The 284843-nt window shown below is 40.6% G+C and overlaps 4 protein-coding genes across 7 annotated transcripts; 2 read left to right on the top strand and 2 right to left on the bottom strand.

Annotated features, from left to right (window-relative positions):
• Positions 1 to 25021: 25021 nt before the first annotated feature.
• On the top strand, positions 25022 to 35354 carry CZH5orf63 (chromosome Z C5orf63 homolog). The gene is made up of 4 exons (XM_074931856.1): positions 25022 to 25304; positions 30561 to 30681; positions 33287 to 33343; positions 34109 to 35354. Exons 2-4 carry the CDS (start codon positions 30565 to 30567, stop codon positions 34286 to 34288), a joined length of 354 nt encoding a protein of 117 aa, XP_074787957.1. The 5' UTR covers positions 25022 to 25304; positions 30561 to 30564; the 3' UTR covers positions 34289 to 35354.
• A 6062-nt stretch (positions 35355 to 41416) lies between these two features.
• Positions 41417 to 111980, top strand: MARCHF3 (membrane associated ring-CH-type finger 3). 2 transcript variants are annotated; one of them, XM_074933112.1, is made up of 5 exons: positions 41417 to 41746; positions 90790 to 91000; positions 93106 to 93310; positions 106120 to 106329; positions 111297 to 111980. In XM_074933112.1, the coding sequence occupies exons 2-5, from the start codon at positions 90813 to 90815 to the stop codon at positions 111453 to 111455; spliced, it is 762 nt and encodes a 253-aa protein (XP_074789213.1). In that variant the 5' UTR covers positions 41417 to 41746; positions 90790 to 90812; the 3' UTR covers positions 111456 to 111980. The 2 variants fall into 2 exon arrangements, with proteins under 2 accessions (XP_074789213.1, XP_074789212.1); XM_074933111.1 differs by having other exon boundaries at positions 93103 to 93310.
• LMNB1 (lamin B1) lies at positions 74546 to 157752 on the bottom strand. The gene is given in 18 exon segments (XM_074931725.1): positions 74546 to 77600; positions 88346 to 88488; positions 121544 to 121639; positions 122351 to 122470; positions 122904 to 123008; positions 125296 to 125341; positions 125343 to 125513; positions 126438 to 126526; positions 126529 to 126663; positions 128521 to 128542; positions 128544 to 128641; positions 130094 to 130244; positions 131201 to 131214; positions 131251 to 131382; positions 132204 to 132265; positions 143357 to 143604; positions 149429 to 149479; positions 157670 to 157752. Coding segments are annotated over 17 exon segments (1725 nt in total). The 3' UTR covers positions 74546 to 77600; positions 88346 to 88386.
• A 1084-nt stretch (positions 157753 to 158836) lies between these two features.
• On the bottom strand, positions 158837 to 169626 carry PHAX (phosphorylated adaptor for RNA export). 3 transcript variants are annotated; one of them, XM_074931297.1, is made up of 5 exons: positions 169467 to 169626; positions 167035 to 167634; positions 164211 to 164331; positions 161746 to 161829; positions 158837 to 160132 (listed from the first exon to the last, which is right to left on the bottom strand). In XM_074931297.1, exons 1-5 carry the CDS (start codon positions 169574 to 169576, stop codon positions 159863 to 159865), a joined length of 1185 nt encoding a protein of 394 aa, XP_074787398.1. In that variant the 5' UTR covers positions 169577 to 169626; the 3' UTR covers positions 158837 to 159862. The 3 variants fall into 3 exon arrangements, with proteins under 3 accessions (XP_074787398.1, XP_074787397.1, XP_074787399.1); XM_074931296.1 differs by having other exon boundaries at positions 167035 to 167651; positions 169481 to 169626; XM_074931298.1 differs by lacking the exon at positions 161746 to 161829 and having other exon boundaries at positions 167035 to 167651; positions 169481 to 169626.
• Positions 169627 to 284843: the final 115217 nt, after the last annotated feature.

Raw genomic sequence — 284843 nt, 5'->3', positions numbered from 1 at the left:
CAGAATTACAGAAGGGACTACAATGCAGAGCTAGAGCCAGACAAACTCCAAATGACTCTTTGTTTCATTCCACTCGATCATCACACGAAGTTCTTATCAGGTGCTTTAGTCTATGGTGTAATTAGTTTGTACTGTATTTGGACAGACTCTTAACGTTTTGGAGTTGATCTCCCAAGATCATGGTGCTCCACCTGTTACAGTGTTATGCACAGACTTCTCCTTAATTCAAAATGTGTTTCATTCTTCATCTGCAAAAGCATTCTGGTAGTCTTGTCCTTCTGTACCTATGAAGTGTATGAGGTCACATAGTAAATGGCTCTTTCCAGTGTGTACTTCAAGAAAAAATTGGTCTGCACTGATTGGTTTAAAATCCATAATGAATTGGCCTTGGCAGAGATTAATTTTCCTTAATCTATAGACATTATTGATTCATTTCCTTTGTAAGTAAAGCTGTAAGTACCTTGTTGAGGAAATTATAATGCTTTGCAGTTGCTTCTTGTAGTAACCAAGAAATGTTGAAGAGTTTGTTGAAATCTATGCTGACTTTGTAATAGTGTGTGTTGATAATTCTCAAGAATAACAGATTCTCCTGGCTTTTAGTAGCTACCTTGCTGAGGAGTATTATTTTCTTCTCCATCAACTGCTGTAGAAACATGACAAACAGAAGACTGTCCTACTTCAGCTTAGGACTATATTTTTTTGATTTATTAATTTCTGTTGCTTACACTTCTTAGTTCTCAGCTAAGAACTGGAACCTATCTCCTATCCTTTTTCTGAGGTTCTAACATATGAATGGAAAGCAGTCATCAGCACCTCCTCCTGGAAATGCAAAACTAACAGCAAAGCTGTTCAACTACCTTGTTTGTACATATGAACTACCTTTACTATTGGTAGAACACTACAATATTTATTTCCAGAATAGCTGCTAGGAAGAAGTCATGGAGTGCAGTAGAGAGATATTAGCTAGATTAAAATACAACAAACCATCTATGTAGGATTTGGTATGAAAAAATTGAAGCGTGGTAAACACTAGATAAAGTATTGAAGCATAAACAGATAAAAATATTTTAATCTTGTATTCATTCCTATATAAATATATAATCATCTTCTTTACAAACTTCCCACCTGTCAGTGCAACTACATAAATATCATTAAGAGAGCCTGTTCTTTGATTGCATTCAGTATAATACAGTATTCCCAGTATCATTCTCTAAAGTTGTCCAGACCTTCAAACCTATTAGATAAATGTCAAGAGTATTACTACTAATAATAACAAAAGCAATAACACATTAGGGATTCTATGTGCACACCATTTCACTGTTGATAGTAATCGGGGATGGAAAATCAGTTGGTATGAAAAATGTTGTGCACTGAACTAGAGTGCTTACTCTATTATCAGATAAGATCAAAATATCACTAAAAATGGGAGGATAAGTACAGTGAAGACAGGGTTGAGTGTCTTTGCCGTAGAATCAGGGGGAAGGCCAACAGGGCAGATGTCGTAGTGGGAGTCTACCATAGGCCACCCAACCAGGACAGAGAGGTGGATGAAATATTCTATAGGCACTTAGGAGCAATCTCACAAACACTTGGCCTTGTTCTTGTGGGAGACTTTAACTTCCCAGAATTCTGCTGGAAATACAACACAGCAGAGCGGGACCAGTCCCAGAGATTCCTGGAATATGTGGGAGACAACTTCCTGATGCAGCTGGTGAGTGAATCGACCAGAGAAGGTGCCCTGATGGATCTTCTCTTTGTGAACAGAGAAGGGCTGGTGGATGACATGGAGGTTGGAGGCCAACTAGGGCACAGCGATCATGAAATAATAGAGTTTTCTATTCTTAGAGAGGTCAGGAGAGAGCTAAGCAGGACTGACATCTTGGACTTCAGAAGGGCTGACTTTGTCTTGTTTAGACACCTGCTTGAAAGGATCCCCTGGGAGACTCTCCTGAAGGGTACAGGGGCCCAGGAAGGCTGGGCGCTCTTTAAGAAGGAAGTGTTAATGGATCAGGAGCAGGCGGTGCCCAAGTGCTGTAAGAGAAGCCAGAGCCAGAGAAGACCACCCTGGCTGAACAGGGAGCTTTGGCTGCAACTCAGGGAGAAAAGGAGAGTTTACAGCCTTTGGAAGAAGGGGCTAGCCACTCACAGTGATTACAGAGAGGCTGTGAGGCTATGCAGGGTGGAAATCAAAAGGGCTAAAGCCCAACTGGAATAAAGGATAACAAGAAAAGTTTCTATGAGTATGTCAGTAGCAAAAGAAAGTCCAGAGAGAGTCTCCATCCCCTGCTAGATGCAGGAGGAAATATGGTAACAAGTGATGAGGAGAAGGCTGAGGCGCTTAATGCCTTCTTTGCCTCAGTCTTTAATAACAAGACTAGTTGTATTGATGAAATCCAGCCTCCACAGCCAGAAGACAGAGACTGGGAGAACGACCCCCCCTGCAATCCAGGAGACAGTCAGTGACCTGCTGCATCACACAGACACACACAAGTCTGTGGGACCAGATGGGATACACCCGAGGGTGCTGAAGGAGCTGGCTGGGGTGCTCACCAGGCCACTTTCCATCATTTACCAGCAGTCCTGGATGACCGGGGAGGTCCTGACAGATTGGAAATTGGCCAGTGTTATGCCTATATATAAGAAATGTTGGAAGGATGATCCGGGAAATTACAGGCCTGTCAGCTTGACTTCGGTGCCCGGGAAGCTGATGGAGCAGCTCACCCAGAGTACCATCACACAAAACATGAGGGACAACCAGATGCTCAGGCCCAGTCAGCATGGGTTTATGAAAGCCAGGTCCTGCCTGACAAACCTGATCTCCTATGACAGGATGACCTGCTTATTGGATGAGGGAAAGGCTGTGGATGTTGTTTACCTTGAATTTAGCAAGGGCTTTGACACCATTTATCACAGCATTCTCCTGGTGAAACTGGCTGCTCGTGGCTTGGATGGGCACAAGCTTTGCTGGGTAAAAAACTGTCTGGATGACCGGGCCCAAAGAGTTGTGGTGAATGGAGTTAAATCCAGTTGGCGGCCGGTCACGAGTGGTGTTCCCCAGGGCTCGGTGTTGGGGCCACTCCTTTTTAACATGTTTATTGATGATCTGGACGAGGGGATCAAGTGCACCCTCAGTCAGTTTGCAGATGACACCCAGTTGGGGGGGAGTGTTGATGTGCTCGAGGGTAGGGAGGCTCTGCAGAGAGACCTGGACAGGCTGGAGCCATGGGCTGAGGCCAACTGGAGGAGTTTCAATAAGGCCAAATGCCGGGGGCTGCTCTTGGGCCACAACAACCCCCAGCAGCGCTACAGGCTTGGGGAGGAGTGGCTGGAGAGCTGCCAGTCAGAGAGGGACCTGGGGGTGCTGATTGACAGTCGGCTGAACAGGAGCCAGCAGTGTGCCCAGGTGGCCAAGAAGGCCAATGGCATCCTGGCTTGTGTCAGCAATAGCGTGGCCAGCAGGGACAGGAAAGGGATCTTACCCCTGTACTGGGCACTGGGGAGGCCGCCCCTCGATGCCTGTGTTCAGTTTTGGGCCCCTCACTACAAAAAGGACATTGAATGACTCGAGCGTGTCCAGAGAAGGGCAACGAAGCTGGTGCAGGGTCTGGAGCACAGGTCGTACGAGGAGCAGCTGAGGGAACTGGGGGTGTTTAGTCTGGAGAAGAGGAGGCTGAGGGGAGACCTCATCGCCCTCTACAGCTACCTGAAAGGAAGCTGCAGAGAGCTGGGTTTGAGCCTCTTTAATCAAGTAACAAGCAGGATAAAAGGGAATGGGCTCAAGTTGTGCCAGGGAAGGTTTAGACTGGATATTAGGAAGCATTTCTTTACAGAATAGGTTGTTCGGCGTTGGAGTGGGCTGCCCAGGGAGGTGGTGGAGTCCCCATCCCTGGAGGTGTTTAAGGGTCAGGTTGAAGTAGCACTTAGGGTTATGGTGTAGTTGGGAACTGTCAGTGTTGGGTTAATGGCTGGACTGGATGATCTTCAAGGTCTTTTCCAACCTAGATGATTCTGTGATTCTGTGACATCCATCTTTAAAAGGGCAAGCTTTCATCGATCTTAGCCTAACTTCTTAGATTTTTAAAGATTGTGTGGTAAATCTTACCATACATTTATCACTATATTAAAGAAAAAATCAAACAAAATGAAACAAGAAAAAAAAAACCCTACTATTCCCAGAAAGGCTTAGTTTTGAAGGGATCTGATTTTTAGACAAACTATGTTTTGTGGAAATCACTCTTGGAAATCTACAGTAGGTCCATGGAATTCAGGAATTCTTTGTTGTGACATGGGAAGTTTTCTTCAAATTCATGGTAGCGGGATTTTTTAAATTCAGTAATGAATAATGATTGATTAATTGCAAGATGCAGTATTCACAGGCTCTTCATGAATATCAGGTATGTCAATGCAGTCAGTACAATTACTGAAGAATGTGTTGAATGAAAGTATTGCAGAAATGTTGGGCATAAAGTACAACTTACTAACATGTCCTGAATTTATGTTAAAGCTTTATGGTGTCAAAACTTTTTTAGGCATATCTTTCTATATAAGAATTTCAGAAGGAACTAGCATTGGATAGTTAATCAAGTTTGCAAAGGCATTTTCACTTCTGCTTAGGCTATTTTATACTGTTTTGGCAAGGACACAAATGAAAATTTGCTGATCAAATGTCAGGGTGAGATAGCTCAACATGAAAGGAGAACTTTAACAACTGTGAGACAGCTACAAACCTGCTATATTGCCTATATATAGGTATACATATATATGTATATAAGGTATATAACATATATATTACCTATATATAGGCATACATTAATGGTTGGACTGGATGATCTTCAAGGTCTTTTCCAACCTAGATGATTCTGTGATTCTATGATATGGATTCTAATATAGAATTTCTGTCTCAGTAACATATTATTTTGTGAAACTTCTTTTCACCAGATCAGACCTGCAAGTAGATTTGACATATAAAAAGACATTGTAAAGGTACTGTATAAATCCTGAAGTTGTAGTAAGTAGGTCCTGCAAGTTGCAATAGGAGAAATATGTAATCTCTTTGTAGCTGCCATTTGAAGACTTTCTTTACAGAAACTTTCATGCAAATAGTGTAATGTTAGCCCAAGAATAAAGCAACACAGTACCATCTCTTCTCTAATATGCAGTGTTATAGCAGGGACCATAAGTAAGCCAAAGCTCAGATTTTCCTCAGCTTCTCTAAAGAGAAGACAGCAAATGGCTAAAGACACTTTAGGCCCAAGTACTAGTGCATAAAACCCATTGTTCAAAGAGTTGGAGTTTTGCAGCCAGAGTATCTTCTTTCACAACGTAGTTTTCGGAACATTTCCCATTTCTGATGATATACCTATTGATTTGATATTTTTTACATAAAGCTGAGACTTCCCATTTTCTTTTAATTTGTCAACTGGTCTACTTTGTTGTTTAGATTGAACTCTTCAGGCAGAGACCCTGCATCTGAGTTTGTTTGAAACACTGTAATTTGTTTAAGATATTTTCCACAAATTTAAATAACAGTTGCCAGTGATGCTACTGAACTTGTGATTTTAAGTATTAAAAATAAGGATTCAAAGACTTTCAAGATTATTTCATTCCCAACTACTTATTTGTCCAGTTTTTCACACAATGCTAATTTATAACCAAAGAAAATGTCTGTAAGTCTGATGTCATTCTTTATCCATATGAGCATACTGTAATTATGATTAAACCTGAGATTAAAAGTACTTAAAACTTTATATGGCTTTATGAAAACTCAACAAATATGAGAAACATTTGGAAACTCATTACATGAAGAATTGTTAATTAAAATTAAATATTACACCTGCAAAATTTGATTGCTTGTTTCAAAGTCTTGGATGGATTTATATTGCCTGGCTGAAGAATCATAGGCACATTTTGAAAGAATTAGATCTGTACTGGTTACAGCCTTTGAATCACAGTGTATTGTTCTGTTCTGACAAACCTGCCCTTGAGGCAAAGTCTTGAGGCTCCATTTTGCCTCCTGACAAGCACTCCACTTAGCTGAAACCATATCTTCCAAATCAAAACTGAACTTCCTTGAAACATAAGGAAAACTTTTTAAAAGAGACCCTGAATGCTGCATCTCACTCACACCAGTTGTTTTATTTTTCAGAAAGTGACTACAACAAATTACTAACACTGCGCTTCAAGTTTAGCATCATCATCATAAATCCAGATTTGTTATTTCATCTGTTATTTCATTTCATTGATCAGTAATATTATGTTAAGCATGTAAGTACTCATGCTCTATCCTTAACACACAACTAGGAATTAAACATATGTAAAGCAGCATAAACTCATCTTGTCCATATTTAACACTGTTTTTCCAAGATACTAGTTTTCCACTGGTTAACAGGAAGATAGTAAAATCAGGCTGGAGATCTTCACCTTTTACCCAAAATAGCACCTGAAGAAATAAGTTTTGGAGCATGTTTGAGATTAATAAATTAGATAAATCAAGGAAGTAAAGAATTTCTCATGAAGAAGCTTTTCCATGTAGGCTGACTCACCAAATCCCTATCTATACAGTCCCACTGAAGCCAAAGTAAGAGTTATTCATTTTCTTTTAAAAATTTCTGCCTGTACTTCTCAGATAAAGCTAGCTTGTCCTTTGCATTGCAGGACTAAAATCAAGTTACTTAATTATCTTTCCCTATTTAGGAATATTTTTACCTTGTTCAGAACAACTCTTTCAATATCTTTCCCTCTCTTTCTCTCACAAAAAATAAATACAATGCAACACACAATACCAAAACAAATAGTCATAATATACCTTCAAGAAGCCTCTGCAGGTGTTCTCAGAAATCAGTTTTGTTTAATACCCACTGTATTATTTAGATGCCTGTGTGGTATGCAGTCACATTCCAGCAGTGCTTAGCATCATACAGATGTACCAAGAAGACAGCCACAATTTTTCTTGAAGCTATAGGCTGCCAGAGAGCAGGGTCCTTTCTTTCTTGAATATGGAACAAGAGTTGAAGGGAGTGGAAAAAAAACACAGAAAATGAGGGCATGTATATGAATGGTGAAGGCACCAACTGACTATATGTTATGTGTCCAGTTAGTTTCTGAACTAATGAAAATAGCCATCTGTGGGAGAGAGGCAAGTCGACATCAGCCTGTCAGCTCTGCGCAGCCCCTGAGAAGCAGCAAGGCTTTGATGAGAAACAGGCCTTGGGAGAAACATAAGAAACTGCCCAGTTGTGCCAATGTGACAGAGAAAAACAATGGACAGCTGCAACAGTGAACTGTGAAAAGTTGCCTCTGTGTGAACAGCATGTGAACAAGGTGATTGGTCTGCACAGTGCGTTAGAGTGGTCTCATGCTGATAGGAGAAAAGGTAGATAGATAGCTGTCTGATTGCTGATTTGCTAACTATGAAGTAAGAGCTTTAACCATAGCATAAGTATGGACTGTTGTAATAATAAAGGGTCTTTCCTTTTGCACTTCATCGAGAGTCCGTGCTTCAATTGCCACAGCTATCTTCAGTAAAAATAGTCTGATCTGTGGAAAGTCCTTCTAATGAACTGTGCCATTAAGCAAAGCTGAGAAACTGATTGCTGTGAGAACATTACACTGTCAACACATGGATCTCTCTGTTGACTGTTAGTGTACAACAGGTAATATTATTCTTATTAACATTACTGTAGCAGTTTTGGAGACCTAATCAAGAGTCAGGGCTGACTCATTTAAAAGATGCAACATATGAAGGATATTTGCTACAAAGATCTAACCTAAGCATAAGGTCAGAGATGAATATGGGTAGTCAGGTAAGCTTGGATGATTAGTATGACCAAACTGGCCATCATCACAGCAAAGTGAATACTGGACCATATATAAAAATATTAAATTATATTAAAAATCAGAAATGACAAGTAAACTTTGAGGGTTGTGCAAGTAAGGAGGATATTTGGATTTGATATGGCAGAGAACAAGAGTCATGGACTGAATGAAACTAGACAGGTGACATGATTAATAGGCTAAGGAAATTATATTTACATTGAGAATAGTTGCATAGAAAAGAAGACTGCATCTTTCCTTTTGTCAGGAATGAAGAAAGGCCTTTTTAGCAACCATGTCATAAACTGGGATCCCAGACAAGAATCTTAGCTACATAAATAAATAGGAAAGGCCACAGATTAGAGATGTTTTATGACAAGATCTAGATAGATCAGAGAAGTAACAACGAAAAAGATAGGTCTGAGTTGAAGAGTTTGCCCAGTTACCAGCCTGAGTAACACACACTGTGGTGATATTTCATGGGGACAGAGAAAAAAGGTGGCAATGGAGAAGCTAAAGGGAGATTGATGTTGGTTTACCTACAGAGGTAACAACTAAATAAACAGAAAGGGGAAAAAAAACCCCAACCTTAAGCAGCTACATTTTCATTTGGACAGTAGAGAGAGGTCCAGAATAAAGAATTTTCAGTTGGAAACAGTAGCTGAATCTGTGTTTGAGGATTTGATCACTCACAGAGAAACAGGGTGTTGAGAAAGAAAAAGGTGAATATTGTGGGACACTCCTTCCTTTACCTATTTTCAACCCGCTAATGCTAATGCATGCACACATGCACAAACACACAAGCTGATCAGGAGTTGAGGAGCCCAGTGCTGAAGGACTGACTGAAAAACAATAAACTCTTTATCCCATTCTCCCTTATGCCTACTAAAAAACAGCCCTGCTGAATTTTACTTTTGGATAAAATCTTGGCTTCTGAATAGAAAGTACAAAATGCCCACTTTGAGAATATGCATGCTCTCTTCTAAAGTTGTAGGATCTCCAGTTAACCTAACAATTCAAAGAAAGTACTGAATGGAGTCACAGAAATACTGTGAAATTAAGGAAAAAAAGAAATAATAGGAGGGGGAGTATATAACTGCATTGTTTAGGAATACAACAAAAACCTCATATTTGACAACATCTGTGCACAAATTACTATTAAATTGCTTTAATTCGGCAATGCTGCTGAAATAAAGCTGCCATCCGTTCTGGATATTTATTTTACTAAGATCCCAGGGCAACTGATAAAGCACAATAGAAGCTTTACATCAGTAGCAATAATCAAGTGTCACCATCATTGCACAGCTTTCATGGGATCATAATTACAGCAACACCCAAAGTACGAGTTAACCTATCAGATGTCTCTCTGTAGTATCAGGGGCAGTACTGGTCTGCATCCTAGGGATATACCCACTATTAGAAGTTTAGCTTTGAATAGCTCCAATTTAGTTTGAGATCAAATCCACTCAGTGATCCACATAGCATACCATAACTGATTTTTTTTTTCTGCTCTCTGGATCCATGTCTGGATGATACAGATCATATAGCTCAACATGTTTTTGGTAACATGACCTGGCTCAGCTGGGATAGGGTTGTTTCCCCAGCAGTGGGGAGGGGGCTCTAGGCGGGTTATTCCTACCCTGTTGACGTCAGGTCCAGGAGCCAAGCGCGGGAAGAGCGGGGGGGGGGGCAGGGGACAGGGGGACGGACGTGTGGTGTTCATGATGTGTTCGTGTGGTGTTCGTATAGTGTTAGTGAGGTGTTCATGAGGTGTTCGTGAGGTGTTCATGGTCGGTGCCCTCACTGCTGTACTCTGTGCGGTGTATCTCTTATTCTGTTCATTGTTATTACTGTTATTGTTGTTGTTGGGTTGATTATTTGTTACATCGTTGTATTTTTTTTTTTTTTTCCCTTATTTTAACCCTGGCGTTTATATTTTACTCCTTGCCCTGACTGGTCCAAGGGTGGGGGAGGGACAACGGCATTGGGTCCTGGCAGGGCCTAAAGCACCACAGTAACACAAGCTTTACACAGAAAGTCAGCCCTTATCTATGAAAAAAACATAGTAACATTCAGCTAGATCACATTATATTGAAAGGCATAAAACAAGCAGCCTTTTCATCTAGGCAATCCAATTCCTTTAAACACACCAAAAATAAGTTTATCTATATGGCTGTTGCCAAAATCAAGAAGCAGAGTAAACTTGAATGGGCTGAACTCATGCTAGATGTGCTACAAGAGACTGCTACAAGAGCCAGACAGCATGATTCAAGCTTGTCTGGGCATCTTCAGGCTAAGGAAGCTATTGCTGTGCAGACATCCCCAAATATCCTTTTTTCTTCACAAACCCTGAATCAAGCTTCTTCTTTTCTAGTCTCCCCTGCCTGACAACACATTAATGGTCTCCCAGATTTCTCCAGAAAGGAGTTCTCTCCAGAGTTGTCACCCTGGGATTCTGGCACACTAAAATAGCTGCTGGGAAAACCAAACCAAACCAAACCAAAACAGATTTTACAGAGAAAATCCCAGGTAAAGGGCCCAGAAGAGACTGATGAAGATACTTTTCCATGCCTTTAGGTACCTACTTAAGAAAAGTAAATCCACAATGTAACCATTCTCATGCCTTGGAATAGTTCTATTCAGGAGACAAGCTCTATACAGATTTTGAATTTGCACACTTGTCTCTTTGTTCATCTTCTATCTTACTTTTGAACAGAAAAACTTTTATCATAAAAATTATTCTTGTCACATCCCTAGACCTGGAAGACTCTTCTGCAGTTGAACTACTGTGAATAAATGTGGTTTATTCCCATGACTTCATTTGAAAACAAAGAACATGTTCTCTTTCAGAGAACATGGCTCCCTGCACAGTCCCTAGCTTATGTGCTCACCTGCACATACCTAGCATTATTCAGAAGAGTCCTAGAAGACACATTCCTCAAAAAAATTTAAGGGTGAGAGCAAATGAGAAAATGTTATAGCCACTTGTGTGCCAATACTTAACACTGCTGCTGTGGCTGAGTTTAGCTTAATGGCATTGCCACAACCCAGCAGCCTCACATCAAGGCAGCATGTGTGGAGCTGGCACAGAGCCATGACTCTGTGGTGCAGACAAGACTGAATAACACATCCACAAATTGAATGTTGAAGGGCTTGGGGAGCGGATGTTTGCTTATTTGTTTAGTCTCGACAAGCATAAATGGAAAAGAGCACACACATCTCATCCTAAGGATCATGATCCTGAGGCTCCTATGATAGCTGCATGGCATCTTAGTACTGCAGTTTGTATGACTCAGTATTTTTATTACAAAATAGGAATGTAAATGAATGGGATTACCCAAAGATTAAAGTGAAGTCTAAATTGGGTGAGCATTTTGCTCTATCAGAGTTGAACTCCACATTGGTCCTTTATGTCTTGCAATTTTAAGTTTGAGATCAGTTTTTAACTGATTTTAACACAAAACACAATGTTGCTACTGTTAGGAACGGCACAAAACATCCAAAAAAGTCCAAGGCATCAGAGGGGATGAGTTACAACAAACACTAGTAGTGAGTCAGTTATTTACTGTGTAGCAAAGGAAGAAACAGTACTAAGAAACAAACCATCATTGAAAAAAATACGTGAATAGAAGCATTTATATGCTACATACAGACTTTAATCAGGTAGTTAGATTTAAAATGATGATAATTTCAATTGTAAAGTCACTGCTTTACTTTTTTACTCAGATGGAATTCAAAATAGGTTGGGAATAACAGCAAAAATGAGCTTTTGCATGATAGTAACTATATTTTGTGTGAATCTGAAAGAAATGTGTTAACAGTGTAAAGAAACTGGGAGAAGACCCATTTCATTTAGAAACCTGTGTTATCAGAGAGGAAATAAAAGCAGCACATTTTATATTAGGTAGTACATAATCACTTAATAATTAATTACTTAATTACACAGTATATCATTACCCTGAGTAAGAAACTCTTTTTTCTTGTTATGAAAGCTGAGAGGATACCAGATCCTCATTCAATCTTTTTTTCTTTTTCTTTCAAACTGCACATGTTTTTTCAAGAGATGAGTGTTGCAGTGTGATACAAAGAGAAGGTCTTTTTCTCTTAAGAGGTAAATCCACGTAAAACACAGGAAGACATTTCTAGAAAAAAGATACAGATGTAGAGGATGTACAGGCAACAACTGCTACTTGTTCATATGCCATTTATGTGCAATTAAAGGCATAGTATATGATGGGAAAATTCTGGTTATAAAAATGACTGCTAAGACTTTCACATAATTTACTGAGGACACATAGACCAAAATTATATACATTTTTTCCCTGTCCTGTTATTCTTCAACTAGGGGAGTAGGACATATACAATCACCATTTATCAGAGCAGCCTTAACATTTGTTTGAAGATAAGGCTAGTGATTATCCTTGCTCCTGTAAAAACTTCCATCTTCCTACAAATACTCTCCACTGAGCTAGAATTCATGTAAAGGAAATGTTACTATGTAAAAAGCTGTTAAACACAACCATACTCAACTCCTTTATAGCATTCAGAACAAACACATCACAATTATTTTCTGTGCCGCACACAGAGGAACGGTCTGACCCAAAGCTTTTCAAAAAGAAGGGAAAAGATGACATTGATTTCCAATGGGCTCTGGCTTAGCCTGTAACCAAGTGCTCTATTGGTGCTCAAACTAATGTGCAGATATCGTAACAGTCATTACAGTAACATTCCAGTAGGCATGGTTAGATATAAAAATAAAGCCAAAGTACTGCCCAAACCACTATTATGCATTGTGTCATTTATGTGTCAATACATCTAATGTTCAGATGATCACTGGGCTAACAGACAGTGAAAGTCCATAGGCAGGTGGTCCTCTAACTTTCACTTACATAAATCATTTAGGTAAATGAAAAGGCTCTTTAACTGGCAGTCATCATTTAAAGAGGCACACTGTGTTATTTTAATATATTTCTCAAGGTGCTCTGCCTCAGGCTAAGATCTCTAAGAGCCATTCCTTGCGGTTACACCTTAGAGCCAAATTTACTTCTGTAAAATATTTTCCTGATATTCCTCCACTCCTTAGGTAAGTTATTGAATCTGTCACATTGTGATTTTTCTTCAGTTTGTTACCTTTTTCATCTTTAAAATACTTGACCATTCAGAAATTCACATTTCACCTTCCCCTGGGTAGCCTGTTCCAATGCTTGAGAATCTTTTTGTTGAGGACATTTTTCCTAATATCCAGTCTAAACCTCCCCTGGTGAAACTTGAGGCCATTTGCTCTTGTCCTATCACTCATTACTTGGGAAAAGAGACCAACATCCACCTCACTACAACCTCCTTTCAGGTAGCTGTAGAGGGTGATGAGGTCTCCCCTCAGCTTCTTTTTCTCCAGACTAAACAATCCCAGTTATTTGGCCATTCTTCATAAGACTTGTTCTCTAGACCCTTCACCAACTCCATTGCCCTTCTCTGGACATGCTCCAGTGCCTTAATGTCTTTCTTGTAGTGAGGGGCCTAAAACTGAGTGCGATATTCAAGGTGCGGCCTCACCAGTGCCAAGTACAGGGGGACAATCACTTCCCTGTCCCTGCTGGCCACACTATTTCTGATACAAGCCAGGATGCCATTGGCCTTCTTGGCCACCTGGGCACACTGCTGGCTCATACTCAGCTGCCTGTCAACCAATACCCCCAGGTCCTTTTCCACCAGAGAGCTTTCCAGCCACTTTTCCCCAGGCCTTTAGCATTGCACGGGGTTGTTGTGACTCAAGTGCAGGGCCCAGCACAGAGCCCTGTTGAACCTCAAACAACTGGCCTCAGCCCATGGCTCCAGCCTGTCCAGGTCTCTCTGCAGAGCCTCCCTACCCTCGAGCACATCAACACTCCCACCCAACTTGGTGTCACCTGCAAACTGACTGAGGCTGCACCCAATCCCCTCATTCAGATCACTGATAAAGATACTAAACAGAACTGGTCCCATTACTCAGCCCTGTGGAACACCACTTGTGACCAGCCACCAGCTGGATTTAACTCCACCACAACTCTTTGGGTTCAGCCATCCTGCCAGTTTTTCACCCAGCAAACTGTCCAAGCCATGCACAGCCAGTTTCTTCAGAAAAATACTGTGGGGAACAGTATCAAAGGCTTTACTGAAGTCCAGGTAAACATCATCCACAGCTTTTCCTTCATCTACTAAGGGGGTGACCTTGTTGTAGAAGGAGATCAGGTTTGTCAGGCAGGACCTGCCTTTCATAAACCCATGCTGACTGGGCCTGATCACCTGGTTGTCCTGTACATGCATGTGATGGCACTCAGGATGGTCTCCCTCATAACCTTCCCCAACATCGAGGTCAGGCTGACATTCTTGTGGTTCCCCAGATCCTTCTGCCATTCTTGTAGAGGGGCATCACACTTGCTAACCTCCAGTCAGCTGGGAACTCCCCAATTAGCCAGGACTGCTGATAAGGAATGGGACGTTACTTGGTGATCACTTTCACCAGCTCCTTCAGTACCCTTGGGTGGATCCCATCTTTCCCTATACATTTGTGTGTAGCAGGTCACTAATCATTTCCCCTTGGATCATGGGGGTTTCATTCAGCTCCAAGGCTCTGTCTTCTAGCTCAGCATGCTGGGTACTCCAGTTTTACTATTAGAGACTGAGGCAAAGAGACAATAAGTACCTCAGCCTTTGCCTCATCCTTTGTCACTATGTTTCTACCCATATCCAATGAAGTATGGAAATTCTCCTTAGCCTTCCATTATTGTCAAAGTATTTGTAGAAATATTTTTTATTGTCTTTTACCACAGTAGCCAGATTAAGTTCTAGCTGGGCTTTGAACCCTCTAAATTTATCCCTGCATAACCTCAAAACATGTGTGCACTGTGTGCTGGGTTTGTGTGTCTGGCTAGGGTTTTTGGTAGCAGGGGATCACCAATGGCCCCTGGTGAGAAGCTTCTTGAAGCTCCCCTGGCTGCAAGTCAGACCAGCCTCTGCACCAAGCTGGAGCCAGTTAGTGATGGTGACCATGCCTCTGTGGTAGCCTATTTAAGAAGGGGAACCTGGGAGGAGGAGTGGGCGTGAGGAAGAGTTACAAGTAGTACACCTATGCAAACACTGAGATCAGTGGAACAAAGGAGGAGGAGCAGGGGAGGTGTGCTGGGGCACAGACCCTACTGCAACCCATGGTGAAAAACCAGGCGGTGGCCCTGCCACCCATGAAGGTCATGGGTGGAGCAGGTGCCCACCTGCAGCCCATGGAGGACCTCACACCTGATCAGGTGACAGAGCCTGAAGAAGGCTGGGACAATATGGGAAGCTCCTGCTGTTGTAGTTCAGTGCTGGGAGGATTGCAACATGAGGGAGGGATCTACACAAGAGCAGCTCAGGAATTACTCTGGCCCACGGGAAGGACTCATGTCGAAGTACGTTCATGAAGGACTTTCTTCTGTGAGAGGGACGCAGCACTGTACCAGAGGAAGAAAGCAAGGAGTCTGCTTCACAAGGAGGAATGAGTGGCAGGACTGACCAGGAGTGCTGGGCTATGGGGAGCACCTGAGGGACTTTGTCCTTTTGTGGCCTCCCAGGGAAGTATGGGTGTTACCGAGTGAACCCTCTCGCCATATGTGTCTGGGGACGTCTGCCAGGGCAAGAGCGAGCTGGCGAGGTCCTGGGAAGACACGGCTGAGGCCTCGGTGACTGGCGTGAAACACCGATGCCGAGCACAAGGACGAGAGATGGGGGACGGAGCGGGCAGGGGTGCTGCGGTAACCCCAGACGCAGGCGCCAGGGCGTCAGCATGGCTGGGGTGAGTGCCGTGGGTGAGGATGGCCCGTTGTGATGTCGCCAAGCAGATGGGTTCTGATATCACCCTGAGAGACGGGCTCTGATATCACAGAGTCCCCGGGCGATGGGTCCTGTTCTACCGGGCTCTGATGTCACCGAGCGACGGATTGTGACGCGGCGTTCCTCGCTGCTAGTACCCGGGCGCCGAGGCCCACCTGGCTGGTTCGTGCCCGCGCTCCAGCTGAGCAGGTCGCAAGGCTGGAGTGTTGAGCGAGGCGTTGGTGCTGGTGGTCTGGCTGCGGAGTATTCCTGCTTGCCTGACCCCAGAGCCGTCAGAGGATTTTCCCCGGCCCTGCCAGGTGCAGGCAGCCGGGGCACACAGGAGGCTTGCTCGCAGCAGCAGCAGAGGTGAGCTGTGCGGGGACACCTCACCCTGGGGAGCCGGGAGGGTTTCCTTCTTGAGGGACCTGGGCATTTCTTCCACCCGTCCTTGGGCCAGCCACTGACCGCGGCCTCCCTTCCTTTTGTAGCGTGACACCGGCTGCTGCATCACCACAGAGAGGGAGCAGTTCACCATCCGCAGCTCCCTCCCGGCTCACCGCAGCAGGTGGAGAGCATGGCCACGGAGCCAGGCAGTCGCTGTCCCATCTGCCTGGACAGCTGGGACGACGCTGCCTATGTCCTGCCATGCCTCCACCAGTTCTGCTACCGCTGCATCCTGCGGTGGGCTGAAAGCAAGCCCGAGTGCCCCCTCTGCAAGAGGCGAGTGCAGTCCATCGTGCACTCGGTGCGGGCAGATGACGACTTCGAAGAGGTCGTCATCGCACCATCCGGGCTGGCAGCAGCGTCAGCTGGCACTCGCCGGGCAGGAGGAGTGCCCAGGCAGGCAGGCACCCGCAGCCTCCCTCGCCCTCTAACACCCCAGCCGCTGGCGGAGGAGCCGGTGCCCAGGGCTCCTCTGGGTGGTCTCCAGCCTGACACCTGGGCGTCCCTTTTTGACGACCACCCAGCGCTCCTCCAGCGCTTTCTGCCCTGGCTGCGAGAGCAGCTGGGGCTGATCTTTGCGGAGGAGCCTTCCACAGCGGCTGTGCTGGAGGAGCTCACCCTGGCGCTCCTGGGCTTTTTTGGGCTGGACGAAGACGTCCTCGTCCGGATGATGGAGGCCTGCCTCCAGGATCGCGCGGCGGCATTCGTACGTCAGCTCATCGATGTCGTCGTGCAGCGCTGCAGCGGGGAGGCCCACCGCCTGCTGGGCCTCGAGGATGGCCACGCTGCCCAGGAGCGGGAGGGCAGCCCCGCTCGTCCTGCTGCCTCCCGAAGGGACTCTCCTGCCCCTGGCCCAGCCCCCTCTGGCAGCCCGGCTGAGGCCCGTGAAGAGGAGCGCCCCAGAACATCAAGCGCTGCTCTTCGCGGGGGTCCCGGCAGCCCCCCGGACGCCCCCGTCCCAACACACAGGGAGCGGGAAGAGGCGCAGGAGGATTCGGGGGAGGCTGTGGCAGGCCCCTCCGCTCCCAGACGCGGCAGGGACCGCTCACGGGGGGGGAGACGGAGAGCCCCGAAGAGGAGGGCCGGCAGCTCCCGCGGCTCTTCGCAGCCGCCCAAGAGACCACCCCGGGGGCCAAACTAAGACCAGGCCCCAGGAGCTGCCGAAGCCAGGGCTGGGCCAGCAGCGGGGGCACGTGCCAGCCCACAAGTCAGCCAGAAGGCTCTCAGTAGCCTCAGCCTGCACCTCAGCAGCCGGTCCCGGGGCAGATGTTTCCAGCCAGGGGCTCTGCAGGGCCAGCCCGTACGCCATCGCTCATCCCCCCCGGCCTGTCCTGCTGTCACCGCACCCTCTGCCCCCACGTCCCGGGGCTCTGCTCTCCTACCAGCCTGCGCTGCCCGGTGCAGCCTCTCTACGGCGGCGCCCAAATCTCTCCTCCTGCATGGACTCACGACTCGGTGCTCTTCTCTGCCCCGGAAAGAAAAGCACGTTGGAGGGCGACCAGATGTAAAGGCACAGTCTGCAAGTCTCTGAGCCGCAGACTGCTGGGTGAGTGTGCTGCAAAACTCTCACTGTTAGCTTGCCTTTGTCTGATGCCCTTGCCTAGGTATTTGCTCCTGGCCGCTATCACTGACCCCCTTCTAGTCTCTTCAGTACTCATTGTAGTGAAGTGTTCCTCCTCCCACTGCAAAAAATGACTTGCCTGCTAGCCACTAGGTCAGGCATTTTGCAGACCTGCTAGCAGAAAAGGGTTCAGAAATAAGATGCGGTCATACAGGAATGGATACACGCTGAGCCACGTGTCTGCGTAGTTTGACTGTCTTTATGCTAACTTCCTTACAGAGAAGGTCACACCAGACGCGGAAATTTCCTGCATGATTTTCCTTTGTCTGTGAGAATCAGAACAACAGCGTACCCTGCCCTTCTACAGACCGGCACCGTGACGAACTGATTTCTGCAGTCACCTTGCTTTTCTGCATCAGTGTTCACGTAAGTCATGAATACAGACCCATTGTGAGCATGCACGTTTCCAGTTTACAGCTGAAACAAAACTAACCATACTTAGAAGGTTAGCAGACATCTCCTTCCAAGGACATAAGTTTCTTGTAGTGACAAGTAAATTCCAGGTATGGAGTCTGATAGAAATATAACCAACGGCAATGGCAAAAAAACAGGAACAGAATCCCGCTACTTCACCCCAACAGCCAAAGTGACGCTTTCAGAAACCGTGTCTTTTGCCCTGCCAGCAGCCATACACAGGTGACTGGTCGGCCCTTTGAACCCGTCTAGCTCCAAACGGGCACAGGACTGTACACATATTTTCAGAGATGCGTACACACAAACTACACGCCCTATTTTGGGGTCTACACGATCACTGGCTCACTTCTAGTCTCTCCAGTGCTCTCACCGTAGCAAAGTACTCCTCCTTTAACTGTCTTTATGCTAACATCCTCACAGAGAAGTTCACACCAGAATTAAATGCAGTGTAGTTCCAGCTGTAAATTGCCATGGACTCTGAAAACCTGATTGCTTTTCAGACCTGTCACAAATAAGATAAAACCAAAACTATACAAATTGTGTCACACATTAGTACCTGTCATTCTTTAATACCTAGGGTCGTGCCCTGCCAAAGCAGGATCCCCAGGAAGTCCACCCAGGGGAAGCGCAGCGTCCTGCACCTGTGGAGGGACAAGCCCAGGCACCAGCACATGCGGCGGGCGGCCCGGCCTGGAAAGCAGCTTTGCAGAAGCAGCCCTGGGGGTCCTGGTGGGCACCGACTTGATCATGGGCCAACCGTGTGCCCTGGCCACAGGGAACACTAACGGTGTCCTGGGCTGCATTAGGAGCTTTGCCAGCAGGTCAAGGAAGGGTGATCCTTCCTCTCTCCTTGGCACTGGTGATGCCACCCCTGGAGCACTGTGTCCGGTTCTGGGCTCCCAGAACAAGAGAGAGGCGCACATACTGGAGAGAGTCCAGCAAAGGGCCATGAAGGTGATTAAGGCACGGGAGCATCTCTCCTCTGAGGAAAGGCTGAGTCCCCCAGGTGGGACTGTTTAGCCTGGTGAAGAGAAGGCTCGGAGGGGATCTGACCAATCTATGAAAAGGCTCGAAGGAGGCTGCAGAGAAGCGGGAGCCAGACTCCTCCTGGGGGTGCCCGGTGACAGGAGAAGGGACACTGAAGAGCAGTCTGGACGTGATCCTGGCTAAGCAGCTCTAGCTTAGCCTCTGCTGCCTCTGCTGGAGCAGGCGGCCTTGACGAGACGACATCCATCGCTCCCTTCCAGCCTTCCAAACTTTCTGTGGTCCTGTGAAAGTGTCTGAGTTGTGTAAGGAATCTGTTCTAATAACTTCATGTTGGTTATACCAAGCAAACAGAGAAAAGGAAGTAAGTAGTGCCCTGGCGTTGTCCACCCGAGGGTGTTAGGAGAGCTGGCTGACGTCATTGTGAGGCCTCTCTCCATAATCTTTGAGAAGTCGTGGAGATCGGGAGATGTCCCTCACTGCTTAAATTTGGGCGCGAGTCTCACCCAGCTGGCTCATGCCTGGACTCCACCTGAGCGAGGTCGTGAAGCTGGAGTATTGAGCAAGGATTTTGCTGCTAGCGTCGTGCTCAGGGAGTTCATTGCAGCTCTCCATGCCCGACCTCAGAGCCGTCAAAGGATTTTCCCCGGCCCTGCTGGGGCACCCAGAGTCATCCTCGCAGGAGCAGAGGTGAGCTGGGCGGGGACACCTCACCCTGAGGAGCCGGGAGGGTTTCCCTCTTGAGAGACCTGGGCGTTTCTTCCATACCTCCCTGGACCAGCCACTGACTGTGGCCCCTCTTCCTTTTCTAGCGTGACACCAGTTGCTGCAGCACCAGTGAGAGGGAGCAGTTCATCATCCCCAGCTCCCCCCAGCCCACCACAGCACATGCAGAGCATGGGCATGGAGCTGGACAGCCGCTGCCCCATCTGCCTGGAACGCTGGGAGGAGGCCAGCTACGTGATGCCATGTCTGCACCAGTCCTGTTACAACTGCATCCTGCAGTGGGCTGACACCAAGCCTGTATGCCCCCTCTGCAAGAGGAGCATCACCTCCATCTTGCACTCGGTGTGGGCGGACGATGACTTTGAGGAGTATGTGATCACACCGTCTGCAGCATCATCCGTCGTCGACCGCCAGGCAGTAGGAGCTCCTGCTGGCCGTCCAGCTGCCCGCAGCCCTGAAGCAAGAGAAGAGCCGCCCGTGGGGATGGTGCCCGGGGCTCCTCCCGGCGGCGTGCAGCCCAGCACCTGGGCATCCCTTTTCCGGGACCACCCAGCTCTCCTCCAGTCTCTCCTGCCCTGGGTGCGTCAGGAGCTGGGACGGATTTTTGGGAACCAGCGTTCACTGGCAGACATAGTGGAGGACCTCGTTGTGCCCCTCCTGGTCCTCTTTGGGCTGGATGAAGACCTACTGGTCCAGCTGCTGGGGGCCTCCCTCCAAAACTACGCGGCGACCTTTGTGCACCAGCTTATTGGTGTCGGTCGCCGTGCAGCGGTGCAGCGGGGACGCCCGCCGTCTGCTGGGCCTGGAGGACGGCCACGCTGCCGGGGGGTGGGAGGGCAGCCCTGTGGCTGCTCCCGGTCCTGCTGCCTCCCGAGAAGGGTCTCCCACACCTGGCCCGGCCCCCTCTGGCAGCCCTGAAGGAACCAGCGCAGACCTCCCCAGCACCTCAGCAGCTGCCCCTTGGGGGCATCCCGGCAGCCCTCCCTCGGCCCCGGTTCCTATCCCCGAGGAACAAGAAGAGCCCCAGGAGGAGCCCGAGGAGACCACAGCACGTCCGTCTACTTCCAGCCAGGGCAGGAGTTGCTCCCCTGAGGGACCACGGCAACCCCGAAAAAGGAAGGCTGGCAGCCCCAAGGCCTCTTCTCCAGACAGAAAGAGGCCACACCACCGGCAGCACTAGAGGAATGCCCCAGGTGCTGCCAAAACCAGGGCTGGGCCAGCAGCTGGGGCAGGCACTGGCCCTCAAGGGCTTCTGGCCCTCTAAGTCTAAGGATTACGAGTAAAAGAAAATAAAGTCCAGAAAACTGCAGAAAAAGTCTGTGTTACTAACAGCACGGGTGGCACTGCTACCCCCCACCCCTCCCCGTGCTGCTTTCTCCCTCTTCTCCCGGGGCTGTGCCCACCCTTTCCTCTCCTTGTCCTTAGGGGAGCAACATGGGGCTTCTCCCTGTGGTCTTGCACTGCCTCGTTGCCCTGTTTTGACTGTCGTGGGGCTTCACCTGTGCTCTCTGAGCGCACCCCTCCCCAGAGCACAGCGCCGTGGGTCTTTGCCCCCTGCTCTTGCAGGGCCCCTTTCCCTTCAGCAAGGTGCCACGGTGCCTGGCCCTATGGACCTGAAAGGTCTCTTTGCACCGAGCGAGTGCCACTGAGCCGCACTCTCTGGTCTTGCTGGACCCTCTTTCCCCTCCCTCACTCAAGCGGACACGAGCCGAGAAGGACGGAGATGTTGCTGCCCTTGAGCACAGGCTTTCTTCCTGCTCTTCCAGATCCAACCCTGGCACTCGCATTTCTCCTCCTCTGCTTGGGAAGGACCCCTCTTCAGCAGATGGGCACCATCAATTCCCATGGGAGCCCTCACCACCACCCTCACTTCCCGTCCCTATTGCTCACTCTCTGCAGGACTTCCCCCAGCACAGCTCCTCTCTGCTTCGAGTGAACCCGGCTGAAATGGCAACGCATATTCCTCCTGCTCCCCAGGGCCCTTTGCCCTCCTCTCACACACTGCCCCGTGACCCCTTCTGCAGCCAAGCCAACCATGCAAGACGGGGAAGGCCCAGAAGGCAGCTGCTGGGTTCGGCACAGGAGCTGCTGCCGGGCTCCACAGGAAGACTCAGGTCCCCATGGCAGAAGAGGCCAAAGCTCAGCGAGAGTTGGAACTGGCCAGGGTCGTGTCAGACAACAAGAAAGGTCTTTTTAAGTACGTCAACAGCGAGCAGAGGAAAACATTGGGCTGATACTTGATGATGATGAACTTGAACCATTCTGTTTGGTTTTACTACCTACGGATTGATGAGTGAAACGGACAATTAAGCTTTTAACACTGTTATGCTGCATTTTAAATCCAGTATTTATTAAATGCCCAAATAAAAGAAACCATGCAAGGTCATGAGAAGCATATATACCAGACAGAAGACCACGAAGCTACACATTGTCAAAATACAAGGGAAAAAAACCATAAATCTGGAAGAGAACCTAACGAAAGGCCACTGGGAACAGCAATCCTTCACAATGTGAGTCATTTTTCAGTCCAAAATTGTGGAAGCATGTCCACACATTATTTAAGCTATATCCAGAAAAAGATAGGAAGATTTGTGCACCACAGCTTGATGCCTATGCAGCAAGTTTGACCATGGAGTCATAACTGCCCTGTGTGCCATAACGATGAAAAATAGTTTTCATCAATATTCATCAACCCCACTTTAGTGGGGTTGCACTGCTTTCAGATCTCAGAACACGTTTTCTACGTAAACTTTGCAGCAATCCATCTTATTCTTAAGCACAGAGATAGTGCTAAGAGATGTTCTAAGGGATGTGTTTAAGGGTGCTTTAGATGAGATGTTGGGGGATATGGTGTAGGGGAGAACTTTGTCGAGTAGGGCCGATGGTTGGACTCAATGAGCCCAAGGGTCTTTTCCAACCTGAATGATTCTATGATTCTGTGATAATTCTTTCCACGTCTGTAATGGTTTTGTTCTCAAATCGCGATGAATGTTAAAGAAGATTCATCACATAACTAAACCCGAAGGTAATTAAACCCGAAGGTAATTTTGTGCTGACCTATCAACAGGGGTGTACCAGAAACCTGTCTAAACAAACCCGGTCAATTACAAAGCGCTCTAAAGAGTAAATTCTCCCTTCAGAAGATTGCAGTATAAAGAAACCTCTTTTTTCTTACATATTTATCCCAGATTCTAACCAGCCTGGTTTGAGGGTAAAACCAGCTCACATCAGTTACACCTAAACACAGAACAAATACAAGTGGCAACCTAAGACCAAACGCTCTTGAAAAAACACTTTTTCTCCTGCAAGCAGCTCACAAACAAATGAATGTCCTTCTGACTGGTTACCTCAGCGGGGCCAGTGCTGGTTTGGTTAATGACTGAACTGAGTTAGGCACCGTGACACTCACACTGAAATCGGGAAAGAAGCAGGGCCAGAGCACTACTTGGTTTCAGCAGCAATTCTGTTTGAATAAACTGACTATTTTGGGAGCTCTGTGCCTATCTCCTCTAGGTTCCTTTGGGAATCCTGAACACAGATCCCAAAGTAGGCTAGACTCATTTTTGGAGTGAGAGGAATAAAACTAATCTGGGACCTGAGAGGTCAAGAACATACTTGGTGCTTTACCTGCTTTTCAACCAGCCTCTGGTGAAATCGCCCTCTCCCTAAATGTCTTCCTTCCACCGCTTCTCAGAAATTAAAAGCCAGGTGGGAGCCAGTTCAGTGATTCCCTCACGTGAGGCTTGACATGTCTAGTGTACACCAGTGCCAGGCATCGAAGTCTGATACTGGATTTTCTTATTCTGACACGAAAATGAGCAGCCAGTGTCAGCTGCGAGCGTTACATCTCTGTTCAACAGAAGGGATTAAGGCAGCGGTTGAACATGAATCACTAGGATGCAGAGCTGTCTGATCCTCCTGTTAGTTTAGGCTGCTGGTTAATTAGATACGTCACGTCAGCCGGGCAAGATTGCTGTCCTGGAGGGCCTTCCCACTGCACGCTGATGTACCTCTCAAAGCACAGATGAAGAGGGGAAGGTGACCTGACTCTATACCCCAGAAGATTTGTCTCCCACTCTCAGCCTAGGAACAACTACAAAAGCACAACCAAAATCCTGATGGAGATACAGCCACGAAAAGGACACGAGCCTACAGCTTTCATTCCCCAGAAGTGAACACCTCGTATTTTTTATTTAAAATACTTTTCTGGAGAGAGGGAAACAAACACATCTGACAGCTAAAACACTGCACAGTACTCAGAGCATCAAGAACAAAGAGGTTACTCTTTACTCAGGGCCATCTCCCCGTGGTCAAGTACGTGTCTCAATGGAAGGGACAAACAGATCAGAGTTTCAGACAAGAATGTGGCAAACCATTCCAGCAGGGACAGTGTTCTCCCTGGGACTGTCAGCTTGGTAACTTTTTTATATTAATCTCTTTCCTGCTTTTATTGAATCCTATTGGGTTAATCTGAGCCTATTTCAGATTTAATATGGATTTATTCATATACTCCAAAATGTTCTTGTTTGATCCCAGTCTCATATTACTCACCAATTTGCTTAGAATATGTACCATGTAATGCTTCAAGCTGTTAATGAGAATAGAATGTCATGTTTAGCATGGATGTTTGTAGTGTCCCACTCTTTTTCCCAATGTTATGCTCAATCATGACTGTATTTGCAGCCAGCATTAAATTTTTAAATGTAAAAATTTTTAAAAAGCAACATATCACACCTCCAATAAAAATCTATTTTACCTACAGCTGTTGCTTAACTCATATGGAAGTGGAAAATCTCACTAAAACTGAAATACCTAGTGTTAAAAAGACAATCTAGGTCCATTGCTTTATCACATTAATTTTTTTGCGATTTCAAATGAAAGATATTAAAGACCATTAAATTAATTTGAAGTATAGAAGCAGCATGAGCAAAAGAACTGCTTTGGGGAAATTTCTGCCTTTCTACCTGTGCTACGTATAGTTTTTCGCAGATTTTCCACTCACCTTTCACTTACTATCCCTATGTGCTTTGGTTATTGTGAACCTTTGTGCTTTAATGACAGACCCTAATAACAACGGGGGTGGGGTGGGGGGTGTGGTAGGTGGTAGTGTATGTTCCAGTACATCTAAAGGTATTCCTTTGTCAGCCAGAGCGGGCGGCCAAAACCCAGGTCCTGCACATCCATCCAGAATGGAGGAAAGGACGACGAGGCAGGCAGCAGCCTTCTTTCTGATACACGACTGCAGGGCAACCGCCTCCACCGGCGAGACCTGCGAAGCGCTGCTTTCAGGGAAAGGCGGCACAGCTGAAGGGACAGAGGCTCCGGGGCGAGCTGGGGGCTATCTCCCGCCAGGCCGCGGCCGCCGCCACGGCGCGTCCTTCCGGGTGGGGCCCCGCCCGCCGCCCGTCGGAGGCCGACGGGAGCTCGGGCCGCGGCTCTGCGGGGCCGGCGGGAGGCGGCAGGCAGCCGCGGCCAGGTGGGTGCCGCAGCCCCGGGCCTTGCCGCACGCCGCGCCCGGTGCGCGGGGCTCCCTGAGCGCCGCCGGCCCGCCCGGGTTGACGGCGGCTGGTGCCGAGCGCCGCCCCGGGCCGGGCCGCGGGGCCAGGGCAGCGGCCGAGGGACCTCTCCCGCGCTGGCGGTGCGAGCGCGGCGGGCGGGGGCCTTCCGGCTGCCCGGGGACACGGTCCCGCTCCAGGCCCAGGCCTGTGGAGGCCGTCCCGGGGCACGGAAGGCGGGCGGAGGGGGGCGGCGGCGAGCGGGCCGGCGCTGGCGAGTCTCTGCGCCCGCTTGTTTTTTAATGGGCTTTGACTCCGTATGGACGGCGTTACTGATTCAGAAAATAGTATCAAAAGAAAACATCCTCGTTGCAGGAGCTAATAGGACGACCTCTGGATACACTCTTTACCGGATTTGGCTCGCCTCCGGCCCTGAGTGGGCAGTGGATCATGTAGCTGAAATGTTTTAAAATGGAGATGTTTAAAACAGGCTTTTAAACTCTATCACAGGTTTACTTTATGATAATGACCCACTGCACATGCCAGTTCTTTAGTCTTTGGAAATGGCCTTGTGGCCGTTACAGCAATCTATTGAGAATGTTTTTTAGATAGTCTGAAATTTGGAGTACGGGACCCAGACCAGAGTGTAGAATGGATACCTCTGGAGGGATCACTAAACAAAATTTATTGCGCTTTAGGATGAAATTATAATTTTAATTTTTTCTGAGATGGAATGCAATGGGTTTGTGGTATTTACCCCAGATTACTGCAATTTGGAGGAGGAGATGTATAGAAATAGGCATTGATTGATATTAAACATCACCTCACAAGTGTTATTGATGACATTTCTGAATTTTGAGTTGATGTAAAAACCTGATTCTTCCCTAAGGACCTTTACAGTGACGTGTGTTTGCAAAAGAAGTTTTGAGATTTTGCATGCCTCCTCTGAAAGGCTGTTGGGGTAAAAACCTTGTGGGGATCTCAACAACTACAGGATTTGGTGTCCCTACTTACACGTGCTCCTTGGTCTCTTTCTGTGGCACTGTATTTCCTTGTTCAGCATTTCCCTGGTAAGTAATCAAACTGACAACAGCAGACTGCCAGCTAGTGGCATTCCTTGATGATCGTAGCTGGTTTTGAATGAGGGACAACAGGAGGCGGCTGTTTCAAACTACCACTGACTTGGGCCATCAGCACATATTCTTACACCTGCATCTGCTTGCTTTCCCCATTCTCTTTTAGTTGGTATTCCTTTGTCATAATAGAATGAGGATTAAGTGGAGGCTATGAGTCAGTTTACTTGACACTTTAAAAGTTTCTTTAAGACAAATAGCTATGAAAATGTCCTAGATGTTTTCTAGCTCTTTATCTCAAAAGAAACTTTTTAAGTGTCTAGTAAACCGCATGTCTAGGACATGTTCATGTAATGTTTTCCATGTTCCTGATGTGTTAGTTTCTACCTTGGAGAAAGAGGTGTGATTTGACCAGGCAGTCCACATCTTCTGTCAAACCCAGGTTGGGGTTCCAAAATCAAATACTACATGAATATAAATTGTACTCAGACAAATGCCTGCAGGTTCATAATAATTTAATCTTTGTGTATATGCATACAAATCCATAGAAAACAGGACATAATCCTGTCCAAATATGTTGGTGATTATGCATATAAAACATTCAGAACCACAGAACAAGAGTGTGTTGGTGACTTGAAATTATTTAAGAGGATCATTAAAAAGTACACAGTTGGAGAAAAAATCAGCCATGCTTGTCTTTCCTTGATTGATGCTTAGATACGGTTTATAAAGATAATTATCTCATCTAAGTAATGGCTAGTTTTAGCATCACATTTTGTTTTTCCAGCAGATGAGAATTTATTAGGTAATGGAAATTCTGTTAACAGGAAATGAGTCCAGTTTGGCTTTGCAAAATACAGCATGAGCTAAGTCCAGACTCAAGCGTCATTTGTTAAATTATTCTGTAGCACTGTAGTATAGGGAAGGGTAAGTTCTGAAGTTTGCAAGCGTCCTTCTATACATTTACATATTAAGTTTGTTCCTCAAACAAATCTTTGTAATTATTTGGATGTAGGCTAAAGAGAACTCCAGGGTAATCATGTTGAAAGATTTTGTGTGTGCTCTTAGTGTTTCTTCCTAACAGAAGACATAGGATACAGATGTGAGCAGATGTGAATGCCATGGGGCATCTGTGTGACACTTTATTTCTGTCAGTGATGAAATTGGCATGGAAATGGCCTCTGAGGTTGGAGGTCTGCATTCCAGAAACGTTGCTCATCTTAGCACAGGCCAGTGTTTGGAACCCGCTTGTTCACACAGCAGTAGTGCGCCTATGCTGAACACCCATGTGCCTCTGGGATGATGTTCAGACAAATTGAGCTGCTGCAGTAGAGTTGCCTGATGAGTGATTGCATATTCACTTTCATCAGCTCCTGATCAATAGCAACTAGACTTAACCCTTCACAATATTAGAACTGTTCAGTGTTTGTGCAAAACCACTGCTATTTGGTTTTATCCATGACCTTTTTAATCCAATAAAATTAGTAAATTCTACTGATTTAGAAGCAAATCTCTACGGGGCTAGAGCCTTAGTTGCAGTCTGGTGAAGCTGAAGTTGCACAGTAGTTTAGCCCAGGTTAAACGCAGCAGGTCTGACTGATCATGCTGTCTGGCAACTGTGGGCTTCAGGAGTGTAGCGACGTCAAGCTGCATCATCTGTACTGTTGATGCCGTCTGACAGTATCTCACCCTCCCTCAGGGCTAGATGTCTCAATACTGCTTTATGGTGGTAGGGTCTGAACAGAGACTGGCATAATTTTATAGATCAGGACTAGTCCTTCGAGTCTTTTTGTAACTGGCATTACAGTATGGCCTTAGAATCATTCTACACGGGTGAATAAATTGACTACCAGGACTGTTTTCCTTAGGTTTTTTAATAAAAACTTTAAACTGGTCTCGCACTAACTCTGGAAACAGCTGACTCTCACTTCCGTAGGAGTACTGGTCAATTAAGATTTCCTCCTGAATTCCAGAGACAGTGTTGCTTATAATTATTTTAAACTGGTAAGGAAGTAAGACACTGTGCTACCTGGTTTGGGTTTGTGAGATCTTGAAGCCTAGGTACTGATACCATCTTATTCATTACCCTTCAGTTAATGTTTTTGTAGGAGTTGTCCACAGAAGTTAAATTCACCAGAGGGTGGAGGGACCAAAAAAAGGAGTATAAAGGAGTGAACCTGACCCATTTTATACATGTATGTGTGTATATGGGAGAATAAGATATGTGGAAATCTAGGCTTTATTCATTTCACTGTTCACAGAACAATTTGGGGACATTTTCCTTGTTTTGAAGGCAAAAAATTTGGCTTGCTAGGACAAAAAAAACTTGCCAGAGTGCAAACTATTTGTTTTGTGACTTTTATCTTGCATGTGAGCAGGCCAACATGCTGCAATTTTTTAATGCCAAAAACGCATCCATTCTGGGCACCTATTTACTGTGGACATAAAAATTGCTAAGTATGACTGAGGCTGTTTACTGTCATCCATATTTGCATTTTTCAGAAAGGTTCCAAGCTTACTTTTGTACTTACTATGTAAGATCCCAGACAGTTAGGCTTCCACTTTGCTAAGTAAAATAAATGTGGTAGTTTCCGAGGTCTGTGACCAATGTCAGTGTGTGCCGTGCCAGTCACCTGCAACTTTGCTGTGACAGCAAGCATGCCACTCCGCCCCTGCAGCTGACTCTTACTGGTATCAAGCCTGACACGTGCAAATGAGAATCTTTTCTGTCCCAAACTAAACAGTAAATCCAAAGCCTGTTTGTTGCAAAATACTGTATTTTAGACAACTTTTTATGTGGTCAGAGAAAAAAAACCTCATTCTTTCCTAGCATCTAAAATTTTATGATTAAGGCTATAATTTTCAACGTGTAATAGCTTTTCTTTGTATTTGCTCTGTTGAACTTCTTCTGGAAACATGGCAAGTTACCCTTACCAGAGTCCTCTGTAAGAAAAAAAGGTGTCTGATGGTGCAGTAAGGCATGTGGGGCAGTGTCATGTCACCCATTTGGGTTTTTTCTTGTGGTTGTTGCTTAGAAACATACAGTAAGTAGTTTTAAGTTCAGAGTCCACTGCAATGTTTTGTTTTTCCTTAGAGGTTATGCTGGCTAAGCTGTCTCTTAAAAAACCCTTATGTAATATTGGTACTGAGGAATGCACTAGGGTCTTTTTTTACCGAATATCCTAAAACATGCTTATCAGTTGCAATGTAGTTCTGCTCACACTTAGGTTGTTTAAACTTGTGCTATTACATTGTGTGTTTGTGGTTAACTGTAGTTAGTAGAACTACAGGTAAGTCGTGCCCGAACAGAAACTGAAGCATTTTGGCTTTATGTAAAAGGGACTTGATTTCCTGGTGTAAATTCTGATGTTGAGTGTCACATCTGCTGATAATCTCTGTGCAGACACCGTTTTGCTTCTGGTTTTTGCATTTCAGTCCTAAAATGCCTTGTAAAGGTCCCACTAACACACAAGTTTGGAGGAAGCAGTGTTATTAGTGTTATTATGAATAGGTAACTTCAGAACTCCAATATGGCACCCTTCAACAACCCTAAATTTACTTAAACACTATCAAAGAAATCACATACCCATAAACATCTTTTGTAAATTAATTTGCTGTTGTAGAAGGGACTCAGGGCAGTGTGAATGCTTTTAATATTACCAAGGTAAATCATCTTAGCTGCAGCTTTTTATTTACTGCAGAAAGAACTGTATTAATATTCTGTTTAGATTCAGATTAGTTTTTTGATGGAATAATTTTGTGTAAGTAGAATATGTCAAGCACTGCAGCAAGATTACTGAGGTTCAAAGTACAGCTCTTTTTTTTCATATCACGTAATTCTTACTAACATCTATGCAGTTGAAACAGCATAATGCATTTATGTCAGAATTTGTGTTAGGGAATTTGAAAGAGGCATTTCAGCGAGAAAGCAGGTTTTTTTCAAAAATGGAACTACACTTTTTGATCTGTGCAGTGTTTCTGGCCTGCTGCATAGTAAACCATTTTTCTGATTAATGTGTTGATAATGTGGACATAAAAATCCTGGAGAAATGGCTTGATAGTGTGTATTTTAGAACTGCGATTGAAGTATTACATCTTAACATTAAATTTCATGAGCTATAACTTGCCACAAATTAATTAAACATTTTATTATTGCTTTAACAGGACAATGGTGCTTTGTTTTCTGAGCAGAGCACTGCAACTAGCAAGGCATTCATCCAGTCCACTGGGGAGACAACTCTGTTCAGCCAGCACAAATAAACCAGTGTTGACTTTATTCACTAAGGTAAAAGTTGTTTACAGAATAAAGCTAGGCAAAACTGTGTATTTATCAGCTTTGATATATGTGACTCACAGATGAAATGGCTTGGCCATGCTTTTTGTCCCCTTTAAATTTGTGCAATATTGGGCATTTTACTTTGGCGGTGTCTTTCACACCAGGCTTTGCAGCACAGTCTCATTGTAGCAAGGAAGTAGTTACAACCAACAAATGAAGGTTAGTAGTGGCTCTCTCTCTCCTTCTGCCTGATTCGGCATCAACTCATTCATAATCCAGATGTGATAAGGTAGGGAATAATGAGTTTACCTTTGGGTTAATAATGGGAAAAAAGCTCCTTGTATGATTTTTGTGTCTTAAAATCTCTAACTAGTAAGACACATTTTCTAATAGCAAAGTTTAAGTAGTTCTATAAAGTGGCTTCTTGTTACATGTGTTTTTAACTTAAAATGTTTTTCATGACTGATAACACTGGCAATTGCAAAGCAAAATTCAGACTACTTAAAAATAAATCTGATCTGCACTCTTAGTTTAGGCTAACTCCTTTTTCCTTCCTCAAGAATAAGGAGAAAAGAGGAGGAGAAGGCAGGATGAGGCTATGACTTCTGCAGCCACTTCAAACTGATAGAAGCTAACACTGCCAAATGGTTTTCCCCTCACAGGCTCCTTTTATGCCAACACAAGCATTCATGCAACCACTGCTCCAGGTTAAAAGAAAAACAACTCTTTTTTTTCTTTCTGCATGGTTACTATTAACTGAGGTCAATTATTATTCTGTCTAGCTCTACTGTGCAGCTGTTTGAGTGCTTATGCCAGCACAGAAGAAGTGACACACAGCACAGTGACAGAAAGATGGGTCTGCTTCCTTCAGCATCAGTGCCAGCTTAAATGACCACAAAACTGCAATTTAAGTATGCAGCATAGATGGCAATTATCTGTAGAAACAAAACTGTTCCTTCCACCACGTGTATTGTCTAACATATCTAGCTATCAGCACAGCATATATCACTTTGAGAAGGAACTTCTACTATTTCAGCAGCAGGAGTCCTTTTTGCCACTGCAATGTACATCTGAGAGAGGTTGTCCAAGACATCTTTATCCAGGCAGCCCTATTACAAATTAACATAAAGTAAGTGATGACAGAGACCTACTGTTGCACTGTACTGTGGAAAAATATGTACTAATATAAGGTATTAGTACTATAATGATGTTGTAATGCTATTCTCTGTTTAAACAGGTTTCCCTGTTAGTTGAAATAGCTCCCCATCTGATTTTTAAACCAGTTCCAATCTTACTAGTACCATGTAGTGCTTAAACCTGCCATCAGAGCAGGAATAAAAACACATTCTTTGCTAAGAGTCAGCTTAGTGTATCAAATGCTTTTATGTGACTGTTACGTTAGAAAGCTCTCCCCGGGCTAGGGGAACTGAGTATGTCCTACAATAACTGTAAGAATCCTGGCATGTTACAAAACTGGTGTGCAGGATTCTGGGATGTTCCTTTCAGTCACTAATACCAGGTATATCAATCCGTCCAAAAGTGACAAGAACTAGCAAGAATGCAGCACTGTTGATCTTTAGCATATCGCATAGGTTTTCAGAGCATAAAGATTTGTCTGTGTAGGAAAAACATATTAGATGTGAATTAAATGTATTTAATCCAAATTAATTCACACTCAGGAAATAAGAAGTTCCTGTTTCAGATTAACTCCATGTTTGAACAAGCCCTAGGAAGACTTTAAGTGTGAGGGAGAGGGTCTTTTCCAGCTATGAGAGGTATTTTGTGGCAGACGGACAGAGCCATCACCTTCACCACTGTATACTTTGCTATGTGAATTGTAGGCCAGATTCTGCCATCACTAACACTGAAGCAACATGCCTTCCTGTGAATCACTTCCTCAGGTATGCACTGCTCTAGTGATCATGACGCATGATCAGCAGAAGTCGGCTGTATAAGTTTAGTGGAAGACCAGTGAGTTTTCAAAGATTAGAGGTTTTCTTTGACCCTATCACAGGTCAAAACACTGCAGCTGTTTGCCAGTTCTCCCTCAGGAGGTTACTGTCCTCCCGGCTCTGCCAGTTGGAGGATCATGCTTAATTCCTTTCAGGCAAAGTCAGCTAGGTTATCTTAAATCACCTTCTTTTGCTATTTGAACTGAACCAAGTGACTCGATCTGAAACAGATTAGAAATTACTCGTGTGACTTCCTCATTCCCCTTCTATCAAGAGAAATTCTTCTATCAAGAGTGGTACCCACAGTTGTTCTCAGCTGGTGATGACTATGAGTTGAATATTCATTGCTGCTGACCGAAAGAAGGGGTCTGTGGATGACCTGTGCCTGAATCAGCCTTCAGAAGAGATGTTGAAAACTGTTAATTTGCACCATGAGAAAAATAATAGCAAATGAGAAATTAATTTCTGTGGCTGAACAATTTATTTTCATCCATGCTGCACTGATACAGCAAAGATTTAGAAAACAGTAAGACAGGATGGTAGAGGGGAGAGAACCCACATTTACAGTAATGATCACTCCTGTCTGTGTATGTTACTTTACAGTAGAAATGATCTGTGTGTTTTACTGTGTGATTTAAGATGGTCTGAATATTTTCCTTTAGAAACCGTGCCCCCTATGTGATGACGCAAAAGAAGTGCTTGAGCCATATAAGAGAAGGGTAATGTATTGCAATACTGTATAATTTTTTTTATATAGAAAGAACAGTTAATCAGGATGCTTTCTTTGTAAATGAAAATTGCTTGGATTTATTTGCATCCATTATTCTTTCATGGATGACCTCTTCAAGGTAATTTCAGCACTGATTTCCATAAAACTCATTATCCAAAAGCATTTTGCGACAACGCTACGCAAATAAGTATTGGCAAACTAAACCAATATAAACCTCGTTCCAATAGTTTTTACACCCACTGCTTTTGTAAATACTATTGCCTTGTCCGATAGAGGAGTTTGCAACTTTCATGAGGCAGGTAATGATATCATTTGGGAAGGATGTTAGTAAGTGGGGCTTCAAATATACATATATGTGATTGCAATTTTTTGCTGTTCTTCGGCTACGTTTTGATCTCTTTCTTGAAGGGACTGTTAACAGAAGCATTAAGAGGTGTTGCATTCAGCTGCCTAAGAGGCAGCTGTTGTGTTGCCAGGTGCATATTTGTTGTGGTTGGTGCTCACAGGAGGGTGGTTTTGCACAGAGTATCAAGAGTGTTGTCCTGGACTAGGGAGAGAGTTCTTTGTGGACACTTAAGCAAGGATTGTGGCTACATACATTTTGTATCCACAAAATGGGTAATTGTCTACAACATGGAAGAATAAATCAAAAAGCACCAAGCAGCCTTGCATTTCTGAAAAAAATACCGATCAAAAGACAAGCAGATACTGTTTTCAGTGTCCAATAGGTACTAACATTACTTTTCTGTCACAGTTTATTTTGCAGGAAGTGGATATTACCCTTCCAGAGAACTCGGCATGGTATGATAAATACAAATATGATATACCCGTTTTTCATTTAAATGGGAAGTTCCTAATGAAACATCGAGTAGACATTCAGAAGTTTGAGGACCAGCTTGTGAAGCTGGAGTTGCAAAATGATGGAAACCAGTAAAGAAAACGCAGCTGCTCTTGTGTGGATCTGAAAGGACTGCAACATAAATTGTGTGAAAAAGTAGGATTCAATATCTGGCCTTACATTTCTTAGAACGTATGGTACCAGTGTCCTAAAAACTTGAGTGACTTGTGGTCTGTTTTGTATTAATCATCCAACAATAGCAACATTTTCTGTACCATTCATTTATTGCTATCCTAGGCTGAATTTTCATTGATAGAATAAATGCTGCTCTATAAGAGCAGGTAAACTCAAATGTGTTTGGACTGGGTTTGCATGGCAAGGCTTTGGTAGCAGGGAGGCTACAGGGGTGGCTTCTGTGAAAAGCTGCTAGAAGCTTCCCCCATGTCTGACAGAGCCAATGCCAGCTGGATCCAAGACAGTGCTGCTGCTGGCCAAGGCTGAGCTCATCAGCTACAATGGTAGTGCCTCTGGGATAACTTGTTTAAGAAGGGGAAAAAAAAAGACCTGGGCAACTGCAGCTGGAGAGAGGAGTGAGACTATGTGAGGGAAGGAACTCTGCAGACACCAAGGTCAGTGAAGGAGGCACTGGAACAGATTCCCCAGCACACCGTGGTGAAGACTGGTGAGAGGGCCGGCTGTCCCCCTGCAGTCCATGGAGGATCCCATGCCAGAGCAGATGGATGTCTGAAGAAGGCTGTGACCCCATGGTAAGTCCACACTGGAGCAGGCTCCTGGCAGGACCCATGGACTTGTGGAGAGAGGAGCCCACGCTGGAGCGGGTTTGCTGGTAGGGCTTGTGACCTGTGAGGGACCCACACTGGAGCAGTCTGTTCCTGAAGGACTGCAGCCTGTGGAAGAGACCCATGCTGGAGCAGTTCATGAAGAACTGCAGCCTGTGGGAAGCATCCACATTGGAGAAGTTTGTGGAGGACTGTCCCATGGGAGGGACCCCATGCTGGAGCACGAAGTGTAAGGAGCCCTCCCCCTGAGTAGGAGGGAGTGTCAGAAACAATGTGTGATGAACCCCTATTTCTCTGTCCCCCTCTGCTGCTGGGGAGAAGGAGAAAGAGAAAATCAAGAGTAAAGTTAAGCCCAGGAAGAAGGGAGGAGTGAGGGGAAGGTGTTTTTAAGATTGGTTTTATTTCTCATTTTCGTATTCTAATTTGATTGGTAATAAATTCAACTAATTTCCCCAAGTCAAGTCAGTTTTGCCCATGATGGTAATTCATGAGTGATCTCTTCCTGCCCTTATGTCAACCTATGAGCCTTTCATTATATTTTCTTTCCCCTGTCCTGTTGAGGAGGGGGAGTGATAGATCAGCTTTTGTGGGCACCTGGTGTCCAGTCAGCATCAACCCACCACAGTGTTTCAAGACTGTTAGTACATATAATCTGTGAATCTATAAGAGACTTCCTTGAAGAAGTCTTGGGGTCTGTCCTAAGTGCTCATTTGAAATGGAGAATAGGGCATTTACTGTTAATGAAAAGGACACTTGATTAAAGAAAACACACTCTCACTGGAGCAGAGTGTATCTATGGAACAACATCACAACTCAATACAGCTGTTACACACAGCAGGCTTTGAGTTGCATAGTACTTAAGTTACTCCCAGTCACAAGAAAAAGTAAAAATAGAGTGAATTATAATTGAGCCAAAAGAACCAAATCTGCAGTGAAAACAGCATTTATTAGCTCCAAACATTTGTCTCTGAACGTTAGTAATTTCAGAGGATAAATTGAAAGTAAGAAACACTAAAAATCTCAAAATTTCCTGGCCTAAAACACAGGACTTCTCCCTTAGTCTCCAGTTACGTTCTTAAAAAAAATCCATGCTAATATATGGTCTTAGGGATGCTTGTGGGGTAATTCTCCCATCATTACAAACCCAGTGACAGAGAAAACATGTTTCCCTGATATTCCAGGAACAGTGCTTGGTCCTATGGAGTAGAGTTCTGTGGTGTTTCAGTTCAATCGTTATGCTTTCTGACAGGGAGGAATCACAGTTCTATCTGCAACACAACTGCAAATCCATTTATCATGTGACAAGAAAACCATTTTATCAAGGGTTACTGCATTTCTGTTAGTGCATTATTGGCAATGTAGGGATGTGAGGTAGGCAGACAGAATGCCTAAGAAGTATATTTTCAGGAAGAGGAGAAAGATTAAGGAAAAGTCAACGGGTTTAAGTTGAATAGTCTATAATAAGCACTGGAGAAAGTTGTTGGTATTTTTGATCTACATAATAGACCTTTTAACACAGAAACTAATTGCTACTTGCTGCATTTCTGTTCTTTCTACCATGGTGGTATTTGGCCTTCTCTCATCACTAGAAATTTAAGCAGGGACATTTGAAAGATGTGTCTTCACAGAGGGGAGAATCCAGACACAACACCCAGTTAGGACTGAAAACTGAAATCCACTAGGATTCATCACAGACTTTAGGTTTTGGAGTGCAGTTCAATCAGAAGCCTGCTGATGTGGTGGAAGTCAGCAGTTCCTATATGGCCCCGTCCTATGGTGTTTTCAGTGTGCAGTGGGGGTGAGAAATTAAAACTTCTTTACAGTTCAGCAGCTTGAGTCCACTCAGGAAGGAGTTTGACAAGTATCCAAGAGCTCCCAGGAGGGAGAGCTGTGCCCTTTTTATAGCAGAGAGCTTTAGGTAAGTTCAACCACATCATCTAACTATACCCTGTGATTTATAGGATTTCAGAAACTTCCATTTCATAGCACTTCATCCTCCTCAGGAAGTCTGCAGAAAGAGAGTGGCATCAAACAGGATGGATTTACAAGATTTGCAAGAACTGAAAAAAACCTTAGAAGTTTAATCATCTTAAACCTGTTTAAAGCTTTTCATCAGCAAAACTGTTAATTGTTTGATCCAAAACCAAAATTAGAGCCAACTGTTCCTTCTAAAGGAAAACATTCATCCTGACTTTTAAGTAACCAGTTTATTCTTTTTGTAGCCTTAATTTTCCTTTAGAGCCCTCTGCGTTACCCTGGTGTGATCATTTACATTATAGAGGAAGAATAAATTGAGAAGATTGTTAAAAAAACCAAGCTGAAACTTCTTGGGAGTAAGTGACTGAACTTGAGTAACCCAGCAAAGCATTAAGTGTGATGCTTTCCCCATCATGAGGAAAAAAAAAACGCAAAACTTGAAATAGCAAGATGCTTCTTGAATAGTATGTTGCAGCATAGCTTTGCCCTATTAACAGTGCTTTTCATCACCATTGACAGAAGAAGAGGACCCTAGAGTCAAGAACTACATGTTCAGCAGTTCATAATGCTACAGTCAAACTTTTAAGTGTACCACAAGTTACTGTTAAATAATAGGTTTGAACTACCTCTGTATCAGCAAGCAAGTGCCTTTTGCTTTCCTTCTATAATCTGAGATGGTTTCAGAAGGCCCAGGTTTTTCCTTACTGAGGTTTTGTAATAAGAGAACTGGCATACAACACTTCTCAACCATTTCAAGTGCTTTTCTAAAATATACCATTATTATCTCAAAGATATGGAGGACAGAGGTCATGTGGGCTTGCCCCCTTTCCCAGTACACATCACTGACAGAGGCTGGAATAGCCACTAGAGAATGATTTGCCTTTGTTTTATTTTTAATAATGCCTGTTTTGGAAAGAAAAAAAATGGAACCTAAAATCCCTTGTTCCCTATTCATTCAGACTGTGGAGATTTTCTTCCATAGCCAGTGTCAGATTTTTTTTATCCCCTTTATTTTGTAAAGTGAATGATAACAGGGTTTTTACAATAGTTTTTGTCTATGGTGTGGTCTTTATCAGTGACATGGAGGTTTTACATTATTTCTGGCTGTGCTAGTTGTATATAATGTACAGAGAAGAGGTGGCTGCTTCTACCATCTCTTCTAGTGTACAGTCAAACATAACTCTGCATTGTGCATGCCTCAATCCTATTTACCTTGTCAACACAAGCAGCAGATTCATCTATGTAAGAAATGTCATCATAGGCACAAGTACAAGCAACAAGCCTGGACTGAAGGGTGAATGTTCTATGGTTTGGAAACATCACTGACAGCCACTCGCCTCCAAACACCTCCCTGTCCTTCCAAAGCTAAAACATGGGATATGCTGCCAAAACCTTCCAGTGGTATCTGAGAAAATACTACCATTCTACTGTTTTAAGGGAGTGGAATCCCTTTTCTCATCCATTTGGAACAAAGATAGGAGATGGAAACATGTCAGTATGGACTGTTGGTGGCACACCTCAGAGAATGAGCTGTGCAATAATCATTTCCAGATAAAAGCACTGCAGGACAAGGTGATCAACAAGAGACTGACAGTTCATTTTGGACCATAGGTGCTACTGCAGGTTTCTTATTGCAAAATTAGGTTGTGTCAAGGTTGCTGAGGATGTTATTCCCTTCTCTGTTACCTTCTCTGAGGAATACAAAATACTAAAGTAAAAACTCCAGGAGGCCACCTTCTCTTCTGAAGCCAGCAGCTCTACTCAGTGGAATAATAAGGCATTCAATGACTGTCTTCACATGTGAACACTTAAAGTTCACATCTTCTAAGCAGCAGATCAGACAAGTGTTTCAGCATCATCTTCCATTTTGGTGCCATTATCAGTCCTAAAAATAGTCATGTGAATTTTTGATCCCATAGGCAAAATAATTTATTAACCTCAATAGGATGAGAATTTTACCTCAAATAGTTAACTACGTTCCATTTCCTTTGACGTGTGGGGAGACTGAACAAGTGCTTGTGTGACTTAGCATAACTAGCAGGTCTGCCACCTTCATTTTCCAAAGACAAGAAAGTATGAAACATAAGTAAATTTGAGGGTTTTTTCTTCTTTTTGAGCATAATAAATGCAGCAGGCTCCCAGCACATGCATCTCTCTAATCAAATGTGTTAAAGTATAACCTTAAAACGAGAAGGCATAAGCCCTGCTGAATATATATTTATGGAGGCATATGCAATTTTGTGAAAACTGGCAGTTCACTCTTTTGACAGTGAATGTTGGCAGGAGTGCAAAGCTCCTTAATGTACTATCCCTGCAATGTAAAAAGAGCTTGAATACAAGATGAACTTATCTCCTACTTCTGGCCAATTAAATAGCACATACACAATGTCCTGTCTTCTTCCAGTAACTATAAATAACAAATACACACCAGGCTTGCTTGCTTATATGTTCTACTTCTCCAACTATTTGTGCCTTTAAATTACACACAGTACAGAGAGGGATTGTCTAATTTCTTTAAGCATAGCACTCATAGCACAGTGTCTTCCCATCCAAACTGGCCAGTGACACATAATCTCAGATTGCCTCCTAGCTCCTTAAAGAAAGCTCTTTCTGTAAAGTATAGTTCTCATTTATATTGTATTTTTTATTTCTCTTACTTGCATCTAAATCCTCCCAATCACACACACACACAAAAATCTTCCTGTAATGAGACACAACTACACCCACCTCTTCTGCAGACAAGGTGAAAGAACAACCATGGGACATGTATTACTGGAATGTACCTAGATACTGTGGTGATCAGGGCATACCAAACTGTCAGCTTTAATTCAGGGCATTACTATAGGCCATATATTTTCAGCCTGTCTCCTGAAGAAATGAGACATGGACTGTGTAATTATGTTATCAGCCCAATTCTATTCCTTCCCTTCTCCCCTTTCTCTCTGACTCCTTCCTAGGAACGTTTTATCTGGGGACCACTTCAACAAAGTGATCCAGCTGGTTGTTTGGGGTGGTTTTTTTCCACTATTTCATTACTACATGTTTCCCAGTAAGGTAACAGAAATTTCTCCATCCATGTCCCCCAGTGGGGAAAAAATCGCGCTGAATGAAACCACCATGCCTTTTGGCCAGCTGACTGCTCCCAAGCAAAGAGCAGAAGTGTAGCTCGATACTGACTGTGACATTTATCATCTCTCATCCAGATGGCATATCAAAGAAAATATGCCAAGGAGCCACATTGCTGCAGGGGAAGGAAGTTCATGGCATAAAGGACACCGATCTACTGGTAACAAGGCTCATTAATTTTGTTTCTCCCGAAACAGTCTGTTTAGTTGTAGACAAGTGCTTGATGAGCATCACTGCAAAATTCAGACACTTAAAGACAAAAAAGTGGTCAGAAACCACCTTTATACACATAGAGTTGATGTCTGTATAGGTCTTGATGCATATTTAAGCTTTTACTTGAAGAGGTGAGGCATCCATTGCAACAAAGTCTCCATGGTGGTAAGGGTTGTCACTGCAGGATGTTTGCAAGGTTAGGATCCAAGTGACTTTACTGATGTTACCACTCTAGTGAACATCTACATTTCTGCTTAATTTAATTTACCAGCTTTTTGTCAAGGTTTACTGAGTGACCTCAACAACCATGGCCCTATCCTTTTATTTTAATACACAGGTAGCACCTGTATACAGCTTCCATTTCTATACAGAAGAGCAGCTTGTCACTATGGGTAAACACACATCCAGGTGCAAAGATAGGTGGGAAAGCAGACCAAAGGTAAAACTGCCACGTGATCAGGCTTCTAGAAAAATTTAAGTGTATCTTGGTGTTGTAATGTGCAGTTGTATGGCGAGAACACAGCAGTTTTACCAAAATACAGCAAAATAGATGCTATCTCAGCCCTGCAATATTCATTTATTTTTGAACAAAAAAAGCAGTGTTGCTTGAGAAAGGCCATTAAACCAAGAACTATAATTAAGCAAACAAAAGTATTAGTGTTCAGGTTATTCCTTTAGGTTATTATGTTAGGAACTTTAAGCTGTCATTTTATATACAGCTTTAACTGATTTTCAGTGACTTGGATGTTTTCATTGACATCAACGTGAGCTTCACAGGTGCAAAGGTGCAGCAGGTTTCAGAAAAGCTTCTTCTCTCAGACTACCATGAAATAGGTATTTTGAGGTTCTAAGTTGTGATGAGAAACTGTTTTTCCACGTTTGTTTTTCGTTTGTCTGTTTGATTTTGGTTGGGGTTTTTGCTTGACAGTTTGTTTGCTGTGGTTTTTGTAGATCCAGCCTCGGGTCTCGCACCGTTCCCGTTAACACCGAGACTTACAGGCGGTTTCCGCTACCTGACGGCTCCCTCGCAGCCTGGCGCTGGGCAGGGGACGAGCCCCCGTTTAAAGCCCTCGCAGGGCAGGTGGCGGTGCCGCCGCTGTCCGCCTGCCTGCCCGCGGACCTGCCGCCTGCCGTGCGGCCATCCGCGCCGCGGCCGCCGCCCGCCTCCCCACGCTCCTCTCTGCTGGCCCGAGGGGGCGCCGCCGCCTCCCCAGAGCCCGGCTGCGTCCCTGAACTTGGCCAGTGCCCGCCTCAGCGCCCGGCCCCGCCGCTGCTTTACAGCCCGGACGTGCAAATTCGCCGCGTTCCCGGCGGGGAGAGCAGGAGCAGAAGGAGAAGAGGCGGCCCGGCCCGGCGGGGCGGGGGCTGTGCGTCCGCGTCTGCCCGCGGTGGACCGATGGCAGCCAGGTCCCGTGCCGCCGGCGGAACCGAGGGCACGGTACGTGGGGCGCTGGGGTCCTGGCGGCATCTGGTCGTGGCTTTTTTGCAGTTTATTTGGCTGCTTAGTTTGTGTTTTGGAGGGACAGCTTGAGCGTCCTGGTAACTGAAGTAGGTACAATTGGACACATGCAAACAGAAATGTCTGGCTCGGGGAGGAGGGCGTATAATTTTAACTCTTATAATCAAAAAAAATCAAAACCCAGTACCAACAGTAAAAATGTCCAGCTAGAGTGATCTAGCTGGACTCTTTCAGACAGAATTACCTTCAGGACCTTCCTGGGTCAGGAGCGGGGAGGAAGACAAGAAAGACAGGTTTTTTCTGTTACAGAGGTTGTGACAAACCCTAGCTATTTCTGAGATTCAGCCGTGGAGTTTCGTATCTTTTTGCTTGTTGGGGTGTGGTTTTTTTGGTGTTTTTTTGTGTTGTTGTTGTTTTTTGGGTTTTTTTTTGGGGGGGGTGTTTGTTTGGGTTTTTTGTTTCTTTTTTTTTCTCTTAATAGTCACGGGTTGTACGGTTCTTTGCAGATATAAGGAATTATGAAACTACTCACTAGTAATGCCTGCATATGTCAGAGGAGTTAGACTTCCAATGTCAACAAATTTTTAAAGTTAATTTTAACCCTGTGTTGCACTCATTTTAGGACATGGGCTGTTAATAGTACATGCAGGAGGTATGCCGAGTAATGTCTCAACTGTGGTTGTACAGAGCAATTTAGCCATTTCAAAGTCATGAAACCAGTGAAAGCAGAGAATATTTATCCATTAGAAATTACTGGTTTTGTCAAGGATATTTACAACGCATGCCATGCCCGTTGAAATAAACAGAAAAGCTCTCACTGCTGATAACTCATGTCACAGAATCACAGAATCATCTAGGTTGGAAAAGACCTTGAAGATCACATAGTCCAACCATCAGCCTGAAGCCATGTCCATGGGCTTCAGAGCAGGCTGCCAATGCACGATGTTGGAGACCATCTGGTGCTGATCCTGGGCACAGCACTCCTGTACGTAACTCTCCTGTGGTCCCCATGGTTTGTAAAGGGAGTGGAATAAGGTGAAGAGTGGCAGCTTGAAACAACTAGTGGGATTATGACTTGCTTTATCTAAGTATATTTGCCAATTATAAATAGTCTGGGATGTGCATTCTTCAGTGTTTTAAGTGTCATTGACCTTTAATTAATTGCTGATGGCTTAGTCTCTTGCTGTCTGTTAGGCCAGTGAAGCAGCCGACTTGCAACTTCTCTTTCTGTGTTAATGACTGTTGTGACAGTGCCTCGGGGGTGTATGATGTCTGTTTTGAAACTTCCAGATGATGGAGTACTTGTGTGCGGTAGCTGCAGGTTTACTTCGGCAGTAGGCTCCTCTGGGAATATACAGATTAGCTGGTTTCCAGATTTCCTAGCTGGAAGGGACCTTGTCTGTTCTCATCTCTTGGGGCCTATTACAGGCCACAGGATTTCACAGGCAAATTCTGTATCAAGTCCGTAACTTCAGTGTGGTCTTCACTTGCCATTAAAGATGGGCTTCATCTGCTGCAGGAGTTCAAGCATGTTTCAAACTGCCTAGGGGCTCACAGTCTTGAGCTCTGAGTGGGTGAGTAATATCTACTGCCTCAAATGTCTGTAATTAGGATGAGAGCTGTTTTGGTCTATCAAAATACAATTTTGCTTATTAAAACCCATCAGGGTAATTGTACTTCTTGTGGCATACATACAGAAGGCAGACCCGCCTTCTCTTTGCATGAAAATGAAACACTCTTGGGGGCTCCTCCAAGTGACTTTGGACTTGCCATTAGAATACTTTGGTTTCTGCTGGTTTCTTCTGCTTTCCTGAATTTGCCTGTCATGCAACAGTCAGATTCTGGTGGTGCTTTCTGCAGAGAGGAGAAAATGCTTTGAGTCCCACTCAAACTCAGCCCTACATAGGATTGGGAAGGTGGACTGCTTCTGCTATCCCATGGCATGCTGCTGATGGCCGTTGTGGCTTCCCATTAGATGGAGTTTGTAAGGTCGTTCCCACAGTTTTTCCCCCTGGGATGAACCTTGCTGTAGAGCATTCATCAAAGCAGACAGGGTGACATAATACCACCTCTGTGTGAGCAGATAGTTAAGACTTATGGGGCATGTGGAAATGGCATAGGGCAATGGGTATTACTGTACCCAAGAGAGCTCCTTCAAAGATAGCACAGCTAATTAATGGAGACAGGATAGCACATTCTGTGTTGTAGCTGCAAATTTTCTTCTAAAATTCCTCCTTCCACCACTGGTTAGCTGCAGATAGTGAGGATACTGGCCTTCAGGACCCTGCCTGGGACTAGTCTGTCTGCAGTGACTGGACAGTAGAGCGAACACTGTTTATTTTGCATCCTCTTTTGACTCTGCTGGAGCTGGATTAGCTTCAAATGTTTCATATGCGGTTGAAGATTAAAGAGGTAACAACACTATATAACATGGCCCACTGTCACAGTCCTGCCAAGCAAGTATCACAGCCTAGTATCACGCTGTTGCAGGGGACAGCCCTGACTGTGTGAACCAGGAGGAGGAAACATGGAAAATAAGGGAGACATCAGGGAGATGATTCTCTAGCTTGTTCAGTTGCTCTTCTGCACAGCTGGGGGCCAGTGTGGCATGTGGATGAAATAGCACCTTCTGGAGAGAAAAAAAGCCAGTTCTGCTTTGCCAAACCTCTGGCTGCAGCACTGGGTAGAGATGGACAAGCTCAGGTACTGGCTGTGCTTTTACCGTGGTTTTCACACATGCTAATTTATCCTCTGTGTTAATATGCCTACACTGTTTCTGGTGCCTCAGCTGACTCCTGTAACACTAGTTGGAATGTGTATGTTCACAACCTGCAGGGTTGCACTGGAGAACATCAGAAGGAGAAGCAGAAGAGAAAGAAAAACAACACAGAAAGTGGGGAAGAGGAAATCTGGCATGTTGCCGCTGAAATATGTGGTTTATCTAAAAGGAAAATCGACATATGTCTGCTCTCTGTCTTACAACACCTTCCTGAATTTGTAGAGAGTATTACTTGTTTCTTCTCTGCAGTAGACAGAAACTCTTTTCAGAGATGTGTGTTAGAAACTTCATCTACATTTGAAAACACAGCTAGCATCTGCATAGCTTGTTCTATGCAATTAGGTTTTTTCTCCAGGTCCCTTGATACAAATTTTAGAAGGCTCGTTTTTGCCAACCTTCTGAATGGATTCATCATCAGACTGTCATTGATTGAATGACATATTACCCTAAAGATGACTCCAGCTAGCTAGGGCAAGCCCAGAAGAGCCAGTGTGGACATCCTTTGTTTAAAATAGAATGTAGATTATAGACCGAGGAAAAGTATGTGAGAGCATTACAGAGGCAGGCATAGCAGATTTTCACTGTTGAGGGGGATGTCTTCCTTCTGGAAGCTGTCGAGAAGGAATACTGCTGCTGCTTAGAGCCACAGTCTTAAAGGAAGGAAAAATATTAATGACAATGTGCAGGAAGGCTTGTCACAAAATGGAAGTACTGAAATTCAACAAAGTGATAATACAAAGTAGAATGCTTATCAAGGAATTCTTGCCTTACCCATATGTCATCCTTGCTCTCTCAGTCCACTCAGTGCTGTGCTACAGTTATTCCTCAGTCCCCCTACTATGGTACACCAATTCCCACAGCACAGTGTCTTCTATCTCTCTTCTGAACCTGTTTTCAAATTAATCTAAAATAACAGGAAGAGGGAAAGGAGCTAGTATCTCTCACTTTGCTCTCAGTTAAACTTCATGCAAGGCACTATAGACCAGAATGAATTATCAATTCCAATTATATTTAGTGTCTTGGATATATGCATGATACTTTCAATTCCAGATTGATGCCTCTCCAACTTCCTTTTTTTTTTTACTGCAGCAACAAAGACAGCAAAGCTCTTAAACACATGCCTGGTTTTAAGCCTGCCAGCAGTCCCTTTGACTTAATTCAGCTGAATGGCCCAGTGTGGCCGAGGGGAATCGTTTAATACAAAATTCTCGCTGGCCTGATAGCAGTCTAAGTTGTTGTGGTTACGTTGGGGTTTTGACAGAGGACAAGGGAGGGAGAGTGGGATGAGCTTTTTCTTCTTAAAGACTCCCACAACTCTGGTACAGCTCTCCTGGGTAAACTCTCAAAATGGGGATTCTTGTTATGACAAAAATTCTGGTATCTTGATACTTACTTCCATCCTGAAATTAAAGTCTTTGGTACAAAAGTAAAAAAATATCCCCATGGAAGTACCAGAACATTTTGGTTTAGCATTTCTAAGGTGAAATGTTTAGCTTCCAAACTAATCCCAGCACGACTCCATCTCGGCACAACAGGGTGCTCCTTGAGTCTCTTGAGTACCCTTTGTGTCCCCTCCCAGTAGAGCTCCCAGGGAGGACTGCCTTTCCTCCGGAACGCTGAGATCTTACAGATTGATGGCTACCAGAAAATAAATGCTTAGATTCAGATTAACACCTGAGATGAAATAACTCAGTAAATTCTTCCCAATATAAGGATGTGGTATCCTGTGGGGGGACTTCATGTTGATAAAACCTCAGCTTTTGACATGAGACTCATTCATTCAAACTAGTTTTACCAGGCCTTGTTCATTCCCCTTGAAAAATCAGAGGAACAGCGTTTTAAGATGGAATTTAAGACGGTAACATCCCCACAACACTTAATTGTAACAAAACCACATGTTAAATCAGTCTCAGGAATGTCTGTTTCTGATATGGAGTATGTCTGCATCCCCAGTCTTAGCACTTCAGCATCCTTCCACACTTCCTTCACCTTTTTTCTGCTTGATCTCTTGTGCTTTCCTGTTTTTCCATTTTGCTGGTATTTACCTTGCACTTTTTATTTCCTTGCTAGCCTTCCCCTTCTAAAATGAAGATGGTAGAACCAGTATTTTTGCCAACATCACCATTCTGCTTTTATGTTTTCCTTTTTTTTGCTCAGTGCCAGCCTGTGCACTCTAAACAATTCAAGACAAGGATTTTAATTGCTCTTCTGTGTTTGTACGGTGACTGGTGGCATAGGTCCCCATACTTGGACATCAGCATGCACTACTGTAGTAATCATAGTGGTATCTCTTTGGTTATGTCAGGGAGATCAGTAAAGGAGATAAATTCCCATGTTCCATATGTGTTTGCTATATTTCCCCTCATTTACGTTCAGTTTGTGTTGTGTCCCCTTCTCAGACCAAACAAACAAAAACTTCTATTGTGTGGAGAGATGTCAAACACAGAGCATGTTGTGCTTGGAGCTACTGAAGAGGGAGCTTTTCAATGCCCAAGAAATTTGTACTTGTAAGATGTGAAACAGGAATTAAACAATTTGGCATCATGAATTGACTGATGTCCTTTCTACCTTGCAACAGAGCTGGGCTTCTGGGGGTGGGAAACAGGCTTCCTGATTTGCCTACATGAGAAACGTCTTTTCCTGTTGTAGGGAAACACACAGAGGATATTATAAACTGGTGGAGAAACTGATGGAAGATGCGTGGAGCATGAGAGCAGACTGAGGCTGTTCCTTAATCTGTTCCCCATAGACTCCCTTGTCTTGCTGTCATGGAGCCAGTCCTGCAGCTTTGTGCGAATTTGTATGGAGGGTGTATGCCAGACTTCAGCTCCTCGCTCTGAGGTTGTCTCCTCTCCCTGTGAGCCAAGGGAGCCTTCAAACATCATCCTGCTCCAGGACACTTCCACCACAGCTGCCTAGAAGGAGACCCTTTCTTCTTTCCACTAGGTGCTCAGTGAGGCTGAAGCAAGCTTGCTGTGCCTGAGGCTTTGCAGAGGCCAGAGGGCTCGCAGCATTGCTTGCAGGAGGCAAGCTGGCCCCTTATGAGATGGAAAGAGCCTTGTGAAAGGAGCTGATGTGGAGAAATGGGGCAGGGCTGGTGCTCAGCTGGCTTAGTGGTGAGCTGGTTCAGAGAGGTACGCCAGCAGCAGACTGCTTGTTTATTTTCTAGTAGGACTAATTTAGGGATAATTCAGCACCCAGCGTTGGATCATTGTAAATTACCAATGAAAGGGAGGGAACGAGAATCAGTACCACAGTTAAAGGGGGGGAGGGAAAGGAATGTAGACCTAACACAGCCATGATTTGGCTTAAATAAGGGAACTGTAGTCCATGTGGTTTGCTGAATGTCACCTAGAAAATTTGTCTCCTGGGATCGTGGTGCTTTAATTGCTAGCTACACCTTCCTATTCTTCTTTTTTTCCTCTCAGTAGTGATGTTATTTACAGTTGAGTTGGTGCATGCTGACAAATGGAAAGCCTGTTTGCAAATTCATATTGCCCAATGCAAAGTAATGACTAATAACATCATGCATGTGATATTAATGGATAAGGTGGCTAACAACCTGGCTGCTGAAACTTAACGAGCCTTGCCATTTCCAGTTAGCTACAGAAAGCAAGACTGAGAGGTGACAGCCTCATAGGTCCTATGTAGAGGTCACTCAGCTCTGTGAACAGCAGCTGTCTAACAAAGTTGAACAAGCTTAGGCCCTGAGTTGGGGTTAGGCTGAAAGCAGCTGCGGTGTGTACATGAGCTCCTGAATTACTCCTTGGGCCAGTTAGATTTTATCTAAATAGGAGTGGAAATAGTGTTTATTTGCAGGTGAAAACGACAACTTCACTTAAGGTCTTCTGCAAGTACAGTGTGTTTATAAGACCGGTGGGTATGGGTACATCCTCAGGTACTGGCAGGCATCTGCTCACTCTCACTCCCCATGCTTAGAGCTGCAGAAAGAAGACAACTCTGTTTCAGAATCTGTGTAGCTGTGCTAGCATGCAACCCAGCCCCATGTAATGGGTCCTCAGGGTACATTTAAGGATTTTTTTGCAGGTAGGTGCAAAATTGTTCTGCCTCTACTGCAGGCTGCATTGGAGTTATTGCCTCATATTTGCCCACATGCCAAAACCCTATCATACAGTTCTGGCTTGGTTGGGAGCATTCAGTAGAGGTTCCTCTTTGCCCTCAAAGGTTGTGTAAGCATACCCTCCTTTGTCATCATCCCTGCTGTGGTGTCCCATGATGACCCCAGACTGGAGATTTTCCAGGCTCCAGCAGCACCAGTGCAACAAGCAGGCATGCATATGTCTGTGAGCACCATCCTACAGTTGGAGGTGTAGGGCATTTACCCTTTGGAGATCATGAAACCCTGCTAACCCTGTTGTCACATGTGGCTGGTCTAATGAAATGTACAGTAAAGAGATGGGGCAAAAGACAGCCCTGGCCATAAACAGGAGAAGTGACCATTTTAACCGTCACCATAAATGTAATTTTCACATCCTGGATATATATCCAGCATCTGCAGTGTGCCCAGCAATGTGTGCATATGGACTCAACACTGGAATATGTAGACAGAGTTTTATAGTTGTCACAGCAGCATCAAAGTATTTGGAGAGGGTTCTCCTGCAGAGACACACAAGTTGGTGTCTCTGCATGTGGGACACCCAAGACTGGACAAAGCCATAAGATGGTCTGAAGCATTTTTTGGGCCCTGCCACAGCATACATAAATTGTTTTTATTGTCCTTTTCCTAGAGTTATTTCACTCTGTTATTGTTTGTTCTTATGAGACTATTATAAGCTGATTTTTTTTAAAAACAGGCCACAATTGTGTAAATGTTATTTGATATGTCAGTATTGTAACAAATTCCCATCTAACAGCAATACATTCATGATGTTTTGTTTTGAGAAGTGCTGGTTATTAGCATGCTTGTTTCCTGAACAACCAGCTTTTTCTTCTAGTTGTCACTTAGTTTGATTTCCTTATACCACAGTTAATCGTTGACAATATCAGACTTATTCCTGCTGATAAAATACAGTGCTTGACTTCATGATATCTCAATATAAACAGAAAGCATGAGGGATCTGTTTATAAAATAGATTATAGCCAAAAAATTTGTAACCAGTATGGACTGACAAAGGAAACAAAGCATACTTAAAAGAAGCGATGACAAAGGTGTCTACAGTTTATCAGTCTTTAAATTCAGTGTTTCCACAAATGAGATTATGAACAAATCTGCCCCTGATAGCTGCCACGTTTGGTAATATGCATGAATACCTTTAAGTCTTCTTGCTCGTTGGTATTCGGGCCTGAACATTGAAGGTATCAGCATAAGGTATCTGTGTTAATTTTATTTCCATTCATTTTAACAAATTAAAACTTTTTTGACATGGAAATTATTCTGGGAACATTGTTCTTCTAGGCATGCAGATTTAGTGTTTTGCCCTTTTGTTCTACAGTATCTAGCAGACTGAAAACATTTTTTGTGACAGAGAACAGCAAATGCATTTTTCCAAATCTTGACAAGTGGATTATTTTCACTTCTCCCGAGGTTCTTGAGCTTGCTGCCAAAAGTGATTGTACACTTTTCTCTGTGTCAGTTTAAGGAATGTACTCTTTTTCATGAAAGCCGTAATTCTGGGAAGACTGAACACAGGAAGAGGAGTTAGAGCAGATTGTCTCAGCCACACATATTTTGTGTTCTGTGTTGTTATGGTTTTAACTCAGCTGGCAGCCAATCACCACATGGCCAGCTGTTCACCTCCCCCCTCCCCGGTGAAATAAAGGAGGGACAAAATGAAGAATATTTGTAGGTTGAATATATATATATATATAAAAATGTACTAATAGTAATAAGAAACAACTGACAAATGTAAATCCGAAACGGGTAAAATGCAGCAGTGGCTTACTAAGCGAGGCAACAGGTACACAGCCCCCCCCGCCCCCAGTAGTGATCCAACCACACCAGAAAAATCCCGCCACGCCAACCTGGAAACTGAAAACAGTGTGTGAGAGAGCACATGTCTGCCTATATACACTGAGTGTGACATCACATGGTATGGAACACTCCGGTGGTCGATAGAGATCCAGCCCTCCAGCTGGGCTCCTTCTCAGCCCAAGGAAAGTTAACTCCATCCTGGCCAAAACCAGGACATGTGTAATGAATATTTCTTGCTTGCCATGTTTTATTTGATATCCAGCTGTCACATCAGAGTAAGTTTAACCAAAGAGCATTAGAACTTGGTGTAATTTGTATAGGTTTACTGATCAGAATTTCAAGCCATTAAAAATATTAGATGAACAGTTTTAAACTCCATTTCCTAATGAGTTTTGTTAGAAAAGACAGATATTAGCACTCTGGTAAGAAAATGTTTGTCTGAAGAGGACTCCACCCTCTATGTACATGTCTACGATTCCATATCTGGTAAAATGGCCCTGTAAAGTTTGACTTGAAGATGTTTTCACTTTGCAGCCTGCATGGGTGAGAAGCAGCAGGAGCTGATGGAAAATGTGTAGCTGAAGCAATTGCAATTAGAAGGAATCCGTGATGGTTAACACAGGTAGCTAAAATAACACAAGTGAGTACTCTGCTGGAGCCAGAGCTCATCATGTGCTTTCTTGTGCATGCACAGCGTGCTTTGAAAGCCCTTTTGTGACCCACAAAGGCAGCTGCTTTCTGGCAGAATTGTCCCTAGAGTTTCTGAAATACCTTTGAACAGGTGTATTGCAAGCTGTTTCCATCTTGTTTTGAAGGTTTGTGAGAGTGGAGTTTTGGGAATGCATTTGTGCACTGGCAGCAGTGGCATGGGAAGTACAGTATCGCTACTCATTCACAGTGAAGTAGACATTTCTCAGCTTGCTTAGGGTCTGCGGATGAAAGCTAGCAATAAACCACAAATTTTGAGTAGGCTTTGCTAGATAAGTAATCAATATAACTTCAGCAAGTCTTCAGAAAGGTAATTTGCATTCAACTAGGTATTTAAAAGAAGGGGAGGAAGATTTCTAAACAACAGTTCTGCAGGTGTCTCTGATAAAAAATATTATCATTTAATGCAGTCTTTTAATCCCAGTGATTAATTAAAATTAGTTTTTAATCTTGTCATTTTGCTTTCCAGGATTGTAACTGTTTCTTTTCTTTGTACTTCTGTCCCTTTGGATTGAATTTTGCTGTCTGCACTTCCAGTGACTGCGCAAGGAAGTTTTCTGTTGTGCAGCCATAGTTTATGTAATCCCAAGGACCGATTTTAAGAGTTTAGAATGTTGTGTCTGTAATACTTTTTATCAAAAACACGTGAAAATAGCAATTCTGATACCTCTGTGAGGATATTAGCGGAGTTCTCGTCTTTACACTATGTCTGCTTGTGTCTTAGCATTGTGTTAAAAGCTCTTGTGGAGGCATTCCATACAATTGAATGGAGGTTAAAACTAATTGGTTCCTACATGAGCCACTGTAAAAATTTGAATAATAAATTGAAGAAATTGTCTGTCTTTTTTTTTTTTCTTTTTCCTTGCTGCTGAAAAACTGTCACAGAAGAGTTATTTTCCTCTCCCCTTTCTATGAGACTTTTTGTAATGGCAAAGATCATTCATTATATGTTTTTAAAAAAATAAACAATGGGAATAAGAAGTGATGTGATTATTAAGCATCATTTACATCCTCAAATTTTCAATGATGCAAAAGCTAATTACAAGAGCACTTCCAGTATCTCAGACAAAAATTTTACTGATACATACTGATACATAGTGGGTTTCTGGTCAAAAAATAGAGATGATTTAAAACACAGTTTTCAAATTTCAGATCTGATCTTTAGGCTTTGAAAATCCCATGTGAATATTGAGCACGGAGGTTACTCAGTAGTGTAAGATAAGACAGGAAATGTCACAGCTTTCAGAAGCCAAACCAATGCATCTTGCCACCCTTGCTGTGGTTTGAATTTCTTAGGTTAGGAAGAACTTTAGGAACAGCTTTAGAAATAAATTGTTGTTGTTGTTGTTGTTCCCTGTTGTCTCCAGACAGCTCAATTCCATAGTGAGAAAAAATTAAGAGTTGTGTAGGTTTGTCTGCTTCTGACCAACACTCTATAGCAAATTCTTCATTAGGCCCTCACATTTTAAGTCTTCTCATGTCTGTCTCTATTTCCTTGTATGATAGCTGAGCCTTAGTATTCCTATCTGAAAATACATTTAGAAGGAATTATTTAATGCATGAAAGTTAAGACACTTTTTAAATGTATAGCCTTATCATCAGAAATAATTCTGTGCCTGTTAGGAATAGTTTTTAATTTAGTCTACTCATAATGAAAAATATAGAATACCAAAGAAAAAATACTTATATCTAATTGGGTAAAACTTAGATAGCTACTTTAATTCCCAGGTTGACTGACATACTGTTTTACTTAACTGATCTTAACTGTTAGCCTTCTATTGCCCATGCCAAATAGATGGCTCCTGTGTGAAGTTGAACGTGATGGCTATAAATAATTTTCAGTGTTTTGTTTGCTCACTGTTTAATCAGAGCATCCTGTAAGTTTTTTCTGTTTTTTTTCTATAAGATGTATGAATCTGTTAAATGGAAATCCTTGCTAAAAATATGTTTATATTTAATTTCCATAATGGACTACAAATTGACCTGTGAGCCAGAAAAGGGAGAGGTAAAAAACACATGCTTTCACAGATCAACCTTCTATAGGGGAATCCTCAAGCTTTTATAGGAACGGAAAAAACCCCAACTCAGTTTATCTTTGAAAATTGTAATTCTTAAAAAAAAAACCCAAAACCAACAAGCAAGCTTGATATTAAATTTTCTGCATCCTATCTCCTTACAGGAGTACATTTGCAAATGCCAGACTGAGACCTGGCTTTGGTTACTGACAGGAACCATCTCCTCATGCTAGATTAAGCAGTTGAATACATGTCCAAAAAGCCTGGGGTTATTTGGCTAAGTAGACAGGCTTATGCAGCTATGATTGAATTTGAATCTGTTATGAGAGCAAGTATTCACTCACTGAAAGTCCTGAGCAGAAATAACCTAAGTTTATAAATACAGGGTATACCATGAAGATGGCTGCTGCAGTAATGTGCAGAAACTTCTAGGCTCACATTTTCACCTAGAGTTCTCTGGGTTAAACACTTTTAACTTCAGGCAACAAGGACTCAAATCAGTCTCTCTCAGCCTTTTGAAAGGAACATTCAGGAGATGTTTTTCTTGTTGGGGAGCTTCCAACGGCATGAAGTTCTTTAGTTAAGTTTCAGATCCATAATGTTTGTCAGGTCTATAGGTGTGACCTGGAATTCCCTCCCATCTCCAAGCAACAGATTTGTTTTAGGACTGTTAGACAGAGCTTGAGGTTTGACAGAAACAAGTGTTGTGCAAGGTGCTGGTACAGTTCATTAAGCAACAGTGGGATTTTGCTGCGTGTCTGTAGTAATTAGGCTTCTCTCAGAGAAAATAGGAAGCAGGTCAGTAGTGCTCTGCCTGTGAAACTCGTGTATGGACAGCCACTGCATTGCACCACTCCCTGTGTGGTGCAGAACTGTGGTGTGTGATACAGCAGTGCTCCCTGGACACAATAATAGTAACTGGGATGGGGATACTGTAATCATGTCTGTGGCTGGCCAGTCATCTGCAGTGGGGTTGTATGCTACTTCGTACTGCTTTTCATGTTTGTACGGGGTCTGGCTCAGATGGAGATAACTTTCTTCATAGCCAGGTACCTGTAAGGTGCTGTGTTTTGGGTTTGTGGCTAGAACAGTGTTACCAAGGCCTTCGCTCTCTTCCCCTGCTGCCTGCCCTCTGCCCTGGCCTTGTAGTGAGTAGGTTGTAGGTTTTTGGGGGATGGCTGACCAAAGGGATTTTCCATAGCGTATAATGTCATGTCCAGCAATAAAACCTGGGGTAGGGGAGGATGGAGTGGAGGTGTTGTGGTCCAAGGTGCCATTGTTGGGCATCTGTCTGCCTGTGGGAGGTGGAAACTGACTGTCTTTGCATCACTTCTTTCTCCCCCCTGCCCCCGCCTTTCCTTCACCTATTAAACTGTCTTTATGTCTACCTGTGAGTTTTCTTGCTTTTGCTGTTGTGTCCTCTCTCATGCCTCTGGGGGCAGGTGTGGTTGCGAGTGAGCAAACCTATATGGGCATGTGGCTGCTGAGCAGGCTCAGTCTACCACAACACTGCACAAACAGGAGTATTGGGCAGGCAATAGAATTGGTCTCCCAGGAGGATGCCACTGTCTTTGCTGATTTTTTTTTTCTTAATGGGACAGAAAGCAGTATGGATGATAATTTCATTCGGGTAAGGTAGAAGGCTCATAGTATCTCCTTGAATGCAGATGTGGAAGTCATTGGCTGGGGGTAGGAAGCACATGGGGATTTTTTGAGTCCTGTCCCATGATCCAGTTCGGTCTAGGATCTTGCTGGCCTCGGCAGAACCTGGTAATCACCCTGGGAATATGGAGGTGAAACAAAGCTTTGACTTTCTTTGCTCTAAGTGCTACCGTTTGTTTAGCAAACACAAGCTAAAACCTGTTTCTGTTCTGTGAAGTGAGGTACTGGATGACAAGTAGTTACATAAATTAGTTAATTTGGATGCTGTACTACATAGGGTAAATATACATTTCCTAATGAGGAATAACTAAGTTCTCCCTTTTGTGTATACTGCAGTTACACTTATTATTTATAAATGATACAACAGTTTTGAGTAACTGTGGCTATTTAATCAACTAATTTTTTTGATTTCCCTATTACAAGTTTGCTTGGAATGCAAAAAACAGAGCCTTAACTCACGTACTTTATATGAGGTTGCAGTGAGTGTCTGATTGGATCATGGCTTGTGCTGCATAAGTGATCTCTTTAAGGTACATCAGTGCCTTCATTTTTCCCCAGTTTTTCAATGGGAAATGTCACCTTAGCTCATTTCATTGTTTTGACCTCCTAAAGCATTTGACATTGTCTCCAGTCCTAAAAACAGAGTTGCTATCATTAGCCAGAGGCATTTGTTGAATGAAAAATTTGTTCCACGGTAGATGAAGATGGCAGCGTAGGAGAATGGGTTAAAAACAACTGCTTCCTCAGATAAGGGAAGACTCAGAAGTTGCATACTTGTGTGCTTTTTCCTTTAAGAATATACTAAACCAAGAGATAACAGTTTGGTTAGATCACATGAAAGGAGTCTCCAAAGCTGAATTTCTGATATTGATATCACCACAGCCTAATGGAAGTCGCTCGATTTTAAACTAAGGTCTTAAATGCATTTTCTAGACAACCCTTACACTTTGGTCCTTCCTTGCTTCATTGAATGGTATTTAGCTTCCTCATCATATTGATAGGAGTTTCTAGGGTCCTCTCTAGACATCCCAGTGTCTTCTCCTTTAAAAGACTATCATCTTTCTTTTTCCCTTCGGTCTGTAAATTTGTCAGCACTCAAGGACAGACCTGTTTCCCTTTGAAAGAAAACTTTGCAGGCAGGAGGGGTAAAGCAGTGAGCTCCTCGAGGTGCCCCAAGGTGACTGGCCGGCGTGACTGGACCATGGATAGTACCTGTTTCATCTCCAGGGTGCACTGGTGCGTGTAGAGACTAAAACTGCAAAGCACTGGAAAGAGCAGTTCTGCCCTGCTCTGTGGACACACTCTGAGCCCTTTGTGGTCCCATCCCTTGCCCTCCACTGTCTTATTTTAGATGACCCCTGCAGTTGTCACTAATGAGTAACAATTAAACCTGTCTCTCCTTTCTTAGCATTTATCCGTCTGTTATTTCATTAGCCCATCCCTCGGAGGCTTTCTGAATGGGGGTGTCCAAAAACTGGAGCACAAAAAATTATGAAGCACGGAAACAAACTCTACAACTCAGAAATAGTTCTAAAGCAGGCATGTTTATTCTGGCCGGGGTGCAAGGGGATTTCTCCACAAAGCTTGCACACCGTCTCTGGCAAGTAGCCAGATATTTATTACAACAGAACATACATATTCATCTGGAAGGGCTGGGTTATTACAATTAGTTCGGGGAATAGGTGTGATTATTATAATTATTCAAGGGGAGAAGTATGTGGTCCTCTTCACGGTGTCCTGCTGTTAAGGTTAAGTAAAGTCTCCTTCGTCTTCATGAACTTTTCAACTTGGCTTCCTGAGCATGCTCTCTGGCCCTTTGGTTCCTCCCCAGGTTGTAGAGTCAGCCTTTTACCTGTTTGTTTTGTTAATTGTAACTTTTGTGTCTGTTAAGATGTCCCAGAAAGTAAGTCCTTTAGCTGGTATATCTCCCCCTTTATCTCAAAGACAGGGATTAGTTTACTATCTATCCTGTTTTCTTTAAGAATATTATCTACTTAACATGGCCTGAGGGCTAGCATTCCTTGGGTTTTTTGCTTTCCACAGGTCAATTAGACCACTTATTTTTTTCCTTGTATGTGAATTTGACTATTGATTTGTTTCTCCTTATTCTCAGTCTAGCCTGTCAGACTCATAACCAAGACCTGTAATCTCCTGATCAGTTGTATTGCATACTGAGAACAGTGTTTTTAATTCTTCTATGTTATCTGTTACTGTTCATTTTCTTTCTGACCCTGTCCTGCAGGCAATTAACTGTGGATTGCTCTAAACTTATGTAAACTTCCTGATGTCCACAGCAGTCCTTGACACGGATTTGCCACCTTCTCTTTGGGTGTCTCCATGGAACCAAATGAAAATCCTCTTCAAAGTCCCACATAACTTTACCTCCTTGATACCTGTCTTCTGTAGTATGCTATAGCCACTTCTATCATCTGTTGACCATTCAGGCCTGCCTCATTACACTGTTTGGCTGAGTCTTTTGTAGTCATGTCTGTGTTTTCATTTGTGCTCCCTTCATTACTTTGTCCTCAGAAGGTTCTTGTCTCTCTTCCTCCTGACCCTTCTGGAACATAAATGCCTGCCACAATGCCTACAAGGAAACTTGCTGACTAGTAATGACATTTGAAGGGTAATTGCAAATAGTTAATATATTCCTGCTGGAGCTGGGGGGATGGACAAGATGACTTCCAGAGGTCCCTTCCTACTGCAGTCCTTCCGTGATTCCACTTGGAAGAGCTATCCTTGACTACTTATCCAGTAGTTTTCAATTTTACCTCTACATAACTAGAGCTGACAGTCCATTTTAGTTAAGCAACAGCCCTATCTCATAAATAATCACTGTAGCACTATAAAAGGCGAATTATCTAGATGTGAGCACATTTTACCTAAGTAACTTTTCTTATTCTCCTCTAATTTACACTCTGTTGCTTTTTTATGTTTGGATTATAAGTGCTTTAGGCCAAGGAGTTTACCTATTTTTCCTGTTTAGGAAGTACTTTGTATATTAGCACAACTGTTAACAAACAAGCAGTAAATCATCTTTGACTGTAATGACACTATCAAGACAGACAAAGTAGCTGTGGCATTCCAGAGGAGTTTTGCTGTAATTTTGCTTGCGGTGTCCTTGTTATCACATGCTGACAGATTCTGGAAAGCCAACACAAAACTGCAGCTTCAAACCTAATGGGGGCTGAAGGTCTGCATGTGCACTGTTACCCACCATGCTGTCAGATAACAAACTGCTTCAAACCAACTGGGTATTTTGAGGCTCTGACTTCGTATGTTACCAAGAGGAATGCCAAAGCTAACAAAGACTGATAGACATTTCTGCAAGTGGTAGTTTCCTCTTACTCTCTAGAAATTTGAAAAGTCACTGAGGAAGAGGAGGATGTAGTTTAGGAAGAGTGACTTCATGTTAATGTATGTGTCCTACCCTGGGTGCCTGATGTTTTAGATAGTAAAAATAATGTGATCTCATTTAACCTGAAAAAAGGGTGATTGAGTTCTCTCTGAACTGTTGATTGGTTGCTTTATTATTTGAGATGGTTAAGCAGCAGCATACAACAGAAGCATAACATTACTTATAAATACAACTTTCAAGGCTGAAAGTTGACTTCCCAACAGCCTGTTTTCAGTAACTGTACTGCAAAAGGCTGAGATTAGTTAATTTTTTTTCACTGAGGGAGTTTGTAGCCTGATGGTGTCTATAGGTGATCAACTGTAATATGAATATTCTCTATTTTGTGCATATTCTGTAGAATATATAGTGATCTGCAAACATGCGAACACCACTTTTTTTTTTTTTTTGTTCACTTTCTTGCTATAATAAAAAGGTAAAATCATTATCTATTTTCCTTCCTCTCTGTACTTGCCAGTAACACTAAAATCAATTTTCACTTGGTACTGTTTGTGACTAGATTAATTTTTGGAGGGGAATCCTTATGAACATAATGTTGGTACTCATTTTAGGATTTAATATATCTCTCAGTTTTAGGCATAATACTGAAGAATAGTCACAGTATCCCTTGACTTTAGGCTTGAACTGTGGATCCCAGAGAACTTCCAGAGCTGCACATTTATGAGTGTAATCAGCATTGTCAAGCAGAGATCAAGGGTTTTCTGGGCATTTGGAAATAAGGCGGAGGAGACTACTCTTTTATCTTACCTAGAGAGTTTGCAGTGGAGCCATGTGTGAAAAATCTGTAAGAATTTCAGCAGCAAACCTTTTCTGCAGCATCCTTGCACATGTGTAAAGACCAGTTTGTGGCCTGAGTTACAGATACTTTGAATTTACTGTCACAGCAGCTGCAAGTTATAATACAAATAGACTGATACACCTCACCTCATTAAATGAGAAATTTTGTGTGTTGTGTGATCCAGATGGTCTGTTAATCACACCCTGAAACTCCTCCTCTTTCGTGTCAGTTTATTTTTGTGTGGTGTTGGAGCAGCCACTAGAGAGGCTAGCACCAGAGACAACATGGGCTTTTAAAGTAGGATACAAAATCTTGTTCCAAGAAAAGTCTTTCAGAAAACTGTTAATTAGTATAGGAAAGGCCCTGTGAACAAAACAGCCCTATTCTCTAAGGAGAAGTTAAATTCTGACTCTCTCTGATATTTCCCACTATTTGTCATGGCTCTGTAGACATGTGGGAAACAGCAAAATGTAAGCGTTTCTCCCCTAACCTGGGGTATATAAATATTCTCAGCCCTCTCTCTTTTCTTCTCTTCGTAACAAAGGAAATAGCCAGTACTGAATCTAAGCCTCTGCAAATTCCTTTTTAATACATGAATTATAGTGATGTATATTTGTTTTCTCTGGCCTCTTTCAGTTCTGAAACTGAAGCTTCCTTCTGGGAAAGGGCTTCAGATCAGGTATGTGAGATTTCATCCTGAAAGGAATCTGAGGAAGCGTGTACAGACAGGCTGGCATGGAAACCGGAGTTTAAGCTTACCAGCAGTGAACATGAACAGTGATTGGTAAAATTTCAGGTGAAAAGCAAGGTTCTGCCTATAGATACTTTGGTTTCAACAAATTTGAAACATTTGTTTCACAACTGATCTTACTGGGATCCTGTGCCAGCATTTGGTATGCTGTTTGGAGCACAGTGGAGGATGTGTGTGGTATGTGGTGCTCTGAGGTGCAGCCAGTCAAAGGGATGCCAAATCGCCCTTGTCAGTTGAAAGAGTCCTGCTACTGTAAAAACTAACTTACTTTTACACTTCAGTTGTACTGACTATTGCTGCTGTGGTGGCCTGGCCTCTAGAGAGAGCAAGTTCAGCCTAGTAGTTAAAAAGGGGAAACTCGTCAGCCAAGACTTCCTATTTCTGCCATTCCCATTCATTCTGTGTGCAAGTAGGAGAAATCCAGGCAGTACTTCCTTTCACCTTGGTTTTATTATTTGTAAAATGAAAATGACTGCCTTAAAATGATGATTTGAGTAATACTTTAGTACTGCTATAATTTGCTAGAATGGCATGTTAGATTTGCATGCTGCATATAAACAACTTCAGTAAACTGACAATAGCAGCGTTGTTTGTCTGTGATGGTTGAAGGATCAGATTCTGTCAGGATGTCTTCTAAAGTTGTACCAGCTATGCTGATTTACTTCAGGTAGCCCGCATGACACATCTGATGGTAGATTATTCCTTTTGGAAGTGATCACCAATCACTAGGTTTTCCTTAATGATAGCCAAAGAGATTAGTGATTTCTCTTTTTTTAGAGTTTTGCATTTTGGTTTCTTGTGATGAAGCAGTTTCATACTTCATTCCGCTTCAAGGTGGCTTCAGTCTTCTACATAAAAAGATTGTGATTAAAGCTTCACTTCAGAAAGGAGTTTGAAAAGGTCGTTAACAAGGACAGAATAGTGTTTCTTGAATTTTAAGCTTTGCCAGCCCTCACTTTATTTTCATAGTCTTACAGATTTATTTTCCTAACCAGAAAAAGCTTTGCTTTTTTTTTCCTTCCCCTGAATTCTGGTTCGGCTTTTGTTATTGATGAGTTGATTGTAATTTCTTTGTCATCCTTTTCTCTCTATCTTCCTTGTTTTGTTACCTGCTTTCTTTACTGCTTCCCCTTATCTTCTTCTCTGCCATCCTTGATGGTCTTCTCATCCACACTCCTCAGAGCTTCTTAGCATCAGCTGCTACCAGCATCTTTCATTCTAACTCCAGTAATTCACGTTAGCTAGGCGAGCAGTATAACAAAAGGCTGTCTGCAGAGCCTTTGCACTGCATTTTTCATGCTGACAGAGGTTCTTCAGGTGAACATGGCACTCACCCGTAAAGATAACTGCATATTCAATAAATAACAGGGGAGAGCACTGTGATCTTAATGTCTTGGACTCTTGGAAGAGAGCTCTGAAGCAGTATGCAAAGGCTGTTAAATCACACCTGGAAAAAATAAATAAATGCAATTTGAAATAGCTTATAATTTATCTCTGTTGTTAGCTGAAATGAGACAAAAAGTCTTTGAAGGTTGAGGAGAAACTGGCAGTGAATATCCAAGGCAGCTGACACTAATGATCTGCCTCTTTAAGAACTCAAGATGCTCACAGAAAGGTATTGATATGTTTTCTGGCTTCAATGTGCACACTCTGTGAGAACTGGCAAGACGGAAACCTACTCTGGAACACTGAGCAAACCTTTTTTGTAGTATATGCTAGTGCCTTACCCTGTCAGAAACAGTGTGGTAAGCAGAATTTATATCATTATCCATTGGGGAAAAAAATTGTCCTCTATAGCTGTCTGCTTCTGATAAAATCCAGTTATGGATGTGTGGACCCTTCCAGACTGAGGAGTAGAAGTATGAACACAATGTCTGCTTCATTTAATGTGATCATAGGTCCGGGCAACCCTCCATAGAGAATTCACTTTATGTATGTAAAACGCCAGCCATCTGCAGTAGGTCTGTTCACAGTGGGAATAGGTAAGAAGACTCTGTTGTCACAGAGTAGGGATTTGGTCAGGTAGAGAGGGAGCCTGTAGAGAAGGAAAGCTCTCCCAGCAGACCTCCTTTTTGTCAAGAGGGGCATGTTCCTGGACGGTTGCTTGTTATACCACCTCCGCCCTGAACCTGAATCTCATGGATTCATGAGTTTGGGTCTGTTCTGCTTTAGCAAGGGAAGAAAGATTTTGGAACTTTTTTTTTGACCAGACTCCTTCCAAAAGCTCATTTCTCTTGTGTTTGATAAGATGGTATCACTTCTAACCTTGGGGAATATCTTGTGTTCTGCCCCATGTCTCCATCACCCTGCTGCTGTCAAAAAAAAAATAGGGTAGGAATATGGATCAAAAGCAGCATATAGTAAATTATTTTTGTTATTTTTAATAATAAAAATATATCTTGAAAAACACTGTCAGATTTTGTCACAGTTTGAGAAACTAGTCAAAATATTTGTACGTTCACATCTGAGCTTTTAGTATCTATGGATTATTATATTTTATTTATACAAAGCTGTCTGAGCTAATTTAAGGTAAAGAGGAAATATACTAAAAATGGATACATGGAACTAAAAAAAGTACCTCTGAATAAAAGTATGACACCTAATTCACAGACTGCCTGCATCTTTGTAATCATTGTGACAAGCACTGTGTTATACCTACTTTCCACATAAGGGGTTATGCAGAGATGTGTCAATAGTGGCTCTAGTCCAGTATTTGTTCATAAAGTAGCAATACTTATATGAATAATTAAAAACTATCTTCAAGCAGTGTGAAATAATTTTATTTTTAAGCACTACTCAAAATTGTAAATTGATGCTAATTTTCTTGTTATTTGTTCCCCTCTATTTTTAAGTGTGTAACCTTCGATAAAGATCAGTCATTGCTGTTTCTAAAATGGTTTTACTTAACACACACACACAAGCACACACACACCATCCCCCACCCCCCACTTATCTTTAAACTATACATCAAAATACTTGGATGTCTCAGTGTGAGATATGGGGAATATTCTTGATTTCTCATAAAGTCCTGATCCTCATGGAGCTTATTTTTTTTAGGGGCATGGAGAGGGTGTCACGGATGAAAGTATTAACACGGTAATGATTTGACAGGAATTTTAGATTTATTAATAAATAACAGCAATTGAGCATTTACAAAATAATTTAGAAAATGTTGTAAAAATAGCGACTTATTTACAGACTCTAAAATGACAAGATTCATGCTAAGTTACTTTATGGTATCTTAATTTATACATATGTACATGTGCATACACAAGCACAAAACGTACAAACACACAGAGAGACAAAAGTATTTGCATCCAGTAGAATGAAGTACGTACCCACACACCAGTAGGCAGAGAAAGAGCAGGTGAAAGAGAAGCTAGCTCAAAGAAAAGTTTCCCTCCTCTTGAATTTAGAGCAAATACTCCTAATGCCTTGGCATTCCTCAACGGGCGATAACTGAGACTTGAGCGGGTGGACTTCGCCCTGGCCTTTCATCAGCTCTGGCAGCAGACGACACCTTAAGGGTTTTGGTACGTGAGAGGCATCCCAGCTCAGGGCAGATGCTGGTCACAGGCCCCCTGCAATCCAGGAAGCTCAAAGGGTCTCTCTGGTGGCCGCAGTTTATAGGGTCCAAGATAGCTGACTTTTGTCAGATGCCTTTTGCTCACGGCCAGCTCGAACAACAAAGTATTCTGGTGCCTTCCAGCAGTTGCACAAGAACTCGATGAATGTGCAACTCTGTTATTGTTCCCATTTGACCGCATCCCAGGCACAGGTGTGCCAGGCCATCAGGAGATGATGGGCCGTTTTAACCCTTTCTGAGCAATCGGGAGGAGCAGGAGCCAGGCTCGTTAACGTTATCAGTCCTTATCTCCACAGATTGGTGCATAGCTGGGGGATGTGAGTGGAATCACATCTAGCACCAGGCAGCCCAACAAGCAGGGGTGAGGAGGGCTAAGAATTTCACCACCACAGAGGGGAGAATAGCTTGGATAGTAGCAGATTTTTAGTACACGCTACCAAAAAAAAGTAGAATTCACTCTACATGCAGACACAGTGCTTAAAGGAGAAAAAAAAATGCATTTTGTGTCTCCTTACCTTCTATTCCTGAAAATATTTCTATTAAACATCTGGGGGGTAGATGTGGTATTTCTTTTTAGTCTCGTATTTTTTTATTGTCACTGAGGGTTCACTGAAATATTCGTAAATTTGAGTAAGAGTTTGGTTCAGCCTCAGCTTGCAAGAACAGGGGAGAGTGTCTTTCATATGATAGAGGGATATTGAAAAAACTAACTAACAGACTAACAATATAGGGATGTGGAGAAAATAAAATGACTAATAATATTAGGCCTAAGAATTGTATGTTTAACCAAAGAATTGTTGAGCCTTAAAAAACAGAGATAGAGGCACCTAGGACAGAGGAGAAGAAACCATGGCAACAGAAGATAACGGACAATTTATTACAGAGGACTAAGACTAGGCCCAAGGATGCACTGCATTCTACAGAGAAGGAGGCTAATGACCAATTTGTCCAGAAAGAACTGATTCTGTGTCCTCGTGATGTTGCAACTGACGGAAAGGTGACGAGGAAGACTGCTGGCCTTCCTCCTGAAGACCCCTAAAGGCTACCACCAGGAGGCAATGTGCAGGCACAAGGATGACATAAACATTTACTTTCATAGGGATAAAGCTGTGTCTCTCTGTGTGAAAAAAAGAGACTGAGTGCGTGAACACATTTTCCTGTCATTTGTGCATCTTTTTAATGGGCTGAAATCCATACTGGCAGCCTCATGTGTCAGCCCTAAGTCTGGGTAATTTCAGTCTTGCCTCACCTCTGTTTTCCCTGGCAGCATTAACATTTGTCATTACTGTAACAAGGAGCAGAATCTTTCAGTTGTGTTAAAAGTCTTCTGACTTTCACATGTAGCTTTTGAAAAAGAAAAAGCAGGGGGTAACTTTTTAACATAGAAAGATTTGTCAGAATGCTTTCTGTGTTTTCAGAGACTACTTTCCTTGTGTGATGAGGTTAGGCAGTTACATATTTCTGAGCCCAGCTCATTCCTTCCTAACATCTCTGTAAGGTATAAACTAAGCAACAGTAAAGATTTACAGGAGTTGCATGTTAGAAACATCATAGCAGCAGCAAGCCTCTCAAGAGGCCAGTCATTCCTCTGCCTGTCCCTCCAGCTGATTGTGTCCTTCTCCAAGATGACCAGTGTGGAGCTACCCTTAAGCTGAAATAAGGTCAACAAAAGCTGCAAGTTTCTGGTTGTTTTTAATCATTCACAGGGAGAATAATTAAAACCAGGCTTGGAAAAGGCAGCATGGTGGAGAGCTGGAGACCTGTCATTCCCCTCCTGTGGTGACCGGGAGATTTTGTGATGAGAAGTTGCGGGGGGTGGGGCGGGGGGAAGTGGAGAAATAAGTGGAGAAATAAGTGCAGTAGTCACAGTGTCAGAGGTTTAATTTTTCCTTAGAAGTTCTCCATCCTACAGAGGCTTATCGAAAAGAGATTTCTAAAAAAAAAAAAAAAAATCCTTGGATACAGTGTAAGCAGAGAACCTATTTTCTTTTTCTAGATCTAGATGGTGAGAGACAGTTCTACAAATGTTTGCAAACCTCTTTTTTCCCATTAGTTGAGTTGATTGAGCTACCCTGTTCTTAGACACCACCATTTGTAGCTCTTCTGTGTACAGCATATATGGGAAATTGGTGGAAAGAATAGCTGGTTGGAGATCAGAGGGGAAGAGAAGATAGCCTGCAAAAGATACTTACAGCAAACAGGGATGAAGGAATGATCGGGGAAAAGAGAGGGTATGAAAGTTGTGTGTATCTAAAATAAAAAGATGAAACACACTGAGTTCAACTGGGGAAAAGCCACACACACCCCACGCACACACTCCCCAAGTAAACCCAGAAGGAGGAGTGAGAAATGCCAAGCTGATAAATTGATAAACTACTTATCTCTTTCTGATTTAAAGAAGTTATTTACACTGTGTTGTTCAACAAGTTACAAAGAAGCCTTTAAACTTGGAATTCTTTTAAGGATTTTGACCATTAAATGAAGAGCAAGGAAGATGTCGATAGGAATGGCAATGGGAACGATTCTAGGTGCTTTCTGATCTTACCTTCCAGGCACATAGGAACTGGTGTCATGAGTCCTGAAGTTACTCAATAGTCCTAGTCTTCCTGTTCACTAGTCCTAGTGCCCACTAGTCCTGAGTGTTGTATTGTTGATAGTACTTGGGCTTGGTTTTAAGTGTGTTTCCCTTTCTGTGTGTTGTAGGTGTGACAGTGCTCAGTGCTCCTCTCCACAAGAGATGAAAAATCACTGCTTCATTTTTGCTCATCTGCTGGGTAGAGATGTTGTACAGAGCAGCTGTTTCACTGTGCCTTTGAATTAGGTGCTGACATTTACCAAGTGCTGGCCTATCAACATCGGGGGAGATAATGCTGTGTATGCTTAGTATACTTTAAAATAACAAATTTTTTTACCTTGTATCTGGGATTTTTCTCTCCTTCTTTCAAAGTGAGAGACAAAGAATGACACTGAGGATTACGGCTTGTTTTACAGTATAGACTTCTCATAGATATGCATAGCAATGTTTCATCTGAACTTTTTTTTTTTTAAAACTAAATAGCCACTTCAGAGTAAACCATTACTACTTGATGTTCAGTAGCTTTTGCACTGCTTAACATTGTAGGATAGGAAATGATTAAGAGTGCTATACCTGCTCTAGTGCTCAAGGTTGCTTATGACAAGTGAAAATAGCTGTCTAAATTACAAATTAAAAATAATGTAAAGGTTAACAACATATTCTTATGAAAAAGTCTTCGGCCATAAGTCGTAACAACTCACTGCATTGTCTGTTTATTGTTAAATGACCTGTCAAAGTGAGTTCTTCTGGTTAAATTCCCATCGTTCCCACCACTGTACAGCACCTCCTGTGTTTAAATATATGAAAACATTTAAAATCAGGCTTTTGACAGCTGAAGCTATGTGTATTTCCAGTGCTTTTTGGATGTGTTCACAGTGCATGAGACAGCACAGGTCCATTCAGTTGCTAGAAAATACACTTTGGAGCTTGCCCTCTAAGTCATGCTCTGTGTAAGTTACTGTCATGTGTGCTAGCTCAGTGGCTAGGTTATAAGGAAGGTAGAAGACGAATGCATTAAGTCCTAATGAATTCAGTAATTTTCTACCACTGGAAGTTATGCTGACAAACACGTACAGTAGGGTAGCTCCGTACAGCCGGTGACTCTCTCCATTTGATGGAATGCATCTTTTATAGTCCCAGTTAAAAGAATAAAGGTTTTGCAGTCCTTTTCAAGAAAATATATTTAAGTTTCTTTTAATTTTGTAACTTGGAGCTGTCATGCAGTCATCTGTGTGGTATGTACAGTCCTTATCATGATAGATCACCTTGATTGCTACTGCTACTGGATGAACAGTAGGCTATAACAGTAGGTTCCAAAATGTGCTCTGAGGCTTTGGGGATGAGTTATGGACAGGGAAGAGATGTTATGAAGAGGCTGAGAGAAAGCAGAGAGGACTGGTTTTAATTTGCTGTTCAGACTGGCTAACATGACTTGCTCTGTCAGAGTGGTATGACAGCTCTGGTGCAATACTTCGGGTATGGTATGACTGCAAAATATCTAGTGATGAAGGGGGGATATTTTTTTGTTTTTTTCTTTCTTGGTAGGAAGGAAAATGACCAACCTCTATAGACAATGATGCTAAGAGATGCACTTTCTGCAACAGAGAATGTTACGTTTGTCTTTTGCCTTATTATGGCACTCTTTCTGGTCATGCAGTTTTCTTAGTGGAGTCACACATCTGATCCTTTCAGCTGAAAGACAAATTGCAGCATTAATGACTAACAAGGAGATAAGGCTTTGCATGTGCAAGTGAGGGTTTTAAGAATATAGTGGAAGGCAGCTGTAAATGCTCAGATGATGGTGGCTCTACTAAAAGGATGAAAATTCTTTAAAGATGGAAAAGGATAACAAAATTTTGAAGTGTTTAATGAAATAGAACAAGATTGCAGCTGCCTCCTGTTCCCTTTACCATATATGTGGGTGCAGCACAGAGATCTTTGGTTTATTGAAAAAAATTTTTTTTTAATACTAACACAAGCTAGGGATCCAAAAGAGCATAAAAGTGCTCCCAGCTGGAAGAGTGTGCTCCATTGTTTCCTTTCCTGTGCTCCGATTCTGTCCTTTCTGGATCACCTTATAACTAACCCACTGAGCTGTTAGTTAAGATACCTGTGAACTAGAAGTAGTCAAAAAAGTTATATAGTAGTAAGCTGTTTCAAAATCCCAACTTATCTGGAAGAGTGATGCAGTTCACAATGAATTACTTTTTCTCCATTTGAGTACCTCTGTGGGAATAAGTTTGCACGCTGTACAGTCTGTATGCACAATTAGTCATTGCAGACAATTTAAAGGTACAGTTTGACAATTTTTTAAGGTACTTAATTTATGAAGCAGTGTGGAGAAAGTTTAAAAAAAAAAAAAAAAGTTAACCAGGGAAGCATATGTTTGTTTTATGAACTGCTAGCATCCAAAGGTCCACAGGGAACTATAGCACAGGTATTGTCATTTTGGATTTACAGGAAAGGAAGAAAAATAAATCCAGGGTGATGCCCACTTCTTGATTTTGCTTTGCATGTATTGCTGTTCAGATATTGAAGTATGTGACTGTGATTTGGAGAGCAAAGGATTTGTACACAGGATTTATACTTGTTCTTTTAAAGCTTCACTATATGAAAGAAAATGGGTTATATGCAGTCTACCAAGATATCTGAGAGAGCACAGGGTGCTGTTTCTGGAAGTGGAAGGTGCTCTTTTTTAAGGCACGCTAAGCTTTGAAATCTTTTGAAGTTTTCGTGCTAATTGTGTCAAGATTCTGTGAAAGTAAATGTAATGATAGCTTTGAAAGGAAATCACAATTAGTGATAGTTGCAGCATTTGAAAGTTCAAAGCTGAAGACCAGACAGAGAAATAACAGTGATGTGGCTACATGGCTTCACTAAGGGGAAATCATGCCTGACAAATTTGGTGGCCTTCTACAACAGGGTTACAGCATTGGTGAATACAGGAAGAGCAACTGATGTCATCTACCTGACTTGTGGAAAGCATGTGACACTGTCCCACATGACATCCTTATCTCTGAATTGAAGAGACATGACAGATGGACCACTCAGTGGATAAGGAATTGGCTGGATGTTCACACTCAAAATGTTGCACTCAATAGCTTGATGTCCAAGCAGAGAGCAGTGATGAGTGGCATTCCTCAGGGGTTGATATCGGGACTGGTGCTGTTTAACATCTTTGTTGGTGACTTGGACAGTGGGGTTGAGTGCACTCTCAGCATGTTTGCTGATGACACCAAGCTGTGCGGTGTGGTCGACACGCTGGAGGGAAGGGATGTGCCATCCAGAGGGACCTGGACAGGCTGGAGAGGTGGGACTGTGCAAACCTCATGAAGTTCAACAGGGCCAAGTGCAAGGACCTGCACATGGGTCAGGGCAATCCCAAGCACAAACACAAGTCTGGGTGATCAGTGAATTGAGAGCAGCCCTGCAGAGAAGGACTTTGGGTTGTTAGTGGATGGAAAACTGACTGTGAGCCAGCAATGTGCACTCACAGCCCAGAAGGCCAGCTGTGTCCTGGGCTGCATCCAGAGAACCATGGCCGGCAGGTCGAGGGAGGTGATTCTGCCCCTCTACTCTGCTCTCATGAGACCCCACCTGGAGTAATGTGTCCAGCTCTGGGGCCTGTGGTATAAGAAGAATAGGGACTTCTTGGAGCGAATCCAGAGGAAGGTCACGAAGATGACCAGAGGGATGGAGCACCTTTCTTATGAGGACAGGCTGAGAGATTGGGGTTGTTGAGCCTGGAGAAGGGAAGGCTCTGGGGAGACCTTATAGCGGCCTTCCAGTACCTAAAGGGAGCCTATGGGAAAGGTGGGGAGGGACTCTTTATCAGGGAGTGTAGTGATAGGACAAGGAAGGGGTAACAGTTTTAAATTGAAAGAGAATAGATTTTGATTGGCTGTAAGGAATAAATTCTTTACTGTGAGGGTGGTAAGACACTGGCACAGGCTGCCCAGAGAAGCTGTGGCTGCCCCCTCCCTGGCAGTGTTCAAGGCCAGGTTGGACGGGGCTTTGAGCAACCTGATGACCCCTATGACAGGGGGCTTGGAGCTAGATGATCTTTAGGGTCCCTTCCAACCTAAACCATTCTATGATTGTATTGTATGATTCATAAATCTATATAAATTAGACTATCTATGTATCATCTAATTGTTGTCTGTCTTTTGTAAAAGCTCCATTACACTGTGTTTGCTCATGCAATATGCAGTAACTGCAAAATTACATTTCTTAAATGCTCAAAATTTGGGAGGGTGGATAGGGAAACAAATTTGACATGCTGATTTTTTTAGTTCAGAGTCTCCACGCAGTTGTACAGGCTCTCCTCTTGTTTCTGTTAATATGGGCAGGAAACACTTTTCCTGTAGACATTAGTGAAAAACTTAAACTAAAATTCTCAATATGTTTTCAGGTTTGAGGCATCCTTTGTCATCCTCATAATTGGTAACCACCTCATCTGCTCAGAATTATAAAAAACTCCCACTTGGGTACGTTTCTGAAGCTCATGTGAAAGGACTGGGTAGGACACATGCCCAAAGTATCAGACAAGTGAGAGTATTAGGTCCTCTCCCGGTAGAAAATGGTACCTCTAGGTAGGAGAGGATGGGTTTAAATTTTGTACATTGAGTAGTTACCTATGTGTTCACAACATAAATAGGAACTCTTTATTTGAGCTTATAATCATCTTGAGAAAACAATATTTTGAGGGTGCAAAGTTATACAAATCTAGGTGAAGAAGTTTGTGTAATGTTAGTGTAGGCATATGTCTGTGTACTCCTACTCAGACACAAACTCAATGCTTCAGCGTTTGTTTGGGTTGTCAGAAAAATCTTCTGGATACATTGTACTGGGTTTTGTTAGATAAATATTTGCTGAACCACTTAATGCTTTCCTTGAGTGCTTGGAATTCAGTTAGTGGAAGAAGAAGCCCTCAAAAGGCAGCCCTTGTCCACAATGATTTTTCAAGTAACTTGACTATGTTTAGCCAACAAGATCTCTCCGCAGTTTTGTGGGAAGTGCTAAATAATCTTTTGATTTTACTACCCTAAGTTCAGAGAAGTCATTTATCAAGGATGGGAATAAACCAATAGGTTACAAGTACTTGGTGCTTTCTTTTGCATCACACAGCTGAGTGCACTTAAGCTTTGGCAGAATTGATTTGGGATGTTCTAGTAAAGCAATGTATTCAGAAAGAGGGATACTGGTAAGTTTAAGTCATCTCTGTTCTTTTCAACAAGCTATAGTCAAGCAACAGTACAGTTCATAGTTTCCAGTGCTATTCTGAAGCTCCATTATGATTTCTAACCAAAACCAAATATCATAAAACTGTATGTCAGCTTTTCTTGTATTAAAACTTTAATAGTAAAAGGGTAGCCAGCTGTTCAGAAAATCTGTCTCTCTGGCTTCATGTTTAAATAGTTGCTTTGAGTATGCTAGGGTAACACATCACACAGAAGTCTGTTCTTATATGCTGGTCTAATGATAAGTTATAACAAAAAATTCTTCCCAAAACCTTGAAATCTTGTGCCCTGTATCACATCATGATCCATTTCCTTCTTGCATTCACTCAGAGCTCTCTTATCAATCTGTAACTTTGTAAAATGGCTGCAAGACTGTGATGTTTCAGGGTTTTTTCCTCTTATGTCTTCTTTTTTCAGGCTTTTCTTCCTTTCATTTTCCTTCCTTTCCTTTTCCTTCCTTCTGGTATTACAGAACAAAGGGTATGAATTGGTCCTCTGAGAATGGAAATTTGTTGTCATTTAAGTACCCACAGAAGTTCATGCCATGAAGCCTTACCCGGTGGAAGAAATTATTTCTCCCCAACTGTATATGTGAATGTCAAGACATTACACTAAAACAGATTTCTCTTTTGGATCCAAGCAACCAAATCCTCAACAAGATGGAGACAAATAAAACTGGTACTTCTTCCTCTTTAAAATGCCTCTCATTTTGACTTCGAGTGTTTTCTTTCTTTAGCTAGGAGTCAATATGTCTTACTGTGTCCTTGTCTGAACTGCTGAAGAGCTCCTAACTGCAGATATCTCTCTTTAAACACTGTTTTTCCCTCACATCTTGACATTTTCCTCAGTAAGCTTTCTTTCCTCTCTGCAAAGACTTAACCCACCACAAGCAAGACCAGGATCAGAAACAAGTCTCACTTCAGGGAAGTTCTTCACCCAGTGCTGCAATAATGCAACCCATCTTTTCCTCAGAGGTTTTTTTTTTTCTTGACAACATCTAACCAAACCCACTTTAAGGTTTCTCAGAGAGTAACTAGACCTTTGCCATCTCTCCTCATGGGACATTGTGCCTCTGTGCAGACTGCTTCAACTCCAGCAAGAGCTATTTCTACCTGTTCTGTCCCAAGCAGAGATGATGTCTGCTGAGAGGATGAAGATGACTGGGCACACACAAAGCAGATGCTCTCATTTTAAACTCACAGAGATGCAAGGTGCTTTTGGTTTTTAAGACCTTTTAGAAGGCAGTTGCACTGTCCTCTCTGAGGGTGGAGTACTGCCAGAAATGCTTAGTAACAGCGCTTGGTTCACTTGCATTAATCTCTGTCTGTGATTTTAAGTGCCTAACCTTGAAATGGGTGGCCTGGTTACTTATTAAATCCACAGCTAGCAATAGTTCACAGACATACTTTCTACATAATAAGTTTCAGCTTTATCAGTCTTAGAAGCATTTATGATTAATTACTGCCAGCATTTTGAGAATTTGTGAAGTTCTGTATTTGTGTAGATGTACAGTTGAAGCAATGGTAAGTAAGTTCCTTTTCATTATCAATGTAGAAATACCAATGTAGTACATGCTGACTTCCTGCCTGGCAAGTTGCTTGCAAACAGCATTTACATTTTATGCTTTCCAGGTGTTTCTTGATTTACTGCACTGATCAGATGCATTTGGAGTCTGCTCTTCCACTGTCTCTAAAGCACCTGTCCTTGTATGCAGATGCCACTGAAACAATCACAGAGCAAAAATAGAGGAGAAAGATTAATTTAACTGGTGTTTTGTATGGTTGACTGAATGGATAGATACATTTTCATTGCTGCAAATCTCTGTCCTGCTGTAGAGCTGTGGCAACTACTCTGTAGTGTAGGTACATACAGCATAACTTTGATTTTGGCATTCTGTAACCAAATTGTTAAAAATACTGCTCAGTCTGCCTCCAGATGGGTATGAGCTGTGTCTGACTGACTTGGAATTTCTAAGGTTTGAGATAGTGAAAGTGAAATTATCCATAAAATATTTGACACAAAATAGCTAAATACCAAGTGAAGAATCAGAGAGAAATAGCTTGATACTAATTTTGTCAGCTGGCACGAAGGAACTAAGTTCAGCTGGTATAGATTTTATTTGTTAGGATTATTAGAATTTCTAATTATCAGTTTTGAAAACCGGGTTTCCAAACCAATTCTGCAAGCAATCAGAATATTTGATCTTGCTGAGAACCTACAGAGATGGCCCTGTTAAGAAACAGTTAGATAATGATGGCTAATGCAATGGAGTCTTGCTTAACAGCAAAGAAAAACTTGGCCTTATCGAAGTCCACGGCAAATGTCTCCTTAAAGTCAGTAGATTCAGACATCTGCTGTAGGTGCTGGATCAGAGCTTGTATTTTCTACCTATTCCAAGAGAAGGAAAGTTAATGATAGAAGATGATGAGGCCTAGTGAGAGTTTTAGGAAAAAGAGATATTGCACAAGAAAAGCCAGTGAAAGTTAAATACTGCCTCAGTGGCTGGATCTAGAGGATACGTGGAGAGCTTACCACCTGCAGTCTAGATACTGCTTCATATCCTATGGGGCAGAGCCGTGTGAGTATGTGGAAACATAATTAGCACAGTAAAAGTGAAAACTTTTTTTTTTATTATCACTTGTGGAGAAGGTGTGTTAATGTGCTGTGCACCAAAGATAACCTGAATGTGTAACTGGGTCTCTCATACCTGGCTCAGAGTAGGGGCAGTGCTGAATCCATTCTGTTAATTATAGGCCTTAGTGACAGCAAATGTGTTTGCTAGGAGACTTACCATTTCAAATACTGACGATGGCAGATGTGCTGAAGAGTAATACCAGGACTTGATATCAGTGCTTCTTAAATTAGGAATGCTTCTTAAATTAGGAAGGCAAATGGCTGACAGCGTCCTGTAGTGGCACTTACACCACATCCCTACAGGAACAAACAGCCCTGAATGCTGCTGGAAGTAGATGGAAAGCCTCCTGGTGAAGTATCTAGGCTTTGTATGCTGAGACGGTCACCATGAAAGGATGGTTTATTTCTTCAGCTTTTGTTACTGTTTTGGATTTGCGCCTGACTGAACTCTCTACTGCTGAGCATGCCTCGCTGTCTGCTACTGTGCTTCCTGTCACACACTTTACAAAGATCTGGTGTTTTCCCAGTCTGGACCTTTAAAAAATGCTGTCATTGTTTTCAGGGGTTATGTGGCTAATGCTGTTCTTGGGCCAGTCCAACAGCATGTCACAGGACAAAGCTGCTGGGTTGCATTTGGTTGCAATAAACTTTGGAAGCAAACATGTCTGTTGTTCTATATCACATTTTATTGTATGGTGCCTAGGGATACAATTATTTAAAAATACAAACTCAATTTAAAACAGCATTCTTTTTATTAACTTTAGCCTGATGGAAAATAAGTAAATACTTACATATGCAATAAGGTCAAATACTGTTTCTGAGAATACATGGACCTCTTTTTTTAAAGATAATAAAATAAAGTAAAAGACATTAAAAATTTGTGCTCGGCAGAAGGTTGGAAACATTGGGTTACACGAAACACAGGTTTAAGAATAAAATACTGGGAGATAGTATTAAAACTTAGCCCTGCACAAAACCATCAAGCATTAGGGTGAAAGAGATCAAAAATCATGCACAACACCCAGCTTCTGCCCACAACCAAAGCTCAGGTTACTTCCAGCACTCTCTAACAAACACAAAACTTCTCATACAGAATATTGAAAGCCTCCCAATATGGGAGTAGTTAAATTTCTCTCTGAAAATACATCGTTCTTCTTAATAAGCACTAAGCTACAGTCCTTAGCAGTGATGGAAAAAAGCTTATACCTCCTTATCAGATATTAAAGGAAAAGCTGTATGTGATAAATTGTAGTTCAAGTTAAATTAGTTGTTCTGTCTGATTTTTAAGCATGCCCAGAGGTATGCAAACATGAAATGCTTTGTACTTTCATAAAACTTAGCATGCAGACATTCCAGGAAGGTCTTCTAAAATTGAATTAGTAATTTGACACAACAGTCGCCTCTACAGCTCTCTAGATTATCCCAAGGTTTCCAGGAAAGTATGTCTTCTTAAAAAATTGAATTAATATAGTCATTACTTTAATGTGACCAAAAGTCCTAGTTTTGTGTCACATTCTTCCTTACTATTTAACTGCAAGTGCTTTTTAAAAAGTACTGTAAATGAAGCATAAAACTCAGTTTGCCTTGAGAAAACTGCCTTTCTTCCTCTATTACTTCTTTAATTGTCAATTTCCACCAATTAGTATGTAAGGAAGCAAGTGTTACTGTGTTGTAAAACCAGGTTCAGGGAGTCTGTGTGAAAATCCCACTGGCTATAGTCCTGTGTGCAGGTCATTGCACACAGCAGCCCCATAAGCAGTGGGATAGTGCGCACGTGCAGCTTGGACAGAGTGTACTGATCCACAGAATCAGCCATGAAATGAACAAAAGACTGTGTCAGTTTGTGCGAAAATGTTAAGTTTTATGGGAGAGATCCAACCTTTTCCTCTGTAAACACTTCTCCATGGTTATGTGGCAAATAAGCTCCTTCACGAATGCTCAAGATGCCCTTGCAGACTTACTCAGAATCAAGTTGTTTCCACAGCAACATCATTAGGAGAAACACAATATAGAGAATAAGAGGTTTCAGGAATCTGGATTTATTCTTTGGAGTAATTAACAGCTCACTGAACTGAGGGTTTGGCTATCAGTAGTGTCTGTTCTTTGTGGAAGAAGAATAAAATTGGTGATAGTTGCTATTCATTTTTATTTAATAGAGTGGTGAGAGGGTTTTGTTAGCAGAACTCAGGAAATGAACAATCTCGTTAACACTTTGCTGTCAGTGATGTTTTATGATATGCAAAGTGCATACGTTTTGATGAGATGTAAGTGAATCTATAATGAGATGCTGCTTTATCTTATAGTGCAAGCTGAGATGTCATCATTAAGCTGATTCACCATCATAGTCTTGTACCAAGCTTATTATGGGAGTGCAAGAAAACCTGCATCTCAGGGTTGATTTCAGAAGTCAGAATAACACAGATTAAAATCCCAACTGAGATCAGCACCTACTCCAAATGCCCACTGCCTTTATTTCTCATAATATTAAGGCTAACACCTAACTCAGTTCTAGTTCTTGTTATTTTTCTTGGTATTTCTCTTGGATTTGGATAAGGAGAATAATGTTGTCCAGTTTACCTATGCCATTTTGATTTAGTTCTGGTTTATGTTCTTGATTCACTAGTGCAGCATTTCAGTAATTTGTTTGAAAAATACTGAATAGAAATTGGATTATATATGCTTTATTTAAACCAGTTATTTTCCATTCCGAGGTCTGCATGTCAGGTCTGATTTGTTTGACCAGTGCCAAGTTTATTTGACAATGACTAAAAGTATTCTTGGTGTACTTGTTGCTGGAAAAGAAATGGGACTGTCTGGTCACTGTAACATGTAGTTTCACACAGCACAACACATATGCATGTAAAACTACTTAGTGTAGGCAACTATAACTGGTTTTAATTAACTTGTAGTATTCCCATGTGCTTGTCACATCTGGAGTGATCTTTAGAGTGCAAGTCTTGGAGTTTGATGAAAAACTTTTTCCCCCAGAATTCAAATTGAGAGGGCAGTATTTAAACATTGTAGAAAACCACAGACACTACATTTTGCTCCTGCTGAGAAAAATAAACTCTTTTTGGTTTCATATTAGCATATCTTCCTGTGTGGAGGAAAATGCAATGGAAGTATTTGTAGCTGCTTTTTTCTGAAGGGTAAAAAGATAAAAAGGAAAAGGAAAATAGTTGAATTATGAGTAATTTTTCTTTATTTTAGACAATATTTTTTGAAGACTAACTCCCTTTTCAGTAAACATCCCAAGCTCAACTACTGCCAACTAAAACACTACAAGAGAAAATAATGGGAAGTAAATTCTCTTTAGTGAAGGAGAAGGGCTTGTTAGATGCCACCTTCAGAAACACATGGGGTGATCACGTAGTCTTACAATAAGAGAAAGCACACATTTTACATATAAATATGTTTGTTTGGGGCATGCTTTGCCCAGCATCACATAAAAGCTAAGTTTTGTGTATTTACAAAGTGTCATCAGCTGATTCATTGCTGAATAAAACATTAGAAGACTTGAATCAACCCCGGGGAGTTTACAGTCTCATTGTAGTAGTGATGAAGACAGTATCAGGTGTAGAAGAGGTAGAAGCCTTCCCCTCCTTCAGCTCAAGTTTCTATTGTACTTAATGCACAGTCTTCAGTATGCAGTACCAGATGATGCTCTTAGTAATGCAGGTATCTTGCATAGAGCACTACTGAAAGGCTGCGAAGGGTAAGGTGTTTGGGATGCATCACACAGGAAGCAGAGAGGTGCTCTGTAGAGGAAGTAAATGTTAATATTAAATATTTGCATATGGCGACCAAGAAAAAAGGAAATAATATAAAGGTATTAATGATTTCAGGTTGAATTAAAATACATCAAACCAGACACATTCAGGGGAAGGTAATAATCTTTGTTTCTCTATTTCAAAACTGAAATCTTAAAGAGAAGTCATATTCATTGAGCTTCTAATAAAGTTTTCATTAACAAGTGTAAGAACGACATAGCTAATACTACTACACTCTAGAATTAACATATAAGCTATTAAAAAGAGAAACGTTTCTAATTTTCTAGTTAATTTGAAAGTCATTTTAGTGTATTTTTTAAACTTTCATACATTCAGCTGTTTTTCTGTCAATGGTGAGGACTATAAATGTGATGTATTTTATGACATCATGTCTGAGTGCAGTCTCAACTGCAAGAACTAGAAGAATCAAATATACTAAAAGTGAGCAAATAATTGATGTAGCAACATTGAAGAAAAGAATTAGCATTTTAGTTAAGCTATTGTTAGAAATACTGTGATAATATTTCTTCATGTATTCCCCTTTAATAATTAAAAATGTTTTGCTTTTTGCTTTCCATCCCTGGCTCTGTTTGCCCTGTAGTTTTCAGACTCTTGCCTCCATTGCCAACCAGCACTGCCTGTGTTCTCTGCCATGCAAGCTGTTTACAGAGAAGTTGCTTGGTCATAGTCCTGCACAAGATTCATGAGGACTAGACCACTGTGAGCCATGTAGAACCACAGATTTACAAACTGCTCCTGTTTGTCAAAGAATTAATTTACACAGGCTTTAGACAAACAGGAATTAATTAGTAAACCCCTGACATGAAGTTAAGCAATATTTACACCATTTGCTGTTTAAGCAAGTAATTTTTAGCCTGACCTTACCTGGTCAGGAATAATCAGTTGGATTCAGCTATGTTTGCCTGTGTGAGTAGAAAATGAAGCACAGTTAGGAGTGTATTATGTGGGGCAGAGCTGTAATTCACGTGATGTTAGCAGTGCTCCTTTTAGCCTTGCAGTGGAAATGGCCTTGGGAACACATAAAGATTTAACTTTGGGCATTTTCCCCTGAGCTTCATCCTACAGATACTGAAAAGTAACTTTGAGACCAGTGTAAAGCTGAGGAAGGTCATTACTAACATTTCCATCAAATGCAGCATATCTGAATTGGGTCTGACTTGATTTGTTCTCTTAAGAATGTTTAACACAGACTTCAAGACTTTGTATTTGACAGAGGCATTAGTCCTCACACTGTCTTGGTCCTTGCCTTCTGCTGAAAAAGTAGTTAGCTGTAAAACATCAGAGTGTAGTAGGTGTAATTTCTGTTATGTTTCTTTTGTGCACTTAACTGCCCAAAGTGTGCAGATGTAGTGCAAGTCCAAGAGGGTGTGATGAGATGCACTGTGTGGAAGGAGCATCCCGCACTCTTGGATTACACTTTTTCTCATAAAACGAGTACCCAAAATGAGGGATCTAAATAGAAGAGAAGCCAAACAGAGTCCAGAGGCTCTGACTGATCCGGTTAAAACTGCTGCTGTTGGAAATTGCAAAACGCAGGTTTTCTGGTGAAATCCTAAGTACTTGCAGAGGAAGGGATTTCTGAAAGTTTTACAGTTTCGGTACTAAAGGAAGTGCAGTATCAGTAATATGTATTGTGCAAAAAAAAGATTGCTGCTCTTCAGAACAAAGTATTTAGTGATTTTTTAGAGGTGAACCCTGGCTTTAAGCAACTGACATGGGATTGCTAGTGCTTTGGCCCTTGTTGAAGAGAAATTAAATTCACATGGTGCAAGCTTCATCTTACTGGGTTTAGGCCAAGAAGTAAACATTCATGCCTGGCATTTGGTTACCAAATCTGCTTGTTTTATCTGTATAAAGTGACCTAATTTAGGAAACTGAAGGAGAATCTAGAACTTACTTTCTACTGCAACAGTGAGCTTCCAGGCCTCTTGTAAATTTTCAGCATATTATATATATCATATATATATTATAGATGCTAATTCTGTCACTGCATTTTGGTGCTTAAGTATGAAAACACCTGTATTTTAAGCCACATCCTGGGATGACACATGGTGTAAATGAATCACATGCAAACAGTGATTCAGGGCGATGCCATCCCCAGACCCTGCTGGGGGAAGTCACCCTTCAGATTCGTTCAGGGTCAAACCTCAGAAGTTTTATTTGTTCATTAAGCTACATTGTTCCTGTGGGAAGCCAGACTTCCCAGATGGTACCACTAATGAAAAGGAAAAAAGCAGTGTCCCAGCACTTCTGGCAGAATCATAATTATGCAGCCTTAGACTGGGTCTTTTAATAAAGGTAGCTTTTTGTTTCTGCCAGAGGTGTTATTCATGCACTGTGGCTGCGGGCTGCAGGGGGTTGGTGCAGGGTCAGCCCTGTCTCCCAGGTACAGCTCTCATTAGGCTGTCAGAAGGGAAGGGAAACTGTCTCATCATCCTCCAAAATCTGTCATTAAGGGGGGCCATTTGTGGCCAGGAGTGGGGAAGGAAGGGAGGGGGAATGCAAAGAGGACGTGGTGATGAAAAAAAAAAAAGTAATTTAGGAGTGTGTTAGTGTGAGCACATTCCTCCATTTGCAGGGATCAGTCTGAGTGTAGACACCTAGCAATAGTTGCAGACAAGCCTTAGCCTCTAGTTCCAAGTATTCTTAGCTTTCTCATTTAAGGAGGGCTAGTAAAAAAGATTGTTATAGTGGCAAGCAGCATAGAGGGGACTGGGGAAAAAAGTTGGAAAAGACTTAACCATTTTGACTCCTCCACTCAAGATTGTCAGCCGTACTACTACATTCTTCCTCACTGAGGATGCTTATCCCAGAGCAGCATGTCTTTAGTACCCCTTTCCAGAGCAACCTTTGCCACTCACACTCTTGTCCTCACAACGCAACAGGCATGGGATGTTGCCCAGCATTCAGAAGACAAGTGTTATGTCCAGAGAGCTCCAGGGCGCTGAGCACTCGAGGGACCCTTCTACCAGAAGAAACTCGTTAGCAAATGGCATCTGGACTTGAAGCTGCAACAGCCAGTTGCATGGACTGGGGTAACTGGAATGGAGTTATAAGGAGTGCCAGGAAGGCAGAGAAAAAGACAGACTTCAGCAAAGTTTGTGTATATGTCCAGTGCCTGCAACAGGCAAATGTAGATTAAGCAGCTGTTCTGGGAGTCTGGCTCACAGTACCGACCAGTTGCCAGAAATTTACAAATGCAAGATAGACAGCATACACAGAAACACTTGTTTATTTCCTGGATTATGCTTAGTAAGGGTACATTTAAGTACATTAGGCTGTTTTATTGATGCCTATGTTTTACCAGCTTTTGCAGGCACAGGGAGCCTATTCACACAAAGGGCATTTGAGGAAATACTGGTTTTCTGCAACCCATGTTGCTCCAGAGAACCTGGAACCAGCTTGTTCAGCTCAGAGGGAAAATCTTTTGGTAGCACCTTTCAGTATACTGAATCATTCCTCCTGTTTGTCTAGTAATCCAAAATGTCTTCTAGGAAACATGAGACAGACAGGTCTTGCATTCTATAAAGAAAGACATTTTCACTAGAAAAGACATATTACAAATGAAAATTTGTGTCTTTCTTTATACTGTGAAATAAATTTCCATTACTGTTTCCAGATCAGTTGTAAACTGTATTTGTACCTTCTGGTTTTTATCATTAATGCAAGACTAAAATGCTACCAACATAAGTACTTATGATATGTGTTATTATGTGATATGTTCCATTTTGACAACCTAACAAAAGAAGAATAATCTAAGCAGAAGACTTTAGTTAGTGGCTGTGCAGACATACCAAGTGATTTATTAAAAGTCCACAGTGTCAAAAAAGTGGTTCATTGCTCTTGAGGAAAGTGGTTCAAGGTTCAGTACATAGTGAAAAACCAGTGATTTATGCGTGGGAGGTGATTTTTTAAATGCATGGGAAGACTCTTTAAGGACTGCTTTGTGCTACTAACTCTGACTAGCACTCAGTTCTTTGATGTGCCTGTTTATAAAATTACACTTTACATGCAGCCTACTGCACGGTAGTTTTTAAGAGGCCCTGGAGATTTCTGCAGTTGGACCAGCTGAGCAGAAAATTCTATCTACAGCATGAAAAATTAGTTAACTGTGGGCTGAAACAGCCAAACCAAAATTGTCTAATAGAGGTGGGGTTCCATATTGCACTACTTTCTGTATGTTGACATGCTTTGAAGTGAAATATTGTAAAGTGTGTAAAGTTTACCACCCTCCTCAACTGGTAAACAAGTATTACATCTTCCTCTTGCAGCATTCAATTGTCTCTCATAGCACCTTGGGAGGGTTTGGTGGTTGTGATGTAGTTGTTACAAAGTAAATGCTGTTAACCAGGTTTTATGGATTCTTAACAAAACAGTTCTTCAACATCCTTCTCCTGTCATCGTGTCCCAGAACTGCTGGGCCCCAATGCTGGTTCCCCTCTGCCTTTCTCACTGATGGCTTGATGACAGTGAGGGCTTTGCACCTCCATAGTGAGCAGGTTAGGCAGCATCCTATATGCCCTCCTGTATACTAAGCCACATGTAACTATCAGATGGAGTTATTTCATCTTCTTGAGTTGAAGAAATTAATTTTCTCCTCTGGAGAACTTAAGGGTTTTATGTGCACCTCCTGTGGAGGAAAGTTGCTATCACTTTTTTTTTTTTCTTTATTTTTTAACAAACAGAGCAAGTGTACCAATTATACTGATCATCACATCTACCAGGGTTGTAGGTGAGATGGCATTTCCCATTATGAGTTCTGGGCTTGGCTGCTGTGAAGTCTTACTTCAAAGAACAACTCTGGTACACACAAAGGATCACACAACAAGACTGGAACTGAGTCCAGAGAAAAAGGTAAGAGTAGCTGATGAGTTGAGGTCTTGGGGAGTCAGATGCAGAAGGGACAGGGCGTGGCCAGATGCATGCCACAGGGAACAGGAGCGGCAGGTTGAAAGCCCAGAGGGTGCCCACCCTTCAGGCATCTCCCATGGTGCAAGGTTCGGAAGCTGTAATTATCAGCTGATAGTTGCCAGTTGATTTCTAAAAAACACACTGAAAGAAGTATAGATCTATCGCCGGTGTTGGTAAACAGTGTCTTGGGCTACAACTGGAACAGCCACTTACTTCATTAGTTTCTTTATTCAGTAGCCTCAGTGGGATTGAAAACAGGAGGGGATCCATGCAGCTCTGTGTGGTGGAGTGCGAGGGGAAGAGTCGAGAAACACTTAAAACAATTCCAGCTATGAATCCCTTGGAACTGACATTCAGAAAAAATCTTCATGAGTGTCAGAATTACTAAAATAAGAGTTTGAGGTGTCCCAGAGTGTCTTTGAAAGGTTTTGGTCATGCCATCTTCACAGCACCCTGTATCATTTCTTAATAGGTAAAAAGTTTAGGAAGTTTCACGGTACTCTGAAGTTGAGAATTTTGGTTCTTCTTTTGCATTTTCCAGTGGGAGGGTGAATATAAAAAATGTTTCTATAAATCCATTAACAACAAAAGGAGGATTAGGGAAAATCTCCGTCCTTTATTGGATGCAGAGGGAAACACGATAACTAAAGATGAGGAAAAGGCTGAGGTGCTCAACGCCTACTTTGCCTCAGCCTGTAGCAGTGGAACTGGCTGTTCCCTGGACACCCAGCCTCATGAGCTGGGAGATGGGGAGGGGAAGCAGACTGAGGTCAGCACAGTTGAAGAGGAGGTGGTCAGAGACCTGCTACACCACCTGGATGCACACAGGTCTGTGGGACCAGATGGGTTACACCCAAGGGTGCTGAAAGAGTTGGCAGATGTGCTCGCCAGGCCACTGTGCATGATTTACCTGAAGTCATGGCTAACTGGGGAGGTCCCAGGGAACTGGAGGGTGGCAAACGTGACACCCATCTACAAGAGAGGCAGAAAGGAGGATCCAGGAAAGTATAGACCTGTCAGTCCGACCTTGGTGCCAGGGAAGGTCATGGAGCAGGTCATCTCGAGTGCCATTACAAGTCATATAATAGACAACCAGGGGATCAGGCCCAGTCAGCATGGGGTTATGAAAAGCAGGTCCTGCCTGACAAACCTGATCTCCTTCTTTGACAAGATGAGCTGACTGTTGGACAAAAGAAAGGCTGTGGATATTGTCTACCTGGATTTTCAAAAAGCATTTGACATGGTTTCCCATAGAATTCTCATAGAAAAACTGGCTGCCCATGGCCTGGATGAGCGAATGGTCTGCTGGGTCAAGCACTGGCTGGATGGACGGTCCCAGAGAGCGGTGGTCAGTGGAGCTAAATCCAGCCTGGTGGCCGGTCACAAGTGGTGACCTCAGGGCTCGGTGTTGGGACCATTTCTGTTCAACATCTGTATTGATGATCTTGATAAGGACATAATGTGTATCATCAGTAAGTTCACAGATGACACCAAGTGAAGCAGGAGTGTTGGTCTGCATGAGGATAGGGAGGCTCTGCAGAGAGACTTGGATACATTGGATCAGTGGGCCAACATTAATGGGATGAGCTTCAACAAGGCCAAGTGCCAGGTCCTGCACTTGGGCCACAGCAGCCCCCTGCATGGCTACAGGCTTGGGGAGGTGTGGCTGGAGCTGTCTGGGAGAGAAGGATCTGGGGGTTCTCATTGACAAGCAGCTGAAGATGAGCCAGCAGTGTGCCCGAGTGGCCAAGAAAGCCAACGGCATCCTGGCTTGTGTCAGAAACAGTGTGACCAGCAGAAGTAGGGAGGTGACAGTCCCCCTGTGCTCTGCACTGGTGAGGCCACACCTGGAGTGTTGTGTCCAGTTTTGGACACCTCGATACGAGAGAGATATCGAAGTGCTGGAGCGAGTGCAGAGGAGGGCAACGAAGCTGGTGAAGGGCCTGGAGAATAAATCCTGTGAGGAGTGATTGAAGGAGCTGGGACTGTTCAGTCTGAGGAGGAGAAGGCTGAGGGGAGACCTCATCACTCCCTACAGCTACCTGAAAGGACACTGTAGAGAGGTTGGTGCTGGTCTCTTCTCACAGGTAATTAGTGACAGAACAAGAGGGAATGGCTTTAAACTGCAACAGGAGAGGCTCAGACTGGATATTAGGAAAAAATTTTTCACAGAAGGAGTGGTCAGACAGTGGAATAGGCTGCCCAGGGAGGTGGTGGAGTCCCCATCCCTGGATGTGTTTAAGGGTCATTTAGATGAGATGTTGGGGAATATGGTGTAGGGAGGAACTTTGTAGAGTAGGGCTGATGGTTGGACTTGATGATCCCAAGGGTCTTTTCAACCTGAATCATTCTGTGAGTCTGTGAATCTGAGAGGCAATGCAGCAAGCCATCCAGCTACTGCAATACCTGTTATGGACTTTGGAGCAACTTAAGATAGCTGCAGTGGGATGGGACTTAGTCAAAGGTATCTTAACTGTCTAAGTATTTAGCTTCTCACAGAGGTTTACCAACCAGTCCTGACTTCCGTCTTCCTGTAACTAAACTTCCAATAGTAGTTTAATTAAAACAGAGGTCTTTTGTGCGTGGTGGTTTATCTCTATTAGGATCATGCCAAGTAAGGATAACTGGAAGTTGGACATGTTCTATATTGAGAAACTTTATACAAATTACTGTCTTAAGAGGCAGGATAGCAGTATAATGTCTAAACCTCAGTGATGGAAAGAGAAGTTCCTGTTCTCCATTTCAAAAAAACAAAGCATATTATGCACTGAAATACTTGTTTGATAGGTTTGAAGCCAGTGAAGAACACCTTTTTCATAGTCTGGTAAGTATATTAAAGATATCTTTCAGGTGATTTGTTCATTAGAGTGCAACAGTTTGCATTCTGAGTAATGAACTAGGATTAATAGAAGAAATAAAGGTGGAAAATGTTTCTGCATTAGGTGCACCATTCTTCCAGATTGCAGTACAATGCAGAATTGTATCTTATGCTCCAAATCTGCTAACCTGTCCTGAAGGAAAAATCTGTCCATGAACACAAGGCACTGGGGGCCAAACTGCTAGAGTAATCTGCAGAAGTGATTGGTTTGTACCTGTGATCTGAGGAAAGCAAAAAAAAAAACCAACCAACCCCAAAGGAGTGCTAGCCCTCAGGCCATGTTAAGTAGATAATATTCTTACAGCAAACAGGATGGATAGTAAACTAATCCCTGTCTTTGAGATAAAGGGGGAGGCATACCAGCTAAAGGACTTACTTTCTGGGACATCTTAACAGACACAAAAGTTCCAGTTAACAAAACAAACAGGTAAAAGGCTGACTCTACAACCTGGGGAGGAACCAAAGGGCCAGAGAGCATGTGCAGGAAGCCAAGCTGAAAAGTTCATGAAGAGGAAGGAGACATCTGGACTTCGCTTAACCTTAACAGCGGGACACCGTGAAGAGGACCACATACTTCTCCCCTTGAATAATTATAATAATCACACCTATTCCCCGAACTAATTGTAATAACCCAGCCCTTCCAGATGAATATGTATGTTCTGTTGTAATAAATATCTGGCTACTTGCCAGGGACGGTGTGTAAGCTTTGTGGAGAAATCCCCTTGCACCCCGGCCGGAATAAACATGCCTGCTTTAGAACTATTTCTGAGTTGTAGAGTTTGTTTCCACGCCTCACCTGCAAAATCTGTTTGGCAGACTGAGGCAATTGTGGGCCCATGCAGGAGACACAGTCCTATCAAGTCACGCAATATCATTACATGGCTTGGTTTCACGTCTGGCTCTCAGAACTAGTTTGCCGTTTCTACCTGATACTGGATTGCGATTTTAATCTTAAACACTGGGCTGTGGATAAAGTGGAAAAGTTTCTTCTGGCATGTGAAAGTATATAAATAGGAAACAAAAATACATTTCCAAAAGCTGGGATTTTTTTTAATAGTGGCTGTGATTTTTTAATAATGCAGTATTTCTTGGGAAAATGTCTCCAGATGGTAGTGGTTTTTCATGCATGTTTTTTTTTTTTTAAGTCTTGAAGCTGATTGATGCATGCTTGAGTTGCATTTCTCGAATGTAATAGAGTGATTCGTGGGAATATAGAATAAGAAAAGTGAATGGATTTCCAAGTCTGAAACTACATGACTATGAGACATGCAATATGTGCTATTCTTAGCAAAGATGCTGAAAAAAAGGAAAAGCGAGCAATTCACACACAATCTCTGCATTAATATTTGTTTAGCTTTTGCAACGCACTGCTTGAAGTGTAAGATCTTTTTGTGTCATGCAAATCTAAGCCACTCACAGCTTCAGCAGAAAAGCACCAATGCTTAAAAAGTCTGCTGTGATAATTGAACTCATCAGCATGATAATGCGTTATGAGTTTAAGAAATTAGGTCAGTTCACCACACTAGAAAAGAGTGCAACAAGGATTCCAGTTGCAGGTGCTTGTTGTAAATGCAGATGGCTTCCTTAAGGTCCTTTGCAGGGCAGTAATGCTAGTTTTTAACATCTCATATTTAAGTGTAATTCAGTAAGGCTAGCAGTGCCTTACTCACTGGCATTTGTTGAGTCTCATGGTTTCTCTTTGATACAGAAGTTTTAAATCTCTTGAAAAGAAATATAAGCATGGGAAAGAAGATATGTTATAAATACCTTGCAGCATATAAAGAAATATTTGTTGAGCTCAGTGGGGACAATAATGAGCGATTGATTAAGCCCAGAAGTAGCTTGTCTCTGAAACAAAGATTACAAGTGTTTGGTGGCATTTGTTTGTGTGGCTAAGCCACTTTTCCAAAATATTTTAATTCATTCATATAATGCTTCTAGATACCTCTTAATAACTACTGAAGCACTGGAAAGCAGTCTGGACTTTGGAATTATTTTAAAAATGGGGGGAAAGGGCAGAGAGAGGCAAGATAATCAGATTATGTTGATTTATGTTTTAACACTGTGGGTAGCAGCCAATAGATCAGGAGAGGAAAAAGAGTGTAAGTTATTCCGAACATTTGCTACGGTAGCATCCTATAAATTATTATGGGGCAAAGGATGTAGGTTGCACTTGAATCTTCTACCCATCTCCAACATGACCCGCAGATAATTTGCTTGAGTACACTGCATCTGATTTCCTTCTGTAGTTTCGTGCTTCACAGTGACATCTAGGTTTAATTTAGTAACTGAATATTTACTTCCTGCACTTTTTTTGAGGAAATAGCATAAATAATTGCAAACTGCTGTGTTCAAACTGCTGTATCTGTAACTGTAAACTGAACAAGGGAGTAGACTTGTTATTATGAGACTCGTGCTTTTCATGTCTGTAAACCAGAGCTCTGAATGCAAAAGTAAGAGGAACGTTGCAGTGCTCGCTGGGGGTTATTTACTCCATAAATCAGTGAGTGAAGTGGAAGGCATAACTCACAACTAGGACACTCTGATCAGCGACTAATAGAACGCAGTTCCACTATGTCCTCCCACCAGAAAATCTGCACTGACACCCCAGCAAGGAATTTTAAATTTCTGAGGACATGGAACAGCTCTGAGAATTTAATAGTGCTTTTTTTTCATTATTCTCCCACACTTCTGGTACAAAGAAAATACATTCAGTAACTTTATTTTTACTCTGATACCCATAAACCCATATATATATATATGTATAAACTGGCATATAGATAACACTAAAAGATAATTTCTTCTTATCTGAGGATTTTTCAATTTGTGATCATTAAACAACCCTGAAAATGGGACTTTTATATAGCTGATTGAAGTACTTGCACAAGAAAGTGAAGAAACATACCAAGAACTATACACTTACCAGTGATGGTTGGAAGATAGTGCTGAAATTGGAAAGTAACTCTAAAGGACAGTTAGACTTTGCCACTTCCCATCAGAAGATCTCATGTCACGAAGGTGAGAAGAGGAAGTCCAGAGACGGCTACCACAGGCAAAGCAGAAAAACTAGAAAAGGGAAAAGATCTGGTTTAAATATTAAAGTAGTAACATAGTCTTAAAATAGATTTTGGTATAGACAAGAGACATGCAAGAGGCGTGGGTGTAGTAGTACAAAAAAGAAAAAAAGAGCTAATTACTAGATTTCTGCAAACATAGACACATCATGCCAAATTCAGCCACTTTTCTGTGAATTTTCTGGCATCTGAAATAAATGCTGATATTTTGGCTTCCCCCATTTAATAGTCCATCCTAAATACCATCTAAACACCTTTTCCTGCTTTTGTTCCTCATTTTTCCTCTTCTGTCAAGGTATTTGTGGCAGATTTTTCACCTCTTTCAGATGAAAAACCTTCTGACAGAACATAATATGGGTAAATTGTGACTGATTTTGTGGATATTAAGATTTACAGTTCCTTAATGTCATCAAGTGACATCAAATTTGCTTAGTGTCTCTGTGCTTCTCAGGACAATTAATCTTCATTATTTACCACTGGGTTCAGTATTAAAGCATATATTATTTAATTCTTTAATTGTATTACTTTCATGCATATACACTGATTTTGTGTGAAAATGATTCTTCTGAAATCAGGAAAATATGCTGAAACTTCCAACATATTTTGGAAAAAAAGTTTGGTAGAAATACATGTATTTGCTGTGCCAAAGTGGGATATCAATGCAGTACTGTACACATAAATTTGAATTAACATCATTGCTGGGATACAGCTGCATTATTATGGTGTGCTTTAAAGCTTTTCACTTGGGTGCATCATCTGATGCATCAGCAAATGCTCTGAACTCATCAAGTGGCTGATAGATGTGTTTGTAAAGGCTTGGATGGTCACTTTATATGCAACGGTAAACCACTGTTGTACTTAATGAGGTCAGTGAAGCAACCAGAAGGAAATACATAATTCTGTAGCATGAGTCTGTAAACATGATTCTATCTAGGCTTTTTACATTTAATGAAGCAGCTACTCAGCTGCTGAATATTCTTGTTAACAGTCTCAGCATGGATTTTAATACTAAAATGCTGCTGATAGCATGGTCTCCCTATTCTCTTTAAAAATCTGCATTTTTTATGTGTTAATGGTTTTGCAATCAGTCATTTGCTTCATTTTTATTGTAAATGAGGGCCAGAGTCTGATTTCCTTCCCCATTTTCTGAACACTATATCCCCTGTAAGCTGTCTCATCAGCTTCCAGTTTGCTTTCTGGGATATGCATGGTCTGAAAATACCTGAAATAATCCTGTAAAACAAACACTTTACCAAGCATTTTCCCATTTTAGATGTCTTTATAAGAATACAAGTCCCTATGTGAAAACTTGCATGATACAAGTAGTCCAGCACTCCCATCAGATCCTCACATGCTACAAAGTCTTACTGCCAAAGACGTCCATTCAGGAGACTTCAGAAAGTTAGCACTGCCACTTGCTCAAATCCAGTGAGATCATATTACAAGATTTCTTGTAAAACCCAGAGTGGATTAATGTTTAATTTTTAAAGATTCTGTTTCCTGCTGCAGTACGGGTAATACACAATTAACAGAGCGTATCTCACCAACAAGCACAACTAGTAAGGAGCATTGTACAAAGGTATCAGGAATTTATAGTCCCCAGCTCCTTGTTACCAGCATAACCCTTGCTTCCCAATCACTGTGTTTCAAAGAATCAAACAAAATACACTGTAAGTGATGGGAGAAAGAGCAAAGCAGACACAGGCAACTTGTGATGTCTACCTCACCTCCTGTCATAAATTATTACTGCATGGAGGCTATTATTAAGCAGGTCAATGTGACAAAAGCCTTGCACAGGATTATTTGCCGGGTCCTTGCTCTGCTGTGTGTTGGTGATGGAAGGCTTGTAGTAGCAGTGAGTGTGTTCACAGGGGATTTGGAGCTGAAAGGCCACTTTCTCCTCTGATACGTAACTTTTCCTGTTGGTGAACAGGGGCAGCCTTTAAGTTTAAAAGTGCACAAGATGAAGATTGTATATTCCTTTGCAGTATTTGGCAGGGGAGAGACAAAAAGGTTGTCTTTCCATTTATCACACCTGACTTCAGGAGTCAGCGGAGAAAAAAAGCAGCGCAGAGAGCGCAGAGCCCTGGCTTTCTGTTTCTGAGACATAGAGACTGTTTCCCTGTGACACATAACATTATAAGCTTGCAGTCCCTGCTGAGCGGGCTTCAGAGGGCTGAGGCGAGGCAGGGATGAGGGGATTTTTCTCACACCTGGTGTCATTCAGTGCAGCAGAGTTGCAGACAGGGAGGGACGTGATATTTCCCACCGCCCTGTCCTCCCTCCTCCCTAGATGGGAACCTGCTGCCCACCACCATGAGGACGAGCCGGTGCAGTCATTTGCCAGAAGTCCTGCCGGAGCGCCCTCACCCACCAGCACCTGACAGCAAGACCCTGCCCGGTGGTGGCGGCCCGGCCGGCAGCTGCCCACAGTATGTCATGCAGGTGTCAGCCAGAGATGGGCAGCTGCTCTCCTCCGTCGTGCGGACGCTCGCCATGCAGAGGTACCTGGGGATGGTGGGATGGGATGGGATTGGCTCCTTCCCCGCGTGGGCTCCAGTGCACCCTCCCCAGCTGCCATCCACAAGTCCCATGGGCTCTTAAGGGAAGATGTAGCAGTGTGCTTTATGAAGGCTTACCACCGTGCACTTGTAATTAAACCCTTATCCAAACTTTATACTGATAATGCTACCTATGTAACTAAGCCCTCACCATTACTTCTTCACTTGGTGAAGAAGGGGGAAGGAAGCTGTCTAGGGATGCTGCTGCTCAAGTGCACCAGCTGCAATAATTTGCCCTGATAATTTATCAGGAGGCTTTGGCAGGCACTGGCTGGTACTCAATGCTGTGTTTAGCCTGTGTGCTGCTGCCAGCACTTCTGCAGCACATTTCCTTCACACGTTTCCTTCACACTTCCCAAGACAGCACACTGAGCGGCCAGACAAGCTGTTCGTAGCAGAGGTGCACACACAAGTGTTGCTGTTTCAGCCATCATCCAAATGATTGAGAGTGGCTCTTTCTGCTGTCAGTTTAGAATGGCAGATTAGTGGTGAAATACACATTTAAACTATACCCTTCAAAACACTAGCCTGTTTCAGGTTCGCTTTGTTTTCATTAGAAGCAAGAAGGAGGTTGCTTAGGGCTTTGGCCATATCCAGACTTGATACTTGGGTCAAAATTAAGTTCCAGTTCACTAGTATGATGCTGGAAAGACTGCACATGTCTGAAGTAGCCCTGGATTTTCACAAAACAGCAAACATAAACCAATCCACTGCACCGATGTGAAGAGTGCAATAGTCAACTGCTGCTGCATGTGTTATGTGACAGCTGAAAGGGCCTTTTCCCTTGTAGCATCTTTTTTAAACCCTGTGCATTTTGTACAGTTCAGATGTGTGTGCAGAGCATCAAGCACAGCTTCATACTGTTTCACCAGGCAGACTGAAAGGAGCAGGGTAGCTTCTTTACACTTTGCTATAGCTAAACTGAAGTGAGGTCTACATGGGGCAGCCTGCAAAGAGCCAGAAGAGGAACAGAGGGAACATCTGTGTGCCACCATACACTATCTGCTAATGAGGTTTTGTCAGTGACAGTAGCAAAACCAGTTTTTCTGATATCACCTGAGGTGGCATATGAGGTAGAAAGAGTTTTTGTTTCCAGGACCTCAGCCAAGAGGCCGACCTTGTCAGCCTTGGCAGCTGGGGGGGCTGAGTTGAAGCTACAGTGAAGTGAATCTCATGCTGCCCTAAGCCCAAGCACCCTAGAAAGCCACATGACTGCTTTGCTCTTTACCAGAAGATTCCTCTTTAAGATGGAGAATCTCATTAATTAGAACCAGAGTCTTCAGGTTTTCATTGGCAGGAGGAGCGTCTGTCCCCCTTTGCATTTTAGCACCCTGCCACCAGGAAGGCGGATACTTTGGGAGAGTCAATGCAGGAGAAATAGCCACAGGCAGCAGTGCAGGAGGGATGTGTTTGGCACACTCCTCCTTTTCATTGCCGTTAATATCACTCCTTGAGCTGCTTCTGAGGTGTTGCCCCAAAGGGAATGAAACCCTCCACAGGGACAGGAGCTTGCTGCCTGCACACACCTGCCTGAAGTTGCAGCCCTGCCTTCACACTGCTACAGGGCAGGGTGCTGATGTTTCATATTCAGTAATTCTGTACTGCTGATCACCAAAACCAGCTTACCCTATAGGTCAGGGGTTCATCACTAGCATATGAGATGCTACCCCATAGGTCAGGAGTGATGGCCTAGATCATCACTAGAATAAGAGGTACCCAGCTGAGGCAGGTTTAGAAATTCCCTGATGCATTTAGAGATTTCTTGAAGTGGCTGCTCTGCTGCACTGTGAAAAGATGGGAAATACAAAGGTACAGGAGCACTTGGTTGTCTGTCTCTGATGTGCCACTCTGATATTTTTCACTCTCCACATGTTTCCCCCCACAGAAGAGGTATTTTAAACAAGAATACCATTAGCCTGGCAGCTTTGTATACTAACTACAAAGCACACAAGCTGCCAACGTTTCCCACATTGTTAATTCATGACATACAAAGAGAGACTTCCATCACAGCCCTGTATACTGACCAGCAATTTTCTCTTCTCCAGCAGTGCCTTCACTGACCGGGCGATGTGCAGGATCTGCCATGAGGGCAGCAGTCAGGAAGACCTGCTTTCTCCCTGTGAATGTACAGGGACCCTGGGAACTATTCACCGCAGCTGCCTGGAGCACTGGCTGTCATCTTCAAACACCAGCTACTGTGAACTCTGCCACTTTAGGTTTGCAGTGGAGCGCAAACCCAGGCCTTTGGTGGAGGTCAGTATGTGGGGCACATCCTCAAAAGCATCATTTAATGAGCAAATCATGTTTGTTTTTATATCGGCATCGCAAAGCCTTTGCAGCTCCGCCAAAGCAAGCTGTGAGTTTTGGGCTTGGCAAGATGAGGGCAGGAGCTCAAGGAATGGGCAGGAATAATAAAAACCTTATTTTGAACCAAATCAAAGCAAGCGAGAAGAATGGGCTCAGTGAGTTTGCTTCACTGTAAACATGAGTGAAGGTTTGAGGAACAGTGTGCAGATAATTCCTCGTATACTAGCCAGCTTAGTAGAGGATGGAAGAGAGGGAATAGTTTTTGTGGAGTGTGAGACAAGAGCCAGTATTCAGCATGTCAAATATAGGTCAGGAATACTTTTTTTTTCTTATTTTTGAGAGAGAGGTAACAAGCTGAGGAGCCTTTGAAACCTAGTTTCCATGTCAAGCCCACAAGAATGGATTGTTCTTGCTCAGTGTCTGGCATGTTCAGCCATTTGTGAGTGACCTTTTGGCCTCCTCTTGCCTGTGTACCAGACTCAACAGTGAAGAGTGTTTCTCCCTTATCAATTAAAATTCAGTTTTTGCCAATTATAGATGCTATAGTGGCTGCATGAAGTTTGCCAGTAGGTTTTTTTTGTCCTCAGGAAAAGAGGAAAAAAAAATTTAAAAAGACAAGATCATTATCTTTATACTGTTGATGATCTTTCTCTTCTGTTATTTTAATTTGGAAAAATGAAAATTAGGATTTGTGTTGGGATTAAAATTGAATGACAAATCGTAACATTTTAGAAAAGTAATGAGAAGCATCTTATTGTACCAGTTCGTGACACAGGTGCTTACATGCTGAGCTTGGGTTCAGGACAACGTGTCTTTCAGCGCATCTTCATTGTTTCTGTAAATTGTAGCAGAACTGGTTGAAGGAGATACAGTATTAAAAATAAGGGAGCTGGGTTTGCATCTTCTTTTGCTCATACTCATAGATGAGAAGATACAGGGTAAAACTGACTGCTGAGAAATGGGTCAGGGATCCACAGGCTTGGGGAGGAGTGGCTGGAGAGCTGCCAGTCAGAGAGGGACCTGGGGGTGTTGATTGACAGCCGGCTGAACAGGAGCCAGCAGTGTGCCCAGGGGGCCAAGAAGGCCAATGGCATCCTGGCTTGTGTCAGCAATAGCGTGGCCAGCAGGGACAGGGAAGGGATCTCACCCCTGTACTCGGCACTGGGGAGGCCGCCCCTCGATTCCTGTGTTCAGTTTTGGGCCCCTCACTACAAAAAGGACATTGAATGACTCGAGCGTGTCCAGAGAAGGGCAACGGAGCTGGTGCAGGGTCTGGAGCACAGGTCTGGAGCACAGGTCGTACAGGGAGCGGCTGAGGGAACTGGGGGTGTTTAGTCTGGAGAAGAGGAGGCTGAGGGGAGACCTCATCGCCCTCTACAGCTACCTGAAAGGAGGGTGCAGAGAGCTGGGGATGAGTCTTTTTAACCAGGTAACAAGCGATAGGACAAGAGGGAATGGCCTCAAGTTGTGCCAGGGAAGGTTTAGACTGGATATTAGGAAGCATTTCTTTACAGAACAGGTTTTTAATGGCCTCAAGCTGCCCAGGGCAGTGGTGGAGTCCCCATCCCTGGAGGTGTTTAAAAGTTGGGTTGACGTAGCACCTAGGGATATGGTGTAGTTGAGAACTGTCAGTGTTGGGTTAATGGTTGGACTGGATGATCTTCAAGGTCTTTTCCAACCTTGATGATTCGGTGATTCTATGACTTGTGCAGAAAGAGAATGAGCAGTTATTGAAGGCTACCAAATTTGCTTTATGTTGGATTGTTAGGCATATGCATTTTGTGTCTAGGCCTATCTTCATTCTTCCTTAGGATCAGCAAAAAAAGATACATGACATGGTATTTAGCACAAGACTGGTAGTCTTGTCAGGCCTTAACCAGCACAAACCTAGGTCAGCTATGTTCATTTGCCTCTGGCTTGTTGTTTGGTGCTTCTAGGCAGGACTCCAGCCTCTCTTAAGAAGCTGCAGTTTGAGAAAGACTGCTTTTGAGTGTTTTCAGGCTGTCTGCAACTGAGCATCAAAATCTTTATGACTGAGCATTTTCCAATGAAGATGATAACGCCTTCATTCAGCCAGCTGTTCCAAGCCTGTGCCAAGCAGTTTTTGGTTGTGGTTTTGGCCTGAGGATGATGCCACTCTGAATTTGCCTTCTGAAAAGAAAGATGCTGAGACAGTGCAAAGTAAATAGTTTGATTTTAGAGTCCAGCTTCTTCAAGCTGTTCCCTTGCAACAGCTGCTCATGAGGCTTGCTGTGCACAAATGGGACATGACGTTGTTCAGAGCTAATAATGACTGAAGAATTTGAAAGCAAAGCTAACCCTGCCCATCATTTTCTGATCAAGTGCAACTTCTTTCTGGAAAAAAGCAGTATTAAATAATACCAACAACAACAATAATAACAATTATAATGATAAAGCTCTCTTTTGTTTCTCGTCTGAGGACGTGAGAACCAGGTGCAAGAACATTTCTGAAACATAGTACACATTGTTAATTTATGTTTTTCTTTCTTCTCAACTACTATACTCACAGTATTTTAGTGAGTAAATTAACAACTTAAACAAAAATTGCTGGTTGTTCAGCCATATCCCTTCCTCCCCTGTGTACATTATTATGGAAGTAGCAGAGGATTTCTTGCTGTGCTTCATAATTTGATCAGAGGAAGCTAGTGAATTCATAGGATATCTCCCTCCGCCCCCTATGTTGCTAGTTTGCCATTAGTTCATTATGAAATGAAAGCAAATGCTTCATAAAAATTTTTTGCAAGATGGCTTTTAGCTTTCTTTTAAGCAGTTGCCTATGTTCACACTAAGGATGTGGCTCCATACATTCAAGCAGGAGATCTTTAGCTCAGATACATCTGTACATATCTACAACTATATCTTGCCTCCTGCATACATCATGCATAGGATGCAAAAGTGCAGGGAGATCACATTTGCTTTCTCTCCATAACTTATGTTATGCACAGCAGCCTGTTTTTCCCTTGATTACTTTTGCAAGGAAAAGCAAAGGAAAAATAGTATTCATCTTGACCTCCATTAATCTTTTATCCCTCTTATCTTTTATCCATCATAAGCTCCTCTCTGGTCAACTGAATTTCAAACTGTACTTTGCAAGGGAGACATTCCTTTATCTATGCCACAGGACAGGTTTTTGTTTTCTGGGGAGATACGTCTCCCAAGAAATGTACAATCTGTTATTAACTGTTTGACACCCAAAACCCAACCAGAGAGGCAGAAGACAGTACAGTCTGTCAGACAGATCCATCCTCTCAACATTGCATTTGTGAAGCTTCAGACTTTGTGGATCCGTTTTGGTTTTTTTAAATCAGATTATCTTCCCCAGATGAACTGTGTTTCTGAATCACAAATCAGGCATTATGGTGGGGACTAAACCCTCCTTCAGTGTTTGAAGAAAGTGATTTGTCTCTTGCCATCCACCATTTATGTCTTTTGTCTCCTTATGCATTGGGTGGAGGAGCTCTGTGACTTGTCCTTTGTCAAGTCAAAGAAGGACACACCAGGGAATGCACACATTTCACCTCTTCCACAGGTGTTTTTCAAAGATTGGTCAGCCAAAAGGAGTGGTCGTCTTTACCATTTCTTGTCTCCATACTGTTGGCCTACATGTGTCAAATGTGCCCTGTGTGATTTTACAGTTGTGGGTAAGAATTGCTTTCTGTTGAGTCTTCACAGATTTTGTTAAATGAGTGGCTAATGTGTTCAGGTAAGTGCAGAGTCTGCTCATGCCCTACCTCATTTTTGGCTCTTACACTGCCTTACTTATGGACTGAGCTAATTGGGAACTGTCACTCTCCCTCCAGATGACCGTGCTTCTGGTGGGACTTATGCTCAGAGTCTGGGCAGATGCTCCTCAGCTCTGCCGTGGAACCTGGGACTTCCTTACTTCTCAGTCACTTGTGAACTTGTTCCCAACAGCTGCACTGGAGAGAATGAGATATATTGTTGTAAAAGAGCAAGAGATGGATTGTGATGAAAAAGGGTTTTTCATACCAAACGTCACGGGGTCCGTTTGTCTCCCTTCTGGAGGGCACCCAGCAAGCTCTGGCACAAAAAATTGAAACCACCAACATAAATGAGATAGAATCTCTTCATCATAAGCTTTCTGTAGCATCGCTGGAACTACCATTTGAAGTCACAAATAAGAGGATTGTTTGGAGACATCCACAGCCCTACAATGAGTTAAAAGGAGTTATTTGCCAGTAATCCAAAAAATGCTGTCCATTTACACGTTACCAGTACACGCACATTCCCCTCAGTCCCAGGGCTCATGATACTGCAAAATTCAATTCAAGAAGTACAGGCAAGGTCTGGAAGCACCTCTTTTACTGTGCGCTAGATGCACAGCAGCCGTGTACTGTCTGCTGGAAATTAGAGGTATGCAGGGCATGCTTGGGTGCATGGATGTCGCTTTATGAGTGTGGATTAAGGATGATGCATCTCAAATTAAAAAGCAACTGCTACCGAGTAGCCGTTCTTCTCTCTCCCCTGTCTTGGTGACGCCACTGCCAGTGAGATCCTGGCTACATTTGACACAGAGGACCCAGGCTGAAGCAGCAGAAACTCTAGACAGCAGTGGAAAAAGTGCGTAATATGGTGGTTAATATGCGTAGACATGATGTTCTTTGTGACAAAACTGGAAGGATCTCAAAGCAAACACAAAAGTGAACTCAAACTGCAGTAGTTTCAGTTAGTGATTTTTATAGACTTTCCACTTTTATATAAGCTGCTTTTTTAATGCAGATAATCCATAGAAAGAAATCCGTTCTAGAAGTGTGTGACATGATTCATGTAGATGCTTTTGCTGTTTCAGCATAAAGATAAGACAAGCTTTATATGAGTATTATATGTCATCTTCATTTCTAATTTCCATATTGCATCTATGTTGCTTCCACTTGTCTTAGTACAGAAACAGACACAGAACATGGCAGTACAAATGTATTTATGTGCAATAAAATGTCATTAGAAACCAACTAGCTACAATATAAATATGGTATAAGAACATTATGTGACCACATAAGTCAGGCTTATATAGCTTGTAAATTATTTACATGTTTTAAACCAACAAGGATTTGGTATCTGTTGGTTCATTTTTTGCAAACAACAAACAAACAGAAAGCTCTTAATTAACAATATAAAACTCATGAGAAAACAGCAGAACTAGGAGAAGAAATAAAGTCAGAGTAGTCATCACAATATTGGGCAGAAATTAACTTCAGTTTTTCCTAATCTATTGCTGGCTGTAGAGCTGATGCTAGAAAAGAAAAGCAAATCTTAAAAAAACCTAAAACCTACATCTATGCATGAAGTAGTTAAGATGAGTTTACATTATAATTTAAAACTTCCAGAAGCCTTACACTGAAATACAAATTTACTTTTTGTGCAAGACTTTGAGTCATACTGGTTTTATCTGTTGGGATTATTTTTACTTCTTTTTCCTCTTCACTGATCAGTGAAGCAAGTCATTAGCATTAATTTCTATAATGAAGAGAACCAGATTTGCTGGACATAGTGTATAGAAGGATCACTTTTAAAGCCAGAAGGAAAATGGGGACTCAGCATAGTCACCACAAAGAAAAGTTTCTGAATCTACATTTGGAGTTAACTGCAGCTGTCAATACAGCAGATTAGAGCTGGGAGCAGATAAGTATGTCCATCCCCCCTGCCTTATGGACCCAAAAAGGGCAAAATAAGAGGGGCAAGATGATGGAGATGCTTTTGTACCTTCAGCTGCAGAAATGCTCCTCCTGAGACCCAAGTCACACAGGAAGAATTTGAAGCACCCGTGTAGATTTCCAGTAGAAGTATGTCTCAGTTAAAGAAGGTATTACAAAAATAAACTCCCCCAAACATACAGTTTTTAAAACATAACCTCTTCAAGATGCACTTTTTACACCTAGAATACCATCTTTTATTCACAGGATCACAGAATCATCTAGGTTGGAAAAGACCTTGAAGATCATCCAGTCCAACCATTAACCTCACACTGACCATTCCCAACTATACCAGATCCCTCAGTGCTATGTCGACCCGACTCTTAAACACCTCCAGGGGTGGGGACTCCACCACCTCCCTGGGCAGCCCATTCCAACACCTAACAACCTGTTCTGTAAAGAAATACTTCCTCATATCCAGTTTAAACCTTCCCTGGTGCAACTTGAGGCCATTCCCTCTTGTCCTATCACTTACTTGGTTAAAGAGGCTCATCCCCAGCTCTCTGCACCCTCCTTTCAGGTAGCTGTAGAGGGCGATGAGGTCTCCCCTCAGCCTCCTCTTCTCCAGACTAAACACCCCCAGTTCCCTCAGCCGCTCCTCGTACAACCTGTGCTCCAGACCCTGCACCAGCTCCGTTGCCCTTCTCTGGACACGCTCGAGTCATTCAATGTCCTTTTTGTAGTGAGGGGCCCAAAACTGAACACAGGAATCGAGGGGCGGCCTCCCCAGTGCCAAGTACAGGGGTCAGATCCCTTCCCTGTCCCTGCTGGCCACGCTATTGCTGATACATTCCTAATTCATTCCTAATTCTGATTCATTCCTAATAGGGAAAAATCCAGAGATTAAAACCAGCTGTTCTCACTCCTTTAAAAATAAGTGAAATAGTTTTATTTTCTTTACAGAAAAGTTTTCCCCAGCACAAATCTCAGTATTGACAGCAAGAGTGCAAACAAGACCAACCTACCCACTGAAAAAAAAAAAAAGTAAAAAAAAAAAAAGTAAAAAAAAAAAAAAGTAAAAAAAAAAAAAGTAAAAATTCCTTGACAGTGAACAGACTGTACCTTCAAACCATCACATCTGTAACTGCTATTTCCTCAATTTAAAGGACTAGTGATCAAGGGCAAAAAATGTTGAGGAAGGTTCCCAGGAGAAAGTAACTGAAAAATCGGAGAGGAAATAGATGCTTTGGAAAAAGCCAAATGCTTTTTTTAAAGGACTAGCAAGATGAGGGAGGTTCCTGTGGGTTTTCAAGGGTACAGCTATTTTTATTTTAGATAATAGTATTGGTGACTTTTCTTTGGACATTGTGATTCTGTAATACAGTTCTAAACTGCCTGGTTATCCTCTCTGCCCTGCTTGGTAGCTTTTCCTACCACCAGTAGGAGCCAGTCAGAGTTTGTTTTTTCTGTGAAAAACAAAAAGTGCTAAGATGAAGAGTTTTATTGCATCTTTTTCAAGAGCTACTAAGCATTTATTATCTATCATGTCTTTAGTTTCCATTTATTTGAGCTTGTAGATTAGGACATTTGCAATGTGTTAAAATATGTGTTGCCAATAGCAAATCTGCTTTGCTTTTGATTTAAAATGCAAAACATGAGTTTTCTTGATTGATTTTCTTGAATACATACATTTGTCTGTCTAATTGGGCATACATTAATCCAAAATAGAATGGGAGCTTTGATAAACATAATGATAAAAAGAAATACTGCTTCTCCCAGAGTTCCACAAAATCTTTTTTCTTGACACATCTTGAAATCTTTTGCCCAATATAAGCATCGCCTGAAATATAAACTAAAAGTGGATAGTAGGGAAATTAATAGGATTACAACAGACTAATGTTAAAAAATACCATATTGTTTAATTGGACCCGCAAGAAATTTCATGGGTTTTTATAGCACAATTTAGCAAGCGCTGTTGTTTGTTTTCCTTATCAGAGAATTACTGATCCTGGTTTTAGACATCAAAGATGTATAATTCAGAAGCTGAACACCACATCTACTGGCCACTGTATTATTGCTACTTGGTGGAGCATTTTATACCAAACTCCTGTTTTTCAGCTGGCAAACTACCCAGGGTCTAGACTGCAAATTCAGTTATGGTGTGATAGCAACAGCCTGCCGTACTCTCCTTACACTTAACTACCACCTAAGGTTGGTTCCTATCTGCACTGTGGTTTATTCTTTTTATAAAACAAAAAAAATTAAAGGTGTATCATACACAACACGATGAATAACATATTCTTTCCACTTACAAAAATATACAAATAAAATTCATTTGCTATTTCAAAATTTGGCTCATTCAGACATCTACAATTAAAATATTCCCTGAAACCTGAGTTAAAATAAGGGTTAAACTTCAATAAGAGCAGACTCAGTTAGAAAGAGGCCATAACATTAGCACTGTAAAGTTACAGAGATAAATCGTTTAGTTTCTAGCTGTCAAATAGACAGACCTCTGTCTCAGGGACCAAAGGAACATATCTGTGAGCTATCACTGTAGCCTTTCTAAAAGCTCCCACTGAAGACAGTAACACTGTGCTAGTAACTGAACATTTGATCTAAGCAAGAAACCTAAAAACGGAAAGATGAAGATTTTTTTCAGCTGAAAAGTAACTATCAAATATTTGTTTTCCATGACAAAACAGTAACCCAGTGAAGCTTTGAGTCACCTGAAATTTTTCATTGCACTGAAAACAAACCTACATACCATTATGGTCTGGGAGACTTTATTTTGAGTTACAAGTAGTTAATCTTAGTTTCAAACTGTTCTACTGAAAAAAGTTAAAACAAATTTTTCAAGTAAAAGAATATTTGAACAAAACCGGTCAGATGTAATTCCCCCCCCCCCCCCCCCCCCCCAATAAATGGGCCTCCTGGTCTTTAAAAAAGTCCTTCATTCAAGAGAAACACTAAAAAAACAGGCAACATCAGTCTTTCTTTGCTTAAAGCCCAAGGCAAAATGCTCCCATTGGTCACTGCTGGCATGAAACCAGAAATGACAATAATTGCTAGCAGTTTTGCTTGTGTACAGATTGCTTTCTTAAAGATTCACTGCAGAGCTATCAGCGTGAAAAGAGTTTCATGTGTAATAAGCTATTTTTAGTTCAAAGGGAAACACATTTAGGGAAGACAATCCCTGACTGTCTTCTCTCCTCCCCCAGCTTCATATGTAATAACTATTTAAATATCTTTAACTAAAAAGCAGAGTGATGGATTTTCTTCATAATCTTTGGAATCTTATTTGCTGCTGGTATAACTCGAGCAACAATTATGTAAAATCAATTTTCCAAGGAAAATATAGTGAACTGAAAAGGGCTTCTCTGTAGAAACAGGTTGTAGCCTTAGGGTCTGATCTGGAAAAAACTACACACATACTTTACTTAGCATTTGTGAGTCATCTAATTGATGGTAGAGGTGAAGTGCTTCCAGGATTTGGCCTTTGGCAATGGTGAAGTAGCTTAAACTTGTGGAAGTGTTTTACAGCAGTTTTCTGCTGACACCTCATTTTGGTTAGGTTAAATAAATTCTCAGTCTGAGCCTCTCCAGGGTGTTCTGACCCTTGGTTGCTGCTTGTTCTGATTATTTCCTTCTCCAAATGTAAGTCTTCGCTTTGCTGGTATGTCATGTGGATGCCTCAGCCTGTCTCCCCTTTCAGATGAGCAGTTTTTCAGTCTCCAGTTACGTTTGTTTACACCAGATGAAGTAAGCCAGTTAAAAGGAAACTGAGCCCATTTGCTCATCTCAGGAGTTTCAAATTTCAGATTATTTGACAACATCAAATAAAAATCTCTATACCTTTGCACTGAAAGGGGATTTTGGACAGTTTCATAGATCTGGTTTTGCATGCAGTTTTAAATATCAGGCAAAATTTTGGAAGCCAGTAGTGGGCTCATAGACCAAAAGTCTCTCAAGGACTGTTGCAAATCCACATTAAGTTCTTAAGCACTCGAGTTTGCATTCAGTTGATGAAAGCATGGACACCCTCTGATGAAGGTCAAGAGATCAGTTTAATCTTTCTAGGACAGATAATTTAAATTCGACTCTGCTTTGTGAAACAAATCTTGTACATGTATTACATGTGTCAGTGTGAGGAGTGAAGCAGCCTTGGGTGTGTTAAATGTTTTCTCAGGTCAAACGTAGTACATAAAAAATCCCTTTCAAAATGTAAGCAAGTTCCTTCATAAAACTGTCAGCTTTGGGGGTTTTAGTTTACACAGCTCTTCTTGGGAGGCTGTTCCAGAGCTGGATCCCTCGAAGACTGGCAATTTTTTTTGATTCTTACCCTAAATTTATTTATGGCCAACTATTACCCATTTGTTCTTAAGCTTAAATAGCACTTTTCCTTCACCAGTATCCCCTTCAGTTCTCCCTTCTTTTGGCCATCTCCAAGATGCATTTAGAGCATGACTTTGCTGGGATAAATGAGTCAAGCTTTTAAAATCCCCTCTTGTGGTGTGGGCTTTCCGTTTTCCTGATGCCTTTTCCGTTTTCCAGATGAAGTGATCCTGTCTGAGCACAGGAGGAAATCACCAGTGTGTCTCAGAGGGGCTTTTGCCATTGCCTGCAGGCTCAGGCACACATTTGCGGCCAAAGATGTTGCCCTGCCCAGACCAGCTGCCACAGCTGCCCTTTGGGGAGTGCCCATTCCCTGGTGGACGGACAGTCTGGGTCGTGTCAGCAACACCTGGGCCATTTAGCTGAGCCTGGCTGAGCGGAAAGCCCCTGTGCTGGAGCAGCGTGTATGGTCCGTACAACTGCAGCAGCATCCACTACCAAAGAGATGGCGTGGACAGCTGAGGGAGCAGAGAGACATCATGCAAACAGAGCCATTAGCTCAGGCTTTGGGGGGTGTTTTGCTTCTGAGCAGTCCCTATTTGGTATGTGTCACCGTGAGGGGCAAGGTGGGACCCCACGTTCCTGCAAGGGCCTGGATTCTTATCAAGTGTGTGTTAGTTTCCAGACACAGGGTTCCTTTGCTTGTGTCAGTCATGAGCCATATTGGGTTGTGTATCAGCTGCTGCACTTACCTGTTCTTGAATTCCTATTTGCTGCCATTGCTAAAGTCAATTCATGACTTGTTACTCTGGCTCTCCCCCTGGGCCATCAGGAACAGGAATCACTGTTCACTGTAAGATAGCATTTGATAAAATTGTGCTTTGCCAGGCAGGCCAGCATTATGCTTCAAACATAATCCTTTTTATGACCTATTCCCCCTCCCAAATGTAAATTATCGCTGTGAGAGTCTCAATTTATTGCAGAAATGATTGAGCACATTGTCACATTTTAAAAGGACAGATTTCAGAGTGTCATAGTGCAGGTCCGACAGTTCCATCTGGACTTACATCTCATTCTTTGCCAGCAGGGTAGTCCCTGCTGTACTGCCACAGTTAATCAGCTCAGCCCTTTGTTGGGATCGTTGTGTGGGTTTCAGTTTCACACAAGGATTTGCTGACTTGTATATTCAGCTTTAAAGTAACTTAACAGTGCACATTTTCAAAACAGAAGACTGAAACCTAGAATCTAAACAGAAGAAGATTTAGAAACAGTGTGCACTACTTCAGGAGAAAAATAGGTTCTGGGACTGAAATCCTTACAAACACTGAAATTACTTATTAATTGTTTTTGTATTCCACTTCAGAACCGAGTAATGAAATTTCTCCAGCTTTTAAGGTTAGACTGTAGAATGGTGAGGATTTTATTTATTATTTAACACTACTCTTGTCTGTGCTAGACTCATCTAATATTTGAATGCTTGGGTTTGATTCTTTGTTCATATGGGTCAGACAGGACATAAGGAGTGCAGGGAGCCATCAGTCTGTGAAGCAGGATTTAAGACCATAAAATGCTGTTTTAATGCACATACATTGCACTGTGTATCATCAGAGTCATAGGAGAAAGATAGGAGCACATGCCTTAATGAGTGTGCTTGCTCACATGTCTTGCTTCTCTTTTAGGAACAGTAAAGTGTTTCTTGCACTAGCTGAGCTGCATGGATGCCAGAAGGACTCTGAAATGTTGCAGTGCACTCTTCACTGCCCAGTTACAGGGGGGACAGCCACCACATAGCACTGAGATAGAGATACTGGCATTTTAAGGGCTGCCCTGGAAAAGTGGTGAACACCTGCAATTCCCACTGAGATCGAGAAGTGCAGGTGCTTAGTTATTCTCTCGCAGGTCACCTTTTAAACAAATACTTTTCACAAAACCTTTTCACAGTCATCTTTAAAAGCAAAATCTCCACTACCAGGCACTTTTAGTTCTTCTCATGTTCCTGTCAGTTTCGCATTACAGGAATCACTGGAAATTGAACAAGGTGAAGGTTGCCTGTCTAGAAGCAACCAAATCTAACCTGAAACTGTTACGAATGCACCCTTGGGGATGTTTCTAAGTAAATGGAATGAAAGCCCAAGGAAAGTTGTGTGACTTTATAGTGTTCTCTCTCTCTAAAGTTACAATAAAATAATAAGCTATTCAAGTGTAAACATATGTCTCCTTGTTTTGTACAAGCTCTACCGAAGCAAGCTCTGCTTGCAGCCTGTTCTCTCCCCCGTACCAATGAGGTGGGGGAATGAGCAAGCGACTGTGTGGGTGCTTAGCTGCTGCTTGGGGTGAACCCACCACACCTGGTATTCAGGTATTTTAAATAATCTTGAGTTTGAGAGAATGCTTGAAAATGGAGAAAAAACCCCCACAATACTGAGCCTCACTCTTTAACCAGTGTTTTTCATTACAGCTTCTTGCTTACAGTAGCACATAACAGTTATAAAGCACTTCCCACTTTCTTAGGATTTTAGAAGTATTCATGCAAATTATAAGACTACATCCTGCAAAAAATGTTTATGAATATATCTTTGTGTCCCCTCCTAAATTTCTGAGTCATACATGAGAATTAGTCTTAGGCTGCTGAGTTACTGTGTTGCAGTTAAACCTCACAAAAATCCAGTGAAGCAGGTAATTTAGTATTTCCTTGGGTAAAACATCCTCCCTGTGCTAACACTTGTTTTGTCTACGTTTTGCCTGCAGTGGCTGAAGAACCCAGGACCCCAGCATGAGAAACGGACTCTCTTTGGAGACATGGTGTGCTTCTTTTTTATCACTCCGCTGGCAACCATCTCTGGCTGGTTGTGTCTACGAGGAGCAGTGGACCATCTGCACTTTAGTAGTAGGCTAGAAGCTGTTGGCCTCATTGCACTCACTGTCGCACTCTTCACTATTTACCTCTTTTGGACCCTAGTAAGTACTAGTTTTGTATTCAACCCACAGGTATAAGGAGAAAGAACTGTGATCATAAATTTGGTCTCCAAAGAACCCCCTAAGACTTAGTTTGAAGTTTTAGAAGGCAGCATTCTTTACTGCAGCACAGGAGGCATGGGGGATCATTCCACCTAATGTGAATGCCTCATCTTGGCTTATTGCTGTCTGTAAAGTTTCTCGGCTTTGTTATCTTTGCCTGCTACAGGTATCTGTTGGTTTCTCTGCCCTCCCCAGGATGTACCCACCACAGCTGCAAAAATTATGTCCTTGGGTGCATCTTACAGCAATTAGCATCAACTGCTTGCAGGCATCAGAAGAAATCAGAAAATTAATTAGAGTGCTGTTGAGCAGGTGAACTACTGTACAAAGTATTGCTTACATTCACCTTCTGTACTGATAAATTTAAGTTACATCTGCAAGAAACCTCTTGGTTCCACACCATTCAAATTCTCTGGAAAACCAGAAAGACCGTTTGCCTTTGGGGTCAATAACTTCCAAATCCTAAACACCAGAGGGAAGAGCAAGAGGGAGTCAAGGAAATAACATGGAAGAGTTCAAGACATGCTACAGGAGAGAGTCTCCTCAAAGATAATATGCAAAAGTTGAAAGCATAGCCCATAAAAAAGCTTTAGGTTAACATCCTGGCTGCCACAGAGGATTTAGATTTTATTCTGATCCAACAACTGGCCAGTTTTACAATTCAGAAGCCTTAGATGTGGGTGCATCCCTTGCTTTCCTCATTCCTTGTGCTCATGGCACTATGGGAAGTTCATGGCAGAACATGCCTTATACCGAAGTCTGTAGAAATGTAGTTGCCTTTGCAGGGCAGATTAAATCCCTGCCTTATTCCTGTCCTGCACCCATGTGTGCTGTCACCTGTGTGCCAATCCATCCTAAAAACCACTTATTTTGTGCCAAGTTAAACTGAAATCAGCTTCTGGCCCCAGCGCACCCACAAACAGTTGGCCCAGCAGAAATGAAGGGAACTCAGACAACAGCTGCCAAAATAAGTGTTTATCAAGCCCTGGTCTGGCAGTTCACTGAACAACCCAGGTTACTGTTGAGTTTGACGTTTCACACCTCTAGTTCTGCTGAGGGAAGGAGAACAGAATGGCGGATGCAGAGAGGGACCATTCACACTAATGGTTGTGCCATGGTGCAAGCCTTTGCTGCTGTGAGAGGAAGAGCTCATCTGAGCCTGTGATGCCCTGAGTGGTGGCAAGACCACCCTGCCAGAGGTGCTGGTATAGCCACTAATCCCACAGGGCCAGCACCCAGCTCTCCCCATCCATGGTTAAGGCCACACTGTATGGCTGACCCCTTCCAGCAGTTTTTGATCAGTGTAAGCTGCTGATGAGGTGGCACTTTTGAATTAGTAGACTATCCCACAGCAAGAAACCCCTGTGCTCAGCCTAGAGTAAACTTGGAAAGAGGGAGGTGGTGAGGAAACGCAAAAACCCCACACAGATATCTAAAAACTAGCTCCAAGAAAGCTATGCAAGGTAACATCTCATTTACTTCACTCATAACAGTGAAACCCTGTCTCATCCATAGAGGACTGCAGGCTAATTTTAGCAGTGCACAACAGTAGGGTAACTAGAAATTTCTCCTCTTGTTGTTCCCGCTTCTGTTTTTTGTGAAGCAGCAGCCCTCCCTTTTGACAGGATGGCCATTTACCCCAGCAGTGAGGTGGCACTTTATTTCCTGCAGTACTGTGTGTGTTAACATGTCTGTCAGGTATTCAAGTAAAGGTTCAAATTTCCTTTATGTGTGACTGTCTTAGAAACCCACATGCTGTTCAATTTACCTAATATACATAATTTACAAGCACCAAAATTGTTGGAAGTTGGAAAGGGTAGTCTGGCTAAGTAGTTGAATTTAATTACCCGTGACACAAAGACATATCTGACCTTGCTCATTAAGAGTTATGCAGCATCTCAGTTAGTCCCTAACACCACCTATTTTATTTGCATGGTTAAGTGGCAAACCCCTCTTTTATCTACTTTGTAACTTTTACCCCTTCAAAAGCATACAAGGAAATGTGATATTGGCACATGGAGAATACAGTGGAAGTGAGCTTGATGTAAATGCATGCCTTTATTGATTTAGTTGAAATACAGTTTAATGTCCACTGAGTTGGGGAAGGTATTCTACTTTAATCTATTATTCAGACCAGCAGGAGGTGGATGGGCTAATGAAGCTGATGTGCATTAGGGAAAGGCAAGGCAGGAAGCCTTTCAAGCACAGTAACCCTCCTGTTCAGTGTGGGGTTAATTCAGTGGGCAAAGCAGAGACACAGTGGGAAGGACTCTCAGCCTCTCTTCATAGTACAGAAGCTGTCCTCGTTGTCCTGACAGCATTAGTACTGCATGGAAGAGTTTTGGGGTTTAAGTATATCTGCAAATTAATTAACAGGTTTGAGTGACAGTGTTTTCACACACTTTCTCAAAGGGAAGATTTGCAGTGTCAAGGCAGAGATTTAAAGCAACTGCTTCAGAAATAGCACTGAGCACCCTACCCTCAGCAGTCCAAGACCCATCAGCCATGCAAGAAATCCCCAGCCTGTATTTGCCTTGGGGAGGCTCCACTCCTCTTGCATGCAGCAAGAAAGGGACCCACATGCAGAAGTGCTAACACATCAAGTATTCCAGCAGCACCCACCCTTTAATTTTCAGAAACAGGAGAATCCTATACTGCTTGCATAGTTACGGCTGTGCAGGGAATATATTGAGCGCTGTGGGGTAAATCACACAGCACATGTGATATAACGCTCCTTTAGGCCCTAATGGTGTCTCTAGGAAATTTTCTACTCTGCTCATTCTAAACTTGTAAATAGAATATTGACTGGGTAAGTCACTGATTTAAAAGCATTGTGATCAAAAGAAGAAACCTGGAAATAAGATAGTTACTTCAACTTTGTATAAACAATACATGTCTGGTTAATGTTAAAAAGACTGATAGAAGATCATCCTGCCCCAGGAGGTGTCACAGAATGGATGATTTGGCCCTATAGCTTCCAGTATAACGTAACTGCTGGTTTAAAACAAAGGCTAGCCCAGATTAATTCAGGGTAAATTATAAAGATATACACACCCCTTACTATCCTGTTGAAGGGGCAAACAAATGAGTTCAGTGTGCCAAGGGCCAGTGTAAGTCTGGCCTTTGTTAAGCATCTCAAAGAGTTTTGCATCTAGTGTAACAGCTTAGGGTGAGTAACCACAGCTCTGCTGAAATTCAGTGGCTGACAGCACCAGGCAAGAACCCATTGTAAACAAGCTGTCAAACTTCACTAGGATATCCTGTCAAAATACGTTAATACAGTTAAAGCCTGGTTTAACACACCCAGTTCCTCAGAGAATCTCATGTGACGCTACTTGGAAAACTCAACTTAAACTCTAGCTCACTCCAAAGAAGTCACTGCATTTTGCATGGCATTCGTCTTTGCAGGTGTTTTGGGTTTTTCCTCTCTCCTCTTTCTTCTACCACTGCTGATGCTGCAGGGCTTTTTTTTTTTTTTTTTTTTTTTTTAAGAGATTTTTCTTGTTCTTTCATAGACAATCTTTCACAGAAATGAAGACTGCTTTACCTTTGGGGGAGCAGAGATTGATAGGTGGTGAATCAGTTCATCTGTTGGAAGAGCTGTCTTTGGGCAACTGCTTAGTGAACAGAAGCTCTATAAGTTTCCCTCATTAACAGCAGGCAGCTGTATAAAAAAACCCCAGAAAATATGTATTTTTTTTGTGACTAGCAGGATTTTATAGAAAGGCAAATAATTTATTTAGTCAAAAGTACCCTTTTTACAATAAGGAAAGAGTTTTGAAGGAATATATATTCATAGGCATGTACATAACTTAAGATTTCTCCATACTTCACTGGCAGCCATCCTGTTATTGCTGTAGGGGTAGGACAGCCACAAGCCCCTTTTGACAGCAGCATGCACAGCCACTTCTCTGCAGCCAACAGCATCTTCCACTCACCTGTGCAAACCAAGCATTTTACCTCCAGCCTTTATGGCACCCTCCACCCTCTGAACAGCAACCTCCAGAAGTGGCACAGGTGCATAAAAATCAGTGACAAACGGCCAGTTGCACATGAAGATAGAACAGCTAACAAAACAAGGTTCCTCCTGTGCTCACTGCATGGGTCCCTCCCACCCACAAGTCAAGAACACAGTAACTGTCATGTGGCACATTTCACCCCAAAGGTCCCAAGCCAGTTTACAGGTTTTTTGATTTTCTTTGTGTTGTTTTTTAAAAATCCGCACATGTACATCATCTTACACAGACAGAACTCTCACTGTACTTGGCTGTTACCAGAAAAAGTGGTAAACTGTTTTTAAAAAATAGAAGGCCAAGGCTATCTTTTATCTTTGTAGGAGTCAATCATTTCTCTTCCACTATTTGCAGAACCACACTAAGGCTGAAATTGGTTAACTGACAACAATAAAAAAAAATCAAAGATAATCTGAGATACACATGTTGGCAGATGGCCCACACTTGTTGCATCCAGCAATAAAGAATTAGAGTGCAGAACACACGACCCTGTTAGTGTTTGCACACAGCTTAGCTACATGCAAGCATTCACCGTCCAGCCAATTACATTATTTGTCAGTTTAACTACTTGCAGCATGATAGTACCCCAAACTCTTCACATTGTAAGCAGCTGCCAGTAATTCTAGTTCTTGGGAAAGACAGAATGTCCAATTTTTCTTGTTACAAAAAGGGAATGAAAGGTAGGCAACAGCAGAAGGTACAGCACAGGCTGCTTTGCTGTGGCAACTTGTGAAACAAGCCATCTGCATGGTAGGTCTCATCTTTGCTTGCCCCTTTTTGCTTATTTTTATCCTACCCACATTTAGGCTGCTTTTGAAGGCATTTCTCCCCAATCCTGATTCCTTGGAGGACCACAGTGACTCTAAACACAGCACATCTCTCTTCTCTCCCCAGGTATCCTTTAGGTATCACTGTAGATTATACAATGAATGGCGTCGGACCAATCAGCGGGTGATACTCCTAATCCCAAAGTCTACCAATGTCCCCTCCAACCAGCAGTACCTTCTGGGACTGCAGTCCCTCAAAAGGAACTCAAAGGAGACAGTCGTCTGACTTGGGCAGTTTCTGCACAGGTGCCATGCACTAAAAATACTTTCCTCAAACTCACTGGGGCCAGACACTGTCCAGAACTCAGGAGCTATTCTGATTTACAAACTCTTTGCTGAGGAATAAATCACTATTTCAATTCAGATCACGGATGCTGCAATCATGAGATCTGCTAAACTGCCAAACTTGTTTCTTTAGCAGATAAGTATGTGTAATTTCATACATTGTGCTACTACTTGCATCAGCAAGTGATGCAAATTTTTTAACTGTTTAAAATATTGAACTGTGATAATTAACAATGCAAAACAGGTTTAAAAAAGTGCTTTGTTTTCATCATTTCTTGTTCCTACAATATTATTTTTTTAGGTAGCTGGAGAGCAACAGGTGCTGCTTTTTCCTTCCTAAAGCACAGCAATGGAACTCCCCCAGCTGATTTTATTTGAAGGTCCTTTATACCAATATTCTTGATTATTAAAATATGTGTAATAAGTTCCACAAATTGGCATATTAACTAAACACTGTAAAGTGATTAGAAAAGTCTCTCAGTTGCCTATTTGGCAGGGAAATTCTAACAGGAAAATTCTGCAGTAATAACTTTAACATGTGCAAAAGAAAGAAATTACATAAATTGCAATAATCTTACTACTCAAAAAGATTTTATTACACAGCACTCAAAAAACCAATTTTACTTTTTCTACTCAAAAGCAACAAATTAGGCACCGCATTTTGTGCTAAAGTGCACATTCTGCTGGTGTGAACTGTACCAATTTAGCCAATTCACTTTGCATTTACACCAGTCTGATTTTAACCCTAATTCTTATTTTTGTAAGGAAAACTGCATACATAATGAATGAGATCATTAGACACATGTAAGGAAGCAGGAACTTGTCTCAAAAAATGGCATTATTTTAAAGCTGCAGAATTTTCAGCTTGATGGGTAGATTTAGCAGATTGTATGTAAATCCTGACCTCTCATTGTAGCACCAAGACTAAGGCTCTTTTTAAAAAATGTAATCCACAGCCTGTTATGGTAACCAAACTGAATTTGAAGTGCAAAGACTAGACTTTATTACTGTGTGATACCTAGTTAGATACCCTGGTTTTATGCCCATTTCATTCAGCAACTCTTGACTCTCAGAAGACACACACACTTAACGTAGAGAGACTTATTTTACAGAACTACACAAAATTTCATTAATAAAAGCTGCTAGAATTAGAAATTGATACATAGCTCCTTTGAACAGATGAATTTTTTATAAATGTGCACAGATGGCAATGCCACCATATGCTTTGTTTTCCAAACTCTACAGGAACTGAAAAGGGGACCACATAATAAGATGGCTAATAATTTATAATTCAGATAATTCAAGGTATTATGGGTGTTTACTATCAGACAAGAGTTAATTTGATGTTGTGAGTGCTCTATGGAATAAAAAGCTTAGTACCTAAGACCAAATCTGTTAGCTTCTTTATTCTGTCTTTGGACAAGTCTAGCTGTAGCCATGTTATTTAATGATATTCTTTGTAACTGTCAGTTTCATGGGGATATAAGAATCAGCTACCTGTATAAATCAGTAACAGCCCTATTTAGACATAAAGCTAGTTTCACAGCAAGCCAATATATGTAAGAAAATCAAACCTGCAGATCTACACTCATAAGTCTGTCAGTAAGGTCAGGGGATTGGTCATGTTTGCCAGTGAATACTGGCTTCTCTTCCAGAGAAAACTGTACAAGATTCTGAAGATATGTGTATGACCAACTCTGTAATGGCCTAAAACCCATAGTGCTTTTTTTTTTTTTTTTTTAAACACCTCATCTGGACAGAAGACTGAACATGGACATAAGCAGAGAGTTCTAGGTTAAAAGAAAACCTACTAGCCAGTGAGTGGTGCAGAAATAAAGCAAGTCTAACTGGGTCAAGACACTGTCAGACACTATTTTGATGGCCACACATTTGCTTTAGGTAAGCTTTCTCCAGAATTCTGTTACTACTTTTGCTTCTTTAGGAGATGCTGTAGAAAATTGGCCCACAAAAGAAGTGTCATTGTTTTGTTTCATGAAACAAAAGAACAGGATGATGATTAAATAGCAACTAGGAAAACAATTATACAAATCAAGCTGCAAGGTATATGCAGACAGATCAGCAGAGTGACTTGGCTCAGCTCATCTGTGTTATGTAAAATTTCACTTTCTGTTTAAAGATGACTTACTTAATCTGAAGAAGGCATAGTGAAGTAGCCAGAAGAAAGCATGGTCCAGTTTAGCAAGTACATTTCTACTATATTTTCTCTGCTTGATGCAGAAGTACAGCAGAACTGACTGGTCACTAACAATAGTCTCCCATGCATTTTCTTGAGGAAAAAGTGCCAGAAAAGATTCAGCCGCACACTGATCCGTTTGCATTAAACCCATGGAAAAAAAGCAGACTTTGTATTCTTCCTTGATTTCCCTAAAATTTAAGAACAGGAAGGTGGGTGATATTCCCACTTCTGTTGTGACCTAAAGACTTGCAGACAGAAGGCTCCTCCTGATGAGCATTACTTTTTCTTCCACTAGTTGAGGCTGTTGATACCACAGCAAGTCCAAATTTCAATTAACAATTTTAAAACTGGATCATTGCAGCAAATATTCTACAACAGCTGCAATACTCACTTTCATTTGCTAGCTACAGCTAGCAAAACTCCTGGCAGTACAATGACATCTTTAGAGTTCCCAGTTAAGCAAAAGTTAACTAATGGAAGGATAGGGAAGGGGTTTTTTTTCTTTTTTTAAAATAGCGTCACTCAGTTTTCTTTTCAGCAACATTATGACTTCTTATACAGCTGGTCTTGCCATTTACATTCCTTTTCCATGTAAGAAGTTATACAGAAGGAACAGTATTCAAGTCAGTATTTTAAGCTGCGATAAAAGCAGCAGCAACTGCAGCGGCAACTTAAGTCACCCCAAAAAGGCTTCTCAGCTGCAGACATAAAATTTTGTTCCTTCATGTCCTGCTTACTGATTGCCGCCTAAGCATATAGATTTAAACCCACACAGAGTCCACTACAACTCAGTATTAATGAGTGCAAAGTGAGGAAGTTATACTACTTCTCTAGTCCTTTCACTGCAAGACTAGTCATCACATTACATGAAACAAAGATGACAAAGTAAGGCTAAGTAGTGGTATTTAACAAAATGATGATGATGAAAAGGTACAAGATTCAACAGCACGAAGCTATGTTGCAGGAGATATGGACATGCATACGACCAATACGATCAAGCAATGCAAATTTATTGAAGGTAAACAAGCCCTTTTATAATGCTTTCTCCTATGCACATGAACGGTACGTGGTACAATTCCTTATGAATGGATAGATAGCTTTGTTCACGTGCTTCAAGCCTTCTTGCGATTGGATAATAAGAATGTCTTTCTCCGCCCAACCCATTTCCTGGAGTTGTTTGATTGCTGAGTTCTTTGTTCTCCCTTCAGGGCTATGTTGTTGTCATGTCCTTGCCAAGGCTGAGGCTCTCATCTGTCGTGCACAACGTGCAGGATTGCTCACATGTCCATTATCTCGTGGAAAGTATCTCTACACTGTGTGACTGCTCAATTCTTATTGTGGTGAGGAGAATAAAAGAGGAAGCAGCAGTATAAACCACTTAAGAAATAAAGAAACTGATACAGAAGGATGTAATTGAAAATTTAGAAATACCACAACATTCTCTTCAACTGGAAGGAAGTCACAGCAGAAGTAGGATTAAAGATCCTTCAGGTTTATCAGTTTTGGTTGGGTTTTTCTTTACTTGACTATATAGTTCTGCAAGACTGAGATTTCAAACTCATTTACATTTCATTTATTAAGAACAGCTTTGCATCAGTTTCACAGTAGGAAGGCATACAGTGTAATACAACTCAGTACATAAACTGTATCAGGGCCAATATATGCCACTGACCTTTGATGCAATGGATGCCATCAGAGATAGGGAAAGCTACTGTGAGAAACACTTGAGCGCTAAGAAAGCTAAAACACCTCTCCCTTTCAAGTGAATGTTAAGTTTTTTTAAAAAATTAAGCTCTTAATGTTACTGTTTATGAAACCAAGTTACATTTAACACAAATCTGGTTAAACAAGCATCTTTCTTGGAAGCAGAATTGAGTATTGCCTATTTACTGGTTTGGGGTATTCAAAAGTATAAACTATTAGACAATGCAAGATGTACAACAGAGGCCTCTAGTCTTTATAAATATCTAGCAGGCTCATAAAACAAGCAAGCCTACAGTATAGGTATATAGTAAGTAACATAACTGATGATGATACCACACTGCGTATTAATTCATTGCTGTCATTCCCCATTTTGAATTTAATTTCCACATAAGAAAGCTTTTTCAAAAAAATAAAAAGTTACATCTCAACAATTGCCAAGTTTGTTAGTACTTGTGACTGCTTTCAGTTCTTAAAATTTTTTACTGACAGCCTCTTACACCTCATTTTGGCAACACTACAAACATCTTTTCCTCCCTTTTGTGTTGAAAGGTTATAAAACTGATTGTGATTCTAGTTCAGTTCTGTTGTAAGTGTACAAAATACCTTCTCAATACAACTTGTTAATAAAAAAATTCATGTTGACGTTCTATCTACAACATCCCATTGAAAAACAGCACAAAACACACTGCCTTCAGAAATGAAATGCTACAGTTGCAGAGAAAAAACAGTTCCATGATTTACATTATGGAGGTCACACTTGTTTGCCAATAGTATTTTCTGTTCATAAAATGCAACAGTCAAACCACCTATGAAAATTCACATCCAAGAGTTAATTGATAACCGTAGGAAAATCCTATCCGTCAGCTCAAGCTGAAGTATGTCTTTACTGATGCCACCAAATGTAACTTCTCTTTCTTCAGGGTTAATCATACAGAGAAAAAAATCCCGCATTTACACAAACCCATAAAGGGAAACCAGAGGAGGCAACAAAAGACACAGAGCAATAAATGCACACTAAACAAAGCATGAGACAAAACAGCTAGCTTTTGCCATAACCTATGATGGTTCTAGTTGAATATTATAAATAAGTGCCCCAGTGTTTCCTTAAGGTTAACCATCATATACCAGGTAAGGCTAAATAAGCATTCACATCCATCATGCATAGCCTCCATTCACTTTATAAAAATCATGTTAGTACTAGTTGTCCTATTTGGGACAAGAGCTTTAAAGGCTTTTATTCCCTGTCAACTATTTACTTTCTTTGCCTGGAGGAAATATTTCATGGTCAGTTACCATGTGGCTATTTCTGCAAAAGCAGCATTTTTTTTTTTTCCTGCTACACTGCTATCACCTAGAGTACTTATATTGCTTACAGTATAGTATGAATATAAAAGACACTGTTTCATAGATTTGGATTTTCCCCATAAAACATCCTTTTCACTCCAGAAACCCTCAAATTAGTATCAAAATGATACACTGATAAGACAGTTAAATTTATCCATGGAAATTTAAGACAAAAATTTAAAATTGCTTTACAGAAGCAGACAATAATTAGCATCTATTGAACAGAAAAGATATTTACATTATTTATGTATTCATTTCCCCTTCTATGTATTTGCCCAAGCAGACAGCAAAATAATGTAGGTATACACAGCAGGGATTAAGAAGTCAAGAGTCATGAGACAATTTGTAGCATAGAGCTACAATTGACTAAGCTGTGTAAAATAATTTGTGCCACAGGAGTACAGTTGATTATACTGGTGTTCATTAATAAACTTGCCCACTATAAGCAAAGAATGCTGTTTACAGGTTTACTGCTTGTGCTGTGAATCAACCCCAAAAATCAAACTTCTAGAGGAGTAGGACCAGCTGACTGGAATGTGTGCCTTGCCTCAAGAGTGTTCATCACAGTACTGTATAAGCCAAACCACTTGTTTCCTAAACAGATTCTTATACTGGTTTTCACAGGAATGAATGCATTTGAGCAGATACACTTCCGGTGAAGTGTTTTTCTAGTTGCAAACAGTAAGTTACTGAACAGTTTTCACCTGCCAGGATAATACAATTTGTATGTCTTGTCAGCTCTGTGACAGATCATTATCAGATAATGATAATCCCTATCTGTTTCTATAGAAAGGACTGAATGTACCTAAAACCAATCTTCATGTATTACTGTAACAGTAGTAATGAAGACATGCCAAAATTCTAATCACAGGTTGAACATGTCTACAGAGCTAACCAGGATATTGTTTGCTTCTCTGGCTCATTACCTAACAATCTCCAGAAAACATGAACAAATTTCATGTAACATTCCACATAGCCATTTTTCAGTGGTCAGATACCTTTACCAAACTCAGTGTGCCTTCTGTAACAGAGACTGGTGTATATTATGGCAGTAATGGCAACAACTCAGATGGTGTATTTTGAATGCAGTTTCAAACTAATAGGAACAAGAGCTCTCCCAGACATTGTGTGACAGAAGAAAAAAATTAGTATTGTCATAAAAATTTGCATTTGCTGCATACAGTGGCACCATGCGTACCTCCACAAACTGGTGGTTTTCAGTACACCAATGAAAAAACCACCATACTTTGTGGTAATCAAAATGCACTTCTGGACTTCCATGCAGGAAGATGGGGAAAGTGTAGAACAGAAGCCATTCTGTTCAGTAAAGAAGAAACTTTCAGAAACTATGGAATTCACAGGGAAGGGTAAGAAGTTTAAGGTTGCTTGGTCTTGGTTGGGTCTTTTGTGGTGGTTTTTTTTGAGTAGCAAGATCTCCACTTGGTGGTAGGATGTTTCAGCGCTAAAGGTTAGAGTGAACACATGCACACACACTCCCCAGAAGGGTCATTTGTGTTTCCCACCACTATGCTAGTTTACAGAAGTACGTGTAACAGCAAAATAATTTTTCTAAAATCAGCATTTCTCCTATTGTCATCCATCACAAGAGTGCTGATTTACCAAAATATTCACAAGACTCGTGTAAAAGCTCTGTTTAGAGAGAAAACTAGTTTCAAGTAGCAGCTCCTAGCTATATATTCAGGTACTGACAGAGCACTGATCATCATCCTGGTAACAAAACCCAGGGTCTACAAAAGATACAACCAAGAATGCTTCATTATACTGGCAGGTTCCTAGTATGAATTAAGAATCAGGTACCCAATATCTACATACAAAATATTTTTCTTTATTACTGTTTGAAGATACTAACAGTCCTATGTAACTGGCCCAGTCAGGTCTTTATGGGAATAAATTGCCAGCCTGTGCTATTAGTTTTGAAAACAATAAACAAGGAATGGAATTAACCCTTTCCTACAACATACATATTTATATGGTATATGCCTACAGATACGTGAGGCTACAATGAATAGAATGCCATTATTCGCACAAATCGAGAAGTGTTCAGAATGTTATACACAGTAATGCTAAAGTCATGAAGTATTTATACTATGTAAACATTCAAATATAAACAAGAAATTAAATCAGGTGTTACACTGTGGTTTAATGCAGTTTAAGCCAGCATTACTGTTAAAAGCAGCAGTCCCCCAAATCCTCATACTTCTGCATAACCACTGGCTACCGTGCCTCCCCTTCTGCTGGCACAAGGTTGAAATGCCACCCTGTAGTTCACCTGAAAAGGGAACTTACCCAAGGTGAAAGACCTATTAAAAAGTATTAAATTTGTCATGAGGCTAATGCTTAAAAAGCTCAAATCAACTTTAAAAATTCTGGCCATACATTTAAAAGTCCTTCTAGACTAAGACAAATATTTATAGTATTTCTGAATTTCTATTTATGCCATGCTTAAACTATTCAGTCTGGTACTGGTATGATGTTGTAAAACGTATGTATGATGTAGTTAGTTCTTACAGTCCAGTAAGAACCAACATACGAGCAAAGATGCAGAAACAGTTACGCAACAGTTTGAATAAACCTCTAAAGAATTAGTTTTCCAACTGAATCTTTACAAGTCAAATGCCCTCATTCCATATACATGGATGTTTCGCCAGCTTCATTAAACTTTTAGCTCTGTTCTAGGAAGAAACAAATTCCAAAAGCTTTACTTGATAGAATATTTTATTTAAAGCTTTTTCAAACATTAAATTAATGCAGAAAGGACAGAGAAACTTTCCACATTGACAAAATTACAGTTGTTTATCATGAAAGTGCTGACTAAACCCCTAAGAGACTTGGTTTGTTCCTACAAATTGTAAGCAAGTGAGAGAATCCATATTAAAACAGCCTTCTATTTGGTAAAAAAGAGTAAGAAAAATTAAGCTGGTTACACTATCTTAAAACCATCACTAACATGCTTAACCCTCCTCCAACATAAGCAATCTGAAAGGAAAGGAGTAATACCAGTAAGTCTTACTTCATCCTTCATCCTCTGAGTGCTTACATGATCAGTGGGACTATGGTTTTTTGTGTGTTTTCCTTTGGTTTTCTTGGTGTACTCTAGGAAAAAGTATAAGAGAGTGAGAAGCATCAAAAATCCTTTCCCCTTCCCCAACAGCACCTAAATATAAAGAGGTCAGCAGCAACTGACTAGTCTCAAGTGGTGTAGTCTAAGAAAATTGATCCTCAAAACACAGTGGAGTGTTTCTATTCCAGCTAGATGTTAGCAAAGAGCATATAAATCTGAGGGACAGGGACATCCTTTTTTTAAACGGTACAGTCAACAACATCCTGCAAGAAAGTTAAGAGATTTTTACAGCCTTCCAGTGGCAAAGGATATTAAGGCCATCAAAATCACAGGTTAAAAATTCACAAACAAAAAAATATATTGTGCTTTTGAGAAGGCTCTGTTCCATAGGCAAGTATTACCATGATCTGAGGAACCTGGCTGATGAAATTTACATGATTTCACAGTTTGTCAGATGTCCTTGGGCTTGCCTGTTGTGAATAGGAAGAGCTGTATTTGAAAAAATACCAGCAGTAAAATATTTAGCAATTCAAAGTGGCATACTATACATTTTTAATATATTAAATTATTAGCCTGGCATGGTCTAAGCAAGAGTGAGCATGCAAAGCTGTACAACCTGTAAAAGAATGCTAGATATCCTTTCCTATGAGAGGTAACAGAGGACAGGTACCAGAAAAACACAACTTAATTACTGTATTTGAATCTCAAGTCAAAAAGCATCATTGATTTTAGACAGGTGAATACTGCACGTAGCACATACAAGTACTTGGACAGTTCTTATCTGAAGAAATCTAATCTAACATTTTTGTAAGTAAAGCTACTAAGACACACATTTTAGCTGAACTACATGATTCCAGAAACCACAAGAGCAGCTGGATGCACTTCAGTACCTCTGCATAACTGCAATAAAACCCTGACTCTGTATTAGATGCCACAAAGTTATGATTTAGTTATAGGCTAAAAACCCATGGTTGTCAAAAAATACTATTTCTAACACAGCCAACTCTTCCCTTTTTTTGTCTGTTTACATATGCACGCTCAATTACTGTTCTGTATTATCTCTTCTAACTGGCATTAAGATACATACTAACACACAGCAAAGATTTAGACAAAGCAGCAATGAATATTGCCTTATAGGAACTTACGTATGTTACATTTCCTTTTTTTTTTTTTTAAGAACTGGTCAAAACAGTAAAATAATGGATAAAAGTCAGAATGGGAACAATCAAGTATGTTATTATCTCAGTATTTTCCCTTATATTTAAAAACATTTTACATTGTCACTGCAAGTTCAGACCTTTCAACTGAGTTGCATTTCTTCAGCATTTTCTCTGACAGTATCTTCACTGAGAGTGAAGGTTTCAAAACTTCAGGTAAATTTAAGTGTTTGTGTTCCTGCTTAAGCCAAACTTTATCATAAACAATTGGCTTAGGAGAAATCTTGTCAGGAACAGAGTTTAAGAAAAAAAAAAGCTTCTTTTTAAGAAAACCTTGTTTTAAGAAAAATCCATTTCTCTCCATCAAGGGACTACATGATGCGGTATTTTTTTATACTGGCTTTAGTAATGTGGCTTCATGCTTTCAATAAATTACTGATTAAATAAAACAACCCACACCCAAACAGGTATGGTATTTTTTGATAAAGTAATTACTTGTATGTCTGTTTCTTCAACCTAAATAACCTTAACCTAAACCAAGATACCTGCTTGTGGTGGTCATTTTCCTCCTCAGATTCAGCTGGTTCTTCCTCAGCTTCCTGCTCTTCCCCTTCATGTCTAGTTTTTCTCTGAACAACCTCCTGCAACAGAGTTTTATTTTTAAGACTTGACACATCTAAAGATATGGTGCTAATCTACTCAAATTTTGAGAAATGGGAGTTCTAGTGTTGGGAAAGCTACTTGTACTGATTTTGTCTCTACACTTTACATGTACTGCTGCGCATAAACAGCATTCAAAACACCTCAGTATTAAATTCCTTAATGATTAAAAAGAGTCTAAGGAGACTCTCATTAAGTTCTTCCAATTCTTTCAATTGTAAGATATCTTAATGACTGTCCTACCCAAAGTTTTAACTCTCATCTTACCAGAATGAATGCCTCATTGCTTAAAGTGAGTTTCGTGGTAACATTCCCCACTCCACCAGACACAATTTTAAGCAAAACTAATTTAAGAGACAAATCACTGAAAAGCTTACTAAAACTTTTTCTTTGCAATGCATTCTAAGGCATTGCCCAATTCCTGGCATGAGGGCAGTGTCTGAACAAGACATTCTTCTACTACTTAGGCTCAACGTAGGGAAAAAATTTCACACGCTTCAATACATTGCATTCCTAAATTGCAGTTAAGACAGACAGGAGTACAGTATGCTTAGTTGAAAAGCAAAAGGAGAAAACTTTACTAAACACTCATGTGCATTCACATGTAAAGTCCTAACAATGGTTCTACCTGCATCTTTATAGGGGATGGCACCACAGAAAGGTAAGTTTAACCACATCTGAGGTACTTTTACCTCTCCCTGAGAATTTTTCAATACAGCTTTCACATCTTCACCAGTGCCCCAAGGATTCTGGTTCTTCCAGATGAGGTCAGTGGGAGGGCTAGCAGTTACTCCAGCATTTGCAGCCCAGATCTGTTAAAAGAAGTCACACATGAGCATTATTTGCTAGTCTTATACATTTCCATGTTATTTATTCAGTTAATGAATTCCATTTAAGTGATAGTGGTGAATCTCCTCCAGTTAAGAAAATACAAGTCTCCGCCTACCTACTTCCAAAGTTTCTTACAATAAAACATACCTACATTTTTTAATGCAGAGACTTTTGAATATGTAACCACACTGTTTATGGTCAAAATTATTCCTCTATATAGAAAGTAAGTTTCTGAAAAATGTGGCTCTAACTTCCTCCCAGCAAATGATACAGCTCATGCCCAATATAAATATAGGTGATTATTTTCTGAACTTGTACACAGAAAGAACAAAACTAAAACCCTTGCGTTTAACTGACACACACAAGTTATCCTAAATTCTACTTCAACTGAACAGCTGAAGCTTGACGACTTACTGTAGCAGTTTGGCCTGCCTTTAGTACATATCTTGAGGTGTATCTGTAACTAGCAGAAGTATCTCCCATTTTTTGGATCATCTCCCAGCCTCCCATAGGTTGATCCTAATAAAAAGGAGAAAAAATTCCATCAGTAGTGACTTTGTTGCACATGTAGGGTATTTTACATATACGGCTGTGAGGCACATAAGATGTTCATTAAAAACACGATCTTCAGCATACAATTAGAATAATCTTAATTAAATTTGTCTTACCTCTTATTTCAAGTGAAAGCTTAATATAACACCAGAACTGAATGGCTGGATATATTAGCTAATGTTTACTATTTGCATCATTTGATATAGCTTTATCCAAAAAACCCCCATAAATATTAAAATCCCCTTACAAATATAATACCTTTTTTGAAGCACAGAATGACAAGCAGGCTTCTTAGAAAACAAAATATTCCTGTCAGTCATCTTAAAATGTGTTTCTACATATGCACACCTCCCACTACATATTTCTTTGCAAGACCTACATTATTTTCCCTTTCAATTTTTTTTTTCCCCATCAACTACTTGAAAAGCACTAGGAAAATCTAATAGAAAAACACATACAAGTCATCATTACAGAATGGCTACTTCAAAACGGGAGTAGATCTTTAAATTCTCCCACCTACAGTTTCCAAACATTAAACAGTTGCCACTGGAGGCTGAAAACAGACAGTTAAGATCATTTAGCATAAACAACCTTATTTATCTTAATGGATGCTGACATTCAGTTGGTCATTGAAACAAAACTTATCATTAAAGAGAATTTTACATATTTTCTATCTATTTTTACATATAAACTGTCAAACACTTGTGAAAATTCCCCAAGTATACCTTATTACACTGCACGACAAACAGTTGCTCTGGCAAAGTGCTATGTATGTCTATCCTATAACCATAAGCTATCCATGGCTATTAGTAACAGAACTTATGGTCCTTCCATGGAAGAATGAATGTGTAGTTAAATAAGAGACAGGGAAATCCATGTGGTACACAAAGTAGGGAGGGAAATCCCATAAGCTTGAAAAGCTCAAAAAGATAAAAAATGGCAGGTTCTGACTCACTAGAAGTAGTCTTTGATTTGCCTGAATTTAGTCATCTAAGCACTTAGCTCTCTAGACCAAGACAGTTGTCGTGGTTTCTTCCATTCAGTAAATGAAGTCAGCACTCTCAGTCAAAAGCCCAGGCAGATAATTAAATGCATATGTATTACCATCTGGAGCAGTCTGTCCCTTCATTGATTGGAAAAGACTGAGACACTTGGAATCAGACCAATCTTTGTCATCTAAAACATCAAGATGAGCTGGCTTTTAGTAAAGGTAAAGAATCTGAAGACATTAGACAAAGCCTATGTGTCACTGGAAACAAAGAATGCAGCTAACACTTCTACACACAGATGAGGCGCAGACAGCACAGGAGAAGGCAAAAATTACTTAGATGTTCTCTGAAATCAGGGCTGTGAGAAATTAGGTAACTCTGGTGTCCTAATGAGATAGTGCTCAATTCTCGCTTCTCTCAGACAAGGCTTTAAGATATTATAGTCCCCACTCTCCAGCCCCTCCTGTGATGACCTGCAGAACTTCATATAGTGTAAGGCTTTTTTACCTTAAGCAGAAGTTATAAGTAATGTTGGGGGGGTGTGAGGGGCAGGGGGAAAATGTACTGAATACAACAGCATCATTCTGAGGGCAACATAAGGATAAAACCTTTATTATTACTCAAATTAAGTACAACTTGATAAATAGGTATGTGTTTCCCACAGTACCAACTCCAACCTATTCACAGAATGAAGTAATTTGAGTAGCCATCATAAAGGTGGCTTTAATATGGGAACTGAGGGCTCCTAAAAAACTGTGGATGCAGCCAAGGAAGAAGGAAAACTGATTTAGAGAGGCTGTATAAAAGTACAAGGGACACTGTCAATTACATTCAGACATTTATTTTGCATCAGCATGTATTTCCTTCAGGGCTTTTTAAGGCAAAAAAAGTTCTTAAAAGGCTTCTAAAGTAGCCTAATGTTTGCTTGCACCATTTCCTATCAGTGACAACGTTAATCCGTAAAGCTTTACAAGGCTTTCACTTGCAAGGCAGAACACTCTGAGTGATTTAACAGTTTTGTGGATGGGCAACCTAGCAATAAAACAATTGAAATGAAAAGCATTAAAAATCATTAGGAAGAAGTCATCAATGCAGATTACTGTATGAAAGCTTATTTTCTGACACACTAGTTTTAGTGCCATCTCTTATACAGTGGGTTTTAGCTCCAGGGTCAACATGAAGCCTGAAGGCTGAAAGGGTGTGAAGGATGTCTTCTACCTCTAAGCAGACCATTGTAAATTTGTGATATGTGTACATTTTCAAACCTATTTAGAGGTGTTCTTCAAGCGGATAGATTTTCCGTCAATCTCCTTTAACAGAGACATTCCCAGTGACAGGAGCTGAGTGGGAAATGCAAACACTTCTGCTGGCCTCAGATCCCTCCATGTCAGTCCTTCTCTTCCCTCTGGTTGTATGCATACTATGGCTCGATGAAGCCTGTGACACAGTCACTCAGGAAGATGGGCCTGAAGAAAGCTGCAACCTATATTGAAGAAAGGAAGAAATACACATACATCATGCTTCAGTTTTATTTTTTCCACTTTTATTTTTATAAACTTTCTTCCTTTCTTCTCTTCTTCCCATAGAATTATAAAGCAAAAGGGTACAGGAATATAGTAAATAAGGCATGTTACATGAAAAAGTGAAGCCTTCCATACTTTTTGAAGAGTTGAATAAAATGTTAACCAAACAGCTAATTAATGCTTTTGGACCATAGAATACTGATGGACTGCTACATTTAAGACTGTAAAGACATCTCTATGCATTTGTCAAAGACTGCATTCCTGGGTAGATGGCACAAGTAGGGAACCTTAAGCCATTGTAGGAAATTTATGCAAAACCCAAAGGCACAAAAGCTTTTGCTGTTTCTCCCCACACTTGAGAAGAATGAGCCTGGACCTGTAGGATGTTATTCAGAAGATAGTGAAGTATCAAACTACTTTAAGTGACAGCTGCAATTTATCAGGCAAAAATTCTCAACATTGCTAAACTCTGGGGTCAGATGTAAAAAATGTAGCTAGCTGATAACCTGGAAATCATAACAGATATTATTGTATTAAAATTAGTCCATACATGAAGAAATTTGGCTAACAAATAACTCTGAAAAGAGTATTAACCATGGCACCAAATAGACCTGCAAATGACAATTCATTATGTCCTCAGTGCTGAATCTTAATAGAAGAATGGTACTGGTTCCCTTGAGAGCTATTGATCTGATACTCAAGCAGCTTGGTCTCCTGGAGACTTAGAAATGTGTCAGACAGGAGGGGGCAAAACCAAACAGTGCCCTGGAAACTGTAGTAAAGCACCTAATTAGTGCATTCTCAGTAAGAACTGCCTTTTAAGAGAATGAGACAAGTAAGGGAAGCACAAAAGTACCAGAATTTGTTGCTACATTATTTCATACCTCCTCTCTTCATCCTCCAGCAATTTCTGATATACGTTGATTTCAATATCAAGTCCCAGTTTAACATCCAGAAGTTGATGGCAGTCACTCACAGCTGCTCCTGCATCTGATTTCTCAACTCTGACATTTCTTTCTCATTCTTAGACAGTGTTGTTTTCTGATGATTTTCCTTTTCCTTGGCCAAGCTGTCCTCAAGCTCACATACTCTATTTTGCCATGCTCTAATCTAGAAAGCATTGAAAACATCAGTGACACACAGAAACACTCACCCAGACCTCCATGAACAATGCTATTCAGGTGACATGGATTTCAAACACTAGGTAAAGCATCCTCCCCCTTTTCTGAATTCAAACTTGCCCATATTCAACTTCCTGTTCTCCACCTCATCTACTAACAAACATAACACCTTAAATTCCAACAAAACTTGCAACACACTTGGAAAGAGAACTACCTGTTCCATTTTTCTGAGATCTAATTATATGTTACTACACCTGAATTTACTCACATCAAGAAAAATTGAGCTTAATAGTCAAAGCGTTTAAGATGTGCTGGACAGGACACACAGAATCAAAAGTGCAGCTGAGTGTACTTCAGATCCTGTAGCAAGTCTCAGAGCTCAGTGCTGGTAACTCAAACCAGACCAGCAGTGATAAGAGTTGTCTTCTTCCAAGAGAACAAAGCTAAAGTTAGTACTAGCAAATGGAACACAAAACTCTGCTAGTTGACATCACTAGCACTAAAAAAGCCCCCACAGCACCACAATGGGGGTTTTGGTGGACAATTACAGTCCAACCAGCATAAATTGATTTTGACAGCCCTGAAGTTAACAAACAGCACACCTCTGGAAATTCAGAACCAAGTTCTCTTAACGTAGCTGTCACTCCTAAATAAGCAACAGAACACAGTTAATTAACTAAAGAATGAAAAAACTTCTCAGAAATGCCTGTTGACTGAACCACCAAAAGAAAGATGATGGCAATGTAAAGGCAGAAATAAGATCCACATAGACAAAACTCTCGGTCCAATTCTTGTGTAACCTCAGGCACATTCATTACATCACCTATTTGTTCCAGAGACTAATTTGCCTATGTAACAGGAAAACTGGGAAAACTCAATACTAGTCTCTACCAAGTTATTTGGAAAATTATGAAATAATGCCCCCTGCATTATGTTCTTCACTTGAAATACACAGGAATTTCAAGTCCTACAAGAGTTTGCTGAACAGGGGGAATACAACTCGAAGTCTATCATAGAAAAGATCAAAGCCAAATGTTACTCATATTTAAAAAAAAAAAGTTTTGTTGCATTTTCAAGTCATTAAGTTACAAAAGCTCACTTCTGAACCAACTCCTAACATTTCTCATTTTCACTCTAGATTTTCCACTGCAATCCACACAACATTACTCCCATCAAATAAACTAGTACTGAACATTCAGCATGTCATAGGTCATGTCATACTTCTTTAGATGTGAGCTACGTGCTCTGTGATCTAAGTATAATTAGTTTCTGCTCAAGACCCTGCTCCACAAATGCTCAAGTTATCTGATGTATTTTCTCATGTCTCACATTTCATCCTAATGCTGGTAAGATCACTCGGTTTTGGGTGTTTGTTGGGTTTTTTGGGGGGTTTTGTTTAGTTTTTTAAGAGCTCTAGATGCTAACTGGATCTAGGATGAAAAAAGACACCAGACAGAGACTGAATATTCCAGTCCTGGCTTTGAACATTGCTTTGTGGAATCCCATGCTAGGCTGTCCAATTACTACAGAACAGAACTAAATTGCTTAGAATGTCAAGAACTTTTAATATAGAGCTCTTGTCTAGAATTGTCCCATCTATGAGCAAAAGCTTCCACAAAAGCCGGTTAACAGTACTACCTTTCAAGTACCCACTCTAGCAGGATACTGCACAAAAAATCCAACTTTCTAGAAAGGAGACATTAAGAAATTTGGAAAAGTACCAAACCACAGAACAGAAGACAAATTCAAGTCATGAATACTGAATATGCTCATAAATTAAAGTCCTTTAATATAAGAATCAACAACCATAATTAGAAAGACTGAAGAACCACAAACAGCTCGTTACCTCCTTCTGAAGGCTGGAGAATAGGAAGACAATCAATTCGCATGCAGCTTTCATTCAGTTGTTCTCTTACTGAGTTGACTGCAAAACTGCTCATCTCAGAGGACAGTCTAGCATTCTCAAACTGCAGTAGATCAAGTTAAGACATCAGTTTCAAAGTAACTTTTAATAAAAGACTTTTAATAAAAGAAAAAAAGAGTCACTAAAAACCACACACAACACTAAGTCACAAAGTTTCTCTCCACAGCTCTAATACAATGAAACATCTCTTTCTTTAAGGATTAAATATGGTGGCCCAATTACCATGCTGGATTGCCCTACCTGAAATCACAATCCTCTCAATACTTATTCTAGGATTAAAAACGTAAAAGTTTCCCTTGTAGACTTTACTGAAGTTGGACTGCTAAGTTCAGTTCTCATGCTGGCCAATGTTTAGCCTTACATTACTGTAGCACTGTTCTTGAGTGTGCTTAAATAGAAGTTACCAACCCTCAAAGAACAAGAAAGTTTATGTTAATTTTCAGCCAATTTAAGCAAATTGGTAGTACAGTACCAGTGCCATGAATCACTGCTTCATTCTACCACAACTTCAATATCAAATAGTTTTTATTTTTTCAGTCTGGCTACATCATTTCCGCTGAACACTACCACATCCACTTGAGCAGCACCACAGACTTACTGAACTTGTAGTTGCAGATGAAATGGAATCTAAAAAAACTTTTTAAAATGAGTCAAAAAATTACAGAAACAGTATACCTGAAGAGAGGGAACAAGAAAGCCTTAATTCTGAAAGGATTTTTAGACTAATATAAAAAATATTTTTGACAGATCTTATTTAAGATAAGATTTTTCAAGTCAGATTGAAGCCCTGAAGATAAGCAACTGCACACTGTTAAGACTATGAAGACTGAAAAGACTGGAAACTATACTAATAAACTTGTAAGTTTGTATCAACTTTTCTGCTGTAACATCCCAACTTGTTTATAAGTACTAACTGCAACAAGTATAGTCACAGAAACAAGGTTCAGCTGAGACATTAGAATACCTCCTGACAGAAATGCTGAATCATAGTAAAGGAAGGAAGTTATGAAGTATAACTGATTTCAGCTTGATTATACTTTCTCTCTAGAAGTGTAAAAAGCAGAAGTCATTTGGTGTGGTAAAACTTCCACATGTTTTGTACAGGGTCTGAGAAATGAGGATGCTGTCTTCTCAAAAAACTTATTAAATAAGTTTTATGCAAAATATGGGACACCTTATTGATCATCAAGACTCTGATACAGTTGAAACATAATAACACATTAACTTCCCTTGAACTCATAGCAATCCTAGTACTAACCACTTTTTCCCGGCAGTACACCTTCACATGGGGCTTCCTACTCTTGTAATTACTGTACTTTCTGAGGATTAAACCTGCTCACAAAATGAGACCTGAAAATGCAAATTTACATTTAAAAGCATGGTAATTTTAAACAAAGCTCCACAATAAAATCCTCTCAAATACAAGTAATTAGAGTATCTTGCCCTTAAATAAAAATAATGTACATCAGACAACTGTATGAAAATATGTTCTCACTTCAGTGTGGTAAGTCCGTGCAAGCTCTTCTCTGAAAGGATTCACTTGTGCATCATTCTGTTCTCTCATTTCACAATGGGCTTGGGTCAGTTTATGTTTACATTTAGTCTGACACCCAGAACCAATCTCAGCTGAGCAAGCTTTATGTTGCCTTATTTTTCATTGATTTTCAAAGAAAAACAGAAAAATAAAGTAAATGAGACAATACAAGTTTTAGAACACTATCCACTGAGCAGATAGTGACACAGATTTTAGGTAGCTAGACTTGTGATCAGCATTAGATTAGCCTGACATTGAAACATTCAGTAGAAACACAGGGCCATTTCCCCAGTCTGATCTGCACAGTACCTTATTTTGCAATAGCCAGTTATCAAAGTAAGAGCTAGGATACCATCAGCATGTAAAATCACATTTCCTTCTGAGAGCTGTCTGCATTTTCAACAAATAAACCTCAGTATGCTTCGATTTTAGAAATATATTGCCCTTTTCTTTAGGTATCTTCTATGCTCACACAAAATGAAAATACCGTAGAATTAAGCAGTCATTTTCACTAACCAACATCGTCCATATTTGTATGCTTGCCTGTGGTCTCTGGAAAAAAGGATTCAAACATGAACAAAGCTGAAAATACAAATAGCAAGGAAATGTGCACCCAGAACAAAAGACAGTATGGTTAGGTACTTTCATTACTGCTCTAAGGTTCTTCCTGGAAAGTGTCAACTACTACAAGTGAAAGGGAGGGTGGCAAGAAAAAGCTCTGAAGGACAAATATTCACCAACTTCTGTCTCCATTATTCTAAAGCATCTTATTAGAAAGTTCTGAAATGAAAACCAGTACAAGTCAGTCTGTTTTGAGTGTCTCTCTCATAAAGGGATTATGCGAGAAATTATTAACCTACTTTCTCATTACACTGCAATACTGTGGGCAGAATTTAACATGAAACATGAAGCTATTTTATCACAAGATCTGAGTTACCATAGTATTTCCCAGAAAAGAATCTGGACGTCCTCTAGATAGACTAGAGGTAAACCCTCCTCTGAATGGGAGTTCAGACAGGGCTACTAGAATACTAAAAGAATTTAGGTTGGGAGGGCTCTCAGAATGACCTCCAAGTTGTCTTCTTCCCTTTAATAATGTGAATTCTTGAGACTAAAGCATTTACCTCCTCATACATAGTTTTACGGAATTCCAAGTCCTCAGTGAGAGTCTGACAATGGTTTTCAAGATCCACCTACAGTAAGATTTCATTTGCAAGCTGTTCCTTTGTAGGAGCTAAAGAAACTTCAAGCTTTAATAGAAGAACCAACACAACGATTATGCAGCAGAACTCACATAACAATGACCTCAGCTTCCTAGAAGTACAGTTCACTACATGTTATGGTTGAATTTGACAATCAAATCCAACATTTACACCTTTAATGTCTCTCCCCCTACCCTTTTGCAATTGCCTGCACAAGTGAGTTCTAGGTATTTCACATTGATAACTGCCATTAAAATGCTACTCATCGAATTTCCTTACAAAACTTCCAAGTTTTCTACATGGCAAATACCAGCTTCCTGGTCTCCTCAGCTTGTCATCTTGAGCTAGTGTTACTTAAAAGCACAAATCATATGTTTCAAAAGGTTAACAAAACTAGCACAAGACCTCCCCCCCCCCCGGGCCTTTGTTCTATCAGATGCCCAGAAGATGGAGAGCAGAACCAAAACTGATAGTTGTCCATTATTCATTATCTGTATGTGTGAAGTGAGTCTCTCTCCAAAACAGTTCTACAATTTGTCAAGTTTATATTGACTCTTGACTTGCTTCCTTCAACATAAGTACCATCCCTTGAAATTTCAAAGTCTGCAATTTTAGAAGCACTCTATTCCACCACTGATGTTTATTAATAAACTGCACAGTACTGGACACAGACACCTACTCAATACAGCTTCCAATGTTGACAGTAAACAACAGTTTGTTCTAGTTGTGACCACATGACGGGTTTGCATTCATATTTTGGCTACAAAGTTGCATTGTATCAGAATGACAGCTCTTCTATGGATGTATTATACATAAAAATACCTTATTTGTTAACAGAAGCTTGATGGTTAAATACTACTTCTTCTCACCTTCACAACGTTATCTTTTAGATCCTCAACTTCTGCCTCCAGATTTCTCTTATCAGCAAGGGCTGTGACCAGCACAACTTACTCCCAAAATTTGACTTGAACAACATTAGGTGAGATTCCTTTTTTTCATAGCTGGAATAAATCAGAAAGAGTGGTAAGAAAGTCTAGAAATGCCCTCAAAGTAGACTGCTAACTCATAAACAAGGTGCATTCATTAAACTTGAGAGACAACCAACAAGAACATTTTGTCTTGAGTAAATTTAGCCAACAACTTGGTTCCACTTTCTCATCTGATATAACAATAGCTTAGTAATTTGCTGGGCTGTAGAAACCTAAATATATAGGAATCTCAGTGTCAAACAAGTCTGAGAGGCATAAATGGAAAGGGGAAAATGTGTGTTTATTAAAGGCACTTCTTGTTTCCTTTTTAGCTAGCCACTGTAAAGATGTCCTACCTTCACCATAATCTTAATAGAAGAAATAAGTTCTCCCATCTGAAAGCTCTTTCCATTGGGCTGAATCAAGTAATTTATCTTCATTGCCTTATATCCATGCAGGAACTTTTGCACATCCACTGACTGGGCTGCAAAGAGCCCATTCCATGTTAAGAGACCAACTTCTTAATGAAAATTGGTATCAACTATTTATAAGCCAGTCCTCCATTAGCAAAAGCTTTACAGCACCCTTCTAATCACACATAATGGCAAAGTTCCACAGATCTGAGGAAAGACATGCAAATCCTGTATATACAATAGTCTGTGCCATCACTGAAACTGCACTGGTGCAGAGGTACAGCTGTCTGTCTTTATGCAAGTAAACACACACAAGCTTTTCAAATTACCACTCGAATTACGTTTTGTGTTGAAACAAAGAGGTTCACCGAACAGTCAGAATCCAATACAACTGTTAAGCAGGTATTCTTTATTAAAAGCACTGGGCAACACTGGGGATCACTCCATCATAAGTGCTGCACTTACTAACAAAACACTCTGACTAATATATACAAAAAGCACATTCATCAGATTTCCTGGAAGAGGCAGTCTTATGCTAATGGCTTCTCAGAATTCATTTACATAGTCTGAGCATGCGTAGCAAAAATAGAGTGAGGGTCTTCTCCCCTCCTTGGTGGTCCACAGCCTTCCTCACACTGTCCCTTAGTTAAACTTCATGTTTCCCGTGTGCATTTATGGACACAGAGTGACCTCATGGGTCCTTTGGCTCCGCTTTGTTCCAAGGAGTTAGTTTAAACAGCCTTCCAGTCGCTTATCTTGAAACTGTAATTTATCAGGCACTTATCTTGCATTTTTAGGTCCCTGTTATCAGGAATGCACTCAAGAGTTTACCAGACTGTCCAAGGCCTGTTTTAATCCCATTAGGCAATGAATTACACAGGTTTCAAAACATTTTATAAGTGGGTAAGACTACACAGGGTAGTGAGGAAAAGAGTATAAGTGAAATTATATATATTGCAGTGAAATATGGGAAAAATAAATGCTAGTAAAACAAAAGTGATGGTTAAAGTTAAAACTAAATGTCCTATTTTACTGACTTCTATTTATTATCAAGGTCAGGAAGTCTTGTAATTTTAAGTATACTTGCAGCCACTTCCCTTCACTGTCTACACAAGCAGTCAAACAGTTTCTAGGGGTTTATTCTGTAAAACAATATATACAAAGTCAAATGAGGAAAGGAAGGTAATGCCACATAAACACAAACCCACATTCTTCAGACTAAATTAATTATCCACATAATGCTACAGTAGGCTGCTAACAAAAACAGGGGAAAGGAAAACCATATTCAGGAATCGAAATTACTGTTGATATTACAGAATCAGAAACACAGAATCATCTAGGTTGGAAAAGACCATGAAGATCATCCAGTCCAGCCATTAACCCAACACTGACAGTTCCCAACTACACCAGATCCCTCAGCGCTAGGTCGATCCGACTCTTAAACACCTCCAGGGATGGGGATTCCACCACCTCCCTGGGCAGCCCATTCCCACGCCCAACAACCCCTTCTGGAAAGAAATGCTTCCTAATATCCAGTCTAAACCTTCCCTGGTGCAGCTTGAGGCCACTCCCTCTTGTCCTGTCACTTGTTACTTGGTTAAAGAGACTGATCCCCAGCTCTCTGCAACCTTCTTTCAGGGAGCTGTAGAGGGCGATGAGGTCTCCCCTCAGCCTCCTCTTCTCCAGACTAAACACCCCCAGTTCCCTCAGCCGCTCCCCGTACGACCTGTGCTCCAGACCCTGCACCAGCTCCGTTGCCCTTCTCTGGACACGCTCGAGTCATTCAATGTCCTTTTTGTAGTGAGGGGCCCAAAACTGAACACAGGAATCGAGGGGCAGCCTCCCCAGTGCCCAGTACAGGGGTCAGATCCCTTCCCTGTCCCTGCTGGCCACGCTATTGCTGACACAAGCCAGGATGCCATTGGCCTTCTTGGCCCCCTGGGCACACTGCTGGCTCCTGTTCAGCCGGCTGTCAATCAGCACCCCCAGTCCCTCTCTGACTGGCAGCTCTCCAGCCACTCCTCCCCAAGCCTGTAGCGCTGCTGGGGGTTGTTGTGGCCCAAGGGCAGCCCCCGGCATTTGGCCTTATGGAAACTCCTCCAGCTGGCCTCAGCCCATGGCTCCAGCCTGTCCAGGTCTCTCTGCAGAGCCTCCCTACCCTCGAGCACATCAACACTCCCACCCAACTGGGTGTCATCTGCAAACTCACTGAGGGTGCACTCGATCCCCATTGAACAGGAGCGGCCCCAACACCGAGCCCTGGGGGACACCACTCGTGACCGGCCGCCAACTGGATTTAACTCCGTTCACCACAACTCTTTGGGCCCGGCCATCCAGACAGTTTTTTACCCAGCGAAGCTTGTGCCCATCCAAGCCTTGAGCAGCCAGTTTCACCAGAAGAATGCTGTGGGAAACGGTGTCAAAGGCCTTACTGAAGTCAAGGTAAACAACATCCACAGCCTTTCCCTCATCCAATAAGCAGGTTGCCCTGTCGTAGAAGGAGATCAGGTTTGTCAGGCAGGACCTGCCTTTCACAAACCCATGCTGACTGGGCCTGAGCATCTGGTTGTCCCACATGTGGGGTGTGATGGTACTCTGGGTGAGCTGCTCCATCAGCTTCCCGGGCACTGAAGCCAAGCTGACAGGTCTGTAATTTCCCGGATCATCCTTCCGACCCTTCTTATATATGGGCATCACATTGGCCAATTTCCAATTAGTCGGGACATCCCCAGTCAGCCAGGACTGCTGGTAAATGATGGAAAGCCGCTTAGCGAGCACCCCAGCCAGCTCCTTCAGCACCCTCGGGTGTATCCCATCTGGTCCCATAGACTTGTCTGTGTGATGCAGCAGGTCACTGACTGTCTCCTCTTGGATTGCGGGGCAGTCGTTCTCCCAGTCTCTGTCTTCTGGCTGAGGAGGCTGGATTCCCTCAGTACAACCAGTCTTGTTATTAAAGACTGAGGCAAGGAAGGCATTAAGCACCTGAGCCTCTTCCTCATCACTCGTTGCCATGTTTTCTCCCGAGTCTAGCAGGGTATGAAGGCTCACCCTGGTCTTTTTCTGTTGAAGTACTTAAAAATAACTAGAAATGTTCGTGACTGCTGAAGCCAGATTAATTTCTAGCTGGATTTTAGCCCTCCTGATTTCTGCCCTGCATAGCCTCTTTGTAATCACTGTGTGTGGCTAGCCCCTTCTTCCAAAGGCTGTAAACTCGCCTTTTCTCCCTGAGTTGCCGTCAAAGTTCCCTGTTCAGCCAGGGTGGCCTTCTCTGCTGCCAGCTTCTGTTACAGCACCTGAGGACTTTAGATAGCACGAGCAGCTGCATTTAAGTGTGTAACACAAGTTCTTCCATCTTGAAGTTGATTATTTTTCTCTCTGGAATACTCAAATTTCTCTAGTAAGGACAGTAGCATACAGAAGTTCTAGATGCTTCTAATGAAACTCTGAACATTTTACAAGAATGGACAGACTCAGCCTCAGTAAGACAACAGCTAGCACGTTCTTCTTCAGTTTTCACACTTCTTTTGCAGAAGTGAAAAAAAATCACAATTGACAACACTAAACTGTTGAGACTGAAAATTTTATAAATATTAAGAACAAAATTCAAAAGTGTTAAAGCATTGATACATTCACTACTTTAACCACTGTACTGCTTAAAAGAAACAGCAATGCTTCTCAGCAAAATAAGACATGTAAAATCAACACAATTTTAAAAGGAGAGACACTCAAATTTAAAAGATGGTTCTCCCAGATTATATGCAAGCATGTGCAATTAACATTGTGCTCGAGGTGTGTGCAAGAGTCTTGCAAAAAACCACCTGTAGAAATAAAATTAATGGATGTTTTAGCACTACAGCCACAAGATGGCAGGCTTTACGCCACAGACCCAGCACCAGCTAAGTGACTAGCTGAGTAACACCACCACCACCACAAAGTGGTAGACTGCAAGAACCTGTGACACATACACTCTTCTATTCTCAACTGTATTTTTCATTTCTCCTGTTCAGTGCTATCCAGTCCCCCCATGGCATTTTACATATTACTTCTTAGACCCCACAGCTCAGACAAAAGCACAGAATTTAGATTTTGGCCACATGGGTTCCTACTTCCAGATCTCGGCATTATTCACAGGAGGCCTCTGTTCGGTTCCTCTCCTCCCAACTAGGTCTGTAGGAACTGCAGCTTGCAAGGAAGTAGTACAGCAGAGGAGGAAAAGAGGAAAGGTGTCTTGCTGGGATGTGTCTGTAATGATCCCTTCACCACCTCTTGGGAGGTATGAGGGCCCACATCAAGCCTTTGTTGTTTGATCACTGCTGCAGGAAGCTTTAATCAAAACACCGAGAAACTGTTTCACACAGGCTCTCTGGCAAGACTTCCTGCCAAAACCAATTGTCAGGTTGGATCCTGAAACTAGAAAGTTGCACATGCACAGGGCCATAGTGTGGTATCCCTGACTCCGCTCAAAATTATCCTGGACTCTGAAACAGGAAAACTCCCCATATACCATAAATTTACTTTGGTTTTCTAATTCTTTTAATGCAAACACCTCTATCAATTACAAACTGGTAGACACCTGAAGATAAAACTCTTACAATTGGGATGACAGAGAAAAAGACGTATAATCTGGACTAGCAACAACAATATGATTAAAACCCAATACCTAATTTAGTCATACAGGTAGTGTATTATCAGTTACATCAGCTCAAACAACCTTCCTTGCTTGTTTGCAACAAGATTAGTTGCGAAGCCATGTTACAATTTCATGCAACTGGAGTCACAGAAGCAGGGGAAAAGAATTAAAATTAAGCACTGTTATTAGTGTTCTGAGTTGTCCAACTATGAGACAGCTCATCTGAACACGTTCTCAGAAGGAAAACAGAAATTGGAGCTGAACACACTCTGAAAGCCAGATGAAATCTCAGCAACTCAGTGTCATCCTAGCCCTAAAGGAATGGGGGAAAGAAGTGAAACAAGATCAGAAAAGCCTCTGTGAATTATAAAAACACACACCAGATCTATACAACATACACTTCACCTTTAAACCTAGTGATTTTTACCAGGAAGAACTTCAGCCTCTTGGCAATAGCTTTTTCCTCCTCAGTAATCCAAAGCTCAATCTCAAAACAACAGATAAAAAAGCTGAAACACCTTCCTGTTGTAGTGTTGAGAAATTAGCCAGAACTGTACTCCTTTAAGTAGTTTGGCTCATGAAAGAAAAATAAAAGCAATTAAGTGATTGCTGATTTGCAGCTCCCTCAAAGCAGCAGCTTGTTTTGCTCTCTTTTGACTTCAAAGTGTGTGGATCATCTTAGCCACAGAATTGTAATTTATTTTAAAAATAGTGTAGAATGAGGATCTGCTCACAAACCAGCCGGTTCCCATTCATTTTCCATGTACTTCAGGGAAAACTTGCACTTCAGAGATTCAGCTCACAGCATTTAACTCAACACAGACACTAAGGAGTATGAAGAACTGTCTCACTCCTACCTAGCATTACCAGCACAGCTCTCACTAATGGAGTTACAGCCATGTACTTTAGAAATGGCTCAGCACACACCACAACAAAATAGTGCGATCTGCTTTCCCCAATACCCTCCAACGACTCAATCTGACAGCAATAAGCATTCTACAGTGCCACTCTCTGGAGTACTAATAACCCTGATAGTGGCAGTACATCTGCTGCAGTACATCTGCTGAAATGTAAAAATAAGAAAAACCCGAACTATAGTCATTAATGCTTTATTTTGTTTTGCTAGCAGTCAGTTTTCCACTTTTCCCCCCTACAGCAGACAAAATGGTAAGGCTATGTTTTGCAACAAAGTGATTTACAGTAACATAAGAAATATCTGTCTAAAAGCATTCAAGCTTTTGTATATAGATCAACATGACAAAAGTAACTGGACAAGCTTACCTTTCCGGTAAATAAATATGTGTAATTTTGTTTCAGCTTGTCTCCTGTCACCCATTTTATCTGGCTGGAGACAGCTGCTGTGTGTTTAAAACCATCACTAAACATTCATCATCTCCAGCCACCTATTGCTCAGCAGTGACCCTTCCCTGACGAGCTCAACCATGGGAACCATACCACTCTAACCACCAACCTAGGTAGAACCTTTACACATGCAGTACATACATATCAAGTCACTGCCCATTACCATGTTATTACATGTCCAGGTATTTGAGACCACCTTTAAACCTACAGCAAATTGTTTCTTCCACTGTTACATCCTACACTGCTTGGAAGACACTCTTGGATAACTTATATGCTTACATTTCAATTGCTTTAATTATTGTGCAACAAGTCAATCACTCCTTTTCTTACTTCTCTAGGCACTCTCTACATTAGAACAGTTACAGATTTCAGATTGAAGCTCAGCTGTTGCCCAGCCACCAATCTTCACCTGACCTCCCCAAAACACCTACAATAATGAAAATACGCTTCAAAATGTTTCAAGTCTGCTTCCTCAAAACAGCTTATCTAGCTCATTACAGCACACCACATAAGGATCACAGGAAACCCTGGAACAACTTTTAAAACTTCACATGCATTAACACAACATGGTTCTTGTGAATAGTTGTATTCACAGTCATGCACATCATTTCCCCATCCCTTCCTCAGAACAGAAGTAGGGAGATTATTTTTTTTCATCTCACTTTTTTCCTAGTTCTTTAAGATCTGAAATATCCAGAGAAGTCTTCATATTTATTTAGCTACAGCAGTACCCACTGCATGGCAGGTACTCTTACAAGTATGCAACAAGTCCACTATAGCAGTATCAACTAAAACAATGCAGTTTTTCTTGAGGGATTAAAAATGTAGATAGAAGCTTCCAGCACTTAAATTCAGAAAATCACACCATATATATGAGACTGAAGCCAGAAAAACCAGAGAATCCAACAAATAGGTGACTAGGCCTTAAAATTAATTTTGATAAAAAAGGATAGGGAAAGTCCTACAACACTGTGAAAGTAACTAGACGCTTCAGATTGATGCACTAATCAGGCAAGGGACTGATAGAGAATGTCTGGTAATAAAATAAATGGATAAAGCACTTCAGAAGAATGTTGTATTAACTAGAGAAAGCAGAGTAGCATATGTGTCTGGGGAAACCTGCAAAAATATTCAAACAGCACAGGAAGGCCAGCTAGACCATGAAACATTTTGTCCAATGTCAGCCAACTAAGCAGTGAATCATCTATGCTTCCTCCACAGACCCAGGACATCCCGAGAGTAATTTATCCCACAATTTATCTCCACTGACTCTAAAGGGAAACAAACACCTACCCACCACTAACCTGACTCTTATGCTGGGGCCACCAGTTATACCCAAGTCAAACAAACAGTTTGCAGTTTAGAAAACAGTCCCAACTGTGACAGGTGAACCTGCCCCACAAAAATAGTGCTTCTTGGCTGCTGAAGCGCAGCAGCTATTGATTGCCTTTGTTCTTGGGGCTTCATGGTAGTTGGGGCCTTTGGCCAATGGGAGCCGCTATTGACCATAGATCAGATTCGGCCTGAGTATCAATTGAGTCCCCTGGAAGGGCCATTTTATTTTGAGCTTGTCACCTGGAGCAGCATGCTGTGGTCAAGAACTCTCCTCTGGGGTCAGGATGGCACCCAAGGAAACTCCTTGAGGTGACTTGGGTCAGGATGCTGCCCTGAGAAGGTCCCTGAGGTTGAGAGCCCTCACTTGTTAGGTGCATGATAGAGCATTTTGGGTGGTCGTTAAACCTTAGGAAGTTGTTCTGTTTTCCTCTCACAGACATTTAAACCTGTAATTTGCAGAGGGCTAGTTAATTGTGTTAACAATAAATTTCTAATTTTTGGTGGTTGGTTGAGAGCCTCTGTAACACCAACTCACCCCACTACTTTCCCTTGCTCTCAAGTCTTATGTGCAGGTGCTGGTACTTCTCTGTTGACAGAAAAGGAGATCAGCAGAAGTGAGCATCTTTCTACCTTTTTAATGACCCAAGTTAGCTTGTTGAACAACCAAGACAGTCAAAGCCACAGGTAGGATGGTGATGAGAATGTAAGGCAATAGTTTGCTTCCACAACAACACACTGCTAGACTGGCTCAGCTGTGCATCTGCCAGCAACCTTTAACAACCAAGGATAAATGAGACAAATCTCACTCCGTCAGTATGAGTATTTTGCAAAGAAGGGCAAGATAAAGTTTACTCTGCAAGAATTTAACAATAGTACCAAACATGCCAGAAAACTCACTGGTTTTTTTTTTCAGGTGGCTCTGTTAGCCAGATCCAAACTACTACAGTAGTACTACTACTACTACCACCCATATTTAAACTAAAGTCAGTGCATACACCATGCTGCACTTCAGCTTTCTGAAAGGGCAAGGAAAAACCTGTTAAGAGAACACACGTTCTCATCATACCTTGCAAGCCGAGATCTTTACAACTACCAGTACTCCTGTGCACCCTTGTGCAAAGCATTTTAAGAGTATTTGTCACATTTTAATATCACTTAACAGCTTTAAGAAAGATGCCATCAGGGAATGTGCTCTGAAACAGGTGGAAAAATCAAACTTTATTCTTAAGACTTTGTAAAGAGAATTACAGATAAGGTTAAACATCAAGATACCACCTTAAAAATACTCTGAGGCAATTTAAGAAACTGGATGTCATAGTAAGGTCTGCCACCAAACAACAAATAGCCACATATAGGTTTATGTAGAATCTAGTAGACATAAATACCATTAACTATTTGTTTTATTAAACTGTTCAGGATTTCTTGTCCTGAACTGCAATTTGTATTCTGTGTTGTACAAAGATGACCTGTTTGAGACAGGTACTGACAGACTATCAAGCAGTAAGACCTCACTCTTCATAAGAGGTCATAGCTGTGTATTCCCTGCTTCCCCCCAAATCATCAGGTTTTTGGCAAGTATCACATCACGGGAACAAGTAAATAAGAATAAGAAGAACCTCTGCATTGACATTTTTAGGTGACCCAACTACAGTCACAGAAAGGGAATCTACTATAGACTGATTGCACCTTGAGCCTAATCCTCCACATATACTCTTCTGAGAAGCTGACAGAAAAGAGTATCTTTCTCCATAAAGTCACTAAGAGATGGAAACTCCTGGTTTGACTTTCAAGTCATCATTTTCATGCTCATCTGCAGCTACACCTTGCTTTCCCTGCAACTACCAATAATCTCTTTAAGACCTTCATGGGGCACCAAGAAGTAACCACAAGAACAACTAGACTCACTAATCAGAAGCTCGTGGTTTGTTTCTGTTTAAATAAAGAGCCCAAAAGATAATGGAGCTGTCTGCAGACACATCAAAACATCAGTATGCTGGTTCACACGTGAAATATCTTTTTATTACGACAAACAAGGATTGAGAGTGTATTTAACCGAAAATCAAAATTAACAGGTTATATAAAAGTAAACCAAGATTAATAACTCTGCTCTTTTCTTTCCCAACATCAACACATTGCTGAACTTTGTGGTCCCAAGACTAAAGTTAGAATGGTGAGTGGCGCCTAACTACAGAAACAAAAAAACAAACACAAAAGATTCTCTTTTGCTAATGGAAAACCACAGCAGCCACAGAAGTAAGATTTAAGGTAAACACAAACAAGGAAGCAAAACACATATCTGAATCAAGTCAAATGTGTAAGCAGCAAAATCAAGCGACAGTTGGTGCTGGTTTCTTCTCACAGGTAATTAGTGACAGAACAAGAGGGAATGGCTTTAAACTGCAACAGCAGAGGCTCAGACTGGACATTATGGAAAAATTTTCCACAGCAAGAGTGGTCAGACAGTGGAATAGGCTGCCCAGGGTGGTGGTGGAGTCCCCATCCCTGGATGTGTTTAAGGGTCATTTAGATGAGATGTTGGGGGATATGGTGTAGGGAGAACTTTGTAGAGTAGGGTTGATGGTTGGACTCGATGATCCCAAGGGTCTTTTCCAACCTGAATGATTCTGTGACATCAGGCAAGAGTTGAGATCCTAGAGCTGTGTCATAAAGCTTGGAATCTTGAGGCTATCTGGTCACAAATCTACCTTCTGTAACATCTGTATGTCCAGCAAAATGGCCAGAAATTACTGCAGCTTTTTGTTTTAAGTAAACCCTTCTTATTATCTACTTGTGTATTTTTGTGTTATGAAGTTAACATATTTCAGAAAGCACATTCAAGAGCCTAGGCTCCTAACAGCCACTACACAAACTGTCATCACTGGGCATTTTTCATCCTGAAGCAGCTTAAGCCTTACCGACAGAGTCTGTACAGAGAAGGGTAGTGGTGAAGGAGCAGCTCGACTCAAACCCCGGGGCCTTCCAATCTCAAGTTATGTCAGCGTGAACTCGGACGAAGTTTCGAGGGTGCCGCCAACACCGCTTCACCCGGTTGACCCGCCCTTCGAAGCGATGGGCACACGGCGGCGGCTCCTGGGCAGCCGGGCGTCCGCCACCGTCTTGCCCACGGGCGCAGCTCGGAGGCGGCTGGCGGGCCGCCGCTTCCCGCCGGGGCGGAGCAGAGCGGGGCAGCGCTGCCTCCCGCTCATCTACTCAGTGCCGATGCGGCCGCCGACGGGCATTGCTCAGCTCGACCGCCGGCCCCGGCGTGCCCTACCCACCACACGCGAGGGCCACCCATCCGTGTCCCCGCTCACCAGCTTTGTCGTCGTCGGAGAGGATCCTGCTCAGCTCGGCCTGCAGCCTGGCCCGCCCGGTCTCGTTGGCAGCCCTCAGGCCGGTGGTGACCTCGCAGCTGCGCACCCGGCCCTGCTCGGTGGCCCGCTGCTGCAGGGCGCTCTTCTCCGTCTCCAGGCCCCGCGCCCTGTTAACGTAGAGGGCCAGACGGTCGTTCAGCCGCCGCAGCTCCTTCTCCTGGAGCCGGGAGATGCGCGGGGAGCTCAGCAGCCACGGCGGAGCAGCAGGAAGGACGAGCACGACCTACAGGGGAAGCGGAAAGGAAATGAGGAGGACTAAGCAGGGGGTGCCACGGTAGAAACAGAGAGCCAAGCCGGCACCGGAGGGGCGGGGGCCAGCAAGGGGCAGCAGCCGCTATCCCAGCCGCCCCACCCCGCCGGCGGGCTCCGCGGCGCCCCAATATGGCCGGCTCCCGCCGCGGCCACACACGTGACCGCACGCCGGCCAATCGCGATCCGCGGCTCCGCCGCCGGCTGGAGGCGAAATTCAAAACCCGACAGTGCCCGCGCCTGCGCCGCGGCGCCGCCGCCCCGCCTTTGCTGCTGGCCCCGGACAGAGGGAGTCGGGCCCCGCCCCTGGCCCGGGACGGGCGCCCTCAGTAGTTCTCTAGCCACGCCCGGTGGGTCCCCGCAGCGCCGGGGAATCACGGCCGTCGCGCTGTCCCTTGTGCGGCCTCCACCACTCCTCCGGTACGAGGCGGGTTCCCCGCGGCCGCCGGCCCGTGTCCCCTTGCCCCCAGCGCCTGTGCCCCTCGTTTGCCGACCGACTCGCCGGCCTGCCCGCGACAGCTCGGCCCGGCGGAGGTGTTCCCTCCCATTCGGCAGTGCAGCTTCTGCCTGTGGCAGAAGTGATTTTGCTGTGCCGGATATTTCCTACTCCCAGTTTACTCCTCCGTTGCTTGTGGGCTGCACTGTAATTTGGCAACGGTGCTTGACTCCTGACCCTGCGTGTGCCCGAGTTGCCTCGGATGAGAACTCTCAATATTTAAAATGCTTTTACTGAGGTTCAAGCCAAGTTTACGTGTTAGCATTTGAATATTCTTTATCTGGTGTTAGTCTGGCTCCTGAAGGTGTATTTAAAGTGAGATTTTGTGTCTTTAATCACAAGTTGAATGTGAATTCTTCAGGAAAAGTATGAATCCTTCAGTCCTATGAGTGCAATGAATGAAAAAGTCACATTCATCTGTGTGGAACTAAACTCAGTTCAGTTAGCTTAGCAAAACAATTTTTGCGAATTTCTACTGTTAAGTGACATCCCCTCAAAGAAAAAAAAAAAAGTATTCCAGTTACAGGATTGTGTATTACTAAAGGTAATTTAGCTGTAGCAGGGAGCTCCTGCTTTTTCCCACATGGTGCCTTTGTATCTCCTGTTTTCCTTTTTCCTCCTCTGCCTGTTACTACAATTTGTTCTTTTCCAGCCCTTTGGAAAAATAGCAAAGCTGGTTAAAAAGAGTGATAGCAGCTGGGGGGAAAAAAAAAATATAACCTACTGCAACATAGAATTGTCAACAAAGTAGGATTATGGTCCAAGGTAGTTTTACGCTGCAGCTGGCACTAGAGTGAAAGAATCTGTATTCACAGGCAGTACAAGAGACAAAGTTTCTGAGATCTTATTGGTGTACAAACTGAGCTCTCTGCAGGTGTTTAGTCCTGACCTTGATTCCATCTACTTCCAGGATTTACTTTAGTGCTGGGTTTTAAAGTCACTGAGTTTTCCTTTAATCATAAAAATATGTATTCTTCTTCCCTCCACACCCTCCAGTATTTGTTTTGCAGTTAGTGTGCCTGAAGTCAAGCCTTTTTTTTTTTTTTTTTCAAAAGAGTATGCATAGGATGTGTTTCACCTCCCAAATTAAATGATATATTTATAATCCAAACTATTTGTAAGGAGACCTTCCTTTCTCCTCAGAAGCTGCAAGCTTTAACTTTTTGTCGTTGAAACTACTGCAATTTAGCTTCCCAGCCTATCACATGAGATGAAATTAGATGGGTCTTCCTCAGTAGACTAGGCTGGCTAACACTGTAAAAATTAAGTGGAAACAAACCCTGTAGTAGTAGGGGTGGCCTGATCAGTTTGCTTATTATAATTACCCAGTGAAAACAAATGTTTATCTTGCCAATTCTATGCTTATTTTCCACCAGTGTGTGGTTTTAGGTTGTTGCTTTCATTTAATTAAAAAATAAATATTGGTGCAGCATTTCCTATATACATTTAAAATATATATATAATAGTGGAATCTATTAAAATCTCATTATTAAAAATGATAATATTTTATGTGGTTTCAATGGGAATATTAGCTTCCATATTCAAGTAAATTAATCTTCACTAATCATGCCATCAGATTTCTCTGACATTTGCTTACATGTGAGATTTCTTGCTGCTACTCGTGTAATTGAATTCATTTTGCTGAAAAAGAAAGAAAATAATTTTCCTTCAAACTGTGCCTCTGTTGATGTCAGACACTTTACTTGTGAAACTGAGGATCAACATCATTCCTCTTTAGTCTTGGGAGCTTTGGCCTGATAGGTACAGTGTGCGTATGTGATATACTTCCTTTGTCTAGAAAAGCCTGTAAGTGGGTGTGTCCTGGTTTCATCAGGGATAGTAAATGTTCTTCCTAGTAGCTGGTACAGTGCTGTGTTTTGGATTTAGTGTGAGAATAATGTTGAGAACACAGTGATGTTTTGGCTGTTGCTATGTAGCATTTGTCTTAAGGATTTTTCAGTTTTGCCAGCTTTGTCAGCAAGCAGGTGCACAGGAAGATGGGAGAGAGCATGGCCAGGACAGGTGACCCCAACTAGCCAAAGGGATACTCTATACCATAGATCATCATCCTTAGTACAGAAACTGGGGGATGTTGGCTGCTGGTGGGCTCGCTGTTCAAGCATTGGTCAGCGGGTGGCAAGCAACTGCATTGTGCATCACTTGTCTTTTCTTGGGTTTTCTCTCTCTCTTTTTTAATAGATTCTCATGACAATTATTATTACAGTATTTTATTATTGGTGTTCTTATTTTAGCTGTTAAACCATTCTTAACCCCCAAGTTTTACCTTTTTTTTTCGATTCTCCTCTCCATCCCACTGGAAGGGGAGAAGAGTGAGCGAGTGGCTGTGTGGTGCTTAGCTGCTGGCTGGAGTTAAACCAGGACAAGAGGTCACTGCTCAGAGGCACAAAGCAGCCCTGAAGGACTCTCACACCTCCAGACTGCTGCCCAAGGGAACCTGGAGTGTTTACCTCATAAAACCAAACCACAACAGAGGAATGTGATGTTTATCGTGTGGCTGACAACCCGACTCAAAACATTTTCAGCTTAAGTATGGCTCTGGTACACTTTACTGCTCTTAGAGCTAATATTTGAAATACACAAGTACCTCAACACAGCTTCAAAATACCACTGCAGCTACAGTTTAATACCTTTACAGTCAGCATAAATTGTATATATCAGGCATGTGCACATCTCACAGACACAGCAGGCTACATTATATTTAGACTCGCCTCCTCTAATTGGGGAAGGAATTTCACTGACTGAGACATTTTTAAAGAAAAGCCTTCCAACATGCTCCATTTAACAGCAGAGGTTTTCTTTGTACACTGACTTAATGTGGGAGAGAGGCAAGTCAACACTGGCCTGTTGGCCCTGCTCAGCCGCGGGAGAGAGGCAAGTTGACATTGGCTTGTCAGCTCTGCGCAGCCCCTGAGAAGCAGCAAGGCTTTGATGAGAAACAGGCCTTGGGAGAAAGGTAAGAAACTGCCAAGTTGTGCCAATGTGGCAGGGAAAAACAACGGACAGCTGCAACAGTGAACTGTGGAAAAGTCCTGAACTGTGAAAAGTTAACCGCTGTGTGAACAGCATGTGAACAAGAAGGTGATGGGTCTGCACAGCGCGTGTTAGAGTGGTTTTAGGCTGATAGGAGAAAAGGTAGATAGCTGTCCGATTGCTGATTTCCTAACTACGAAGTAGGAGCTTTAATGAGAGCATAGGTATGTACGATTGGAAAAATGAATGGCCTCTGCCCTGCAGAAAGAAAGAACACTCTGACTCATTATTTTGGCCACTACAACTTAATGACCAAACTTCTAGAATTTGGAAAAGTTTCTGGGAAATTAGCATAGATTCAGTAATTCTGAGTACATGAGACATCTTCACTGTTGCTTTGTATTGTTAAAATAGGTTTTTTAATATGTAAATATAATTTGTATTTATACCATATTTACTTTTAAAGTGGGCAAGAATCATAGTCAATACATTCTGCAAATTGTCAGTACTCTGAGGGTTATGTCAGGGATTCAAATATGACTCTTCTATAGAAGAAATGGACAAATATTTTAACTTCATGTTGCCAAATCTGAGTATTTATCAGATAATACTGTCTGTTTGTTTCCACTTGGGGAATGTCTGCTGAAGAAGAGTCAAACAGAGTAAATGCTGCAGCCTGTGCTTTCAGGAAGCAGAACAACAAAATATGAATACAAATGTTTTTCTGTAACAGCAAGTGTTACAGAGAATATAGTTACAGTCCTGCAATACATAGCAGGGCTGTTGTTCCCATCAGCTACATCCAGTGTTAAACAAGTGAAACTTCACTCAGTATCTTCATGATGTCAGAGCATGAAACAAGCTTGTACGTACATGACACCATAACAAGACCAGGTCCAAAGTCCAATTAAGTTTACACTTCAGTGCTGGGAAAACTCCCTTTCAGGAGATCCTCTTTTTTCCTGTGTTATAAATACTACTGTATATAATTCAGGTAAATTGTCCAAAATATTAATTTTCTTGCTTATCTAGTGCTCACTAGAAATTGCTTCTGCAGACAAAACAGCTAGAAAATCTGACTTTATTTTTCCCTTGAGATGTTTCTGCAGCAGGAGGCGGGAGCACGAGGTTGTCTGCAGCTGTCTAGAAAGACAGCAAAATCTGCGGGCTCCTCACATAAGCAGATAGGATAATAGTAATACTCGGCCCTGGTTTTTGGCTTCAGTAACACAAAATGTGCCAGTTAGGTAACTGTAAGAGCTCCTTGGTCCATCTGTTTCTAATTGCAGCTTTGTATAATAATAACTCTTGTACTACTTTTAATAGGTCCTCTCATGCATAACTTGAAGCTTTTCTAAAAATACTGTTAAAATATTAATTTTGTACAGTATCTCACCAGGATTCAAACACAGTTATCAATATTGCTTCCACGTAAATGAGATGGAAAAAACCCCCGTCCCAACAAAAAATTCTGTGATTTTTTTAGATTACTGTTTAAGGTACAGTAGAAACTCAAATTTTCATTTCTGCTGACTCTCACACTGAAACTTTTCTTAGAAAACGTTATTTTGTGTTCTGTGGGATCTCTTCCTGCAGGAGAAACAAAATTTGATGCATAAACATATGTGGGATGCAGCTGCGCTGCATGTGCATACCTATGACAGGCTGCAAGATCAATAAAAGCAGGGGCAGGGGAAGGGAACATAGGCTGGAGAAGCAGCGCAGGAAAGACAGAAGCAAAACTAACCATTGCAAGAACTGCAGTACTCCTCGACATTTGTTACTGAAACCACCACTCTTCCATTTGCCTTGCTTAAGCAGTTCCTAAATGATGCAGGTATGGATGTTTAAAGGCATGCACACATGGGGGTGGGTGGTTGATTTTAGCTGAGATAATGTCCAAGGAATGATGTACCTACACTGCTGAGGTACTGTTACTGATTTAATTTGAGCTGATTTTAGTGATTTTTTGTGATTTAAATAAGAATGATTTAATCATACAACCATTTATGCTGCTACAAAGGCCTTTGTGAAGTCCCAGGCTAAGGCCATGTAGGTTGGTAATAATCATTAACCAGATTTCTATTCCAAGAGTAAGACTCATGATGAGGTACCATTGTTATACTGTTTGGTAAGGACGATTTATTGCCCTGTAGACCAGGTGTTCTAAAAGTTACATTGTGAAAGGGCCTCAAAGCATGTTAAAATCACAAAGTGGGCCAAAGTCCTTGTGTCAGGTGCATTGGAGGGTCTTTCTTTTGAGTCAGTAGTCCATGGTGCTCGCAAAAGCAGCCCCTCGACTCATTTCAGGACTCAGGGGTGCATGACTGGAAAGAGGAGGGAATAAGAAAATGAGTTACGGGAATTATCATGTTTATGTATGAGAGCTTGATTAATACGTATTACTGTATCCTATATAATCAGCATGCTACACGAGTTAGGTGTGTGTTGTTGGTGAGGCAACTCCCCTGTGCACCCCACCTGGCCATCAATAAAGGAGTGTCTGCTTATCTACATCACACTGGTATCCATGAGATCTTTTATCTCATTTTGGTGACAGTACCCTTAGGGGAGATGTAGTGACGTGACTGTTAGTCCTAATTGAAGTAACTTCCCCCAGTGATTGCAAAACCCCAAATGAGAAAGAAACTGCAGATGGTAAAGGAGCGGCACAACTGATAATAATATGGCTCCACATGAAGATATGATTAAGCTCATACAGCTTCACAGGAAAATATGATTAAGCTCACTTTAAAAACGATTGGGCAAAACTAGAAATGTTGTATTTGTGCAGAACAGGCTACAAAGCAGATTACAAATACAGGATCTCCTTGCTACAAATATGATTGTTAGCACTGATGCCTAATGCTTGACAGTTTTGTCAGCTCTGTCAGTGAGCAGGTGCACAGGAAACTGGGAGAGAACGTGCCCAGGACAGCTGACCCCAACTCTCCAAAGGTGTCGCCAAAACAGGATAAAAGAAATTACCAATGAGCATAATGGACAACCAGGGGATCAGGCCCAGTCAGCATGGGTTTAAGAAAGGCAGGTCCTGCCTGACAAACCTGATCTCCTTCTATGACAAGATGAGCTGACTGTTGGACAAAGGAAAGGCTGTGGATATTGTCTACCTGAATTTTTGAAAAGCATTTGACACAGTTACCCACAGAATTGTCATAGAAAAACTGGCTCCTCGTGGCCTGGATGAGCGAACGGTCTGCTGGGTCAAGCACTGGCTGGATGGACGGTCCCAGAGAGTGGTGGTCAGTGGAGCTAAATCCAGCCTGGTGGCCGGTCACAAGTGGTGACCTCAGGGCTCAGTGTTGGGACCATTTCTGTTCAACATCTTTACTGATGGACTTGATAAGGACACAGAGTATATCATCAGTAAGTTCACAGATGACACCAAGTTAAGCGGGAGTGTCTGTCTGCATGAGGATAGGGAGGCTCTGCAGAGAGACTTGGATAGATTGGATCAGTGGGCCAACATCAGCAGGATGAGGTTCAACAAGGCCAAGTGCCAGGTCCTGCATTAGCTTTTTTATTATTATTACTTCTAAAAGTAAGTAAGATTACTGCTGATTTTGATAAACACATGCAACCTGTGCAAACTTAACCCCATGGCCAGCTTCTTTTGAGCAAAAGCTGTTTCCATGCTTATCCTTTGCGAGGAAATACTTGGTGTAGAAGCGACACTTAGAGAAGGGGAGAGATGACACACTTTGTCAGTATTTTTTAAAATTGGGTTTGGCTTTTTTTTTTTTTTTTTTCCATTTTCCTGTCGATGCTTAGCCAAGGGTATGGTGCATGTGTCCCTATTTGGATTTCAGTCAGCCCCCAGCATCACTTCAAAACAGGGTTTACTGAGTTTAGCTCCAGGCCCTGCTGCTAACATCTCCTTAATAGATTTTAGACAACAAAGTGCTTTCTCCTCAATTAATCTTCTTCTGGGGAAGCTTGGCCTCCCAGCACACATCAGATCCAGACTTCTTCCTAGCTGCTTCACATTTTTGAGCATCTGGAGAGAATTTCCTTCCAGGATGTAACTGCTTTGGTCTCATTCCCATGTCTTCAACCTGAAACTCCAGAGTCACTGAACCTCTTTCCTATGTCTTTTCATTTTAACAAAATAGAACCAATTTCTCTCAAGCCTCCTGAATGACATCTGGTAGCTTTCAAATACTCTCAGCCCTGTGACCCTTAACATTTTTCCCTTTCTCCAGCAATGGAGAATACACTCACTCCCAGGTGAGGCATTCTATCTACTTTTAGTAATTTTTAGGAGTTTCTGAAACATGATGAACACATGCCAGTTTTGAAATTGCATGTAATTACATCTTCATGGAATAATTCCTTGCTTTTGCCCATTTAAACTCATTTTCTCATAAAAATAAAATATTTTAAAACTGTTTCTCATATAAAGTAATTTTATAGAGATGGTTTAGCAGTATTATTAGTTCCAGTTCACAGCTGGAAGGCTTAAGATTCCCTAGACAAAACTGGCAGCTCCGAAAAGCTCCAGAAAAGCCAGAGGAGTATTGTGTGCTGTTCTGTATGCCATTCTGGGCTCCACAATTTAAAAAGGACGTTAACAACTTAGAAAGAGTGAGTCCAGAGGAGAGCCACAAAGCTGGTGAAAGGGCATGTCCTGTGAAGAGTGGCTGATGACTCTGTGTCTGTCTAGTTTAGAGAAGGTGGCTGAGGAGCAACCTCATTGCTCTCTACAGCTTTCTGAAGGGAGGAAGTAGACAGGGATCTGCTGATCTCTTCTCCCTGGGATCTGGTTATAGGATGTGGGGGAATGGTTGAAAGCTGCATCAAAGGAGGTTCAGACTTGACATTAGGAAGGATTCCTTTTCCAAGAGGTGGCCAGACTCTGGAACAGGCTACCTAGGGAGGCTGTCAATGCCCCAAGCCTGTCAGTGTTTCAGAGGCATTTGGACAATGCCCTCAATAACAGACTAACTCTTGGTCAGCTCTGGAGTGGTCAGGCATTTGGGACTAGATGACTGTTTTAGGTCCTTTCCAACGGGAACTATTCTAATCTATTCTATCTCTCAATTTTTTATGGGCTTGCTGAAGGAGCCTACTGAATTAACTCTTAGAAATTCCTTGGTGGGGACTATGATTTCTGAGGCATCTGCAGAGTGATATATTAATTACATGAACAACCTCTTTCATATCTGCTTTAATCTCATCTGTTTAACACCTCACATAATTGTTTAGGTGAACTCACTCTTAAAATTACTTTAAAGCTTGTCTTATATCCATACTCCTCTATTCTCTATGGGGTTGCTATAAATTGTAGCAGGCCTGTGTCTCCTTTCCACATGTGAAATCATTTCTCTACTGAGGATTCACATGCCTGGGGGCTATTGGAAAAAAGTAAACAAAAGTGAAGTAGGGAGGAAGGAAGGGAGGAAAGAAAATGGTTTGCTGAGAGGTCAGGCTACTTGACATACTGGTTATACCATATATGCTTTTGTATCTATCTACAGGAAAGCCACGAGGGCGTTAACACTGCCAGAGGTAGCTGATGAGCACAGAAAATTCTTGAGAGAGGAGGCAGACTGCCAGGGCAGGGAATGTAACTCAAGAAAAAAAATTAATCTGTTTAGTTACTTGACTGTAAAGGGTACTAAATCTTAAAGCCCCCTCTTTTCCTGCTTGTTTGTCACCCTCTTCCTTTCATTCAGTCATTCTGGAAAGCGCAAAGACGATTACAGCTTCATAGCTGTAGTGCTCATGTATTCATCTGCTCTATGCTCTTTTGACTAAACCGGGAGCACGCAAGCCTGCAACTGCATCAGAAACTGAAGGAAACCAAGAACGTCTTCAACCCTCAGAGGAAAGATTGAAATGTTAAATTGTGGTACCAGATACCAGATACTCAGACAATTTCTATCACAAATTTAAGACAATTGTAGTTAGTATTCTCTTACTCCCAGCTATAATTATTTTGACAAAACAGTAGTTCTAATCCTTAAAAAGGAATGTGACACTATTCTCCTTCCACATGTATGGGTTCTGATTTCTTCAGACATAATAATCCCAAATTTAAAACACTAAAATAGAGCACTATACAATCAATAATTCACTGCAAAACAACAACCAGATCACATAAAAGGTTCAATTTACCTCAAAAGATTTTGTTCAAATTAACAAATGACTCTACTGAAGCATCATTCTTTTGAGAGGTACTATAGATGTTCTTGCATAGAAACTAATCTTGAATGCCTTCCATTGGGGAATATCTGGATAATGTAAGCAACTAAGTATCTTGCAGAAAATAGAGAAATAACATTAAAAATCAAAACCAAATAAAACCAGGAGAATATGCTACATGTTTTTAGAGCAGGGAAACAGACTCACTTAGCATTAATAGTAACAATGCATTAGCTCATATTTATTGCCTTTCGTAGAAAAAAAATTGTATCAACCATAGATTTTTATCCACTTTCCTAAGTAAATATAAATGCTTTTTTTTTTTTTTTTTTTTAGATTTGAGACCATTTAAGGAAAAATAACACTATTTGGAAATCAGTATTTCTATGTAAACACAACTAAACAGATAGTAATTATGTAGAAATTAAAGCCCTTCTCATTTGCTTCCATGGCAGTTCTGTATTTCTATTAAAAAGTACCTACAGCTTTGAAGCCAGCTTCTGTGCGTTAGATTTAATAGAGTTAGTCTGCTACAAAACAGAATATGAAGATACAGCAACTTGGAATAATCCACATTTTTTCAAGAGAGTAGCCTAAAATAAAGCTTCAGGATATCATATTTAAAATGACAATAAAGTATCTAGAGAGACATTACAACAGACAAATTTACTTGTATCACGTAGAGCAAAAGTCAAACAGGATATTAAAAACACTTCCTGGAAAACTTACAGAATATTCAAACCCTTGCAAAATTAAAGATTTTTTTCTTTAGATTTCCCACTTGCCACCCTCCATCTTGACAACTTAGTATTTACACAATGAGCAGTTGGTGAGAATTGCAAGACACAATTGAATGATGGCTCTTCTTAGACATATGCATCTGGTTTGGGCTGTCAGCTCTACAAAGAAGGCATTTGGATGGCGAGAACCAACTGCTGTAATTTGTGGAATGTTATTTTATACCTTTATCTTCTTCTTCACTTAGGTCTTAAGCACACTTTCCCTGGTAGACCGTGAGAATCTTCCTGAATTTGTCTCCTTTTCTTTTAAAAGGTGTCAGGGACTGTAGATCAGAAATTCTTCCTTCAGAAAATATTAGTTCACTGTAGCAGGCCTGGGAATAATTTATCCCTGCTACAGAGGATTTAAGAGTGGTTTATTTATGTATCACTTCGGCAGAGAAATAGGAGTGCTGCTTAAACAAGTTAAAAAAAAAGTTAAAGTGGATCACAATAATATCTTCTAAGGACAAGAAAAAAATTAATAGGGTCACTTCCAGCAGATGTAGGGGGAATAGAAGAAAGCCATTAGGACTTTATAAGGAGACAACATAGGATTGGGCTGCTACCTATCTACATGGTACATCTACATGGACATTGCTTTTCCACTGAAATCTTTAGTCCAAAATACTTTGGGTTCTCCTGTTCTTCACCAAGGACAGAAGGTGAACATTAAGGCAAGATTTCTGACTTTTCTCTATAAACAAAATAGTCCATCAACAGTTTGGTGCAATTTTGTATTCCATTTAAACATTACATACTGTATCATGCCAGCTTCTTTAGAAGAGGAATAAGCAGGTCATGTTTTCTGCATGCAAGAGCAATCACAGTTGCCCAGTATATGGAAACATGGGAATGTTATGAGGGTATCAGCAATTAACATTTCCCAAGGCATTTATTTTTTCTTGGAAGCTTTCTCTTTTATCTCCACGGCAAAGTCTTTCCTGGTACACCATAACAGTGTTCCAGAGCCTCTGTATATATTTCAGCAAGTTCTGAATGCTGAATGAGGACGTTCCAGTGGTTGAAGGCTGTCAGTGGAAAACTCATCAGTGGTAACTGAACAACAAATATAAAATCATTGCTGTAAATGGGTGTACTATTGTTTGGAAAAAAACTCAATAGACAAATGAAAAATTCAGAGGGCAAATTAAAAAGGTGAAACTTCTGCGACAACATTTTAAACACAAAGGCTCACAAATGATCCTTCCAAGGGAAAAACAACTTTCCAGGGAAAAGTTTTCAAGAAAAGAAAGATTTTTCTGCATTTAAGGACACAAAAGTGTTGGTTTGCCTTTTTTTTTTTTTTTTTTTTAAAAAAAAAGTGATAAATGAATCTCTCTGATCAAGGAAAAAAAAAAAAGATCTGAAAGGTAGCATCTAGAATACCTAACTTGTATGTAGAGTCTCTTGTTATAACTTCAGATGTGTGTTTCTCATTTTCGTCAATATTTAGGTCTGGATATTTGTGATTCTAGAAATGTGTTTTGGCTGGACCACATTAAGTCTATTGCAGTTCAGTGTTCCTTCCTCCTTCCACAGGTCTGAAAAAGTGGCATCTATCAATATTGCAGATATGATGAGAAAGCTTCAATATGTCCTTTCTAAATACTGGGAAGCTTTGTTCTGCAAGAACTTCCTAGGGCCTGGCAGGTCACAAATGTGATCAGATGCAGCAGGTCCAAATTATCAAGAGGCCACGGTTGCTGCAATGGTTGCCACTGTGCAACATGCTCTCCAGCTGCCTGGTGAGTACAAGAAAAGGTGGTCATAGGAAAAGGCAGTCATTGTCTCTGCCAGGTTCCTGAATCCCTTAAACTATGATGCAAAGGCTCTAAAACTGGATATTCCCAGAATCACTTGAACACCACAGTAGTTCAGAAATAGACTTTTATCTTTGACCTGTCGCTGACCAGCAAGAATTAGAAAAAGGAGTGCGATACCAAGTAAGCCCAAATTCACTGAAGCCATGAATACAGCTTTTGTTTGTACACTGAAATAAATTTGGCTTAGAAAAGTGCCTCTAGCAGACCTTTCTGTGTCAAAACTGCAGAGGATGGCGTAACTTAAAGGGATACATAATGAGAGTTGTCATAGGAAAGTTTTATGACAGATTAAAAAACTCCCCCATCTTTTGAGAAACTCATATTTTATTACTCAGTCTACCCCTCCACATCTTTGACAAAATACAAGGAATTCAACTTCTCCATAAGAGCAACTGTCACAATTAATGTAGTCTTCTCCTTTACTCATCACCTTTATACCTTATTACTGCTCTTTTCCCCTTCCTCTCCTTCTTCGGCTCCTTGTAGATGTTTCAGAAAACAGAGTCCTTAAATAAATTTGTAGAATAAATAACCCTGCATGTGCCAACTACCTGTCTCTATTGTTTCTTGTTGTCACTTTTTTTTTTTTTTTTTTTTTTTTAAATTATGGTCAAAATAAAGAAAAACAGAATGAAAGATTTAGACATGTTTTAGACAGTAATAACCTTCAGGACAAAATGTCCTGCTAGCACTACGAAGATGATACAGACAGAATAGCAAAACATTGCTGTCTGGTGATGTTTGGAATGGGATTCAATTTGAGTTGCTGCAGATACCCAGCAGCACCTTGCTGAATATGGGGCAACTATTAAGCTGCATACACTACAAAATAATTTTCTGATCGCATTATCACTACCTTTAAATTAAAATTATTCTTCCTATCTTCTTTCCAAGGTAACATACAGCATTGGGTCATTCCATTCTTGCTTGGAAATTTTGGCAAACAGCAGTTAATAAGCCTGGAGGACATAAAAAATAAATGAGATCATCTATTTGGAAGGGGAAGGAGAATCTGCAATACTGTAATTAGTGATGCTTTCTATAAAACTGAATCATTAATAAATTAATTTTCCCAGTGATACCAAAAAGCATTGTTTTCTTACTTGAATTTGTGTGATAAGGAACAAAAATGTCTTTGGTTACAAACAAGCTTTGTTTTCAAACCACAGAATGTTTTCCCCATTCTCAGTGTCTGCTTCAGCTATGACAAAGATAGCTTATTACGCTGCTACAGCTTAAGGGATGGAAGGTGGTATTTGTCCTGGAACTACAGTTTACATTTGCAGTAAAAATGATGTCTCAATCCCATCTGCCCATCAGAGAAACTTAGGAACAGAAACTCCAACCCTTGTATTTGCATTTCGGTCTGTAATATATCAGCTACTAAAATATAAATGGGTAGATCTATCTGTTCCCAGACAAAACACAGCCCACAAAACCGCCTGATAGCAAGCCATAGTCTACTAACAAGCGCCACAGAAGTGCTATCTCTGCAAGTACTAGCTCAAGACAGCATAAAGCTGAATATGTAGGAGCTAACAGAGAAAACCTCTAGCCCCACCCATGCTTCCTACTCTCTCAGTAGTTTTGTGGGAAGAGGGAGGAACAAAAAGTTGTTTCATGAGGAAGACGAAAATGACCACCACTGTATCCATCTCAACAACCTCCATTAATAAAGAAACAGATCTATAGAAACACTCAGGAATGTCACAGTCAGTTCTTTCTCACCCTTGCACATCAGTCTCACCCTTGCATCAGTCCCTTTGAAACTGTGGTGACTGAAGCACCAGATTCCAAAGCCCTGCACTCCTCAGCTGCAGCACTGCCCATGCTCAACCCAAGGCTTGCTGACAGAAGCCCCAAACTGGCACACATGGACTCATGATGTGGTCACTGTTGGGCTGCCACCACCACCACCACACACCGGCAGAAGCAGATGCATCGCACAGAAGAGCGTAAGGGCCTGTGCCTGGCACAGAGAAGGGAGGATCTGCACCACGACTCCACTAACAAACTAAAGCTCAGCTGCAGCCACTACAGTGCTACACCAAACTGGTAGTGCTTAATGCAATCTTTTTGATACCGAAGGTAAAGAAAAAGAAATTACTGGTGTAACAGGAATGAAGACTAGTTGCTCATCGTTCTGAACAGGCTTCCTTCTGAAAGGACTCTCTTGAAAGCCACATAGAAAAGACAGACAAAACAGAAGGAAAGGCCAGTTAGTCAGACACTGGAAGGAAGGAATGGGCCCTCTATCATCTTCCTTTTGTTAGAGAAGACTTTAAAATTACTTAAACTACCACTGACATTTCCTGATTCTATTCAGAAGATTGTTAAGACGTTCTCAAACAGTTCCAAAAATTAGGATCAAATAGTACAGTCCCAAACTAATTAAATAGTACAAAATTCTGTTTCCCTTACATGAGCTACCAGTTTATTACTCTGGCCATCGCAGGTTTGTTAGGAGGTTAACAGACAAATCAAAACCTTTTGTTATTTCAGCAAGAGCAACTACTACGAGTGAAGCCATGCTTTACATCTGATGAGTAACTTCTTAATAGGGAGCTCTGGCACATGAATAAAATATAAAGAAAAAATCAAAATTCTAATTAAATTTAGTAAAGCATACAGTGGAATATGCTATATGTTTAACAACTCTTTCTTCAAATATTGTAGTCTGTTAAATACCAGTTCTTGATGGTACTGAATTGCTCAGTATTTTAACTTCATCATGTTTTAGTGCTTTGCATCTGAAACCCAAGGACTCCAGGTGAACTAAATTTATGTGAAGTTTGTTGTTGGGTTTGAAAGTGATTTCATTAGTATTTCAGAAATATTTTATGCTGGAAAATAGTGTCTAGTCACAGAAAACACAACTTATTAGTGACAAAGGATTTTAGACATCATACATATCAGTGTCTCAAATGTTCTTCAGTTATATTAAAAGCAACATACAACATAAAAGTTGTTTTCAATGGAACTTACAAACTACACAGGTCTTTTGCATTGAATAAAAAAAAAATTACTTTTTGCATACTGTTGTTTTCTTATAGAGTCAGAATAGAAAAACTTCAGAACTTCTGCAAGCCTCACATTACTTTATCCTACCACACACATGAGAAGCAGCATGGAAACAAGAATTGCAAGGTAAAGGGTTCACACCTGCATGTAGAGTCTACAGGCCCTTGAAGGGTACACAGCTTAGTAAAATCTCACTACTCGGAAAGTATTCAGCTCTATTTGTTTTCAAACAAAGAGATCTGTAGAAGCTGGTTGTGTGTCTAATCATGGAAAAAGTCTAGACAGAACAGGTAGGAAGCTCAAGCCACTATTATAATAGGAAGGATTAAACTGCTGCAGAAATTTAAAACATACATTGCTCAACAGTGCTTATTTACAAGGTTGTCATTCAAAGGTCATTGACCATTAAAATTAAGTTTACTTCATAAACCAAACTTTTCACAGGTCTTAATCCTATGAACACTGACAATCTTGTCAACACGCTGCCATATTAAGAACACACAACCTTTTATATCAACTTTATACTGTTTTATGTTCAACTGCCATGAGAAGCATTGCTCACACGACTTTGTGAGCCTCAAAAAATTAAAGTACATTTGGTTAAAACATAGATTTAATTCCTAAACCTAACGTGTGGCTAAAAACAGCTCCTAAGGAACAAACATGGTGATGCAGAGCTATTATCTAGAAAAATCTTAACAGTTTTTCAGGACTCAGCAAACAAATAATAGGGCGATTAGCATCTTTCATGATGTTAAAATTTAGCTAAGAAATGTTCTTAGCTAAATTTTCTAAGTCATGTTCTTCAGCATCAAAGATTTCCCATGTTTCTGTATCTTATGAAAACAAGAAGCCATGGGATTGTAAGAAAGGCTAATTTAATGTTTTATAGAGACTTTGTTATCAAGAACATTAGTAACTAGAAGATCTCCAAATCATAAACATTATCAATTTCAATAATCTCTTCCGATTCCATCTTTGCTTCATGGTGCCCCTCCTGTAGGTCATCCAGGGATGCCAGAGCCTCATTTGTATCACTAGCAAAAGTCTCACGAGATGCATCATCATATTCTTGCAGGTTAAGCCCTTTAATGGCTTTTTTCATCTTCTTTCCCAGAACTTGTATTCTCCTCTTCTTAGCAGCTTTTTTGTTTTCATACTCCTTTTGGTTTTCCAGATAGAATATTTCCTTGAAATAAAAAAAAAAAGTTTGGTGTATTCATTTTACTAGTGTTTCCTAAAGAAAACATACAGTATAAATTTTTTTAAAAATTACAAATACAGTTCAATAAAATTTAACTAAGATACACATTATTGATAGCAGAATTATGAGAAGACTGCACTTAAGGAAAATGCTCCAGAAATAATTTTATTACATCATTTCTCAGCAATCTCAAAGCGTATGTAAAGAATCACTAAATTTTCATTTCAAGTTTGCTGATGATACAAAACTGGGAAGAATAGGTGGTAGACCAGAGGGACCTGCAGAGAAAATATGACCAAAGGTTCTATGACAACTTGAGAAAACTTTCCTCCACAATTGAAATTTGAGTTCAGGTCTCATGATCTTTACTGTCAAACGTCTGTAAACACCATTAACATCTACAATATATGACTGTTACAAGTTTCCTCCATATTTCAAGGGGGAGAGTGATGCTACATGTCTTTCTTTCCCTGCTTATTTTTTAAAAAAACATAAATTGCATGCTGAAAACATTAATGCTTTTTTTCTCCCCAAAAACTGGAAGTGCTAAGGGTATGCAAATATGTGAGAGCTGTATACACAACCACCTCTATGATGACAGGATTGCACATACTTTTCCCACAGGTTTGTATGAGAAAACAGTATCTTGTACCATCAATCAAGTTCACTGAGTGAAAACTGCTGCCTCATTAAACACTTGTCAGTGTCAGCAAGAGAAGAACAAGACAATTACAAGGGCATGGAAGAGGGGTAGAAGAGCAATTTTTTTTTAAGATGGGTAGAAGATAAAATTTTTTTTTGTAATGGGGGCTAAGTGATCAAACTTGCACCTTTTTGTGGGTACTAAAAGGTGGTTTTTTTTCTTTTTTTATTCAACACAAACCAGACAATCACAGCTGTTGATTTGTTTCTCAATTCCCAGTACAAGATGCTAGGATGGTTTACAGAGCAAGCTGTAGTCACCTGTAATCAAAATAAAGGAGTCTTTCTTTTAACCAAAAAAAAATTAAAAGTGGCAAATACCGTGAAAAAAACCAAGCTGTTTTAACTGAATGAGGAAAACACCATCTCAGTCTATTTCATACCATAAAAAGAAAGGCAGTAATATTTACAAGCTGACAAAACTGATTTGGTGAACACCACAGATGAGACCAGTGAGCAATCCAGATTAGGTTCAGACCAGTATCGGACTTAATGGGAAATACTGTCTGGTGCTACAGCTGGAGCTGTATAGGACAAGAATACTCTATTAAGAGAATACCATTCCATCTATGCACAATGATGCAGTGGTCCAAAGAGAGAAATAAAACTGCACATAACATTGTTGTAAGGTATATAAAAATTAAAATCCAGTGTTTATCTCTTAAGACTCTACAGTGTCATCACCCTCAACAGGTTTTTGTGACTGGCAATACATAAAAGGTGTTCTCTCTGCCTGGTGTGAATGACAATTCATCTTTTTTTTTTGCTTGTATTCTGAACATGAAACAGTGGTTTCTTTGGAATGTAGAGTTAAACTTGCTAGAATTTATAAGAGAGATTCCATCATAATACAAAAATGTACTTTGGACAATCATTTGCACTCTTGACAATTTTACCTTGATTTGTTGTTCTTTGATGCTAGGTGTGTTCTTCAGCAGGTTTAAATAAACGCCCCCTGGTGTTCTTCTCCTAGTGCCGTTCTTAACAGTGACAGAGTAAATCAGTAATAGCAAGCTTTTTATGTCAGTGTTGATACAAAAGTAACATCTAAGACAATGCTTTGTACTGAGACAGGATAAAAAAACCCCTAAATTCTGCTGTGTTACATATTACGTAAAACCAACCCTGGCTATGTTTTATTTGTGACGGAGCTATAAAAATGTCAATAACCAGCTTTCTACATTTGGACAAGTAAGCTACAAGGTTACAAAAAATTTGCTTTAGAATACAACACCAAAATTTTCAACTACATACAAAATCTGATGTTGGTAGTGAAGAAACAAAACGCTAATAGTATTCTAACTACTTTCATAACTATCTGCAATGATGTATACACTAGGTTAAATATTCATAACGTTCCTTTTACATAATCCCGGTAAAATGTCAAAAATGAATTCCATAAAATCATGTAGAACTCAGGTTTTAATTGTGCTCAGCAATTCTACAAGTCATCTGCATACCTGCAGGATTCTGCACTTGTGCTGAAGGCATATGAAACACAACATGTACTTTAAAGTTTTTCCCCACAACATACTAGTTCCATGCTTCAACAGTTTTCAGCGTAACAGCAGTGGTGCAATGTGCCATACTGAAGCATGAATGGACTCAGCTATGAAACCTCCGTAAATTCTAAGCCCTAATTATCATACTATTATTCAATTACCATTCATAATATATAAAGTTGAACTGTTACTCTGTTACTCCAGTGCTCTGATATCATATTAAGCACAATACTTTTCTGTTAAATAACAAAGTAAAATACAATACAAAAGTTCCAAGAACAGATAAGGTCAATTTTTAAGTATGTTCTTGAAACAGCAGATATCACATTCTTTTGTCATTCTATCAGCACAAAATCCCAACCAAGATAAACAGTATGTCTGGTGTAGTCTGATCTACAGTCAAAGGAACCTGTGACACCAGCTGTGGCAGGTGCACCCACCTAGCTTCCTGGCTGGTGAAATATAGTGGCCATTGATTTTTTTTTTTTTTCATGCCCTTGTTCTCAGGGTTTTATGGTAACTGGGGCCCTCAGCCAGTAAGGGCTGATAACTGACCACAGATCAGATTGGGCTTGGGTATAAATGGAGGGGACCTGTGGGAGCCATTTTGAGTTTGTCCCCTCTGAAGCAGCACGCTGTGGTCAAAGACTCTCCTCCTGTGTTGGGATGCTGTCCAAGGAACCTCCTTGAGGTTTCCCCCTTGGGTCAGGATGTGGCCCAAAGAAATTCCTCAAGGTTGAGAGCCTTCACCTTTTAGGTGAGTGACCAAGCATTTTGGATTGTCCTTAAATCCTAAGAATTTGTACAGTAATAGTTTTTTCCTCTCATGCACATTTGGATCTGCCTTTTGTAAATGGTTGTTGGAGTTCCAATTGACTATATTAAAATAAATTTTATTTTAACTGTTGTCTATTTTGAAATGCTCTGCAACAGCTATGTCTTTTCATCTCCTTGATAAATACTTTTTAGTAAGTAATTTTTCAAGACAACAGACTGCTTCTGAGACAAGTTGCTAGCTGGAAAGTTGTGTCTCTTTTTTGGGGTGGTGGTATTTTTTCTTTCTGCATGTTTTTAATGTTATTTTTGTTGTGTTTGTTGGTTTTTTTTTCTTTTTCCCTCCTCTCTACTTCCAGTGATGGAACTTAAATTATAACTACATGCCTGAAAGTACTTATTTAGCTCCCTCTCACTTTTTTTCTTCTGAACTTTTGACTGAGGCTCACTATTTAATAAAAACAAAAAGATACTGAAAAATTGATAACCTAATCGTTAAGTACAGGATTTTTGTGTAACAGAAATCAGCACTTGGTTTTGCTCTACTGACACACAAGCCAACGGTTCTCTAATAAAGGTAACAGATTTCCTTTTCAAAGTTACTTTTCAAATGTGGTATTAGAAATGCTCACTATAGAGTGTGTTCACCTCTGATGGCATGCTGATGTACCCAGTAGAGGTCAGTGCTGTCAAACATCCACCTAACTTACTGAAGCAACAGTGCCAGAGGCTTCACCTGGATCCAAACATTACAAGCTGTTAATCAAGCTTCACAATCTTTCAGACTCAATCTAGGGAAAAGATCCCAAGGGATGGCACAGTAAGAGATACAACGTTATCACTGCAAATCAGATACTAATCTCAGTACAGTAAATTGGGCAATTTCCAGGTTCATTCATCTCATTGTTTACTCAAACACTGCTGGAAGATTAAGTTAGTATTTATTAAGGGAACTTCATGTCAAGGGAAAGCCATGACACTCTGGTAGAACCTGTTCAATGTGAAAAGCATAAGATAGTACTAGGTAAATATTCTACAAGTTTTGTGTGTACCCCCACAAACCCACAATATCACATTTTTCTTACCACTATGAAGAGTCCACCATTCTGTTCAACTTCAGCTGTTTCCATAAGCAGTTCGATAGCTTTTCTTTTCCCAATTATTTTCACTACTCGTGCAATTAAATCTTTCTTTGGCTCACAAAGCCTGAGGGGAGAGGAAAACAAAAAGACATCTATTTCAGTGGAATTTCTTGAGTAGAATTGACCATGGAACTTCCGTGATGAATAAATCATTCTGTGGGACATATAACTGTTCTAAAATTAAAGAGTCTACACATTTAAATGTGTTTCAATGGCTTCTCGATCAGATTTCAAAATACTGAGAAAAAACCTATCCTTAAGAAGCTAAAGCATGCATTTTAAAAATCTGTTTCAATGAAAATGCACTGAGTGATTTTCCTTGTGTGAAATATCAAACCAAACAAACTGCAAAGGTCTGTATAAATCTCTGAAATTTAAGTGTAAAAGTCTGCTGTGCATTTAACAGTTAAAATTACAGCCCCTTTTACAGTTACATTAACAATTAAACCAGAGACAACATTGTGTAAAAAGTTCCTCTGTATCATATGCCATTCAGACAAACCTACATAATAAAAATCAGTCTGTTGACTAACCTATGATAACCCAGAAAATGCAAAGAAAAAAAATATTTCACTATTACTGAGTTAAAATGTATTACGTCTGTTAGCAACAATATCCTCATACAGAAAATATTGTCAGTCTCCATGAAAGGAGACGCTTATACAGCATCAACTCACTGTGCCCATTGGAGAACACCATAAGCCCACAAACCAATGCCATTTGTCCAAAGCAAGGGTTCATATGCTAAATACTCATTTTTTAATAACAAAGCTTCTCATTAAGTGCAGTCCCAAGAACTACAGCTCAGTGGTTTTACACTCTGAGGACCAACAGACCACCATGATTACCAAAATTTCTTGAAGATCACTGTCTAGACTAATTGCTTCAAGTGACATTACTATGCTATAAAGTTGCATGTGTTACCATGACTTCATAACAGAAGGTGCCTGACCACACGTGTGAACAACTATTTAGAACAACCAGGCTAGCTTCACTTGCATGACTAAAGTTACCTGAAACTAAGTGCTGAAACTCATATTTTCGTGACAATTGTCCTAATCGTGAAAAAGTTTACTGAACTCACTTAACTTTATACTTTGTGTTTAATCTCACTGACTACAGTGAATGACAAAGCACCAGAAGTTCAACGATTTCTTAAACATTTAAAGGATTGAGTTCTAAATTGTGAATTATTGGAAGAGATGGAAATGTTTCTCAAAGATGCAAAGAACTTTAAGATAACGAGGATTCCTTAGAGATCTGGTTAAACAGAACTTCTACTAGTAGCAGTGGCAGCTTCAACAGTTAAGTGCCCACCTAGTGTTCATTCTGGCCCTGCACAGTCCTCATGTATGTGTGCTTTAACAAGCAGGTGTACACTGCAACAGGAACTTAACAAGGAAAAGGGCAAAACATGGCACAAGATAGTCAGAAAAACTTTGATTTCAATTCAGTGTGGGCCAGCACAACAACAGATTATGAATCCAGGCACAGATGGCACAGCACAGATCAAACAACAGTGCTGTGATGTGTACAACCACAATCCTGCTGATGTAGTTCAGTGTCACTACTACTCTAAACAATTAGAAAAAAAGGAGCCTATGCCCTGTTTTGATGAACCTCAGTATAACAAAGAAAAATTTATTAAAGATAGATGCTCAAGTTGTCAAATTCACAAACGAGAAGCTACTGAGAACTGGTAACAGCATTAATAATTGTCTAATTATTGTATTTCAGCATCTGGCAATACTACGTATCACATGTAAGAAACCAACAATGATCAGTAAACCCAGGTTTTATTTAAATGTCAAGCTAACCATCAGTAAAACTTGTAACTCTTGTTGCTTATTTAACATCATTTGCTTCACTTGCACCACTGAAGGACTGTGGCAGTTTAGGTCAATCTAAGTAACAATGACTGCTGTCACATATCCTTCCTCACATCATCAGTCCAGTGCTGCCAATGCCAGCTTGTAGGAAACTGTCCAGCAAATTGGTTCAGGAGACAATCCTGTCTGCAAACTAACTCTTTTTAAAAAGCAACAGGCTTTTGGAGAGGTAAGTTTTCTCACTCGGCGCAGCGTACAATAACTAACTAACAGGCTTGTGAAAAGAATTCTATGGTGATAAGTGTGCAGATGGCTGGAGCTTGATAAGCCAAACACTGGCTTCCATAAATTAGTACACAACTGTAGCTCAGTTCCACAACACAGAAAGATGCACTGATTTCAGTGCTGGCGTCTAACCTTGACACAGCCCTTAGTTACAACAGCAGCAAAATGTTTTCTTCAGACAAGCATGTTCCACATCAAGAATATTTCAGAAGCTGTGCTCTCCAGAACACTACACAGTCCGAGTAATCTGCAGAGTTTCAAGGCTTTATGACTTAGCCAGATTTTCACAGTGACCATTCGTGTCCAACTCCAAATATGAATCTTTACTCATGGGGTATTTCCTAAAAAAGCTACTACTAAATCTGTATTATGAGAAACAGTATTTTTCTTTGCCACTGTTCTCAACTAACAAACCATCTTGGTGGATCTTAAAAAGAAAAAAAAACCAGTATTACTGGATGCTTCTACAAGATACCAGCCATAATGCTGCATTTTAATCCCAGGGTTTTGGAAACACACAAGGTGCTCATGCTTTTTGTAATCTGGTATGACATTTTACGTATTTAGCAGTAAGAAAGCTTCCCTCCCCCTTCTTTTCCATCCACAGTTTACCAACACTTAAAGAAATGAAGATATGCTGTTATTAAACTCACCGATAAGCGATTTCACTTGCCACTTTTTCCTCTGAATCTTCTTCTGTTATCTCATACCTTCCTTTATATTTCATTTCTTGTCTTTCACCCAGTCTATCTTTTACAGGTCGCTTCCGCTTGAGAAAGCCTTGCCCATTTTCTTCTGCTGGCAATGGTTTCTTGTCATCATGCATATATTCATCCAGTTCTTTATCTAAAGTCTCTGCCTCCTTTTGCTGAGCTTCCTTTATCAGCTTTTTAGCCAACAGATAATTGTAAGTCTCAGACTGCCTGCTTCTGTCAATACTACCATCCATGCCTAGAATCCCAAGTTCAGTAGCCACTGCATCCTGGCTCTGCTCCTGGAGCACCACACCCCAAATGTTGTTAACCTTCTTGCCACCTAGAGCAGTTTGCTTTTGGTGGCTTTGGCTAAGCTGAAAAGGCTCAGATTTAGTAGGAGGAAAGTTGAAACACTTCTGTCGTTTTCGTTTCCACAGACAGTTGTCATCATCAGATTCAGAAAAGCTTTCATCGCTTGAATCCACACTTTTGGTTGTCCGATAAGGAACACTTGGTGCACATGATGAAATGCTGCTCTGGAATGGTCTGCCTGAATCACTGCCATCATGCGATTTCTGAAATGAAAAAGTGTGTGTCTGTTAATTACTCTTGCAAATTAAAAGAGCTATCAAGTGACATCAAAGATTTGATTGGCTAGTAAACTTAATTCTGGCTCCTGTGACTGACTGGGCAGTCCTTCCTGAGCACTGTTTGGACAACAGTTGACAGGAACATCCCATGAAACTTCTCTATTTTGAATGCCTGTACACGAAAGACAGCATGACTGCTATAGAAAACACACACCAGGAGTCACTAGTCTACTTCACATTATCTTTGTTGAATTAAAATTATTACAAGGCTGGAAAAGCTATTCAAAATTTCAAAACCACACAAAGACACAACATGCACAGCAGTTCTAAGAAAGGTAAAAAAACCCAAACCACCACAGCAACTTACCAGAAGTTTTTTTAACAGCACAGAGATTCATATTCTCTCCAGAGTCTGAAAAGGGTCAAGACTAGTGATCTGCAACCACAATAGTGTTCCCAGACTCAAGTGAGAAGAAGGAAGTGACCGGAAAACCTAAAGCCAAACTGAAAATTTGCATGCTGCTCAAACTTTGAGAAGCTAACAGTGTATTGTCATTCTGGTTCAATCAGGACAGCACATAACTAGCTGGGGACAGTAGCACCTTACAGAAGAAGGTACCTTCCTTTAAACCAACAAGCCACCACACACTCACTAGAGCTTCTTATGAATTAGGGAAAAAGCCTGTAAAGACTTCAACATACTTTACAAAAAAAAATCCCATTGCTATAAAAATATTCAAGAAATGCTGTTTCCCTATACACCTCACAGATAAACCAAAATATGAAAGCCAGACCTGCTCAAATCTGCCTAATTGCATAAGCACCATAATTTTTAATCCCAATTGTTGGAAACTTTTGGACACTCTGTGCTAATATGCAGAAAACGTTTTCCTTACTCAGAATTTCAGTTTTCCCTCGTGGATTTCTTATCATAAAGTTATACACTGTCCGATGATCTTTTCCTTCAGTTTTATGTGAAATAAATATTCTCTCTTTAACCTTACTCTTTCACCAATATTATGGCACCATTTCTTCTTCCTCCTATTAGCAGAGATCTTCAACTTATTTTATCATGTTATGAAATACAAACTTTGAATTTAAAATGTATTCCATAAAGCAAAACACGAACAACTCCATAAATTAAAAAATCTCACGTTGTAATAATTTTTGTGCTACATCCCAGAATTACATCGCAAATAAAATAGCTGAAAATAAAAATCCTTATATATACAGTTTTATACTCTGATTCATCTCTGCTCATACATCATCATAAATTCCTCACAAACTTCCTAACACACTCTAACGTGAAAATAATATGAGACACTTGGAAATAAACAACATATCTTCAGCAATTCACGGATACGAGTCGGTGAAGACAAGGGAAAGCTGTTTATACAACGGCCTATTTGTATTGTTCTTGAAGCGACCGGCGGTACAGGTGAGCGCTCTCCTTTGCTCACCGAACCCAGTGCCCTGCAACAACAAAGGCCTCCCCCACTCCGCGGCAGCGTGTGGTTTTCCCAAATGAGCGGGCCCCGGAGAAACAAGACGGTTCCCGGGCCCAGGGCGAGCGCTGACTCCTGGAGAAGGGTCCCCCCTCCCACAGGCACCGAGCACGGCCCCGGCTCAGCCGTCCCCGCTGCCCAGCGGGTCCGTCCAGCGCCTCTCGCCCGCCGGCCGGGCGCGGGACCCCACGGGCGGCAGCAGGGCCCCTGCGGCCTCCTGCTGGGTCCTCCGGAGCGGGGCCTTCCGCGGCCCACCGCCAGGAGTGGCGCGGCTCCGCCTGAAGCCGCCGGCCACCTCCCCTTCCTCACCTGCTCTGGGTCCCCGGGGGAGCCGGCGCCGGGCATATCAGAGTCCGAGTCGGAAAGCTCGCCGTCCTCCACATCGCCCTCCATCCTCCGCGCCATTTCGCCGCCGCGACGTCGAATCGCGGCGACTGGTGGAGAGGGGCGGCGGACGCACGCGCGGAGCGCCGCAGTCCCCCCTCACCAATGGGGGCAGCCGGCGGCGGTGACGGAGGGCGCGGTGCCTGTCGGGAACGCGGGAGGGAGGGGGACCGCCCGCTGCGCCGCGCCGCGCCGCCGTCGTGTCCGCGCGGGGGCGGGCGGGAGTGCCCTGGCCCCCGGAGGCGCCGGCCTGTCGGCGCGTTGCCCTGTCGGTGTGGTTGTGGGACATGGCCGGTGCTGCACAAAGAAAGGCGTTTGGACGGAAATCCGTCCCCGGCGGCTTCACTGCCTGCCCGGGGCGGCTGGCAGGGCCGTGCGCAGCCATCGCCTCGACGGCCGCGGGGCCGCCCAGCGCCCTCGGCACCGACCGCGCCCGCGGCTCCGCAGCACAAGGGACAACAGCGACAAGCTGTTGCATTACCGGATTAGTAGTTAGCTTTGATCTCTACAACAAATTCTTTAGGCATTTATTTCCCACTTAGTGTTACTCAAAACCGCTCGGAAACCTGTGGAAGCGTCTGTCCTGCTAGTCAGTAGGGACTAAGTGACCTACTAGGGTCCCTTTCAGTTTAAATTACTTTGTAACTCTATATTAATTTCATGTGACTCGGGACATCATTTGTAAACTGTAAAGCTAAAATACCACTCTGAGGGAGTGCCTGTGTAAACACAGGGCACTGAGTATTAGATGAAGGTTTGATTAAGGGATCTGAAATGGAGGTATTTTTGTCACAAAAAAGCAGTCCAAGTCAGGCAGGTAAACAAAGCAGTAGTGAAAGGACTCACTGAAACAAGGAAATGATCGCCTACTTTGCAACTTATTTACTTATTGCAACTTACAATGATTTCTGAATATTGCTTAATAAACCTTCTTGCCCTGACTGGTCTGTGGAAGCTTACCAAGGGCTACAGTGCTCATCAAAACAAGGCAGTTTTCTGTGGAAACTTACCAAGAATTACTATGTTCGGCAAAAATACGTTTCTTATCTTTGGAAAGCAGATGTGCTCTGTAATAAACTATTGTAACTAATGTGCTAAGTTAAGCAAGGCGGGTACTATAATAAACCATTGTAACTAATTTGTTAGGTTGGGCAGGGCGGGTACGATACACTTGAACGATCTGTAAATGTTAAACCATAAAAATGTAAAGTGTGCCATTCGGTTGGGACACTGTAACCGTGTCTCAGAAACCCCACCTAGAGCTGATATGTAACTGCTGTTTGAAGAAAAGCCCGCCAAAAGGATGAGATCATGGGGCTTTTAAAAGATCCAATAGGAGATTGGTTAAAGACGATGGCACAAGAGTATAAAAAACGCTGCTTTTTGGAACTCGGCGTGCGTGTGGCAGAGTTGCGGCTCTCCGCACACCGAGCGCTGCTTTGCCTGTTGCTTCCCACCCTAAATTGATTGAACCCAAATAAAATTATATATTTTTATAAAAATTGGCTTTGTCTGATTATAACAGCTCTATCTAGTTTAGTCTTTATAATGAATAGATAGCCATATATGGACGGTAGAAATTGATACACTGGTACTTTCAGATACAGAGGTGATAAACCAGCTGGAACAACTCCTGTTGTTCAAAAATTGGCTAAGATAATCTGTGCGTGCTCCGAGGAGAAGTACAAGGTGAAGACTACGAGCCTTGCTCCCAAAGACCCCCAAAGACGCCCACCAGGAGGCAATGCACTGGTGCAAAGAGAACTTAAACTGCTGACACCAGCCTCTAGAACTAACCCAGCCTTACTTATGCATATGGAAATTTGTGTTATGTAATCCAATGAATAGGAATAGCCACACGAATGTGCTCTTGGTGTGCAAGCTTTGTGGAGAAATCCTCTTGCACCCTGGCGCCAGAGTAAACATGCCTGCTTTATAGCTCTCTGAGTTGTAGTGTCTGTTTCTGCAAATCACTTGCTCTCTCTCCAGATAATCCCAGATTTATTAGAATAAAGCACAAGATAGAGAAATCCTGCCATAACTTCTAGGGCTGTTCAGAATCTGTTAACCAACTAAAGTCTGATCATGGAGTTTAAACAACTGTGTTCTGTGAGTAATGACACATAAATGTGATGGTATTTGGTGGCAGAAGAATAAAACAGTGGAGATGTGAGAAAGTGATGAATATACATAACATTGGACAGATGGACCAAATGTCCTGTGTTCTCAGCTGGTATAAACAGTTAATTTCATCTAAGGACAGGTCTGCAACTGTAGAGATTCAAATGCATTGCACATTTTACAGTATTATATCTTTGCTTGTGGAGATGATGAAGTGTTATGCTCACATATATATCAGGAAAAAATTCCATTTGATTGTAATTTATTCACAAATTTTCATGGATACTGATTCTTCAGTAAAGGGAAATAAATCATGCTACCACATTTTGTCTAAGAACAGCTGTTTTTCCCGGTTAGTGTGCTACATAAATGGAAAGCGCTAAGAGATTGCTGGCAGACATCCTTCAAACTGGACTTGAGAAAATGAGCATTTACGTTAGTGATAGACTTTGATGGACAATGGCCAAATTCCCATTTGACTCTGCCAATTAGGAGTTCAAAGGAGGTCCTTATGGTTGTTTTAGCTCTGATTAATGCCAGATTTATCTTATGTCTTCCTTCAGTAATTCATGTATTTCCTTTTGTAATTAATATATTCACAGTCCCTCAGCTGTGTATGCAAGGCAGTGGAGCAGCATGTACTGCAGCTTAGAAATGCTTGCTGTGTCTCTGGGTGGAGTTTGAAAATCTTGAGTTTGGCACTGAGGTTTCCCATGCAGTGGAGAGATGAGCAGTAATCTAACATCCAAAGCAGGGAGCTGCCCAGATTTGCCTAATGACAACTCAGCCAAGGGAATGGTCTTTACTGTTACCTGACATCTCAGACTACCGTGAGGTCTACTGCTATCGGCACCATGAAGAAAAGCAGTGGTTCAGTCCTGCAAAGTCAGATGTGTTGCTTGCCTAGAAATAACGATTTCCTGCAATGCTTAAGAAGCCTCTGACAGTTCCTGCCTGTATAGATATTGTATCCCCCCGACGCACTGGGTTTGAAGGATGAGAAATAGGAGGCTGTTAACTGAGTAAATAAAAAATTGTATGCATTTGTGCCATACTGTTGTAAATCTACATTAAGCTCAGGTTAATGTTAGGTAAACTACTAAGTAACTGGCAGTGTGGGATGGGATGTTTTTAAGAGCTTCAGAGAATCTTCATAGAAGTTTGATGCAGGAAACAGAATCCAGTGGTTACTGCCCGATGGATAGAAAGTTAGTATGATGCCTCTTTTTGATGTAGGAGAAAATTCATGCAAATTAGAAAGGAATTAAAATTAAGGTATGTATTACCTTGTCCAACTTCCACAATGATTGCAAGCTAAATTCCTCTCCATCAACAGCGGTACAATATCTGTGCATATATGCATATAACAAACTATCAAAATATGAAATTGGATCAAATATTCAATGTGATATGAATATATCAAATATCTGTCAAAAACAAGGATTCCACACAAGAATCCAGTCACACAACATACAACACATGAAGGAGGTCACACAACATATGCTGTGTGAATTGTACCATAAAATATCTGACATATCCCATCACACAACACACAATGTGCTAACTGTGTCATAAAAGTTGTGCAAATCTTCAAAATAACAAACTGGAGAAGCTTTTCTATGCCTTCATTTAACATTTGGCTTTGTATGGCGAGCGACACAAGAGTTACATCAATAGAATGACGCATCTGAAAACTGGCTTAGCCAGAACAGAGATTATTCTTTACCCAGGTCAATTCCCTGGATTTCTTCAACCAACAGTGATTGTGCAGGCATGGATAGCCAGGAGAAAAGAAAAGCAGTTAAGTCTACCTCTTTTGGCAGCATGTACATTCATCCTGCAGTAATGTCAGCAAGATGGTGGAGTAGACCAGTTACTAAAGTGCTTCATTGATTTCCAGCCACAGAGACCTCAAAACATTTTTATTCCTTTCTTCTTGAGTATACAGCACTTGGATGGAGTTTTTCAGTCTTCAGAGCTCTTGTCCTTACTCCAGAGACCATCCCTTTCCCAGGGGTCCAAGATGACCCCATCACTTAGCCTGCTGGCATTCTGAGTGGTATTTATTTGTTAGCATTTTTTCTCTAAAATTGTGTGTCGTATAGCATTTTTCTCTAAACCTAAAAGATTTTCTGAGCAGGTGTGAACTGTTCATTTTGCCTAACATCAGGATAAAGATTATCATTAGGAATGTGGTCAAGACCATTTATGTAAGGAACCCTTAACATGCACTTTCCTTCTATCCTTAACTTTAGCTGACCTTAAGAGAATATAGATTTCTCAGATTTGAAATATTTTTGTGAATATTCTCCAAATGGTAGAGCACTGTACAGGTGTGACAATATAATTCAGTACTAAGGTGCTGAAGTGCTAAGGCTTGCACACAGACCCAAGCCAGAGTTGACCTATAGATGAATCCTGTATATTTCATAACTGGTAACCATTATGCCAACAGGTATTATACTAAGTTATAACAAACCACCTATCCTGATGTAAAAGCTGGAAGTGTTGAAGCCTGAGCAACAGGCCCTGAACTGAAACTGTTAACCCGGGATGGAATCCTTAATGAAATATGCATGGAGAATGTAGCTACCTTGAATGTATCCTTCCCTTCCTTTGTATGTGAATAGAATAACAGAATCATGGAGGCAGGTGTCTGTCCCCCGAGACCTGATGTGAGACCTTGCGCATAATCCCATCAGATAACAGAGAAACTCCTTTGGCTTCTCCCTTGAGCCCTGGCCAGGCTCTGAGGCGACAACCTATTGTGAGATTGAAACCAGGTATTTTCGCTTTAAAACAAAGGTGCCAGCTATTCTGGCTTACTGATTTTTAGGAAATAAGTCTGGGCCCGCTCACAGTGACTTTGGAAGCCTCACCCATGGGTGGACGCACCCCGTAGGATTTCCCACTTGCCGGGACAGGGTCTCCAAATCCTCGCTGTAACTGGGCTCCCCAATGACTGCGGATCTGGATGATGGTAAAGTATGCAAGTGGTGATGTATCTTTCTTAATCACTATTCTCTTTCTTAGGTAGTAATGATTTGATGCATTACACGGTATTTTCCTATTTGTTTAAGTGCACTGTTCTGTCTTTTCTTACTGTATGTTTTCTCTATTATTCTGTTATATTATTAAGTTCTTTCTAGTAAAATAGGCCTGCTCTTCTCACTCTGGTGTCTGAGTTTAATTGGTATCCCTAATCAGCAAAACAAGTGCTGAGAGCTTGCCATTCCATGTCCTTCAGAAGTATACAGCATGCAGGAGTGTAAAATCTGAAACAAAAGAAACCTTGGTTCAGTGTTTCTGTTTAATAGCAGACAGTTACTTTGTTCTTTGAGGCAACTCACAAACAGTGAGCAGGAAATGCTTCCTAAGGGTGATATTCATGGGACTGTTAGTCCAGACTGTGACACAGCAAATAAATCCATATAGTGGAACTATGCTGCCCTTTCAAAGTACTAAGCAAGTTAAGGCTTTCAGAATTGCAAAACTATGTCCAAAAGATATTCAGCATGACAAAAACTTTAGGAAAGCAGGGAACTAATCACTCTACTCCATACAGTTCTCTGTTTAACTATTACACGCAGTGGTAAACTCTCTAATGCCTGTGGTTCTATATTCATAACCAGGCTTCAGATTGCTCCAGGCTATTCCAAAGGCTGTTTGCAGTGTGAAGCATATCAGCCTTATCTAAGATGTTCCTTTTGCCATTCTCAAGGTTTCATGACCATTTATTTACCTCAGCAGCAGGTTTGTTTTTATTTTTTTGATTTATGAAGTTGAAGGGGAATCACTCCCTTACAGTATGTGAACATTGTACGATTACTAAAACCCTCATGAACCTTACTGAATCTGTTGTCTAGCAGTATATAGGGTAGTTTGAAAGCCAGCCTCCCTAAGTATACTTCTCTATGGTGTGTGCACATATGTCTGACTTTTATGCATTTTTAAATGATAATGAAAACATTCTTTTAAGAGTATAGTAGCATTTATGGGGGGGAAAAGTGTAGATTTCTTTCTTTGCTCACTAACTACATACAGCAAATGCTATATACTTTAAAGGCGATTTTCACAGTCTCATTAATTTTCCATAAAGGGCCCCAGGGTATCATCAGAACAACACTTGGGTCCCATAGAGAAAGTCTACAAGTAATATACTGAAAGCATCCAGAAATCTGTGTCATAATTCAAATGTATTTTCTAGTATGTAAGTAACAGTACACATTCTGCTTGTCAACACAAAATTCTCTGGCTTCAGCAGTGTAAGATTTCCAGACAAAATATCGAGTTTAACACCTTCAGGAATAGTAGAGTGGATAGCTCAGTTGCCTTCTGCTCAGTAGCTGAGTCTGGACACCAGTGGCACCTTGAAGTCATTATCTCAGCATGAGTCACTGTGATACTCAGGCAATTGGAAGATGTATTGGTGAAAACTGGTATGGAAAGAATTGTACCACCATTTCTTTGAATAACATCAGTGGAATGGATTTATCTTCTTACCCAGGATCTTCTGCTTCAGTGAGACATACAGGAGTATGTAAAGCAGCCCAGGTGGTTAGCTTGGAATCACACCTTCAGTCCCACTGTTCAAGTTTTGCATAAGTCTGTTTGAAGAAAAAGATGAATCATGACAGGCTTAGTCCCCCTGTCATATACAGCACTCATCTTAGTGGTCTGGAAGAGATGACAAAGTTTGTGGATGACACTAAACCATGCAAGTAAGGTAAGGACTTGTTGTGAATAACTCTGACAGGACCTCCTAAGACTTGTGTTTTAAGGACCTGGTCAGGAAGCTCAGTGTATATAAATGAGGAGGAATGCCTGTGGGAAAAGAGACATACACAACTTGACATACACAGCAGTGGATGCTGAGCTCATCATTATAATATCTTGTCACATGAAGACACAGTTCAGTGCTCAGGTGTAGTTCAAAGCAAATCACAGAATCACAGACTCACCTTTAGTTGAGTCTCCAGTGAGTGTCCATGTGTCACGCATTTGATATTGAAATGATCCGTTCTTTACCCTCTGAGAGAATGCGTGCAAATGAAGAAGCATGCTTTGTACTCTGCTGCAGATAACTTGTTCATCAAAGACAAGTCCATTCCAGATCTCCATGAAACACTCGAGTAATAAAAGTGCTTTGAGAAGAAGTTCTAGGCATTATATATGCAGAACAAACACATTTGTTGTCTGAAGCATTTTATCTGCATACAATTTGCAAAGCCTTCTTCAGAGTAGGAAAATTCTGTCATAGGAAGAGATCTCCAAAACATCCAGTTATCGCTGCATTTGTGTAAACTGTGTTAAGCCTGTTTACAGCAGTATGGGATCTCTTGCACCACTTCTGGCCACAGTGAACTATTTGTCTTTAGAGTAAGAGAGTGAATCAAAAAGTCCCCACAGCAAATGAGGCAGGTGAGCTAGTTAGCTGAAAAACTAGCATAACACTCCTCCAGTTTTCAATTCAACAATTCTTAGCCCTAAAAATCCATACTAGGAAGCAACAAGAGACATGACATTTGAGAAAAAAGTATTCTTGCACTGAATAAATTTCCTAAAATATATTCTACTGTATATGTAGTATTTTGGCAACACTCATAAGAAAGAACAGACTGATGTTGAAGACCTGATTATTCAGCCTTCATCTCTCAAGATGGAGAAGATAACCTACCACAGTTGTTTTTTCTTCTCATATATGTCATTTACTTCAGAATGATTTACTAGCCCGCCTAAGCCATGCAAATGGGGGAAGTTTTTTTTAACTGACTGTTCCACCCTTAAAATGTTGAAAATCCTCTACCTACAAAATGTATACAGAGCTATAAACAAACGCAGAAGCTTTCTCAAGAGTAAAGAAGAAACATTTTCCTCCCAATCCCTACAATGGATGTGATTTTTAAAAAGATTCTATGTAGTTTTCTGATAAAAAACTCAAACCAATATTTGTTTACATCCCCGGTAACATTTGATTTTGTGATGGCTTACTGAAGTCTTAGCAATACAGAGTGCTGTTCACTCTGATTCAAATTTATTGCATGACCAAATCTCTACCAATACTAAGAAATGCCCACCTCATTCTCTAGTGCTTTGATGTCTGACTTTAGTGACCCAAATTGCCAGGCACCTTCCATCTTCCCAGACAGTCTTTTCTACCTTGCCTCATATGCCATTCTCGGTTTTGTTTTTTTCAGAGACCGACAACAAATTTTCCCCAGACTGAAATGAACTTATGCTTTCAGTAACACAAATGTCACATGGTCCTTGATATTAGACATTCCTAGAAACACAGAACCAAACTTCATGACCAGCTTTCTGTATTAGGCTAAATTTAATATTAACTCTAAAAGCTGTGATATCATATCACATATCTGCTAACAAGATAAACTTTCAGTATACTCAGATGTTTTGTGCTACTCATAGCATATTGAATGCTATGCCAAAGTTCTTTCTATATTGGCTAGATTTTATGAGCAATAATTAATTGGTTCCCTTGCTAATCAACTGGCTTTAGTTGAAGGAGAAAATTAAGCTCAAGCATGAGTAATCATGGATACTGCCTGTCTTAGCATATTTACATATGGCAGGTTGTTATCTAGCAAAAGGTTAAAGGATACTAAGGGTACACAGGGCTATATGGATGAGAAAAGTATTCTGTCTGAAACTAATGCAATACAAAAGTGAGTGGTGTTTTAGACAATAAGATGATTGTTACTAGAACACTGGCCATGCAGGATGTCTGACTGCAAGAGAGATTGAGAAGTCATGGGAGGCTGAATACAAGCTGAAGTTCAAGAACTTTTAGTGAAAGAGAGCAAAAAGGGAACAGCAGAAGATTATAAGCCAACCTGTCACCTCTCCAGTCAAAGAATCACCTTATGCAGGATGATACCTTTAAATAAACTTATATGATATGGTGCATAGTTATTTACAAATAAATAATAAGGAAAGCACAATGAAAGTAAGCAGCAACATGTAGGTGCCTTCCTTTAGAAATGTATATATGTAACCTGGTTGCTGTCTTATTGTAATAACCTTATGACTGTACAGTCCAGCCTAAGCGTCATTTGTTGAAATTTTTGTAGGCACCTGATTTTAATTTGAATTGGGTTTCAGAACCTCAGTTTTCCACTCAAGTCACGCATAGCACAGAGCAACGTTTCAGATGCTCTGAACATCTTTGGAAACTATTAATTAACTCTGTGTCACCTTTTAACAGAACTGGTGAAAAATTAGCTCAAGACAGGTTTCCTTTTGTTTCTTTAATTGCTTTTCTCATCTCCAGCAAACCTGCTCGAAGCAGATGTCCATAGAAAGTTATATCCTTTTCCCACAATTAAAACCAGCAGTTGCTGTCAAATGAGACATCAGTTTAAATAAGCAGCTTCTGGAAGCTTAGGGAATGCTAAGTATTGGTACAGGTTATGCTATAAATGACCATGTTTTGGACTAAATTTAGTTTCACTATGAAGTTCCTGATAAGCTCCAGTTATTAGCTGGTAAGAAGAAAAAAAGGTCTTGGATAGAACCGTTTGTTATTGTTATCTATATAGCAGAGGAATAGCCATCTTCATCCTGCCACATGGGAAAATATTTTTGAGTCCATTCTGAATTTGTACTCCACATAGTTTGGCAGCTGTAAAAATAACTTTATGCACATTCTGAGACCTCTTTGTTTTCAGTGGAGGTGGCATTAAAGCAAAAAAAAGGAAAACCAGCCTCCCACACAACACCTGAGTTGTAATTTCTGAGCAAAAGTAGCTGTAATGGACTGTTTGAGCCCCATGGAATTAGAGAGTTCCTAACAATTTGTCATTTAGTATCTTGTTGAATACTGTTTTTCCATCTTTGTTCTATTGGTGTCTCTGGGTGGTTAAAGCATTGCCATTCATGTTTTTTCAGGAATGCAAACTAAGATTATATTTCTGTTTAGTAACTGTTCAAGCCTAAAATTATATAGTCCAAGTAGGATTGTTCTGGGAACAAACTGTGAGAGCTGACAGCATGACACTGATAATGAGTTGTTCTATAGAGGCCTCCCACAACCTTTGCCATGGTAATTTAAAAAAACTTAAGTGAGAGAAAATAAAAATAGGAATTTCTGAGGGAAACCGTTTCTTATGGAGAAACTGTATCTACTATCCATAATGATCTTTGTTAAACTTAACAGTCACTACAGTGAGTAGTGTAGGTTCACTCTACCCTCTCAATTTTTCCTAAAATTTAATGTTTCGGAGTTCAGTGCAGCATCATGGATACTGGTTATCCAAATCTGAAACAGAAAACCAAGCTTTTAAAATTTGATCTACAGGTACCTTCCAAAGATGAGTATGGATGTTCCATTTCCTTAAATAACAGAAATGAACTATTTGGGTTTTCCAGGCATGTTGGTGTCTCATTGAAGAAGGAAATATTTTGACAAAAAAAGGCTTCAGGTCAGTCATACCAGACATTTACGATTAAAAAATGGTATTTTAAACCTACTGAGTATGAAAAACTGTTCTCCAACAGCAGCTAGACCCAGGCAACAAATAAGCAACAAAATTACTCCCATTTCAAGAATACAGGCATTACTCTGATATTCTAATTAAATGCCTTAAATACAGAAAACAGAACGGAGAGACTAAGTCAGGACCCAAACTCTTGAGATTTTTCAATCCAAAGTTTTTGTTCTCGCCAAGAGGCAGCTTGAAATAAATTGCAGAAATTCACAGCTGAAATTCTGCAGTAAGGGTATTATAAAGCCATGTTTGCTATTATGCCATTCTGTTTATCATTCTGAATAACCTGACCTGTAGATAGTCTCTCTTTTGCAGAAAAACTTTGGATAAAGCCTAGTACACCCTAAATCTGTTGAAACAAGTCTATGCTATAGATCAGTACCGCTGTAATGTGCAGTAAGTCATGTTCACAAACCCTCTTTTAGTTCTAGCCAGTGAGGTTGAATGAAACCTGGACAGTGCCTAAATTATACATGGTCCCTTATAGGAAAATTGTATTTTTTTCACATCTTCCTTAAAACAGTCACAATTTCTCCTGAGTGTGACTTGTCACACTAGAGTCCTTATACACATATTTTAGACTAACCCAAAGGATGCTAGATAGGGAGTGAAAACCTGGCATAAACTAAAGCCAGGGAGTTTGAAGTCAGCATATTGCATACAGGCACAGACAGGTGGTTCAGATTAGGAGCTTGAGTGCAGTGGATCTTCTAAATACTGATCTAGCCCAGTATGCTGGCACATGTTAAATAATCACCGCTTCTCTACACTTGTTGACTGTTTTCACTGCAGTTACACTGAAATACTGCTGCCTGACCCCAAACTCCTGATGCTTCCCGCCATAACCTTCTCACCACATCTAAAGCAGGTGTTCTCCAAATCAGAGCAGGGGGCTGTGGTGCTGCTCCAGGATAATTTGCTTGTTTCAGTGATTCTGGCACTGGTAAAAAGAGTCTTGGTAAAAGACTGCCTGAAGACAGAATTTTCCTTGCATCTTCTGTCCACTTCTGCTTCTCACACACAGGAATAGGCTGGTAACTTAGTTATCTCAAGTGTTTCTTTGTAGTTGAACTGCCACCATTAGGCCACAGCCTGGAGATGTGTTGGTTGACAGCCTTTCAGAGCATATGGGGGTGTTTGAAAGGCACAGTCACATCAAGAATGAATATGCAAGACCAAAAAGTACTAGAGAAAATTACAATTAATGCTGATTTGGCTGGGAAATCCTGAGAAATCCACTCCTGACCATTAATGAACTGGTTTCCTAGATGACAGAATGTAAAACATTATTTTTAAAAATACTAGACAAAATTAACTGTACCAGACTCCTCTCTGGCAGAAAGTTACTGAACTGCTACCTAGAAATAATAAGCAAGACAGCCCCCTGGAAACAAGAACATCACCAGCCAGAGTTTTGGCTCCCTTGAGATTAATTTCCCACTTGCCTGCCTAAGCAAAATTGCATGCAGATTTATAAAGAACAAACATCACTCAGATTTTCTAGAGTGGGAGGAGAAAAAGTCGTGATCACCTGTGGATTATCGGTTTAGAAAGCTGAGCTCCTCTGAGAGCAGTAGCAACACCATCACATACTGAGGTGCTTCCCCATTCCTGTAGGATGTTCCAACATTTTAAAACCAAATGCAAAGGACAGTCTTTAATGATACCCATTCTGTCTTCATTCTTGTTTATAAGAAGTATATGTGCATATATAAATTTATGTATAAATATGTATACCTATACACACATGCATATACATACATGCACTGTACACACACACACATACATATTTTAATATATGATCCTCAGGCTTTTTGGCACTGTGATACAGGAATGGATCAGCTTTACAGAGGTGATCAGCCACCAGTTTGCTGCACACAACCATCTCTCCAAAGTGTTTGCTAGCATTTGTCTAGTGACTAAAAGCTGTTGCCACCTAGCTATGTATCATCTCTGCAATATCAGGAAAGAGTAACTTCATTTTGCAAATGAAATGATAGAAAGATTAATCTTAACAGGGAGCCTGTGTCAAAAAGACCACTACAACAAAGCTTTCCTTTTTCTGGAGCAAAGTCTTAATTATTAATCCATCATGTAGCAGGGAGTGCAACCATATAATTTTAAATAGCTAAGTGATAAGCAAATGTGTATATCACTTATAGAAAGATCAAAGGATGAGACAAGAGTTGAACAATTAAAGACTATGTCCCTTTCAAGGGATACTTCCTCCCACTTTCAGCACATTTGCATGCAATAGAGAAGGGACAAGATCTTTTAAATGCAAATATGAAATCAGGGTTAATGAGGAAAGCCACTGAACATCAGATAGCCATTCATTATTTAAGAGTTATCCTAGCACAAAGGTCCACCCAGTATACATTTTCTTCATGTGCTTATTCTGATGATTAGTTGCTAAAAAAAAAAAAAAAAATTAAAAATTGCTCCTTATTTTTGAGACAGTGCATATTTCAGTATTGGTTCTGACAGAGGTATATGTACATGGCATTTTTGTAACGATTACTGCAATGTCAGCCAACCCTGCAGTGTATATGCAGGTATTCCCCTTTGTCAGAAGAGCTTTCTGATGTGTGCCTGCCACAGCAAATGGGATGAACCAAGAAGGAAGGAGAGGCAACTAGTGGCAAATCTGTGCTGTTCTTTGCATCTCATGATAATGCTCTATAGACTTCCAGTGTTTCACATATGATCCACCACTTCTTTTAGACATTTGCTTGCTATTATGAATGTGAGTATATAAAAAATATAGGGGATTATTTTTTTTCTTCTCAGTTGGTAATCAGCACTATTTGAAAAGGAGATGAGGTCTTCATTTTTCTTCTTTAATTCTATAGCAGTTCTTTGCATCTGTGTTCTTTTTCAGTGGACAGAGATCATGTTGCAAAGGGTCAGTGATATTTTTGACTGTGAAAGCATTTTCAGAAATAAAACCAGTTGTCAAGTTCATCATCTCATGGTCTAAAGGTCAACCTCTGGAGCTGTAGAAGCAAAGAGCAAACTGTCCTGAGCATCCTCGATAAGCACAAGTTAATACGAAGGAACGATCATTGTGACTGACAGAAAGCTTGCAAATGTCACAGCTGTTTCTGCCTGGCTTTAAATATTTCTTCTGTTTGTGTATATTACTGTACACTGGTATAAATGTTACAAAGGGAATCCATAGTAATACACATATCTGAAATAAAGTTACAGACAAAGAAATAACCTTAGCACAGATGTTTTTAAAGCCTTGTTGAAGTCAGTCTTTATTACCTAGAACTGATCAAATGCTACAATTCTCTACCATGAAACTGATTCTTGCTTTATGCTGAGAGATACTTTAATACTAATGATTACATAACATGTTTTAAGAGTTTTGACTATTTAGCCTTGCTTCTAAAGGTTTCAAGCATCAGAAATATGTTTTCTAGCCAAAAGTGAATAGGCAACACCTACTGAACAAAAAGGGCAAAAACCTAAGCAAACAATGTCAGCATTAAGATTCCTTAGAAGATGCATAGAAAATGATCCAAGCATAGTACAAAATACAGCCAGCTCAAGTTTTCTCATCTGAAAAGACAAATCTAGTTTTCTTACCATGGGGTGAAAGCCTGAGAACAGGGCAAGCTTTCTAGAACAAGAGAAGAAAGGCTGAATTGAGAGGCAAACTCTTATTCTTGTTAGCATGGGAGGGATGGAGAGATCCTCTCTCAAATTTTCAGAGGGAACAAGAAACAGGGTTACTGTAGGGTCTATTTTCAATGTGTGTAAGTGGTAGATTAAAATGTTAATTTATTTGTTGGTTCCATTTCCGCTGAGTTTCCATTTCAGCTGAGTTTCCATTGCAGTTGAGATGCAAATTAGTGCTGTTATATCAAGACTGAGCAGTTAAAGACAGAATTAAAAGCTCAGTCAGAAAGAGAAATCTCAGGACAATAAACTGAAGGAATTACGTGTGCTACCATACCCTAATCAGATGAATAATGTCTGGGCAGGCTTTCTTTATTGGAGGTGTGTCTCCAGCCTTTGACTACAATACAACCACTTTAGGTTATTAAAAAACCAGCAACTGTGCATTTCTAACTTATTTTGCCTGTACTGAGAGAAAAAAAAACCTGTTGCAAGAAACTTATTTTTGGATCCCTTCACTGGAAGAACTTCTCCATGCTTTGTGAGATTAGAAACATCTTAAAAGTTTCCAAGCTGAGATAAAGGAGCTCACTCAGAAGCACAGGGATTGACTTGGAAGGTAAATATTATGTTATTACATCATTAAGGCAATTTGAAGCCTCAGCAACAGCAGCTCAGGCTGGTTAATATACGGGGTTCCTCATAAAACAGTCATAATACACGTAGGCAGATTCTTGGAAAAGATGTGCAGAAGTTGTGCCAGACCAGTAAAATCCAAAACTGAATTCAGGACAAGACCAATGACAGCAAAGGGATCTAATACGGAGTCAAATGAAGTTATACCACCTTTTGCAGTGCAGATAAACACATTTTACTGAAAGTACCATTTTGTCAAAATGGTTCAAATGAGTAATCATGTTTCCCTACAATTTAAATTTTAGAGTCAGTAACAACATAGCAGGAACAGGGACACTTGCAATCCTAGTCTGAAATCTGCCAGAAGTCAGCTTCAGACATCATTTGTGCGATCACTTAGCTTGGAAGTACCTCCTGCTATTTTATCAAGGTCTTCAGGCAAAAGTTCCTGAAATCTTCACATTGTGCTGAAAATAATTTTCACCAACTTCTCTTGAGGTCTTTAGGCACTGTTTAATTAAATCAGGTATGTACGAGTTCATATCTTATTTGAAGAGTTGACTACAAGAGGTAAGTAAATCACACCAGGGATACACATCTCATATATGAAAGGTTGGCACAGTAGTTAGTGTAGTTCCTTATAAGAATGTGGAAAGTCAACATTATAGTAATATCCTTTTCTATGCTTATTCCTCGGACAAAAACTCAGGGGACATAAGAAGTAGTTTTTAAATGGCATTTTAGAGACAGCCTCTTTGAAGACAGTTGCAGAACCATTTCAGAAAGGAAAGTAAAAAAAAGGTATCAAAGTTTATGTATTAGCTGTTCTCTATTAAATCAAGAGCTATGAGAGGCCTTGAAAACCAAAATGAAGTAAAGGTACTACCATTACTGACTACCATTAACTGCTTAATATTTTTCTATCCAGTAAAAGTGAAAAGCAAGCTGTTGTAGTGACAATGACTGCTATGTGCATTCAGATTATACAAGTTTCCCCCTCCACAAATGTGCATACACACACAAGGAAGACACACACAGAGACATGTATATCCACAATATTAATTACAACTTGGAAAAAAAATGTCCAAGCAGATATCATATTACCCTTCAGCACATATCAGCTACTGGATAGGGAAGAACTACTGGAAGAACTTCAACAGAGAAGTTTTTGATTAAACACTGATCTCAGCCATGCTCTCCTTGATGTCTTTTTTTCCACACACCTTCATTTTACCTTTTATAAAACCTAATTGAACTAATAAAAATCTTTGTAAAAACTCTTTGAATTCAAAGTATTGCCTCCAAGTATGCCCAAAACATATAATCAAATGGAAAAAAGCACAATCCTGCTTTCTGCAAACTGCAGCTCCTCTCTGTTATTTGATTTACTGCAGTCTCATGAGACAGAAACCTCAGCACTGTATGTCCAGGTAAGGCTCAAAAGAAGATCCATCTCCGATTACAGAAGATTTGCTCTATGAAGTCAGAGTCCTACCAAATTTGTAGTCAACACTTTTTCGTATATATGAAAATAAAATGTGCAGTATCATTTAAACCAAGTTGAGTAAATAATGGGAAATCACTCCTCTCATGCTGCAATGGATGGTTCTATACTTCTTGCAGCAATGGGTGACTTTGTTTAGGATTCCTCATGGGAATCCCTCTTTACAGACTGTTGTTTACCATTTACTGGCTGCATAGATAGTGTGCACAAATTTCAGAAAATATTACCTGACTAGCTAATTTGTTTGTGAAATCCATTCTGTTTTTCTTGTTGTAATAAACATGTCAACCGGAGAAAATTTGAGACATACGTTTAATTAAAGCAACTCAGATTGTCATGGTTTCTCTACCTGATCACAAGTTGAATTCACAGTAGAAATGTCACTGAACTCCTCCAGGATTTTTTGGAAAGAATTTAGTTTGTGGAGATAAGGCTAAACAGTCTGTCCACCAGCAGAGTATATCCCAGTCTAACAGGATGTCCATTTGGAAAAGGCATTATTTGGAAATACTTTTGCTCCTTAGGATGGAGTCGAACCTCTTGGAGGGGTTGCAGTAACCTGATGTTTTTAATCTGTGCTTCCACTGGATGAAAGGTGATCTAATGTTTCTAATCTGCATTTAATTTAGCTGAAAAGTTCAAAAACTTTTCAGTTATTTGCAGTTATGTGTCATAAGCATGCATCACGTAACTCTAAATTCAACACTGCAAAATACCTGTTTAAAAATAATTATTTCCTAAAACATTACTAAAGGAAACTAGAAAAGCAGCTTGAGCAACGAGTTGTGATTTGCTTGGTGTGTATCTGGAATGCACTTGCTTAACTTTTCTGGGTTTACCCCTGAAAGTCTTTTTACCTTGTTTTTTACCCCTTTTTTTTCCTCTGAAATTCTGAGAGCTTAAGTATTTAACTTAAAAAAAAAAATTTAAATCAAGCACTAATAATCTTAGAAGCTTGTTAGCAAAACATTGTGAGGTTTATAACAGAATCGTAAGTAGCAGCACTGAACTTGTAAATTCAGTTGCTCCCAATACAGAAAAGTTGTCAAGCACATTGCTTCAAAGGCAGACAGTGTACCAGGGTGTTACACCCTGAATGTGTCTGAGAAACAGAACAGCAAAAGCACTTAGAGTGTTTTATTTTTCAACAGGATTTGTTCAATTATGTACTTGGTTGATAAAACAAGTCAAGACACTTAAAAAACATATAAATGTACAAACATACTAATATAAGTAACATAAATAACTGCATTAGGAAAGGACCTTTATGACACCAGTTAGTAAAGATGAGTATTGGTCTTAAACTCTTTCAATGTATTTGCATATGCATCTGTGAAATCCTGGTGAAAATGAAATCCTTTACAGTAGTCATAAACTGAAAGAGATGAATATGCACACAGGCACAAGAAGTTCATGGTTCTTTAACTGCGGCTGTGCTGACTCAATCTTTTAAAGAAAGAGACGTATGAAGTTGTCTCCTAGATCTTCATAAGGAGTTTTAAGGATTTTTAGACAGAGAGAGGTTTTAGTTGGAGTGGTTTTGTATGTTTTGTTTTTGGTTTTGTTTTTTTTTTTTAAATTTCTCACTATCCTAGTTTGTTACAATTAATCGTCAATAAATTAAATTAATTCACTCAAGTCGAGTCTTCTTTCCCTGTGATGGTAATTAATAAGTACTTTCCTCAGCCTTATCCCAACCCACAAGCATCGCGTCATATTTGCTCCCCATCCTGTTGATGGAGGCATAGTGATAGAACAGCTTGGTAGGCACCTGGTAGCCAACCACCACACAAAAAAAATCTCAGTCCTGATCTCACTGAGAACTCTCATTGAATCAGCAAGTGGCAGCTTTTCTATTTTAGTTCACTATTTTCTTTCTGGTACTTCTTTTATTATAATTCACAGCATTGCTGTCCATTGTGACTGTAGCCTGAAAGGCTGCATAGTAAAGAGTTTAGCTGAAAAGTTCTGTAAGACAAAAAGATGTTCTGGAAATACAAAATGAAGTGTCACAAATAAATGTTTGGTTTCAATAAAGTAGTTACTTAATGTTAATTGCTAGTTGATAAAAATATGTGAGCAGGAACGAAAAATTAGCAGGGTCACTCTAAGAGTTACACAGGCAATAAAATATTACAATCATTGTAACATGTTAAAACTATGGATATGATGTTTGAACTTGTAAATAAATAGATAATTATTAATTCATTGAGCAGACCCTGTACCAATGCTCACCAAGATTAAGCAATTTGTTAATAGTACAGATATGCCACAGATCAGTGAAACAGGTCCAATGGAACACCAATTGCAAATTGCCAAAATATTTCCTTTTTATTTCCTTTTTTTTTTTTCCTCCCAATTAATTCCAGTACTTGTAAAACAAATAGGTGAACTTGAAATGTTTTGAGATTTTTGTTATGGTTTATGTAGATTGATCCTGATTAAGCAAGCACTGACTTGAACTTCTGGTGCTGCACTGTTATGAGTATTTCAGACTGCCCAAGTCACAGAGTCCAGTCTCCTAAGTCAGAAGATGATACTGATTTGTGACATTCAGGATGGTATACTCCCTAAGCTGCTAACTGAAGACCTATGGATTTGCAATGCTTCTTTTTTTATTGTTCTTACACCATCAGCATCAAAACAGTAATCTTTTGATAAGGAAGTAGTGGATATATGCATAGATACTCCACAGTTCTGGATATTGTCAACAAATAGCCTGCAAGGCTATTGACTTCCTTTGAACTTTAGATTTTCCTGGGAGCATACCCTCCTTTGAGAGTTCAGCTTCCCACTGCACATCAAACCTTTCACTATAAATTATTACATTTTCATAATTTTATTAGATCCTATCCAGTTATTCCATGACTGGGTATATGTCTTTTTCCTATTGCAGTTTCATAAATTGGCCTTAAGAGGCTTTCTGACGGACACCATTTGACATAATGGCTGTATTTTCTGGAATTTGTTAGGCTTTTTTCCACCAAATGTTTTCATCATAGCCTGTGATAAGTTATGAGGAGGAGACGGCATCTGCAGTTACCGTTCAGCTCCTCTGCTCTGATCTCTTTAGCACTTTGGGGTGAAAGGCTGGTCCGATGCATATGGCTCTTTATTTTGGCTTTCCTCATCTTGATGACCTCGGGAACAAAAGGCCCATTCTGTACAGAATGCTGTCTATCAGGACTGAAAAAAGGAAAGACACAGCTTTGTTCATGTCAAGGTCTTGGATTTCTTGAGTATTATGCATGCTCACAGAACTGAATATCACTTGAAGCTGCTTTGAAGGGAGAGCAATGAGAGCTTTAATATATGGACTGAACAAGGCTGTCCCATTACACTGCCACTTTTATGAGCACAATAGCATAATTTTCTTAAATGTCTGAGTGAGAAATAAGAACATTTCAATACCAAGCAAGAGAACGTCTTCACACGATTTGCTGGGCCATTCAGAGTTCAATCATCAGAATAGAAGTATACCTGCTCACTTATGGGAGAGAGGGAAAAGTTGTGCTACTCCCTTTAATGTCCCCAGTTCTTGTTATATTTTTTTACTTCCATCAAAGACTTGAGACAGAGGAACAAGCTGAAGTAAATATCCACTGTTCATAAAGGCATTTCACATCACAGTTTCAGGATTTTTAATTCTTGATTGCTTCAAAATGGAAGTCCTCAGCAGACATATGGCACAGTCTCTAAACTTGCCTCAAAACACAACTGTTTTCTGGTCCTAAATGCTGAAGAGTGACAAAACCCTGGTCAGTTATCGTCCAGAGCTGTTTGTAGAGCACACTTATGGGGGAGCAGGGAGAACAGAGAATCAAAATTACTCATTCATGCATTCATATTTCCCATTCCCATGGTATTTAAGTTTCTCAGTTCTCTGAACCAAAAGGATTGTCACTTTTCCAGGCTTTAGCTTAGCTGGAAAGAGTTGGATGAGTCTGTGGCATCAAGAAAGTAGGAAAGTAAGCCAATCTCCATTTTGGACTTGGATGTGTGCATGAAGGGAAAAGTAATAGAGAAGTTAACAGGCAAATTGGGGGTAGTATCAGTAGCTCTCTTTTCAATGCTTTTCTGCATTTTTGATGGAATTTCCTAATGTAGTGTGCTTCGTGTTCTGATGGAGAACTGTAAGAAAATACCTGTGAGTAAAAGATCTGAGCTTCATAATAAATTTATAACTCAAGGTAAACATGAACAGTGCTATAAGTAGTTTCCAACACTGTCATTGTTTTAGGTCCTGTGGTCACTAGAGGACACAGAGAATGAAACTGTGTGAGAAATGTGTTCATGAAGACCAGTTATGTTAAGCTGATGAGCTGTCTTCTTTTTTTTTCAAGGTATAGATTTTGAATTATGTATCAGTTTGTTCTAGTGGAAAAACCATGCCACAGAAAATTAGTTCTGATATTTCTAAGCAGGCTGGCTTTCTGAAATTATTCAGAACTGAAACAAGAAACATCTTCTTATGAACAATAATACTAAAAAAGCTTGGAAAATTACAGCACATATAGTTCAGATTAATTATTTTAGTAGTTGAAGCATTTATCAATTAAATACCAAAAAAGCTTCATAGAGCAAAAATTGCAAAAGACAAGTATGCACAATTTGGACTAACAGTACAGGATCTGGAAAGAGACAATAACCCCCGTAATGCAAGACAGTACAGGATCTGGAGAGAGACAATAACCCCCGTAATGCAAGACATGAACTAGTTTTTCTTTCAGCAGTGAACAGTGATAATTCAGGACTGGAACTCAAAAATATGATGAATGTCAGGTGAGAAAGAGAAACCAACAAGCTTTAAAGAAAAAATTTGCAAAGAAGTAGAACATTCTGTGTTACTCTGTAGCCCACACTGCTAACCAACCTGCTAACAAACCAACTAATTTGAACCAGACCATTTTATGTCATTACATATTTGTGCCCTGAAATCCTTAAACACTTTCTAGATAAGCGGTATCACAACAGGCCTGTATCTGTATGTTGTTTTTGGCACAGACACAGAGCAAATGGTAGGGCTGAGGAGAAATGTCCTCTGTTGGCATTCAAGTGGTGAGACAGAGCAAGAAAAATAAATAGATAAGAGTAAACCCAGAGAGTAAGCAGATAAGAAAAAGTTTATGGTAAAAACTAAAATGAGAAGGAAGGTAAGAGATAAACAGAAGCCACTGAACAAAGAAAAGAAAAATAACTTTGAACATTAAAACACAGTCAAAACATGTATCTTAAGCTGGTTGTACTTCTATCCCAAGCGTGTTCCTTTCAGGCTCAATGGTAAAATCTTGGTGCAGGTCCACATCTGCACAACTTGCTACAGTCTATACGGAATTTAAGTGGGGTTTCTATTAGCAGTCCATCTACCAATCACAACCTAAACTCAAGTGTTTCCTTCAAAATGCATGTGAATATGCTGGACGTTTGTTGTATAAAATCTTACTTATCACTTTAATGCTAATTTCTTTTTTAATGATAATGTAGATTGGAATGGCATTTATAGGCAACTATGTTCAATTATCTAATTATCTAAAGGCATGTGCAGTCCCAACAACCAGTAAGCAGTCAACAAAATTTCATCACCATTTGCAAATGCACATTTAAATGCCAACATTTCAGAGATACGTTCACCATCTCAGAACTCAACCATTTGTACAATCCAAAAGTTCTTTTAGTATAAATTACCAGAGAATCAGCTCAAGATTCTGACCGAAGTTTGTATAAGCTCATCATATTTACTCATAAGTAACATTTCTTTGATTATCAAGTCTTGTGTCCTCCAAGGTTCTTTATCATACAACTATCTTCTTAAGATGGAGTTCAGAACTTTTATGTTGGAAATGTTTTCATCCTTTGCCTGGATTTTTTATTGTCCAGATTTTTTTTTTTTTAATTTTCAGAAAAAAAAGCACACCTTGAGAAGTATACTGTTTCAGAACCTAGTTGCTCTAAGGCAATTTAGGAACTTTTGTTTAATCTTCAGCCTTAATTTCTTAATAGACAACTTTAATACATTATTTTTGTGCCACCATTACTTGGCAAATTTCTCTTCTGAATATTTACCATGCTGATACAAGTCAATTGAGCATCAACCACTTCCCTTTACTAAGGTAAGCAAGCCACGATCTTACCTCACTTGACTTCCAAGATGATGTTCATAGTTATGCTCCACAGGTATCTGCCCAGTCTATCTTGTTAATGCCACCCAGGTTGTACTGTCCATAGAGAGCTTCTCAGTAACAAGAAACTGTTCTATGTTAGACCTGTGCATCATTCCAGAGTATTTAATATTGCTCATTGTTTTAAAAAATGGTATATGGAACCAGTCAGTCTCATTAGGGAAGAAGGCAAATGTACGTCTTCAAGCAAACCTCGAGTTCCCACTTGCTCACTTTTGTCATGTGGCTGCAATGTGCTGAAGCTGCATGTGTTGGTAATGGTATGGAGTCACCTAGTGTGAGAAAACAGTGCCTGTAGCCTGCCTTCAAGAAAGAAGAGACCTTAGATGTTTTCAGGAAAACAGTGCTAGAATATATCTTCCTTCCAGTAACTTAACAAAATAAATTAGTATTTCTTTTTAGCAAAATTCTTTTGTGACAGCTAAGCAGTTGAGATCAACCCTGACATACTCTTCCCCTGTACGACACTGAAAAGTGTAAGGAGGCATGGAAAAAAACAAAAAGAACCCGCACAGAAGACATCTGTAGGTATCTTTTGCTTTTTAAGTCAGAGGCTTTGTTGTTGGTGGAAAGATTTTGACAAAAAACAACAAGGAGACAAAAAGCCCATTAGATTCAAGATTGTATTTAATTTTGAGTATTTAGCTAAACCTATAGGGAAAAAATATCTAAAACATAGGCCATGATTGGCTTGTTTTATAGGTAATTCAAATATTTAATGCTTTAGCTTTTGGGAATTCACCTTTCAGTGACTCAATTCGGTAGGTTTCTCAAAGTGCTCTAAACTTGCCTTAGACCATTCTATGGTACTCCATGTTGGAGTAACATTTGGAAAAAAAAAAAAAAAAAAAAAGAAAGTAAACTTACTGTGGACTGTATTGAGACTAGACAGAATGCTATTGACTAACACAGTGCTGCAAGATGTTTCCTGGGATTCATCTAAATCACATCAGTGTGCACTCATCAGATTCAGATGAACTATGATCAAGTAAAAAGTAGAAGGGGAGTGAGAAACTTTACATTATGATGACATTCTAAGTTTAGATTTCTGACTGCCTGTGGATGAAGACTCCAGACTGCTTGGAAGCAACTGTTCATTAGAATAAATTAAGCAATAAAAATGTTTCAGTGAAAGAAGCCTTCCCTACAAGCCCAATCATTTCTGCTGTTATTTTCTTTTAATCTAAATGTGAATGTTTGGGAATTCAGCCTCTTAAAGGATTTGAAAATGTGGCTGTACAGAAGACCAGTGGAATTTATTTCATATCAGTCAGTATAAGTTGTGTGGTGGAAGTAGAGCTAAAATTAAGTACTCAGGCTATTTCAAAGTGGGACATTGTCCCCACAACATGAAGAGAAGTGCACTTGCTCATGAACAGGGTTATGTGCAAGACACATCAAAAACATCAATAGATTATTGGCTGTGTGGTGCTTAGAGGGAAACACTGGCAACAAAAGCTGATCAGCTTATTTAACAGATCTCCAAATCTTTCCTATGCTGCATATTGACATTGCAGTAGGAACACAACATCTGTCCATGATCTCTCTTGTGAACCCTGACTGTTTTCTATTGAGAAATATGGTCTTGAAGATTGTTGCTCCTGCTGATTTCACTGCTATTGCAATGCTTTATTTACCATATAGATTTGGAATTCTGCCAGTGTTCTGTCTTACATACCTTCTGTGCCAGCGAGTACAGGACTATATCATAAAGCACAAGCATTTGAAAATAAAGATGTTCTCCAAAAGCCTCATAAAAACAGTTTTGCTTAGAGTGAGAGCAGAACAGAGCACAGTCCAGTCTGTGTTTCATCCAAGATGAGGCTGTCCTTATTGAGCTGTTAGCTGTCACTTGTTTTTTTGCAGAGGTTCCAACAGCTGAAAATCAACATACTATTGCAACAATAAGGTACAATATAGCAGACAAATACAGGAGAAAAACCCTCAGAGAAAGGACTTCAAGTTAACATCTACCATCCTTCAGGCAGTGTTAACTAGAAACAATTCCTGCAACAGAAATATGTATTTAGAAACACTGAAGGCAGCAGGTGCTTATTTCTCAAATTAGATATGGCAGTAATTTTTTAAAAGTAGCAGTAGGTAGAGAGGTAGATAATTCCCTAGAGGTATCCTTGGTAAACAAACACCTAAATGCACCATCTCCATTTGGTGTATAAATGCTACTTCCAGCATTAACAGGAGTTATAGGCAATTCAAATATACGACCTTCTTCTAATCAATCCAGTTATATTACTTACAAGCTCTGGGTTCACAGCAGTGTTGGTCTCACTAGCCCGCTATTAAACATATACAAATGGCTTTATGATCATCTGACATCTGCAGATACTGAAACTGTCTGCACTGAAAACCATTTCAGCCAGAAGTGTCACAATGCAGAGTTCCTGCTTGCTCTGGTTGTAATTTCTTTCTGTAGTTTCCATTATTTCTAAAGCTACTCATCTATTATAAGTAGTACTTGAAGACCTTAAGGAGATACATTGCTGAATTAGATGTCCATTCCTAAGCTACTTCATCTGTGCTCAGGATGATGGATGGTGTCATGAGAAGACACCAAATGAACTGCAGCCTTATCGCTATACCCCATCCCTCACATTAGTAAGATCAAGGTAAGTATGAGACAAGCATTTACAGCATGGGGACATATGTATTTCTTTAAGCAGTAATATGGTCTGTGCTTACTTATGATCTTGCTCTGGACTGGGAGGTTCAGAACTGAGATTAGGAAGCATTTCTGTTCTGTTCTATTCTAGTCTAGTCTAGTGTGCTGGGTTTGAGTGGAGGGCTTTTTGGCAGCAGGAGAGGTGGCTACAGTGGTGGCCCCCTGTGAAAAGCTTCTTGAACACTCCCCCAGCTCCAATTCAGACGCAGCTCTGTCCAGGACCAAGAAAACTAGCAATCATGGCTGTGCTTCTGCAATAATGTATTTAAGAAAGGAAACCTGAGAAGGAGTTGGGATCTGTGACAGCAAGTTGCCAGAAGGACACCTATGCAAACACTAAGGCCAATGGAAGGAAGGAGGAGGAAAGGGGGGAGGTGCATCAGAGCAGAGAAAACCCCCCCCCCCCGTCTCCTGTGGTGAGATGGCAGGGCCATGCCCCTGCCACCCATGGAGGTCACTGGGGGACCAGAGATCCACCTGCAGCCTGTGATGACCCCCAGGACTCTGTGGGAAGAAGCTTTCCCTGTTCTAGTTTGGTGCTGGGAGGGCTGCAACACGTGGAGGTGGCCCACACTGGAGCATCTTGAGAAGAATGCATCCTGTGGGGAGGACTCGTGGTGGAGAGAGTTCGTGGAGAACTGTGGCCTGTGAGAGGGACACCATGTAGAACCAGGGGAAGAATGCAAAAGAGTGCTTCCCCTCCACCCTTGGAGGAAGAAATGGCAGACTAGCTGCATCCCCCAGCCCCTGCCCCTGTGCGGCTGGGGGATTATCGGGAACAAAACTGAGCCCTGGAAGAAGGCGGGGGGGAGGTATTTTTAAGATATGCTAATGCTTCTTACTGTCCCATTCTGTCTGTTACGTGTCACTATCACTAGTGTTTTGAATTAAAGTGATGTCCTTTTTCTTCCCCTAATGAGCCTGTCTGTTGCCTGTGACCATTAATGGGTGAGCAACCCCTTGCTCTCTTTTATCTCCATTCCTGAGCCTTTTGATTCATTTTTCTTGTTCCCAGTACTGGGGGGGAATGGGTGAGTGGATGACTGCATGGTGCTCTGTGCTATTCTATTCTATTCTATTCTATTCTATTCTATTCTATTCTATTCTATTCTATTCTATCCTATCCTATCCTATCCTATGCTGCACTGTGCTGTGCTGTGCTGTGCTATTCAGCAGTCATTACCACTACAGCCAGGTTTGCATCAGGTCTATAAGCCACTGTAACTCCGCTTTATGATGAAGGTAGAAAGGTGCCATTGGTACCACTGGCACAGTGACCACTTCTCCAATGCTTTGGAGCTTGTCAGCTGAGCAAGTTCTTAGAAATCATTCTTCTGTGAATAAATCAGCTGATATTAACCTAAATTACTCCTTAAGGAGGGAGAAGAAAAAAATTAAGTTTTCACTGTGGCTAAGGCAAAAAAGAAAGTATTCATTTCAGTGAATATGAAGTCTTAACCGAGACTTCCAGGAGCATCCTGATCAAATGACTGCTTGTCCTTTAAATTTCTCACATTGCCAAAGTTTATCTGTGTGATGGCTAAGTGACCTACCCTGTGCTTTATGGCTTTTCTAGGTATCATGCAGAAGATCTGGAGAAGACTTATTTCACAGAGTCCCTTCTAAACATCATAATCACAGATCAACAACAATAATTTCCCTTCTATCTGCTCTTTTTTGCTTTAGTAAATAATTTAGATAGATCCAGATAAAGGTGTCCATGCTTCCCCATTTTTGGTTAGATAGTATTATTTCCCCTTGGGCCAATAACTGCCCAGTATAATCATTGATCAGATAGTTTTTCTTTGCAGTGTTACCTAAGTTTGACATAAAACCTTTCTACCGCAGAATTCCCACACAATGTGGATTGAGTGTTTCGACACCAGATAACCTTGTATGATTAATGCCATGGGAATTTAGAGCAATGTTCTCTCTAGCTAGCTGCTTTTCCAATCAGAAATTACTGCCCTAGCAGTAAAACCAGAAAGGAATGCATATATATACCAAGAGTCTCCATATGTTACCTTGAACTACTACAGAAAATGAGTCTGAATTATGCTATAAATGAGGGAGGAAAGAAGGATGGGAGGAACTGTGAAAGGTGTGTTATCCTGCCTTTCCTGGCCCATTCTGCAGCTCTGGCTACTCTGATACTCAGCAAAGGTATTTTTTAAAAGAACAACTTAGGTTCATAGAAGTGATTTCAGTGTTACTGGTGCTGACGTTTCTTTCCACTCACTGGCACAGCAACAGGATTATTTTACCCAGCACCGACATATTGCTGGGCAGAAGCTTCCATCACTACTTTCCTTCTTTCCCCCATTAGTTGTGATAAATGTTAACAGCTTCAATTCTCTAAAAGATAAAAGAAAGTCCTTAAATTGAAGACACAGTTTTGAATAAACAGTCTGACATAGACTTGATTTCTTAAACCACTGAAACTTCTTGTACAATGTGTGATGAAAGAAAGATGGTATCTGATGAATATCAGGATTTCTGTTCATAAGAATATTTTCATTAACTGGGCATTCATACAGGGCCTGGATTTTGAAACCTCCAGTAAAAACATGCCAGAAGCTTTTGCACTGTTACTGGGGCTAAACTCCCTGGTAGTGGAATAAATGGCATTATGAGGGATTACTAGCAGGGAGTGTTGCAAAGCTGGAAAGTTTTCTGAGCACATTTTGCATATGAAGAACTTGTCTTTTAGATGTGAAGCAATTTGCAGTACACAAACATGTCCCATGTGTGAAAATCACTCTGATATCCAGTGAGGAATCCATTCAGTCGCCTATGAAGAAGGAACAGAGGAACACCTGCATGTTATTTATTCAAGTATTCACTATGAATATTAATATGAAGTGTGGGTATATATTTCCATATGGAGCTGCAGGAAAGTTTCAATGAGTTTTTGTTTGCTCCTGGAGAGAGAATGAAGGAGAGTGGGAGGATACATACACCAGACACCGTGCATGCATTGCTAAATAAGTGATAAGAGGTGAGCATTTCCACCCCAGAAGCCGGATGATTAAGAAGCATGAAGTCAGCAAAAACCTGTGGGACCAGAGAAAAAACTAAATGTGGGCAGATAATACTAATCAGCTGATATGATGAACTTAAAAGGCAACAGAAAACTTTGCTGTGCGTGTACCCAGCACATCTGACATCCCATACACTGTACGTAGCACAGAAACAGTCACTGCCAGAAATGAGTTTACAGTCTGAATAGTTTTAAATGAAATGTTTCTGTGTGCAATGCTGTCCATGTCACTGAAAGGAAGATATGCACAGAAGTATCAATGTCAAGAGATACCTTTTTCAGGAAGAGTGAAAAGGGTGTAGATGTAAGTGAAGGAGTACTGTGAACTTGATCAAGTTCACCAATAACTACATTAACAGATTTAAGAGATTTCCAAACCTTGAACTGTGCAAGTTCTATCCATCTCTGAATCATCTTACTGCAAATCAGTTTGGTGCCCAAGGCTTTGTGCTGTTGGTTTAATGCTCAGCAACACTCATTGTTAGGTCGAGGGCTATTAGCTGCTACCAGTCTGATTGCTGCCTTTCATGCTTGATAAAACGCAGCCGCAATGACAACGATTAAAAAAAAAAAAATAAATCCAGTAGCATCAGGAGCAACACCAACTAGAAATGAGCAAGTAATTACAAACATCAAGTGCTACTGTGACACCAAGTGGTGAAGAACTAGCCTTTGTGCTGCAATTTCAAAGTTAGATTACCTGTTCTGATGCTTCTCATCTCTCTCACATTCTGCCTTATCTTCTCTTCCCACACAAGTTAGTGTCAGTATCACTGTTAGAGTGTATTTTCCTCATCAGTATTTTGCTTTTTCTACAGAAAGCATTAACAAAACTCTCCATACACCTTCCTTGCAAAGTTCAAATTCTCATGAAAGAGAAACAAAGAACATTTTCTGTTCTCAGTAGGTCCTTTTGTTCCTTATTGTATCATATGTCAGACAAAGTTGACAGAACTCACCAAGAGTAAATTTCTCTTTAAATTAAACTGCTGAGGATTTTTTTTTTCTTATTTGGGAAGTCTCTCCTATTTCTTCCTCAAACAGTCTAGAGGTGTACATCATTTTGAAGCAGGAGGCAGAGAGGAGAGTAATAGCTCTTTGTAATTTGCCTTAAGGTCTTACTACATTGATTTTATTAACAGCTTTTCTTCACTGAGCCCTTTGTTTGAATATTTGTGTTGGCCTCTCCCCAGTGACCAATTATAATGTATACACACACAAAATGTTTTCCCACCTAGGTAATACTTAATGCTTCTATGTTCTTAGGTCTATTTTAGTTCAGCCACTGCTTCCTAGAGGCAACTTTTGTCAACTTATTTAGAAATGGTACCAATATAACATTAATACTAGAAAAAACTTGGTACTGTCATTGTACATATAATATTCGATTACATGATAATACTATCTTTCTTAATATTACTATTCTACCTCCACAACTGTTTACTTATATTTGTGATACAGTACCTTCTTCAGTTTGCATTATAGTAGCTGTGCCATGTAGCGCATGGCTTAATGCTGGCACGGAAGTTCCGCACACAACTTATACGATCAATGTGATGAAGTTAATTTCACTTTATTAAAGGATACACAGCAATTTATAGACTACCATAAATCATACACGCAGCTACTTGATTGCTAATAGGCTAAAACTACTTGTCCACGGGCCCTTATGCCCTCTATGATTGGTCCCGTTGTGGTGTCCATGTGCAGTTCTTCTGTTAGGCAAACATCTTGTTTTCCACATTCCAGCTTTCTTATCTTTTTGCAACCCATGCAGTTTCTCAGCCCCTTGGCCTTGCAGGTGTTCTTCACAACAGCTACAGCCTGATGACAGCGGTGCCACTCAGTCTGGATCGCTCATAACACCTCCGTTGTTTCCCAGTCATTCCACAGCTTAATAAAAAAAATATTCTGACTTGCAGAATTGGATCGATCTGGGAATTTTTTCCCAATTATTAACAAGATTCTGACACAAATTTTCATGCTAAAAGCACACTTAAAATACACTTAAAGTTGATACTACTCAGATGCTAATTCAGAAAAGCAATAGGGAATCATTAATATGGATGTGAGGAAACGCATACTTTAAAAGTCTAGATGTTAACCTAAAAAAGTTATGTAAGTATTACTTGCACTGACTGTAAATACACTGGCATACTAATCCATTTAAATATCTAGAGAACAATGGAAGAATTGCCTTGTTTTGTGCCCCCTTACCACAAGGGTAGCACATAAACTGCAGGCCCATTAATTTTCTAGTTCTATTTCTAGACCAAAGTCTCTGATTTATTAAATAATGTCCTGATAGATGTTGATACGTATGTATGCATGCATGCAAATTATGACAGGAAGTCTTAATTTCTTCCATTGATGTGGAAAATTATTCAGGATGAAAATGGAGGATCAAATATTTTTGTTGCCAGAGGAGCTTTCATCTGGGAAATGTCCAACCATTCACAGAGACTGCATGAAAAAATTGGAAAATGCACAGATCCTGTCTCTGCTTTTAATTTTTAATAGGAAAATTGTGTTGTAGTTTTTCCAAGTTCCTATTGCTTTTGCCATATGAATGAAGAAAAATATGAATGGCAGAAAGAGAATAACTTTAATGAGGCTCATTATTAATAATCACTTCCCTTGCCTGGGGAACCATCCCATATTTCTTCTCTAGGCTAATAAGGTGTCAGACAGGAAGACAAAGGCCAGAGCAATGCTTGTGGGGCTTACCTTACAGATACAGCAGGTCCAGAAAGAATCATTTTAGCATCCTGCATCATGGATGAAAGTCAAAACTGTGGGAATTTTAAATTTTGTCTCTTCCCCCGCCCCCCCCCCCCCCCCCCCCCCGGTGTACATAAGCAGAGATAATGGTTTAAATACTTGTTTTTTTCGTAAGACTAGTGCTGGGCTGTAGCAGATTAGGTGATCCAGTTAAAAGAGAGATAGTGAGAATGAAAAGGAGTGCTTTGGAAATAATAGACTTTTAAACTATAGAGATTGTAAAGCCAAAAGTGTAGAAGGGAAATAGGAAAGAGTCTCTGTTGACAGGGTAATATCACAGATGGCTTCAACTCATTGACGGCATGAATTTAGATGAACAAATGAGATTTGCAGCTGAGCAATTTCTTACACTTCATGGCAGCTTCCACACCTCTGTGAACCCACAGGTAGTGCAATGCAGTTAGATTTAGCTCAGTTTGGAAAGATACAGAGTTGATCTCAGCTATCTTCTGTTGGGTAAAAGCAGTCATCAAGGAAGAAAATGCAAACAGATGACCACTCTCATGTTAAGGTTACTAATGAACTTTGTTGTCAGGCTGGGCGTTTTGGTCTTAAAGTTTTTAATAGTGACACCAAAATGGGATAAAAGCCCTTACTGACACGAATTTGATGTAGGTAAGCAGACACTCCTTTATTTATGGCCGGGTGTGCAGAGGAGTCATCTCTTACAGAGTTTACTATTGGTTATGCAGGGCAGGATAGAATCATTGCTCTCACTTTCACATGTCAGAGCAATGACACTCTGATTCTGTACCAGAGAGGAAGGAAGAAACAATGCTGCATGTCCTTCTTACACTTCTCCTGGAATGCAAGTTGAAATGTTGTATTTTTTTTAGACTAGCTATCTAGCATTGCTTCTCTGCATTTCCACAGGTAAAATGGAGAAAAAAATTTTCCTTCCTAAGTGGATACTATTGCTTTTGCAGCAATACAGAATGTGTATTTATGACTCTGAAAGGACTACAAAACACAACAACCTGGATTTGTGGCAAAACTGCAGCTGACATGTGGGGTGATTTCCTGACAAAGCCCAACTGTCCTCTCAGAGATATGTGGCTACAGGATGTTCGTCACCCCACAGACAGAAATGGGGTAGACCTGAAGAGGATTCACCTGCAGTGGGAAGCTTGAGAGCTCCCATCTTAAACTGTCTCTCCCTAGGCTCTGGGTGTCTGAACAGACCTCAGAACAGGATCACACACTGCCTGTGCTGGGTAGAACCAGCGAGGGTTGGATGGTGATTCACATCACACAGGGAGAGTCTGATAGTCTGAATTAGAGAAACTTTCTCAACCCAAGAGTTCTACTTAGCCTCACCAAGTCCCATAGAAAGCCTGGCATTCAAGAAATCAGTCTTGAAAATGAATATGTCTTGAAAATGAATAATACTTCAGTGCAAGCTCTGGAGCAGATCTGACTGAAGTTTCACTGTACTTTGAGAACCTTTGGTTAAAGAGGGCATTAAAAGTATCAGAGACTAACATAAAAACCATTAGCATTCACTCCTCTGGGTGCACTCTATTTACATTTGTATTCATGTCTGTAGACATGCCTTAAATAGGAAAAAGTCACTGATTAGTTGGTTAAACACTGACATATTTTTATTCTGCCTGTAAGGAACTTTTGAAAGTTGCTTTGGATACTCATTGAGTTTTAAATCTGTTTTTAATATTTTTCTTGGAAAGATCAAATAATTTTTAATCAGTTTCTAAAATTACTGATTTTTCCCCCTATAAGATAAAATTTGGATTTCAGTATCTTGTAGTTATTATGGAATCAGGACATTTTGCTTTAAAGTTCTAGTAAGAAGATTTATAGAAAGTCATAGAAGATACTGCAGATACTAGTTTTTGCTACAGAAATCCCTATCAAATTTAGGAAAATCTGTATTTCACAGTTCACTCCAAGCAACACTTTCTAAGTTTTCCCCAAGATCTAAGATGTTACCATGGAACATTCATGTCATGGGCAGTCATAAAGTAATTTTTTTTAATGATCACTAGCTGGACTACATAAACCTCTAAGACCTTGACAAATAAATGGTGCCTCCTGAGAAAGGGAAGATACTGTATTTTGTAAGCTCACTGTGGACATGCCCAGTTACTACTTATGAAATATTTCTGCCTATACTGTTAGCAGTTTCACAATAGCACAGCTTGGAACCACTGTTTGTGAGATAAAACAAACCAAACCAACAGCAAAATCTCTACAGTTGACATAGGGTGCTATCAGACTACTGGAACCAGACATCTTGTAATGAGTGGTAGCAGGGTGATAGCACTGAACTGTTGAAAGAAACATTTCAGAAGATACAGAGGTAAGGACTGACTTTGCACATGCAGTCCCTATATTACTATACACCAATCCTTGCAGGACTAGTGGCTGAAGCTGTGGAGGAGCCCACAGGCATTGTCTGAAATAGGTACAGAAAATAGATATGGTGTAAAAAACTTCTAAATACCCAAGTACTAAGGTAATGTCACATCAAGCCATATGTGAAAGAGGAGCACAAAAGAAAAGTGCAGGATGAGAGACTGGTTACTCACATACCATGGCCAGTTTGTAGTCATTTGCAATCGTCTGTCCTTATCGGGACGACTGAAATCACAGTGAGGCTAAAGGCATTGACTGAGTCACAGGGAATTTAACAGATAAAAGATTTGTCCAAGAAGCACATCCATCATAAGCTGGAGATGGAGTTTGGAGGAAGGTAATTTGTCATTATGTCAGCAACAGGAAACTTCCACATCTGTTATCAAATCATCTGGGTAATTTAGTGGTAAATCTAGTGGTGAATGCAGAGCTTAGAGCAACTGTTTTGCAAGTACCAGATGTTCAGGCAAGTTGAAGTACAGCAGGTTACATGTATACAAAATTTAAGATTTGAATGAGCCTTAAGAGCTCTCAGAAGCAAGTAAAGGTCCAATAAATACATTCAATGGCAGAACAGTTTATGCTATTTTATGCTATTGTTGGCAGAGGAAAATTTCGTATGGAATCTGTGATACTTACATCTAGGTTTTGTAAGATGCAGCCCTTCATAATTATTAATTTTCATGAATTGTGAAATTTTTTTCAATGTATTTTGAAATATCAATATAACTGTGTGAAGGTTGCAAAGGGTCAAACACGTCTTAATTTAATGAATAATGCATAAGTTCTCATGATCCCGTACCAGAGATACTGGTAGCTGTATAAACCTTTCAACAAGCTGTATTTTTAAAGAATACAAATGCATACAGAAACAGAAGAATCAAGTTATTAATATGTGTGAAGACCCTCTGTTTCAAGCTAATAATATATATAGATTAAAAAACCCCACAAAATGCCCGTGAAAATATAAGTTGTCAGATCAAGTTGCAGAAATACAACAGTTGTATTGTCTCAACTGATGGGTACTACTGAAGACACAGATGTCCTTTGTTCTGTTTTGGATTCATCAGTGATTTATCTTGCCCAGCATATACAAAAACGAGAACACAAAGACAGACTATATAGCAAGTTGTCACGCTTTGATTTTTTAAAATTTCTTGTTTTAAGAGCACAAACTGCAAGGAAGGGGCATCAGGTGGCCTAGAATCTTGTGTAGACTTTCTCAGCTTGACCACAATACATGCAGAAGTATGTGCACATATTTTCCACCTTCTTGTCCAATAGCAACAGCAGAGAGTGGTTTAAGTCCAGATGTGTCAGAAAAAACATTGCCACTGTAACTAAAATTGTTAGATAAATGCTGGAGAAGATGATTACCATTAGCAAACCTGGGAGAAGGTCATAATAATTTTAAATCTAAATTCTGTCTAGAATTGAAGAAAATGAGAGGACAACTGAAGAGAAAAAGATGTAGTAAAACCACTTCAGTTTCATGCTTAATTGTATGATTAAGAAATCAGCTACATTTTCCTCAGTTGTACTACCATTTTTCAAACACAGTGTATAGTAACACCTTCATTTCTATAGAGAAAAATTCTGAAACACCATGTATTTATTTATATCAAATGTATACCAATATTTTGCAAGAGTTAGGGTACTTAAGTTAGAAGTGAGGTATGAATTTAGTTGTAAGGGTGGTATTGTTGGGTATCAGGGTGATGCCTCTGTTCACAACTGGTTCGCTTTAGTCATCAGTTCCCTGAGTGGTCCAGAAACCAGAGGAAGAGGAGAAGAGGGAGAGGCCTTTTTCTGGTTAAGGGTTGCAGAGAAAAAACTGAATTGCTAAGGTGTCTATAAACATGCATATCGCTTTATTTATAATAAATCAATCAGATCAAAGGTGATTGCATAAGTTAAAATACTTTATATTACTTACATGGTAGAAAGAAATCTCACCAAAAGTTCATGTTCCTCTTAACTGTACTCATGCTGAAGTTGTGATCTGTGTATGTTCAAACTCCACTGGAAACACAGTAACTGAATCTGGGTTTCCGTTTTTTGGCCTTTCATCTTATCACAGCACATGAACAAAATTCCAAGGCCACAACTCTTGTCACATAGGCAAACTTATACTGCATGGGTCAGTTGCTGAGTAAAGTTCTTTGTGCATACTACCCTGAAAACTCTATGTTACTGAGTCACGCGGGGGCAAGATTCTTATCTTGAATGTACAGGTGTAGCTGGTGCTCAAGGTTTTCTTGTTTACCTTGCAAAAGTCTATCGCTTCAGCTGTTTTTTACTTAAGGTGGCTCAATATCCATATTTGATGGGTCAGATGGTTCCTCTCCACAGCCTGCTCCTTCCAGGAAAGCCCATGTTCAGACCTTGCAGAGCATTGGCAGTGTCACTCCCTCACACCAGTTGCTACAGTTTGGCCACCTCCCAGGTCCTGGGTCCCTTAGAGGTTGTGGGGTGCAATGCAGTGCGTACCTAGAATATTTTCATTTGTACTTGTTCCTTCCAGACATACAAGATCTGTCAATTCTCTCTTGTTCTCTCTAGTATGTTTATTCTAGTAAGCCATAGGATTGATAGTTTATCGTAGAAAAAATATTGCAAACTTAAATGCAGGACACAGTTCTGGGTTATAGTCTTTTTAACCTGCATTAGCATCCTTCACCTAGACTTTCTAAGATGCATCTCAAGTATGACAGGGAACAGCTGGGGCTGTCAATCCCTTTCTGACTGGTTGCTTGTGTTGCACATTTCCATCTTGCTCTAAAAGCTTTCTAAACATATCTCTTCACAGTCTCTGTTCTTTGTTGCCAGTGAAATACTCAGATCTTAGGTGGTTTTGGAATGGAGTGGGTAAAACTGTAGAAGTTCAGTTCTGCAAAAGAAACTAACAGTATGTGAAATGTAAGGTGTTAAATGTTTGTACTCTGTTTTATCTTAATTTTTGTTTTTATATCTGAAAAGAAGCTTAGTGGTTCATAAGATTTCTTCTCAAAGGTGGATGAAATTGGAAATGGAAAAGAAAGAGCTCAGCTAGCAGATACAGGCAAAAGATGCAGCAGTTCATGGAGAAAGGAGCCAGAGTCTCAGCTGAGGTGGCGAACATGTGCGCAGCAATGATGGTGGTGTTGCACTGCAGAACATGCTGCCTAACACCAACTGGAAGAGCGGCCCTGGTACATCAAAGTCCTTGACCCAGACTGAGCTCTGAGGCTGCAGATGAGCAGGGGAGAAGGAGAGGGTGTCCTTTCCCACAGGAGTTGTGGGCTGGTAGTGGCTCTGTGTAAAGGAATTGCAGAAGGAGGTCAACAGACTGCTCAGAATCAGAGAATGCCGAAAGCAGATAGACTAGATCTCCCCTAAGACCCTCAAGATACAAGATCTCAGCTGTATGAAGGGAGGGGCAGGCAAAGTTGCACTTATCAGGCTGGGAAATGCATGCTGCTTTCATGGTGAAGGCTGGAAGCTTGTGAATTTCAGCACCTGGAAGATGACTCCTGCTCCATTCATTCATCGGCAGCTACAGAGCAGGTTCCGTGCCCCGGCAGCTCTGTCCAGGTGCAGTACCTGATCCAGCTGAGCCTGAACCCAGCAACAGCATCAGGGCCAGGTGAGTGATAGCTGTGGGAGACTCCCTGCTGTGGGGAACAGAGATTTCCCATCTGGCAGTGTGAGCTGCCATCTAGGGAGTTTTCTTACTTGCCTGCATCTGGGATCCAGGATGCAGTGACTTCTCATGGGCTCTTCCACAAGGGCACCAATGATCCTGCTGGAGGAGCCAGCAATGGGGATGCTCTGCTAATTCTTACAAACAAGGGAGAACTGATCTGAGATGTGAAGGTCAGAGCAGCCTTGGCTGTAGTGAACCAGTGAAGAGCTAAGGTTTTGACAACTGGCCCAAGCCAGAGGTGACCTATAGATGAACCCTGTACATTTTATAACTGAAAACAATTGTGCTAATAGGTATTATACTAAGTTATAACAACCCACTTATGCTGATGTAAAAAGTGGAAGTATTGAAGCCTGAACAACAGGCCCTGAGCTGAAACGGCTAACTCAGTATGTAATCATTAGTGAAATATGTATGGAAGGTGTAGCTATCTTGAATGTATCTTTCTCTGTGTGTGGATAAAATAACAGGGTCATGAAGACAATAGTCTGGCCCTGAGACCTGATGTGTGATCTTGCTCATAATCCAATTAGATAAGCAGGGAAACTCCCTTTAGCTCCTCCCTTGAGCCCTGGCCAGGCTCTGGGGAATCTGAGATTGAAACCAGATATTTCCACTTAAAACAAAGGTGCCAGCTCTTCTGGCTTGTCGATCTCTGGTATATAAGGCTGGGCCCACTCACAGCAACTTTGGAAAGCCTCATCCATGGGTGGACACACCGCGTAGGATTTCCCCCTTGCCGGGACAGGCTCTGCAAACCCTCGCTGTAACCGGGGCTGCCCCGCCACTGCGGGTCTGGGTGATGGGAACGTGTGCAAGGGGTGAGGGATCTTTCTTCATCACTACTCTCTCTCTCTCATGTAGTAATGATTTGATACATTACCCTGTGTTTTCCCATTTGTTGCTTTGGGTGCATTACTCTGTCTTTTCTTACTGCATGTTTTCTGTATTTCTCTGTTACATTATTTGGTTATCACCAGTAAAATACGCCTGCTCTTTTCACTCTGGTGTCTGAGTTTAATTGGTATCCCTAATCAGCAAAACAAACAGAGATGGCGGAGTTCAGTATCCTGAGAGGAGAGATCAAGGACAGTATCAGGAATGCAGTTCTGGACTTCAGGAGAGCAGAGCTCCGGAGATCTGCTGGGAAGCATTCCAGGTGATATGGCCCAGGAGAAAAGAGGCATCCAGGAGAGCTGGTTGATTTTCAAGGATTGTGTCCTTAAAGCTCAATAGTAGGTCATCCTGACATGAGGTCAAGCAAAGGTAGCCGGGAGCCTGTATGAATGAACAAGGAGCTCCTGACTAAACTCCGATATAAAACCAGCTCATAGTAAATAGTGAAGCATTTCCACCTGTTCTTTTTACTGTTGGAATCACATGTATGAATAAAAAGTAAAATTTTCTCCACAACAGTAGATGACATTTATTCAGAAGCTGTTTAAAATAATCAGGACTTGCACTTTCTATCATCTGAGTACTTAAAGTAGTTTTAAATTTTTCAGTTGTTTTCTAATTTATAATTACTTGAAAATCACCCCCTTCTGCATGTGACAAGCATGGTTGTCTGTTTCAGGCTCTGGAGAATTGGATGTTAGTAATTAATGGTTTATTAGAGGCATTTTGCATTAGGTTTTGTACTTTAGAAAAATCTTAGATTAGAAAATTCATACATTGAGATTTTTGTGAGGCTCAAACAGGGTTAAAAATGATTAAATAAAAAATGTTTCAAGAATTCAGAGTAAGTGTAAAAAACCTCAGACTAAATAGGATTCAGTATATTTTTCTGTATATACATTTTCTTGCTTATAAATTGGAGATCATTCAAACAGTAATTTTGTAGTGCACTCTACATTTAAAAAAAATGTCACAAAATATTGGCTGGTTATAACTTCAAATATATGTATTGCATGTGCTTTATAATTAGCGATTCAACCCTCCTCTGCCTCCCAAAACCACACACACCCCCATTTACATCTTTATATAAAGATGTAATTCTCTTGCTAGGATAAAAAACAGGAGTTCAAGGGGAGCTGTAGATTTTCAGATGAAGAACACAAAGATTATTAAGCCTTTTTGAAAAAGTCTCTGAGGAGGAATATTTTCTCCCCTTACTAGTAAAGGAAATATTCATTATAAGAAGAAGGTGGGAGAAGAATTTTCACCTGCTGATGAACAGAAGATCTGTCAGTCTGAAAGAGCTGTTAAGTGCATGAGTGAGACTCAACCTGCAATTACCATTACTTTCCAGCCATTTGTTAAAGCAAAACAAACCCCTTTGCCAAATGGCTGCTTTCACAGGAGCTGCTGGGGCTTCTGCCACGTTGCTGCACCCAACCTATGGGATCTCATGCTCAGGTCTGGTGGGTGGAAAGATTCAGTTCATGGTCCAGCAGGAAGGTATCTCCACCAAAAAGGGACTTCAGAGCTGGCCAGATTCATGACATGAACTGGCTCACCAAGAGAACAGAGAAACCATAGAGCAGGATAGAAGGAAGATGTGGCTCTCTGCTGCCAGACGTGGGAGTTCTGCTTTCTATCTCCAATAATAGCCGTTACATCAGCTCAGCCATCTCAACTGATTGCTTCTTCAGGACTAGTTGTGTGGCCCAATTCGCTGTCCTGGTGGGAAAAGTGAGGAACCAGTTGCAAAAGCAGGCTCTGATGATGTGAGAACAAGGATTGCTTAAGAGAATGAAGCCTGGGGAAGCTCCATGGGCCCAGTTCCATGCAGCAGGAAACTGTTAATTTGGATAGGCACATAAATTTGAAAGCTAAGCAAGAGTTTTTGCATTTTTGTTTGTGGTGGCTTTAAGCAGTAAATTCTTGCTCCAGTGAGACCTGTGATACTCTGCCAGTGTGTCAGAGTCTGGATAAAAGCAAAAGTAAAAGGACTAACTATGCCTGTTGTATGGCTTCAAACTGAATTTCAGATTAATGTAGTTCATCCAAGAAATTACAAGTCTTCAGATCATTGTGTATATGTCTATCAGTAGGTCTATGAGAAATAGTAAGTCATTAAAGGAAATTTTCAACAGCTACTGGACAGAATTTGCTTCAGTTGCATTCACTTTCCAGAAATACCTCATTGAACACTTTTGTTAGTGCTAGCACGTCTTATGGAATACAGAGCTTGAAGCAAAGATTGCAGAGAATGAATTCTACCTGCCTGTTAAGAACAAAGAGAATTCTGTGCAATGCCTGTCCATCTAGAAGACAGCCTTCTCTCCCCAGCCTTACACATTTTTTTGTTGAAAGAAGCTCAGAGCCAACCACCAGAAAGGTCTGTTGGAAAATTCCTTAAAACGTCCAAGTGCTTATAGAGGTAATTTCCTTGACAGAGCTGTGCAACCATAGTGGTATAGACGTGGCAGTGCAGACTAGGGGGATTGTGTGTCACTGTAACCCAGATTTGTGAAATAGTCTAGCTTTACATAAATCCTTAAAATACTATGTGAATTCTGGGCAGGATACCCTTTCTTTTGGTTTTGCCAGAGAAAGAATGCCAATGTAGAAACACAACAGAAGAACAGGGTCCGATGTTTGTTTTCTCTGGCAATAGAAATGGATGAAAACATTTCTTCCTCCAACTGCCCCATCTGTAGTGTGCTGAAGTCCGCTGAGCTCTCCTCTGTGCCAGGAGAATCTTTTGTAAGGCTGCACTGAAGTGACCCCATTTAAGACAGTATGTTTTGTTTTAGTCCTGTGCTCCATTTTATACTTCAGCCCCGCTGGGACCTGGATCAGCATGCCCTGGAGTGGGGATGAATTGTCGTGGAAGGGTGACCTGTGCCTGGATAAAACAATTGTTTTCTAAACAGCCTCACCCACGATTGCCTTAACCTGATGCAGCAGTGTGTAGCTATGGGGTCCTGAGTGCTGATGCAAGAACAGGGCCAGGGCTGTATCATTGCAGGTGGGAGGAAAAGTTGCCCCTCTTGGCAGCTGCAGGACTGTAAACCACACACCAGCCTGGTGATGATCTCCACACTGTTACACCAGGTTGCAGTTTGTATTTCCATTTCTTCAAGCTTCTGTGCTTGAAGATTTTTCTGAGACCAAGTTAACATAATGCAGAAAAGACATATAGTTTCACTGAAATATAAAGAAATATAGCCTGTGTGCACATGTTGATCCTCATCACCTTCATCTGCAAAAGAAAGACAGACAACATCTAAATTCATATGAAATCTCCTACCTCTTGAAACCATTCTGAACATATCTGAGGCAGTGGAGTTAATTTGTACCAGAGTAGTACTTTGTATTATCTCTCTATGGAGTCAGTGGTGCCCCATAATGACTTAAAAGCCAGATTCATCCTTTCAGTGAGTGGCAGCCTAAATTGACCTTCTGAGGAAAGTGTAAGAAATGGCATTTGATCAGTTTGCTGGCAAATGCAAAAGACAAAGTAATTTGAAGGAATCAAAGCAAATGAACATATGGATTGACCCACTAGGAAGAAATAACCGTTTTGGAGGAACATCAAATGGGGCCAATCAGGGTGAGTCTTACTTTCCAGAGTAAAACACAGGAAAATCACTTATAAAGAAGAGTAAGTTTCCAGTAGAGGTTTAAATGGTCAGTGTGTATGTCAGCTAGCTAATTTGGTGGGAGACAATGAACAGCTCTGCAGTAACAGAGGAGACCTCCATGCACTGCAGACAAGCAGAAATCAGCAAAAAATTGGAAAATGGTCTTCAGGAAGCCATATCCTCATAATGAAAATAGCTACTATTGAGCATTCAAAGATAAACTGTTTTTATATAAAGAAAATAAAAACCTTCCACAAACAAATTCTAGCATATTTTAGCTTTTCTGCTGGGCCGTAGGGCTTTGCTTGTAGCTGGAACTGGTACTAATCAGCAAATCTAGAACCTGGCTTTTATTATAACAGTCATACCTCTTTGTTCTAGGGACTTACATATTTAATTTAAAAAAATCAATAAAGGAAGAAAAAGATTAGTATTGTGGTATTAAATTTGTCTCTAAAAGACTAACAGATACGTTAAATTCTGATGTAGACAATACAGATGTGGTTTCTGGTCAATGATTCAACAACAGGTGGAGGATCATGTGAGGTTCAATGAATTGCTTATGATCTGTTAATGTATGTCCAGTTTGACTTAGTTGGGATTCTTTCCCCCTTCAGTTGTGCTACACAGCACAATCAGAAGTACAGTAACCCACAAGAATATCTGTCTTTGAAAACATTTCCAAAGCCAGCTTGGAGTGAAGATGAAATTCAGTATGACACACTACAAAAGCAAGTTTTTCTTTTCTAAACAAGAACATTACATTCTCAGGTGTCCATGTTGTACTGAGGGAATGGTCTTTGCAAATAGCATTTTCTTTGTGGAAGGAACTGTTTTCAATCTCATCGTGTGCATTGCAGGAAGAGATAAATTTTAGACTACTTAACAGTTCTTAAAAACAGAGCTGTGGTGCAGTACAGAGTTAGTATGCTTTAGAAACACACCAAACAGGTATGTGCCTAGCGAACACCATCTCTTTTTCTGAGTATTAATATCTACCTTTGCCAAAACAATGGTGTGGATGGGATGACAGACAATGCTAACTGTCTCCCAGATGAAAATATATAAATAATGATATAAATAATCATCTATATTCACAACATTTTAAAAAAGAAAATCAGAAGCCTTAAATGACTTTAAAAATCCACATATCTGGAATAATTTGTGTTATAGTTAAGGAAGACACAGATTTTTACATTGGACAAAGCATGTCTTAAATCAGTGATGGGAAAATCATTGGTATATCATATTCAGCTATTTGTATCCGTATTCTTTTATTATGTGCAAATAATGTTTCTCCAAGTATCTATATTGCTATTTCCCCTCTGCCTGTGTAGGCAACGTTCTTGTTCCAGAAAGGAACAGACAAGAGTGCTCAGCATCTTTGACCATTTCTTTAACAACAAAATACAAGGTTGATAAATTTGTTAGAGGTAAATATATATGGATCTAAGAGCCTGGGATAGGCGGGGCTGCTCAGCTCCACATCCCTGCGTCAAACCAACAGCAAGGCTGGAGATGTGTTCCCAGCAGGCAGAAACACACACAGGTGATTCATTCCTAAGGAGCCTTTCATTTGTATTCCCCACCTGCCGTCCTGCCTCTTGGCTCTTTGGGACTTGTGTGATGGGCTGGTGGCCCTGGGGTGAACCTGGGAGCAGACTGGCCAGGGTATTACGTAGGTCCCCCTCCTGCCATTGTTGCTCTGTGCTCCGTGATGGGTGTGCAGACAAGCTTTATCACACAACCTAACAGAAAGCCTTACAGACATTGTGAGATCACCCTCAGACTGCAAAAACTAGCTGATGTCACCAGTTCAAAGAGGTTCTGACTCTTCTCCCTTCCACCTCCTTTCTATTCCTCCTGCTTCATGGACACCCTATTCACAGCAATATAAAGAGATCAAGAGAGGTCATCATGGAAAGAACAAAGAACTCATGGGAATGAAGTTATCCAAATACATCTATGAAAAACATCCAGCTTCTAGTGACTTAAGTACACTTGGTGAAATAGATATCAAAGCAACCAGCCTGACCAAAGCACTTGCTGTTTGTTATTGGAGCTGGCACAAAACCCTTTTAACACAGTGTAAGATTGTCTTGAAAGCAATCAGCAGTCACATTGTGGGAAAACTCATTAAGTTGTCATAAAAAAATTAAATCTTATTTTCTGTTAAGAGTGAAATCCTGTAAGATAATAAAAAGAATGTGTGATGATCATTCATTAGACAGGATTCAGTCATTACTCCTAAAAATGTTGGATCTGCATGATGACCAACAGACGACACTGTGCCAAAAAAAGGGACTTTTACGTGCAGATTCAATATCTGTATGGTTCCCTGACATATGCCAATTTATAATGCCTATCTTCAGTCTACGAATCACTCCCAGAGAGTGAACTGTGACCATGTTTTATCTCAAATGCAGTCAACAACAGTCAAACAGAGAAAACAATATATCTTCTCAGCTGATGTGTTCAAGGGATGAACATTTACAAAAGCAAGTGAACATAACTAGTTCCTTATATTCCAAGTTCAGTTCTTCCATTTTCCTCTGATAATTATGAAGATTTAATGAGATTATTTCGGACTCTGTTATAAAAAATGTATAGGTTTTTTTAGTTTTTTTTGTTTTGTTTTGTTTTGTTTTGTTTTGTTTTTTTCCCCTGCTGGGGTGATAATAAGCCTAGATTTCTGTTTCAAAAATGCAGTATCAGCATGAGATATGTATGTTGCTTCATAAGCTTCTTAACAAAAAATATGTAGAGCAAGCATTTATTCTGCTGTTCTGATCATTCTGATCTTCAGAGGCACTTTAATGACAGAATAACAGGAACCAGTGTCAGTAAAGGTCAAATGTCTTCCTTAAAGAAAGTCTTGTCCATCTTTACAATTGTTGTAGAAACAAAAGAACATGCATAATGAACAGAAGGCTTACCATTACTCTACTGGCAGAGAAAAATGTGTTAAAGCAGGAGTCAGGATGCATGTGAAAACAAAGACTACTGAATACCACCCAATATATTAAGTTAGGTGGAGGCATGGTCCCCTTATCACAGGCTGTGTCAGCCTTGGGGGAGCCATCAGCTTGGAATTGTGGGAGGTTCATGGCAACATGAGCTCATAGAGTCTTGTGTGAAAGTAAAAAACCACCCTGGTGACACAAACTACTGTCAAAATTTCTAGAATTGTGAATATGTATCTGTTTTGTGAGATAAAAAAATGTCACTCAGCAATTTGCTAGACTGAAATCAAGGAAAATACTGGTTTTGCTACTTCAAGACAGGCTCCAAGAGGTTGGAAACCAAGACTTCCTCCTTGTTTCTGTTTGCTTCATTACACAGCACAGGATGTCATCCTTGGGCTGTTCATCTATTTAACTTCTAATTGATCTAAGTGGGATGGAAATCCATTTAAGAATCTGCTGGGATATAGGAAGGACAGGGGGAATATTAAAACTGCTCTAATATCTTCTTGTCAAAGTCTTGAATTTGCTTCTTTATTAAAAAATAAATTTTTAAAAAAAGTTATTGTTAGGCCTGTAGAATATATCCTGGATGTGAAGCAAAGTGGAAAATAAGCCAACTGCAATTAACAAACCAGATATATTAGACCCATTGATCTGTAGAGATGAAAGTTTAGACTTCTGTGCTTAGGATATCTGTGCAGGGGTTTCATGGGCAGAAAAATCATGATGAACCTTGTACTTTCTGTAGTACTGGAAATCTGTGTACAACTGGTAAATCCTGTGCTGTGCAGCTACTGAAAGGATGAAGAAAAAATCTGAACATTCTGTCTTAAAAAAGTCCTAATCTCTTTTACATGTTGAAGTACAAAGCCTGTTCTTGAGGTTTGCTCAAAGTCTCATTCTTTTAAGCATTATGGTCTGGGAAACAACACTGTCTTACTTGTACAGACACCAGTGGTTCACCAGTGCAGTCATATTTCTCTGCCTATTGCAGAATTTCATCATTTGCCATCATCATCGGCATCATCAGAGGGTGATGAGGACTAGATAGACGGCTAGGCATATTCACGTGGGATTTTCTATATCAGAATGTGCTGTCACCCTGAACATTTGTCCCTTTCGGCTGAGGATGTGCAATCTCTTGTATTAGATGCTGATACAGCTCCAGTGGTTTTGTTTTTGTTTTTTTTTGATGCTGAATGGCATATTTATTGAGGCAGCGAAGATCATAGCCTCTTACAACACTAACTGCTGTCTGTTCCTATTGATGCTTAATTCACAAGAGGTGTTCAGCATCTGCTGGGACCATGTCTGAAGGAATTAGAGCTCATTACTGCAGTTTGCTTTAATTAGGATGTTTTCAGTGAAGGAAGCTAGCTAGCACTGTCAGGCACACATTACCCATTTGACAAGCATATGATCCAAGCTGACATTTCTTCTCCTAAAGGAACAAGTGAATACAAGTCAACAGAGCAAAGTTGAAGCTACACTGCAGCACTATAGCTGAGATAAGATAGCCTCTTTTCAAGCTGCTACCCTTGTACCGTCCAGGCAGCTCCTCCTTCCTCCACACTGTGCCTCAAAATTAGGCTAAAAATTGAGAAAGAATAGCTTAAAAATAAACTATCTCCATGTCATCTTTCCAGCATAATTTGCTAAGCCTGATTCATCATCCTGTCTGACCTGCACAATTACTGTAGTATTTTAATAAGCTGCTAAAAAAATAACCAGGTCAGAAGGGATGGGCAGAATGAGAATCCTCCCCTGAATATTATTTTTATTATCATTATTTTTAAATCCAGTTGGTCTGAAAGACAGTTCTGCATTACTTATCTTCTGTCCTACCATTACAGGGAGATGCTGCTAGCAGGCTGCTATCACACGTATCCATTACAACACAGAGAGCAGCTGCTATGCTGGGCCTCCAGGCAGCATATGGCAGGCACCAGCCGCCACAGGCTGATCAAGTTCTTAACATGCAGACAAATGGCCTTTTTTTCCCCATGTCTTTCTCTTAGTGCAGGCCGGTTCAAAAAGCTACTCTAAACAATAGTTTTAATGGGTTTGGTCTCAGCCCTGGATGTTATAAGTGAAGTTCACATAAACCGTGGTGAAGAAGGAACTAGTAATTTTTCTGCACAGATAATGTCCAGCTATTGATTTATTTGCAAAACATTATCCTGTCAAAGGCACAGTGTTATTTACAGTGCAGCTGAAAAGGTGGAAACCTTTTGAAATGCCACAATAGGAAACACCAGTGAATCTCCGGGATGGTTATTTTATTGGAAAATAGCCTGGATCGGACACCATGCCAGTAAATGATGTGCTAGGCTTGAGGTCAAAGGTACTGCAGTCCTAGAAGGAGATCAATGGGACCACCTAGGGAGCACTCATGAGATCTGTCAGGCTCCAGAGGACATGAAGAGAGCAAGTACGCACAGGACAGTCAGCCTCTTCCAGCCTCTCCCAGCAGGTGGGAATTAAATCAGGAAGAAATACAGCAGTCGCCTTAACCAAAAATTAAAGATTATATAATACAGAAATCTGCAATCCTGTCCTCTTAGTGTTGTGTGTTTGATGGACTCATTCAATCAAGTTAGAAAAGGTGATGGACCTCATGGATCCAGATGTGGGGTTCCAGAGGCACAGCTCTTGCGGAGAGGCAGAGTGGTGAACTATCCCTATGGGATGTTTACATAAAACAAGTGCAGAGCTGTGTGTCAGGAGCAGGGGTCTCTGCAAGGGAGCTGGAGCCGAGGGTGGCACCATTCCCAGCAGGGACCCGTTGCAGTGGCCAAGCTAGGAGTGCCGGGCAGGACTGTTGACAGCAGCCTGGGTCAGCCAGGGTCCAGCAGTCACCAGGCAAGCTCACAGAGATGGGGTAGGTCCAAAATCAAGACAGGAAGTCAAGTCAGCGTGTGGTTATCAACAGCACACATCACCAGGCATGGGTATGACTGCAGCACAGCGTGGGCAAAGAACTCCAGGGACAGCTCATTTCAAGGCTACATAGTAAGTAACAACTCAGGTGGTCTGGCCTTGAGATCAGGCAGGCAGACCTTGGGAATGGGCTACTTGTGCACACAGGGTCCTGACACACTGTAACTCAAACAATATTGAAATATTTCCTTTCCTTTGATGCAGATCATGTAGCCTGAGCAAAGTGTTCAAGTGTTATTAACCAAAGTGCTTTGTCAGCATGAACAGGTCTTGTGGTGGATGAAAATGGCCACCTATATCTAGAGGATACCAAGGTTAGATAGGAGGAAATGGAAGACCCTTTCTTGCGTTTAGACAGATATAGAAAGAAATGAGTGTTGTGGAGAGTCAAGACTTTATCTCTTCCTGCCTCATCATGCAAAGGAAGGTATATGTGGAACACAATTTTTAGAAGCACTCAGAATGCTCAGTGTTTGCGGGAGAGCTGAGCACGCACACAACCAAGGTGACCAAGCAATGCCTGTTTATTACAACTAAAAAAGCCCTTTTACAATGTTCTCCCGCACACGTGAGTAACAGGCAGTACAAGTCCTCAAGATTGGACAGTTAACTTAGCCCGCGCTTTAAACCTTCTTATGATTGGATAAAAAGTGCCACATCAGCCTTGCCAGGCTTCCTGCCTTGTGGAACTTCCTCTTCCATCCCAGCCCCTTACGGGGGTTGTTTGTCTCGTCGAGTTTCTCCCCCCTCATTCAGGGTCACAACCTTATCGCATTCTTGCTCAGGCTGAGGCTCTTATCAATCTTGTTCTCACGCAGGATTGCTCACATGGCCATTCTCTCGCAGAAAGCCCTCTAGAATCCCAGCAAGTGTTATCCTTTCTCTGAAGTTAATGATTGCAAACAACAGAAGCAGAGGCAACCTTAACCATTCAGTTCCCTCTGAACAGTATTCTGGGGTCACTTTGCAACAGATGTGACTCTCCCTTTCACTGAAAGGCACTTAATAAAGATTATAATTTTTTAAAGAAACATAGTTAAAAGAGAAGTAGAACTGATTGGTGCAAAAGAAATGGGGAGAAGCTGATTCTGGTCCCACTGATTTCACTGGGGCTGGGAATTCCCAGCATTGCTACCCCCTGTTTCCTAAGCGTCCATAGTACTTTATACTGTTTCCTCTTCCTGCTGGGAAAAGGTTCCCACACTAGAAAGATTTTCCAACACAGTTGCTAACTATACATTTCTAGCTCTGGAATTAGATTTTGACGTTTTCTGGAATTTTATATATAATTAATTGGAAAGGTATCAAAGCAGAACATCATAAAAAGGTGAAGGCTAGTATTTTTTTATGAATGGGGAGGGGGAAGTAAGTCAAAATTTATCACTCCATTTCAGATGATTCAGGGACTACACCCAGGGTGAATAATTAAAACTGTGTTGAAGAAAGAAAAGAGTGAGCTGAAGGGAAAGAAAGCAGACTCATACCAAAAATGTGTTTCTTCTCTATTTTATTAACCTCTTTTTCTTCATACAGAATTCTTTAGTAACACTTTTCTCCATGTATCATGACAGCTAGTTTTGCTTTTTTTCAGACATTTTTCTTATGATTACACTTAACACAGGCAGCTTTTACCCTGTCAGTCTTACCTCCTGTGAAAGACAGCACATACTCAAAAAGTGATAAGCCAGGCATCTTTTCTATTTTACATAATAAATCTGCATATGTGCATGCAAGTGTGCACATATGGACTCTGTACACGCACACATCAGCAGGAATGGCTGTCTCACCAGCTTTCTCAGGGCTGGATGGTCCTGGTCCAGGATCTAAGCTGTTCTTTTCCATTATGTGGTCATCAGAAATGATTTCCTACCTCCTGCCAAACTCCTCCAACTGAAAAAATTACTTTTACATATGCTACTGTTGCTTCAAATGTGCGGGAAATTCTTTCTTCTGTCCCATAAATCCAGGCTCTGAATTATTTTCTGGTTGTTTTTTGGTTTTTTTTGTTTGTGTTTTTTGTTTGTTTTTTTTTATGACGCAAGCCTTCTGAGACCACAACACATGTTCAATCTCTATGCATCTGTGTATTTCAATTATGTCTACATAAGAGCATAAAGGGGACTATGTTTTCCTTTACACCTGCATTTTTAAGTCAGTGTGGGGTTGCAAAGCGGTCACCCTAGGAGAGAAGTACAAAACTCTGAACACAGTTATTGTGTGGTTTGGTTAGAATACTTGATGGTGTGAGGTATTTTTATCAGTTGTGTCTTTGGCCTGATAGGAAGACATTGAAAAAGGATATACAGTGAAGACACAAAAATTTAGGTCTCCTGTGTGAATGTGTAACTCTAAAGGTTTTCTCCATCTTTGTGTCTCTCTTCTAAGCCTGCAGGAGTTGGTGGATGGCTCCCATTGTGTTCAGTGAGTACTGGGCTGACACAGAAGCACCCCTACTCCTATGGGGGCTCATATCTCCAGCAGGTAACACCATGAGCTATTGCAGTAGTCATGGAAGAACAAATACTTGGCAATGGATGTAAATGAGGTCCCATCTTCCACATCAGAACTGTAAAAGATAAGAATGTACCATGAGAGCAGACAAAATACCTAACAAGTTCTGGACCTTTTGGGAAAGGGATGATATGGTATGCATACAAACTAAACAAGGAAATCTTTCCTTCCTTAAAGAAGGAAAAAATTACTTGCCCTTAAAATACAATAGTGAGTTGATTCTTCCCCAGAGAAGAATCTGCTATCTCTGTAATTATATGCAGATGTCCTCTTGAATTTTCAGTATCGGCACTTCTTAAACCCTACCACAAATTCCGATTCACAACCTATATTGTCATATACAGCAAAACCATATGTCAGTTAAACATATTTTACTATTTCTTTTCCTTCTGTCAGCTTTCAGACCTCTGGAATGGTCTGGAAAGGAGTGGTCTCCTCTTTCAGGCATTAACCTGTTGGAGAATGGCTTGCAGAGCAAGGTCATGGGTCTGTGCAGGAGCTGATTACAGCCACCTGAGGTAAACAAAGAAAAATATCCAGGGTACAGTTATGCTAACAAGGAAGGAGATTCAGGGCTCAGTTATGCTAACAACGGACAGTTATGTTAACAAAGAGAGAAACTGAGGTACACAATGGCCTTGAGTGTGATGGTAAACAGCCTTGGGAAAGTAAGCAAGCTAGAAAGAAGGAGGATGTTGTGACATACCTGAAATGCCACAAGGGGTTGGGATATTATAATGTAGCCTTTTAGATGTATCCAATGGCTGATATATTATAATGTAACCTTTTAGATGTATCCAATAGATTTGTGAGTAGTGTACTGTAGAGTGCTTATATAAGGAGTGATTTCTTTCAATAAAATCGAAGCTTGCTCTATCATTCACATTGAATCGGCTGCTTGCTTCCTCCATCCTCCGCATTAACTAACATTTGTACGTGTGAAAGAAGGAGGAAGTTGAAGAAGCAGTTGAGGCTTAAGTGAGGATGTTAGCTAACAACAGATCAAGTTTACAGAGAGACCTGTTCAAATTATTCTGTCTGCTCCATGTGTTGTTACACTGTAGTAACTGGCTAGTCTGTGTCAGAGGTTGTAGGTGGTGTAAGAGGAGTTTATATTTGAGAATGGACAAGATAACTGAATTGGATCATCAGAGGAAAGGTAGTGAGTTCTACATGTCTTTTCTCTTTCATCACAATCTCTGACAAATGGTTTCTCCTAGAAATGCTATGGGTTTGGCATTTTGGCTCAAGGTTGTTATTTTGATTTGTTTCAGTCCTGGTCCAAGAGCATCTCGCGCAGTCCCTGTAAGGTTTCATTGTATGGCTCCTCAGTAGCAACAATGAGTGCTGAACTATGCAAGCGGAATATTTAAACAAGACAACTTCAAAACCAATAAAGATCTTGAAAGGGGTGTTTTCAATATGTGTTAAGGCCAGGAAGCAACTGTTCCCATGGGATAAGAGGTTAAAACTTTATTTCTAAATCATCTACATATAGTACCCTGCCTAGGAGGACACTGTAATGTCTGATAAGGTGCTGACCTGAACAACAAGTCACTTGTAGTTTTTCAGACATTATGCATGTGTGGCAAATGTTTGTTCACTTTCAAAGAAACTTCCTAGAGTCTTTTCTCTAATTCACAGTGATGTTACAGGAAACAATAATTTAGTTTAAAACCAGCACTCTGAAAGTCTTTCCTCCAAAATTCTTTCAAGTCAATGGGACAACTTCTACTGACCACAAGACAAAGACCATCAGATCTCAGTTTTCACAGAGTTGTTTTAGACTCTGATATTATAAAAAGATATATTTGGAAACAGATAAACACACAAATAATTGCAATTAATTTTTTGGGTTTTTTTGGTGTGTGTGCTAGTTTCAAATACCTAAAGAAATTTCAGTGGGGATAAAAATAATGAAAAAAAATGGAGACACTCATTTAATCTCATTCAGCTGTTTCTTCAGCTAACTTAATGCAACAATTCGGGAATTATTTTAGTTGAAGGTTTATGTTAAATACCATTCAGCTGAATAAAGGAATGGTTATTTAAGGAACAGATGCTTACAGGTCTTGTTTGTTACCCTAAGCTATTGATGAAGGCATTTGGTTACACTGCTTTACAAAGTCACGTGTCTTCATAACTTTGAAAATATGACCTGATAGAGTCCAGGCTTGATGTCAAAGAATTTGATTTAATCCAATTATAAAGAACGTGAACAAAAAGCTGTTTGGAAACAGTTACTAAAATTAATGGTTTTTTTTCATTCTGGGAAAGCAAATGTTACACAGCTTCAGCACATCTGTGTAATTTCTTAAGAAATCTTGCCCAATTCTTTAAGGTTTTGTAATTCATATATTCATAGTTTTAAAGCCAGAGAGACCATTAATTCATCCAGACAGTTCTATATAATGAAGTCCAGGGAATACCATGCAGTTAATACTATACCGAGTCCAACAGCACATGCTGTGGGCTTAAGCCTGCCTCTGGAACAGTATCCTGACTTGCCTGGACAGCTCTAGCTGATGGAGAACATGCCCCTTTTGTGATTAGTTAATGCAGTGATTAATCTTCTGCAGTGGTTATTTCTAATTTTAATGTGCCTGCCTTAATTTGGCAGCTCTCAGTTTTCATTCCCTGGAAGGCAGTACACTCCCAAAATGCATATGGTTTTAGGAAGAGAAGGTGACCGTGATGTCTACAGAACCATCAGTAAATCACATTTCCCACAGAAAACTAGCAAGGTTTTCGATGAGTGACAAGGGATTTGTTGATATGTCTATATGATTAAGTTTTATTATTTGACTGACCCTTCATCTAAAGGCACAGTCAGTTTCAACCATAGGCTTTTTCAAATCTAGGATGCAGAGTGCTGGCAAAGAGATATGATTCACTTATTATTAGTACTATCATTTACTATATGGTTGGGTACTGGAGTCAAAGAGGAGATCTCTGCTTTGCAAGGCATTCACCTAAACCAAAATTTTATAATTAAAAATAAGTAACACTGAGAAACTGAAATAATGCACTCATTGGAAGCTGCTGCCACACAGAAGAAAAAAATAAGAAAGAAATAATAGTATGGTATCATTTATTTAATCTTTCTTGCAGGCAGGAGAAAGGAAGCTTTTCAGGAAGTCTAAGATGTCCAGTAGAGTTATACAAAAGCAGAGCCGTAGTTTTCTCAAAATTAAGTTCCTTCATTGAATCACTAGTCTTTGTTATATCTAAATAATTGTCAGCAAAGGATACCTGTGAGTACACAGTCAGTACTCAAAGAAAGTTATGGAGCAAATACAGCATGACCAGTCACAGCTTTTCGGTGCAGGGATTTGTGATCCCACTAGGGAGAGCTCATGTACCGAGTTCTCACATCAAACAACTGTTGTAATATTGTCCTATCTTCCTTTTCTTACACCAGCCCTCAGGATTATAGCAGATGTGTGAGGGCTGAAGCATGTACATATAATATTTAAAAAGGCAGAACACAGAAGGAAATAGTCGGGATGTTTCTGCCTATACCCTTCTTCCTTTAGTCAGGTTTTTCTGAGGTGCAAGATTTGATAACAAGACCAAAACAGAGACTGCATCTGTTGTGTACATTTTTTTTTCTATACGTCACATAGGAAGTACAAAGCACCACCCCACTCATCTCTCTTCATTGCATACACAGCTCATATTGGGAACCAGTCTTTCTGTGTCTTAGTTTCTTATCTATAAAACTGGGATAATGATACTTTTTGCACCTGCCCTTACTAGCTGGTTGGTACAGCCTTCAAAGCGGTGGCCAGATGTGCCCTCACTTTCAATTGCAGCTTCCTGTTTTTACTGTATCCTGAATAAGACATTATCTAAGCATTTCCCAGCATAAAAAGGAAATACTAATAATAGTTTTGGGAAGTTGTCTGTTCTTTATAGTAAAGCTGGTCATAAGGAAAGAGGGTGTGGTCATTTTATAATCTTGGAAAGTTGGCTTGCATTAAACTACAATTTCCATCTGGGAGCTGATACTGCTATTTCTAACACAAGCACTTCTATAGCAAGCTGCTATACACTGAACAGCTGTAAGGGCTGCTATAAACCACCAGAGGTTGCTATTACCAAATCAAAAAACCTGACAACACTCAGCTCCATTATAGGAGAAGTAGGTCTTCCCCCTTCCCACATATATTCATAATTCCCTTCCAGTTTCTTACCCCAGTTTTCCAATTCTCAAGCCAGGCCAATCTAGAAAGAAGAAAAAGAAGACTGGGAAAAGCAGGGATGTTGTGTCCCTTGACTTTTAGAAGTACAACGGGGAAAGTTTCCCTTTCAGAATGTGGTCCTACGATGAATAGAATTGCTCATACCTTTGTTTCTTTACCTTCCTCATGCAGACCCTGGTCATTCATTATACTCTTGGAACACAGAGAAGCACAGTGACCACAGTCTCAGGCCTGGGAAGGTGGACCTACCAGCGCAATGCTAAAGCAATCCCCTTCCCCAGATCAAACAGCAACTGCATTTCCCAAGGCACAAATCTGAGAGAATCACAGCCAGGCTTCTTGGGCTACTTACAAGCAAGATCTCTGCAGCCCCCAGTATAGCTCACAGCAGACCCTGGGGCTGATGCCCTTGGTAGCCACTGTTGCCTGGTGGCTTTGCAGCTCACAGTCTCCCTAGAGCAGCTTGCCTCTGCAGTGTCAAAGCCCATGAAAATGGGGCAGATAAGTCTGTCACCCAGAGGTGGCAGTGCGCATTGACCCCCTCCCTTGGCCTGCCTTGGGGTGCTGAGAAGATTTTTCAGCCTTGGATGAGCAACCAGGACCTGCCTGTCTGATATGTCTTTGGTGCCCTATTTATATGTAGTGTACTTTTATAAAACTTTTTACAGCCAGGGCTGCATCAGTCAAATGTTGTGTCTCTTGCCTGTACTCCATACAGATAGAAATGAAACCTTTTTGATTCCTCACAGTCAACAAAGACCAACTTCATTGGCAGCCTGATGGCTGACTTTCTTGAAGGATTACAGCAATAGGTGTACACTTTGATGCTCTCTATTCTTATTCATCATAAAGTCTAGGTGAGGAGGGGGAAGTGTCCTTATGAACCCAGAGGATTTGGAAGCATAAGTCTCCATCTTCTTATTGTCTCACTGTGTCAGTCACTCTTACTTACAGTCTACTCAATCTTACCTGACTACTTGTACGCAATTGCCAACAGTAAGCACCAGATTCAGCAACCTCCTCACTAACAGAAGCTAGGTTAGGCCACAAGACAAAACCTGAGAAACTTGCAACTATGAATCAAATAGAAAACAAAATATTGCTTTTCAGAGAGGAGGAAGGGATAAGAGCCAGTGTAATTCATCTAGAGAAGTTATTCCTCTGTCAAAGTGGAATATTAATTATTTGAAGGCCTTCTGAGTTCTTGCTGTAGAACATCTGGAGCCTCCATGTGCCTCTTTCAACACCTTGTAGTGGCTTACTAGTATCAGATAATGAGGCGCAATCATAACTCTCCTGGACAGTAAAGCTTCACTTAAACTACATGTCATCAGTTAGTACCAGCTCCTAATAAATTGCTGTAGCTTCTCCAGCTTCTTTACCTTTACCAAATGTCTTTTGCAATATATTTTTAAGTCCAAAGACACATGGTTCTGCATTGGATAAGGATGACAGCCCACCCTACTAAGAAGTATGCTTGCTCAGGCTTACAGATGTTACTCTGCATTATTTTTCTCTTTAACAACTGACCACTTTTAAAGTAGGTATATAACCAGATTACATTCAGACACGTCCACTTGTGCTTCCTTTGCTCCTTTTCTCGTCACCAGACTGTTTTTCTGGTCTTCACAAGATCTGGATTTCAAGGGGAGCAGGGGAGGAGGAATGATGGTGAACTTAAGAACTCATCAGTTTTATATACTGCATTAAAAATAGCTTCTTTTCACATAAAAATCCAGTGCTCAGCATGTAAAAGAGAAAACATGTCCTCAAAAGAACAAGCAATCAGAGAAAATGAATTCCGAAAGTTTACAGACAGAAGCAAAACACTCTGTAGGTATCTGCTGGAAATAAGAAGAAGTAAGTAGAATAGGCTAACAGACAGACCTGAACATTTTACATATGTTGTTTTATTGTGTTTGGGAGGCATTTCTGTTAAAAATAAAAGAAAGTGGCATTCCACAGAGTGGAAAAACAGTAATAGTTTGCAGCGGTAATGGAACACAAAAATCTGGCTCACACAACCAGGCTTAAGTGAGCCTGTTCCCATTGTATCTCAGCGAATAGCTTCCAGCCCTGTGTTGAAAAAAGTACAGCTGAGAGGGAGAAAGTCTTTGCTTACAAGTTTCCTATTAATGGAAGGAAAAGACTATTTTAAAATTCAGAGTTACCCGTGGGCTAAGAAATGGAAGTCTTCTTTAGAGCGATCCACATTTTAAAAAGACTATATATCTATTCATAAATCTTACATGTGATCTGAGTGGGGAAACAGCATAACACCAAGCCCTGGAAAAACTGTACTAGGTAGCAGAGAAGCCGAAGAGAAGATGTAATCTCATGACCTCACAGAGGGGACATGGCTCACACTACCTGAGCAGCACTGCCTTGATCTGGGCATTGTTGCCCCGCAGATCTGGTGACATTACCCTGGAGCTTGACTATATTGACCTGTAAGTGACCTCCCTACTCCAGGAAGGAAGATCTGGGCTTGCAGGTGTCTCCTCAGGAAAAAAGAGGACTGTAAAATAGTGACTGATGTTTCAGCCATTAAGTACCAGATATTACTCCGGCTTGTGGGCCTACTTTTCCTTTAAGAAAATATTTTAAGAGCATTTTGATAATGTCTCTGGGTTTAACTTTTTTCTTTTTTTCCCCCAAGTGGAGAAAATGACCTTGTTGAACATCTGAAAAGTTAGTTCAGTCCTTCCCAAGAAAGGGTAAGTGCATTAAGAGATCACTTTGTAAGCGACCTCCTTTGAATCTGAACTGAGGCCTTGTGGTTCCTGATTAAGCCATGAAAAAGGGCCTGCATACATAGAGGGAGAGAGCACATATCCTTAGTAAGCAAGGAAGATTACTGAGATTCACCTCTGTTTCTTCGTGGAGAAAGACATTTTAATCATTAAAAAAGTAAAGATATCTGTATCCTTCACTCCCCTCAGTTTATCTTAGGCAGGCTTGTATAGAGATAAGGCTGTCTGCCCTGACACACAAAACAAGGTCTGTTTTCAAGTTCTGGCCATGGATTGCACCGAAGAGCTTTCCAACAGCAGTGTGGCAGAGTCAGAATGAACGTCATGAGTACCACCACAGGAGGAAGTTCAAAAGCAGCTATCAGATGTACTCTATCAGTCAACAGACCCATGATCCCAATGTCTTAAGAAATTTTTTCTCTCAGAACTCCTACACTTAAGTACTTGGAAATTCCTCTCCCCCTGGTGCGTGTCAGGTATTTCCAAAGTAGGTCAGCCATGCGATGGGGAGAACTTACTGATACCCTCTCTACTTACAGGAATAAAAATGAATTGCTTAAGTCTCTCTCTTTAGGGAAACAATATGTGCTGTGCGTTTGGAGAAGAATAAAAACGGGTTTTATAACTGATAACCTTTATTATGCTTTGTTTAATTTTGCTTAATATGAATCATGGAAGCCTTATTTAAATGGAACTGACTTTCTGTACTTCAGAACAAAACAACTCTTGTAGGTGCAAGTTTCCTCACACTGATCTGTGCAGATGACTCCCTTCAGTGGTGCAAAGCTAGTCCAGCCTCTTCTCTTTCAGTCTTGAACACCATGCAACTGTCATAATATTTTTTCAAGCAGCACTTCTGACAGCAGCTGCCCTCACATAATGAGTTATTTTCACATAACTCAGTAAATCATAATGGTTGTAAACTTCCAGTAGATGGTGGGAAGCATGTGTATCAGAGCCAAAGAGGGAAACGTTTCTAATATTCACCACAACCTGTCTTGAGGAGGAAGTTCTTGGGCACGTATCTGTCTTTTAACATGCCTGGATTTGAGTGGAAATTAAATGCAATATTTACATGCAGAACTGATATCTGAATGGCAAGGTGAACCTCCAGGATGTGGGTTAAATGGCAGATTGCACTGAAGCTCTTGTGACGGCTGCATTCTGTGTGAGAAAACGGGCCATCTTCACAGATCTCATGAAGCTAGGGAAGGTCATAAAGTCTTCCAATGTCTCTTTTACCCTTTTGTGAGGAAATGCTCAGAAGGAACTGTGGTGAGGCACTCATAAAATGTGCAATGATATATGAAGGTAAAGTCAAACTAAAGCAATGGAATGAAAGGTGATAAAACCAACAAAACTGAGACAAATAAAGAGCTGGCAGAGATTAACTCAGCTATTGGTTCTTGCTGATGGTGTGCAATGTTCAGTCTAGTTTTTAGTGATATCACAGGTGCTGTCTTTTCTTCTCACAAGAGCCCAAGATCCCCGTCCCTGCTTGTCACAAGCCAGTTCACTCCAAAGAGTTATTAACTCTGCACATCTGCGTGGAAGCTGCATGCAGTTCTTGCAGGATGTGGGAATACTCTTCTCAGCAGGGTATACTGGGGTCTCATGTATGAGCAGGAGAGTTTGTCTTGTTTTGGCCTCTACTTTCAAAGCATTTCAATGGCCTTCTTTGCCATAATCCCCATAAAATAATACAGGCCAAGGTAGAGCAATTAATTTTAATTGGTAACTCAGTCTATTGACTTCAAAGAGAATTTAGAGATTGAATTCAAATTTGGAAGATACAAGTGAAAATATCACTGCTTCTTAAATAAACGTAGTGCAAAGAAATAAGTAAAAATACTCCTGCTAGGTGACTTCCAAAAAATCATTTATACTTTAGTTTCTCTGATCAGTAATGAGGGAATAATGCTACCAAATGCCTTACCACACTGGAATATTTGTAAAGAAAGGTTTATCAGTGTAAAATATATCATACTGTTTATATATAACATTTTTTTCTTTCACAGTGTCAAGCAGCAGAGTAGTGTTCAGTCTTGCAATGAGGGACTGGTTTTAAGCATCTCAAATATCATTCTTTGCAACTGGGCAAACAAACATAAGATTTTAGCTTCTTCCAAAACCTTCTTCTAAATCAGATTATGTTTTATTCCCAGCAGGCAGAAATCACTAAATTGCATTGTATTAGTGTCCTTTCCCAAGCAGAATGTATGTATTTGATAAGAGGAATCTGTGCAAAAGGGGAAAGCTGTAAGCAGAGAAAACATAGTTTTGGAAATATTAGTACTGAGGACTTTTTGTAAAGAAACTCCTCAGCTTTTGTTAATCACAGTCAGAGAATGGTTTAGATTTGCTTGTATCAAAGTACTTATCTAGATACATTTGCTGCATATTAAGGATTTTTTAGGCACTAACTAGAGTAATGTTCCAATCTTTTCCTGGTTGTCATTTCCCAGGTCTCTATGCTATGCTTAGAGGGCAGCATGGTGTGTTTATGTCCAGTCTTGACTGTAAAAAATCAGGATCAGGTGACAAGCTATTTAGAATAAATGTTTTAATGCTTTTCAGTATCAGAGTTTTAACAGATATTCATACTGCTTCCCACCGTGCACCTCCTTCCCCAGTACAGATATCTGGAGAAAGACATTTATTTAAAAAAAAACAACAACCAAACACCAAAAAACCCAAAACTGAAACAAAAGCCCCTAAGAGAACCCCACCACTCTGCTTGACTGTCCCCTTCCTTAATATTGTGCCCTGCTTCCTAGAAACAAACTTCCACTGCAGACCATTATATAACATGCATGTTAATTGCATGTATGGATTTTAAAAGCATAAGTATTAAATAAATAAAATTAAATTCTGCACAGTTTCAAGTCTATTGACCTTCTCTGGCAATAAATACATACCTGCTTCACCGTTTCACTTTAAAGCTGGAACACAGCCTGAACAAGCTACATTAGAGATGACCAAGGGAAAATCAAGTAGAAATTCAGGGGAAAGTGGTAGATCTATTGTTATAAGATGTGTCTGTGGCAGGAACAATATTAGAAGTCAAAGCACCTGTGTTCAGATCACTGATCATCAGTTCTACATGACACCTTGGTTATTAATAATTTTCTTGTCTGCTAGGATCTGATCTCAAGATGAAGAAGTGGGATCATAGATTTTGAGCACTTGGTTATAATCTGAAGCGAGGAAGTATTGGTCCCCCAGGGAGCAATACTGACTGACAAACGCACAACCTTGAAACATAATGATCAGTCAACAAACACCAACAAACAAGTCAACCAAATAAGGCACTGTGATGCCTTATTGTGATAAAATTAGGAATTTTTTCCCCATTAAACTTAATGGCAAATTTCATTGCAAAAGATCTATCACTATGAAAAAGAAATATTCAATTGCTTCTTTTATATGAAAGAGAAATAACTTTCAATTTAAATACTTACTTGCTATCCACAATCTCTCCTTTTGCCTTTGTTTCCACAGCTGTGAATTGGTGACTTTGAATACTTCCCTTTATTCCAGCATAGAGCCTTATATAACAGTAAATAATTTTGGTAGGTGAATACTCTGTCAGGTCTATTTGATACGATTAGAGTTTTAAAGTTCTTTATGTTATGGCTTACTTAGCATTAAGAAACTATCATTACATAAAGTTTAGTGCTGTGAAATTTAGAGGTGCTAAAATCAAGCTCTGTTTTTTTAGGTTGTCCCCATGTTGATTAATTTCTACAGAGCTAAATGTACTTTTTCGCTCAGTATTTATTCCTGACATCAGGAGTTCCCCTGAGTAACATCTAATAAATGTGTGTGGAAATAAACCTGTTGACAAAAGAACATAGGCTTATGGCCAAGGATTTTTCGTATGAGCAATAGGTTGAATTACTGAGGTTCTAAATGTGCAGTCTTGGGGTTTGGCCCATGTTTTTTCACACTTTGAGTGAATTCAGTAGGAATACACTGCAAGTTAAAAGAACTGATATCTCATGTGATAAAGATTTCTGGTACTGATGTGAGTGGGGAGGCAGATACCATTCCTTAAGGAATCTTTACGCCAAACTACCCATAAAATTTTTTCAGCAGAAAATTTATAGGTAAACGTAGGTTTAAGGATCACATTAAGTTAAAGTTTAGCACTTTTATAATTGCTTTGCACTGCTACTCTACAATTAGTCTCTCAAGAAGAGAATTGTATAGAGAAAAAACACAAAACCATTCTGGTGTAATCCCAATCAAAAATTATTTATGATTATTTTGAAAATAAGCCAACTGATTACCAACTCTTGATACACCCACTCTCTCTCTCTCCCCAGTAAACCTAAGCATATGCAATGCAAGAGTATGCAAAATAAAAGAAAAATACTATCATGTATCCCTGTGTGCTTATTTTTTCTGTCAACATCAGCTGTGAAGCTTAAGATGCTATCATAAGGAGCCTGGAGCACCTTAAAAGAAAAATACAGAAGAAAATGCAAAGGCGGATGATTGTTGGCTCTGACATGACCTGGAGTAAGGAGCAACAAGTAACTGCACTGCCCTGAAAAGAGAAATTATGTCTGTGGCACTTCCTTCTCTGCAGCTGCTCAGCTGAGTTTTGCTAGCAGGCAGGGATGGGAAGGGTGAGGGCCGATGCTCTTTTGCCTGTGTCCTCCATCTAGTTTGCTCCCCTGACAGGGGAAGATTTGTTACCCATGGAGAGGAAGAAATCTCTGCCATTCACAATGCAGAGTGCTCATACTTCAGTAGTGCCTGATAATTAACTCCAATGAAATGACTTCACTAGCTATCATTTCATGAGTGTTTCAGCTAAATAAATACACTTGTTATACTGTCATGGTTTTCTACTGCTCTGGATCTTTCAGATCCCAAGATTGAAACTGAAGTTCCTTCTCGCACATTGGTTTTCAATCTTTAAACTTCAAACTCTGCACACAGGCGAATATGCAAAAGTCATGTTTTTCAGTAAAAAAAAAGAAGTTTCTTACTTGACAGATTATGTAGAAAAGCAAGAATGAATGCGTCTTGAAGCTTCAGAAATCAAAACAAACACAAAGAATTCAAGCCACACATCATAACCATGCTTGTTTCTAGGTAGGTCAGGAAACAGCCAGACTGATAAATAATATCTGAACATTCGGTGCGTTGTAATGGAGGTGGCATACCAGCATTTCCGATTACCCCAGGCCACTTTTCCTCAGAAAGATTTCAGGGCAGAAGGAAGGTGAGGTGTTGACTAGCCTGACACAAAATATCTTTTTTTAGATGAAATGTTGAGTGAGACCTGGGTAAACTCAGAAGAACGCTCATCTAGAATTTATGGACATTAAGGAAACACAACTTATCATTATCTATTTGGACCATACCAGGCAGCAGTGAAAGTCTTCAAATTTCCATGTAGCTCCCAGCATTCATGTGAAGATTGCCAGAAGCTCAGAAGAGATCTTTATCAAAGTTAAAAAGGTTGCTTTTCTCTCCAGAAATGTGATTATAAACTATTGCCAGGGCACAGGGAGATACTCATCTGTCATGTCACTTTGTGTTTTTGTGTCTTCAAATCCAAAGCTACAACTGCATCACAGAAGGCTGCTGAGCTCCCCCCCTGAGCTGGGAACTGAAGGGGAATCTCTGCTATGTGTCATCTGTGATCGTGAAATGAACCCATTTGTATGTACCTTATGTACCTTAATGTACCTTAGCTGGGGCCTGAGCTCAGAGCACTAGAAAACCAGTCAAACTACCACAGCCAATTTCCTTCATTCTTTTCTTTTTTTTTTTTTTTTTTAGTATAAAATTTTATTTTCTAGGCAATCCCATATTTATCTGGTGATTCAGAGCCTTAGATGATATAGCTGATATTGTAGCATGTTAATGTATGTATTTTGGATTTCTCTTTAAGCAAGATAGTTTACTCTGCTTTAAGCACCTTCCTAATGTAACCACATTGCGATTCTTACAGCTTTTCAATGCTCTGAATTCTTTGCTTCTTGCCCCAGAGCATAAGGTAAATGGCTTCCATAAACTCATTGTCACTCATAAATATCATCTTCCTCCTCCAAAGCCACAACTTGCCCAACGGTTTTCACTCGGATCACAGACACACACATTGTTCAGCAGCAGTCAATTAAATACCATGGTAACCTGCTGCTTTTAATTATCCTTCTCTGTGCCGTAACAGCTGCAAAACAGAGTGACAAGCCAAAAGCAATTTAAATACTGTGGTATGCTCCAGATGTGTCAGTGTTTTGCCAGGTGTTTATTTTTAATGTATAACTTGACATTTTACCCCATTAGCTCACCTTTTGCTCTAGAAAAACACACCCCAAAAATGTAGATTTCCTGCTACAAATGCTTTAATATAGTCACAATTGTGACTATGATTCTTTTGATTTTGGTGATGGGGGACAGCGTTTTTACTTCCCCTCCCGGGCTAAATATTAATTATGGACATTATTGCTACTATTTTGAACTGAGGCCACACCATATATAACCTGATCCAAAAGCAACCAAAGTGCAGGGGAGATTTGATGGTGTTCCTGTAGCTGATGTCTGTGGGGTGCATATCTACTGTTATGTATACCTATGTAACATATTACACACACTTTCCCCACAATTCACCAATACTAACAATGTTGGATGTTGTATTTTTTCTTTTTTTTAAAAAACTGTTCCACAGCTACTAAGAAAAGTTCCACTTTTTCCACTTTTTTTTTTTTTTTAATTTAAACTAGGATTTCAGGACCATCTTTCTAAATGTAATAAAAGCAAGTTTTCAGGTTTGCTGTGCTGCAATGTCATTTTTTACACGTGAACTTGGAACTTCTAGTACATGTTAAGATCTCTTGGTCTAGTATTTTTTAAAAATCACCAAAACCTCAACATCTGTACTTTAAAATACTCTGTAAAAAAAGGAAATATGTTGTCTTAGATCTCAGAACAATAAATAATAACGGGCAGCCATTCTGTTGGTCTTTACTTTTCTCACATGAAATCATAAACTTGTCATGATATTGGCAGAAAATAGCCTTCTCATGAATACATGGTTAAAACTGGGACAGTGACCATTCATAGCAATTATTAATAGGGATGAACAGCTTATACAAATATTACTAGAAAACTGTATTCCAACATGGCTAGAAGAGCCTTTATTGCAGTGCATCCATCTACAAAACAAAGTGGTGGCTTTCTTTGGTTTGTTTTTTTTGTCTTTTTTTTAAACAGTTTGCATACAAGTGTAAAGCTTTTCTGCCTTGCTGCCATTTAATGTTCTAAAGAAATGAAATGCTGACCTTAAGGGCCTTCTGAAGATCAAAGAGCTGCTGCAGCCAGTCATGGGTTCCCCACAAAAGGGTCCTAGAACAGGCGACCCAGGTCCAGAGTTCATTATTCCAATCAAATGGGAACAAAGCACTAAATTCTCTTCCTGGAGCTGATCTTGGGGTGGTCTTTACTTTCCTGTCTTTGCTTTTAGTGTTTCAGATGGACTGTGTCAGAATTTAAATGTTTTTCCTTCAGGCCTGGAAAACATAACTGCTGGGACTTCAATTTGTCAGGTGTTTTTTTTTTTTTTTCATGACTCATCACAGCAACCCTGCACACACAGTGCTGAGAAATGAGCACATTTGGCTCCATAACATGGCTGAGACAGTGACCCAGAGGAACCTGTGCTCAGCTGTCACTGGAGAGCAAACAGGAGGAGGAGTTTGGCAGAAACTGAGATCAAACAAGCTCCAAAATAAGCAAGCTCTGTGATACTATCCAATAGTCACAAGGCTTCCTAGCATTGCACAGGAGATAATTTCCAAAAGGGCAAAGCAAATTCTTTCCCCCCACTCTTCCATAAAGTAGATGACCACTCTGGATTCTGTGAATGGCAAAGGCAAACATACTCCAAAGGTGCTGAAATTCTTCAGTTTTGGGCAGAAGTGGTTTGAGGATAATGTGTTTCCTGAGAAAAGGTCTGCACTTCTCAACATGTCTTCAATATGAAAGTCATCCCCACTTGTCAGTGAACCTACTTCCCCTCAAAATTTGCTTTGATGGTATTTATTCCCATTTTGAATGTCATATTATTGCCATTACTTTTTTATTTTAAGCTGGAGATTTAAGCTTAAAGTAAATATTGGGTTTTAAATTCAGAAGTACCATATACTCCAGTTTCCTGCACAGATCGAAGACAGATAATTGAGTCTCTTAGGTGGTATGATAAATACTGAGCAGTCCCCACTGGTTTCTATACTGGCAGTAAGAAATTATGAGTCTTTTTGAAAAAAACCCATGCTTTGGACCATCAGTTTAATTTGTTGTTTTAAAACCTGAAATGAATTCTAGAAAAAGGAACAATATGATTGTCTTCAACACCTGCCAGATTATTAATGTAATTTAAAATTAGATTTATTTTGGAAGTAAAAATGAAAAAGGGCAAACCAGAAACATCCTCATTGAACTATCATGAACTGTCAAGAAAAACAAAATTTGGGAGACACTGCTCTACATGCAGATACAACAAAATTTTATAGATTAAATTTGTGGTTTACAAATATTAGAATCTGCATAAGATGTGCCCAAGGTGCAAATCTGATCATCTATGCTTTGTGTATTTTTAATTGTGGGATTTAATTCATGGTATTCTTTGTGTTTTTCTGTGTTGTTTCTGTGATTGACAAAGGAGAAAAAAGGTCTATTTTGTGAATGGTCATGCTATTAGGGCAATTCTGGCATTTCTGGATATTAATTATGCCCTCTGAGGAACTGGAGCTACTTATTTACCTGAGTTATCTGAAGGTCTTTCACTACCACTCATCATTATACAAATGAAGTGATTTTAGCCATGTTTAACATTATGCAGCAGGGCACAATGTATGGGTTTATTAATCAGGGTTAAACCTATTGTTTCTTCACCTGAACTGGTTCATATGCAACCCACACAGATATTTCTGTCCTTTAGTCTCCAGGACTTTTAGTTCCAGGGTGACCATGGGCAAAGATAATCGGAGCATATCTGAGCCCGTTTATGTAACGTCAATTAGCACTTAATAGGAGGTACTTCTGAAAGACAGAATCACAGAATTGTCTAGATTGGTAAAGACCTTGAAGATCATCAAGTCCAATCATTAACCTCACACTGACAGTACCCAACTACACCATACCCCTAAGTGCTATGTCGACCTTCTGTTGGAAGGGACCTACAAAAATCATCCAGTCTAACTGCCTGACCACTTCAGGGCTGACCAGGTTAAAGCATGTTATTAAGGATATTGTTCAAATGCCTCTTAAACACTGACAGACTTGGGGCATTGGCCACCTCTTTAGGAAGCTTTTTCAATGTTTGGCCACCCTCTCAGTAAAGAAATCCTTCCTAATGTCCAGTTTGAACCTCCTCTGATGCAGCTTTAAACCATTCCCACCATCCTGTTGCTGGATGACAGGGAGAAGAGGTCAACAGCTCCCTCTCTACTTCCCCTCCTCAGGAAGCTGTAGAGAGCAATGAGATTGCCCCCCCTCAGCCTCCTTTTCTCCAAACTAGACAAACCCAGAGTCCCTAGCCATTCCTCATAGGGCATATCTTCCAGCCCTTAAGTGGCTAACACTCTAATTACAGCACATTAAGCTGGATCTAATTATGAAAAAACATTGCAGACACCATAATAACTTACAGCCTAGAAGACATATTAAGAGGACTAGGAAGACAAAGAGGTAATGGAAATTACATCTGGTTCATAGCTATGTTCTTAGTAAGCTTCCAACTTCCAGGCGCATTTAATTATTTTAAGATTAAAATTACTACATGAAAAAGCACTGAATCATTATATTTTCTTGGTATTTTTTATATATAGTTGACCTGCAGATATATCACAGAAAAGAATAATGGACATGTATCTCAAAATATTTGTTTCTAGAACAACATAGAAATTGTCACACACAGTGAAAATACAAGGCAAGTCAATGATTTGTAGCAGATGGGTAGTTTTATCCCTGTTGTGATTTAATAACTGCATTCATTCAGACAAAAAGCTGGCATAACTAATGACAAAGGCACAAAAGACCCTCAGCACACCGTACAAATGCAGGGTAGATTCTCTACCTCATAGGCTTGAGATGTCCACGTTCCTGTATTAGCCCACTTGTAGAAATGGCAAGTGATAATGTGTAAGTGAATATCAATATACGGCACCCAGTATGTGCTTACATGACTTCCAGGGGTGCACCTCAGCACTGCTATTACTTGTACGGTTTTGTCAAGGCTTTCAGAAGTAGTTGTGAGAGGACTTGGTCCTTCCAGAATATTCATGGATACACTGCAAAGGTATTTGTAGAAAAGCACCACAAAAATATCACTTATGAGTATCAGTTTATGAATAAAGGCAAGCCAAGTTATGATGAGTGACCCTTCTCGTGACAGAGCTTGTGTGTATGGCTGAGAGATAACACTGGTTAACTGTAGCTATAAAATGTCCCTGTGGACAAAAAGGTTGTACATCAGGCCCATCAGGCCACCTTCTGTTCTGGAGGTGGTTCCTATAGAGTGTGCATGAACACTCCGACACAAGGAAAGTAAGCTCTTCCCATTTTACAGAATATTTCCAGTTCAAAAGCTTGTTAATCTAGCATTACCAGCCCAGCTGACCAAAAGTCCAGAGTGATGTCCCAGAGTGGCTGAAGAATACTTTTAAAATGGAGAATGCCTTGATATTGCACTTTCTTGGTTTCAGATTCTTTCTTCAGACATGAGAGATAGAAACATTTCTGAAAAATAATGGATGCAGATGTTTCTGTTTCATCATAGGCTCCAGTAGCTGAAGCTCTCTTGTTGGACATGGAAAGATCTTAATATCCTAATTCAACAATGCTAATTCAAACTAGCCAAGACAATAGAAAGCCGTTTAAGAAAATTAGCTCAGGAATTATATCTTTATTTTTCTATTTGCAGTTGAGCCACCCAGAAAACACATTGACATAAGATTGCCATTTTCTGGTGTAAGTGTAGTAATCCCCCCAGCTAAGTGAGGGTTAACATGGTGCTTTGTTATATTAAAAAATAATAATAATTGGGTGTGCTGAAAAACTACTCTTGTTGAAAAAAAATCTCTTAAGACACACCTTAATTTAAAGTGTGGTAAAAATGCAAAAGGAACTGAATTCCAGTAACATTTCACAAATTGAGACAATTATATGTGGGGTGTTGTCCAGCTGTTCTCATTTATTGCATCTTAGTCATTACTATTTTGTTTGTGAACAAACATAAGATACTAAAATCCAGTGGCTGTCAATACTTTCGCTTGCACTTCTGCAGCCAAAGGCCATCTTCCTTCCTGTTCAAAACCTTACTCAAGAACAGGAATTACATAAACTCAGTGCAATAAAAAATGAGTAATTATATTATTTTTTTAGGTAGGGCTTCCCCCATCTTCAGTCAGGGAATTGTTTTACAACCGATCTGTTTGTAGTTTTAATACCAGTAGAGTCACAAGCCCTTTCCTACAGTATTGCTGAGTATAGTACTGGTGAGTTTATATACTTTAAATGATATATTAATAGTTTTAGGAATGAGGTGGAAAACTACAAACAGTATCATGTAATGGCTATGACTTAATACTAAGTGACAACATATGAAGATTTCTGCGAGTTTTACAGGCTCCTCCCTTCTAGCAGGCTTTGCTTCATTCCCACAGCTTCTTTCAGAAATCTTTGCAGCCCAGCAGGTGCTTCAGGGGATGTACCTACCAAAGCCAAGCCCGGTTTTGTTTAAGATGATTATTTGAAAGAGATCCTGCTAAAGTCACCCACAGATGCACTTACTGAAACAAGATACGATTTAGTGAAACTTCTACTTGAAATCAACAGGAGCTGCAGTTTTTCCGCAGTATTCAGAGCAGAGAATTGTTATGTATATACTTCCCTGAGCTGGAAGATGACCAGAATAAGCATGAAACTGAGGAAGGGTAGTGACAGAGAGGAGGTTTGCTACTCTCTCATCATAAGAAAGTACTTGCAGCCTAAAAGGTATCTTTTAATGGTAGCTGATACTTGATTTTTCCACCTGCTGACAGAGCCAAATAGTCAACCCTCAAATTTGCTAGTCAGAGAGGAACGTAGAGCAGGGTGCTGATCTTAGCTCTGCCACTACTGAGAACAGTGCACTGTGGTCATTTCCAAAGGAGGCAACGTTCCAAGACATAAGCAGCTGTTTTTTATTGTACTCTCCTGCCAACTGCACCAGTTTTTTAGATTGGATTCTGCAGTGGGCTCTGCTCCCATTTGGACCCCAGAGCTGCATGGTCAGATTTTCAACAGAGCTTAGAAGCTAATTCGTTATGAAGATATGACCAAAAATATGTTACAAAGCTAGGAGTGGAACACAGGGTGGAAAAATTTAAGAGAAACCAGTATCCCTTTCTAGAAGCTTAAGTCACACCTGAGCTTGCTAAAGAACCAGATGGGTGTGGAATGCTCCAAGGTCTGCCCACATGGATTACTTTAAATAATAATCCAAAGTGATAAACACATATGTGGAACTATTGCAGTACTTTATTTGAGATAGTGACCATGGCAGTTGAAAAACACTAATATTAGCTGGAGAACAGGAGACCAAGGAAATCTTGGCAAGAAAGGCAGAAAGAATTTCAGTTTTGCCATGTTGAGGTATTGTTTAATTTTAGATTAGTGAATACATTCCCTCTTGGGTTTTCTCTTCATTTCATCAAAAATTGAATCAGCTTGCATGCGTCTGACTATCCCAGGAGTGTTTGTGCTTAGATTTACAACGTAGTATGCAGAAAGACCCTAGATGTGATCAAAGGAAAAGAAGAGAAATAAATCTACAGGCTTTGCTGAACAGAATTTTTCCTTCTAGCTCTATCACAAAATTAGGATAGAAATGACTGAAATCCATGCTATGAATGTTTGTTTGGACATGTATATTCGCAGAGCAGAATATGCACCATCACTAGTGGTTTGTTTTAAAGAACTTTGGAGATTTAGTCTCTATGTTATGTAGTAAATATTTATCCACCACTCTGCTAAGTTACAAAAGGAAAAAAACCCCTACCTTTTTATTGCAGTAACCATAGTGATGTACAGAATAATGATACAACAAGGGACATAACAAGCGTATATTCTTGGAACAGCCTCCAACTATTTTCCAGTTTCTATTACCATATTAAACTATCAAGTGGCCAGCAGAGGGAAAGAGGAAACCTAAAAAAAGCTGTTTCTTGTTCAGGCTATAATATACATTAGGTCACCTTACCCGGTAGGCTCTTCTTGAGGAAATCTCCAACTGTCAGAAGAATCTACAACTGGAACGGCCTTTCCTGTAGTGTATGTTTCCTTTGTTCCTTTACATTCAGGAATTCAGTAATGGAGATAACAGAACAAGCATTTTTCCTTACCATATTCTCATGTGATAAGGTGGTCTTATCATTACCATCTGAGAGGAAAGCATAAACCCCAGAAGTTATTTTGACACATTAGTGCAGAACATATTTCTCCACCTAGTGACTTCCCTTCCAAGATAAAGGCCAGGGTCTATCTGCAGTATGGATCCTTAGAATGTGATCATCTGCATCAGAAATTTCTTAAGGTGGCTGAGAAGAAAAGTGAAGACAAGGATGCTTCCTGAATCATTATCAGCAACCCTCACGTCCTCATTACTCTAGCTTTACAGAGGAAGATCTTCTCTTCAGTGGAGAATATGGAGTTTTTCTTGAAGTAAGCACATATTTTTTTCCCTTCAGGTCAAGAGCTCGGTCTCATTTTCCTTCCTCCTTTTAGTATTTTTTTTTTTTTTTTTTTTTTAACATATTGTGACATGTTAGTGACTTTTAGGTAATATAAGAAAGACTTGGGTTCAATGCCATTCTGTTCCTGGTGGTACGGCATCCCAGTGCTTCCACCTCCCAGTTGACTGGTCAACCACCATTCAGTGCAGCCATGAGACACTGGTCCCCTCCACTTTCCATAATCATCCTCATAGTAATAAATGCTGAAAAAAAGGCAAACCATGAGATAAAACAGGGATGGAAAACCTGATTTCCAGATGAACGCTGCATCTTCAATCATCAGTACAGACTGATGTGCAGAGACCGTCTGTATGTCTAACCAGTACATGAACCAGTGAGGTTTTGGATGAAAAGGACTATTTATCTCTGCTCAAGACAATGCCTTGAGCAGAGGCTGTTTAGGTAGGAATGTGCTGAACACACCCACTGGTCCAGCTCTACAGGTTAAATGGAAAGGGAAATTCCTAACTCAGTTTTTTTCAAGTCTGAGGCAGTCCTGGGCACACCAGACAGACCTTTAAGAGCCAGAAGAACATTTGTGGATATTAAGCAACTCCAGGATGAGACCACAGCTGAACAACGGCTTTAAGAAACTTAAGTTTGGATTTGTGGTGCCAAATGGTTCAATTATAGGCCTGAAACGTAGATGTTCACCATGACCACCTAGTCCAGAAAAAGCAAGATCTTCCTAACAGGGATGTGTGTGGACAGACCCAAGATCCTCTGAGCTATATTGGACAGATGTCTTATTGCTGTGTTGGTATGACTTTATTTTCATGCTCATAAATCCAACCTGTAAGGCTTCCTAGGTCAAGCACAGCACACTGTTAGCACTGTTAACATCCAGCCTCCTCCAAGCATAAACTGAGTTATCTTGGATCCACTTGTTCACCCCCATGGACATGTTTAAATGACTTCCAGAAACCACATAGCTATTGTTGGCAGAGCAGGGATTTACTCTCATTCTTCAGACTAAGAAAGAGGTCTGCATAAGGCAAAATGGAAGGGATTGCTAAAAACAACTTCTAGGTCTTAATCCAACACCTTAATCACACACAACTCTTTCCCCCTTTACTTTCCTAGATTAGGTTTCCATAATGTATGTAATTTACAGGGGACAGAGGAAAACACAGTTTTTGCAAATTTCAGTTAAGCCTTATTTCTTTTTCAGAAAGATAACCGGGTGCTTAGAAGCCAGCAAAAACACACTTTATATTAAAATGATATTATGTTGAAATGATCTTGGTACTCCAGCCAACTCTTCAGCAAGACTCTCTGATTCGCAATAAGATCAGACAAGGACAGACAGTGTCAGGTGAGAACAATATTCAGCGACATCAAAAATCTCTAGCCATGGTGAATTTTGTTCACAAAAAATAATTGGACCAGTTCATATCTAGTACCTCAGAAAACTTCCTGTCATGCTTGTTTGCTCTGCCTTTAACAATCTTCAGGCCAAATGAACCTGTGTAGCACTTTTTAGTCTGTATTACATTTCTAAGTACCCATAATCTGTTTGTATCATTCATTTCTCAGAGGTCAATGATTTATTAAGCATTTACATCATAGCATTTTCCCAGTTTGACATCAGTATCCCATAATAATGATGTGCAAACACACTTTTACAAGCCTTTCATGGGATACCACATACTGTATCATGGAATGAATGAAACAAGTGATGACAGTTAAGTAATGCAAGAATATCTGCTGTAACTTGCACTTAAAGCAAAATCAGGAATGGAAAAGGCTAGCAGTATTAGGTCATCTCACAGGACAAGAACATTAGTAATATGCTAATTGTGAAGTATATCCTATAGATGCAACACAAATTCATCTGAATAGTATCTGATTGCATGGCAAAGTTTTCTACCTTTGAAAGTTCTCACAGCTTTGCCTCACACTGAACCTTCTCTTCACATGTGATGTAATAGTCTATTCTCAGGAATTAGATACATATTCTTTCCTTGAGGTAGGGAGATGAGTAACTTTCCATGAATCAAGCTGATGAGAACATTCCCCTGAGGGAAAGCGTAGTCCATATACCACAGGTGTATTAAAAAACAAAACAAAACAAACCCCCAGGTTACATTTACCCATTACAATTCAACAGACTGCTCCTTTTCCAAGTTGATAGTGGTCCAAAATGTTGAAATGGGCAGGGAAATGCACTGAATTTAATTGTAAGCTCACAAATAGTTCTTACAACTGAGGATGTAATTCTCCGTAGCTGTAAAAGTATTAAAGCAGACAGACTTTGAGCTGGGACTTTTTTGTGAAGTCCGGAGGGCAATACACCTTTCTATAACACACTCCCCCCCCCCCCCCCCCCCCCCCGGGATCATTCCTAAAGCCAAAAAACATTACCTTTTGCATTTTTTATCTGTTAACACTCATCCGAGCACCCCAGAGAGAAATCAAAAGGACAAAACCATATACCTTGTCTCAAAGGAAGAGAGACTATTAGATCCCTTGGTAGTTTAGCTTCCAAGTCCAGACTCTAGTGCTTTAGTGACAACTCCACATCATTGTGCTTATGTGCTGGGATAATTCAGTGACAAATGCCATGTAGAATCCTATGCATAAAAAATATAGCAGATTATGAGATACTCACTGGTTTTAATTCCATTTGAAGAAAACAGCTTCATCAGTGAAATACCAGTTTTTCTGAGGCAACAGTACTGTCATATTATAGACCAGAATATATTAGATAAAGTTACATATGCTAGTTGAAATTGATTGGAGTCCTGTCTGTCTTGCCTGTTTGATAAATAAACACCAATTTTCAAAGCTTGTCATAAAAAAGCTTGGCACTGTTACTTAAATGTACTTTTATATGTATGCCTAAGTAGACACAGAGGACAAATCAATGTGTGTACATCTATATAGGGTATGCTTTTTTCCCCCTTTATGTTGATTTTTTCATTACTAATGTCCTAACAGAAAAAAATATGAAAATGTCAAACTCAACGTTGTAATCAGTATGTACTCCAAAATATGTTATGCTGCAGTTACAATTAAAGAGGTATCAGTAGCTCTGGCTATATGGTCGGGAATGGGGAAAAAAAGTATTTCTTCTCTCAGTTACTGAAAACTACTGGTTCAGGGTAAACATTAAAAATGAAACCTGTATGTTTTCACTGTTCACAAAATAAAATGCAGCTGCTAGAAGCTGTTTGTATACCAGCCACCATTAACACAGAAGTGCTCGCAGGCCCTCATTAAATAGTTTTAAAAATACTTAGCTGGTGCATTTATAAAAGTGTTTTTTTTGGTGTGTGTTTTTTTTTTTTTTTTATATAGTTTTACTCTTCTTCAGTCTGACTAAGTGAATATATCCTTGGCCTGACTGCTGTTACCACCTTCCTGTGTGTTACTGGAAGGTGGTACTTTTTTTTAATAAAAACAATGAGAAAACTTAGTTTGTAAGAAAAGCAGCAGCGTACTCAGCTTTTATGCGTAGGTGAACGTCATGAGGTACGCAGGCAGTGGTGACTCAGAGGCTTTGCCCAAGTAAAGAAGAGAGCGGGAACCTGGAGGTGCCAAGGCTTCTGCACAAGCATCTCACAGCCAAACCTGCGGGCAGCTCTGCTCTGAGCCACTGCCTCCCGAGAGCTAAGACCAGTCATAAACGTGCTCCTCTTACCCCCAGATTTCACATGACTTGCTTCAGACAAAAGCATGCTCTTCACTGGCTGGTATAATAAACTGAGTTAACAGGGTTAAGTTAACTTGGCTGGTTAAGGTGGGAGTGGGGAGTTTTCCAGCACTGACCCCATCCCCTGGGTGGAAGGAGCTCCCGGCTGCTTGTGCCATCGGCGGGTTTCCACCAGCCGGAAGGTCACAAGCGCTTACCCGCCGGAGGGCTGCATGCAGTCGCATGCTCACCTCCGATCACCCGGGGAGAGGACGCTGGCAACGGAGGACGGAGGCAGCTCCTCCAGGAGAGCCCAGCAGCGCTTCGGGTGTCTGCCTGCAGGTTGTGGCTGGCCGTTGCTATGGTGCCTGACAGGCACGGTGAGAACAGCCCTCCTGAGGGACACTGCCAGCAGCAAGCTGTTCCTCCCCAGGCTGCACACAAACTTTTTCTTCCCAGTCCCTGACCTGAGCAAGAGGAAGGCTGAACGTGCACAAATGTGTATTTGGCTACACGGCAGCGGCACCCTACAGTGTCAGATCCCAAATTCACCTCTAGCGGTGGCATTTCTGTTGACTTAGATGCGGTTACGCTCTGCTGTCGTTTCAGCACGCACCCTCTGCCAGAAGGACAACGGCAGCACTGTTTCTCCACGCAGTGGAAATCTTTCTGCACAAATAACTCTTTCATTTTATCTCCTGCTAGTGCTTCTGAGGAAACCATGGCATCCCACTTTACTCAGAAACATCACGTGGACATCAGGTCTCTCAAAATTAGATTGTCTTGGAATGCTGTTGTTTACATGTACACATTGAGAGCAGCCCCAGAGAAAGAGACAGTTTGCTTACAAACCTTGAGTTTTGTTTTGTTCTGAGTTTTAAGGACAGATCTGATGCTGAAAGCCATTCTGTCCAAGCCTGCAAACAAATTCCAAAGTGAACCAATAACACTATAGACAGTAAATGCAAATTCCATGGTGGTGTCTGTCATAGAGGTCTGCATAACCATTTGCCTTATTTTAAAGTGACCCCTTTCAACAGCACCCAAATCTATCAAGATGCAGGCTATATTCTCCCTCTGAAGATCCTCTCACCACCTCTCTCCTTTTGTGCAGTTCTTCCCAATCTAGATGAGCCTTGAATATTTTGGGGAGAAAGAATCAGCAAAGTCTGGATGTCTTTCTGAATTTTATGAATCAGCCTGGCAAGTTAATGCAAACAGCATTCTCCTTCTGATTGAATTACAAATAACCATGGCGACAGGATGTATTGAAATGTTTTTGTTTTTCTCAATTAAGAAAAGAGTAAAACACTGCAGATCAACCAAGATAATTTGCTTGACCTGAAACAAAGTGATTCATTTTACATTTGGCTTTTGAAAAACTTTAAAATTTACCATATGAAAAGAAAAACTTTTTAGCGAAGGAAACTTTTCTGCAGATAAGTGTCTCAAAATTAATTGTATACATTAAACTGCTTTTAAACTAAAAAACCCCCCAAACATCCAACATTAAAACCACATTTGGTCTTCTCAGCATTGTTCAGCCTACACATAAATGAAATTAAATTGTATTTCTACCTCTAAATTCTTTGGATTACTTAAAAAATGAGCTCAAGAGTCAATGAGAATATTTTTCTGGCTATCTTTTAGGGTCTAACCTGGAACAAACTTCTGTTGAGATGCCAGTGCTCCTGTCTCAACAATGTTCCATTTGAGTGAACTTATTCCAGGTTTATATCACTACACTTTGTAGAGAATAAGGCCTTAGAAATCAATGCCTGTTTTATGGATTTCTGTGACAATGGTTTACAGTTTTCAAAACCACAATCCTTTTCTACAATGTAAACAAAAAATGGATTCTCAGGATCAAAATTAGATGCCATTCCCTTTCCCTTCTACACTTGCAAATATCAGGCATTGAGAAACTAGGTATCAGGAAAAGAGATCATATGTCCTTACTGGGGGAAGAAATGCAAAACCTGGATGCACAGCATGATAATAAGCAGCCCTCTGAATTAACAGTGTCAAAAATCACTGCATTTCACAAGGGATAAAGACATTCATCAGAACGTCTTTCCAGAACATATTTTTCTGTGAAAATGTGCCCCTCACATCCAATTGCAACTCATGATCTTCTGCCTAGTATCACCAGAAACACTGGTGAAGTGTTCTCTTAGCGCAGTCAGAGGAGCTTTTCAATCCTCACATCCACATTTCCGTATACTGGTGAGGCCAGAACACCACTTCCTCAGCAGGTGATGGCACTGGGATGACATCAATTTCACTGTGTGATTAACGCAGCAAACAGGTGAATGAATAACCAGATGCTCAGCACACATGTCTAACTGGAGTGAGCAAGTCAGCAGTATTGACTTGTCAAGGGAAATAAGGATCTGTTAGCAATAGGTTTGCCTGTGACACCCAGTTGTAAAATCTGTGTGTAATTGTTCACATTATGCAACTGGTTTCATCAGAGCAATGAAACCAACCAGTGCTATGTGTCAATTCACTTTTATCCTGCTCATCAAAGGTGTAATGGGCTGTAATTGTTTCCAACACAGGACAGAGGGAAGAAAAGATATAGTCTTTATCATATGCTGCGTGCCTTTGGATAGGCGCTAACAAACTGGAAAATACAGCTTCCTTTTTTTTTTTTTAAATTTTTTTTTGATGCATAGTTATACCACAAAGCACTACAGAAGACTTGAGTTTTCCAGCGAGTAACATTTTAAAACACAAACCCTACTGATTTTGTGGAAAACGTAAGACAAGACAAGGCAAGAGAGAATAGGATTTTTGATCTGGCTTTCAACATAAAACCTGTCAATTAGTGGTGCCAAGAACATCTATACTTAGAAATGAAAAAAACATTAGATCATTGTTTTCTGTTTTAAATCTTTGACATTCTAGTCATATTCTTAAAGTCACCATGCCATCAAATTTCCTACACATTTAAAATTAAAAATTAAATTTGATTTGAAATTTTAAGATCTTCACTCAGATGTGCAATAAGTTATTACCTGTTGACAGAATGGTTTGAACCTGTGTGTTGCAGGATATTTAAGTGTGGCCTCTCTGGGCTAATTTACTAGGACCTGAGTTTGTGAAAACATTTCTATTTAGCTAGCTTTAATGCCTCTTTCAGCACATTCCTAATTATTTGGTCAAATAGGTGGTGTAGATGTTTCCTAAATTTTGATATAAACTAGAGCAACTCATAATATATTTTATATAAAAATAATTTTTATTTTTTATAACACTGAACATAACTATGAAGGGTTTTCCTGCACTGTGAATTTCCTGGCTATTGTGGAGTTAATTTTTTAAAAATTATTTTTAATCTGTTGATTTTTTTAATCTTTCCTTTATGATACTGTTATGTCAATGTTTAAAAGCTGGTGCTAAAACTCCAACAGTTTTTTAACAAAAAAAAAAAAAAAAAAAAAAAAAAAAAAAAAAAGATTGCACTGGTTCCAAATGACCAGAAGGCAAAAAATGTTGGTGGTCCTTTTCCCTTTAGTCCTACAAGGAAATAAGAGTTTTATTTCTATTTAAATGCTTAGGAGGGGGTTTTCATCTATCAAATACACTCTCATTATACATTTTTGGAAGGGTTTGTAAGGGAATGATATTTCTATTAGCATTTAGGGGCTATTCAAAAATCTGGATTGTTACAGAAATCTCTAAATACATGTTTGAGAACTTTCAGATGCTTATTACTGACACAAAGTACTGTATCATAATACCAAAAAGAGCACTGTTCATAATGTAAATTTGTGTACTGTGACAGAAACAGATTTAAGAGCAGACTTCTCAGACTATTAGCCTCCCTCAGGATTAGACCTTGAGGTTAAAATATTTCTGGGAAGGAAGGAAGGAAGGAAGGAAGGAAGGAAGGAAGGAAGGAAGGAAGGAAGGAAGGAAGGAAGGAAGGAAGGAAGGAAGGAAGGAAGGAAGGAAGGAAGGAAGGAAGGAAGGAAGGAAGGAAGGAAGGAAGGAAGGAAGGAAGGAAGGAAGGAAGATGCCAGATGTGCATGGTTACTTGCAACATCAAGGAGTTTATGATGCTGCCCACTGGGAACAAAGGATGACAAATGCAACTGTCTGAAATTCTGCAGAGGCATAGCTATGTTCTTATATAAGGCATCTGTAGAGATCTGGGCTGGGAAGAGTTTCCAGAAGAAGCTGTGAGTCAACTCGGTGCTGAACACATTATCCCCTGAGAAGATACAGCTCAGTTTATGTGTTTCAGACTTAATTTGTTTCAGATTGTGATGAATTTTTTCTCCTCCCCACAGAAGTCTAATTAACATTTTTATAGAAATGTGTGAACTTATGGTGAGGGACCCTGTCAGCCAAATCAAAGGCTAACAGCTTAACTTCACTGCCGTGATTATTATGGTATTTAGACTGGTTTGGAACTCCTCCTTGTAACATATATACTCTCACTCTTACATTGCAACTACTACTTTTAGCTTTAAAGTCAGGTTAATTCCTGATCTGTGAATACATTTGTGGATGTGGATCTGTGCTGTGTACACATACATGCTTAAAAATATTTTTTTTTGAAGAATGTTGGGAAGATGATTGTGAAGATCACTTTGTTCCTGTGTACTGGGGTCAAGCTGTTCCAGAAACAAAGCCTCCCACTAGAAGGGTTTAGGTTCTTTGGAAGAAGCAATGAGGAAACAGTTGTGTTTGGGCAGACTGGCTCACTGTCTCTACCTCTGTTTGTGCTAACAGAATCTAAACCCCAATGAATTCAGAGGAGTTAAAAGGAAAGAGGCAAGGGATGTGCTGGAAAGTTGCTCAGATGCTATGGTCACTGTGGTTCGCCTTGAGCTGATAACAGTTTGCAACACTTCAAAACAAAGGGAAGTTTTTTTATTCTTTGTTGAGAATGTAGCACATCTTTTCCATTCTCTGAATGCTGTCCATACAATAGACTGGAGAGTTGATAATAAAATGAGTTGATGCCAAAAAGCTTGTGCTTCTGCAAAAATAATGTATTTGCTTAGGTATAAAAACTGCATTTTTGTAAAACATACAGACTTATTTATTAGTAATATTTCTAAAGATGCCAGTCAAGGTCATAAGATTCAGTTAGTCCAGGCCACGTGTGAAAACATCTGAAATGACACATCACAATTAGGTGTGAGCAACACTGAGAAGAGTATCAGAGATGGAAAGAAATGAAATGACTGTCCCTGGGGCATGAAGTTGCTGGCCTCTCTCCCTATTGTTGTGTCTGTTAGGCAGCAGGTAAAAGGAGTTTAACCCAACAGTGATGCTAATGCTTCTCTTGATACAGAAGCATTTCTCTGGACCCTACACATTCTCCAGTACCAACAGTCTCTCCCCACCTGGAATAGTCATCTTCTTTAAATCAGATCTAAAAATAAAATTTACAATGTATTACATTCACTGGACTCACATAACGATGGTATCTGTTGTCTCCCCTGTTCCCTTTCCGGGCCTATTCCCGCTGAAAACCAGCATTTCCAGAACTATACCCTTGTAGTTATATCTTGTACCACAAAGAAATCCTGGGAGAGACTCTGCCAGTCCAAAGTGGCTCTGTGCTCTGTCTCAGGCATGCAAATCTGCTGAAAGCAGATATTAATGGGTTACACAGAGTCTGTGTATGTGTTTGCCTCCCTTAATCATGGCCATTTGTGGTTCACTAGTATTCTGGGCTCAGTGCTGAAGAAAAATTCCCATTGGTGTTTCTCATTTATCCTATGGGGTCACCTACACATTTACAGCTAATTTCTTAAGATCTACCACTAACTATCTAGGCCAGAAATAATTCTCAAAATCTACTCAATGATGAAAGCATCAAATAGATGCTTTTTATCTTAAACATGGGACATTTTTTTCTAGACCCTCTTCATACTTTCACAGAATAAGCTTACTCTCTGAGTTTGTAAGTAAAATTCTGGTTTTGCTGTGCTAAGCTTTCTTTTTTCATGAGCCAAGGGAAACACTGCATTAGACCAAATGACTCAACATTGTTTGGGAAACGATATAACTACCAAGGGCACTGGTTATGAAAGTTCATCTCATTAAAGGTGGTTAGGAAACAAGTCTCAGGATGAAAGAAGGATTTTGTGAACCTTCCTCTGAAAGCATTATTAACCACTAATAAGATAAGTTATGGTACTCCTGTGGTAACTTCTCTGAAATTATTCAAGGGATGAATTTATCAGCCTTGATCTGTAATCTTTTATTTATAGGCAGAGTTCAGATTGTTTTTGTTGTGTTCATATTCACTTTGACTTCTCCAAAAACCATGGGACACAAAATAAGAAAAATCAGCAAACTAGTGTGGTATTAGTGGAACCTGCCATGAGGAACCAATATAGGGACTATGACACACTTTGCAGAAACAGATGTGTTTGTAGGATAGCTGATTCACCACCAATAAATCCACGAAGGACCTGCTTTTTAGAGAAAGGATGAATCAGTGTAGCAAGAGACACAGCCTTGCCCAGGAGCAGTACAGTAGAAAGGTAGACATATATTTTTACTATACATGCGTATTTCCACAGCACTTCACTATTCCTATTTCTGACCAGTATTTATAGATTTGTCTGATGAGTTCCTGATCCCAATAATGCAAGTATGAACTGTATTTGAACTGGACCTAGGCAAACATCTCCCCTGTGGAGAATGAGTTATTGAAAATGAATACTCACACATACCCATCCAAGACTAGAGGAAGAAAGATTATCTGTGGGATCCTCAGGAGTCAGGATGAGGATGCTGAGTGGCTACTATGAGGCTTTCCACATCTGTTGAATGCACACAGACGGATATGTCCACCCTCTTCCTATTGTGTGGGCATGAGGTTAATCTCCCAGGGCACTACCTGTGCAAGAGACCTGAGAGCAGTTTGCTGGGTGAAGGCTTTCTTTCTTTTCTTTCTTTCTTTCTTTCTTTCTTTCTTTCTTTCTTTCTTTTTCTTTCTTTCTTTCTTTCTTTCTTTCTTTCTTTCTTTCTTTCTTTCTTTCTTTCTTTCTTTCTTTCTTTCTTTCTTTCTTTCTTTCTTTCTTTCTTTCTTCCTTCCTTTCCTTTCTTTCCTTTCTTTCTTTCTTTCTTTCTTTCTTTCTTTCTTTCTTTCTTTCTTTCTTTCTTTCTTTCTTTCTTTCTCTTTCTTTCTTTCTTTCTTTCTTTCTTTCTTTCTTTCTTTCTTTCTTTCTTTCTTTCTTTCTTTCTTTCTTTCTTTCTTTCTTTCTTTCTTTCTTTCTTTCTTTCTTTCTTTCTTTCTTTCTTTCTTTCTTTCTTTCTTTCTTTCTTTCTTTCTTTCTTTCTTTCTTTCTTTCTTTCTTTCTTTCTTTCTTTCTTTCTTTCTTTCTTTCTTTCTTTCTTTCTTCTTTCTTTCTTTCTTTCTTTCTTTCTTTCTTTCTTTCTTTCTTTCTTCTTTCTTTCTTTCTTTCTTTCTTTCTTTCTTTCTTTCTTTCTTTCTTTTCTTTCTTTCTTTCTTTCTTTCTTTCTTTCTTTCTTTCTTTCTTTCTTTCTTTCTTTCTTTCTTTCTTTCTTTCTTTCTTTCTTTCTTCTTTCTTTTCTTTCTTTCTCTTTCTTTCTTTCTTTCTCTTCTTTCTTTCTTTCTTTCTTTTCTTTCTTTCTTTCTTTCTTTCTTTCTTTCTTTCTTTCTTTCTTTCTTTCTTTCTTTCTTTCTTTCTTTCTTTCTTTCTTTCTTTCTTTCTTTCTTTCTTTCTTTCTTTCTTTCTTTCTTTCTTTCTTTCTTTCTTTCTTTCTTTCTTTCTTTCTTTCTTTCTTCTTTCTTTCTTTCTTTCTTTCCTTTCTTTCTTTCTTTCTTTCTTTCTTTCTTTCTTTCCTTCCTCTAGCACCTTCCAGGCTGAAGTGATTTCAGCAAGTCATACCTCAAATCAAACTGTGCAGTCTGCCAAGGCTTAACCCTTACCAAGATACTGGCAGTACTGCTCTGGAAAGAAGAAACACCAATGGTGACAATTTCTAAGTCCAGACAGAAACTTTTCTCCATAATAAAGGGAGTAGAGGTCAGCAATTTTTCTCATCAATTCTCCAGCTGATGTTGATTTCTCCTTTTTAGACCATTTAATCCATGCACATTGATTCCACTTCATGAACTCTTTTCCTGCTTCTATGCAAGACACAGAACCATCTGTATTGTTTATTTATCTTTATTTCCCATATTCTCTGTGCTGCATATATTTATTTCTCCATATTTTTACCTTTACTGGTGACATAGTTCCAACTATTGGTTTGAACTGTATCTCTTCCCCCAGTCAAAACAGTTTTTCTCTGGGCATAATTTTGATGAGAAGCTATATAAGGCATTTATTTCTTTTTTGCTTAGTCCTCTAATCAGTCCCCATCAGTCTGAGACCACCAAGGACCAAGACAAGGACCAGAATATTGTAGATTTATATGTAATTTTTATTATGATTTGCTTAAGATACCATCTTTCAGATACAAATCTGAGACCCATAAGGTATTATGGACCCAGCTGGCACTGAAAAGAAGACATTTTGAATTTTTACATATTGAGTAATCCTTCATATGTTCTCTCATTGCCCCTGCCCATGGGCAAAAAGGTGAGAGAAGCTGTAGTTGGTTAATCCTCTGTATTGTGCTAACAGACATAGGAAAACACATGCTGCTCCAAGATATCTGAATAAACTCAATTTATGATGGTCTGACTCTGCAGCCAGATTTTTCAAAGGTTGACACCACTTTGGGGATAATACTATCTGAATAGCTCGTCCTCCTCTCAAATAGAGAAAATTCCAGATGGTTTGCTGCTGATCAGAATTTTGCATGTATCTTTGCATGATTTATTTACTACTGGGACCTGCCCTTTTCGGGTCACCTTCTCTTTACTTCATATTTTCATCCTTCTAGCAATATGTAATTTCATATTGACACCTCCTACACCTTGGAAATAACTATAGAAATAACACTGTGATGTCTTCATCCCTACACATATCAGGACAGCTAATTTTGATCCAGATCTGTAGAGATTAGTGCCTTCCTTTGCAGCTGCCTGGTTTTCTTGCTTTTCCTGCAGATTCTCTTCACTAGAATTTATTCCAGCTTTGCCTTCTAAGACAAGGCTTGACAATTCCTCAACCATGAATCAGCCTCCCTCATTAGACCTTTACTTTTCTTCCAAAAAGCCTGTGTAACACATCCTCCACAGGTTATCCAGCTAATGTTAAACCAACCCTTGCAAAACAATACATGTTTCCTTAATAGACAGGTAATAAATTCTTGAACTAATTGAAGATTTTTTTTTCTTAGAATAAATATTCAAACTGCAGTCTAAAAAGTTTGATCATCATGCTTCAGAACTGAAAAATAAGACCATGCGAATGTTGATAAAAAAGGATTTTCTCCCAATCTTTACATTAATACATGTAAAGCTCCAGTTCTTTATTTCCTAATAGTGGATTGAGAAGTCTTCTGTTCTTTTACTAGGGAAGGAAAAAAGTCATGGAGTAAAATGTGATAAGCATTAAAGCTCTATATGTAAAGATAGGTGGAGGATGCCAAATATGAAATTATACCAGATGGCCTCTATGAACACAAATTACAGAAATCCAAAGTTCTTTCATGTAGTTTAGGAATTTATGCTAAAGTCTAAATTCCTTGTATATATGCAAACTTGTATGCAGAACCTGATTCTAGGCAATTCCGTGTTGCATCCTTCTTAGGCATTTGAGCTTTCCTTTGAAGGTGACTTGATGGAATATATGCAGTGGCTTGGACTTTGGATGTTTCAATTAAACCTTTCAAGATTTTCCTCTGACTGAGATCTTTTTTAGCGCTGTATTTATATATATACATATTCTGTGTACAAAATCTATTGTCTTTCCTGAGACTTAGGCTGATAAGTAATGTTTAGCTATAGACCGATTTTAGCCTTCATAGAAGAATTAAGATGAAGGTTTGGGTACATATTTGACAGTGCAGGCTTCTCAAAGTCTTACAAGCTCTTGTGAGGACTTACATCCCTAGTTTTAGTGCTTTCACAAGTCTGGACACCTTTGTAGGATCTCATCCATCTCTTAGTGGTATTTAAGCCAGATGAGTGGTAGCCTGGGTTCAAATAACCTCTGGGCAGCTCTGATGGCTTCCTGCTTGACATTCACAAAGAGGCAAATATGAGATTTAAGCTAAGTGGTGCTTATTTCCATGCCTCGGTAAGAGTCGACCAGAAAAGCAAAAAATCTTTCATCTCATAGTACCTTTAAGAATGTTGTTGTTCATTTGTGGTTGATTTCCTCTTCCTTTAGATATTTTGGATTCCATTGCTGAGTTTAATGGATGCACGTTCTACCTAGCTGATTCAAAGATGGAATCATTATAGCTTTAAGGGTAGACACTTGATCCATTTCTTCTTTCTCAGGAAAATGCTCAGTGCCATCCCTATATTTAAGGATGTAGATGTTTTGTATGGATTCACAACTCTTGATACTCTAAATACAAGCTCTCAGTGAAAACAGGTTAATGTCTTGAAAAGATGATTCTGAAAATCTCACCATGAAATTCCAGGAGATATAACCTTTACCCACTTATTTAATGTAGTGGTTTGGTTGGTGGTTTTGTTTTTTTTTTTTTTTTTTTTTTTTTCTGTGTTGTGATTAAATGTCATTCTGACAATTTTTTTTTGACTCTTGCATCTATCTTTTTTAAGCCAGCTACAAATGTGTGCTTACTAGATGCATTTCTTGAGAATCTTTTGCTATTGCCTACTGTAGTGTCATGTCTTGCCAAGAGGTAGGGAGGGGAAAGGAACATCTTCCTATTGTGTGACCTGTTTCCTCTTCTGCAATAGCCTGCCTTAATTGTACACTGCATTTGGCCTCTTACATCTTCTGTGATTAACAGGATTAAGTCCTGGCTTGATCTTGTGCCTGTAGGGCCCCTTCCAATTATCATCTGGCACCCACTAGTCTTGCCAATTTTACAGAAATGTATGTTTCACAAAACTTCTTCCTTTTTTTCCCTTTCATTTTTGGTAGAAGTTCAGATACCATTGTCTATTTCTCCGAAGAAAACCATTTTTCATATCCTGCACTGTGCTATTCTACAAATTGAGCATTGTTAAAGCAGAAGGCACGAGAACAAGGCCAAATGCAAGGTCCTGCACATGGGTCAAGGCAATTCCAAGCACAAATACAGGCTGGGCAATGAGTGGTTTGAGATCAGCCCTGTGGAGGAGGACTTGGGGTGTTAGTGGATGGAAAACTGACTGTGCGCCAGCAATGTGCACTCACAGCCCAGAAAACCAACTGTGTCCTGTGCTGTATCTAGAGAAGTGTGGCCAGGAGGTCAAGGGAGGTGATTCTGCCCCTCTACTCTGCTCTCGTGAGACCCCACCTGGAGTAATGTGTCCAGCTCTGGGGCCCCAACATAAGAAGGACATGGACCTGTTGAAGTGAGTCCAGAGGAGGGCCATAAATATGATCAGGGGGCTGGAGCATCTCCCTTATGAGGACAGGCTGAGAGAGTTGGGATTATTCAGCCTTGAGAAAAGAAGGCTCTGGGGAGACTTTCCCGTGGCTTTCCAGTACCTAAAAGGGGGCCTACAGGAAAGATGGGTAAGGCCTCTTTATCAGGGAGGGTAGTGATATGATGAAGGGTAATGGTTTTAAACTGAAAGAGGGTAGATTTAGGTTAGCTATTTTACTGTGAGGATGGTGAGGCACTGGAACAGGTTGCCCAGAGAAGTTGTGGATTCCCCACCCTGTCCCTTGGAAGTGTTCAAAGCCAGGTTGGATGAATCTTTGAGCAACCTGATGTAGTGGAAAGTGTCCCTGTCCATGGCAGGGGGGTTGGAACTAGAAAATCTTTAAGGACCCTTCCAACTCAAACCATTCTATGATTCTAAGATTCTAGCACTGCCAAGTCCACCACTAAACCGTGTCCCTAAGCATCACATCTACATGTCTTTTGTATACCTCCAGGAATGGTGACTCAATCACTTCCCTGGGCAGGGTGTTCCAATGCTTGATAACCCTTTAGGTGAAGAAATGTTTTCTAATATCCTATTTAAACCACTCCAGGTGCAATTTGATGTTGTTTCCTCTTGTCCTATCACTTGCTACTTGGGAAAAGAGACCAACACCCACCTTGATACAACGGCCTTTCAGGTAGATGTAGAGAGTGATAACATTTCTCCTCAGATTCCTTTTTGCTGGGCTAAACAACCACAGTTTCCTCACCCACTCCTCATCAGACTTAAGATCCTCACCACCTTCATCACCCTTTTTTTGACACACTCCAGCACCTCAATGTCTTTCAACAACACTGGTGTGGCCTCACCACTGTCGAGTACAGGGGGACAATCACTTCCGTGTTCCTGCTGGGCACACTATTTCTGACACAAGCCAGGATGACATTGGCCTCATTGGCCTTCTTGGCCACCTGGGCACACTGCAGGCTTATGTTCAGCCGGCTGTCAATCAACACCCCCAGGATGTTTTCTGCTGCACATCTTTCCAGCCACTCTTTCCTAGGTCTGCAGCATTGCATGGGGTTGTTGTGACCCAAGTGCAGGACCTGGCACTGAGCCTGATATGCCATACTGCTGCTTCTCCATCTTCCTGACTGGAACTGTACCACTTTCCACCAAGGAACTGGAAGATTTTCCAGGGCTGGGGAGCTGTGAATGGAAGAAAGGGAGAGAGAAAGTGCAAGTATACATAAGAGGGGATATAATTTTATAGACTAGTGGTTAGAGCAATCTTCAGCAATGGGGAGTGAGGGAGGAGCATATTGGGCTCTCCACCCAGAAGGTATGTCTTTTTTTTCAAATACCTGTTTCAATGGATATTGTCCTAAAACGGGTGATTCAAATACTTCTGTGATTGGCTTCACCGGTTTAATGACATGGTTGGTTAGCTTATGCAAATCCAGAACAGCACCAAACTGATACAGAACGACAATGTACATTTTGAAATTGCAGTGTTAAGCAGGAATTTGCCTGGAGTTTAGAACTCTTAGGTTCATAGTTTGCGGGCTTCCTACATTGCAGTTTCAGACTGCAATACCACATGTCTATGTCAGATCTAGACCTGAGCTAATGGACTCCACCAGACCGTGTTAATATGTTACAAATAAATTGCTAAATATTAATGCATGGGCTAATAGACTTTGTATATTTGCCCAGGAAAATATTACACAGATCTGATTTACTGCCTCTGTTCAGGCAATAAACATTGCTGCGTTAAATGTGTATCTTCTTCCACAGGGAGAAGCAGAGCTAAAACCTGCTATTCATTTACCATGACCATCCTCCTCACCTCGATGCTAGGAGACAGATGAAACCCTGGAACATTCCTCCTGTTTTGGCAAAACAACAGTCTGAAGTCTAACTGGTGCAGTGCATCAGTGCATTCATTTTTTTTGACATGCCCATACTTCCTAGATGACCTTAAAAAGGAGTTACTGACCTGATGCACCTCATGATGCTCTTGCCAGGAAGCTTCCCAGTAATCTTAGGGGTAATCAGAACAAGCCCAATATTAGTTGAGAGTAAAATAAGGGGAAAGGACTATCTACATTCCAACTCTTAGCAAAAATTGTCCTCTCACTTAAACAGAGGTGGTAGTTAAATAAACAAAGTATATTTTAAATGCCTCTGTTGCTCTGACCATCATTCATCAGTATTTCACAGTATTTGTTTGTATAATTATCCTTATTTAAATAATAAAAAAATGTTCCATTAACTGGAATTTCTTGGAAAATCTCTGCTAGGCAGCTAGAAGGTTATCCTTGACTGCACAGTATGACTGTAGTCTGGAATATAAAAGATGTCATGAGGAATCCTCTGATTCTGTGAATCCCCTGACAGAGGAGTTAATCCACTCTAATCTGATTTCACCCAGAACTAAAAGAGGTTAGATAATGGTAGAAATTAATGGATCGAACTGCATTATATATGTCCTATGCAATTCTGCTGAATTCATCTGGCTGCACAAAGTACAATAAAGGGAGAATTTATTCTGACAGTCCTCTACTCAAACACAGACTTCAAAGTAAATTTCGAAGTCTGATGTCCAGGTCAAGCTTTTTCTTACATTTTAGTATTTATCATTCTCTGTTTATTTCTGGGGCAAACAGTTTTGGGGAAGGATGTTCAGACATAATTGAAAGGACCTTAACATTCAATATACCCAAAGAAAAAATATTAATGAATCAATAGAAAAATTTAATATTTATTGTAGTTGTGTACTTTGAAAGAGGTAGCTTTTCTAGTCCTGGCATTCATCCAGTGCAACTTGTCAAACCAGGTTACATGTGAAATGTGCCTGCAGCCAAGAATGTGAGAGCTCAGCCTGATGATGTGCAGAGGCTTGTTTGATTTGGGGTGATTTTCACTTTTCATCAAAGAAACTACCTGATCCTCTTTCACGGGTAATATTTCCGAGGCTCATTATTATTCTTTTGTTTGCTTTGGTTACTGGGACTCATTGGAGGAAACATCTCATTTAATTTAGAGTTTTTTCATTATGAGACACTCATAAAGATGTGATACTCTGCTTTGTTCTTTTGACTTCTAATCCATAAAACCCTCCCTGTCTTTGCCATGTTTGGTTTTTTGTTTGTTTTTTTTTTTTTTTTTTTTTTTTTTTTTTTATTATTTTTTTTTTCCTCCCAAGGGAGCCTGCACTGCACCACATGTCAGACTTGATTTCTTTGTTTTCCCTTCCCAATTATGTCTGTTTTTCTGTGGAAAAATTCTCAAAAATTCATCTTTTTCAGACACAAATGACAAAGCTTATGTTTGAAACATTACTGACTTCACAGTATGAGGAAATTAATTTCATATGCAACATCAACACAGGTGATAATCAGTTTACTCTGTCTCAGTTTAGAGTGATCATAGGATCAGATACAGATCAAGGATTATAATTTCTTTAAACATTCTAACTCAACTTGCTGTGATTGTCCAAGCAGAATTCTAATTGATTTTTAAGTAAAAGGATCTCTCATTGTTTTTCTGTTTGAATAAGCACCCGCTTTCCCAACCAAAGTAGTTGTAGCAACTTAGGTTTGATTTTAGTGATCCCCACTGGTTTTAATGCAGTATACTACTTTTAGGTTACATTAGTTCATGGCTATGAAGAGACAAAGGTGTCTAGACAAAAAAAATTCAGAGGTCCATAGCATCACAGGTTGTTGGACTTTCTGTATATAAAACAACAACCTGGCTAGAATGTTTTATGTTTTTGTTTCAGTCTTCATCTTCCAGTTAGTGGAAAGTTGTTATGACTTGCCAGGTAAGAAAGCCATGAATAAATATTGAGTGTTAATTAAATAAATATTATGGTTTTGTAATATGTCTCTTCTGTCTACTCTTGGTTCTTCTTTCTTTCTCTACTGTCCAAACACATTTTCCCTTCCTTATCACACACTACTTTTAGTTCTTCGGGTTTCAGTTTTCAATTCTCATTCACACATTTATTTTTTCATTTGAAGGTATCTGCAGTCCTGCTCTGCTTTTCAAAAACTATGACCAAAATCTCATTCATTTTTTCTCTGGAGGTTGGAGTCATGTCTCATTTGTAGTTCAAAACTGTTGTTTTCATAGCCTTCCTTACTCAGTGTCTTGAAACACTCCTGTTGAAATGACCCTTATGCATCTTCCATTCCCCCCCCCCCCCCCCCCCCACCCCCCCTCCCCTTTTCTAAATTGAATCAAAATACAACTTACTTCCCGTCCCCTACATACCATCAAACCAAGTTTCTCCTGCCTGGAACATGTTGCTTGTGGTATTCACAATGTCAGTTTGGCATACAGCCTCTCTTCCCAAGTTTTTTTTTCTTTTTTTTTTTTCTTTTAAAAAAAATTTGTTTAGGTGGGGCTACTGATGTTTTAAAAATAATTTCTGCAAGGTATACCACTACCAGTATTTATTGCTTTTTCTTTTGTAAACATTCCTCAGTGCAACACTATCACAGTTACTTGACAGCATCCCAGTGATGAATTTACCCTTCAACTTGTAACACCAGTGTGGAGATATAGCTAAACTGTCAGATTTATTTTGTAGAAAACCTGTGTTTTGTAAAACATAGATCCTTTAGAAGCATTAGAGGTAACTGAAGGACAGACAACCATTTCTGAGTGAGAGGAAGGAGTGGAAACAACTTCTTGACAACAATAAAGTTGGGGAGTAACTTTGCAAAACAGGTTGGAGCTGGTTGCTGTTTTGTACCCAGCAACAGCTGATTATGTGGTGCCGATTGGCTGCAACACTGACAGGGGTGAAAAAATTTTCTGTCAGACTGCTTGACTCTGAGTGGTTTCCAAACAACACTGATACTGTGGTGATGGACCAAAGAGAGAGAGAGAGAGAGAGATAGGATCTGCTCCATTATTCTGCTTGGAGCTGTGCAGACCTAATTTTTTAATTAACAAAACTTCAGTTAGACTCCAGGTATCCCTGGCTGTTTGCTATGCAGGGAGTTTATTCAAATTTCAGCCACTTTTACTCATGCTGAATGAAACCACTGAAGCGCGCATTGCCCCAGGTCAATGCAAATAAAGAAGGGGCACTACCGACAAGAGGAGTTAAAACAGGAAGCACTTTATGTGGGGGAACAGGAGGGAAACAACATAGAAAGAGGAAATACTTTGCAGGCAACAAAAGCAGTAACAACTCTTCAGCTTTTCTTCTCATTTTTTATCTACTTGTCTTCAGTTCCAGCAGAGATAGTCAATTTCTCTGAAGAGATGTTCATTCTTCTAAGCCAAAGTGTGCATTTAGTCCTGAAATTCAGGGTAGTTGCTTGCTTCAGTACACTAATGCTAGCCTTTGAGCCATTTTGTGAGTAGGTGAAACAATGGATTTGAGAAAAGCTAGATTATAGCAGCATAAATGCACCCAAACATTAACTGTCGAAGAAGCCAGTAACATATTCAGGAACAGATACTTAGTATGGGTGCAGACAGGGAGAGAGTTTACCAGAGACAAGCAACTTTCTGGAGATACTAGCTAAGTTACTCTGCCAGTATGTCTACGCAGTACTATGCACTACCACGTGGAGAAAGCCACAGCAGCTCTGAACAGCTCTCAATAAAATTTCAGAAGTCACATTAGCAGAGCATCCCATACGTGTAACATACAGTGGTCCACAGGGATAGTATCCCAGGCTGCCTCCCACTGTAATGCCTGAAGATTTCTTCCAGTACCAAGCCGCCCTTTCTGAATGAGCTTGCTTTCTACAGTGTGAAGCAGATGCAGTATATCACCCCTACATGGGTACAGCTGGGAGGAATGAGCTGGGAACTCCTGCCTTCTAAGCTGTGGGAAGACCAGCAGACTCACAGATCTCAGGTTTCTTTTTACATCCCCCGACAAACATGTCAGAGAAAGTAATTATCTTAGTGGCAGATATACGACTGGAATTTGTAAAGGCAGAAAGTACCCGCTTCTCTTGAAAATTGAGGTGCATTGTGATCTTTTTCTCTTGGAATATGTTACAGTTCATGCATATGCATGCAAGTGTATTTATGCATATAACATGCCTCTGTGTGCATGCGTATGTATGTGTGCATATGTATATATGTAACACATATATAGGTTTTAATGCTTATCCTTCATCTGCCTGTGCTTTCTGTTTCACCCTTGTTGCGGTGTCATTAAATTGCACTGAAAACAATGTAATGAAGCTTCTTAAATCTGCACCGTTTGCACTGAAGGGGATTCAGAAAGAAAAAATATCTGTAATTTGCAAGAATTAGCTTTACTAAGGTCATTATTTGTATTCAAACATTTGTTCAAACTTATATATATTAAATATTAAGCTTAAGAAACACATAGAAAATATTTCTGATGTATTTGACTGGTTGACCAGAGTGTGCTACAACAATTTTGTAATAAACGTTAAGACAAAACTTGAACAGTATTAAAGAGATGTGCTGTCTGGAAAAACACAGAATCATAGAACCATAGCATGGTTTGGATCAGAAAGGGCCTTTAAAGGTCATCTAGTCCAACCCCCCTGCCATGGGCAGGGATGTCTTTCACTAGATGAGGCTGCTCATAACCCCTTCCTACCTGACCTTGAACATTTCCAAGAATGAGGCATCCACAACTTCTCTGAATAACCTGTTCCAGTGTCTTACCACCCTAATTGTAAAAAAATTACTTTCTTATATCCAATCTAAATTTACCCTCTTTCATTTTAAAACCACTGTACCTTGTCCTGTCACTATAGGTCCTGGTAAAATGTCTCTCTTCATCTTTCTTATGAGACTTCTTTATATATTGAAAGGATGCAATATGTTCTTCCCAGAGCCTTCTCCAGGCTAAACAACCCCAACTCTCTCAGCCTTTCTTCACAGAAGAGGTGCTCCAGTCCTCTGGTAATTTTCATGGCCCTTGTTTAGTCCCGCTGTAACAGACTCATGTCTTTCTTGTGCTGGACACCCCAGAGCTGAACACAGTACTCCAGGTGGGGTCTCATGAGACTGGCATAGAGGGGAGTAATCACCTCCCTCAACTTTATGCAGTTGTTGTGGTTTAGGCTCAGCCAGCAACTAAACCCATGCAGCAGCTCACTCACTCTTCCTCCCTGGTGGAACGGGAACAAGAAAATAGAACAAAAGGAGGGATCATTCACCAATTATGGTCATGGGTAAAAGACAGACTAGACTTGGACAAAAAACTCCATCAGTTTAATTTGAACACCACTACCACCACTAATTTACCAATCAAATCAGAGTAGGACAGTGAGAAATACAACCACATCTTAAAAACACCTTCCCCCTACCCCTCCTTTCTTCCTGCGCTCAGCTCTGCTCCCAGTTTCTCTAACTCCTCCTCCGCAGTGGCACAGGGGGCTGGGGAGTGGGAGTTGCACTCAGTTCATCACCCGTTGTCTCTGCCTCTCCTTCCTCCTCAGTGGGTGGACTCCTCACACTCTTCCTCAGCTCCAGCATGGGCTTATCTCCCACAGGAGACAGTCCTCCACAAACACTGTGAGTCCTTCTCAGAGGGCCACACCTCTTCATGAACTGCTCCAGCATGGGTCTCCCATGGGGGTTGCAGTCCTTACAGGCTTCCCTCAGAGTCATGGCCTTCCTGGGCACAGCCACCTGCTCTGGCGTGGACTTCTCCATGGTCTGCAAGTGGGTATCTGCTCCACTCTGGACCTCCACAGTCTGTAAGGGGACAGCCTGCCCTCTGACCACAGGCTGCAGGGGAGTATCTGCTCCAGTGCACCTCCCCGCTTCCTTCTTCATTGACCTTGGTGTCTATAGATATTCCTCTCCCATCTCACTCCTATCTCCCTTCTTCCACCATGCCCAGCTGGTTATTCCCCTCTTAATCATGTTATCACAGAGGTGCTACCACCATCATTGATTGACTCAGTTGGCCAGAGGTGGGTTCAACTTGGAGCCAGGAGAGCTTCTAGAAACTTCTCGCAGAAGCCACCATTGTAGCTTCTCCCCTACTACCAAAACCTCACTGGACACAAACCCAACACAGCAGCCCAGGATATGATTTGCTTTCTGGGCTTCAAGGGCATGTTGCCAGCTCGTGTCCAATTTTTCATCCACAGGTATCACAAAGTCCTTCTCTGCAGGGCTGCTCTCAAACCATTCATCTTCCAGTCTGTACTGATATTGGAGATTGCCCTGACCCATGTGTGGGACTTACCCTTGGCCTTGTTGGACTTCATGACATTCATGTGGGCCCACTCCTCAAGTCTGTCAAGATCCCTCTAGCTGGCATCCCTTCCCTAAAGTGAATGAACTACACCACTCAGCTTGGTAACATCTGAAAACTTACTGAGTGAGGGTGCACTCAATCCCACTGTCTATGTAACTGATGAAGCTATTAAATAGTATTGGCCCCAGTATGGATCGTTGAGGGACACCACTGAGTGTGGCCACCCAGCCAATTCCTTATCCATCCATCATCTGTCCATCCATAGAATCCATGTGTCTCCTATTTAGAGGCAAGATGTTATGGAGGACCATGTCAAAGCCCTTACAGGAGTCCAGGTAGATGACAATTGTTCTTCTCTTGTCCACTGATACAGACTCTCTATTGTAGAAGGTTACAAGATTAGTCAGGCATGATTTGCCCTTGGTGGAGCCATGCTAGCAGTCTCTAATCACTTCCCTGTCTTCCATGTTTCAACATAACTTCCAAGACAATCTTATTCATGATCTTACCAGGCATAGAAGTGAGGCTGCCTGTCAGTAGTTCCCAGGGTCCTTCTTGTAACTCTTTTTTAAAATGGGTGTGATATTCCCTTTTCTCCAGTCAGTGACTGACTGACAAGACTTCAAATATGATGGAGAGTGGGTTGGCAACTACGTCAGCCTATTCCCTCAGGATGCTGGGATGCAGCTTGTTCCAATGGACTTGTGGATGTTCAGGGTCCTCAGGTGATCTCAGATGTGATTGTCCTAGGATGCTTTCTTTGATGAGATGCTCTTTTTCAAGAAACAATAGTCTCAAGTAAACCATCATGTTCTAAGTTTTCCTCAGAAGCCTTTTTTAATATCTCAAAGGAAATAAATATCCTTTCTGATGCTACCTCACATCCTCTCTGATAAAGCTAAAAAGAGAGGAACCAAGGAGATTCCTGGAATTACTTTCATAGATGCCTGTTGTCTACTTTAAAAAGTATTATCAACATATCCCTATGTACTTCACTGAACAATTAATTTCTTGTATTTCTATAAAGGTGGGCAAAGTACAATCATGGCTAATAATCTATTTACAATGATCTGATTCATTCCTCACATCTGTATCAGCTTTTAGAGTTCCAGCTCTCTGTATCAGATATTATGGTATTTCATAATTTTACGGTTGCTATTTCAGAGAAAAAAAATTATAATGCTTGTACATATACATATACATGTATGCAGAATCATAGATTCATTCAGGTTGGAAAAGACTGAGGATCATTGAGACCATCTGTAAACTTAACACTGCCAAGTCCGCCCCTAAACCATGTCCCTAAGTGCCACATCTACATGTCTTTTAAATACCTCCAGAGGTGGTGACTTAACCGCTTCCCTGGGCAGCCTGTTCCAATGCTTGACAACACTTTCAGTGAAGAAATTTTTCCCAATATTCAACCTAAACCTCCCTGGCACAGTTTGAGGCCATTTCCTTTCTTCCTATCACTTGTTACTTGGGAAAAGAATATATAAACATTTCTATTAATTTAGACAACATACATTTTGCACTTGATATTTTATAGGACATAAAATTTATAATAATCATTGTCCAAATACCTTCCCAAGTTTTAGAACGGAAGAACACTTGTGCATTTTCCTCTTCATGTGCTGTGCTGAAAGCAATTTACTATCAGAATTTCTAGAAAACAGACACCAGTCAGTCTAATGGTACATATTCTCAGGTTGCCTTCCGTGACTGTTTAACTAACTAGACCAGTATTTTCTAGCCTGTCCTGAAAAGATAGGCTCAGCCTTCTTCAGAAGCACTGGACAAGTGCTTTTCTTACTAACTTTGGTGTAATCTGGAGCTGTGCAGCATTCTCGGAAATCACACCACTTCTGCTAAGACAGCTCCACTTTCAGTAGCCACACTTGACAAACGTTGGCTAAACTTATTCAAGAGGATGTGAACCTATGTGAACCTATGAACCATATAGTGAGCTGAACCTATGAAAATGTCATTGAGAAGACATGAGTCATGGTTCTTCATTGCAAAGTATGTGGAATACAGTGAGATCATCTGGCACCTTCCTACATAAATATATCAAAAGCATGTGTTGAACAGGTTTGATTAAGTAAATCCATTTCATAATGATAATATTTTCTGAAAAACGCAGAATTGAATGAAAGGCTGGATTGCAGATGGATTGAAAACATGACAAATGAGTTTCCATCCTTACTTCAAGAACTGTGTGAGGCATGGTGAAATAAATCTGGAGCGTATAAATGATGCTCAGTTAGCTTCAGTTGAGGCCACCAGCAGAATTCAGATTGTGCTATCAAATTTCCAACAGCCTCAGGATTTTGATGGATATTTCCAACTTGACATTATTCCCTGATATCCTAGCATATGCTTTGATGAATTATTTGAATTCTCTTCAGTCCTTTTAATTAGCTGAGTTTCTTTTGTCTCTGTAAATCTTGGCAAGTTATGTCTTGTAAATCAATCCTTTCATCTCCCCCAGCAAAGCATTAGGCATGAACTATAGAACATACAAAAATTAGTTGAGAACAAAGCACTCCCTTTTCAACACGTGACATAGAAAGCAACTATTGTTATTAATTTTATTTAAGTATACTCAAATGCAGTAGTCTAAATTCCAAACATCATAACTGCTAGTGGCAGTTATTATCACTGGAATTAACCTTTTTTTTTTGTACAATTCTAAACAAGGTTGCTTGCAATGGGCAATGTGTTTTTTCTTTATGACAGTACTTTTTCATCTCCCCTTCAAATTTTCATCTCCTGCATTTGGCAAGTGAGCCTTGAATGACAGGAAGAGCTTTGTTGTGGTCCATGATTCATTTCACTTATTCCCCAGCCACTCCCTGGGTGTGTTTTTATAGAGCAGGCTCTTTTGCAATGTGAAATAGTACAGCTCTGTAACAATGTGGCATCACCTGCCTTCCAAGGGAAGGGACTACTGTGATTAACAGCTTCAAGAAGAAAATGCAGTGTCCATTCACAAAGCTTCTATAGCTTGAGTCCTGATGCAACAATTCTGTCAAACTGAAATGCTTTCAAAATACCCATCCAGAGATTCTGAAGGCTGCCACTCATACAAACACAAGACGCTGTGCTCTGCCCAAAGTTCTGTGTTTGGTTATTGTTTATTGTTGTAAACATTTCCATAAAAACCCCCAAAACTCAGAGAAGATGTCCTTTGAAAGATGTCAGGTACACAAGAGTTACAAGACTGAAATTTTTCCAGTCAGCTCAATTTGGTATAAAAGCAGCCATGATCTACAGTGCATCTCTCATTTTTGTGGAGTGTTTCTGTTTCCCTAGCCTTTATTTTCACACTTCTTGCAGCAGTGTTTGCCTCTTTCTGATATTCTTTTGGAACCCAGCACACGTGGACTCAGTTCTTAGTTGGTATCTCTAGGCTTTCTCAATGAGAACAACTTAAGATGTAATTACATGATGCTGCATTCTTAGGATCCTCAGGATGAGTATTTCTTATTCATTTTACCTGATGTTTGACTCCTGGTTGGAGGACAGTCGATCAATAAATAAAAAGGAAAAAAACCCTAACCCCTCAGGTGAAAATAAATACTGTCTCAGACCAAGAGTTCAGGCACTTTTTTATGATGGTATTGCCATTAACCTTCAAAGCCTTCTCAACCGGTTGAAAAGGAAAGCATAAACCAGAAAGAAGACTTTGTAAAAGTCTCCATAAATTGCAAACTATCAGTGTTTAGTTCAGCTGCATTCTAGTTTAGTTCTGAGACATTGCTATGTACTCACAACAACTTTCCATTCTTCAATGCTAACAAAGAAAGTTCAGCTGAATGGACCAAACAAAAGCACTGTTGGAACATTCTTTGGGGTCACCATTAAGATGTGGGCACAAGTTTACACATCATATCTGTCAACAGATCATGTCTTAGACTTAAATAATATTTACACAGCAATAGTCTTATGTCAACAATTAGAAGACCAACTTGGAAGATGAAAAGATTTTTCATGGATTACTTGTGTATTATTCAACAGCATCTTCAGCATCTTAACACAAAGCAATCAAGATGTCTCAATCTTAAATGTATGTCTTTATACATCAGTTGCCTTGCAGGGTAATTTATTCTTTGCCATATAGCCTTGACTCAGAGAGGTACATAAGCACATGTATAATCTTGAGCAAGTGCATTGTCCCATTGATTTCAATAGGTGATTCATAAATCTAGTGAATTATAGCCTAAGTCTTATGCTGGTAATTTCTTTGCCTATGAATAATTCCTTACAGTTTAAATTCCATTACATCCTCTAATAGTTTGCTTTGCAGATTTTACACTTTAAAAATAGTTAACAATGAAGCCTTTGGGGACCACACATTTACAGCTGTAGGTCTTTGGGCAAGGGAAGAACATTATAATAAAAGTCAGCCACTTCATGCTGTTCACCAGGCACTTACTCAAGCGGTTCTTTATTTGGTTTAGTACATCCCACATTGCCCCCTTCCTAATCCAACCACTCATCTTTAATTGTTGGTTTTTTTTTGTTGTTGGGTTGTTTTTGTTTTTTTTTTTTTTTTTCCTTCAGGCAAAGATGATAATTTATTGTTAGTTAGTTTTCTGTCTGAAAGCACAACTGAGCTGTTGCCTTTGCAGTGTAAGCTCCTTCTCTTTGAAAGCTCTTTTCTAAGCCTATGAGTTTGCAGGATCCTGTTCTGCTCTAAAGCGTCTTCCCATAGGCTTTGGCAGATGAACTAAGCAGACTCTGCTCATGCGTTCAGGTAGGCATTTGGCAGGATCACAATATAACAACATCAACTAGTTCTGCCTAGGATTACAAGCCTCTTCCCACAGGCATTTTGCTGCTGCTTCCACTCAAGCTGTAGCAGAAAGGACCACGAGATGGCAGTACTGCATGAGCAATCGAATCAAAAGCCAGCTTTTACAGAATTCATTTATTGGGAAGCACATTTTCTACTGGCACCTTCAGAGCTTTTTGTAAATTCAGTCTGCCCCCAACCTGCTTTGCAACAGCAAGGAGATAATGCGAGATAATGAAATCTCTACTCTCCACATTCTGAAGTGTGGTTGTTAATAGGTCACATTCTTCTGCTAATAAGATGTTGTTTGTTTATTAATAGAGTATGTACCAACAAGAAGGATGTCATGACATTTTAGGGCACCACAGAAAGCCTGTAACTCAGAGATAAGATTTCCACTATATCAAAATTTGTCTTCCATCTAAGAATGGAAGTGTTCAGAAGGAAGTCGACACAGAAATACTGAATTTCAAAGAAGAGCAGAAAGGAATGAATTCTTTGCAAAATTTTGAAGAGTTGACTTCCTTTGCAAATGAGTAATGTTTAGTGTCAGCACAGAAGAGTTAATTATAGAGGCGAAAGTACCATGCTAATGTAGCTAAATCGTTCTTAGTTTCCAGAGGCTGAAGTACCTGGTCACTTCTGCTTAATGATCAATTTTGCATAACAATATACCTGTTCAGTAAGGCTGACCCAGAAGCAAATTGGAATGACTGTACAATAAATGTTGAGTTTTTAGAAGTTTGAAGAATTGTATCTTTCCTCTTCGTGGCTTGAAGGCAAAATGACTTTTGTGAGTGGAGTCCCATGAGTCACAGAACATTAAATCAGCGTAGGAATTCTTTGTCTTGCCTAACCTTGGACCTCCAAACTATTTCCTTCAAGGTTGCAGATATCAGAGATTGATTCATGCCCTGCTTGGGGAATGCTCATCTGGTTTCTCTACAGTGGGCTGCACAGAGTCCAGGGAGAGGACTTTTGTTTGGGAAATGCCAGTGCACTGAATCTTCTGGGAGCAGTGTTTGTCCACCCTAGGGATCCCCTGACGCAGCAAGGGACACTGTCATGAGTGTGTCATTTACTACAGTGGTAAAAACTGCCACTGCCTGTTAATAACTCCTCACATGAAACTAGCTTTTTGTGCCCATGGGAAGGAATATACTGTTTGTGTTCCACTGGGCATTGCCTCAGGCCTCCTGTAAACTTTCTGAGATGACCATAAACATAATGTGAGTAGGTTCTCTGTCGCTCCTTGCTGACCAACAGCTGGTACTCGCTTAAGCCAAAATCGGGGACTTCTGAGTGGTGTCTATATGAGACCCCACTGGGTAAAAAACTGTCTGGATAGCCGGGCCCAAAGAGCTGTGGTGAATGGAGTTAAATCCAGCTGGTGGCCGGTCACGCATGGTGTCCCCCAGGGCTCGGTGTTGGGGCCACTCCTGTTTAACATCTTTATTGATGATCTAGACGAGGGGATCGAGTGCACCCTCAGTCAGTTTGCAGATGACAGCAAATTGGGTGGGAGTGTTGATGTGCTCGAGGGTAGGGAGGCTCTGCAGAGAGACCTGGACAGGCTGGAGCCATGGGCTGAGGCCAACTGGAGGAGTTTCCATAAGGCCAAATGCCGGGGGCTGCCCTTGGGCCACAACAACCCCCAGCAGCGCTACAGGCTTGGGGAGGAGTGGCTGGAGAGCTGCCAGTCGGAGAGGGACCTGGGGGTGCTGATTGACAGCCGGCTGAACAGGAGCCAGCAGTGTGCCCAGGTGGCCAAGAAGGCCAATGGCATCCTGGCTTGTGTCAGCAATAGCGTGGCCAGCAGGGACAGGGAAGGGATCTGACCCCTGTACTCGGCACTGGTGAGGCCGCACCTCGATTCCTGTGTTCAGTTTTGGGCCCCTCACTACAAAAAGGACATTGAATGACTCGAGCGTGTCCAGAGAAGGGCAACGGAGCTGGTGCAGGGTCTGGAGCACAGGTCATACGGGGAGCGGCTGAGGGAACTGGGGGTGTTTAGTCTGGAGAAGAGGAGGCTGAGGGGAGACCTCATCGCCCTCTACAGCTCCCTGAAAGGAGGGTGCAGAGAGCTGGGGATGAGTCTCTTTAACCAAGTAACAAGTGATAGGACGAGAGGGAATGGCCTCAAGTTGTGCCAGGGAAGGTTTAGACTGGGTATCAGGAAGCATTTCTTTACAGAACGGATTGTTGGGTGTTGGAATGGGCTGCCCAAGGAGTTTTTAAGAGTCAGGTTGACTTAGCGCTGGGGGATATCATATAGTTGGGAACTGTTAATGTTGGCTTGATGGTTGGACTGGATGATCTTCAAAGTCTTTTCCAACCTAGACGATTCTGTGATTCTGTGAGACAAAAAGCCCTCAACTTTGTTGCTCTGAATTATGAGAGTGTTCTGTGTTGACCTGGTACCTCGAGCAAGCAGGATGGCTCCAGCCAGCCTTTTTAATTTCTGTAACTCAACAGCCTTCTGTCTCTGAAAGCAGAATCAAAAGCAGCCCTTTCCTTCAGATACAAAGAAACAGATGTGTCATGCAATGCAGGAAAAAATGTGGAAAGGAAATAAATGAGGAATTATCCAAATGGGCAGGAGCCACTACCTATCTCTGAAGGAAGCCCTGACACTAAAGCCTTGAGGTTAATGCAGTATGACCCAATGCAATATGACCTAGCAAATGAAAGATTGAAGCACTCGGTGAAGGTGAGTTTCCTTTCCCCAGTAAGAGAAAAGATGAGAGGAGGAAAAAAATAGTGGTTTCTGACTGCTTGATATTTAACAAGTAACAGACACCTTTCCTCTTCTCTTTTTCTTAGTAGGATGCAAAGCAGTCATTTAATTGGCAATGTTTACAGATACTCCAAAACAAGAGGAACTGTCAGCACAAAAGCATGCCCAACAGACTCCTGTCAGATGCATCACTTCATCCACAGCATGGTTAAAGGCTAATTGAGAGAAATGCATTCCTGCACAATGGCTACTAAGAACAGATTTCTGCATGTGAGTATTTGTTTACAGAAATACATGTACATTAATTTTGTTATTCTGTCTTGTCTGGAGAAATAAGCTGAAGTAATCAAACTTGTGCTGGGAATAGTAACACCAGTGGCTGAAGGACACAGAAGTTTATACCCAAATACTTTGCAATCTTACTGTAGTTTAAGGAATACCATGAGGGGAAAACCAAGCAACACTGAAGACAGATTTTACCTTAGTAGATTCCCCTCCACTTGCAGTGGGAGTCTCTAACATTTGACGATCTGTTTGAGCCCACCTGGTTGGTGGTTTTCCATCTTGTGCTGAAAATGTTAATAGCCATTTTTCCTGCAAGGAGGTTGGTACACAAAGACAAGGGAGGAAGAGGTCCTAACATAGCTGCTTTTGAAATCCCTCTGCCACCAAGGCTTTGAACATTCTTAATCTGAATTAATATGAATGACAAACTGATTTAATTCTGTGGCAATAGCCACAGAAGTGTGTCATGCTGTGTTAGGACTGTAACCCTCTTAACACCACATGGAGGAGAGGGAGATTCAACAACATTCCCAAATTTCCCGTCTTCTGTTGACTGCTAAATAAATCCTTTAGTTTGTTTCTTTTCCTCTTTCAGTATTTGGCAAACACGAATGGTGCTTGCTGTCTTTTCTTGCCCTGGTCATGTGTTGGACTAACATCTCAAAAGATGTATCCTCTGTCAAAGCCAAGGTCCATTTCCAAATGCACAACAAAGAATTATGTTGTGGCTCAGGAAGTCACAATGCAAACTACAAGGGACAACATTACCTTGCAGGAGATTACATATTCAGCAGGTATGCATTCCTCCTCTGTCACCACAGAACATTAATTCTCCAGGATATTACAACTGGACTTCTGTAAAAGCTGTGATTTCCTTCTTCTGGGAAACATTCCATCTTTGGAAAAGGTTGCCATTACATTGTTTTGTGATCTGCATTTTCAAATACCAGATTCTGTAATCTGAAAGCACATGGCTAGACCTAATTACTATTTCTGAATCCTGCTGAGATAGCATGTGGCCGATGTTTAACTGGGCTTCCTCACTGTGGAGAAAAAGCAACCAGCAGGTGATAGGCTGAACATAACAAAGTCCTTCTTGGCTGTTGTCTATGCTTCAGTGCTACTATTACCATAAATAATCAAAGAAACACCCACCCCACAAAGTACAAGGAAATAATTGAATATTTTCATTATGGGTTCACATGAGAAGATTCAAGAACTCATAACTGCAGTCATCCACTATTTTTATTATTGCTTTATACAGAGAATGCAATTAGTCAATAGAGAAAAAGAACTATTCGCAAGCCATTTTTAAAATAAATGTATTTGGGACTGGAAATTAATATCTGCCAAATATTGCTTAATAATCCACCATGAAAGTTTTCTTTTCAACATTTGTCTTCCCTTCTGCCAACACATATCCCCCAACCAGAAATACTGCATGGGGTTATGCCTTGATTTTCATCAGCCATGTCAAAACATGACACAATAGATATATAAATCTTTGCAATGCATTTTGCTTCTAGGAAAAGCTTTCAGGAAAGCAGACATGCTCACTCCATGCATATTAAAAACTCAGCAGATGTATCATGATGAGTTGCCTTGATTTGGCTCCAGAATTACAAATTCTAGCCATCAGCACACATCTTGCCAAGAACAGAGAATGAAACTCTGTTTAGTCCAATCATCCTGCTATAGTTGCAGCCATGATTTTGTGTCCGTTGCAGAAATATTTCCTTCTAAAAGTATCCCACTAACATTTGTTAATATAACTATTTTGAAAAGGCAAAGTAGTTCTTTTGTCCCCTTGCAGAGCTTCTATTTCTCCCCAAATCTGATCATGCTGGTTATTACAGCTGATTGGAACTGAAATAATGAAACAAAATTTCACTGTAGAAGTCTGGTTGCTGAGGCCAAAAGGTTTCACTGGAAATATCTGGGCTTGGGTAGCCTGTACCAAATCCAGGAGATGAGTCCAATGTGACTGAGCAGGGACTGCGGGCAAGTCTATTTCCAGAACTGGGGATGCAGGGAACAGTTCATAATCCATGATGATCCTGCCTCCTGCTTTTTTTTTTTTTTTTCCTTTCTATTTTTTAAATTCTGAAGTAATTTGTCCAACCTATGTTTAAATCAAAGTTTTCTTAAAGGGACAGAATGAGGGAAGCCTTATCAGCTGGAAATGTTATTTTTTGTGAGTTCCAGTACTTATTCAATGTTACTGTAGAGAAAGTCCTACTAGGACCCTCTTGAATAGGAAAGATTCTGAAAGTCACACTCTTTCATTTTCTTCTTTTATTTTCTTCCTGGAATATAGCTATGTCAGTTTTGGAGATATGTCATACTGCAGGAATGTAATCTTCGTGTCCCCGTGTGGCAAACACTTCTGAAAGACACTGGTTACATAATATTGTTCTTCGTCTGGACTAAAATGTGAGAAAAACATTTACAGGTTAATCTCATAATAGAGTTTGACAGACTTTGATGCATCAACTACCAATGACAATACAAAGACATTACTTTATTTTGGATCATTGCTCCCTGGTTTTGCCGTCTCAGAGCAGGTAAAGTCTATCACACACTTACTTTGGTATGTGTATCCCAACATATTCTGTCATTTTGGGATTCCCCCATTCATATGACCACATATGATAAGGACAAATCAGCATGATTTCCCTTGGAGGAATTTCACTCCCCTTCAGTATTTTAATGCTCTCCCACAGCTGAAAGGACTCAGCAGCACCACAATTAAGCCAGCTCTCAGCACAGTTCAAGAGACTAATGAGGAAACTGAGTACTGGGAAGTTGAGACATAAGACCATGCCAGAGTTCAAAAACTGCCCAAGAAGCAAAAAATAGGGCAGAAAGCTTAATTGGTGTCAAATCATAGACAAAAACAGTGAGCGTCTGTAAAACTGCACTCTGTCCTGTTTAAAAGCTCATGCCAGAGTCACACCTGCAACAATGAAAACTTCAGACAATATAGGCAATAGAAAATATGAAGCTGTCCAAACCATGTTGCCTGGTGTCAGGCCTCTCTGAACACACAACAGTGCACAGCAGCCTCAGCAGAGCTTCCAGATGTTTTAGGATTTTGTGGCATCACATAACAACTGTGGAATCTTACTTTTTTTCTATCAGATGCCCAGCATCACATGCTACCCAGACTTCAGAAAGGCACTTTCCAAGGCATCTGGACAAAACAGACTTACCGCACACGCTGTTAATAAATGCATGGTGAGACATGCCTTCACCATTCTTGTCAAGGTCCTGGCTCCTATTAGGCTCACATTTATTTTAGCCATCTAGCATTTTATATACTTTTTGTCTGATAACCTTTCAGACTGGTTGATGTTATCAGTGTATGTGGTTATCAACTTTTTCTTACTGTGAAGTGCCTGTTCAGAGACATATATTAGTGTAATGCTGTGGCATATAACAACAACAACAACAAAGCATGGTGACTTCAGTGAATAAAATGCATTTCCTGGAAGGAATGTTTTGCACTTCATCAATAGGCTTTTCAAGAGAAATGATTATATATTAGCAAAGAAGATTCTGCCTATCTTTCATTGGGAAAAGGGGGAGTTAAAGGCAATCAAAGGAGATAATTTCTATATGTGCTCCTTCTGTTTTATTATTAGACAAGCCAATAGATTTAACTCACTATGTTTTGGAATTTTCATGTTCTGGGTGAATGAAAGAAATAGTAGGACAGGCAAGTACTTGTTTAAGGTGGATATCAGGCTCCTACTATATATCCGACTAGAAATACAATGTTGTATGTTTGCTACAGTTACAACATATTTTTCAATGAATTGTCTAGCCAACATCCTACCATTGAGCAAATGACTACAGTTTCATTTTGTGTAGCAATCGAAACCATTCAGTTTCAAAGAGTGATTGAAGTTTAATAAAGCGTTTCATTGTTAACCACCAGTGTCAGATTTCCACTGGCAGGTTTCGGCAAAGAAACCTCTTGCTTTGTCAAGACCAACTGAATCAGGAATGTGTCATCAAGAAGCAGCCTTTTTCTTCTAGCTTTATAGTCACTCTACAGCTGACTTGGAATGGCAGGTTACATGTTAATAAAGCAAATGGATATTCAAATTCTGCATGCCCTGGAAATATCAGATCAGGCTTCTTGGAGCACTGCAAGAAACTGAACCTTTGTTTTTGTGAGAGATTTTGGGACTTAGTTGTGCACCATGCCAAAAAGCAGAAGCTAAGGAAGATGACAATATATGCAGAGTCAAATGCCACACAATGGATTTGATTCACTGCTAGAGCAGGTACGGCTCTGAGTGACACAATCACTCTGCTGTATCTCTGACACTGAGACACACAGATGGAAAGCACGGGCCACATACTATTCATGGCCAGATAATCTTTAGGATGGTTTCAGACACTGAAAGCAGGGCAAACTTGGAGTGTAATCTACATCAGAAATCCACTCTTTCCTATACCATATGTAACTGGCAGTGGTGCATATGTCACAGATACTCTGTGCTCAGTCCATAGAGCATGGGAGTTCATTGCAGCTCACAGGCAGAAGTCTCTTCTCATTAACTCACTTCAACATTGCAATTCATGATTTCAGAGCTGGGGAGGACAGATCCTCAAACTCAGTCCCTAACGGGCTGACGTTACACAATAAGAACTTTATTTCACTTAAAAATATGTGCCCCAAGTTCTCAACAGAGGAACAAAGCTGTGTTTGGTGGATGGAGCTGTTTACATACAATTCAAATGAAGCTTAAGTAGCTGATGACTAACTTACAAAGCACAAAGATTCCAGTTCTGTGTCTCTGGAAAATGTAAAAACAAAACCACGCTTGCCCCCTCTAAAATATGTCACTGCCAGAAGCTAATTCAGAGGTTGGGAAACCTAGGGTCCACTTCAAAGTTAATTCTGGGGTTGCCCAGTGTAAAACTTATGAAACATACTGGAAAGATCTAGATACGAGTCAATCACACTAATTCATCAAGACATTGTGGGAATCTACTGCTATTACCCTTTGGGCTAAATGACTTTCTGGAGAAATTCCATTGAAAGCAAGTCACAAGAGAGTACTTTGGTCTGCTATGGTTCGTTCTTCTTTCCTTTTATTTCTCTCCTTCTTGTTTTCTTGCATTTTCCTTCTTGCTTGCTTTCTTGATTTTCTTTCTTACTGTGGTGGTTTTTTATTTGCTCTTTCTCATTCATTTATTCTCTCTCCCTTTATTCCTTTCTCTAGTACTTCTTTATTTGATCCTCAGTGTAATAGGAAAAAGGGACTGAATCAAGGTCGGGGCATTGATCTGAGGGTCTGATTGCCTTAGAGGGGGAGCTGTGGCAAATATAATCAGTGCAGAAACACGCAGTGAATGGCAGCGATGGACCCAGAGAGCTTATAGCATGCTTTGCACCAGGCTGAGTATGAAAGAGATGGAAAGGAGTGTCACAAGGTAGTGAAATGACAATTTCAGCATTATTGTCCTACCTTACAAAAGGGGGATGAGACACTCCAAGAATATATGTATCTCTCTATAACTGGAGCCAATTCACACTCAGAGTTTGTTGTCAAAGAACCAAGTTGCAAATGCAATGTCATTTTTCCAATCTCCTATCTCTGCCACCACTTCTAAGCCACATACTCCCATTCTCTACCCCTTCAATCTTTCCATGGCTTTTCACCCTGAAGAAATGCATTTTAAGGACATCACAACAACGAAATATCATAAAATTGCACTGTGATGTGTCTTCAGGTTTTATTAGGACCGACAGAAAAGTATTGATGGAAGCTATCTGAGGGAAAATTTTTTTTCCAAATCTTATTTCTGGTCCCCAGACAACATGCTTACTTTCCACAGAAAATTTTATATATTTTCTTTCTGGAAATATAATGTTTTTAGAACAAAAGACAATTCCCATGGCAGTTGCATAGCAGACATATTATCTTACTTTCCTTCTATGAAAAAGCATGAAACCAGTGTTTTCTGGATGTTGTAGTCCAAGAATGGGATCTAGACTCCGCTGAAAAATGGGAATGTCAGGAACTCAAATTCTCATGAAGGTTCCCATAGACACATTTCAGAACCAGATTTTTAATTTATTGATTTTTTGCAGAAAACTAACAAACAAACAAATTTTTGATTAAGATTTCTCCAACAACTCTGATTTTATGTTATTGGGAATTTTCTGTTGTAAAATGAAACAAAGAGGATCAGATATCTCCAGTTTCCCAATATCCCTCCTTTGGGAGAAAAAGAAAAACATTTATATGCTTATGGACATATTATATTTAATATCTGATTTGCTTACAAGTGGAGGCTGAAATCTCAGTGATTCTTCTCTACACTCTGAAACTCAACAGGATGAAAACTGCAGTTCTCTATTCTCATAAACAAATGACTCTTGCATCATCAGCTTTGTGTACTCATTTACATTTGTGCTGTATACAGCTGAAGATTACTAAACACTAAATCTAAATTAATTACTATCTGTAATTAATTTATCTGGGAGTTAAGGCCCCCTCCCCTGCTGGCATTAGGAGTCACTCCCTCTTCAAATGAAACCTGTGCTTGAAGACCTAGTATACTTTGTAATAGAAGCTGCTGCAGAGCTCTGCTCCATCTGTGACAAGCTAGCAGTAATTATTCTCTAACCCCTCATAGCACCTTTATTTCCTTGCATTCCCCTGCACCACATAATATCTTTAGGATGTAAGTGAATTCTACTTGAACACTCCGATAATGCTACTAAGAATGTTGTGGTTTTTTTGGCACTGCAGAAATGAGGAACCTCCTTTGCTTTCCGACTTCTTCCTCACTCAATTGCAAGGTTTTAGAGGAAGAATTTTCCAAAGGAGCTTCAACTTAATCTATCATAATTTTTGTACCGCCTAAAGAGGTTTGTGCCTCTTGCTTCAGTAACCAAGTCTCTACAAGGGGGGTTTTTAAGGTGGTCTCTTTCCAGTGCTGCCCCAAGGCTGCACCTAAGGTCAGGCTCCAGCTTAAAGGGAGTCCCTCTGCCAGTTTACAGTTGGTCTGCACGTATAAAGACAGATTTTGTGGTCATGGTTTCAGACACTTACAATGTCTTTGACTCTTCAAAGTAAGCAGGTACTATACTGCCATAATTATGACCTGACTTGTATATATATATCTATACATGTATAAATATGCAAAGTATCATTAGTCTTCAGTTAATACCAGTGTTCTCAAACTGCTGTCAATGAAATACTTTGCCACTGCTGAAGGTAACTATAACAGTTTATATTAGGATAAAAAAATAAGGTCTTGGGTTGCTAAGCACTTTTAAATTACTAAGTTCAAGGGAGTCATCTATGAAATTAACAGACCTTCCATTTCTTGAAACATCAATTTTCAGAAATTAAATGATGCATCCCAACAGATCATTGGTTTCAAAATGTAGACCAAAAGATAGTGTCATGCTCCTCTTCAGAAACTGAATCATATGAGAGCTCAGCTGCAGATCCACTTGCAAAAGAAAATGGTCATCCTGGGAGGACACTAAAGTTTGGAGATGAATTTGTCATGATTGCAGTTACTAGTGGCCAGATCTACAACCGAGTCTGGTTCCCTAAATGTCAGGTACAATGGTCTCTGAATTACATTCTCTCTTAACCAGCCAATGAAGAATTAATAAAAAAGTTATCACCTAATATAGTTAATCAGAGATTATTGTCACTTCATTATTGCTATGAAAGTTTCTTCACCACTAGAAATCCGTTACCTTTTAATAATTTGCATTCTTACCCATCTGCTAGAAAGACAACGTGCCTAATGCTTTTTAAATGTTCCATTTAGTTCCATTTGGAACACATTGTGTTCCAAAAGTGCACACAAATTTAGGACTTGCTTTGCTATCATCAGTTTCCTCTTCCAACAATTGTCTTGGACCAGGTGTGTTAGGCTGAGCTCATGACGTGAAAACACACTTTCACCCTCTAAGACCTGTATTTGAAACACAGAACCAAGGTTACTTGTTGTTTCAGGTCACACTTCAGATTTGGTTTTCCTTCAAACCTCTTTAGGGCTGAAAGCTTGTTTAATTTCTAATCCTTTGAAAAAGATACGTGTGACGCTACAAAAATTTATATATTCCTACCCTATATGAGAGTTTCAGACAATATCTGCTCAATTAATTCTTACTTTTATGACAGTTTCATTAAGAACTTATTCTTGTCCTGTTCTTCTGTAATCACTTAGAAAGGCATTCATATTTGGAGTGTATCTGTGCTATTATACTCTGCATTGCCACAGAGAGTTTAATAGCCCTTGATTTGAGATTCACTTCAATGATTACAAAAAACTTTATGAACACTGATGTATTTATGTTGTTAAAACAAAAGCTGAGCATCACGATTACCATTGCAAGGTGGGAAACACTGGCATGTGATGAGAGAAATTTCAAGAAGGGACTGGAGAAACTCATAGAAGATAGAGCATGACTGGTTATTAAATATTATCCCTGAGATGTGATGTTCAGCTTGAGAAGTTCCTAATCCCCTGACCCTATTAAACTGGAAGAGCAGTGTGGCTCTAGGATTTTGTAGTGCTTGTCTTGGTTCTGATATCCTTTGTTCACACATTTTCTGGTGAACAGTGCTGGAGGCAGGGTTTTATATAGCCCCTTTCAGCTACTTCTCTGTTGTAAGTAGCTTACTGAAGCTACTTTTCTTTGAGTACTGGATTTGGATTTCTGATTCTGAAGAAATTGCCTTAAAAAGACTTTCTGAAGACTTTGACACAAAAACCACAATTTAGTTGCTTCTTCCTTCTGATTTTCTTTATATGAGAGCACTTCATCAGCAATTATGTACTGGGAGTGAGATTCTTCTCTGAGTCATACCCATTGAATTTATTTTGAGTTACATGTGTTACATGAGTTTTTGGAAGTGACTGGGAACAGAACATCACCCAGTGAGCACAGTAAGACAGCTTTTACCAGTTTTTGCAGAAAGCACAAGGAAAACATTAACTGTGAGATATTATATCACATTGTTTTAAGCCAGCATAAGACTGTGGTTCATTATTTTAAGATATTAATTCCACAGTATCACAGAGTAGAAGTTTAATAATTCCCATGGACACAGTATCTAGTAACTATTTAAAAGAAACTGGAGGCATGACAGGTGACACACTGTCCTTTGCTGCACTAGGTGTGGAAATACTACTTGCCATGCCGAGGATAAACCAGAAATTGAGCAAGAGCAATTAACTAAATCTTCCCTGCAGAAGAATCTGTAGACACACCTTGCCTTCTGTAATGAGATCAAAGAGCTCTAGAAATACATTTGCCAAGGCTTTTACAGAACATTATCCCCAAATCACCTGGAATGTGAGTGGCAGGGTGAATGCTGTTGTCCTTGCTGGCATTTCTAAACTCATATCTGGAATGGCATACAACTCACGTTTGTATCTTTGGAGAAATGAATTAAGTAGCATGAGAAAGGAACATGAACAATCTGTTGTTACTCAGTGGATTTAGGACTAAGCAGAACTACAATGCTTTACATCAGCTGAGCAGCAACGCAATTATTCTCTTTACTGTCTCAGATTTAGTTTATGTTTATTTATCTGCATTTTTGTTTTGAATTACAAAAGGCCTTACAAAAACCTTGGCTAGGCAGACATTCATTGTGTTCCAGGACAGAGCTACCTTTCCAATGATTCCTAGCAATTCACCAAAAAGACAGATCTGTATGGTGTAGTCTTACACATGCCCCACATGCAGAGGAATCATCTTCTGATGTGTAACAGTTACAAAATGAACCACAGATAACAACACTTCTAGTAGAACAATATAAGTAAAATGCTCATAAAATTATAAAGGTTTAACTTAAATATGTAGTTTATTCATCTGCCGATTTTAGTACCAACATTCCACTTTGAAAACACAAAACACATTACCAAAAGACCATAAGGATATAGTGGGTTTTTCTAATGATTCTAAAGAAAAATAATTGTAATTTTAGACTGTAGGTGTCTATAATCAGCCTTATAATGAGCTTTATATATTACACTTGAGCAGTGATGGCTCGGTTGTATTGTAGCATTTGGTTACATTTAACAGAGAACTCATAGAGACATAGGTAGGTAGACGAAACAGTGCTACAAGTTCAGTGTTTAATAGGAGGTCAGTTGTATGCCCCCAAATAAGAAGAAATTAAAAATGAAAAATAAATTGAGTGCAATGTTATTAGCACTGTAAGTCAGTGAAGTTCCATGTGATGAATTTGACAAGGGGCCTTTAAACTCACATATTTCTCCTCCCTTACAGTGCCAGCCACAACTCTAATCACAGTAGCACACCCAGCGCACTCAGTTCCCCATGCATGGGTTTGAACTTTCCCTTCTCAGCAGGGACACACAGCTGTTTTTCCTTTTACTGACACAAATTTAAGCATTCACAGAAAAGCTAATTTCTGACAAAAAAAGATATTTTAATGAAGTAAAAATGAAACCCACCCTACACCCCCTCAATCTCATTTCCAAAGCAAATCATGTTTAGAGGTGCCATCTTTGCAAATGGAGTTTTCAAGTCAGGAGTGGTCTGCTGCATGCTCTTCTTGCCTGTCATTTTTATTGTCTTACTTTTCCTTGCACCCTGCCCACATCTGAATTCACACTGTCTCAGTCCTAGCCTTTTCCCTCTTATCCTGATGTAGAATAGTGTCATCCTGCTAGTTGCTAGTTTTCCTTCAAAATGGGAATCGATGACACTGTTGGAAACTTCAGTGCAGGGAAATGAGTTTGACTGGTAAGATGTTTCTCTAAGCTCTCCTTGCTTTCATAAAACTTTATATAGAAAATCGTATCAGGTTTTTTCTTCTCTCTGTCTTTCTCTCTAGCAGGAAGTTCTTTACCCTCTTAAAATATTCTTGCACAGTGTCAGCAAATCAGACATCTACAATTAATTTGCATCTTCCCATTTAATACAAAACAGGTCACTTGCCTGTGACATTTAGAGACTTATTTAAGGAGCTAAGAGAGATAATTGTCTAATTAAAGTGTAAACTGACAAAGGTCGAATTACAATAGTTGTTATTACCAAAGCAGATCATTCTGCCTTAACACTAGAAAGCCTGACAAGGAAAGTGTCACTGACAGAAAATATGTTCTCAAGTGACTTCTCACTGTTCTGAAAAGAAATAGGACTCTGGATTCTTTAGGCCAGACTTCTAAAGAGAACTGAATGTATAAAGATATCAAATCAATGTAACTTTTGCACAGAAGAGTCACTGTTGAATACTCCTGATTTCAATACAGATTTTTATAATTGTCTCACAGCTATTTCTGAAAAAAATCCAACTGCTGAGTCAGTTATGGCAAAACCCAGAAATGGACGAGCTCCCTAAATATCCCTGTTTCCACTACTTTGGACTATAGTCTAAAGTTTAAGTCTGAAAACCACTGATCTAATGATTAGAGACCCATGGGACATGGATGAGTTCTCTCTATAATGAGTGTTGGCACATTGTGTATGAAACACACCTTTAGAGCAAGAATGGTATAGCAAAACTTTGCACTCTTCTAAACTAAGCCCTTTGTGTGTGTTCTTCCCTCATTCAGTGAAATATTTGTCATCACGAATTAAAGTGCTCACGACTTAAACTTACCCACAGTGTCCTAAAAGAGGGGTATTGTTGTTGTAAGATGTGGGAGATATGGAACTGAAGGCAACAGTATAGCGATGAGTTAAACATAGTTTGCAAAAATATTTATTAACTTAGCTTTGAGTAAAATTAGGAAGAGAACTGCGATCAAACAGTAATACTGCCACTTATTTTTTCCATACATATTGTTTCCTTCATGGTATTCCATCCTTTGATGTATGCACAAACATTCCAGCAGATTAGGTAAGATCTGGCTTAAAATCAGTGCAATATAACAGGAGGGGGCAAACTGAATTAAGGTGAATCAACATGAGAAGTCTTTGATGCAGATTAAATATTAAGTAAGTAGCTCAAACATTGATTAGTCAAACCTGTTTGAGGGGAAAATGATTAAAAAACACCTCAAAACATAAGCTGCTCATGAAGTACAATGAAAGCACAGTGGAAATTATAAAGAACCTTCCCTGAGACCAAAGCAAATTTGGTTTCATGGGATCAAATTTTACAGTCCTTATGCATGAAAGATACTGTGCCTAATTTGTGCAAAAATCTTCCTACAGGTGGTACCTGTCCTACAGTTACTTTAATCTTCACCTTAATTAGTCCAGATTACTAGGAAAATTTATAATTTGCTGTTTGGTTTTCAAAAGAATCTCAAAAGTGTTGAAGAATCAGGCCTTTTGTAAGCAAAGAAGGCAGATTTCTGCCTCATTTCTTTCCTCTTGTTTTCTCCTCAATGTTACTAGGCTTTTCCAATTCTACCAAGGAAATCACTTAGAGTGGTCAGATGCTTACAGTGCAGCAAAGGACAGATACTTGTTTGTGAACAGCAAATTTAGCAAACTGAGGACATAAACAGGGAAGATGCTCAAAACTCAGTAATTTGTCTTAGATTTTATGCTGTCACTAACAGTAGGATTTCCAAGCATTCCCATGGGCAACATGGCCTTTGCAGGAACTCAATTAAACTAAAGGCCACTCAGTTCTAGGCAGGCAAGATCCTGTGGTCACAGCCATGAGTTATGATCCAAGGCCATGTCCTTCCCTGTGGAGTGGGGATGGAACACGAGGGTGGAACATCCCCTGCTCTTCAAGAAATTCAATGGAACACAAGCAGAGATCCATTTACTCCTCAGAATTTCTCTCTGACATGTTAACAAGTTCTTAATTTTGCTCTAGTTTCTTACATGTTAGGCTGCCTGGTGCAGCAAGGAAGGCTGAAAGCAGAATGGAAATTGAAGTGTAACTTCTCCTTACTCAAGATCATTCTGGCAGGTTTTGTGTTGCCTTTGCAAAGGTGGATAAATTGCAGTCTTTCCCCCATTCCATTTTTGTTTCAGTGATTACAGCTCTGACATGTTCCTGTCAGTCTGACAGTTTCTCTTATGTACTTGTTGAATGATTAATACCCAAGATACAACATTTTAATTCAGACAGAACAGGTCTGTAATTTTTTCATGGTCTTTGTATCTTGACTCCAAAGAGAATCAACATTTGCACCGCAGAAACAGGTGAGAGAAAGAAACAACAGAAATATATCAGACAGAAAACTCTATTGCTAGGTTATTTCTTAAGAGAAGTTGTCCATATATTCAGTGATAATATCCAAGATACTTTTAGCAGCTTCAATGGATTTTGTTGTATTTAGCAATTTAAAATGCTAAGGAAATCACAACTGACAATATGGTAGCATGGAAATAAAGTATT

The sequence above is a fragment of the Athene noctua genome, chromosome Z, assembly GCF_965140245.1.
Source record: "Athene noctua chromosome Z, bAthNoc1.hap1.1, whole genome shotgun sequence".
Lineage (NCBI taxonomy): Eukaryota > Metazoa > Chordata > Aves > Strigiformes > Strigidae > Athene > Athene noctua.
Note: the sequence above shows the minus strand (reverse complement) of the source record. Positions and strands in the feature narration are given on the sequence as shown.

Excerpts from the sequence above, each read along its gene's own strand:
- CZH5orf63 (XM_074931856.1), top strand. The coding sequence starts at position 30,565 with ATGGTGCTTTGTTTTCTGAGCAGAGCACTGCAACTAGCAAGGCATTCA. Across the intron at positions 30,682-33,286 it reads TGTTGACTTTATTCACTAAG|AAACCGTGCCCCCTATGTGA; the intron begins GTAAAAGTTGTT and ends ATTTTCCTTTAG. Across the intron at positions 33,344-34,108 it reads TTGAGCCATATAAGAGAAGG|TTTATTTTGCAGGAAGTGGA; the intron begins GTAATGTATTGC and ends TTTCTGTCACAG.
- MARCHF3 (XM_074933111.1), top strand. The coding sequence starts at position 90,813 with ATGAGGACGAGCCGGTGCAGTCATTTGCCAGAAGTCCTGCCGGAGCGC. Across the intron at positions 91,001-93,102 it reads CGGACGCTCGCCATGCAGAG|CAGTGCCTTCACTGACCGGG; the intron begins GTACCTGGGGAT and ends TCTCTTCTCCAG. Across the intron at positions 106,330-111,296 it reads TTTACCTCTTTTGGACCCTA|GTATCCTTTAGGTATCACTG; the intron begins GTAAGTACTAGT and ends TTCTCTCCCCAG.
- PHAX (XM_074931296.1), bottom strand. The coding sequence starts at position 169,576 with ATGGCGCGGAGGATGGAGGGCGATGTGGAGGACGGCGAGCTTTCCGAC. Across the intron at positions 164,332-167,034 it reads GCAAGTGAAATCGCTTATCG|GCTTTGTGAGCCAAAGAAAG; the intron begins GTGAGTTTAATA and ends CTCTCCCCTCAG. Across the intron at positions 161,830-164,210 it reads ATGGTGGACTCTTCATAGTG|AACGGCACTAGGAGAAGAAC; the intron begins GTAAGAAAAATG and ends GTCACTGTTAAG.